The sequence below is a fragment of the Lathamus discolor genome, chromosome 4 (assembly GCF_037157495.1).
Source record: "Lathamus discolor isolate bLatDis1 chromosome 4, bLatDis1.hap1, whole genome shotgun sequence".
Lineage (NCBI taxonomy): Eukaryota > Metazoa > Chordata > Aves > Psittaciformes > Psittacidae > Lathamus > Lathamus discolor.
In genome coordinates, this window is record NC_088887.1 from 120,166,785 (window position 1) to 120,374,042 (window position 207,258).

General features: G+C 46.0%; 3 protein-coding genes across 7 annotated transcripts; 1 reads left to right on the plus strand and 2 right to left on the minus strand.

Annotated features, from left to right (window-relative positions):
- Window positions 1-19,564: 19,564 nt before the first annotated feature.
- Window positions 19,565-27,668, minus strand: PRSS23 (serine protease 23). 3 transcript variants are annotated; one of them, XM_065678796.1, is made up of 2 exons: window positions 27,491-27,668; window positions 19,565-22,724 (listed from the first exon to the last, which is right to left on the minus strand). In XM_065678796.1, exon 2 carries the CDS (start codon window positions 22,709-22,711, stop codon window positions 21,593-21,595), a length of 1,119 nt encoding a protein of 372 aa, XP_065534868.1. In that variant the 5' UTR covers window positions 22,712-22,724; window positions 27,491-27,668; the 3' UTR covers window positions 19,565-21,592. The 3 variants fall into 3 exon arrangements, with proteins under 3 accessions (XP_065534868.1, XP_065534871.1, XP_065534869.1); XM_065678799.1 differs by lacking the exon at window positions 27,491-27,668 and adding an exon at window positions 26,772-26,792; XM_065678797.1 differs by lacking the exon at window positions 27,491-27,668 and adding an exon at window positions 25,797-25,922.
- A 43,619-nt stretch (window positions 27,669-71,287) lies between these two features.
- ME3 (malic enzyme 3) lies at window positions 71,288-186,258 on the plus strand. 3 transcript variants are annotated; one of them, XM_065678802.1, is made up of 15 exons: window positions 71,419-71,500; window positions 76,221-76,273; window positions 133,447-133,580; window positions 135,086-135,235; window positions 149,956-150,031; window positions 155,263-155,424; window positions 158,644-158,747; window positions 169,147-169,256; window positions 181,239-181,336; window positions 181,783-181,896; window positions 182,548-182,653; window positions 183,214-183,356; window positions 184,491-184,664; window positions 185,060-185,158; window positions 185,973-186,258. In XM_065678802.1, the coding sequence occupies exons 3-15, from the start codon at window positions 133,450-133,452 to the stop codon at window positions 186,132-186,134; spliced, it is 1,629 nt and encodes a 542-aa protein (XP_065534874.1). In that variant the 5' UTR covers window positions 71,419-71,500; window positions 76,221-76,273; window positions 133,447-133,449; the 3' UTR covers window positions 186,135-186,258. The 3 variants fall into 3 exon arrangements, with proteins under 3 accessions (XP_065534872.1, XP_065534873.1, XP_065534874.1); XM_065678800.1 differs by lacking the exon at window positions 76,221-76,273 and having other exon boundaries at window positions 71,288-71,500; XM_065678801.1 differs by lacking the exons at window positions 76,221-76,273; window positions 155,263-155,424 and having other exon boundaries at window positions 71,289-71,500.
- Window positions 186,259-195,902: 9,644 nt separating this feature from the next.
- On the minus strand, window positions 195,903-197,646 carry FAM181B (family with sequence similarity 181 member B). The gene has a single exon (XM_065675886.1). It carries the CDS (start codon window positions 197,600-197,602, stop codon window positions 196,547-196,549), a length of 1,056 nt encoding a protein of 351 aa, XP_065531958.1. The 5' UTR covers window positions 197,603-197,646; the 3' UTR covers window positions 195,903-196,546.
- Between the last annotated feature and the right edge of the window lie 9,612 nt (window positions 197,647-207,258).

The following is a 207,258-nucleotide window of genomic DNA, read 5'->3' on the forward strand; positions in this document are numbered from 1 at the left end:
AGCATCCAAATATTTTTAAGAACTCTTCAGGTTTTGTTTCTTTTTCTTTATTTCTTTTCTTTTTTATTATTTATCCATTTTCACAACTTTTTTTCCATAGGAAATTGTAACACAAGCGTGATCACTGGCTCTTGTTACATGGACCATTAAATCTCTGCAGGGCGACAGTGGAAATCAAGGGTTTCTGCTGTTCATAAAGCTCCCTGTAATACCTAACCTATATAAGAAAGGACAGGAAGAGAGGGAAAATCAGCCCCAAGTCCTCAGAGTTAAATGTCCAAAAGGGCAAGGAATGCTGATGAGGGGGAGGCACGTGCCTGCAGCCAGCAAGAGGCTGCAACTGTGCTGAAGCAATAATGTCCTGATCATCACCAGCACCCAGAACACTCGGTGTTGCTGTCACTGTAAGGACATTAGAGAGTATATAAAATGACCATTCAACAGAGCATGGCCACATCACTGCTGAGCAATGAAAGGAAATGAAGGGATTGGGGGGAACTGTCAATCTGGGCTCAGTGTTTTGCTCTGCCACTCCTGGGATTCAGCTTCCTTAAGAGCCAGAGCTCAACAGTAGAGCGCTGGGTGATATCATAGAATCACAGAATGATTTGGATTGGAAGGGACCTTAAAGACCACCAAATTCCAACCCCCTGTCATGGCAAGGGACACCCTTGCTTAGCGCAGTCACACCGCGTGATCCTATAGGGATGATCTGCAAAGGCACAGGTTAAAGCCTGGAGATGATTCCTGGGAAGGGGTGGCCTCACTGAATGTATGGGACTTGTTTATAACCCTGCCCCTCGGACTAAGAATGAGAAAACAGCCCCCACACCAATCACAAAGGGTCGCATTGCCAAGTAAGGCAGTTGAAACTAATGATATAAATACACTTTGAACAAGACATCTTTATCAAGAGAGGAAGTATTAAGAGCTACAGTGACCAGGCAACACAGGAGAAAGCAGGATAAAGAGGGACTGAGATAAGGGCAATGAAGAATGACAAACAGAGCCAAGTGGCTTTTTCCTGTTAAAGAAAAAGGAGTCCCTTCTGCTTATCGAGCTCAAGGACAGAGAGGGGACTTTCCTCAGCCAAGGAGCTGCACAAAGTGAGCCCCAGCAGCAAGAGGGAGTTGCTGCTGCAGAAACCCAAGCTCTCTCCCTTACAAACACAGGGTGAAGCTCCAGTCCAGCCACAGGTCAGCCTGCTTCCCTTGGGAAGCCCATACTGGATAACATGGGTTATTCCCATGGGCATGACGTTTCCCTCGGGGCACAGAGCCCAGGGTGTGATGGCTCAGGGCATGGCTGCTATCGCTCTCCCTTTAAGCCAGGGAAAACAAAACACAATCAGATGCAGTTTTGGCCCTGTAAAACCGTATTTGATCATCTAGATTTGTCCTTTGTTATCCCAGAAAAGCTCCAAGAAAAGGAGCTTGAAAGGATTAATTAAAGAGCAAGAATTAATCGAAAGCAGAGCAGCCTCCCTGGCTAACACACCCTATTGCACTTGCAGTGAGAATTGTTTCCGTCTCTCTATGGTGTGGTTTTAATTTCTAATGATTGAGCTCCCTACAGCCATTTGCAAGCAAACTGCCCTGGCTGTCACCCGACCTGAACCTCTCTGCTGACGACTGCCTTTCTCATGGGCGGAAAATGCAGCAGTGCTGGGGCACCAGGAAGAGCCTGTCCCAGTAACCGGCTGGCTCAATCAAAACTGGAGCCAGTGGAAAGAATCCAAAGTACTTTCAAGGATGCTGGCTCAGGGCTTTTGAGATTTCAGGCCAAGATGACAGGGCTGGAAGTCGTAGAAGCAGAGGTGTGAAGGACAGGGAGTGATCTACATGGTAGCCCCTGTTGCCTGTTGCACAGCTGTCCTGAGGACCAGGGATACCTACTGTGACAGTGCCTTGTTAATGAGTGAGCTTCTGCTAAGCAGTGTCAGGACCCAATTATAGGCATTAATTGATGGACCTGACCAACCTTCCCCCCCTGCACCCATGCTGTAAGTAGCTTGTCTTCAGTCCTGCCTCTGGCACATAGAATCATAGAATAGTCAGGGTTGGAAAGGACCTCAAGATCATCCAGTTCCAACCCCCCTGCCATGGGCAGGGACACCTCACACTAAACCATCCCACACAAGACTTCATCCAACCTGGATTTGAACACCACCAGGGATGGAGCACTCACAACACCCCTGGGCAACCGGTTCCAGTGCCTCACCACCCTAACAGGAAAGAATTTCCTCCTTATATCCAATTTAAACTTCCCCTGTTTAAGTTTTAACCCATTACCTCTTGTCCTGTCACTACAGTCCCTGACGAAGAGTCCCTCCCCAGCATCCCTATAGGCCCCCTTCAGGTACTGGAAGGCTGCTATTAGGTCTCCATGCAGCCTTCTCTTCTCCAGGCTGAACAGCCCCAACTTCCTCAGCCTGTCTTCATACGGGAGGTGCTCCAGTCCCTTGATCATCCTCGTGGCCTCCTCTGGACTTGTTCCAGCAGTTCCATGTCCTTTCTATGTTGAGGACACCAGAACTCCTGCTCATGACCAGGCTGCCTGGATGGGCCCTATTCAGGGTCTTACCTTGTTCGATGGACACTGGATGGTCACTGCTCTTGGCCCACCTGTGACTGCACAGCTCATGCTGGAATCACCCTCAGATTCCAGCTTGTCCTCCCTCATAGAGAAGCCCCTGAGCAGACACATGAATATCATACGCTTAGCCCGCACATGAGGACTCCATGAATAGCTAAAGTCAGCGCTTGCAGGCATCCCAAAGTTCTTTCCATACTCTGCTTCACCAACCTTCCCAGCCTTGGGAAGCGTGCAGTCTTCCTACGAGCGAGACAGCCAGGCACAGGTCTCCTCACTGCAAGTCAAATCAAGACAACTGACCTTCAAGAACATATTTGTTCTCCAGACAACCTCCAGACGGATGCGGTTTCCAGGCCAGCCAACTCAATACTCGATCCAATTTGAAGTTCTGAAGTTAAGTGAAAGATTGGGTTTGTATATAGAAATAACCAGGATAAACATTGAGTGTTATGGCATGGTAAATTGTATGTTATATACCGACTAAAGCAAACAAAAAAACAGCTTCATATTCACATATCCATACACTTCCATGGTGTCTTCTAGCTCAGCTCAGACAAAAGGACCTGGGCGCTTTTATCACTCAGTCTCGAGTTCAGATTTGGGAACTTTGGATATGCCATTTATAGCCTAAATCATCCATCAATAACATAAGGTTGCAATGACCCTCAGTCTTAGCACATTACTGCTTACAAAATACTTGTGCAACAGAGACTGACACTCACTTGGGATGGATGATACGCGGGTAGGACATCACCTGAAAAGTGTTTCTGAATACCAAAGCATTATTCATGACAAATTGAGTTTTGATAAGGCTGTAATTTCCTGGGGAAGGGCCAGTGGCCGTACAAATACGGGTGGGAAACTCTTAGAAGCTGTTCTCTTCAACAGGAAGATTTATGACCTCCCACAGGAGCTGTGGAGGCAATGCCGAGCTCTTACCTCCAGACCAGGAAACAGTGTGCTGAAAAGAGGTAGTTGCTAAGAATATCCGAAATGAGATATTCCACGTGGCATCCTTTGTGTTTCCACACACAGCCTCTTTTGACCTCTAAAAGCGACTCCTTCTCATCACTTTTATCCCATACAGATAAACGCTCATTGCTTCTTCTCTTCATTAGCACATACATCAAGATGCAGCTTCAAAGCAGCCCATTCTTTACACACTGAGATGTGCGGCACAGGCAGGTCTGTGCCTCATCGCACAGCTACCATATCACTCAGGGTACCTGGTGATAATTTGTTCCAATAACACTTTGGGAAGTCTTTTCAACAATAATCTAATTCTGTGTTTTAATAAGAAAAGGCAGATGTGGGCTTCAGTTCCCTGCGTGAAATAACCTGAACTCCAGACAGACGTGTTTTAATAGACTCCCCTGTCAAATGTACAGACGTTATCCAGTTACCATCACTTTGCTGGCAGCTGCTTCGCAGACCTATTCTACAGTAAAAATAGGCTATCAAAACCATGACAGCACAAGAAAAATATGGCCAAAATGATGGCATTTGGTGAAAGTACCATCTGCTTATTTCAAAACAACAAGCATTTAATACCCTGTTAATACTCTTGGTTTTCAAGCTTTTTATGGTTCTTTATGTTCCATTGCAGGACAAAGGTCTCAGAAATCCCAAGCAAGGGGAGAGATCCACTGCTGCAAAAGCAAACCCAGAATTAAACAGCTCAGGATCAGCAAGGAAATGTCATTTACTCCACTGTGTCACACGCAGTCTGTGTTCGTTGCTACCCCCTTGCTCATCAAAACCCCCATCCCTCCTTAGAAAGAAGGGGAAATAGCTTAAAATCCCTGCAAAAAGTCTCAAAAACACCAACTTGTCTCACTTCATGCTGTGCAAAGATTTCACTGTAAAGACAGCAAAGGGATGCAGTAGATCTCAACATGTGGAAGCGCTTCTTTGTCGACCCAAAGGTTTTAGGGAGGCTAAACCAGGCTTATTATTGAATTTCTTTTTGTGTGCTGTAAATTACTGAAGAGAGGTCCCAGATTTCAAGATCTGGCCTGGATTTCAACCTCCCAAAGAGCTGGGCTGATTGATTCTGTGGTTATAGTTCAACTGCTGTCACGGAGCCAGTTGCAAAACTGGCATGTGGTTCCAGCCTCGGATTTTGATTAGTTTCGGACTAAGAGCCAAGAGCGTCTGGAGCTGGGGTTTCACATTATGTCTCTATTAAGTAACACTCTGCAAATGCTCAGCCCAGGAGAGAGTGCATTCCAAGGGGCACAGACTGTTTTGAAACACAACTGTTTTGCAAGTCTCAGGTTCCCATCTTCTGCATCGTCAGGACCTGAGCAGAACAGGCCCACGGTTTGAGCATCACCCTCAATGGTGCAGTCCCAAGCCCCATCTGCCACCCTGTAAAACTGGAGCCATCACCAGCAGGTTCAGCACAGGTATGACGAGGATCAAGACAGGCATCCCAATGGCCACATCATATCCCTAATGACCAAAAGGACCATGGGATTGTGGACCTCTCTGTGTAATCCCACCATGGGATCAAGTAATGCTTCCAACCCTGGTACAAATGCCAAGCCCTGCTATTCATCTCCATGCCAGCCATAGTCCAAAACCTGAGCCTCAACATGGGACTTTCGCAGATTAAAGCCTTCTGAACAAAGCCAACCCCATAGTAACCAGCTCTGGGTGCAAGGGAGGGAAAGTGGGAAAAGTGAATGGAAAGAAAGTGATGGAAAGAAGGAAACGCTCAGCGCTTTTTTGGCTGAACAGTGTGTGATGATGGGATGAGGGGAATAACAGACCTGTGGGTTTTAATTAAGTAATGAGAAAACCTGTTCCTTGATCAAAGCAACAGGAAAGCCTCCACTTGGCATTTATTTATCTCTAGGTTAATCTGATTTAAGGGTCTGAAAAGCACTTTGCATCTGCAGTCATTTTTACTGTTTCTGGCCATTGAGCTTTGTCTCTACACACGTCTGGAGCTCTTGGAAACACATTCAATCAGCATGAACTAATCCTCACGCTATCCCAGTGTGTGTAGGTGAATATCCCATAAAGTCGCTCATACCCCAAGGGCAGGGTGGGTTCCTGTATTGTGCATTTACTACATATACAACAAAACAAGGGTTTGGGGGATACCTGTGCCCCTGTGGCTCCCTCCTATCACCTGCACCATTTATATGGTGAAAGACACACATCAGTACATGGTATTTCTCCGGAGAAGGGCCATAATGAAGAACAAGTGATTTTTCTCAGGGTAGCTTAAGAGAAGCAATGTGCCTCGTACCCCACAGAGCTGGGTTAATCACCTGTCCCTGCTCCCCTAATGAAGTCAGTGTGTCTAATGAAACTTGATCTGAATGAATTATGATTCATAACCTACCTGAAGTGACTATCAGAGTTAAGCAGCCTTTCGAAAAACGGAGCTCCTTGAAATACTGATACAACAAAGATCACTCTTCTAAAACCATTACCCTTATTAATTACAACGTGATTTCTTTCTCTTCCCCTCCTGCTTGCTCTAAAGTGCTAACAGAGCTGTGAGAGAGTGAAGTGCTTTTTAACTTTGCAAACCATCAACACAGCTGCAGATTCATTCCCAGTTGCAGATGCTTTCTGGCAAATGAAGTTAGAGCCAGAAGAAACGCAGTTTGGCTTTGATGTTTTAAACAGTTTATGGGTCTGAAAAAATAACCTTTTATTTGTACTTTCGGCAAATTAATGTTTGAAATGGCTGAAAGGCAGACAACGGGCCTTGCACTATCATGCTTGCAGAGCTGCTTTTGAGATTGGGGCTAGGCACAAAAACTTCTTGGACAGGAGCCTGAAGCACTCCCCAGCGAATAATTGTGCAACAGCAGAGGGATGAAGTGGATGATAAAATAAATCTCTTTTGCTGTCTCTGGTTCAGAAGTTATTAGAGTGCTACTAAGGACATGACAGCAGCAGAGACTTTTAAGGCTCTTGTATGACTTAGGAGAAGAAAACACTATCAAAACCCCAGCAGCTCTAAGCGCCAAAGGCATTGCCAGGCCTGCTGGCACAGTTCAACAATACAGTAATTCCATGAGTTTTTGGAATTCCCCAAAAGCACTGGGAAAGGGACAGAACCACCAAGCTGCAGTCTGCAAAGAGGGAAGAGTCTCAGGAGTTGCCATCGGAGGGCATGGGGAGGTAGGAACCAGGAGCAACTGAGGTGGTGGAAAACTGATCTCCTGCCTAAAGGACTAAATCACCCAATGTGCTTGCGAAGGACAGGACAGGAGGCCCTTGGTCTTCTTACTGTGGTGCATCTTTGGTTTATCCAGTGAGCTGAGCAGGTAGATGGAAAATTATCCATTGCCTGAAGGCAGCTGAGTGTCTCTATATGGCAAGGGGAGGAGAGAGGGGGCAAGGAGAGTGTCCCATCGCAGAGACAGATAGGGTCTTGCAGCTCCACAGGGAAACTGAGGGTGATGAGAGGTGCTGCGAGGGCTGGAGCAGTTCTGCTTGGAGCCAAGTTGAGTGAGCTGGGCTGGGTTAGCCTGGACAAGAGAAGGCTCCTGAAGGGGAGACCTTAGAGCAGCTCCAGTGCCTAAAGGGGCTACAGGAAAGCTGGAGAGGGGCTTTGGACAAGGGCCTGTAGGGACAGGACAAGGGGGAATGGCTTTAACCTGCCAGAGTGAGAATGAACAAAGTTATGGCAAAGGAAGATGTGGAAACATAGGGGGAAAATGGTGGAAGAGAGGGAGTGGAGCTGGCTCTGAGTTCAGGAGGTGCAAACCTATAGAAAGCAATGAAAAACAGATAAGTGACTTTTGAAAATATTAGATGGGAAGTTAATAGAATCCTACTGCCTGAATTCCTGCAGTAAGAGTCACCATATATTGTAGGTTTTCTGCACATGAGGAACCTCAAGCATCTTGAAGGCTGCAAAAAACACAGCTCTGTGTTTCCTCTAAATGGCTTTGCAATACTGTGAAGGACAACCATGAGCAACCTTTCATATGATTTGGGTTTTTTGAAGGTGGTGATGGGGAAATTTCTCCACCCACACAAACACGGCATCAAATCTTGTTCAGTACTGCAGCACTATCCTGTACCCCATCTTTAGTGAGGGGGCTTTGCAGCGTATTAAAAGAGCACATGGCATCAGCTCTGAAGGAACACATGCAGTTCATATGAAGAAGAAGGTAAGCAACAAAGGGAGAATTTAGTGCTGTGAGCTGTCAAGCCAAAGCAGAGCACATCGTGGCTTTGAGATTTGTGCTCTAACACCTTGCACAGCTTTGTAAAGGTCACAAGCAAAGGCAGAAAATGGTTAGCAGCTAAATGCTGCCTCTAAGAAAACATCTAAGAGGAACCTGGTAGACAGGAAGGGATGGAGGCCTTTCTCATAACGGGATTTGGGACAGAGGCACTACAAATGGTGCCACAAAACCAGGAAAACCTTTCTGAAGGTCAAAGCAATTTTCCTGTTCCTAAAGAACGGGATTTGGTGGATGTATACATGCCTTTCGGTGAATGTGGTGGTTTCTGCTTGCATTTGATGTGATCAGAGGGTCAGAACGACATGAGATATGAAGTACAGTTTCCTGATTTCAAGGTGGTTTCCAGAGGATGTGATATGATATGGGGCTATGTGTCCAGAGTGATGTAGCCAGTATAGCACAATCACTCCTTGCAAAAAGAGGAAGGGAAGAAGGTACTGAAAGTGGGAATGAAAAGGGAATGGATAAAATACAATAAATAAACTTCAATTTATTTCTTTATTTATGTATTTATTTAGTACTGCATTGAGTTATAGTTTCCTTATTTGTCCTATAGCACAGTAATTCAAGTGGCAAAAGGAAAAGATTGACTGTGCTGAGGTCCATCCCAGGTCTGCCTGGCGATTAGGGCTTGCATTCCCCTTTGAGGACTTCCAATCCTCCTTCACATCAATGGACCCAGAAAATTAGAACAAATCTCAAGGAAGGGCAGAAGCCTAAAGATGTGCTCTGGAGCTCACTTGTGACTCAAATCCCTTTGAATTTGAAGAGGAAACAAAGTGTGTTCCAGGCTGACCTTTCAAATCTATCTATAGTACTTTGATGTTCCTAGACTAGCATCTGAGGACCTTCCAAATTTAACAGTTTTAGCTGTCAGCTACCTTTCCAAAACAGGAAAGTTCCGTGCTCCTGTAACTGAGCTAAGAGCCTTCAGCTCCTTTTAGAGACAATAGAGAGCAGCAATTATTCTGTGATTCATCTGACTTATTTTAAACATCAACTTCAGGGAAGCTTTAATCATAACCCACAAAATGTCTTTCCTCTCCATTGACTGTGGAGAAGTGTTTGTCACATCATAGACATCTGCATTTACTCAGCCCAAATTGCATCCAGGGAAACTAAAGCCCAGACTGATTTTCTTCATTTCGTTGGAGTTTGACATTTAAATGTCTTCCAAATCTGTGCGTGGTTACACAGACAGGGGAAGTAAATCCAGGTCTGAATTCCAGGCATTATCTTCCTTCTGGGTCTAGTATAAAATGAGGAATGGTCTGGGTTTAGCTTCTCTTTTGGTTACAACTAAATTCTCTAAACAGGCCAATATGGTTTGAGTTCTTCTGTTCAACAGAGCATCAATACCCCCAGAAGATCAAATCTCAGTGTTGGAATTCTCGCTCAGATCTGTTTGATCATTTAAAACTTAATCCTAACTCTAATTTGTCTCAAATTTACATCACACCAATCTACCGAAAATCCCATCTGCCCAGGCTGTTTCGCTTCAGATATTTACATTTGAGTCTTATCAGAAAGTTTGAGCTGTCAGCATCTACTGTAGGTTAGATGAAGTTGTACAATAGGGTGAAAACGGTTTGCAGGATTTCTTCATAGTGGTACCATTCAGTTACTATATTTTGCAGTGAATTTATTTTCTAACTCAAGTAAAACATCGTATTTCCCAGGGGGAATAAAAATCATCTTGCTTTTCTCTTCCCTTCATGCCTCTTCCTCCATGCCAATTTTCTCCCTCCTTCCAGTAAAACAAGTCTTCTCCCTCACTGAGGGGCTAGTAAGGTGGTTTCCATCCAGTTCTACCTTGTAACTGAACCACAATTCCAATAAAGAAGAAGAAGGAGATGTCCAGTTCATCTTTCACATCTATTTTGCTGTCTTAACACGCCTTCTTCTCCAGTCATTCAACTACATGGGCGGCTCTTCCTGGCATTGCCTTCTAAACACTCTGAGCTCTTTACCTCTCTTGTCTCAGATCCTCTGCCCCCAAATCCTGTCAGCCCCCAACTACCAGACTTGGACCTCACTGGCTCTGCCTGTTCTTGAGGTTCCCTGCTACCTCTTTCATCAGATCCTGAGTAAACACCCTAATATCTTGGCAAACTTGGTAATGATGTTCCTGATGTTCAGCTTTGTGCCGAGATGTTCTTGGAAACTCCACTCATTCCTGGGTTGGAACAAGGAGATGGAATAGATTGTGGCACAGAAAAATAAAAGAAAAAGGAACATTTTGGGTAAAAAAAGGCTGTTCTAGAGCTGCTGGATTTGGAAGAGGAGCTTCTATTTTACTGCCCAGGTGTTTGCAGCAGTTGCATTTTTCACTGGTTTCCAAAAGTCTGCTCAAACCAATCTCAAAACTCTCAGACATAGAAAAAGCAAACAAACAAACAAAAAACCAACCTATATTTGCTCTACAGAAGCTTCTTCTGTGCAAATAGCTACTGTCTATGAAGAACCTCGCCTTACTGCACATGGTACCGTAGAATCAACCAGGTTGGAAAAGACCTTTAAGGACATCAAGTCCCTGCTCAAACCTTTCATTTTTCCCCATGTTCTCAAACCACTGTAGTGCTAACCAGGGCCTGACTACAAATGTATTGAATCCACCAGACCTTCACCACTGCTCCAGTTGAAGAAAGTGGGGACAAACTTAATCTTTCCCAGCAATGAAAAGCTAGTTCTGGCACTTGGAACTTGGCTGGGACTTGGAATCTGCTCTGGGTGACCCAGACTCCCAAGAGCACAAAGAAAGAAGCATTTTAATTCAACATGGAAATGTTTAAGTAACTGGGAAAGGATAAGCAGGTAGCTGGAAATCTGGGACAATCTGACAGAGAAGCTAAGAAAGATCTATATTTTCATGTAAGACTGTGGCTTGGGGGCTCCTGTTGAGGGCAGGTAGTCAAAGATGTAGATTTAGAGGCAATGCAGAGATGACATAGAGGGGAAAAAGGGAATGCATGACCAGGGTATCCTCCTCTCCTATCTCTGTGGTGAGATGAGGAGCCAGCTCAGACCACTGGTGATAGGAACCAGCCCAGGTAAAGGTGTGAGCTTAAAAAGAGGAAGAAAAGCCAGTAAAAAGGTAACTGCCAGTGGAAGAAGGCAGGGACTGGACTGAGAACCTGGTAAGTGAGCCTAGGAGAAGGAAGATCTTGCATTCACTGTCTTCTCCAAGGAACTTGCATCTTCATTTAACATTTCACATAGGCAGAGAAGTATTTCCCACTGAAATAGCGCAGGGATGGAGAGGGGTTCTGGTTTGGCACATTCACACAAACCTGTGTACCCTGACCTCATGATTTTAACCTCTAATTCCAGCATTTTTCTGTCTGGATGAGCCTTTTACTGATTTATGGGGCAGCTCCTCCCTATGGTAGACAGGCTGTCTCCAGGCAGAGACCCACTCTTACCAGCCTGCTGGTCTAGCACTTTCATAGACACCTCTTAACTTTGACCTTACCAGAAACAGCTCTTGGTGTTTGGACAGTCATCAGTCAAGAGGAATGGCTGAACATCACCTACCACCTTGTGATAGACATGGTCTAGTAGCTGGATCCCGCAGGACATAAATCCCACACAGTTTAAGAGATCAGAGTCTTGCTTTCAACTTGCTGGTACCCAACCACACAGCACCTGCCCAGTATTTCCATTTCTGACATAAAAACAGCTCTTGGCTTGACACTATTGACAAAAAACTATGATTTTGTTTGTGAGAAGGTTGCTCCCTCACCACTTGGGTATTCTTGAGAATGGGTTGTATCCAACCATGTTATCTTCCTTCCATCCTAGGCTGGGCTTGCTCATGCCCATTGGCATTTGAAGAGTTGTCCAACACTCTGAAGCAAATGGAGCCAGCTTTGTTGCCAGGCTTCTATTACTCACCTTCTTTATCTCTTAGCTAAAAGCTTTAATGGATCTGTTTTGCTGGAGTGTTTGAAGTTGCAGGCTATGATGAGCTTCAAAGGTATTTAATAGCAGTTTTGTCACTGATTTTGTAGAAAGACCACATAGTTTGATTAAAAGTAAACTCCACTTGCGATACTCATGGAACTCTGCTGATCTATTTTTACTGCATCACAAATACAGCTGAGGAGAGGGGGAAATCCCACTGACTAAACAGGACAGGACGTGTGGGAAGGATGGAGCACGTCTCCATCCTGTATTATCCCGGTACTCATTAACTCTGTGATAACCAGTTTAGACAACACAAAGTGGAACGTCTCCAGCACCAGATGGTAGTGATGAGAAAGAAAAAGGAGTGCATCAGACAAGATAAAACTTGGCATGAAAATATAAAGAGGAATTTCTGCTGATTAGGGCAGAGATTGGAATCGGAGAGCCCTAAGTTTAACCATTCCTCTGTTGCCAGGAAGTGTCTGAGAAGTATAGGGACAAAGATAACTCCCATCCCTGGCTACATAGCTGGTCCATCCTCAAGAAAACCCCAACCATCTAGTGAGGCAGTTTCTGATTTAGCCCAAGTGATGCAGTGTCCGTGGGGTAAATCCATGCTTCATGTGTGGTGCGGACCACAGTGGGTACCAGATGTAGCGCAGTTGAAGTTTTCAATCTGCAGAATGTCCCAAAGTTCAGAAATGTGAGCATCCTTTTGGCCCACGCAGCTTTCATTCAAGATTGATGTACAGTGATTAAACTTCTTAATTAAACACTACCACGTGCTTTCTCCAGGGTGTCCCAGAGCATTACAACATCACCTCAACCTTTGCCACAGGGAACATTCTCTTAATGAACAAAAGGCAAACTTTGGCAGTAGTAGTGTGAAAGGTTTATTCCTTTGAAGCAATCAGTTACCTTCAATATCTTTCTGGATGCTTGAAGGGAAGGCATCAAAATGAAGAAAGCGTTTCTCAAACTAATGGAAAGTCTCTCTGAGTGAAGCAGAAGGATTTTATTGACAAGGATCCTACATAGGCTTTCATACACTCACTGTGTAGATAGACAGATATTTTTGGAATGCATCTCCTGATGAGATATCAGGGCTGTTATTAATTCTGTCTGTCATTTTTACTGAAAGCCAAACAAATTGCATAGAGTGGATGAAGAGCAAATGGAAATCTTCAGTGGCAAGTAGCGCAAGAGCCCCCAAGATCAAAGTAAGCCATGCTTTCTCTTTTACATGCCTTTAATATACCATGTTCTGCCTTGGTAAGAACATTTCACAGGCACATATCATGCACTAAGCAGCAAAAATACGTGCAGAACTCAAAAGGTGCAGACTTTGAGTTCCATGTATATTAAAGAATACAGTAGCGATGTGAACACTTCTCCTGTGAAGTGCCGTGAGCTCTGAAGCCACCATATGTATTAAATTCAGAGGGATCATGTGAAATAGTTCATTAAATCCTGCAGCCTGTTCCTATTTTACCTTCAGCCTACAGATCTTTCACAAAAGAAAGCATGCATTGCAAGGCATACGGTTTCCTATGGCAGGAGATGGTGTGACCTCGTGCTGATGATATTTGTGACTTTGATTCCTGATGTAACTCTTCCACTCAAACACTCGAACTAGTTCATATCCCAAACAGAGGATTTCTACTAAAGCCGACTTCACAGACTGGTTTTGTAATCCTTCCAGACTGCAAGAGTCAAAACTGGGAGGAAAAAGAGGGAGGCATTATTTTTATTGGGCAAAAGAAAAGACTCTTCCATTTCCAGATGTCTCATAGCCCTTTCAAGTGTAGAGGGAGGTATTATGACAGCAGATTTTATGGCTTTTGGCTTCAGAATCACATCAAAATCGTGTTTTATCTGACATCAAAAGAATGAGCTGTTTTATCATCGTGATGATGCTAATAAAGATCTTGCGTCTGCTCAGATTAGTAACAATGCAAATAAGGAAGCTATAGAGAATAAAGAAATCACAGCTGTGTCCTTAGGTGTTATCTGTGGTTTATCAGCTTCTAAACAATCAGCCATATGAGGAAAGAGAACCAATGCAGTGTTTATGTCTGGATTAGAACTTAATAAAAATGAATATACACAACATTTCCTGAGCTTGAAATCTAGATAAATTCAAGATTTTGATGCATAAGACTCCCAATTATTCTGATAATATTACACTAACAAAAGCAATGCCCAAAACTGTAATCTTAACTGATGTAATTCTTGCTGGCAAGCATTAAAATAAAGATTAAAATGAGCATGATGAAATAGGCCATCTATTTCGCCCATAATTTATTGCAGATTCTTCACATTGCTCAAGCAGCAGTTTAATTTATAATAATTGGTTTTGGTGGACTTCATCTAACTGGATTTCAGCAAAGCAATTGAAACGGTGCCGCATAGGGAATTATTAGCCAAAGGGTCTGGCTGAAGCAGAGACAAAAGGTGCTGAAAGGGGAACCATCAGGGAAGAGGGAAGTTACGAGCGCAGTTTCCCAAGCATCACTCGCAGCCAGTCTCGACTAAATATATTCACCGATAACATTCACACAAGGAGAAGGAGCACATTAATGAAATGTGCTGGTGACACAAAGCTGGGAAGAGCAGCAGAATGTCTCACAGGAAGAACTCAGGGAGCCTATTACTGGGAAATACCCTAAAGATATTTCATTATACAAAGCTTAAGATCATGTACTTAAAAGGGGATTGTGTTTCCTGAATGAGGTCTAGTGAAAACAAGGAGACAGAAAGTCTGTTTTTATCGTAATGCCTGGGAAATGGGAATTTCTATGTCTCTAAAGTACCTACAAGCTTGAGTCCAGCCCAGGTAGTTAAGGTTCCTAGCACTGGTAACAACAGCAGTAGCCACAGGTACTTGTTAAAATAGAGGTATTTGTGGGTACCTGTTTGTAAACAGCTACTTCATTACTACTGCGAACTGAACACATCTCACGGCTTCTTTCAGGTTATTCTCTTGTTTAAGGGTTGTTAAACCATTACTTCCCACAGGAGGCAGGGACTGAGTGGTTCATCCCTAAAGGTGAGAGTGTGGCTATCCCCCTCCTGCCTGGCTGGAGCCAGAGACATCTCTGGAAGAGATGGGGGAGGAATCTGCTGGGCAAAGCTGCTCTCCACCTACCTGCAGAGCTTGCTCAGCCTAACTCTCTACTCCAGGGACAAGACGTTTCAGAGTTACCCTCACATCTGATGTGCTCCCAGCATGAAGGGCTGCTTTCCCCCACCCACACGCTCTGCAAAAGTCTTTCCTGCCCTTTCATTGCCCACAATGATCCCTCAGAAGGGCTGGCTGGAGAGAAGTGCTCCCACACGCCTGGTGACATTTAAGCCGTGTGGCAGATCCCGTTGCGCACGGATCCCGCTCCCACCCAACACAATAGCAGACTTTGGTGGGTGCGGGATGAAGCCCAGGGTGACCTTTATTTCCACCCCACGCTTCGTTGCTGAGTGAAGCTTTTGTGAGGAAGCAGAGGCCAGAAAACCGCTGTCCTTTCACCTGTTTCTCAAGTCCCTGGTCCCACGGTCAGTTGACCCCGCGCTGCAGTGGTGCGTACATCCTAATATACTCCCTTCCCCATCAACAATGAAACAGGCCCTTGTGTGCTCCATTGAGAATGAACAAAACTGTGATAAATTCAGGTAAAACATGACTTTTGGACAAATGTGTTGAATGCTGTTTATAACCCATAATCATGGCATCACAGAATGATTTGGGTTGGAAGGGACCTTTAAGACCATCTAGTTCCAACGCTCTGCCATGGGAACGTGCGCCATCCTGCTTCCCATGGGGACCAGAACACCCCCACAGGAAAAGTTAACTGAAGCAGGTCTGACTGGAAATTCATTAGAGAAACAGCTTGCTATAGCAATTCACAGAAACCAAGGCTTTGTCGAAACATCCTGATTCAGAACAAGTTTTTATCAGAAAGGTTTCTTTAACTCAGGTGGAAATTTCTGGTCAAAATCAAAGCAAGTGTCACCTGCCTGTCCCAGAATGATCAGAACAGCCAAACCATTGGGTAGGCACCGTCTTTGCAGCAAGAAAGAGCAAACATGCTGGTTGAATAGGTTTTCTGAAGCACACCTTATCCCCATTTCCTTAAGGATCTCCATTCTTTTTCATCACGGGAAGTTTTCTTCTCTAAGAATGGGCAGGAACAGAAAAAGAAGGATGGAGGCAGTGGGAAAAGCCCCCAAAGGAACTGTTTGTTCAGGTTTAAACTCATCTAAACCACCCCATTTAAACCTACTGTTTTCTGCATGATGGCAAACACAGTTGAAGGGCAGCTCACAAGTGGGACTTTATGTTAGACAAGGCTTTGATGAACTTTTGAAATGTGAACATTTTTGTCCTCTCTGACCTTTCCATGGCAGTAAATACACCTGGCTTCATGGGTAAAGAATGAACCCCCCAAAAAAAACCATCTAAAGCATCATTAAATTAACTTCTTTCTGTGTGCAACCTGGGGGAAAGCACCAAATCTATGATCATAGAATCATAGAATAGTTAGGGTTGGAAAGGACCTTAAGATCATGTAGTTCCAACAATGATAATGTGGCATAAAATAGTTGTAGGAAATTGCTTAGGGTAAGCTGGAAAAAAATATTGTAATTTATTACTGCTGTCAGTCCAATAAGAGTGAACAAACCTTCACATCACATGTCAGTAATTCATGAACGTGTTTTTTACATTGGAGTTGGCCAGGCTTGCCAGGAAAATACTCTCACCTCACCAAATCAGCATGAACAGTGTTTTCCAGACCTGAAATGAGCAAATTTCAGTTAACAGGTATCAGATATTTTTAATGTATATGCTATTGAAAAGAGGTATTTTATATCATGAGCTCTTGCTTGGTGAAGCAGTAGAAGTCATTACCTCCTTGTAGATCTCTGCTGACGCATACTTGTCTTTCAAATGGAATTTATTGTACAAAACTAAACACTGCCCATAAAAATCTGCAGATGAACATTCCTTGTCTCCCCTTGAGCCACAACCATTTAACTACTGCTAGAGATCTTTAGATAAAAAACACTATAAGCCTGCTTCATGACTCAACCTATTCAAAATCAATCCACAGCCATAACATCACCGCTAATTTTATCCTGGGTATAATCAGTGTTTGGGGCATGCTAAGTTGTTTCTCTTCTCTTGTTTAATCATTTACCCATAAAAGCCCACACTGCCTTTAACAGCAACCTAACCGTCACTGTGTGAGACAGGAGAAAACACCTCCTGGGAGAAGAGCAAGTTCCTAATTCTGATGTTACTGACACTGAAGCTTTTCTTCTGTACCTACAGGGAAGCCGCAGTCTAAACTTCTCATATGTGCTGCACACCAGCTTCAGATTTGGTATTTATACACTCATTTGAAGAGGCTTAACTTACTTCAGCTCGTCACTTTTTATTCTATACCTAGTAGAACAGGGAATGGAAAGCAACAGTATTATTCATAAACCCTCCCCATACATATGCATATATACAGAGCAATCAGCTCACTGGGAATCTTGCTCCTGGGACACGAATCATGTTGCCCTTTCGCTCTTTGCTGCTCTTCTCTGTCTGCGCTTCCTTTTCGCTCCAGGGAAGCAAAGAGGTTTTTACCCTCCCATCATACTTTATCCACTCTTTGAAAGGTTCTCTTCCCAAGGCCTGTGCATATTGCCTTGGCACGCTACCAAAATCCGCTAACAAATGGCAGATTAAGTGGAAACACGGACAAGAATTTCAAGCATGTATTATACTTGCTTGGAGTTCAGCATGCAACGCTAAGATGAGGGCTGCCCTCTAACCAGGCAGGCCTGGGAATTCAGCTGCAAAACAATTACAGATGCAAGGAAAATACCTTTCCTCTGAGAAAGAAGCTTGATGATAACTCTGCAGCCTGCAGTAGGCTAAGTTCACTGTGTGCTCTGGAAGAACTCAGCGTGGTCTGTGCCTTCTTGAGACTTCAGTTTCCACCTCTGGCACTGTTCTCCGAGGAAGTTATGTCACATCAACCAGAATTCTACATATGTCAGCCTCTTAAAGATGCACAAGGAGATTTTAATCCTTTCCATTCACAACCAGAACAGCCCCTCTATACTCTTGTGCTGCCCTGCCTTAGGATACAAGAATACTGAGGCACTCAGTTCAGTTCTGCAGATTAGTGGCAGTCACCATCAGCTGGACAATGAAATTTCTAGTGTCGTGCCTCTGTATAGTTGAGTTACTTGTGGTTCCTTGATGAGCTATTCTGACTACACAGCTGTCTTTCTCACAGGTTAAAGTTCTGGTTTTAAAGGAGCCCTATTTACAGCACCAAAGCAAGGATCCTTAGAATGCAGTTTCCAAACCTGCCAAGCAATGGCCCAACCCCACGCTGAATGAATATGTTGGCAAAATGACACCAACTCAGGTGGGCACAGTGAAACAATGCTGAGCTTTTAGCACAATTCTGCCCATGTGATCTGAGATTTCCTTTTCTTTCCAAAACCAGTCTGGAATGTTTGCATAAGGGTGTACAGTAGAAAGAGACCCTCCCTCCCCTGATTACACTCAACTTGCTCCACACATTTGATTTTTAAAACAACTTGCTAACATTATTCTAGCTCATATGCCTTCTGCACAGCTCCACTCTTCCAGTCACCAGGAGAGATGTACTCTGCCCCTGTACTGGGCACTGGAGAGGCTGCACCTTGAATCCTGTGTTCGGTTCTGGGCCCCTCATTACAAGAGAGACATTGAGGTGCTGGAGCGGGGCCAGAGAAGGGCAGTGGAGCTGGTGCACAAGTCTGGTGCACAACGGTCTGGAGCACAAGTGTGATGAGGAACAGCTGAGGAACCTGGGGGGTTTAGTTTGGAGAAGAGAAGACTCGGGGAGGGCCTTATCACTCTCTACGACTGCCTGAAAGGAGGATGGAACGAGGATGGTCAGTTTCTTCTCCCAAGTAACAAGCAACAGGACAAGAGGAAACAGCCTCAAGTTGCGCCCAGAGAAGATCAGATTGTATATTTGGAAATATTTCTTCCCCGAAGAGGTTGTCAGGTGTTGGAACAGGCTGCCCAGGGAAGTGGTTGAGTCACCACCCCTGGAGGAATTTAAAAGTCATGGTGCTTGAGGACATGGTTTCTTTAGTGGTGGACTCGGCACTGTGAGAATAACAGTTGACCCTGATCTTATAGGACTTTTCCAATCTAAATGATTCTATGATTCCATGAAAAAAAATCTTAACCTCCAATCCAATGAAGCAGTTAAGAACACAGGGCCAGTGGATGGGAAATACGCCCAGTAAACCAGGACTGATGCTGCCAAGCGCACATGACGTAGTGTGCACATCCAGAGATAAGGAAAGTCGTAGAAGCAGCGTAGAACATTTCTGCACTCCTCTAAGAACTGTGGGTCTCACTGCTGGTGTCAGAGGAACTTTTTTCCTCCTGCATCAACTAAAAGAAGATGGACATGATTTATGACCTTATGACTGGTTCAAATTCCTCCATAGTTTATTGACCTTAAAGTTAATAAAAAGAATGTGACTTTTTGGTCTAAGAGGTTATTTTCAGCTCTAAGTAATCTGAGCTCATGACTGGCTTTGGAACTGCAATGATTGTATAAAAGCTAAGATTGATTATTACCATCCAAATACAGAAGAATTAAACCTACTGAAAAAAAATGGCCTAAAAACAACTAACAGGTGAGGACAAAAGAAAATTGAAGGAAAATAAATAGCGTTAAGGATACTAATAAATTAGTTCTGTATCTGTCTTTACAAATAAGTAACTGAAACGAGATTGAAAGTGCAACCCAAGTATAGCACAAATACAAGACTGTCTGCACTGGAATTCCATAACTTTTCTTTATTCGCTGTGATACATTCAAACAAAAGTGCTCCAGAGAACAACCATAGAGTAAAGGAAATTAAAATAAAAAGGCAGAAAAAGACCATCAGGTACATATGGTGATTATTCATATTTCAAAGCATTAGCAACTGCCTCTATCTGAATGCACCAAAAGCCCACATGAGGGTCCAACTGTTTTGCATGCTGGATCTACAATAACAATAATCACAGACAGCTCTAGCAAAACTGTTTTTCAGAACTAGAGCCAAAGCCATCATGAAGATAAAGCACCATCAGGCATATGTTTACAAATGCCATAGTAATTAGTAGAGTGTAAGAAAGGCTTAGCTGATTTAACATTTTCCTTGTATTCGTATAGCATGGGGAAGCTCTCCTTAGATTCATTCCTTCCCAGCTCTGCCATTTCACACCATGACCTTGCATTTGCCCCACAGCACCAAGAGCCATGGGCAACTTGGTAAGGAGAGAGTGAGAGATGGATGGAAGAGAAACTGGAACCGGTACCAGTATCTTCCTCCTGTTGAAAAAAGTAATATTGGCATGGCAGCATGTACTGAACCATGTTACTGTAATATAGTGGCACAACCCACCTGAGAAACACTGTTTGTACAGACCACATTGACTTCCCAATGCTGTTTGCTGAGCTACAGGTATTTGGCTGCACTGATTTTGCCTGTAAAATATAGCTCTTCTTTTAAACTCCACTTCTGCTACAGTAAAAACATAAGTCACTGTTATCTATAAGAGAGAGCAGAGCATCGCTTCATAGCAGACTCAGACTGCGCCCTATAACGTGGCTCCATTCCAGCTGCACTATTACTGAACTGTGCACTTCCCAAGAATTATTTGTAACTCAACAGTTTGATGGGGAGGAGGATTTCTACCCCAAACAACATGAGAAATGTAGGTCAAGATGCCACACAAACTACACTGTCAAAGGGCTACAATAGAGAGACACTTATAAATCCAGGGTCCCTCTACCTGGTATTCGTAGAACAGCATCTATCTTCAACAAAAAGTGGGAAAACTCAGCAGAACCCTTTAGTCCTGCTCTCCTCTTTACCTGCTTTTTTGGCAGCAATCCAGATGGCCATCAAGACCACAGACAGGCTTTCCTTTGAAAATCTGAGTTGCTGACACAAGTTTTTCCTTAAAGGATCTAAGTAGGTCATAAACAGAAAACAAGACTCTGTCCCTGTGTGCCCTCTGTAACAGTATATCCATAGGGACCCTGCTAGGTGTAAGACTATGCCCCATCTCCGTAATGATTTAATGCTATGTACAATTTGTGCTTCCCAAGGCAGGATGCAATGGCACTACTCATATGACCAAAATCATCTTCACAGTCAAGCCCTTGCAACACCAAGGTCTGTTTGCTCAAAAAGCATTTTTCTTAACTCTGTTACTAACAAAGTCTCAAATCACTCAGGCCAAAAGAAGGTTAGAAATGTTACACAGTTATTTACCCTTCACGCTATTTGTGTGGCGTTCATCTCCCACAGCGCATGCCTTGCCCTTTTCACACTCCCTTTCTCATGCAGGAACACAAAGCTGTGATGTTTGGGTTGCAAACACCATTAAATGCCCCTCTTCAGCCCCCAACAGCATAGAAATATTTTCTTTTAAAGTTCAGATCAAAGCATTTCTACTAATCCTAGGATTTATTAAAACAAACATTGCAGACATGAGATAGTCGACAGCGTCCCTTTTATAAGATTCTTTGGAGACGGTTCTGATTTCATGCTGTTTACTGATCCGCCCCTAATTAATCTTGAGTTTCTGAGCTGCAAATTCAACAAGTCCACCTGCTCCCTCCCCACCCAACATCCCTTTCTCCCCAGTGTTGAGCTGTAATGGCAGCACCCCACAGCCCCTCTCCTAAGAACAAGGTTCGCATCCCCACGTTACAAGACCATCTCACAGACATTTGCAGCAAAAGTCTAGACTTTCCTCAGATGAGTAATTAAAACCAGTCATTAAGTGCTTTCAAGGAGTTTCATTGTCTTTATCCTTCCCTGCAGTCAAGGTAGTTGCCTTTGATCCAGTAACAGATCTGTGCATATTTGAGGGGGGTGATGCGAACAGCTACATTGAAATCCTGTGGGGTGCCATTCATGTCCACCCACTGATGGCCTGAAAATATGCCAATAATTTTACGCTCCCATTTGTGGTCCTGCCTCTTCCACATCCTCACGTACACCCCAGACCCACTGGCACCCGGCTGGGCATCGCACTGCTGGTATAACAGGTCATATGTTTCATCTTTGACATCACAGAAGCGGTAAACCAGGTTTCCTGGGCGATCATTGTCATAGCCAGAGAAGTGAATCCTCCCTCCAGGCAAGTGTCTTGCTGGTGGGCTCACACCTATCTTCATAAACTTTCTTTTATGAGGCTTCTTCAGCTCCAGCAAGGCATAGTCATAATCCATACCAATGTCATTGGCATTGCCTTTGATCCAGCCTTTGGGGACATGTGTCCGTTTCACTCGGATCCACTGGAATTTCATTTTCTCAGGCATTGCTGAGTTGGTGATATTGCCTCCTTTGCTGCCATCTTTCAGTTTGGGCTTTAGGAACCCCACCCGCAGTTTCTGAGCGCCTTTGACATAACTCTTCCCATCATGGATGCAATGAGCTGCAGTAAGAACATGCTTTTCAGCCACAAGTGTGCCCGTGCAACCTGTAGATAGCTTCACCGATGTGGAGAATGGGTAGTTCAACAAGAAGTCTTTCCCAAAAATGCTAAACCTGCTGTCATAGCCATAGATCTGCCTCTTAGTTCGAGATTTGCCTTGAGACCCATCACCACTGTTGCTCAGAATATATATGCCCACCTCTGTTTCAGTGAGACTACCATTAGCATATAAGGTTTCATAGGACAGGTAGTTCTTTACTTCTTCATAAGTTGGCAGAGGAGAACTTTTGTGGCATGCTGGGCCACACGGAGATACCACTTCCAGTCTGGCTTCAGCATCAAACTGTGGTTTGTCCAAGTTAAGGGTATACTGTGGCAGGATAACTGGAACTCTGTAAGATGGCCAAGTTGGCTTCCAGTGAGAACTAGAGGGCATCACATCTTTAGCAGCACACAAAAGGAGGATTAAAGCGGACAAGCCTGCCATTCTGAATGCCGGTCTGTGGAAAGCAAAAGAAAGTCCAGTTACTTACATAAACGTTGCAAGATTAATCTACCTTGCCAAGTAATGGCTTGCTAACCAGGTATAAAATAGTAAGTGATTTAACTGGAGCCAATTATCACTAAGTACTTTTTTCAGTTAAGGCATTAGTTTAACCTGTATCCTGAAACAAGTGCCTCAGGTTAACACTGAAACAGGGCATTTAAGCCTTAGGTGTGCTGAGCCACCAACTTCCAGCTGACACCAGCGAGGAGTTCTAGCGCTTGTCTTCACACAGAGTAAAGCAAATTCAGACCTGTGAATTCCTGAATTCAGGAACTATAGCTCCTGCTAGAGACATCAAGCTGATGGCAGGAACATGAAGGTGAACAAAAGATAACCTGGACAGGAGCTGGGCTGCAGAACATGACCACACAGGAGACTTGCTTCCCCCTGCAACTCATAGCAGACAAAGCTTTCTGCTCCATGTAGCATTTGCTCTCCCCTAGGCTTGCATGAGAAAGGGTGGTATGAGTACACGAGGCCAGCTAATGAAGTGAATTTACAATTCTCAATGGAATCTTCGGTTAACATACTGCCTTATTCCTTTAGAAACTCGATTAATTACTAATGCACCCCACCCCCCTCTGAGCACAGGGAGGCAAATGGGACTGTAAATATGTTTATGAACCACAGGCAGAGCGCCTCAGACTGCAGAGAACAGCGTGCACTAGGCCTGCGTCAAGAAAATGTGTAACTTTAGTTCATTTGAAAATTAGCCATACAGCTGAATCGCTGCAGGAGGCATTGCCCTGGGCAAGAAGGCAGGCAGGATCTCCCTCACACAAAGAGTATTCAAACAATACTTCACTATTATGTTGAGCTTACACATGTTTAAAATCCTGCTGAGGTTACACTGATCACAAGTGCAGGATCATTCCTGAAATACCTCAAACCAAGAAACCAAAGCAAATCACGCAGGAGATAACCACAGCTATCTAAGAATAAAACAGAAAAATCCTTCTTTCCAATGCTTTTTGTAGGAATACTCCATCCCTAAGGTGCACTGAAAAAGACTTCACAAGCTACAGACTGCTAAAGTCCAAAGGTGTCCAACTCAAGCATTGCTACCTGTTGCTGGTAGCATCCTCTTTGGGAATGTGGGCTACAGATAAAGCACACAGTATTCAGAATATCAATTGACTCATGCAGGATATCAAAACATTCCCATTCCAAAAACCAGATGTAAGTAAACAGAGCTGATGCTACTGATGCCCACAAAGGCAGGTACTGACTCTTTTCCCAAGTAACAAATGATAAGACGAGACCCTCAAGCTGCACCAGGGGAGGTTTAGACTGGACATTAGGAAAAATTTCTTCCCCAGAAGGGTGCTCAGGCATTGGAAGAGGCTGCCCAGGGCAGTGCTGGAGCCACCGTCCCTGGAAGTATTCAAAACCCATGTAGATGAGGCCCTCAGTGACACAGTTTAGTGGTGGTCTTGGCAGTGCTGGGGTAAGGGTTGGACCTGATGATCTTAAAGGTCTTGACTCTATGATTCTTCCAGAAGTGACCAGACAGTCTCTTGGTATTTTTTTCTTTAACAAACAGAACATCTTTAAAGGGATGCATTTTGTTCTAGAAAGGTTAAACTCTATTGAATGTGCTGCTTTACACCTGATGGGCAAGTCATGCTGGAAAATACAGGCCATTTTAAACATGAATCAGAATTGCATCATTTTGGATCTCCCAAAAGTGGAAAATACTTGTTTATGTATTCTAGGAAAATCATCAGCTCCTCTGGCTCCTTCTAAGGCAGAGATTCATATTGGATGTGGCTGGATTTTGCAAGCTATGAAATGAGATAGTCTCACGTTGGTGTAAGGATGGCCCTGCTGTATTATCAAAGATACTCATGAATAACAGTGATCAGGAAAACACAGACAAAGAAGGTAACAGGAACAAATGATACTACTCCATCCCCACAAAAACAATACACACCAGCACAAGTCAACTGTTAAATGTCCTACCTGTGACAATGAGGGCTGTATGCAGAAACGTTTAATGGTCTCCTAGTTAGAAGCTGACAGCAGACTAAATCCCAGTTATGCTGTGCCTTAGGTAGCAGATCCCATCATTAAGAGAATGTATTTATTAAGCAGTCTGCTCTCATCTGCCTCATACCAAAGTTATTGCCACAAATTATATTTGAAGCATTCCTGATAAAGGAATATGCATCTAAACTGCACCACTCACTCATGCTGCTTCTTGGATCTAAAAGTCACTCATGCTTACAGAGCCAATGCTGGCCTTTGGCTGGTTTATTTAGCTAGCAGGGGGAAATCAGAAGTGTCTTGTCAGTTGCTATTTGCACAAGCAGCAAGATTCCCTCATGCCTGTCAGCACAGCGACCTGATGAAGGGGCTGTGCGACCAAAAACTTCGCTGCTTCCTCCGAGAGCATCATCTGGGCTGAGAAGAGAAATTACTTCTCCCTGCAATATCACTGCCATCAGCCCTGCAGCAACGCCAGCACAAAATAGGCAGTTTCAATCAGCAGAGGGCAGTCGCCCTATGAAAAGATCGAGACAGCAGCTGGGACTTAAACTGATCCCAAAAAAAGGCTTCGGGAGATGGTATCTGTGCTGTGCTCTAAAGTGGTCCTTACTCCACTTTATGCCTCTGAACAAGCCTTCCCACACCCCTCCCCTGCTGCTTCTGTGCTATGATCATGCTGATGATAAATGTGATGATAAAATAGTCTTTCATCAGCTACAGAACTTTGCTGTTATGTCAAATGCTATTAAAACCTAATAAAATACAGTTTTGAGTGTATACCGGACCATAGAAGCTAAACAGTGCTCACAAATTAAGGCATTTATTCAAGTCTTCATAGTTACATCACATCTGGAGACAGAAATGGTAATAAATCAGCTCTGGGATGTAGTAAAGAGAATAAATATGCCTTATTTATAACAAGATGCCAAAACAGAGCATAGTACCTCTTTCTGGGGAGATGCCTCCTCTTTGAAAAATAGTTAAGCAGAAAAATTAAGGAATATAAAGAGTAACCTAAATTTAAAGAGAGACCTACCAGTTACGATCTTCTTTTCTTTTCCTTTCTCTTTTCCTTTCTGATTCCAACAAAACCCAAAAAGCAGCAAAAAAAACCCAGGGTTAACACCCTCTGTGCTCAGCTACATACTCGTGTGTGACCCTGAGAGATGTTCTCAAATAGAACAAACCAGTAAGAAGCGAGGACTTCCCCCAGCAGCTATCACAAACCGATACTGAATGAATTATGACGTGCAGCTCTACTGTAGCACTGCTCTTCTGTTCCTATTTAAACTGTGTCATAAACTCAATCCACCCTTTGACTCAATACAAAGCCCCGCTCTGATATCCAGCCTTGGAACCCCCTAGAAAGCGGTTTGTACATAATCACACTTGCTAATGGCATTAAAATGGTTTAGAGAATGGAAACAGTGACAGCTACCCCGGGGCTCCCCACACTGCTGGAACACTTCACAGGCACATTTTCCTGCCTGCTATGGGCATTCACACCCTGAGAGAAATGGTGGCGAAAGAGAACTGCCTTGTTCGGGACGGGCATGAATCATTTTCTAACAAGCAAGTAATTTTTCTGGAGGAGTTCACCACTTCAAGGGTGGTTCTCATAAGAAGATGGTAAATAACAATAAATCCTGGAACATCCAGTAGGAAAGGCTGTGAACCGAACAGGCTCCATTACATTTTTGAACTGAAGGAAGTTTCTTCCAGGAGCTGGAAGCCAGAACGATTAACATGGCAAAAGAAAACAAACGGAGAAAGAAAAACCACGGCAGCGGGAGAGAAAAACCTGCCCCGAACCAAATTACAAAGGTGAACTAAAGCACTGTCACTGCCGTGCCAAAATACCTCCGCTGCTCCTCTTAGTCACTGAGAACTTGTCAAAACACAGCAACAATAACTGAGTTCTGCTTTTAAGTACAGACGCCTTGCAGCCATCAAAATCCAACATCTCTATTAGCCCGCGATGCTGGGGGTGGTGCGAGTTACCCTGTCTTACCCGTTGTAAGAAGAGATGGTCAGAAAACCTGAAACCAGCTTCGGTCCTGACAGGCCAAGGGTGTCTGTTAACACACACAACGGGTACCCTGCCACGTGTGTCAGTGACACATACACACACAGAGGAAAGGGATTGTGCTATGCGTTTACCACTTAGTCTGATTCCTACGGAGTGATCTTACTGCCTCCTTTCTTGCCTCGTTCGTAAAGCAGCTTCGGTTTCAGGGTACAAGAGAAAACGGTGCCGCTCAGCTGGAATACAAGCTGTGAACAAGGACACGCATCCCCAGCGCTACCAACCACCCGAGCGAAGGGGCAGGAGCCGAACAGCCCCGGCAGGCTCCAGCGGCCGCTTCGCTGAACACAACATCATGTATTTCCTCAGTAAACCCCCCAAATACCGATGTTTTCGGTCACGGGGATGTACCGAAGTACAGGACCGCAGCGGCTCCTTCTGATGCCTCCCGAGTGCGAAACGCAGCAAAGGCGAATCTTTTACCGGCTGTTTTAGCAACCTCTTGGAAGTTGGTCACGGCCAGCAGAGAGCGGCGGGGCTAGCGACCCCGGCCAGCACCCGAAGCGGGGCATCCGCCCTGTCCGCCCATTGCGCTCCCGGGGACGGGAGCGGGTTAAAAGCGCAGCTCCGGTCCCGCACGGCGGCTCCCGCAGCCGGGCTGCGCCGCGCCGGGTGACCCGCACCCTGTGCAAGCCGCTACCTACCAGCTCCCCGCGGCGGCGGCGCGTCCCGGAGCCGCTCAGGCAGGTGGCGGGGCCGGTCCCATGCCTCCCGCCGGGCGCCTTCCCTCCGAGGCGCGCTCCGAGCGGGGCGGAGCGGGGCGGAGCGGTGCCTACCGCAGGTGGCTCCGGCCGCCGCCGCTGCCGAGCCCCGTTCCCCTCCGCTCCCCTTCCCTCCCCTCCGCTCCCTCCCCGCCCCACAGCCCGCCCTTGGGGGCCGCGCAGGGGCTGAGGCCGGGGCCGGCCCTCAGCGCAGGGCGGCACCCCCTTGTTTTCCTCTTTTCGTGCCGTTTTCATTGATTTCCTGAGGAAAACCATACTTTTTTTCCCTCATCCTCGCGGGGTCCCGGCACTGTGGGCAGCTCAGGGACCGCCAGCCCCTCACCGCAGCGGTGTGGCCCGGCCACCTCAGAGAGTGAGCCCCCGGGGTCCCTCCCGCCATTACAGGGCATAAGGATCTTTGTGGTCTGTCACCGCTGTTGCCTCATAGTTGAACTTCATTGTCAGACACATTCTTTGCACGGGTTTTAATTACTCGTCCCTCTTGCATCCTTATAATGATAGCTGGCAAGGAAAGAGGTGAGGGGAGCCAAGAAGGCAAAACCTCCTGCAATCTGTTTTAACTCCGCAAGAAAAGCCCGCAGGTCTTGCCAGAATTCCCAGCTGATCACCATCACCCCAGAAAGGAAAAAGGAATTGCACAGGAATCGGCTTATTCCCTGCATTTTACTGACCCCAATTCTACCTTTAGGAAGGACCAGGAGAGCTTAAAGCATAACCAAGCTCTGCCTCACGGACCCTACGTGAGTAGCTTGAGGTAGCTGCAGGTTCTTGCATCTTTAGATGTGGTTTAGATTTGGGCTTAGAAATACTCCATTTGGGTCTGTGGAAAGGTAATTTTTAATAAATGGTAGGGAAAAGCAAGCGCTATAAAAATCGTAAGTGCCCAGACAGGTCTGTCTCAATATGAATGATTGTAGGAGAATTGCGATTGGAGGGGGAGGTCCCAGGGGTAGAGGGCAAACAGCAGAAACACAGCTGGAGAATACAACTGGTATCGCATACAATTGGTACTGTATACAACTGGTATTGTATACAATTGGTATTGAGTACAACTGGTATTGTATACAACTGGTATTGAATGCAACTACCTCTGTGCCTGGTAAAATCTTGGAGCACATTCTCCTGGATGGCATGCTAAGGCACATGAAAAACAACAAGGTGCTTGGTGACAGCCAGCATGGCTTCACTAAGGGGAAATCCTGCCTGACCAATTTGGTGGCCTTCTATGATGGGGCTACAGGATTGATGGATAAGGGTAAAGCAGTTGACGTCATCTACCTGGACTTGAGCAAAGCGTTTGACACTGTTCCACACGACATCCTTCTCTCTAAATTGGAGAGATATCAATTTGATGGATGGACCACTCAGTGGATAAAGAACTGTCTGGACGGCCACACACAAAGAGTTGTGGTCAATGGCTCGATGTCAGGCTGGAGACCAGTAACGAGTGGTGTCCCTCAGGGATCGGTGTTGGGACCGGTCTTGTTTAACATCTTCATCACTGACATGGACAGTGGGATTGAGTGCGCCTTCAGCAAGTTTGCCGATGACACCAAGCTGTGTGGTCCAGTTGATATGCTGGAGGGAAGGGATGCCATCCAGAGGGACCTTGACATGCTTGTGAGGTGGGCTGATGCCAACCTTATGAAGTTCAACCACGACAAGTGCAGGGTCCTACACCTGGGTCGGAGCAATCCCAGGCACGGCTACAGACTGGGCAAAGAAGAGATTCAGAGCGGCCCTGCAGAGAAGGACTTGGGGGTGCTGGGCGATGAGAAAATGAACATGAGCCGGCTTCAGTGTGCGCTCGCAGCCCAGAAAGCCAACCGTATCCTGGGCTGCATCAAAAGGAGTGTGACCAGCAGGTTGAAAGAGGTGATCCTGCCCCTCTACTCTGCTCTTGTGAGACCTCACCTGGAGCATTGTGTGCAGTTCTGGTGTCCTCAACATAAAAAGGACATGGAACTGCTGGAACAAGTCCAGGGGAGGCCACGAGGATGATCAGGGGACTGGAGCACCTCCCGTGTGAAGACAGAATGAGGAAGTTGGGGCTGTTCAGCCTGGAGAAGAGAAGGCTGCGTGGAGACCTCATAGCAGCCTTCCAGTACCTGAAGGGGGTCTATAGGGATGCTGGGGAGGGACTCTTCATCAGGGACTGTAGTGACAGGACAAGGGGTAACGGGTTAAAACTGAAACAGGGGAAGTTTAGATTGGATATAAGGAGGAAATTCTTTCTGTTAGGGTGGTGAGGCACTGGAATCGGTTGCCCAGGGGGGTTGTGAGTGCTCCATCCCTGGCGGTGTTCAAGGCCAGGTTGGGTGAAGCCTTGTGTTGGATGGTTTAGTGAGAGGTGTCCCTGTCCATGGCAGGGGGTTGGAACTAGATGATCTTGAGGTCCCTTCCAACCCTAACTATTCTATGATTCTATGATTCTATGGTATTGTATACAACTGGTATTGCATTCAATTGGTATTGAATACAACTGTTATTGAATACAACTGGTATTGTATACAACTGGTATTGCATACAACTGGTATTGCATACAACTGGTATTGAATGCAACTGGTATTGCATACAACTGGTATTGCATACAACTGGTATTGAATACAACTGGTATTGTATACAACTGGTATTGAATACAACTGGTATTGAATACAGCTGGGGCTAGTGACATCAATTCAGCTCTTGGCCACCAAGAAATGATCATGCAACAGTGAGGATGATACTGGAGACTCAGCAATACCATACTAATAGACCCCTTCCTTATCTCATTCTTGCATTCTTGTCTCCCACTGCCAAGGAAGCTTTTACTTGTCCACCTCCCCTGTGTTTCATGGATGGAGGAGCTGTTCATGGCTTAGTAAGGGGTGAAAGTGTTGTGAGGTTTGGTGCTGAGGCACTGGCACAAGGTGCCCAGAGAAGCTGTGGCTGCCCCATCCCTGGCAGTGTTCAAGGCCAGGTTGGACACAGGGGCTTGGAGCAACCTGCTCTAGTGGAAGGGGTCCCTGCCTGTGGCTGGGGGTTGGAAATGGATGAGTTTTAAGGTCCCTTCCAACCCAACCATTCTGTGATTCTATGATGCATCACAGGAGTCAGGGCTGAGGCCGTGGTTCAAGTGGGCTCTTGCTTTCCATGGGCATACAACCTCTCCTCTCACAAGGGCCATATGAGGCCCAGGGCATCCCAAGCTTTCCTTTTGCAGGTCATCACACCAAACAAGGCCTCAAGCACTTTTATGAAAAAGTACATATTGCCCAGCAGTCACTTCTAGATGACTGGAACCCTTCACTGAACAATTCTTTCCATGTCCCTCTTCTGCTGTATCTCAAATGTTTCAGCCTTCCTGTACCACACTGCTGTTTTCAAGAGTCTCAGTGGGAGATAAAAATACCAGCATAATTGTTTCCTTGTCTGTTTTCCCCAGTTTTTTCTTTGCAGTGACTGTGAATAAATTCTGACTAAAGAAGGACTGTTTGATCTCCAGACACAAATGCAAATAGACACAATCCTAGACACCCATAGAAATGTTTACAGCAGACAGGGGGGCAGAGGTACAAGACACTGCTTAGATACATATGGTGGGATTCATCTCAACTGTGGCAGTTTGGATGCCATGGGCTATCCATGATGGACCACAGGCCTTTCCCATCTGGAAGTAAGTGCTGGAAAGCATGAAGGCCCCCCCCATCCAAAAGAAGTGGCTGCAAATGTCCATAATGACATTCCACCACACTTCTTATGGATTCCTGTTGTATCTCTGTCTCCCTGTGACTGACTGCTGCCTCTCTACTTCTGATTATGGGAACAGATAATCATGGGATCGTGGAATGGTTTGGGTTGGAAAGGACCTTAAAGTTCATCTAGTTCCACCCCCCTGCCATGGGCAGATTATAAAACATTATGTGCCCCTATATACAACACATAGATGAATAGGAGCCACTAGGCTTGGTGTCTACCGAACTCCTTCCTAGAATGAAACCTTAGAGATTGTTAGGCAAAACCTTTTTCACGTCAAAAGGAGCACAGAGGAATGTTTAGTTTGAAATTTAGTTACAAGAAATTCGGTTGCTGTAAAAACTTGTAGATTTGTATTACTTTTGAGCCATCTACATTGAGCCATAACCTCAGAAAAGACAGTTTGCCTGGCCTAAGAAAAACAATGAACCCCCGTCCAGTTCTCTCCAGCAGCTAAAGGCAAAATCTAATGTTTTAGCTTTCTAATTCAAAATAGGGGGAAAAGAAACAATTACAGATATATTTTCCTATGTGTATAACTCTTAAGAATCAAGAGCTTTGGTGATACTGGGCTGCAGAAGCTTCTTTAAACAGAGAGTGAAGTCCAAGACCTGAGTGTTACTGTGAGCCACTGTTGAGGCAAAGAGCAATAAGTGACAACCTACATAGTAAGAGTGAAGAGGTATTAGCTGTACTATATTGTCAAGTGATAACACACATGCTGACTTTTCAGCACCTTGTGAGTAAGCTGAAAATGAAACAGTCTACAGGTGGGAACCCTAATGAATGGTACTGTCAGGAGATGATTCCTCATGGTTGAAGAAATCTTTTATTCCACAGGGAAGTGAAGTAACCTGGCATTATGGGCCTATGCCAGATTCCAGTGCAAACAATGGAGTGATTTCAGAGGCCACTGAGTCTGCAAGGAAGACTGACAACCCACAGCTGGCTCAAATGAGTCCTCCTGTTGCTCGCTGCTGGTGCAGTGCAGCAGAAAAGGCTTTGGAATTCTCTCTGCTGTGGCAGCTCTCTAGCAGGCTCCTCTGCCTTCCCTTGGATGAGAGCCCTGCTCACAGATGCTCTGTTTCCCAAAGCACTTTCTAACTGAAGAAGGAAGAAATTAAAGGTGAAAAGAATCATAGAATCATAACATGGTTTGGGTTTGAAAGGACCTTAAGATCATCCAGTTCCAACCCCCTGCCATTGGCAGGGACACCTCACACTAGACCGTGACACCCAAGGCTCTGTCCAACCGGGCCTTGAACACTGCCAGGTATGGAGCACCCATTGAAAACAGTCTATTTTGAAGGTAAGGATGATGCAGACTGGGGCTTTGGAGAAGCAAGTGTTATCCCCATCTCTCTTTTTACTTCACTGCAGCAAGACTTGAGGAAGGCTCTACAGCCCCAGTTCCCAACCTGTGCAATGAGTGTGAGAGCATGCTCTGTCTCAGTGCAGTGTTATGATGATAAACACAGTGGTATTGTATACTCACTGTGATGGTGCGAAGGAGAAGGCCAGACATTTGCCTCAGATATGTTGCACCGTAAGATGATACCACCCAGAGAGAACGAGCTCTTTTGCTCTGGTTTTCCAAGACTGGACACAAGGGTGGTGGGGGAGGCACGTAATTCCCTGAAACAAGATGCCTTTACTGTCAGCTCTTAAAGGAAGCATGTGAGGACTGAGATTCTGAATTGTTTGGTTTATGAAAGATTGCTGAGTGGGAAAACTGACAGATGAATGTATACAGTGTCCTTCCTGTGCTGGTAAAAGTCTTGTCACCAGTGAGCGTGACCTGGTGGAGCAGGGTGGGGGGCTCCAGCCTTGGAGAGGATTCTTCTGCCCAAATAAAGACAACTAGAAGCTAGGCATGACCACTCTAGATTCCTTTTGCCTTAGCCTTGAAGGGCTACCTCAGAGGGCGACTTACATCCTAAAACAGGATATAAGATAGGCTGGACAATCATTCCTTAGAAGCACTCATTTCCTTCCATTGTCTGTTAGGAGAGGTTAAATCTGACTTTTTGATGGCTGGAGTCACATGAAGGTAATCCCACTCAGTGTGCCCATCTTCCTGCTGGGTGAACAAGGATATTTGAGCTTCTAGTTGCACGTCATCCTAACAGGGGAAGGGTTTCCACTGCAATTTTCCACCTGCAGACACAACTGTGTGAATAAAGCTTTGCCTGAGACAGCTCCAGCCTTGCAGAAAGATTGTGGAATTATTGTAAAACTAATGTACTACTAAATGGGAAATAGAAGAAGTAACATTGGACTGAAAATACAGTACTTCTAGGAATAATTTTGTAGTTCCTCCCCCCAGAGTCTCAATCGAAAGGCTTATTGGGATTATCTATATCTGTCAGGCACACCATGGGATTCTCTAAATACCCACTGGAAACAGAGCATATTATGTAGAAAGTTTTGCTCAAACTATGAGATGCATAGAAAAGAAGAAAACGAGGAAGAATATTTTTAATTCAGCTTGGTTCAAAATTCACAGCTATGTATGTTATATATGCTCTTAACTATACAGATCTTGAGAATTACTGCTGTTCATATTACTGAAAACATTTCTGACAAGTGGTATTTAAGCTAACAGTGCCCTTTTCATTTCGTGATAGTGAAAACTTGTTGAAATAAAACAGGCATCTGGATTTGCTCCAACAAGACTGAGATTCTTGTAAGATGTTGCATCTTCACCATTTGGGTAAACAGCATATCAATACAGTGAAGTAATCCCAAAATAACACCTTAAAAACAAAGCACCCACTGCAACTGCACTGCTTGAGAACTTCAGGAATTTCCCGAAGAAGGGAATCTTCAGTGTTATGCAAAACTGGATCACATTCATCACTACTGTTTTTGTTTTTGTTCTAGTAGGTTTCAGTGCTCCATCTGGTGGGTTTGAATCCATTATGTAGTCATCTAAGAATAGTGCGCTATAGTATTTTATAGGTGTTGTATATGACCAGGAAGTTGTTGTATATATAGTTAGAAAATCAAGGAGAGTATTGAGTGCTTTTCAGCTCCTGCTGGAGATCATACTCACCTCATGTTCAGTTTCTTTAAAGAGAAGCCCATCTCCAATGCACAAAGCATAGGAGAAGGATCTTGGTGCAATGGGACCCTTCACCTGCAGAACAGATGAGCTGGGTATGATGTTCGGTCAAAGCTTTCACCATCTGCCTGCCAGCCTTTGCAATGATGTGCCTCCGCTTCTGCTGGGAAAGGCCTTTCCTAGTCCTGTTGTACAGTGACTGGTAGAATTTCTAATAAGATCCTTGAGCTCATACTTGGTTATGTGTGGTTATGGTGCAGCTGGGATGAAGGCACCCTGATGTTAATGGTGTGAATCATGAGGGACCACATCATATTTCAGACTATGTGCTGGCAGCACAGACAGAGCCATGCAATTAAAACTTCCATCAGGGAAAGGAAGGGTTGAAGGTGATGTTTTTGGCAAAATCATCCTGCAATGGATGCAGGCTCAGTGGAAACACCTAAACTAAGTGTATCTGCCCAGCTTAGGGAGATAAAGAAAAAGGAAAATCAGGTGGGAATTGGGACAGTTTCCATGAGTGGATCTGCCTTAAATTCTTGTTCAAATAAGACAGCTTTCAGTAGACTTTCTGAGTCCATGTAACACTTGTGAATCAGTGCTCCTAATGGAATGAACACAGAGGTCCAGGGTGCACAGGAGGACTGTTCAGCTATCACAGGCAGCACAGGGGGCTGTCTGGTAGGGACCTCTGGTCTGAAACATGAAGGGAAGTCATGGTAGAACCAGGGGAGGTCAGTTATGATTAGCTTGGGAACAAGTAAACAGGATTAACCTTGGCTAATTTTAACCACCTAAAAATTATGCCTGTAGCCTAAGGAAGGCTGCCTATAAGTCAGAGGAGAGGAAGCATCTCCAGGGGGCAATCCATCCCAGCCATGTTAGATGATGCAGTTACTACAGATGAACTGCAGTCTGGAATTATTTTCTCTTGGGTCTCATAGAGGCAGCTCATGTGGAGAGGACATTTGGCTTTTACAGTTAGATGGCAATTCAGAGTTAAGTACTCTTCATCAGAGAATTGCCCTTGAGTGGCTGTGGTTGACATCTTGTCAAGATGAGCTTGGCTTGTTTTCCATATCTAGCGTATCCAGCTATGAAAACAGCGATGAGTTTTCTCCCAAATAGTCAACCTGTTTCACTAACCTATGATCCCTTCCATTCCCTGGTGGCAGATGACATCTTTCATTTGCAAGCTAATAATTGGGATTTTATGCTTCTCAGCTGTGATTGCAGCTGCAGCACTGTATTTAGTTCTGGCTACCTAGTTCCATGTGAGACAAACACAAACTAGAGGTGATTAAGAAAAAAAAAAGGCAAGAATAATTAAAGGTAAATAAAGAAAATAGGTGTAGTTTATCACAAATGAATCCAACGGTCTACACTTGCAGTATAGAATATATAGGGCCCTAAGGAGGAATTATTTCACATGGCACTAAAGAGTATCATGACAAGAGCTATAATGCAATGAGATAAGAAAAGACATATTTGGGCTAAATGTTGCCAGAAAAATTTCTGACTGTGTGAACTGGTTGTGAAACAGTATCCCAGGGGATTTCCCCACCCCCAAGGATATATAAACTGTGTAAGGCAAAATATTAGGAAAGGGAACAATCCTGAATATTGTGTAGCATTTAAGTAATCCAATATGTCTCTCTCAGCACTAATTACTGCAATCTACAGTTCAAAGCCTAGAAGATAAGAAAACCATTTGATGATATGTCTTGCAGAGACACATCCCATGAGGAGTATTAATAGCAAGTCTGGATTTCTTATAACTTATTTCCGACACAGTGTGCCTTTGAGTGCATTTCAAAACTCAAAGATGAATGTCTAAAAACAGCCCTGTGTGCTCCACACTACATACTAGGTACTCACTGGTGGTCTGTAAATATCTCCTCTCCCACAAGTACTTAGCAAAAAAGCCTATTTCCGAATGTCAAATCTATGTACTTAGTCTGCACTCTTTCACTTAAGCTGGGTTCCCTTCTGTAGAAAGCAGGCAGATTTGAGTGGGAGAATTTCATTTTTAATGACACATGCACAGGCGCACACAGGCCAAATCAGATAGGGATAGAGACACTACAGATGTGAGTCTAGGACCAGGTCCACACCAGGAGCTGAGTGATGCATCAAACTTGTAAATACTTAGAATTTCACTTTCTCACCCTCATTGAAAATATGAACCAAGACAAGCAGGGTATAGGTAGCTGCCTGCATTTAGCAACAGCCTAAGGCAGTTAATCTGAGAGGCATCCCATGTAACTCCACAGCATCATTCCATGGTCACTGTGGCAGAAGACTTCCTGGGACAGGAGTGAGCAGTGTACCAGAAGTACCAGCTTTTGCTGTACCTTAGGTGCTGCAAAACATTTTGATCTGTCTTCACTTGATAGTCAAGTTACCCACAGGAAGGGTTTCATAGCTGGAAGGAAGCACAGTGATCTAGCCTGAGATCCTGCACTACCCAGTGGACTTCTCTGCCCCTGATCACTAGTCTTGTTTGAGCTAGAAGGACATTTTAAGGATCAGTCAGCCTTGAGCTAAAAATGATCACAGTGTAGGTATACATTACAGCCTTTGGTTCATCATTGTCTAGTTATTTCTATTTATACTTCAGCTGTTTCTCAAGATATGTTATGGTCAAAGGCCTTAAAAGTCTGAGTATACTGTATCAAAATAACTGCTGTTATCCTAAAACTTGTGATTTCATCAAAGGCAGTATTATTCTTTGACAAAATCTGCTTCCATAAATCTTAATTACTTTAATCCTTTGTGAAGTATATCATCAATCTGCTTATGTCGCCTGAGACTGGAATCAGGTAGAAAACCCCAAAGTTACCTGGGTAATTCCATCTATCCCATTCCAATATTCATGTAACATTTGTTTTTTTCCAGAGCAATTTGTCATATGTTGTTTACCAGGTTTTATTTATCTATTTACTATGTTATAGCTGGGTTGGCAGGATGATTTCCTAAGAACTTACTCATGTTCCTTACTCTAACAGAAGATATGGGTTGGATCAAGTGAAATAGGGTGAGACATAGGAGTCTGTGTTATACAGGACTTAGATAATCCTGTGCATCTTTTACTGTATCAATCTGAAACTATGAAAGGCATGAATCATGATAAATATGATGTCCTGACACAAAAGGTACAACATCTGTGTGTGACTCAAAGTATACTAACTTATTTACTAATACACACCATTAATGTATTTTAAAATAAATACTTAAGAAGCACTTGTTAAATATTTCCTGCATTGCCAGCATGAAGGAATAACGACACAATTCTCCATTGTACTGCAACAGGCATGGTTATAAATGGAAAGGCAGCTTTAAAATAACAATTTCTCTATTATGTCTCATTAAAAGCCAGCTGTTTGCTACCGGCAATGAACACAGAAGGGTCTGTGACAGCAATGCTCCAAGTTATACTTTGTCTAAGTGTACATTGCTTATAGTATTATGTTGGTAGCTGCTGACCTGTTCCATTATATGACTTTGGAACAAACTCTCTTTCACCCTTGCTGTAAAGCTAAGCACATTTCTTTCAGAGTTCTTAGTAAATAATGGCCATATCTCCATTTACAAGAATAGAATGGAGCAGAAATTCCTCACTGAGCCTGTGGGGCTGGGCAAACCACCACAAATGTTTAAATATTTGATTGGAGAGAAGCCAGCTTTTGAATGTCATGGAGAGTGGCCAGTGCCAAGCATCCAATTCTACTGCAGGACCCGAACGCTTGAGCTGGAGCTAATTGTTTACCCAGTCTGTCTGCCTGGGCAAACAAGATCCTTGAAGCTCACTGCTGAGAGTCTGCCCGGATACCCATTCCTCAGCTTTATGTACTTATTAGGTGTATGATAAAGGAGGGCATGAAGCAAGCACAGACTTTAACAAAGGCAGGGGAATGCCAGGCCTGGACAGAATGAAATCAGTGTGTGGTGAATGCTCTTGTTCTGGATGTGAATATGGAGTTTCTGTTGTGAGGGTAGGTGAATAGCAAAAGGAGGGTGAGGTGAAGTTGAGTTCCCCATACCAAACTCTGCAAGGAAAGCCAAGAGCTGACTGAGCCCTAATTAGGACTTGACAGCCTGATCCTGCAGGGAATATTCTCACTGATATAAATGGGAGCTCTGTCTGATGAACAACAGGCATGTATTATATTGCTACATATATTAATTGTATTTCTTCAGATCCCATAAGTCCTGCAAGCAACTACACTGTGCTATACATCACAATAAAGAAAAAATATACTTTCTCACCCTACTTTGCAATCAAGATAGAAAAGGTGGTCTATCTGCCTTATGTTTGCACACTATTACTGGTGGAACATGGAATAAAGCCAACGTCCTCTGAACCCCTGTCCAGTAGGCAATGTTCATTTAATTAGGTTTCTCAGATACATCCCTAACCTTAGTACTTAACTCACCTTTGAATTACTCTATCATACTCCATATTCCTAATGGCAGTTTCAGGAGGCTGACAGAGATCCTGTAATACAACCCCATTTGACACTCGGTGAAGGACAGAATGTTTAATTTGTCCCTAATGTGCTTGAGGAGATAAAAATAGATTTGTGGAGCTGATTTTCTTCTTTTTTTTAACTGGGAAATATTTGAAGGAGAGGAAGCAAAAGAAATGCAGAGCTGGAAAAGAGCAGCTTTTGAGGTTAAACTGCTTCTCTTTTAGGAAGTTATCTCAGGAGCTGTTTGTTACCTAATGTCATAGTTTGAAAGAGATCATCCAGTGTGGGAATTGAAAAGAGACTCAGTTTAGGTAACAATCTCTGTGATTTCTGTAGCATCAGAAGGACCTCTTCTGCACCAGCAACCCCGCTCCTTTAGCACAGGACTGTCCCCATGCTGGGCAAGAGGACCCTCTGCTCTCCCTCCCTCAGCCTCTGGCCTTTTTGCTGAGACAGCTTATAAATATGTCAAAAAGTGGTGCTGTTGGAGGACTGAATTTAGATTACAAGCCCACGTCTCCAAACTGCCAGCTGGCAATAACTCCGGTTGCTGCTGCCTTGGGCCTGATTTAATGCCCGACAAAAGGGGAAAGCTCCGTGTGTCACTGGCCCTGTCAAAACACCCCTCTGGCTGTATTTTCTAACCCACTGACGGAGGCTTTAAAGTACGTTCAGTTGTGGATGGAGATGAAATCGCAGAGGAGACAGGGCAATGGGGGAGGCCCTTACACTCCCCAGAGGCAGAGGACATCCTGGAGGATTCCTGCATACTGATACACACCGCCTTGAGAAGAAATAGGAGAAACTGGAGGTCTGTGCAGCTGCAGCGCTACACCATGACCGCAACGACAGAGGTGTGGTGGGATGTTTGCATGGCTGGTGTATGTAGATGCACACAGGTGGAGCTGTAATACATGAATACTCACTCCTTAGAATCTATGCAATACAGAGAAGACAGGAAGGAGCCTGTGCCCACTGCCAAGGAGACCTCTGACGTGCAGGATGTTTAGGTATTTCCAGAGGTCCTTTATAACAGAATCATAGAATTGCAGAATCCCAGACTGGTTTGTGTTGGAAGGGACCTTAAAACTCATCCATTTCCAACCCCCAGCCACAGGCAGGGACACCTTCCACCAAAGGAGGTTGCTTCAAGCCCCCATCCAACCTGGCCTTGAACACTGCCATGGATGGGGCAGCCACAGCTTCTCTGGGCACCCTGTGCAAGCTTCTCAGCACCCTCACAGGGAAGAACTTCTCCCTAATGTCTAATCTAAATCTCCCCTCTGGCAGTTTAAAGCCACTTTTACTTTACAAAGCAAATTTCTCTATGATACATTTTCCTTGCAGGATTCTTCTTCAGCCTCACAGGTCTCTCATCAGGAGGCCAGCCTAGGCTGTTCATTTGTTCATTTTCCCTTGTCAGAGTTTATTCCCCCTGCATTCTTCTAGAAAACTTTTTTCCCTCCTGGTCACGTGTTGAAAGTGATTAAACTGGAATTACAAAGAGACTGCCAAGAAGGCAAGTTCCTGACATCCTTTGCTAAAAAATCACTGGTGCCTGGGAATATCAGTCAGTACTCAGGTCTCATTTTGGTACACTCAGTCAGCTGCTTCTTGCAAGCATTGGATTTATAGAGGGAAAGAGGGCAACCTAAGGAACAGGCTTTCTGCACTAGAGGTAGGCTGAATGGAAAGCTGGGGCTGTTCAGCCTGGAGAAGAGAAGGCTGCGTGGAGACCTCATAGCAGCCTTCCAGTACCTGAAGGGGGCCTATAGGGATGCTGGGGAGGGACTCTTCATCAGGGACTGTAGTGACAGGACAAGGGGTAACGGGTTCAAACTTAAACAGGGGAAGTTTAGATTGGATATAAGGAGGAAATTCTTTTTTGTTAGGGTGGTGAGGTACTGGAATGGGTTGCCCAGGGAGGTTGTGAGTGCTCCATCCCTGGCAGTGTTCAAGGCCAGGTTGGATGAAGCCTCGTGTGGGATGGTTTAGTGTGAGGTGTCCCTGCCCATGGCAGGGGGGTTGGAACTGGATGATCTTGAGGTCCTTTCCAACCCGAACTATTCTATGATTCTAATAAGCAAATTATGACATGAGATATGTATAGGCAACTGCGCTGTATACTTTATTTCTGCCATCTCTGGTCTTCCCACAGTAGGATCCAGATCATCATATGGAAAAAAAGGCCACACAAACTCGGAACCATGCACAATGCAGCCATAAGGGAATAAGACCAAGTTACCTGCATCTGAGAGATGCAATTTGACAGTCTGTACGGGTGCAGTGCAAGGAGCAGCCAGCACTCTGGGAGGCAAAAAGGAGCCGCTGGGATACAGCAATCAGATCCAAATCACAGGTGAACTTGAATGTCTCAAGGACAAGGAGCCAGTGGCCAGGCAGGGGTTTGTGCCAACAGTTCTAAAATGTCATCTTGCTCTGTAGTTGGGGATACTTTATCTTTTCTGGGTCAGGCAGCCCAAAAATATCCCCCTTGTGAGAACAGGTGATTCCAAACCTGGCAGCTCAGCTGGTTCCATGCCCTGTGTATAGACACTGCAGACCCGCTGCATCGCAAGGCAAGGACGGAGGTATCTGCAGGGCTTATAGCAATGAGGAAACAGATACAGAGCTCGTCTCATCCAGAGGTCAGGACAGGCTGTGAGCAGTGCTGAGGAGGGAGCAGGTGCCTCTACAGTCACCCCTAGGTAAACCCTCACTGCCAAAAGACAGCTTATTCCTCTGTCATAGATATTAATGATCTGACATCTTCTCCTCAACACTGGAGACTTTCTTATTGGAAACGTTATCTGTATGGAAAGCTTTCATCCACCTATTTCCTGGATTGTACCAAGCACACACATGCATATATGTGTGTGTATATATGTGTATAGGTTAGCTGCATCTCTCACTAGACTGTGTTGACACTGTATAAAAGCAAACCAAAAGACATTTTGACTTGGTATCTGTATTGTCTCAGAAAAAGAACCACACATTTATCTTTGTCTACCTATATCAAGTTACAACTATAACTAAAGCATCTACAAGTGCCTCTAAATATCCTGACAGCATATTTTTCCTGTTTCATCTACATTTAAACATCCTAACAGTGCCAATTTTGATTATGTTTTGGGTTGACTTCTTTGATTAATTATTCATTTCACAACAACTTGTTGTCTCCAAACATATTTTCTTTTATACTACATTATATTAATACTCCAAAAAGCTAAAGTCAGAATAGCATTCCTTGTTCTTACCGTAATAGAACTGGCATTAAAACGTTGTTGGCATTTCTTGTGGAATGGAAACTTGAGGTTTCAGCTAGATCTGGTACCATCTGTTTCACAGAAAGGCAGAAATGTTTCCCTTATATCTATTCCCTTTATTATTTTAATATTGACTAAAACTTTAAGCACCTGTTTGGTAGAATCCAGCTGTATTCCCATAAAAGCAAGGAGACATGGCTATGTCATAAACCTCCATGAAAAATATGCTTGGAAATCAGACAAATTCACTTCCAGCCAAAACCAGTCAATAGATATTTTGTCTCTGTTTGCTGCTCCCATTAATTTAAACTTCACGTGTCATGGGGAGGAAAACGGAATACATTATCACTGGCAAGCAAGGCTGGCAAGCTCTCTCGGTATGCTGGATAGAGCCAGGAATGATGTGCACCGCTCCACTTACCACCCCTTTGCTTCACTGAGTGAACTTCCTCCTCATTTTCTGTGTGTTGGAGGAATGATTCTGCCCAGTCTTGTTATTTATAGCCACGACAAAGCCAAAGTATTTGGAGGTTTTGTATCTAATGAAATACAACTCACAGTGAGGAACCCAGAACTAAAGCACCTTCTAGCAGATAACCATTTGCACAGTCTTGGCCAGTTGTGAGCTGGAGAGAATAAACAGTTTTCCCATGCCAAGTGAAGGTGAGAGAGGGCAGTAGTTTGCTTGTGTCACATATCTTTTCCACAGTCCCAAGCCAAACCACTGCTATAGATTTCCCCCCATCCCTCCCACTCGCTGGACTTTCTAACGTGAGAAATATCTTCCCATGAAAAGCAGTGGTTGCACAGCCACATGGGATCCTGCCTTACTCATACTGCTGGCTTCTGGCTCCGTTTTATGGAGCCGGGCAGAGATGCCAGAGTTACCCTCTGGCTGAGATCCTTTCTGGAAGCAGCAGCAGCAGAAGTCAGGAGGGAGCAGACAGGCTCCAAAAGACCCTCCCAGTCATCACAGAAAGTGACTTTCATTTGACTAAATAGCAGGCAAACATCCCATTGCATATTAGGGCACATGTACTGCCAGATATAAATCCAAAGACCAACTGCCCATGCTCTCTGAAGACATGAAATCTTTTCATAAGACAAAGCTGTTCAGTTCTGAGCCTTAGACAAATTCCCATCCAAGTACAATGCGCTTATCTGCACTGCTTTGACAGTAGCAGTTGGATACTTGTCCCTCACTCTCTGACCTTTACAGCTCTACCAGTGCTGTTTGAGTAATTGCTCTGCTGAGCACCAACCTAGATGAGAGCATTTCAGTGCTAAGCAGAGTGTGCTTGAAGTAGTAGAGTTATAAAATGCCGTGAGAATGTCACACTACAAATTGCAAGCTTATTGAAAACCATGAGCATATACATCCAGAACCTGAGTGGTGAGGAAAGGGGCTTGGTGAACCCAGACAGCACCATCACACCATGAGCAGCATGTTCACTGCTCAGGAGGGTGCTAAGAGGGGAAGCACAGCTTCCATCACAAGATAGTTTTTAACCCCACCATATATTAATCTTCTGCAGAGGGTGGTACAGACAAAGGGAGAATATGAGGTAAGCAGTATCAGAAAAGGGAAGTGGCAGGCCCATGCTATGCAGGGCATTAAGCCTTTAGAAGCCTTTGAGATCCTGAAGGCAAGTGAGGGCAGTGGAACAGCAGCAATTCTATTATAGCGTTCCCTGGAACATCAGTAAAACGTAGTACCAACATAGAAAATTAAGTTACTCTTCATGGGGAGAACTGTCCTGATATACCTAATACCTGACTTTGTCTCCCATTTCTATTTCTATTGGCATCTAATGCCCAGGTCATGACTGGTGAGTTAGTAAGAGGTATATAACAACAGCCAGCGTCATTCTCCTTCCTTATAGAGCCTCTAGATCCACCAAATAAATTAGTTTCAGGCTTCTGTCCCTGCACCTTGGACTGCTCTGACTCACAGGAGCCCACAGTACTGCCTACAATACCACAGTGGGGTTTGTCTGTTGTTTTCCACTGCATTAAAGCAGCAGTAATAACAATGTGTCATGAGACCAGCACCGAACAGAAGAAACCCTGCCAAGTGAAGCTGTACTCATGTACAGCTCAAAAGCAGCAAGGACAGGAACTGTCCAGAGACTAAAACATTTCCATGTTAGACTTATGATTTAATACTTGTTTAAGTTGAACATTAATATGGATAAAACAACTTTCAGAACACAGCCAAGGCAGAGTTGATCCAAAAGTCAACAGGACAAAAGAATCTGGAGCACAATTCTGAGCCAAACCACTGAAGCTGATAATGTCTGGCAAGAAAACTCACCTCAGAGAAGTGCTTGAGGACAACAAAACTCCATTAAATAACACAAATCAGGCCTTGCCCTTTGCTGACTGTCTCTCTGCCTTTATTCTGACCAGATGTAAAAGACTTTTGGTCTTGGAGGCCTGGGATATCTTTTTTAAGAAGGAGCAGGATTGCTTCTGCATTGAGGATTCGAATCAGCCCGAGCTGCAGCTGACCCTTGCAACTGGAGGCACAAGGACTAGAAACCTGTAAGTGACTCCGGCCCAAACTGTATTTACTGACAGAGAGCTGGTCAGGAGCTTGCCAGCTATTAATTGTACTTTGACAAATTAGAAAGGCTTCCTGTTGTCCATCAGGGTACCCACTTCCCATTATTCCGGGCTAACAGTCTGTGAAATGAAAAGGCAAACAGAACTTCATTAAAACAAAGTGAGACACTTTCTCGGCTGGCAGGTTTGGATGACTAAGAACCGAGCCCCAGGGGTTGCACTTCCAGCTTCATCTCTGACTAGCTATATGGGGGAAAGAAAGACAAAAGGTCCTTTCATCTCTCTCTACCTCGGTTTACATGTTCATCAAGCAGGGACACTACTGCCCAGAGCCCTCTTGAGAACACTGTGGGAGTGAATTACAATTCGTAACCATCCTGTGACCCCTTGGGGATGCAAAGCATTAAATTCTCACTCCAAACCCATCCAGATTAATTTTGAAAGCACTATATTATTGCTACAGCGGTTGGAGAACGAAGATTGGAGTATTAAAACCAATACCAAGCATTTAATTCATCATCCAGCAGACTATAAGAGAGAATACATTCCTCCAGTCCAATCTAATCCCATACACCTTGGCTACCCTTAACTCACCCAGATTCCTGTGCCCTGATTGTACACCTAAGTCTCCCAATGCACAGACAGACAGACAGACATCTCAGGACTGATTCAGATATACTCAAATGGGCCCTGGATGGGCTGACTTACACTTTGCAAGTGTTTTTATCATTCCAGATCTTAGATTTGGTCTGTATTAGCAAGTTAAATCCAAGCTCTAGCCTGAGGCCACATGGCACCACGCAGCCACCAACCAGATGATTAAGTTTTCCTTTCTCTCCTAATTTAGGTGTCTGTGCAGGGACCATGAGCTGGGAGCAGCATCATCCTGGTGGTCCCCCAGGTCCCGCTGAACAGGGTTAGTAGCCTCTGCTACACCAATGTCAGGGCCTTTCTGACAGTAGAGCAGCAGTTCAAGTTCCCTGCCCTGCAACATTCCTTGGCTTGTTTAATTTATTGGCAGGGGCGTAGCCTTAGATGTAGGAGATAAGTGTCTAAGTTTGCTGAGATGTGCCAGGACAGCATGGCTATGTGAGGGATGGGTTAACTCCTTCTATCCTGTAGCCATGTGATGATCCTACTCATCACAAAGGTGGGACAGCCCAACATCTAAGTTGATGAGGTAAGTCTGTATAAGCTGAATACGTCAAAGGAACTCAGGAGAACCTCACTGTGGTGCTCAGTGCTCTTGGAAAGCAGCTGTTTATTTCTGGATTTAAGGTCAGTGATTAAACCCGTGTTCTGCTCACATCCCTGTACTTGGGACCTTCTAGACCAAGGACACATGCCAACATCTCAGCACTTCTAGTGCTTCTTACTGAAGCATCCCCCAGCCCCTGCACACAGCCAGATATAGAAATACTGGATATGGATTATGCTGAATATAGAGGTAAAAGCAATTGGGGTACCCAGGACTTGTCCTTCGTGTGACCGTGAGTCAGAGTGACAAACCCAGGGACGTAGGTTGGGATGTCTGAGTCGCAGCCCCCTGCATGAACCAGGATACCACAGTGCCTCACAGTTATTGTCTGAGCTCTTATGATCCCACTGCTGCAACCACCCTCTAATGAGTACCAGATACATCCACCTCCACAAGGAGACAGGGAAAACGAGGGAGGATTGTCCCCAAAATGCCACAGGGAGAAGATTAGTTCCTGGAATAGTTTCCAAGCCACTGAACCAAAACCTTGGGTTTATATTCCAGCAGAATATAAATTTTTCAGATCCTCTTTTTACTTGATAGCTATTTTGCAGCCCAAATCCTTGAGTCTTTCACTCTGGAAAAGCAACATGGCCAGAATTTGATGTCCTAGCATCCATAACAACATCTGCTAGTGGCAGCAGAATAGAAACAGTGGGAAACCTGTGCATGCAGTCCAAAGCAAAGGTATGTTTAACAGGGCAAGTGGGCATCTATTTACATATATTAATATTGCTGTCATATACCTAATACAGTTACTGCAGCTTCTAAGGGTTAGGTGCTGTCTTCAAAGGCTGGCAGCTACAATTAGCCACAGCTCAGGTAGATCTTATGAAGTAAGAGGTGAGGGAGTATTTGCCTGATTGAGGCTACTGTGCTTAATCCTCAGCATTTAAAATACTGCTTTTAATTTGCCTTAAAATGTTAACAAAAGGAACTACAACTTCACTTGCCAATTAAGAAACCTGCTCTAGATTTTGCTCTTGAAGTGCTTTGGTTTGATTTTAATGTAGCTATTTGGATTGCATGGAGTAAAAAGCACATGCCTCAGAGTGGCAGCTTTCATTCCTCTAGGGCAACTGGCATCCCCTCAGTGCAAAGGATTAAATCAGAAATAAATTAAGAGACATACTACAGAGAAGGCTGGCTGTGTACTGTTCACTATGGACAAAGCAACCCTTCTCCCCACTGGTAAGAAGTCATGCTAGTGCAGAGACCCAGCACAAAGCCCAGACACCACTTAAACATCCTGCTGAGGGGTTTAAGTGCTGGCAAGGCTTTGTGTTGAGCCTCAGTAATGGGTTGCGTATCACCCACAAGAAAAAACAGGGACAAACTGCACTGAGATTTTGCCTGGGTCTGATTCTGTATTTTCACAGCCCTCTTTTTTTGGTGGGAATTTGAAGTCAGCACAAGATACAGGATGTGGCTTCACATTACACTACATACCTAAACCCTTTGTAATGAAAGGGGCACACAGGTACATTATCCATGATAATATTTCTTGATGGAAACGGTCACTGCACATAAAATGCATGCAGACCAGTTACATCGATAAAAGGCAGTGCCACTCATCTGAAGGAAATGGTGTGATGTGAATCATGTTGTCTCTGGGTCTCCCTTAGGGATTACACAGCCCATGCCTTCATTCCCACAATACAATGCACTATGCCTGTACCTTGGCACAAACTGGGGCCCAACCATGTTGTCCCCTGGCATCCTGCTGCAGGCACCACTGGGTTTCAAAGACTGGTTCTTCACTAAGGCACCCCTGTATTTATTCATACAATGGTGTCCCAGACTCTGCCCTCAGGAAAGAGGGTGCAGATATTGTTTGTGGTCTCCTGAACTTCCCCTAATCTATTGATATTTCCAGCCAGGGCAATCATGTGGTTTGGCTGCTGGTGGAATCAGAGCCTCTGCTGGCTGGGTCTGCCTATGGGGCTGTTTCTCCTTCTTCTTTGCTGCTGCTTTTCATGGACTTCCACAAAAGGAAGCTCAAGTGGAAGCTGTTAAAACTCCCCAACTTATCACACCACAGGCATGTTTGGAACAAGATCTGGAGTGGGATCCTGTAAGTAAAAGAAGGGACAAAGGAGGCAAGCCATGGTGTGTGTACATGGGAGAGACCAAACATCTTTGCTTATTTAGATTTATATAAGAAAATACAAGAAAAGGCTTAAGCTCATGGTCAGTTGAAGAATTCAGTTCAAAAATCACGACAGGCACAACTCAGCAGTGTACTTCCCACAGGTATAGTGGTACCAGGCAAGAAAGCTGCCTTATAGACCAAGGACAGCATCATTCAGCAGCTGTGCATCCAGTGAGCTCAACCCTGCTGATCTGGATCCCCCATTAGGCAAAAGCCAGTTGCCAGCTTCCAGACCCAAGCTTTTCCCTGTTCAAGTCAGGGAGCAAGACAAGGAAATGAGAGGTCCAAAAGCATATCATTGCATGACAGTTAGCACCAGGACTGCCATAGCAGTGTGGGCAGGGCATCCTCTTCCCAAGAACTTGCTTCACTGGAGGTTGCTGGGGAGGCTACCAGAAACCTGGTAAGAAGCATTTCTGTATAATCTCTTCCTAGAAGAACTTACTACTTTATCACTTCCAAAGGGGACAAGGGGTAATGGGTTAAACTTAAACAGGGGAAGCTCATGTTAGATATAAGGAAGAAGTCCTTTACTGTGAGGGTGGTGAGGCACTGGAATGGGTTGCCCAAGGATGTCATGAATCCTTCATCCCTGGCAGTGTTCAAGGCCAGGCTGGACAGAGCCTTGGGTGATATGATTTAGTGTGAGGTGTCCCCTGCCCATGGCAGGGGGTTGGAACTGGATGATCTTAAGGTCCTTTCCAACCTTAACTATGCTACAATTCTATTCTATGGTTCTATAAACCACCAGATCTGGTTTTGTGTTTTGCTTCTGAAACATTATTCCTGTTCCTCTGGATATTCTCATTAGCCATATAAATGGATCGGCCCTTTCAAGAATGCTGCTAAACTCCTGATATTAATAGCTATGTCTAGACCAGTAAATTAAACAGGACCATGACACTAGCTCTAACACTGGTGCATGCTTGTCTGTACTGTTTCATGGTCCCTTGACGTGGATTAGCATCGGCTAACAGGCAATACCAGAGCACATGGTTGGGAACAGCACATTCCTGGGACGATTCCCAATAGGCAGGCTGGGTGTGGCCAGAAAGAAGTTTAGTCGTGTGGATATGAACCATAACATGCCCTTTGGCTTCACGCCACACAACAGTCACTGGCCTGTTGCATTTAGTAGGACAGCTGTAGCCAGAGGGACCTTTTAATAGCAAGCTCCACGGGCCAGTTAAGCAGAATGTGAAAAGCATCTCTGGGTACCTATTGAAGAAAGCCCGTAATATGTAGATAGTAGCCTCATCCCCTTCAGGGAAAGAACACAACATTTCCACTAAGGGCTTGGAGCTGTGTCAAAGCACCGACTGTGTCAGGAGGTTTTTGCCACACTTCCCAAACTTTATCAGCAACCTAAGGTTAAACACGCACACAGAAGGCCTCGCGCTGTCCCTCCCAAATACCTTTCCATGCCTGCGGGCACGTTCAAGGCTTGTTCAAGACAGCTTGGCTTGAATCTGATCAGTTATCTTCAAGGTAAACACTAATATGTCCTAACCTGAAGGGCTTTTACATGAGTAACCAGATGGGAGGGTTTGGATCGCCTGGGCCAGCCACCACCCTGAGCAGGTCTTCAGTCTGACAGCACACAGAGGCAAAGATACCTCTTTGCTCTTGTGTAAAGAATTTGGATGCTGGAAAGCAGTGGTTTAAGGACTCTGGTTCATGCCAGAACTCTTTATTCTCTCCATCAGCTCTTAAAGGCCACTGAACCTAGAAATCTGTGGGTACAGACTGAGCAGGGTGATCCCTACAGGGTCAGTACATTGACTGGTCAGTCAGTAAAAGGCAAACTAGCACCACTATGGCTTGTAAAATCAAACACTGAGATAAAAACATGTGTGGCTGAGCTTGGTAGAAACTTTATAATACACAGGAGGCAGTTCCTAAGTGTCTTAGAGACAATTCTGTAACATTCCTGTGTTCCAGCATTGTACGTTTGCCATATAAATGTCAGCTCTAGACAAGGGACAAGCAGAAATGTTACACATTGCACTTCAGAGGGTGTTACCTTCTACAATGAGCAGTTCTGGTAATGGTAAATCCTGTGGGGAGGAGAAGGCTATGGCAGAAAACACTGAGCCATCAGTTCCTATGGACCTCCACCCCGCAGAGACCTGAATGTCCAGCTACAACTGAACCGAGAGGGAGGGATCTTCGATTGTCTGCATCCTAACCACTCTTGCACATTCTTCTCTAAGAACAGGAGGAAATTGTCCACAAGGTCTCACTGGCCTTTGTAACACAAATAAGAACATATTTGCAGTCAAGTAGTAGGAAATGTGTCCAAACCAGTATTGAGTAACCCTGCTTGAGGAGAGGAGTGTCTGTAATCAGTGGGAATTGATACTGATGTCTCAAAGGACTTGGGAATACCAAGGACAAGGCGAATCCAAAAAAGGCATAAGTAAATATTTAATGGAAGACTGCAAGAACTTTCCCTTTTAGGTAAATCACTCTTCATATCTGAGTTCATCCCAAGGTGAAAAGGACAAAAGGCAACTAAGTGGGAATTATCGGAGTAATTCCAGAAGCAAACAGTGCTGCTTATGCGAAAGCGCTTAACAAAGAGAGGAAGATAAGCAGTTTGGAAAAGAACTGGATAACTGATGACACTCTTATCTAAAGATGAGCAGTGGATGACCCATTAACCACATCTGACTTGAAAGTTTGGTCCCTCTGGCAGATCCCTCTGTAAGCACCTTCCACAAAGAGGTGGAGATAGTTATGTTTGGAAGAAAGAGCCCTAAAAGGTGCATCCGAATCCTACTCCTGTGGAGATTACAGTGAATTTTGCCTCCTGAAATCAGTGCAATTCCAGTTTCTTCTGAAGCAGATGCAGATATATTTCCATCTATACCTGCAGTTCCATTTGGTTCCTCTGTTGCATCCATATCCAATCCCTGGCAAAGTAGCTGGATGCTCTGAGGAGATGAAATATGAAGCCAGAAAGGGAGATCCAGGTCTTGCCTTTATCTAGCAACAGTCACAGGCAGGTGAGCAACGTGTGGTGTGACCCTCTGGGAAAATCAGTGTTCAGTTTCATTAATGTATTAGAATAACTTAGGAAAAACATGTCTGACTGTTTTATTAACTTACCCTTGCAGGAGAGTTTGGTTAGCCTATGGTGGTAGGGACAGAGTTCTCCCCAAAAGAGTAGAATGGTAATAATTCAAGACTCCAGAAAGTCAAAAAGTGAAAAAGCTAAAAGCTTTATCTCTGTGTAAAACCTAAACACCGCTGAAGTCAATTGGAAGGTCATTGCTGCATTTGGTAGGAGCTGAAGTTCACCTTTTAGAGACCTTATTCCTTTCCAAGCATTTCAGATGGCAAAAAAGCTTAATTTATCACTGCTGGTTTTAAAGCTTCACAAATGACACTTTTACAAGGACTTATTTCACTGTAAGGAAAAACTCTTCTATTTCACTTGAACATTCAGCATTGTGCAAATTCATTCTGGCTGAAAGGGTGGTCATTTTGAGTTGGATAGTTCTTATGACAAACAACTGAAATATGCATCTGGAGCTCTTGGGCTTATGGGATTTAAATCATTAAAACAATTTTTATGGGAAAAGATATGAGTACACATAAAAACCCTACAGTTTTGCTCTGAGGGAAAGTTCATTTAAGTGTACAGTGTTCACAAACACACTATTTAAGCACACATGTCTTGGATGCACTATTTATACATACATTTGATGCACATCTGTGTGTGTTTTCGTATGTATCATTTACACGACATCTATTGTATTTGGCCACATTTACTTTTGTCCCCAACAGCCCAGTTTGAACTGGGACCCACTGGTTTTTGAATAGGTAAAGATTAAACTTCTTAAAAGGAAGAAACAGAACAATAGAGCCCTTTTCACATGAGATTGATGCTGTGTAAACACAAGGCTCAATTCAGCCATGAGAAGGGTTAGTGTTGGGCAAATGGGTATCCTGCACCTTTGCTGCTTCCCTAAATTCAGGGACAATGCAATGATTGTTTAAAATTACCTCCTCATCATAATCTGAATGATCATGTTCCAAAATGGCCTAGTGACATGTAGCTGCCTTCCTGGCTCAGTAAAGTCCCACACACTTTTACTAGTCCCTACTATCCAGCAATGCTGATGACCGCCTGCTTGGTGATGTTGGGATGGAGGGTACCACACATGGATGATGGAATGAACTCACATACCTGCCTGGAGCACAAAAAGAGGGGAGGTTTCTAAACTACACAGAGTACAGACCATAACAGGAAAGGTTAACTGTCCCTAACTCGTCCTCCACTTAAGGGGCTTATGATTTATGTACATGGCATGTTTTATAATACACAAGGGATACCTTGTGATCTGGGCTTGGATCAAGCAAAGAGAGTGTAGCTATCAGTATGAAACTCATCCTCTCCCTTGTTCCCAGGGCAGTTTTATAATATCATATTTCTGAATCCAAAGAAGGAAGTGAATGACTTTGAGAAGTTGCTCAGTGTGTGTGTTATAGGAAAGCCCATGGAATATACAGGGAAATAACTGCTGTAGATTATCAGTGCCAAAACCAAACCTGTGGTGATTTATAGAACTATCTGAATAAAAGCAATATGACTACTGTGACTTTGCCATCCACTAAGATGCTCCTCAGGTTCATTTGAAGCATGTCTGAGCAGCTAACCAACATGCCTTTGCTGAAACTCCCCTCACAGTGCCTTGGAAGAGATCCACCATCATGTTAAAGTCAGCTGGCATGTTTTGTGTTGCAGGTTTGACAGTCTCAGTTCTGTTCTGCAACACAAAACCATGTACTCTGGCCTCTGTGCAAGGATGCTAATATGACACAGCCCTCAGCATTATTGTCATCTATCCTTCCTTTCCCTTCTCTTTCCCTAGCATTAGGATGAACCTGCTTGATAGATCTCAATTCATTGGCCTTTGTGCGCTTGCTTACACTGGTTCTCTGTATCACTACTTTCTATGTCCTGCTCCTCCTCCAGGTGTCTCTATTGGATTCATGAGGGCAAAGCATAGAAACTTACTTTCTGTATCCTTACCTTTCTCCTTTCCCTCTCCATATGCCTTCTTCTACCATCTGTCACCATCCTCTTGTTTCTGTACCTTTTCTCAACTGGCATCACAAGCATTTCTCCAGGAAATAGGTTCAGACTTGGTGTGCTGCTTGTTTTGTGCTGTATTCATGCAGTCATGTCAGAGCCAGGAAACAGTAGGAAGGAGCAAGGCATGGAGGAAAGTAAAGGCAAGGAAAATAACCAATGGCTTTCAATGGTTCCACCATGCTGCACCAAGCTGCTTCTGTGTAAATCACATCTTAGGATTTAAAGCATGCAATGGACCTTACTCCTTATGAGTACTAACCCAGGAAACCATCTGTATAACAAAGCAATCTCAGTACCTGCTGGTTCTTCTACCTTGAAGCCTCTTAGAAGTTCAGCTCTTAGAACAGATGTTGTCTTCAAACTACAGCTACTTAAAATTTCACCACATGGATGCACCCATGGCTCAGAGCTCTGACCCACAGAAAGCAGGCACTGAAATAAAGGCAGGTAGCTGGTAGCTGTTGGTATCACGGGACTGTGTGACTCAGAGTTCAGGTTCCATCTGGTAGAAGTTGGTGGCCCAGGTGAATGTATCTACCTATACACCAAGAGATCATGGAATCATAGGCCTGTTTGACAAAAACTTCCAGTGTCGGCAAGCAGTGGGGAAATCACTATTAAAGATTTTTTTCTTCACTGAGATAAGAAAGATCTTTTCTTAACACTTATCTACCATGAGGAAAATCTTCAAGGGAATAAATAAGGCAGTCTGATTCTGACATGTTATCTTACCAAGTCAAAACCATCCCATTTGTATGTGAATTGAATGTATTATAACAGAATTTCCTATAGTTTGATATTTATCTAAAGACAGGAAAGTGATGCAGATAATGGTTTATCAGTCTCCTAGGCACATTCGTGATGGGTGTATGTTAGTGCTCTGTGCAGTCTAGCTGAAACTCCGACAAGGGCTGGAGTTTCCTCTGGTTCCTATAGACAACAGCTTTTCAGCCTAGTAGTGGTTCTTGTATGAGAGCTGTTTGTTCTGGTTTGTATTTGTTCATGTTATTACTACTTATGTTGCAATAGTCACCATTAATCTATTCACTCATCCACCTCCATACTCCTGCTCTCCCAGACGACACAACTCATCTAACACACTCAGGAGCAAAGCAAGATGCAAGGATGCAAGGCCAGGTCACCTGCACCAACGCCACTATCTCCAGGTAGGTGAGATAAGAACCTATCCCAGGGACAAAGTAACCCAGACAAAAGGGTGGAGAGGACAGGACAGTATGAACCAACAGCTCTGTGGAGTAAACAGCAGTACCTTCTTCCACCTTGACTGTTTCTCACATTGGCCTCTTTACATCTATAAAAAGAGGCGTGATCTGTCTTGCTGTATCTCTGCCAGGACCGTAGGAAGCACACAGGCCGCCATCCAGTGCTGTTTTTCCGGATGCAGCCTGTCAAAATGGAAGGAATGAGTCAGTGTTGTGCAGTACAACAGGATTAACACCTATTTCATGTGTGTTCCTGCCTCCTTATCTCACAGATGAGGGGTTTGAATCCTAGGTGTCCCACAGACTTGCCCTTTGGGGTAGTTAGGACAATTCTCCTTGTTGGCACCTCTTCAAAGGCTGCTACCCAGCTCTGGAATACTGCTAAAGATGTGATAGAGCCCTCAACACCCTCCTGCTGCGGTCACAGGTTTGTGTTCCGAAGCTGAACGTTTGTATCCTGCCAAGTTGAGTACTGGGAACACAGATGGGATCGTGCCTAAGGGGATGCTTATGCACTACAAGCTGTTTCCTATAGGTGGAGTGATGTGTTTAATGCTTTGTGGTGGCTCTTCACTCTTGCAGGTTAATTTGGTAGGTGCAGCATTGCTCAGGGCAACCTGGCAAACCCATTTCTAAGCAAGGTTTTAACATATAATAATAATAAACTTGTCTTCAGCACTCAGGCAGCAAAAGGAAAACTTCCTATTAAAGGAAGTTGTGAAGGCAGTGGGATTGCTACAGGATTAATTAGTGGAGATTTAAAGCAATATTTCATCTGTTTCTAATCACTTGTCTCCCTCCAGTATCCCAGAGACTCAGGATGGGCAGCCCCTGTGGTCACAGCTTTGTTATTTAGAAGGAAAAGAAACCCTTTGCATTTCAAGTGTTCTGCAGTCCAAGAACTCTCCCTTTTCTTCTTTCAAAGCTCATCTCCAAACCCACTCACTGGCAAAGCTGTTGCTCCATTACTCCGTAAACATCCAGAATCTTTTGCATGACAAGAGCATTCCCTACCTGGTGCTACTGAGTCCCTGTTACTGTATGTCATGGGCTTAGGCCATGAGGGGTTAGCTGGGACTTGGGTTCGCAGAGCATCGGTCACATCCTGGTTACTGCTGCAGCACGTTCCCATTTCTCCATGGGAAATGTGGCCTGGGTGCAGGGAGTTCTTCACCAGTGACTGGGGATGAAGCATGCAAAGGGCTGTTACCACAAAACAGCTGAAGTGTTTTAAGTTTGTTGCTTGTGAACCTCCCAGTCAATTGTTGTTGTGACCATATCCTGTTATTGTGCTCCCCAGCGTAAATCTCACATATTCAAGTAGGACTTTTATCAGACAAACAAAGTAACCTCGAATAATGGGTAAAAGAAGCCAAAGGCACCCAATCTTCCGGCATTAGCCTGAAAAAGGAATTGTTCATTATAAACAAGGCTGTACTTTTGACACAGAGAAGTGACTCCGATGTAATTGTTGTGGGAGTGGATGTTAGACACCAGATCTGGCTTTGGTCCTTCCAACCCAGTGAGTGTCTGCACACACACTTCCCATACAGGGTCTCTTCTCATGTGTGACTCATGTGGAGCTAAAAAAAGGCTCATGGGCAGGTAATGGCCCATATTTATTGGCTGAAAGGACTAGTAAGCTAGACCATAATAAACTATTCCTGCTGGTCAATGATTAAAGGTTTCATTAGTCTCGCCTGCAGTTTTCCGTATGTAGGTTTTGCAGAGGATCTTCATGATGAGCCAAAACATGCATTGGGAATTATCCTGACCTTGCCCAGAACAGCTTTATATGTTTGCCTGCCTATAAAAATGCTTTCTCATACCCCATCTCTGACCATTGCCAGCTGCATTTGCCACATTGGAAAATACAGAACATCATTCACCTCTGGGGATTAAAGGCCGTGAGTGCTCTGTAATGACAGGGACTGAATGTGCTGCTCTTGATCACAGTTGGCCATGCACTAAGCCATCTGTTAAAAGGATTTTATACCACCAGCGATGGCCCTATATTAATACATGGGGAAAAAAGAAGATGCAACGCCACAAGCTTCCACACAAACCAAAGTATAGTCTCTGCACACAGCCAGGACGTGCCTTCTTGCTGCAATCCCAACATCAGTCCCTTTGCTGCCGTCGCTTTCTGTGCTATACATCAGTTCAGTCACCTCCTGTTACTGTGTGCAGCTTCCCTGAGTTCTTGTGCAGTGCCATAAGGGTTATTTCTATCTACTGCAACTGCTATTACACACAGGAACCTATTGAAAATCCCAGTGTGGAACGATGCCCTTTGTCTTAAGGCTGGACAAGCGAAACTCCTCTGTTTAGAGGTAGCATTCCCATGGGATCCTAAAAAGAAGTCACTGGTTAGTTATGATGCATGTTCCCTACTGAAAAATGAGAATCACAGGAGACTGGAGCAGGAATTACCAGGCTGCAGATGGGAGTTGTTTTGACACCATACTTACAGAGGGCTTCTCAGGAGAAACACACAGTCAATGCAAACAGGACCATTTCATGCCTTGAGCTGTTCAATTACAAATCCTGGACAGAGACGCAGGGAGAAAGGGCCAAGTTCAATGCATATTTAATATTCCACCGCTGGGTTTTTTGGCAGCTGCTTTGATAATCAATATACTGTAGGGCAGGACTGTCATTCCCCCTCAAAGTCATCAGAGTAATGCATGAGCCTGCAGTCTTTGCAGCATAGCGTGTGCTGTGTGGCTTATTAGCAATCAATCACAGGCATTCCCTTCTCTTGCCTCTCCAGAGTTAAAGCTGAAATACATTTTCTCCTGGTAAAGGTCAGGGAACTGGTTTATATGTGAATTGCAACACTGTGGTCCTTGGGGGATTTGAACAGAATGTAATATGAAGTATAAATGTATTTGTTTGGAGGTAAAGTTACTGAGATCAATGCTTTTTGTTCTTAGCTATGTCATTAAGGTGAAACAGTGGTAATTAATCTCTGCACTGGAAAGCAGACCATGGAGAAGAAGATGTGGTGGTCCTTGAGTACTGAAATTTGATGAAGACAACTAACAAGGACTTACACCCTCCCTCTATGATACTCTACAGTACCCCAAATGGAGCCTGCTGTGGTCTTCTTCCCAAGGCTCCTGTTTTGCAACCAAGGTATTGGATCATCTTGTTCGAAAATGGAGTAATGGTTGCAAAGTGAAAGTCACAAACCAAGTAGGATATCAGAGCACTGCTGTCCATATTGGCTCAAATTATGGATTCTGGGATTCAGGAGATGATTAGGACCTTAAAACTGTGAACCTTCAGCCCCTCCAGTGTGTCTGTTTGCTTTTCCCACCCCTCCCACTGCATTCTGTGCCATGCTGTTCCACAATGCTTACACGGAAATGCCAACTGCGTGCAGCTGGGCAGATGGGCAGGAGGGGCATCTCATCTCCCTTTCATTGATTTTATGCTTACTTCATATAATTAACTCTTCTGCCATTACTTGACTTCAAACTGCTTGAGTGTGCATTCTGTAGAGCTGTGTAATCTTGTGGTTTCCTATAACACCATAGAATCACAGAATGGTTTGGGCTGGAAGGGACCTTAAAGCTCGTCCAGTTCCAAACCCTGCCACCAGCAAGGACACTTTCCACTAGAGCAAGGGGCTATCTTCTTTGTAGCCACCCTTTAACTACTGGAACATGGTGATAAAGTCTCCCCTGATCCTTCTCTCCAGACTGAACAGTCCCAGCTCTCTCAGCCTTTCTTCACATGGCTTCCCAGTCCTTGGATCATCTCTGTGGCCCTTCTCTGGACCCTCTACAGCCCATCCACATCTTTTCTCTATAGTGGGGAGCAAAACTGAACACAGTTTTCCAGGTGTTCCAGTGGGACAATGACATCTTTATCTGCTGGTGATGGCCTTGCTGATGTACCCCAGCTGCCCAGCCAACCCTGCTGGCTTTCTTTACTGCAACAGCACACTGGTCACTCCTGTTGAGCTGATTATGAGACCAAGGGCCAATTCCACCCCAGGTAAGTAGAATTCACAGTTCCTCCTCCCACTTGCATTATCTGTTTTAATCTCTGCTGCAGTGCAGATGTAGCGTGCTGTTAGTATTAGGTGCTCAACACCCATAAGGTGGCTGCAGATCTGCAGTGAGTGACTCCCAATGTTTCATTAATGAGATCTGTTGCATTAATTCAGGATGATTATACACACCACCAGATCTTTATTATTATCTACTTTTTGTTATTATCTCACATCATAAAGCTGCATTTAGCTACAGAAAAGGTTTTTAGTGAAGTAATTGCTTCTATGATCCAAATTTCTCACAGTATGAAAACCACAAAAGCCAGCTTGAAGTAGGACAGGGAAACAGTGATGGGTTCAAGTGATTATCTGAATTAATGAACAGAAATTGGGGGGTTTAACACATATCAAAATGTCACCAGGGTGTTTGCGGCCAAATGCCTCAGTTTCTCTTTGAAAATAAGCCCATCTCATTGTGCTGTGAATCCCAATTGACCAATACTTTCAAAGCACTTTGTGCTGCTCAGATGAAAGACTTCTCTAAATCAAAGTATTATTACATGCGAAGTTCATGTCTGGAGCAAGCTTTTAAAAGAAACCATCTGAAAAGCAGGATGAAGAGTGGAAACGCTGATGCAGCCATTAGTTGCTTCACATCAGAGTGTGGGCAGAGGGTCTCCTTTTATGTTGTTTATTTCAAACAAACAACTCTGGGAATCTCCCGTGGAAATGAAACGCACAAACCAAAGCCTCTTCATGGGTATTTCTGGTTTATCTCCCCATGAATCTCAAATTCATCATGGGGAGGGAATGTAGAACGCATTTTTCTCCCCCCGTAGATGCTCGCTTTCCCACAAAGGATAAAACCCGTTTTCTTGCTCAGTTTGTCAGCTTGTTCACCCAAGGGTAACAAAACAACCCCAAAGCAGGAACACCCTGTCCCTGAACCCTGTCGAAAACTAGCTAAATAAATGCAAGACAACGAGGGATGACTCGGAGGGTTCCCAGGCAGACCTGCTGTATTTAACATCATGGATACACTGACCACCGACACATGAGCCCCAGAGCTCCTAATTCCTGAGGTATTGCTCAGCAGTGAGTAATGAACCCAAGCTCAGTGACTCACACAGGCTCCCAAATGCAGCTGAGCGTGTGTCAATGAGCATCCAGGTTCTAGGAAATGTGAGTGGGATGGGAAGGTCTCTTGGATCTGCCTGTATTGGAATGGGGGAGAAGCCTGGCACGCTGTCAGGGTACTAAGCACTTTAGTTACAGCTGTTGGTACACTGAACATCACACCAGAGGTTCCCAGCACATTCAGTACTCCAAAGGAATTTTGCTGCTGTGTTTTGTCTTCCAGCCTGCTTCCAGCTCTCACGTAGACCTCCCTCTTAATTCAGATTAATCCTTCAGCTACCAGGATTTCACTGATAGAGACACAACCTCTCAGCAGGAGTCAGCTGAAACCTTTCTCTCGCTGCAGGAAAAGCTTTGCTCCATGAACTGAAGTATATTACCCAGTGAATACTGATGTGGATGCGCAGTGCAGGAGGCAGCCAGCTTCAGTGAGAGGAACATAATCACTGCTGTAAATCGGTTTCTAAATTGTACTAAATCTGGCACACAAACCAGGCTGGTCACAACTGGTCTCTGAGGATTAATACTAATAAGTTTTCATAGAATCATAGAATAGTTAGGGTTGGAAAGGACCTCAAGATCATCCAGTTCCAACCCCCTGCCATGGGCAGGGACACCTCACACTAAACCATCCCACACAAGGCTTCATCCAACCTGGATTTGAACACTGACAGGGATGGAGCACTCACAACCCCCCTGGGCAACCGATTCCAGTGTCTCACCACCCTAAGAGGAAAGAATTTCCTCCTTATGTCCAATTTAAACTTCCCCTGTTTAAGCTCTAACCCATTGCCACTTGTCCTGTCATTACAGTCCCTGACGAAGAGTCCCTCCCCAGTATCCCTATAGGCCCCCTTCAGATACTGGAAGGCTGCTATGAGGTCTCCACGCAGCCTTCTCTTCTCCAGGCTGAACAGCCCCAACTTCCTCAGCCTGTCTTCATACGGGAGGTGCTCCAGTCCCCTGATCATCCTCGTGGCCTCCTCTGGACTTGTTCCAGCAGTTCCATGTCCTTTTTATGTTGAGGACACCAGAACTGCACACAATGCTCCAGGTGAGGTCTCACAAGAGCAGAGTAGAGGGGCAGGATCACCTCCTTCGACCTGCTGGTCACGCTCCTTTTGATGCAGCCCAGGATACGGTTGGCTTTCTGGGCTGCGAGCGCACACTGCCGGCTCATGTTCATTTTCTCATCGACCAGCACCCCCAAGTCCTTCTCTGCAGGGCCGCTCTGAATCTCTTCTTTGCCCAGTCTGTAGCCGTGCCTGGGATTGCTCCGACCCAGGTGTAGGACCTTGCACTTGTTGTGGTTGAACTTCATAAGGTTGGCATCAGCCCACCTCACAAGCGTGTCAGGGTCCCTCTGGATGGCATCCCTTCCCTCCAGCGTATCAACCGGACCACACAGCTTGGTGTCATCGGCAAACTTGCTGAGGGCGCACTCAATCCCACTGTCCATGTCAGCGATTTGCCTGTTTAAGTATTAGACAGCAGCTCAAAGATATGCCTCATGCTTCAGGATGCTTTTTGTGCGAAATGGTCTAGTGTGAGGTGTCCCTGCCCATGGCAGGGGGTTGGAACTGGATGATCTTAAGGTCCTTTCCAGCCCAAACCATTCTGTGATTCTATGATTCTGTGAGAGGAGTCAGGCACTTCCCAGCTGGTGATTTACACCCCCCTTAAACTCTTGGTTTAGGATAGGAGAAAGTGCCTTCTGGAGACATCTTTGGCTTGCTCAAGTTTAGACTCTGTTCATCTATCTCAGACCAGCCATCCTGTTCTCAGTGGTTTAACACTGTCTTTGGACCATTTTCTATGGTTTGGGGCTTCCTTTGTTTATTTCCTTCTGATACACAAGGTTTTATTACACCCCACTGACAATGTGACACTTGAGCAAGTGCTAATCTGTCTTGTGATAAAGAGACACTATCACACCCCTCTGTTTTGTTCTGGTGGTTCAGGGTTGAGGATTTATTCCACTGCCATTTGGTTGCTGACTGTGCTGAACCCTTAGCTATTCTGCTAATCGTATGTCAAAGGAGAGGAGGGTACATAAGAGTTGTCCATGACCATGCTGACATCCACAGCTCCATTTCAGTGACATATTCAGTACTGCATAATAGGAACAAATACTCCATCCACATACTGCTGTGAGATGCGCAATCCATCTTGTGGAAATGTTCTAATCATAGAAGGTCTTCAGATGATGTATAATGTGTAGGTATGCTTTGAACTTGGCATGTCCCTACTTTTCTCCCCTCCTATTCTTTCCATTGCTGGCTGGAGGGGTGTTGGGATGCAGACACAGAGTTTTACGTCAATTTTGATATGAGTTTCAGACATTAAGTGATTTCAATACCAAGCTGCTTTCTGTGATTCCTCATTTGGGAATGGCTCACTGCAATCTTTGTTGCTGGCATATTTCTGTGTACCAGTGATGAATTGCTTCCACTCAGCCCTGGAGAATGAGCTTAGTCATGAGTACTGCACATGCCAATAGCAGGTAATGGAGTTGGTCTGGGCTCCCTAGGGATGGACCTTTGGCTTGCTGTACCTTTCCCTCCTATACTAGAAGTAACACAAATTAGTTCATTGTTTAAGATTCATAATGGCATAAATCAGGCATTCTGTATAGTTCACCATTACAATGACCTATGTTTTCCTCATGTCCTAGATGGCAATTCATAAAGCATTAACTCACATGTGGCATTTTTCATGGATTAAGAAGGCTTTTGGAAGCTTCTTGGACATCTGCATGGATCCAAAAACCTATACAGATGTGCTAGCAGCCTTTACACATCACAGCCACAAGTAGGGACAGTCCTTATTTTGTATACTAATCCATTCATCCCCTTTGCAGTGCCAGAATTCCCCACTGTGACCTGACGAATGTCGAGTTGCAAAGGAAACCACCAACCCAAACCGATTCCTGCGTGGTTCAGTGTCAGGATTGCTGTTTTCTCTCCTTGAAACCCCTCTCTCTGACACATGGATCTGGCAGCCTGTGCTGCAGCCGTTCACAGCACCAGCAGAGCCAGCTGCTTTGCCAGCAGAGAGTTTCTCAGAGCAGAGTCAGCAGAAGCAATGCTCTGCCCTGTCCCCAGCAGCCTCAGTGCAATGTCTGGCTTCAGATGGAGCTCGTCAGGCCAGGATGTTTAATGATGGGCACAATCCTGATTACAAAATGGGCACACTGATCAAAATCCCTTTCTCCAGTGGGCTCGTGCAGGCAGAATCCATGAGCTAAAGGATATTCCCAAAACTGTTACATCTTCTTGGCAAAGTGGATGAGAGAGATTTCTCAGCACACTCTTTAGATGAATGGACTTTTGGAAGCGCAAGCTTTCCTGCACTGCTATCAAATGGCCTTTTAAAAGTGTTAATTTCCTCTTTTCTGGTTTTCTTGTCTCTGTAACAACTATGGATAATAGTTATTATATGTAATAATGAGTAATAATTATGTCTCATAATAATATGATTTATAACTACAAGCACTCAGTAAAAATGCTGGTGTTGGGAGTGATCAGGCCAGCGATACAGGTCTGCTCAAATTCTGCTAACGTAAATGAGAGGAATACTGATGGCAGAGAAAGCTATGATGATTTATATCAGTCAAAAATCGAGGCCCGTTGACTTTCAAAATCATAGAATCACAGAATGGCTTGGGTTGGAAGGGACCTTAAAGATCATCCAGTTCCAAACCCACTGCCATGCGCAGGGACACAAGTGTTTGCCCTGATTTCTCTTCAGAGGCATAAGAGACCCTAAGGCTCCTAAAATCAGATCCAAAGGCTTTTTGGAAGATTATCCTGGAGGTTATAGAATTGATTGAAGACTTGATGAACAGATCTTTGCAGACCTTTGCATTGCCAAGAAAAGAGCACTTAATGAGAAAACCAGCAAACGTTCCTGCTTCACTTGGGTAAACAGCAGGCTCTTATGCTACATAATTTAAGAAGCCTGTCACTCTGTTTTGTCTTCTGTCTTTGCAAAGGGCTCTGCAGAACAGTTACTCTGGCTTTACACACAGGGTTTTAAATGGCAGCTCTGCTCCAAGGATGAGTGTGTGCCAGCGGCCGAGTACCTCTGCACCTTTCAAGCTGCTTCTCACTTCCAGTTGTTTGCTCTCCTGTATCTCACCAGTACACCTCCGAAGAGCTCTGCCATGAGGAGCTGGATGCACAGCAAAGGTCAGTGCTCTGTGAACAGGTAATCACTTGGAAACTCTGTGCCAGTGCTTTCCCTTTGTCAAAGGGCTTAAAGGAAGCATGTGTTGGGATACAGCACTTACAGATTAATTTACTGGGTGTCTGTGGTTGCAATTTCACTTGATAGCTACTGATTGTTAATTGCAGACCTCATAGCAGCCTTCCAGTATCTGAAGGGGGGCTATAGGGATGATGGGATGGACTATTCATTAGGGACTGCAGTGATAGGACAGGGGGTAACGGGTTAAAACTTAAACAGGGGAAGTTTAGATTGGATATAAGGAGGAAGTTCCTTACTGGGAGGGTGGTGAGGCACTGGAATGGGTTGCCCAGGGAAGTTGTGAATGCTCCATCCTTGGCGATGCTCAAGGGTTGGAAAGGACCTTAAGATCATCCAGTTCCAACCCCCTGCCATGGGCAGGGACACCTCACACTAAACCACACCTCTCAAGGCTCTGTCCAGCCTGGCCTTGAACACCACCAGGGATGGAGCATTCACAACTTCCCTGGGTAACCCATTCCAGTGCCTCACCACCCTCACAGTGAATAACTTCAAGACTTAGGAATGTCAGAATATGAATTAAAAGAGTTAGAATCATAGAATTGTAGAGTGGTTTGGGTTGGAAGGGACCTTCAAAAGCCATCTAGTACAATCCTCTTGCCATGGGCAGGGACATCTTCAACTAGATCAGGTTGCCCTGAGCCCCGTCCAGCCGGACCTTGAATGTTTCCAGGGATGGAGCATCTACCACCTCGCCAGACAACCCATGCAAGTGGCGTACTACCCTCATAGTAAAGAACTTCTTCCTTATATCTAGTCTAAAACTATTGAACTGATAAAGCCAACTGCTGATTGCAAGTTTGCACAAAGGAAAAAGATTGGTCAGAAAATGTTACACTCACTTTTGTGGCAGTAAGTCATTATTTAAATCTCCTTTGACCAAATTCTGGCACGATAAATATTTTATTGCTTAAAAGCTAGAGATGACTGTTAAAGCTTTGGTTACCATTTAGTGTTAAACTTCCATATCAGCTGTACATTTACACGTTCATGGTCTAGTGGAAGGTGTCCCTGCCCATGGCAGGCGGTTGGAACTGGATGAGCTTTAAGGTTCCTTCCAACTCAAACCACTCTGATTCTGTGATTCTGATTTCCATGCCATGACAAATGAGCTATTCAGAAACAGGATAACCCAGCCACCTATATGCTTACCCTTGTCAGGCTGAAAGTAATGCAGTGTGCTAGTGAAGCCAAGTGTAAAACTATGCCACCTCCTACATAAGGAAGCTCAAAGCCTTTGTCTATGCAAAAAACCCCAGTTTTACAATAAATCAACACTATATGCTTGTGTTTCACTGTAAATTGATTGTGTTTAATAGCAATTAAGATGTTAAATAGTGCATTAGCTTTGTTGTTCTGCCCATTGCTCTTTAAGAATGTGGACACAGAGGATCACGCATGTGAACTACAGGGCTAATGTACTGCTAGCACATCTGTAGTAAGATGGGAGGAAAACAGAAAAAGACCCAACATTTCTATTAGAGAGGACAGGAGAATTTATTGACTGAAGTGTGTTTATCTCCCTGCTCATTTTTCATTTGAAGAGGTGTAAGTATAAACCATCATCATTATCATTTCAAACTAGCCAACGCCAGGGAAGAGGTCCAGAGGTCTAATGAAGGTCTTGACAGCACAACTACAGATGGCTTTTGTCTGGATGACAGCAAAGTCTCTCGCTGCTGAAGAGTAACATCATGAGAACATATGTCAAGGAGTAAACTGTGACGAAGGGAGCCTAGTGATGGATGACAAAGTAAGCAGGGACTGACAGCCACAACGTATGGATCCTGTTCCCAGCTCCATCACTGTCTGAGTATGTGACCATGAACAAGAACCTTCTGCATGTCCCTCCATCTGTAAAGTGTATGAGAAAATACAGAGTTAGCACAGTGGCATTAATTATGCCTATATTAAAAAACACAAAAGACTTTGAACTTTGCTACATGGGACAGGCTGCAGTAATAAAGGTTTTTAAGACCAGAGAGGATTGTTATCCCCTTGCAGGAATCTGCTCTTTTATGGTAGCGTGCAATTATCTGTGGTGCTTTGTCTGTAACCTCAGGGCTTGTATTTGTAAGAGGTGAACAGAAGGGTTCTGGGGCTGCTGCATCTGGAGCAGGCTTTCATGAATCCTTGTGGATTAAACATGAAGTACGTAATTGCTTGCAGTTGGGAAAGGCTGGCACAATGATCCCTGTGCTGCCTTTAAATCCCATGGTCCGACCTAGCCTGATACCCTGCATATTCCATATAAATTGAGCTCACAACTTCTAGCTGAGCTAATGCATACATTTATCTATAATGTCTGTATTTGCTGTATATACATTACTCTACAGATACTTCAAGGCCAGGTTGGACGAGCCTTGGGTGAGATGGTTTAGTGTGAGGTGTCCCTGCCCATGGCAGGGGGGTTGGAACTGGATGATCTTAAGGTCCTTTCCAACCCAAACCATTCTATGATTCTATGATTCTACTCTCTCTCCACATATGTATGCATAAATATACATTCTAGCAATATGACCAAGAAGAGCAGTCCAAATGCTGCAATAGATGAAAATGTTGTATCGCATTCTGCACGGGGAGCTTACCACAGGTACTCTTCTATAGCACTTAGATTTTCTTGCCACTGTTGTACGGAGGGGTCCCCATCACAACTCACAGACCCTGTCTTGTTAAGGCTTCTTCTGTTGTGATGAACTCCAATTGGCAGCCTGCAAGGACGGATGGTTTATAGTCTGCTAAATCTAATAAACCAGGAGACACATGCTGCACAATGCCAAGAATTCTCAAGGTATGTGGTTTGAAACCCACTCCAATGTGAGTTTGTAACTGCAGCAAGATTAATTTCCTGAGCGGAAAGATAATGCCAAAGAACAGACGCTATAGAGTCCCCCTTTATATGTCAGAGATTCATTCTCTAGTAAATTTAACGAGTATTTTGTTGGCATTCCATCAGATGCCAAACTGTTAAATGCAAGGCCACAGAACAAAGAGGTTTCTTAAATTACTGGAGGAATAAATTAGCTCTTATAACATCATTTGAAACTTCAATTGCATTCTGCAGCAAGCCACAAATCCCCATGTGTATATACAATCCTGCTCCACAAACCATTGTTTCCTTCCTGCTGCTGAAAAATAGCTTAAATAAAACCCTAAGAGCTGAATGCTGAATATAAGAGCGCATTTCATCGCTTTCATAGCTTTTCTGTAACAGTCCTTCTAGTTTTTTAATCAAGAATTCAGCCATTGCTTCCATCAAATTTGCATTCGAGAGGCTTGCGTGTTAGACAAAGTGCATTCATGTGTGTCTGACAGCAAGCCTTCTGCATCTTGGAGATAAAGAGCCTGAATCAGATTCAGGCTTTATTCTGCAGTGCCAGGTACATGTTAGAGCCACAGCATTTGTAATCCGTTTCTCACAAAGTAGCACAAGATCAGTTTGATGGCTGCTGTCAGCCAACAGGAGGTAGAAGAGGTGAAGCCCTCTGGCAAGGCACTATCCGGTGTCTGCACAACAGTAGTGAGACAATTCATGGCTGCAGAGAAAACCTGATTTGTACTTGTATAAATACACAGTACATACCTGCTCCCAGCAGCATATGGGCTAGAGTTTTAAAATGAAGGAAATAAAGTTATAAAACAGTGCATATGGTAACAATAAGGTCAAAAACATATATCTATATTTTTATATACATATATATTCCTGTGGTAGCGTGTGCATGAGCCAAAAATGCTCAGAATTCTGTAGGCTTGTTAAAAATAATCCTTTTTATGATCCAGTCCGGTATCCTCAGCAGTCAATAGTGGGAGATCTTATACACAGCCATTTCTGCAGGCCATTTAGGAATGAGATACTACAGATACATTCCTTTTCTTGCACTTTTTCCCAGTCGCTTGTAGAAGGGGTGGGCAGGAATTCCCACCTCTGCTATTTGACTTGTTGTCCAGCCCCAGGCAAGTGATGTCCCCATTTCCCTGCCTGTTCATGTCCCTCTTGCACATACAGACCCTAAACTTCTGAGGGGGTACCGTGCCACGTCCCTGACATACTTCCAAGCATTCCTGAAATCAAGATAAGGAAAGGAAAACAGACTTCCAACAGTTCACACACAGCTTTATGGTTCTGTCATGACCCTCAATCCAGCACTGATGGGGAGAATATAGATGACCACAGTCAAGATCTATATGGCAGCTCTCTCCAGGGATACAGTGGAAGCTGTGCGCAGGCAGAGGCTGAACCAATGATTTGGGGAGTTTTCTCGATTTCAGATCACTGCTTTGGGAGCACGTTGTCTGACAAGCTCCAAAGCCCCTTTCAGTTTTCTCAAAGGTAAATTAGATAAGATATTAGGCAGAAGCTCTTCCCTGTGAGGGTGCTGAAGCGCTGGCACAGGGTGCCCAGAGAAGCTGTGGCTGCCCCATCCCTGGCAGTGCTCAAGGCCAGGCTGGACACAGGGGCTTGGAGCAAGCTGCTCTAGTGGAAGGTGTCCCTGCCCATGGCAGGGGTTGGAACTGGGTAAGCTTTAAGGTCCCTTCCAACACAAACCAGTCTGGGATTCTATGATATTATTCTGTGAAATAATATTGAAGCTGAGTTCTGTCCTTCTCTTAGAGCATTTTCAATATGAAATGACAGGCTGCTTTTTCCGAGGAGATGCGCACAGTATTTTACAACACAGGCAAAGTGAACTGATCTATCCTGAGTTCTGTTGTGGATTTTTCTACTACAAGGCACTGGATGGTGGAATTAGGTCCCATGGGTAGGATGAGCTTGTCTAGATTTGCTCTGAGCCTCAAGGTGGACACCTATTGCAGCGAGAGCCAGTGCTACTGCCCGAGACGCTTCTCAGCTGTGCAAAGCAACCTCACTGAGCAGGCTCTCAGCTTGGCACTTCTCCCTCTGTCTCATAAATCTCCTCAAACAACTTAATGGTGCATCTTCACAAAGCAGTCAGGGAAGTTTCTCCTCTTTTTTATCTGCTCCCTAGGAGTGGCTCAAGAACCTGGAGATTTAGTGTTATGGACTCTCCTAGAGCCAGTGTTAGACGTCCTGTTTGCTACACACATGGCCACAACCACCACAGATCCTCACAGGATCCAAGTCTCGAGATTTTTCCAACTTACAGCTATGTAAAAAAGCAGTAATAGCGGCAAATACCTTCTTGTGTCCTGCATGCAGTAAGAATCTCCTTGATTATAATGTGGTGCCAGTGATCTCCTCTGTCTGGGTCACTCCCATAGTGTGCCTATATTTTTGGCCAATTTCTGGTTTTTGAAAGGAAAGAGGGTAAAAAAACAAAGACCAAACAAACAACATCACTCTCAGAATGTATCTGACTAGGCCACAGGGGTGTTTTTTTCCCTATGGTCCTAGTAGATATTACGTAGCCTTCATATATGAGGTTTGAATACAATCATTGTCTGACACCAGAGGTGTAAATACTCTGGGCCCACTGAGGGCAATGCATGAAGCCATACACTGGTTAGGGAGAAATCATAAGGTCATAGAATTGAACTGAAAACTTGTATTCCATTCTATTTATTGTATGCTATCTATTCTAGTCTATCCTGTGAGACCTCACCTGCAGTATTGTGTGCAGTTCTGGTGTCCTCAACATAAAAAGGACATGGAAGTGCTGGAACAAGTCCAGAGGAGGCCACGAGGATGATCAGGGGACTGGGGCACCTCCCGTATGAAGACAGGCTGAGGAAGTTGGGGCTGTTCAGCCTGGAGAAGAGAAGGCTGTGTGGGGACCTCAGAGCAGCCTTCCAGTACCTGAAGGGGGCCTATAGGGGTGCTGGGGAGGGACTCTGAATCAGGGACTGTAGTGACAGGACAAGGGGTAATGGGTTAAAACTTACACAGGGGAAGTTTAGATTGGATCTAAGGAGGAAATTCTTTCCTGTTAGGGTGGTGAGACACTGGAATGGGTTGCCCAGGGAGGTTGTGAGTGCTCCATCCCTGGCGGTGTTCAAGGCCAGGTTGGATGAAGCCTTGTGTGGGATGGTTTAGTGTGAGGTGTCCCTGCCCATGGCAGGGGGTTGGAACTAGATGATCTTGAGGTCCTTTCCAACCCTAACTATTCTATGATTCTATGATTCTATCTATTCTATTATTTCTACTCCACTCTACTCTACTTTACTGTATGGGGTGTCCATAAAATGCCTGGCAAGAAAGGACAATCATATCCATCTTTCACTCTGCAGTCGGCTCTTTTCTGTGTGGGCCATATAATTTATCCCCCAAAATATTAAAGCATATTAAAAAATACATCTGTGGACAGCAACACAAATGGCAGGGGAAGCTGGATAGCATCCTTCACCCAAAGCAGACCTGAGCTTCACAGTGGGTCTCAAGTGTGGGAGCACAGTGTTGATCTGCAGACGGAACTGAACCATTCTTTTGCAGGGTAAAAGCCACTGGGTTTAATAAGAGAATGGTAGCAGTGATCTTAAGGTCCTTTCCAACACTAACTATTCTATGATTGTATTCAAGGCCACGTTGGACAGAGCCTTGGGTGCCATGGATTAGTGTGAGGTGCCCCTGCCCATGGCAGGGAGGTTGGAATTGGATGAGTTTAAGGCCCTTTCCAACCCAAACCATTCTGTGATTCTATGATGGTGTCACCATTTTAAAGAATGAAAGAGGTAATTTCTTTGAAAAAATGGATACAGGGACCTGCCTTCTTCAGTGAATATATTATAGAATATATTCTATAGAATATAATTATATTAAAAAAATGTAACATACATGATACATACTATATATAGTATATAGATAATATACACAGTGCGCAGCATCTTCCACCAGGTTCCTTTGGCCAGGCTCCAAGGAGACTTTAAAGCAGCCTTCTGGGACCTAAAGGGGCCAACAAGCAACCTGGAGAGGGCCTTTGGACAAGGGCCTGTAGGGACAGGCCAAGGGGAATGGCTTGAACCTGCCAGAGGGGAGACTGAGATGAGCTCTTAGGCAGAAGCTCTTCCCTGTGAGGGTGCTGAGGCGCTGGCACAGGGTGCCCAGAGAAGCTGTGGCTGCCCCATCCCTGGCAGTGCTCTAGGCCAGGTTGGACATGGGGCTTGGAGCACCCTGCTCCAGTGGAAGGGGTCCCTGCCCGTGGCAGGGGTTGGAACTGGATGAGCTTTAAAGTCCCTTCCAACCCAACCACCCTGTGACTGCACGGGGTACACGGGTTTCACGGCCCGGGCAGCCCCCGCCCCGCCCCGCCGCTGCCCGTGTCCCCCACGGGCGCACTGCCCCGGTGGCGGCGGGGCCGGCCGGGCCCCCCTCCCCTCAGCCGCCGCCTGGGCCCTAACAGGTAACGGCGGAGGCGCGGCGGGGTCGAGCCGGGAGCTGCTGCCGAGGCTCCCCTCCGCTCCGGCGGGAGGGGCCGGGCCGGGCCGGGCACACCTGGGCCGGGCTCGGCCGGGCCCGCCCCGCGCCGCCGGGCTCCGCTCCCGCCGTCTCCGCCCTCAGGCGCAGCAGCCCCGCAGGACGATGGTGCCGGTGTGCGGCGGGGCCCGCGGCCGCCTGCTGCGGATGGCGGGGCTCGGCCGGAGCCCGCCGCTCCTCAGCGTGGCCCGGGGCTGGAGCGGCCGCGCCGGGGAGGACGCGTCCGCCCGCGGCAAGGCCGTGTCCGTGAGGAAGCGAGGGTACGAGATCACCCGGAACCCGCACCTCAACAAGGTGGGTGCCGCGGGGGCTGCTCGGAAAGGGGCTTGTTGGGGCGGGGGAAGGTGCGTGGTGCGGTGGGCTGCGGGTACCCTGCGTTGGCAGCGTTGTGGCAGCGCTGTGGCAGCGTTGTGGCAGCGTTGTGGCAGCGTTGTGGCAGCGTTGTGGCAGCGCTGTGGCAGCGTTGTGGCAGCGTTGGCTGTGCGCATCCCCGGTGAGCAGCCCGCCGACGGGTGAATGCGTTGCGCAGCGGTGGTGGGCTGGTCTGGGCACAGCGTGCGGTGAGGGTTAGAGGTGCAGCAGCAGTGGCCTCCTTTGGAGCTGGTTGCTTGGCATCCCTCTGTCTGCGGCTGCTGCGGTGCTGGCACTGCGGGAGCCCGTGTAGGACCTGCAGCCATTTGCCTGGAATCGTGAAGAACTGGGGAGGAGAAAGCGTGGATTCTCCTACACCCCCAAAGCTGGGGTATTTTGATGTATGCTGTATTGCACATTGCAGCCTAGGAGCTGGCTGTTTAGACCTTGGTGTGGTTGCCCTTGGTTTAACTCCTGCTGTCATGGCAGAACCAAAGCAGCGTGTCTTGCCAGGCTGAAGATGTGTTTGTTGTCAGTGCTGCAGAAATGTCAATGTCATTTAGAAACAAACAACAAAGCGGGCTTTGGAAGGGTTTTCAACCATTTACAATGAGACCCTGAAGTTCTGGGCGAGGGACGACTGGAGCTCTCCACTTCCCAGCAGGAGAAAGGTCAATTGCCATTTATCAAATAGGTCACTTTTTACATCAGTAGATATCACACGTATGTTTGTGAGCAACCCATGGTTGATTTTAAGATCTTAATTTATATGATAAATTGTATGAATTGATAATTGTAACTAAACTGATCCTTTCTGTCTATCTGTCTAAAGAGACCTGGACCCCTCTCCCCGGGCCACTGCTGCAGTTGACCAACAAAAGCAAGAGGGCTTTGCTAGCATGTAGGGACAATGATGAACTTGGAATCATGTTGTGCTACCTATTCTATTCAAACAGCTACCATCCTTCATGTAGCTGGATGCATGCCTTTCTTAGCCCAGAAAAGGAACACACATAATTTTATGTATGTTTGATAAATAGCCCCACACTACTCTTCCATCCCTTTCCATAATTTGAAAGGGAGAAATAACCTGGGTGCAAATTTTGGGATCAGATATGTCAGATTCAAGATTATTGGGTTCCAGTTTCATGTACTCATGTTGCTGAAAATCACTAAAAATACCCTAATTACTTTAAAAATAAGTGTTAAACATGATATTCATAGCTGATGGGGCTGCTCCATCCCTGGCAGTGTTCAAGGCCAGGTTGGATGTGGCTTGGAGCAACCTGGTCTATGGAAGGTGTCCCTGCCCATGGCAGGGGGTTGGAACTGGATGATCTTAAGATCCCTTCCAACCCAAACCATTCTGTGATTCTGTTCAGCATCTGCTTGGTATGTACTTACGTGGCTCCTTCTGGACTGGAGACTCTTTGGATGACAGCTTTCACTTTGTGTAGCAAGCTGCACGCGGGGCTGCATCTCCTGATACCATTTCAGCATCCGTAGTGGTGAACCCCTACAGACCACGCAATGGCACAGGGTGTTCCTGAGCGTGTAACAACTCTGTAGGCAGTTTGTGTTGAATCGTTATACAGTGCATGTCTGTAAGACTGAAGAGAAGAGGCTTTGCCAGCAATCTCATAATCAACAATAGTTCATCAGCTTTAAGTGGTTTCGATGGCTTTTTCTTCTCTTGGGTATTCAATCATAGTTACAAAGAGAGACACAGCTGATGTTTCTAGTAGTCTTACATGTATCAATTTAAACTGTAAAAAATTAATACTTGGGTCTTTGCTCAGTGTAATTCAATAATAACGCAAACCCAGTTGAATCTCTCATGTGTTTTAAATTAATCTGGCCACCACAGAAGTAGATTTTGAATGTCCCATTTGATGATTTTCAGAACTGAGGCTTTTCTAAATTTTTTTCCCCTTCCAGTGACATAAACTGTTTTTCTTTAAGTCTAAATGGATTTCTATCCATGTGGAGGGAAGGGAAGAAATCTCTTTCTGTTAGAGGTAAAATGTATTCTAGCATGCCATGTTTAACTGGCCATGAGCAATCTCCCAGCTAGTCTTGCCTGGGTGTTTACTGTGTATGTTGTTATGTTCTTCTGTCAGTATGGATCTTACAGTCAGTGATAAAGGCATCTACAGCACATCCAAGTGAGGACAGAAACAGCTATCGTCATTGGTAAGAGATAAGGACTGGCTATTTATGCACCTAGGGGACTTGTAAATGCTCAGGCCCTCTTTCCAAACTCTTGTAAGCAGACTTCTATTTCTCTGTTGCTTTTAGCAGTTCCTTGTAGTACCTAAAGACTTAACTGTGTTCAACTGAAATGGGATGTTTCAGACAGTTCATATGATTGATGGTCCTTTGGTCTTCTGTGCTGCAGTGGTTTAAGTCACAATTGGGGATCTCAGTAGGTTTTCAGCTGTTGTACTCTCATCGCAATTACTGTTTACTCCCTTGGTAGCTAAATGTGGTCCTGGGGTCATTGCTGTTTTTCTGCAGTGGATCCTACTATAAGTTTTCATCTTATAGAAGGCAGGGGATATTTCTTACTTTGGGCTGCAAATGTTTTGCTGCTTTATTCAATGCTCTGGCTGTTTAATTAACTTGTGGGTGAAGTTTAAAGTGTCAGTCTAAAGCTATGAAGTGTGTGGTATTTATTCAATGAAGATGACTCTGTCCTTCCAGCAGAACCACAGGCAGATTCACTGTCTGAGGTTACTGATCCAAGGCTTTGCTTGCTTACTAGGTTGAAGATGCTTTGAAGAAGCAGGTTCTGAAATCAGTGCTGCTAGGTCCTCTATAATATCCTAAATATGGATAAAAGCAGGCTGTCCTCTGAGAAGCTCTTCTATTTTCCAAATCTGCCTGAGCAGAAAGACAGAAATGAAGAACTGGTGATGGATGTATGAGATTTGCAGTTATTTCTGTCCTCTGGTCATTGTTTATGATGTGAAGTTGGCTGGGTTTTCTGATTTTAATTCCTAAATGTTGATCAAGGGTGTCAACACTGCATAAACCATGGATTATAAATGAGATTTTGCTAATCAGAATGATTTGGGTTGGAAAGGACTTCAAGATCATCTAGTTCCAATCACCCTACCATGGGCATGGACGTCTCCCACTAGACCATGTGCCAACTGTATCCTGGGCTGCATCAAAAGGAGCGTGACCAGCAGGTCGAAGGAGGTGATCCTGCCCCTCTACTCTGCTCTCATGAGACCTCACCTGGAGCATTGTGTGCAGTTCTGGTGTCCTCAACATAAAAAGGACATGGAACTGCTGGAACAAGTCCAGAGGAGGCCACGAGGATGATCAGGGGACTGGAGCACCTCCCGTATGAAGACAGGCTGAGGAAGTTGGGGCTGTTCAGCCTGGAGAAGAGAAGGCTGTGTGGAGACCTCCTAGCAGCCTTCTGGTATCTGAAGGGGGCCTATAGGGATGCCAGAGAGGTGACATGGTCTAGAGTGAGGTGTCCCTGCCTATGACAGGGGGTTGGAACTATATGATCTTAAGGTTTTTTCCAACCTGAGCTATTCTGTGATTCTTTGGTGCCTGAGGCTTTGTGCAGCCTAGCCTTGAGCACTGCCAGTGATGGAGCATTCACAGCTTCCCTGGGCAACCCATTCCAGTGCCTCACCACCCTCACAGAAAAGAATTTCTTCCGTATATCTAACCTAAATCTCCCTTGCTTAAGTTTAAACCCATCACCCTTTGTCCTATTGATGCAGTCCCTGATGAAGAGTCCCTCTCCAGCATCTAGTCCTTAAATTATTTGTCCAGTCTATGCATTGTGTCCTCTCTGTGTTTTAGCAATCACACACTGAGCTGGATAATTCCTAGTTTGGTCACACACCTGTAGGGACCCAAAACTCTTTTGTCTAAAATTGACTGTGATTTAGCTCATGACACTTGATTGCAGTGTTCAGTGGGGAGGTTCATGGTGCTTCAAGCTTTTTGTTGGAAGTCCTATTTTTGGGATAAATCATGCCTCCTTGGAGATGTGCCTTCACAAACAGATGCAGAGCTGGAGGTTGCAATTTGTTGTCATAGAATCATAGAGTAGTTATGTAGCAGGATATTGTTGTATTTGAAAGGTTGAGATAACATGCTGAATTGTTCTGCAAGGTGCAGTGCAGGGATCAGAATTTGGGGTCTTCAGTGTACATCTGGATAATACTCTCTACTCTTGATGTCTGTGCCTGCTCTCCATTGCTTTCTATGGGATATGTCATAATGAATTGCAAAGAAACCCGCCACAGAAAACCCCAACAAACCCAAAAGTACCAGTCTGGAACTGTAAAGAGCCTTTAAAGAATTGTTACAGGGTTTGGAATGTGCTGCTGTATGAATGATTAAAATGCAGAAAGTTTGTTTGTCCTTTAGCTTTGCAGGGATCAGAATTGCGCTGAGATTTCTTTGCACTGTGTCAGTAATTTACCACTGCAGTTGAGAATACCATTGCACACAGCTCTCCTCAGTAACTGTGCTGAAATAGAACTAAAATTAGCTGCCTTTATGAAACTATTGCATTTAAAATCAGTAAAGAGCACCAGAACAGTGTGTCTGAATGACAGCTGGCAAGATCAAATCAAGGCAGTATTCTGTTTTCAGGTTAGTAAATCTCTCTAAATCCATGTTCTTACAGATGGACTTTGGGGTTGGCCAGCCTTAGGTCTGGATAGACAGAAGAATACTGAGGTAAGCAGAGGGCTTGAAGTGGCTATGTGACTCCCAACATTTCACTTACAATCTCTTTATGTTTTGCAAAGTAGGAGTATGAGGTGGGCTGAGTTTGGAGGTTCCCCTCTTATTTTCCAGGAGCCCATTTCAGCAAGTTTTAGTGTACAAGTCCACTTAAAAAGGTAATAAATAAACTCCCCTCAGGGTTTTTGTATACACTAAAGCCACACGTGGGTAAAAAAGTCCCCAAACTGTAAATGCTGAAGGGACGGGAGTGTGCAGGGGAAGAGTATCCTATTTACCCACCTTATTTATTCATCCTAAGGTTTATGGCTGCTGCTGGAGACAGGATGCTCGTGTAGATGAACTGACCTGACAGGACTCTGGAGTTTCTAGGGATATCAAACGACACTTCTATGGGCAAACCCTGCAGCACATGGGCCACTGCAGGCCCAAGCCAAACCACAGCTTGAGACAGAAGGCAAGCTCAAACCGTGCTCTAACTCTACAAGAGTTGAAATGTGGGCTTGGAGCCCTGTGCAGTGTGATGTGCCTTCAGGGATGTCCAGAGCAGGGAGGTGGTTTTCCTGTGTTCACTTGTTCTTTATTTCATCAGTCAAGCCTATGTGTATCACCATGGATGAGCTTTGGCTGAGTATTTTGGGGGATAGTATTCTGGACATACAGTTGCTCAGTTAGATTTGGTTTTGCCTTCATCCTGGCATGTGGAGTTTCGTTTCTGTTTGGTCAAGCATATCTTTTTCTGAGTCCAAGGTATCTTTTGGCAATGGCATTTCCAAATATTTTGGTACCAAGCAACTTGTTATGATGTTGTCCCTTTTCTTCCCCAGTTTGGATTCCAGTTCCTCTCCCTTGTAGCCAAAACAGGAGGCTGTCTGCCTTCCTGTTTGTCTGCATCATCTCTTGCCAACACTGTCACAATCTGCCCTTCAGGATACCACTGATTATTTGCGTGTAAAGCTCTTGTGGAAAAGCTTGGAAGTGCAGAAGAATCATAGAGTGGTTGGGTTGGAAGGGACCTTAAAGCTTACCCAGTTCCAACCCCTGCCACAGGCAGGGACCCCTTCCACTGGAGCAGCTTGCTCCAAGCCCCTGTGTCCAACCTGGCCTTGAGCACTGCCAGGGATGGGGCAGCCACAGCTTCTCTGGGCACCCTGTGCCAGCGCCTCAGCACCCTCACAGGGAAGAGCTTCTGCCTAAGAGCTCATCTCAGTCTCCCCTCTGGCAGGTCAAAGCCATTCCCCTTGGCCTGTCCCTACAGGCCCTTGCCCAAAGCCCCTCTCCAGGTTTCCTGTAGCCCCTTTAGGCACTGGAGCTGCTCTGAGGTCTCTCCTGAAGGAGCCTTTTCCAGGCTGCCCCAGCCCAGCTCTCTCAGCCTGGCTCCCGAGCAGAGCTGCTCCAGCCCTTGCAGGATGTCCATGGCCTCCTCTGGATTGGAAGGGAGTCTGTTGCTGTCAAAGGGAGAGGGTGCTGATGCAGACCCTGTCTCTGTGCTGTAATAACCCCATAGTACATTGGTCCTTGGTAGATGCACTGAGAGGTCTTGGAAGTATCTGTTGAGCAGCTTTTAGAAGTGCTGAGTTTATGCTTGCAGTCACTGTGAGATACTAATAAAAATAGTGTTTGGACCCAAATGCTTGTTTCTGTTGCCTGAGCGGTTTATGTTGTAACACTACCTTCAAAATTGCCTATAAGCTGTGGAAATTCTTCAGTTTGGCAGCTGCCTCTGTTGCTTTCTTTTTATCGTGCCCTTTCTTTTAGAGGAGTCTTAATCCTTACAGCAGGCATGTTTTGGTAGGGCAGAGCTAAGATTGAATGTAGCTTTTGTTTCATAGTGTAGACTAAGTTGTTTTTGGCATTTGAATTGCACTTAAGTAACATAAATTGTTTGATAAACAGCATGAAGTGTGATATTGCTGTGGTTAAAATGGAGCTAGGGCTGAATGTGACAGCTCGTTCAGCATTCTTATTCATTGCATTTAGCGTGGCAAACAGCTAGTTGATTGCTTTGGAAGCACTGCAGATGACAGTGGGAACACTGACCATGTTACATGTGGGACTGCTCCCAGTCTTCACTGACCTCAGCAGGCTTCAAGCCTTGCCCCTCATAAGTATTGTGATGTATGTCATTGATTTTAGAGACTGTAGTGCTGTAGTTGAGATGAGTCTGGTGCTCCTCAGAATTAGTGATGGTTTAACTGAAGCTGCCAAAAGGCAGTGCTAATTCACAAAATAAAGAGCAACAATTTGTTGCTCAGTTTTGTTATCATGTGGATTTGCTGTATTGTAAGGTACCTACTAGGGATGGGTCTGGCAGCTCTGTAATGTTATGTGGCTGAGTTCAACCCCTGCATTTGTGGTTTTGGTGTGTCGGATATTGCACTTACTGAACAAAACTGGTCTTAGAGCAAATTCTGTTTGAGCTGACTTTGGATAAAGCGAATGTAAATTGAGTTCCTCTTTAGCTTTTATAGCAGCCAGCTCCAGGAGAAGACTTGAGCTACTCTTACTGGCATTCCTTAAGAGCTGAGAAAGGAAAGGTAGGGACTGATGAATAACTACACTCTATTGCTGCCCCTTGCTGAAGGGGAGAGTTATGATTGGTTATGATATTTAGGCTCCTCCAAGGTTTTGGGATCATTTTCTTTCTCTGTCTTGCTGTAAGTGATGCAGATTTACCCTCCTGCCCCACAACTTGCCTGGCTGATGGGAGGTACTGTGTAGACATCTGCTTTTGCCAACTCTCTTGTGGTATCCATGTTCTAATTATTCCTCTTTGGAATTCCTCTTTGGGCACACACTGCTGGTGTGTGCCCCTGTGCAGACAGCACCCCGGCTCTTCTAGCACTGAGCCGTGCAGTTAGGCCCTGGAGTCTGATTTTGGAGCTGCCAATGCACATGCCTGCAGCAGCTGAACACTTGGTGCTGTCCTACATGGGAGAAGCCCTGCCTGTATCCATCTCTGAGTAAATGCCATGCAGGAGATTGTCCTGCTTTGTTGTTGGTTGGGTTTTAGCAATGAATCAGGAAGCTAAGAAGCAAATGGTTATTTTAATTATCCTTGGGCTTCTGGATCCAGAAATATGTTGGCAAAGCCTAGGAGACAAGTCAGACTGAAAACACAGAGGTTTTCCTTTGTATCTTCCTTTTCCTGTCACTGTCACTTATTTTTTCTCTCTTTTCCTCCCTGCTACCAAACCTTGAACAGCCTATTATAGCTTTTACCCAAATAAATTCTTGTGGGACAGACTGAGCTTCAATGCTGTTGTGAGCAGGTCAGACAGGCCTCAATGCTTGGGGGAGAATAAACACTGTGCTGTAATTCCCTCTTTCAATCGAAGGCTTAGCACAACAGCAAACTTGACTGCTTTCAGCTTCTAATGAGCTCTGGTAGAGATGCTGAGCGTGGTTTTGATTTTTAAGCTCCTCTTTGAAGCCCAGGGGTGACACTTGCTATCTGGCTCCCCAAACAACGTGACATTTTGATAAACGACTTCTGCGTTGTCAGCCTAATACAATATCTTCCTTTTAAAAATGTTTTAAATGGCAGAGCTTTTTATAGCTCTGCAGCTGCCAAACACAAAACTCGGACATAAACTGAACAGACTGACAAAGAAAATAACACCGGCGCAGACGTTTGCTGCGTATCAACATTATCTGCTTAACTTCACTCTGCAGCTCTGTTGCACATAGATCCTTCTTCAACACATGGAACGATGGAACTGAAACAGATTTTCAGTGTATTTCTGTACTGTATATAAAAAAGATCAGCTCCACATTTTAGGGGTTGGTTTTTTTCTGTGTCTAACTTCTAAAGTGATGTGTGTTTTGTAGTACGTCCATATGGATTAGCTCTGTTCAGCCTCATAAAACATGTAGTTAAGGCTTGACTGTGTTTCTCAACGTAGGAAGGAATTAGTTATTTCAAACCCAGCAGTGCTGTGTTCTCCTGCACAAGACGTCTTGAACTTTAACTCTTTGGCTTGGCTCGTGGATTTGTCACTTTGCCTAGTGGTTAAATTTATGATGGAAACCATTAAACTCTGTTTAATCTTCATTTGAAGGGCTTGATGTTGAAGCTGCAGGTAATTTTAGCTGTGATTAGCTGCAAATGAGAGAGTGGATTATACATGCCAAATCCTGTCATTTTTGGAAATGTTCAGGTTATTAAGAGTTTGTCAAGATGGTCTAAGCATGTAGAGCAGAGCAGGGGCTGGAGGGAGAGAGATGTGTTTTATTAGGCCAGGGGAAATAGAAGTAAACCCAGGGATTTTAATGTTTGCAGCTCTTCTTCTTGCAGCTCGATGTTTTTATGTCCCCAACTAGATGAGTTGGTCCAAGCAACAAAAAACCCACCCAAAGCCCAAACCTTTCCCTGTTAGACATTGCCCACCTCACAGGCAATTAGGTGCCTTCATGTTGCCATTTGTGTTTGTAGCTAATTGCTGGGAAAAAAACAACTGTGCCTGTAAATCAGATCTTTGGATTAAAATTATTGGAGAGTAAAGGCCCTTTTCTCCCCTAATACTGTATCAAGGATTCTAGATCTAGCAGTCATAGAATCGTAGAATAGTTAGGGTTGGAAAGGACCTTAAGATCATCCAGTTCCAACCCCCCTGCCATGGGCAGGGACACCTCACACTAAACCATGTCACCCAAATGACAATAAAATGAGGCAAGTAATAAATAATACTTGCTGCAGTGCTGAGTCTGTGGAATAATGGGAACAAAGGTCCTTTCCACCCCTGACCGTTCGATGATTCTGCAATTAGTGCATTAGTGCTAAACTTGATAATTTAGCAGCTCAGATGGTTTCTGGGTGAGACACACAGTTTGCACAAGAGGATTAGGCTGGGAAAGTTGGGGCCGTTCAGCCTGGAGAAGAGAAGGCTGCGTGGAGACCTCATAGCAGCCTTCCAGTATCTGAAGGGGGCCTATAGGGATGCTGGGGAGGGACTCTTCATTAGCAACTGTAGTGATAGGACAAGGGGTGATGGGTACAAACCTAAACAGGGGAAGTTCAGGTTAGATATAAGGAAGTTCTTTACTGTAAGGGTGGTGAGGCACTGGAATGGGTTGCCTGGGGAGGTTGTGAATGCTCCATCCCTGGCAGTGTTCAAGGCCAGGCTGGACACAGCCTTGGGTGAGATGGTTTAGTGTGAGGTGTCCTTGCCTATGGCAGGGGGTTGGAACTGAATGGTCTTAAGGTCTTTTCCAACCCAAACCATTCTATATTTCTATGATCTCAAAGTGTTTGAAGTGATGAGGATGCTGGGAAGAAGAACTGAGAACATGTCTTCCCCCAGTGCCTAGCAGATGGCTTGGCTTGATGGTGAAAGTGATGGAAAGCAAGGATAAATGTGACCATGTGCTCCAGGAAGGTGGGTCTACAGAAAGCTTTCCAAACATATGTTAATGCTGATGGTAACACAGAGTGGCTTGTGGTTGGTGTCTGCTGCTTTAAACCCCCCAGTGAATTTGCTTACGCTGGTGTCTTACAAACTTTGGGGATGGGGCTTTGAGCAGTGTGGTCTAGTGGAAAGTGTCTCTGCCCGTGGCAGGGGGTTGGTACTGGATGAGCTTTTGTTTCTGGACTGAATGGACTGAAGATCCATTCCAGTCCAAACCATTCTGTGGTTCTGTGAAACACAAACTTGGTTGATCAGAGGTAAAAATTTGGGGTTTTTCGCCAGTTTGGATTTCTGTGCACATGCCCCTGGGACTTGTTTCTCATTGCCCACATGCAGCAGATTCCTCTCAGCTTTGGTAAACTGCCCAGGTTGTGATGTGCAGCAGTGTTTATTAGAAGGAGACGCATGTGAGATGCCTTTTCCTCCATGTGCTGATGCCAGCAGCTTTCACTGGCTTATGTCTATGGGAAAAAATAATGCCTGCGACAGCACAGAGGTTTCCCTGCACATTGCTGTTGGGTTTCTGAGGGCCAGCAGAGGCTTAAGCACTGGGAGGCTCTCTGCTGATTTCAGTCAACTTTGCATCAAGCCTTTTGAGGATTCAGGAATAAGCAGTTCCATCGTTCGAGATCGTTTGATCACAAAAGGATGAGATTAAAGGTAGCAAGATGGCGGAATTTCACATTGTACTCTGTTCATGGGGAGTAATTAAAATGAAAGCATATGTGAAAAATTGCTTAAGCCAGCAATTTCAAAGCAAAAATGGATTATGCCAATATCATCCATTTCAACTGATAGAGAATCCCATGAAGGCTCCAGCTGCTTCCATAGTTATGTGTTCCAGAAATCAAAAGTGCTTTTTAGTCCTGTCTGGTTTAGCATCATCTGTCCAAGCTCATTCATCTTCCGTATGAACTTGGAGAGACTGCTCAGGGATGCCTTTCTCATGCCAGAAGCTGTCCTCTGGCACGCAGAAGAGCTGGACTTGTGCGCAAGAGCTGTTGAAGGCAAAGTGGGGGCACTGAGTGGGATACCTTGGAGAGCTTAAAGCTGCTCTGGAGAGTTCTTGTAGCTTCATAGAAGTTCCAAAAGTGCCTTTGAATTGTGACCTTCCAGATGTTCCCTGGTCAAGGGTGACTGGGATTATGAAACAAGAATGAATGCATGACTGATGCTTGCTGAAACTGGGCCACCCTCCCTAAAGGCAAGTAATTGTTTGGGGTTTACTGTAACTGTAATGTTAGCTGTATTTGAAGTTATAAGATAGCGAAGTAATTTCTCACATAAATAGAAGTGATGCAAATGTGCTGGAAAGCCGCAGCAAAAGTCTGGCTGCTGCTAAAGAATAGGTTTGGTTTTGGCCATTTACAACAAGTTAATTGCATTTTAAAGATAAGCTTTAATGGATTTGGCAGTGAGAATGAAACCGTAACCAGATCGTGTTGTTTTGTACCAGTGCCTTTCAGGTTTCCCTGCAAGGTCAAATGTCCTGTTGATGGGCAGCTGGGCTGCTTTGCTCTTAGGAATGCAAGTGGTGGAGTTGCAGAATGAGTTTCTCACTGAAGCCAAGTATCAAAGTGTCAGAGTCCAGCAGTTTCACTTCCTGTGAAGCTGGAAACCCCTGTAGCCTTCATTAGGGTTTCCTGCAGGGAAGGAGGGATATGAATCTTGTTTGACTCACAGAACCATAATATTTGCACTGCAGTTTGTAACAGCGAGCAAGAAGTTTTCAATTAGTATATCCCGAGGAACAGCAGATTCAGTGAAGAGGAGGCTTTTAATGTTTAATTTTTGACAGAGAATAAATAAAGCAGCTCCCAGGACCTTCAGTGTTCCACAGGGTTGGAAAAGGGAGGAAGAGCGGTGAACGTGGTTACATATCTATGAGGAAGCAAGGAGCAGCTGAAACCATTCTCAAGTCTTAATGTCTTTGCTTGGCATCATCATAATGTAACCTCTGAACTGTGGTACTGTAGCACTGTATTAAGCGTGCTTGTAGGAGGCATGAATTTCAGTCTTGTTCATAAGTCCCTTGGTCAGTTCACCACTGGTTTGAATTTCCTAGTGGTGCAAATGTTTTCTCAAACTCTAAGCTGGTTGCAATGAACCCTGATTTGGGGCCCAAACCAAATTTGCTTGAAGTCCTGTGAGCCTCTTCCCTTTCATAGAATCAAAGAATCATAGAATGGTTTGGGTTGGGAAGGACCTTAAGATCATCCACTTCCTACCCCCCTGCCACAGGCAGGGACGCCTCAGTTTCATAGTAATTTCAGGTTCATAGTAATTTCATACTATGGGAAATGCTTTCTATCTCTTAAAAAGAGGCTTCAACCTTAACTTTGAGGCACCATTGCTTTTTCCTATCCAGGCAGAAGAGTGCTATGAGGAGAGGGAAGGCTCTCAGGCTGAGGAGCCTCTGGGATATGAGAGTTTCCAGATCTGTGGTGTGCACAGTGGTGGGATCATCAGTATCACTGTGCATTGCAGGTATTCCTCATCTGTGTTCTGGGTGAGGTGGACCATATATCTGGGCATCCAGCAGCTGCTTTGCGTGTAGTCTGTACGTATGCAGAGTCTGATTGTCTTTTGGATGCATTGGATTTACTGTCCACCTGCACATCAGCACTGCACATAAAACTGTAGCTTTGAGCTAACTTCTGGACTTTCAGAAATCCTGGGGCAATGACCAAAGTCTTTGCCTTTTTCCCCAAGGAAAAGGATCAAGGTGGAAACAAGAGGGCATGCCTTGAGATACCAGTATGTGAGACAGCAGATCTCATTCTTCAGAGAAGACATCTCTATATTGGGTAATTCACCCGACAAATATGAGGTGAAGAAAAAGGGTACTAGAAGTTGTAAAGATGCTTATTTATTGCTCTACAAATAAGAAACATCTCTATTATCTAGAGTACACCACTTAGGTTTAAAATCTCCAGCTTGAGCCTGAAGTGGAGACTAAGTTTACTTTCTCAGTCCAGTGAGTTAGACAATGTTTAGACACATCATCCCTGGCTGTGGTTGCCAGAGTGTGGCAAAATATAGGAACTGTTGAGTTTGAACATCAAGACTTGGGGAAAAAAAGAAACCAGTGTGACTGGGAGAAATACTTGTGGTTTGTTATTTCATATTCTTGATTCTTGGAGGCCTTCACCACATAATGCAATTTTCAAGGCATGTGTCATTCAGCTTCTGGTCCTCTTTAATGAGATTCATTCAGGCATTCAAGCTGTCCTACACACTTGCTGCATTACAGCTAACAGTTTGGAGCTCCATTGTGTTTCTTACCAAGAGGTTGTGGAAGGCAGTTTCTGAATCACTGATAGACGTTCATGTAAGGATTGGGCAGTCATGGGCATCACGTTGGCATTTTACAACTCACATTTAGCTTTGGAGTGCTCTTTTGAGGCAGGGAAATGGTTATTCTCACTTCAGTGGGGAGCTGGATTTAACTTGCCCAAGGTAATATGGGACATCTGTGGCTGACCAAGTGATGGAACACTGGTCTCTCCAAATTAATCCCCTAACCGTTCACCCAGCATACCCATTTGCTCTCCTGTCTTATCGTAGCATCCTTTATCTGTCCCGACAATGATCTCAACCACAGCCTGTTAGAAATGCGGTATATCAACTGCTATATCCCACAAATTGTGGTGTCTAATGCATGCCATCAAATAGGTATTGTTTTATAAAATGAAAAGCATTTTGTGAAATGTTTCCAAAAGCTATGCACAAGAAAGTTTTTTTTTTTAATGCTTTTCCATTAATATGCTTAATCACTTACATTTCCTGGTGTTATTGTGTACCAGTTCAAACCTTTCCGTCACCCTGTGTATACGTTACAGATGCCAGTACCTGTAATCTTGAGGTAATTGCCTTGTCTACATTATGAAAGCAATAATTCAAAGAGAACCACAACAGGGTAAATATTTAGGCTTAAAGCTTGTGGGCCACAGGTCCAGGTGTGATGTGTGGTCCCCCTGTGGCTGCTGCCTCAGCATCTGATTAGACAGATGCTTCAATCAGTGATTTCTTAGAAACCAAGATCACTGGCCTGACTTTCCTCTCATTTTACTTCATGACACCTTCCAGCAAATGTCTAGGACTAGATCCAAAGCAGATTGAATTTGATGGGAAGCAAATGAGTAATTACAGCCTTTTGCAGCAAAGTATTCAAACTTGCAGCCTTATTAGTTTCATATTGTTTAAGTGCTTTGCTGAACTAGGGCATAGGGTTTTAATTTAGTATCCCACTGCTGTAAGACTGAATGCCTTCTGGCCAAAGCCTGTATCCGAGGAGTGGCTTTGAGGGAGTGCTGTTGGGCTGTAAGCAAATTGTGATAGACTTCTGCTCTGTATTCACAAGAAAGAGAAGCAAAAATAAAAGCCAATAATGTATGTGCGTTATTGAGTACCACATAGAAGAAAACCAACTGCAAAAATTAAATGAACGTGCAGGAGGAGGTTCAGACAGCTTGTTGTATCTCCAGTTGGGATTTCCTTTATTAAGCGCAGCCACTTCAGGTGTTAAAACTTCTGAATGAATAAATTTGCTCTCGGCTTTACCCTGCTGAGGTCACAAGGGCTTCTTTTTCATTCAGTCCCTTTCCTCCTTCAGGTTAAAAAAAGGAGGAGCAGAAGAGTAGTGGATGAAAGAAAAGGAAAATCTTGAAGCAGTGTGACAGACCCTTCTATTGGTGATGGATTTAGATTCTACGTTCTTTAATGCTGGTGTAGGAGTTTGACCTGTCCTTCCCATGTACTATGCAGTCACTGAGCAGTTTGATTACAGTATGATTGAATATACACAGTAAGGGTGCTTGAAGACAGGGTCTGCCTCCAAGCTGTGGGCAGCAAACCTCTTCTCCTCCCTAAATAGCTGGATGTTAGATCTTGGTTCACTTTGTGCAAAAGTACATATTCCAATACATTCGCTATTCTGGTTCACAATTCCTTTGTCCCAGCTCCCTCGTTCCTAGGTTGGGGAAGTTAAGGGATAAAAAGCAAAGTGTAGCAGTAACAAAGAGCATAGTGAGGATTACCCGTAAGGTAGAGAAAAAGGGATGAAACCCCGCAGCCATGCCAGACTTGGGCTCTCTTCTCCATACCAGGCACCTCTGAAAGCAAAAATTCTATGTATTTCTTGAAAAGAAAACTGAGATCAGCACCACTGTGTAAGTGTTTGGGGTTTGATCCCACTGGTCTTTAGATGTAGTGGTCATAGTCAAGTGGAATCATAGGATCATGTAAGGTTTGGGTTGGAAGGGACTTTAAAGCTTATCCAGTTCCAACCCCCTGCCATGGGCAGGGACACCTTCTGCTAGAGCAGGTTGCTCCAAGCCTCGTCCAATCTGGCTTTGAACACTGCCAGGGATGGGGCAGCCACAGCTTTTGTGTTGCCTCACCCTCGCAGGGAAGAATTTCTTCCTGTCTTCTCGATCCATACAGAAAGACATGTGACAGCAGGGTCAGGATGATGTGCAAATTCTGAGATCTGGTGGGAATTCAGTGGTAGAAAGGTTGGTGACTGACATGAATGTGGGTGACCAGACCTGTGTGGACCATACTGTGTGAGCATGGATTTTCAGTGAGGACAAAAATAAACCCGGAATGTTTGCTTCATGCTGAGTCTCAGCAATGCTGCTCCAACAAGAACATAGTTCAGAAGTTGTTGGCTTTTGGAAACAACTGATTTTCTTTTCTTTTTAATGTCTCTAAGTTATTCAGGTAACCTCAAGCTTTGCAGAACTCCTTGGTTTTGTCTGGGGAGAAAAAGGCTTGGGGAAGCATCAGGGCGACTCCTAGGCAGAAATTTGGACCAAGACCAGCATAATGGAATAGTGAGGGATCTGCTTCTACAAACTTACATGTAATAGGAAGCTTATTAAAATGTGCAACTGCAGGGGCACCCCTCTGTACTTATCACAGTGCCTTAGTCTGAAGTGAGATTTCTGTAGATACAAACACATATCCCCAACAATGTAGGATTGGAGCAACTTTAGTATAATTTGGATACTCATCAAAGTAGAACCTTGCTTGAAATTTGTCTGAAACTGCCTCCCCCCCCCCCATAAGCAGTCATATGCATGTGGCTAGGCCTAGATTTTTGGCAGAATCTCACTCCTTTATTGCGAGTCCTAATTCACCCCTGCTGTTCTCTGAAATGAAAACCTTCTGATTCTCCTGCAGGACGAGGCATTGCTACTGCCATCTGCAAAACATCGACATCCACATCAGGCTAAAATCACTCTGACCTCTCAGCGTATGATGACTTCTAAAGAATGTCCAAAAGCATCTCTATATCTTTATATTGAACAGTGAAGTTAAGAGACTGAATATGTACTGACGTGTAACCAGTTTGTTAGGTGGGCACCAGTTAATTTATGGTGCTTCTCAGCAGCCACTAATTCATACTTCAGCTTCTGCATTCTAGTGGTGGACAAATGGCATTTATCTACTTTGTACTAACCAACTATTTTGTGCACTTCTGTATTTTTACAATTAAAAACATTTCTGTGAAGTAATAACAGCTTTCGGGTGCTGAGTTTGAATAGTACACTCTGGATGTGTTTGCATAAGCCACCTTTTTTAGAGCTCTCCTTTATTGAATGTTGGATGTAGATTGTGACAAGAAATGCTTAGGAAATGCATTCACAGCTTCAAGCTGCTTTCTGTGGATAATCTGTAACACTTGAGAATAGTGTGAACGATTCGATGCTGTTAGTATAACCTTATTTTGAATGACATACATGTCAGAAAGGGTTTTTAATGTAACTGAGAGGTTTTTTATCATCAGGAGTTGCAGATAAGGAGATGAGAAGCAAAATCTCTGTTCCGTAATAAAATGAAGAGTGATAGCAAGAGTAATTTTATGTGTTGCTTGTGTTTATATTGTACTTGGGCTGGCTTGGAGGAGCCCAGGTCCTGGTTCTGTCTGTCCATTTATCTTTGTAAGCAGCCCAGTGTACGTCTGTGAATGTAAAAGACCCTTCTGCAGACCCTTTCAGGAAGAATCCCAGCCTGGTTTGTGTTGGAAGGGACCTTAAAGCTCATCCAGTTCCAACCCCCTGCCATGGGCAGGGACACCTTCCACTAGAGCAGCTTGCTCCAAGCCCCTGTGTCCAACCTGGCCTTGAACACTGCCAGGGATGGGGCAGCCATAGCTTCTCTGGGCACCCTGTGCCAGCGCCTCAGCACCCTCACAGGGAAGAGCTTCTGCCTAAGAGCTCATCTCAGTCTCCTCTCTGTAAGGTTAAAGCCATTCCCCTTGGCCTGTCCTTACAGGCCCTCCAAAGCCCCTCTCCAGATTTCTTGTAGCTTCTTTAGGCACTGGGAGCTGCTTTAAAGTCTTCTCTTAAGGAGCCTCCTCTTGTCCAGGCTGACCCAGCCCAGCTCTCTCAGCCTGGCTCCATCCGATACAATTAGGAAGACTTCAGGAAAACATGTGATTCGAATTTGGATGGAGGATTTTCCATTAGAAATATCTGTTTGTCTTCACTGTTTTTTCTTCACTCTGTTTGCTTCAGCAGACATCAGGGGTTGGTGGTATGATGGTGTTAAAAGAGATGTTTGTAGCCTCCATATAAAGCTCTTGGGGAAATGGTGGCATAAGCTTTTTGAAGGTGGTTGGAGCTTTCTGTGTGTGTGATATCCAGCAAGACTGTAGCTTGACCTCTACAATCAAAATCAAATCTGATGTATTAACAGTCTCAGCATCCAGGTAGTTTGCCAGATCTCAACTGCTTTGTGATCCCCAGCAGCCTTCCTTGGACTCCTAATTGACATCTGCATCCTGCTGACACTCATTTAAAGCACAGCTGATGGGCTGCTTTGCCACGTGAGCTAGTCTCAATGACATTATTAAATGTTGGCATTCCTAATGTGGTTATGGTCTCCTAATATGGGCTTTGCGGCTCGAGGCTGTTGCTGTCTCATGGAACACTTGAGTCAACACTTTCTGTGAATGGGGCTACTTTAAACGTTGTGTTGTTCTGGATTCCTGCTGATGTAAAAACTCCAGAAACCCCAAATGGCTTACATCAGACGTAGGCAGTACCTGTACTAACAAATGAAACATACCCATAACCATTTTTTGCAACTAAAGCCAGTTTCCACTTAGAGACTGGTGTATGAGTCCCCATACGAACCACTTCTGGATAGAATCATGGAATGGTTTGGGTTGAAGGGGCCTTCAACCAGTTCCAACCCCCTGCCATGGGCAAGGACACTTTCCACTAGAGCAGGTTGCTTCAAGCCCTGTCCAAGCTGGTCTTGAACACTTCCATGGGTAGAAGTAGAGTTTCTTTTGGAGCACGATCTATAATTCTATTTTTAAAATACAATATATGCAAAGGCACTTCATATTGCCTTGCTGTTCCTAATGATGTACCTCAGGTGTGCTATTATGTCTCTTTCTGTTGCTTTGGATGTGCAAATTATCAATTACTCCATGTTTTTATCTTTTTTTGTGTGGCAGTGTCTTGCTTTGGTAAGACTTACAAAGTGGTGGCCAAAAGCTTAGAATATACACAAGTGAAGTGACCCCTTTGAGCATCAGCACAGCTCCGCTTCCCCAGACCTCTGTGCCTGTAAATCCAGTGTGGTCTCTATGCCAGCTGCTTGCTGGTATTTACAGTGGTCCGCAGCAGAGTTAGAGCTGAAGACCTCTTGTGCAACACACAGGGATTTCCCACCCACGTTTTTAAGGAATTATTTATTTGAAAACTGTGTTTCTTGTGGGTTACCTCAACGTTGGTGAATCATGCAGCACTGACCCCACAATTACAGCTTGGTGAGGTGGTCTAGAGCAAACAGAAACTTCCAGTACCTGGAGAAGGATTTGTGACCCTAAAAGTATGTCTACTCTTTCCCCGCTCCCTCCCAACTGCATTGATTGGCATAGGCAGTCTCAACGGGAATGATTGACATATGCCAGGAGCTTGTGGTTCTGATGCTGAGAATGGCCACACACGTGGTTAATCCAGCGTGTTAATGCATTTGCTGAGCACTTCCAAATAATGTTTCTGTATAAAAGGGGAAAGATGTTTCGGGTATGTTTTTGCTGACAGATCTCACATTCATTACACACCAAGAAGAGCCTGCTGTCTCTGTGCTTAGCAAGACTTGTTTCAGAAGCGCTGTCAGGTGTTAGCATGGGGTTTCAGACAGATCTGGCATGGGATGGGGATCTAACTGAATGACACACACTTTTTCTGTGCCATGCTTCGGCACTTCAGAAAGGCATTCACTTCAATGCATTAAGCATCTTTCAAGAAGCACTGCATCTTCATTTCCACCTTCACAGACTTACAAGACATCGGTTTTGTCCTGGCTGTTTATCTGAGGGAAACCCACAAAACTCCTGTACATGCTGTTAGCGGGCTACATGTAAACGTGGTAGTAGCAGAGTATGGTGGGTGTTGTGCTGTTGTTCCAAAAGGTGTTTGTGCCTCCCTGGTCTGTTCAGTGACAGTGCACATAGCCTCTTTTCTATAAAGACCTGTCATGGCCAAAGAGATCCCCCACATGCAGAAGTTTCAGGAGACACCCTGATACATTTGGGAAATCTCTGTGTAAGTACGTATAGGAAAAAACAACTCTCTGGATGATGTAGCTGCTTTTTAATCTTGTTTTCTATAGACTACAGTGCCCTTTTGGATAGCCTTGCATTAACAGTGTGTTACATCCAAACACTTTCAAATTGCAAAAGCACTCCTTCATCTATTACTTTCCAGCCTGTTGACTAAAGCCACTTGTGCCGGTTTCACTGTGTCAGGGGTGCTGTTTTCCTAGCACTGCTTACACCATGTTTGAGCTTATTTCAGCATTTTTTGCCTAGCTGGAACTACACATATCTCAATTACAGAACATGCTCAAGTCAATGTAGGGCTTTTTGGCCAATAACTGATGCTAGATGTTATTTGGCTCTGTCTGCAGGGTTTGGCTGGTCAAGCTGACTCTATTCTGTCCTCCCTCCACCCACCCTCTGATTTGTTTTCCCCTGTCCCACAGCTTGGAAAGGAAAAATCTGGAAGTGAAGAAGTCTCACAGATTCCACTGCTTCATTCCCAGTCCTGTGCCATTAGGAAATCCAGTTCCCCCATGAATAATAACCACCTCAGTGCGAAGCTTACCTTAGAGAAAGTGTAATCCTGTGTTGGTTTAAAGAATCAATTCCATGATGTGCAGCTACTCGAGTCATTCCTGATGCCATTTCAGTGCTTTTTAAACTATTAGAACATACTTTTGCCTGTTTAGGGGATCTTGTTACAAGCCACTGCTTGGTAGTTGCAGACTATTGGTTTCTGCATAAACTGTGTGGTAAGATCCCCTGGCACATGCCTCCAATCTGCAGTGAATTGGCCTTGGAGCACTGATGCTAAAGATGCCTGTGGAGAGCCCCACAGCAAGAAACAGTATGAAAAAACATGAGAAACTTGGAACTAATCTGGAGTTTGTGTTCTGCCAACCAAATGGCTCTTTGTACACTACCTTTTCTTACACCTCAAGTATCTTGATAGTTTTATTGCTTGGATATGTCTATGAGCCTTTAATTAGAGCAGGCCGTGTATTCTAGTATCCTGTTCTCACAGTGACGAGCAACAGATGCTTAAGGAAAAATGGGAATAGGCAAGCAAACAACAGCAGTGCCTCCTTCCTGCTGCCAGCAGTTTGCAGCTCAGGGACCTACTAACTTAAATCATTGCATTTCATAGCCTTCAATATATAGAATCATAGAATCATAGAATAGTCAGGGTTGGAAAGGACCTCAAGATCATCCAGTTCCAACCCCCCTGCCATGGACAGGGACACCTCACACTAAACCATCCCACACAAGGCTTCATCCAACCTGGCCTTGAACACTGCCAGGGATGGAGCACTCACAACCTCCCTGGGCAACCCATTCCAGTGCCTCACCACCCTAACAGGAAAGAACTTCCTCCTTATATCCAATCTAAACTTCCCCTGTTTAAGTTTTAACCCGTTACCCCTTGTCCTGTCACTACAGTCCCTGACGAAGAGTCCCTCCCCAGCATCCCTATAGGCCCCCTTCAGGTACTGGAAGGCTGCTATTAGGTCCCCACGCAGCCTTCTCTTCTCCAGGCTGAACAGCCCCAACTTCCTCAGCCTGGCTTCATACAGGAGGTGCTCCAGTCCCCTGATCATCCTCGTGGCCTCCCCTGGACTTGTTCCAGCAGTTCCATGTCCTTTTTATGTTGAGGACACCAGAACTGCACACAATGCTCCAGGTGAGGTCTCACAAGAGCAGAGTAGAGGGGCAGGATCACCTCCTTCGCCCTGCTGGTCACGCTCCTTTTGATGCAGCCCAGGATACGGTTGGCTTTCTGGGCTGCGAGCACACACTGAAGCCGGCTCATGTTCATTTTCTCATCGACCAGCACCCCCAAGTCCTTCTCTGCAGGGCTGCTCTGAATCTCTTCTCTGCCCAACCTGTAGCTGTGCCTGGGATTGCTCTGACTCAGGTGTAGGACCTTGCACTTGTCGTGGTTGAACTTCATAATGTTGGCATCAGCCCACCTCACAAGCGTGTCAAGGTCCCTCTGGATGGCATCCCTTCCCTCCAGCATATCAACCGGACCACACAGCTTGGTGTCATCGGCAAACTTGAGGGTGCACTCAATCCCGCATAGAATCCCATATAGAATTACAGAACAGTTTGGGTTAGAAAGGACCTTAAGATCATCCAGTTCCACCCCCCTGCCATGGGCAGGGACACCTCGCACTAAACCATGTCACCCAAGGCTCTGTCCAGCCTGGCCTTGAGCACTGCCAGGGATGAAGCATTTACCACTTCCCTGGACAGTCTGTGCTAGTGCCTCCGCACCCTCACAGTAAATGCCCCTTTCTCCTCCCCATTAAATGCTTTTAAACTCCATATTCAAAGAAGTAACATACAAGGCAAGGAGCTCTTTAAAATGACCAAGTGTTGCATAAAGAATTACCTCATTTCATTTTGCAGTTGTAGTTTGTTGGTGCTGCCTTTCGCTCTTCTCACAGAAGAGACTCTGAATAACCACAGATTCCTTCATGGGACATACGATTTGCAGCAACTTCTTAAGAGACTTCTAGAGAATCTTAGTGCCTGAGGTGGCAATGAAGGCTCTGCAGGAGGACAACAGAGACTAATTCAGTTTTTCGGATGCAGAGACCAATCACTAATGCTAACTAGACAGGGATGATATCTCTGCTTTATTATCAGTTTTCCTGCTTTATGTAATACATTGGTAACACTCAGATGCTCATGACCTGCATCTCAACAATGTTTTTCCCATGTGTATGGGGAAGAGAATTAACACTGAGCAGATTCCCTTTCAAACAGGTAAGTTTTGAGTCACACCGAGCTTAAAAATCAACAAACACCCACCCCAAAACCCCACGAGATCATAACCAAAAGCACAGCTAACAGCAATGAATTTATAAGAGTAATTACTTCTCAGCCAGTTGCTTAAATTCTTACGGGAAATGAGTGGAAAAATTGGAATGAAAACTTGATAGTGGGAAGCCCTGATGTGATGGAGTACAGCTAGAAAATGAATTTGAAAGGTGCAGTTATAGGAAGGCAATTTTCTCATTCCATTAGAAAATAAGGATTCTAAAGCAATGTGGAGAATATAGCCCTGCAATGGAAATTGCTTCCATAAACTGAGCTGTAACCTCAAGTGTATTCACATAAGCACATATTCCACAGCCTCAAAACATATTTAATGAATTGATATGATAGAATTTCCCTACAAAGAGCGTTGTGAAAGAGTAAACAACACTGGGTTGTGGTGCCTAAAGCTATAGAGATAAGCCTTAAGGGTCTTTACAGCAGGTTTTATGTGTTGGATTTAAAGAAAGCAAACCCAAACGCTGTGCAGTCCTATTATATGTAATAATTTACTCAGAGCTTTAATTTAAAATAAATAAACAGTTGTGATGCCACAGGCAGGGCTTGAAGTTTCCATTTATTTGAAGGCATCTGCTTCACAGCAGGCTTTGAGGAGTCATTATTAGCTGGTAAGGGAATGAATGCAAAAGCAGGAGGTTCGTCCTTGCAGCTTCAGTGGAAACTCCCCAGGATGTCCTGTGAGCTGCAGGAGCAGACCTAAAAGCTCATTTATGCTCCCAATCCACCTACTTTATCTAACTGGGCACTCATCTGCTCCACTGAGGAGTATCCATGAGCTGGGATGAGTATCCCACACTGGGCTTTGGGCCTACAGAGGATGTGAAAGAAAATAAAACTGCAATCTAGAACCAAGGGAAAATGTTGCTGACTGGGGAAATACAGAGATGGAAAGCCCTGTCCCTTCATCCAAAACAGTGGGGGGGGATTCTGCCACTACAGTGCTGGAGATCACACATGAGGATGATGTGAGGGCATCAGGCCAACTGTAGACTTAACCTTCAGTATTGGCCTCAGAATGATGGTGTGCCTGTAAAGATGCCTGTGAGGAGCAGTATGACCTGTAGTGCTCATCTCCTGCCTGGAGAGGTGCAGCTCTGGCAAGTCATTCTTCAGCTTGGGCTCTGAAGTGCATTCCTTTCCTGACTGCATCATCTGTAACTTCAGTCTGTCAACTGGTGCCTAAGCAGCCCTCCTTGCATGTGCATCCAGGCTTCTTCTGCAGGTAAGCCCTATGGGGTTGTGCAGTTTCATCTGTCCCGGCTGTTTGTCATCACTGTGGTTGAGTGTTCTGTTTGTCTTTCAAACTGCAGTTGCTGCCTGTGTTATGGTTGTCATAACTCACCCCACTTGCATCCAGGTAATTTGAGCTGGAATTCTTTATGGGTCTCTGTCAATTTGCGATGGAGTGCAAGAAGTGAAGTGTTTTGTCCTGAAGCCTATTTAGAAATTGGAAATCAGCTGAAAATTAGTAGTCAACCCTTCCAGGGCTGGTAGTGCTGGACAAGAGGTCAACCCAATGTCTGTGTGGATAGGAACAGCTAGAAACAGCCCTTCAGTTCATAGAGGCATGGAATGGTTTGGGTCAGCTAGTCCAACCTCCCTGTGGTGATCCACTGGATCAGCTTGCTCCAAGCCGCATCCAACCTGGCCTTGAACACTGCCAGGGATGGGGCAGCCACAGCTTTTCTGGGCACCCTGTGCCAGCGCCTCCCTTGTCCTGTCACTGTAAACAGGCTGTCCCCAAGGTTCTAAGGTGAGACTTTGCTTTGGGGATTCATTTATTTGCTGTTTAAAACCTTTTCCTTTACAAAAGTGTCTTTCAAAAATCTTCAGTGGAAAACTTTTGTTCAAAGTTCTCCCATTTTTTGGTTAAGAAGAAATAGGAAAATGCTCAGTTTTTTCATTTACTCTTTTTAAGGGAGTTTAACTTTTCGTCACTAAGTACAATAAAAGGCCACCTGCTGGTTTTTGCTCTTCTTTCCATTAGCTCATTGCAGGGTCTTTTATTTTACAAGGTCAGACTTAAGAAGCCAGACTAATGAAAAGGGAGTTTAAAATGTGGAAGGCGAAGGGAACTGATATATATATATATATTTCCCTTTAGAAAGATAGAATAGGAAAGGAGAAAGTAAGGTTTAAATAACAAAATCCAACCTCCTCTAAGGGTCCTAGCAGGCAGAGATGAACTCACTGAACACAACTAACTGAGTTTAATAACCCAGTTGTTGAAAAGTGAGGCAAGAGGGGAATATACAAATGGAAAAATTCATAAATCAATGTATTCCTGTGATGATACTGTTTTGAGCTGTACAGAATATGTGACCTGGGCTCTCGTTGTGCTTATTATGGTTGATTCAGATAATGAGACACCCATTCTGCTGTCTTCTGCCACCCAAGAGAAGCAGGGAATGGGAGAGGGTGTGATTGAAGATCAAGAGCACTTGGCTTTGGTTCCTTAAGGCAGTCAAAGAAAGATGCGCACACTCGGTCAGTGAGTGTCAGTGTAGAGCTTGAGCAAGATGGGAACTGGCGTGCCTGGTTCAGGTGAGCCTGCAGAGCATTGTCTCTGTTCCTGGTCATTGACTTACCAAAAAGCCCATAACAAAGCTGATTTTAATCTGGGTATATAAAAATGTTAATTTTTATACTTTTTTTCATGCCTTTTATTCTGAGAAGGGACCATTTAGAGACCAGGGTTGTGCTCGAGTCACATTATTCTCTTTGCTTTGTCAACACCATCTGGATTTTGCAAACCACTGAGGAGGTGTGACCATAGAATCATAGACTCATGGGCAGGGACCCCTTCCACTGGAGCAGGGTGCTCCAAGCCCTTGTGTCCAACCTGGCCTTGAGCACTGCCAGGGATGGGGCAGCCACAGCTCCTCTGGGCACCCTGTGCCAGTGCCTCAGCACCCTCACAGGGAAGAGCTTCTGCCTAAGAGCTCAGCTCAGTCTCCCCTCGGGCAGGTTAAAGCCATTCCCCTTGGCCTGTCCCTACAGGCCCTTGTCCAAAGCCCCTCTCCAGGTTTCCTGGAGCCCCTTTAGGCACTGGAGCTGCTCTAAGGTCTCCCCTGAAGGTCTCCCCTGGGTCTCCAGGCTGCCCCAGCCCAGCTCTCTCAGCCTGGCTCCAGAGCAGAGCTGCTCCAGCCCTCGCAGCATCTCTGTGGCCTCCTCTGGACTTGCTCAAGAATGTCCATGTCCCTCTTGTGCTGTTGCCCCAGAGCTGGATCAGGACTGCAGAGGGGGTCTCATGAGAGCAGAGTAGAGGGGGAGAACCCTGAGCAAGCTGCACTGCTCTGAGCAGGGGCGGCACCAGGTCATCGCTGGAGCTTCTAAATTAACTTGTGACTGTGGGATGTGCCCATGTAACTGAGGGGGATTGTGCTTCAGTGAGCTGGATTACAGTGCTTGGGGTTTTGCTGCCCTGGACAGCTACAAGAGCAGCTCTGTCTTTGGGGCTGAAGCCAGGAGCTTGAGGGGTTGAAGGTACTCATTTCTAGCTATTCATTTCTAGATAATAGCAAATAATTCGATTTGTTTCTTTAGCTCGACATTAATACTTTGTTGCTGCCTAACAGATATAAAATGTAGGATTTTAATGTTCTGTGATGTTTATTTTTAAAGTGATGCCCAAATTAAACTACAGCTTCTGGCAGAATGTGTATTTGGTTTTAATCTGTGCCAAGGGGAACTCTTGTTTCATTTCTCCTTCCCTATTCTTTAGCACAGAGCTCTCAAACCCCCTGTACATCCACATAGCATCTCTGAAGCAGTGAGGAGCAAGGACATTGCTCTTGCTAGCTTGGTCTTCACAGGTAAGTTGGGCATCAGGAAGTACTTTGGCAACTTGTTTTCATGCACCAAAGTCTCTGGTTCATTTCAAACCCGAAGCCAAGGCTTGACCTGTTTCCCACTAGGAATATTTGGGTCACACTCAAGATGAGAATCCATGTGCTCTGTGTAGTGCTGCAAGGGTGTGAAGAGTAACTCTGAGAATAGCATCTCCTCCCTGTGCTTTGTGTGAAAGCCGGGCAGACACATAGCTGCTGCTATCTCATCTCTCACAGGCACTGAGTTAAACTCCTTCCAAAGAGCAGTTCTGTACAAAACATAAATCCATATTTTGCAACAGGTTTTTTTCAGACTTTTAAAGAATTATTATTTTAGAACTATTTCTATATAGATGATTTCATTGTTTCTTTAAAAGCCATCAGGAAGACCTGTCACTGGCTTGTTTTTGGGATGAGAGAGAGCAGAACTGTACTTCCAACATTTAGCTATTGCCTGCCATCTGGAAAGGCTTAATTCACAAGAAGGTGCAAGTCTGGACATGGATTTGTACTTGAGCTCACCCCCCCACCCCCCCACCCCCCCAATAGTTTAAAGCTTAGGTTAGGCAGCAGGAGTTGTCAGGGGTTCTGGTTCATGTCAACCTGGATTGAAATGCTGTGTCTATATAGGAAGAATATAGTCTTGGATCCTTACTACTGGCTCTTCTACCAGGACCGTGACTCTAACTGCATATACAGAGGTCACAGGGGTAGAGAAGACTCTTGTCTGTAGAAAATCCAGTTACCACCATATCTGTTGCTTCACTTCTTGTCTAATTTTGCCCTGAAGTGAAATGGGGAGATGCTGTCAGTGATTCTGTCCTGCAGGAGCTGATGAAGATGTGCCACAAAGGTAAATACACCCCTCGATTTGGCATCAAGTGCCAGATCTGGCTGAAAGTGTTGCAGTTTAAGCGCTGCTTAGACTGGTGACTATAAGGTATTTTAGATTCAGTGTCCCTACAGAGATAAAAGGCCAATCATCCACCACTGTTGTGCTTATCTTCTATAAGATTAAGTATGTGTGTATGAGGAACATTGATAAAAGGATGTTTGAAAGGCCTTTTAAGAGAATTACACATTTACAGGAGGTATGGAGATGCTGATAAATACCACACCAGAATCACTAGTGTGTATCACCTTGTAATAAGGACTTAGAAAATGGTCAAAGGGAGCAGGCATGGGCTAAACAGCGAAGTGAATTAGGTTATGGAATGACGGGAAGGCAGTCTTCAAAGAGCTGAAAGCATACCCAAAGGAGGTAAATGGAAAGGATCCTAACCTCTGACAAGAGGAGAGAGAGAAGTAGAAAGCAAAAAGAAGAAACAATGAGCTAAAGGACTCAAAGCTAGTACAAGTTCTTCATATCAAGAGCAACAAGGTGAGCAGAGGGTCTGTAGTATCACTGTATGAGCAACCTGCTCCAGTGGAAGGTGTCCCTGCCCATGGCAAGGGCTTGGAACTGGACAATCTTAAGGTCCCTTCCAACCCAGACCATTCTGTGATTCTATTTTCATTTTGTCTCTGAAGTTCTGGCCATCTCCAGAGCTTCATGAAGTCAAGTCTTCTCCTGGTATCTAACAGTCAGACACAAAGTGCTTCAACACAAGAACTCAGAATTAATGACAATTTACAAACTCCTGAATATTGCTCGGGGGTGTTTTTAGTAAGACACGTGTTGTATCTAAGCAAATGGGTCTAAAAAGACTTGAGTTTACTTGCTTCTGCTAGAAAACTGGCCAGAAATAGCATAGCTCTACTCAGAAGCCACAGCCATATTAGTGACTGACCAAGTGCTCTGCTGCTTTGTTTGCAGAGTGGAGCAGCTTTGAGTCCATTGAGATTGGAATGTGGGAACAGTAATTTGTGCTCTTTCATGCAGGTGTACTATATAGCTCCCAGATTGCTCGTAGTCTCCTGAAGGATGCTGCAGACCTGCCACAATAGAAGGAAGAGAGGAAGGGCATTTTCAAGTGTATCTGTGTTGAGGGGGGAATACTGTTTCAAGCCATTTGCATTCCCTGGGTGCATAAAGGATGACGAGATTAGGAACAGCCGAAAATATTTCAGTGGGCGCTCTTTCAAGTTGCGTTGGTACCTCTCCTGCATTGTACAGACTTGTTTTTCATGAATACCCACGAGAGTTACATCAGCCAGGCCCAGCTTGGATCCAATATAGATAGATGCCAGACTTTCATTGCCTGCAGTCCTGAGTCCTTGTTTTCACTTAGCCTGATTTTACCCTGATGTTGTGTTATTAACATCAATGGGGTTGCTCCAGGTATTGCTGATAAGTGATATCAAAATTAGGTTTTTAATGAGAACTAGGCTTGCTGTTCAAGGGAAGCGGTGCCCTTAACTGTTGCCAGAGGAAGAGCAGTGCTCATTTCCAAACCAGCCCAGCTGCTGCAGACACTTATTTGCTATGAGGGTTGTTGCACAAGTATTGGGGTTTATGCTGATCAGTGAAGGGACTCCTGATAGGCATATGGGCTGAAGTATTAAAGCTGTTCACTTCTCTGTGAATCACTTAAAGGATTTAGTTCATTAAAGGGGAGCGGACGTTAAATCACTGCCATGAACGTAAGCTCCTGTTGTGTTCACGTGCGATACAGTTAAAACTTTCAGGCATTCCAATAGGGATCAGCCCACGCTGATCCGAATCACTGAGCAGGAAATGCTGCTAGGCAAGATCCTGAGCTTAACTAATTAATTTTAATTTATGGATTAAAGTGTTGATGTAGATAATGCAACAATTACAAATGCTTGTGCTTGAAGACCGTGAAAATTGCTAGAACAAGAAATTCTGCAATCATCAGAATGTTCAGGTTGGTCGTATTTGGCAAAGAAATGTTTGTCTTGTCCTAGGGCAATGTCTTTGTAATTAAGATGCAAGTAAAGACTCTTGAGTAGACTTAGGTCTCTGAGGCACATACCAACTTCTGCACTCAGTAATGCACTACTTCTGCTGCACATGCAGTCACAGAAGTGGATGTTTCTGCAAGATACCCATGAAATAACTTAAAAAACCTACCCAAATACTGAATGCCCAAACTATCCTTTACATTGTGTCCTTCAGGGGACTTATTTCTTCCCAGGACATTTAGTTTAACCATATTAGTTTATGAATGATGGAATGAGACAGTGTTTTCGGGGTCAGCAGCTGATTTCACACTCCTGCTCTTTGCCTTCAGGCAATGGTTTCTCACCCACTGAAGAGACCTGAAGGAGGGTGTCTGTTGTCCCACCAGTGCCTAAATCAGCTGCTTTCCCAGCTCTCCCAGCCTGAGAGAGGAAGCAAACATCCTCCCTTTTCAGTGGTGGTGCCCTGGTTCACTGCAGCTGACTTCCAACCACCTCACACAGGTTTGACAAAGAGCTGACTCTGCTCTTCGTGGTACCCTGTGGTCACTCGGGGTGAGACTTGGCCTGCTGTAGATAGGATGATGTGTCCTCCTTTTGCTGTCCTCTTAGGCTTCTTATTTCAGGCTTTTCAGTAGGAATTCTGCATTAGGACTTGCATTAAATGTGTATTGAAAATGTCTGTCCTTTCCTCCCTTTGTATCTGGGCTCTGGGAGGACACTGGTCCCCCACGATGCCCTAGACTGGACTTCTCTCTGCTTTCCTGACCTTGTATAACTTACACTATCCTGTGTTCTTCAGTCACCATCTTTTCTGGCTTTAAGCTGATTTTTCCTGTTTGCAGCCTTCAGAAAACCCAGAGTGTTTAAATGCACACCAGTCTCACTGGGTTTGCCGTGTGGAGCTTGTTGCAATCATTTCAGACTTCACACACAGTACAGTAATGTATATGCTGGATTCGGCACCGAGTCGTGTCCTAAATTACTCCCCCCAACAGCCCACTCTCACTTTGGGTTACTTGGAGGTTTTTGCTTTGACAGCATCCTTGGATTGCTTTGTTGCAGCTGAGTGTGCTCTCCTTAAGGCATAAGATTCTGTTCTGCCAGTTCCACAGTGTTTGCTTTTAAAGATGAAAATACAGATGCTCAGTGTTCACTGTATTACACTGATATTAGAGTTGTATTCAAAGTCTCCAGAAAGGCAGTTCCTGCAGGGACCTTAACATCTAGAAGATTCACAGTGTCACTATACTGACTGTACTGTATCTTGCCTGTGATTTGTTGTCACTTTTCATCCACTCTGGCCACATTTGATATGAAAATAGAGGGGTTTTCTAAATGCGTAGGAGACATAAAGTTTAACTCCGTTAGCAATGAAAGATCATCTAATTCTGGTTTTCATTTGAAACCTGGGTATGTATCTTGCTAAAACGCCTTTTGCCATTGAGAGAAAAATGACTCTTAGGCAACCATTTTATCTAACTAAGAATTTCACAGTTAATGCATCTCCAGCCTATATATAATTATGGATTAAAACCTACCAGTGCTAGTTAGACCCAAAGTGAGATGTAAAGTGTGGCCTCATGTTGGCATGCATTCAGTTCCGATGAAGTTAATGGGAAGTTAATGTGTGCTTCTGCGCAAGGGTTTCCTGACTTTGGGGCCATCCTACACATAAATATCTGTTATGTCTTCCGTGATCCAGGGGAACTCAGCACAGAGCTGTGGAAGAAGTAATAGGGAGAGAGCAAAAGAGGAATTGCTGCAGCATGTCATAAACACGAACAGCACTGCCCATAGATTTAAACTGAGGATTTGTTGTCTCCTTTCATCAACTTTTCCTTGAGACTGTTTACTTAAGAGCTCCTCAGCTATTGCCTGGAATGCAGGCATCCTATTTTAGGCTCTATGTACTCAATAAAGCTCTAAGCCGTTCCCACAGTGCGCGAGAGAAGCTTTGAGCTGGTGGTGTGATGCTGCAGTGCTGTGGTCCACCAAGCTCTGCAGGTGTCTAAAGTGAAGCTCTTTGTTCTGCAGTGCTCACCCTTTCTGAAGTAATGAGCAAACATTAAACGCAGCTTTGTTGTTTGCCCGTTTTTCTCTCACTTGTATAAACCAAACCTCTTAAAAGTACAAGCAGTCGATGCCCCCAGATGATCCAACAGAATCAGATGCAGAGAGAGAAGAAGAGGGTTTAAAGCAGAGGGAGTAGGAGATAAGAGAGGCCGTAGGGCAGGTGGAAGGGAGGGACTGATAGCAATTTATCCTCATTTTCTGTGTATTACATAGCACCAGTGCTTCTGTTGAATCATTGGGGTTTTCCCAGTTGCTCACTCTGTGTGTGTGTGTGTGAGAGACAGGAGATACAGTGAAAATACAGGGAAGAAGGATTTTATATAACCTGCTGTGGAAAAGTACTTACTTATTCAGCCTGCTAAGCTATGGGGATCATAACGCCTTCACTGCTGTATCTCCCAATGCTTTTTGTATACTCTGTGGCCTCTACAAATCTAAACAAACCAACTCGAACAGCCTTGTAAGTAAACTTGGTTCAACCTCTCGGCCAAAAAGGGAGGCTTCTCTCATTAGCAGTATCCCAGGGAGCAGCTGTTGTTTGTCAGGTCGGTGCTCCTTGCACCCGGTCTTTATTGTTTTATGAATAAAGTAAAAGGTGGAAAAACAGCAGTTTGAGGGTGTGTTGGGGGAGAACCGAAACAGCCATCTTTGAACGGCTTGGATGAGGTTCAGCCTGGCAGCAGAAGTCCAGTCCCAAGCAGGGCTGAATCAGGCACCCTCGGATACTGCTTCACTGCTGGTGGGTTGGATTTGTCCTCGCTGGAATTTGAGAAACAGGCTGTTTCTTGTGCTTTCTTCACTCTGCTGCTTACTGAGAATTTGACCTTTGAGAGGTCAGTGTCTTGGTGCACCCCAGAGTCTTGTAGGTGAGTGGGCATTCGAGCTAAATCTTCCCATGCAGGTCAGCCCTGGAGCTATCTTGGGGAGCAGCATCTTCTCTTCTGCTTATGGCTGACTTGCTGCCAGTCCCCTGTGGCTTTCTGTGCTGCAGCATCACTTGTTTCTGTGAAGGCTTTTTGTCGGGACCCAAAAGCTCGTGTCTGGTTCCAGGTGCCAGTTCTGCATTCAGCTCATGTTGCTTTGCCTCACTTTGTTCAAGTGTTCACCTAACAGTTACCTACTGTTCATCTGTTTAAAGCTACGAGCTTTTCAGGCAGTAGTTTAACACAAATGGATTTCTTTCCTAGACAGCAGCTCACGACCTGGTGTCAACATGAAGGATTTAGGAAAGCCTGTTTTGGCTGGCATAGCTGGATGTCCCTCTGTGCACATGCCTAAACCGATCTCCTGCTGGGGGTCAGGAAGGGAATTCCTCTATCAGGAGCAGCACACAAAGAGGCAGGAGCATTTCTGAAGGAGCGGAAAGCTCGCATTCCTCCAAGGCATCAGCTCCCTGCTGCTTTGAGAGGGACAAGGATGTGGGACCTGCCAGCCCTTTTCTCAGGGTTCTGGCGTGTGGGTACCCATCTCTGTGACTCTCGCGTTTGGTGCACATTCTCCAGGAGGAATCCCAGCCATCCCGCTCCTACCTGCTCTATTAAAGCCCCTTAACTCTATCTGCGTGGGTGAGTCGAGGGCACTGTGGTCTGTAGCTCCCCACAGTGGGAGATCTCTGTAATGCTTTAGGCTTGAGTGAGTTCGCAGGGATGGAGGGGGGTGGCCGCGTCTGGGTTTTTAACTATCTCTACACTTGGCCTCTTTCACCCTTTGCAGGAGGTAAAATATGTCCCCAGTAATGAGATTTTTGTGTCAGTTTGTCTGCAAGGTTCAAAGGAGCAGAAATGCTGGGGAGCTCTTGTCTCCCCTTTGGGAAAGCACAGCTTCCTCTTGTGCTGCTGGTGACTGAAATCTGGCCTAAACTGCCACAGTGTATAGCTAAGGGCAGGCAGGGGCGCATCTCTCATCTAGGCAGAATACAAGCACTCAGGCATCTGCCAGCCAAAGAATATCCTCAGTCATAAACGAGGAGCTGAGGGATTGAAAAGCAGATCCTGGTTTTATTTGGGCCAGTACCTTTGGATTCAAATGAGGTGGTTAACACTTCTCCTAGGTTTCGGTCTGCTGCTCGGAAGAGCAGTGTGTGCTCTTTAGATGAGGGTGACTGGAGAGATGCCCCAGTCTGTACTCCCTCCTAGGAAACAATCTCTTGGGATTTCCCTTGTAGTGTCCCAGCTGGCTCCTCAAATGGGATTTGTTGATGACTGCGAGAGAATGAGGGGAAGAAGATGGGAAGGAGAGTTGTGCCTTTATAAGGTTGAGGTGTTACACTGAGACTGGTCTGAGTGCACTCTGTGTGGGGAGGGAATGCCCGTCATGAGACAGCCTTTACCTGCAACAGACCTTCTCCAGGACAAGTTGTCCTCTGAGGTTAAACCTCAGAAAGGTCCCTGTGGCTTGTTCCACCATGTACCGGTTATGAGAAGGACACTGGTGAGCAGTGGACCATGGATGGATGCCTTGGGTCTGTCCCACAGGTCTGAGTCTCACTGAGGGGAATGAGCCACTTCCCGTTATTGACCAAGTGCATTGAGCTGGAGATTCAGTTACTTCAATAAGCAGCCACTGAAAACTAGCATTTTCCAGGCTGAAGCAGCACAGAGGAAGATTTCTCGTGGTCCGTGCACTGGCCATCTTACAACATAAGCACAACACAGCCTATTGTTGATCACATAAACTTTATTAAACCCAGCTATAAAAATTGCTGGTTTATATGATATGGTAACTTCCAAAAACAGATAATGAAGAGCTCTAGAGGGCTTGAAAAATGTATTTATAGGAACGCTTTCCAACTTGTTTCATTCTAATCATACCTGAGTAGCATCAACAGGAGTAGCTGATGAGCTCCAGTGGGGACTGTGCTTCACACACTTGGGGTTTTCTACCTTTATTATTGCACTGGGTGATTTCAAGAAGCGATATTTACTTATAACCATCAGAAAGCATGTAAAGTTTTATATTGTAAATCCACCATCACTGCATCTGTGTGCTGCATCTGGATCCCTGTGCACTGCAGATGTGAATGGTCCCCAAGCACTGCAAGCCCGGTCATGTCCAAGCAGGTTGTGACACAGATCTGTCTCACTGCTCTAATTCTTGCCACAGTTTTCCAGTGTTGTAGACGTCAAAAGCCAGTGCCCTGGAAACTACCTTTTGCAGGGGATGCAGCTTAGTAAGGGCTTTTCCAGGGAAGGGGGTTTGCACAACACTTTGTGTCCAACCGCTCCTGTCTCATGAACTCAGTGCTGTAGTGGAGGGCTGCAATAACATCTTTGCTGCAAGCAGATTTACACAGATACACCCAGAACAAACATTTCCTGTCATTTTTTATCTCCTTTGTTCGATCCAAACACAAATGTCTCCAAGGACAATCGAATGGGAACACTTTGAAATGAACCCAAGCAGTGAGCAAGTGCATTAACATGCAGGATCCCATTTGAGTTTTCTAATTCAACTCAATTGTGTTCTCTGACCTACATTTTAAATACTGAATATTTAGTGAGATTCATACTTTTTTCCCCCTAGCCTGGCTCCTTTCAGGCTTTGTTCAGCTTGTGAATAGCTCCATTAGGGAAATGCGAAAGCACTGGACTATGCATTGAGTTGCTGTTTTGACATTCCAGAGGGAGATGCTACTAAGCTGTAAATTACAGAATTGGACATCACTGGTTTGAATTCAGATCAGTTTGGCCTGAAAAGCTGGGTTGAGTTATTTGACCTGCCCTGACCCATTTCTGTCCCCTGCTTAGTAAGAGACCTGAGTAGTTTGCTAATTTCTTCCTACTCTACTGTGTACTGAAGCATTCAGATGCATCTCTTGCTTTAGTGACAGAAAAATAACATTGTGCTTCATCATAATATCAGATTTCTAAACATTTTTGTTGCTGCCATTTCTCTTTTTTATTCCAGCATGACAGTTTCAGTGGTGCAGATACTAAAATAAAATAAAAGTATAATATAATAAAATATAACATAACATATATAACATATAGCACATAACATATAGCATATAGCATATAAAACAAAACAAAACATTGCTTATGAGCCCCATAAAACCCTGGGCACTGTTGAAGGTAATATTTAATACAGTGGTTACAACCAGTATTTTCAGTTACCTGAGGTTGTAAAGGTGTTGGGTTACAAGCCTTGACTGCGGGAAGAAGTACAATGCAGCACTTGAGTCATAGCCTAGTGCATAGCTTTGCTCACATATTGTAGGGATGGAGCTGGGGCAGTTGGACCAGTGCTGATGGGCCTGTGCTGTGCTCCAGAATGATGCTGAAGAGTCAGCAGCAGCCCTGAGATAGAAGGAAAGGTGGAAAGAAGCTGTGGAGTGAGGAACATCACCTGTTTTCAAGTGACATTTGCTTACAGAAAGGTTGGGATTTGAGAGACCTGGGGTAGTTCCCAGGATTGTCCTGTTATTTATGAATGAACTTGGAGGTTTGGAGCATTGCTGAATCACAGTAAAAACACAGATCTTTATTTTCTACTTCCAAAGGCTCTTAAGCCGAGCCCCTCAGCTGGTACATAGGTGTGGATGGACTGTTCAGGCATAAAGTCCAGGCCTCCAAGACGAAACCCACTGGATGCAAAGCGAATTCCCGTTTGTCATCCTTGCAATTTGTTCCCCACTATCTCAAGCAGCTGGTACTGACTGTTGTCTGAGCCAGGAAGCAGGTTGCTTGGTTCCTGAACACCATTGCTGTTCCCCTGCTCTGTGTCTTACCTGCACATCATAACTTGCCAATTCAAGAGTGCTCATTAGTACAGTGTAGTAACAGCTATGCCTCAGCATAAAGGAATGGGAGGGAGAGTAGAAGCATCATGAAGCCAGAGGAGATGTACAGGACAGAATGATGTACATAGACTGCATGTCCTTAACCCATTTTTGCTTTGTTTAATGCTTGCAGAGACATTTTTCCACCTATTTTTTCTACCTGTCCTCTGGCAATAGAATCATGGAATCACAGAATCACAGAATAGTTTGGGTTGGAAAGGACCTTAAGATCACCCAGTTCCAACCCCCTGCCATGGGCAGGGACGCTCATTCTGATGGGAGCCTCCTGCTCTGTGAGACATCCAGTCTAAGGTGTTTTCTCCTGCAGTGCGAGGTGTAGACATTATTTCTGGTAGTGGCAGCTGCAGAACCTCTTGCTCACCTGAACATCTTGTGCTCTGTGTTTTTTGGATGCAGTACGTAGGTATGACAGTTTAAAATGACTCCATTGGTGCGTTATCTCGCCATTCACCTTACTCACTGCTTGCTCTAAGTCCTTGTGGACTGGGGAGGATTAAGCAATCTGTGTTTCTCAGATGCTGATGGTTGCTGCTGCTTGTGAATGCTGTTGGCACTGAGAGCAATGGTTTCCCCTTGCTGAGTTTGCTGAAACCAGAAGAACCTCCCACCACGCTCCCACGTGCTTTGCCGTGGCAAGAGACAGAAACTGAGAAATCACTCTGGCTGTTAGAAATATAAATATGAAAGTTCTCCTTTTTCTCAGCTTTTTACTGCTTTCTGAATATTGCAGGCCCTGCGTTAACAGTGATTTTGAAGGAAATTTAAGCAACACAATGCAATTACTGTATTAGGTTGTATTTGCTGATGACAGTGAGCTTTGGAGTGCATCTGAGGGTAGAACTAGAGTTCAAAATCATTTGCCCAAGCTGCAAAAATGAGGTGAGAGTGGTGAGGCACTGGAATGGGTTGCCCAGGGAGGTTGTGAGTGCTCCATCCCTGGCAGTGTTCAAGACCAGGTTGGACAGAGCCTTGGGTGAGATGGTTTAGTGTGAGGTGTCCCTGCCCATGGCAGGGGGGTTGGAACTAGGTGAGCTTAAAGTCCTTTCCAGCCCTATTCTATGATTCTATGTGAAGAAGCATACATGCGAGGTTGATTTGCAGTAATCACCAGTGCAAACACAAGACAAGGGGAGAAACCCAGCCAGAGATCAGTCCTGCAGGAAAGGGTTTGGGGGGAATATGATGGATCTCAAACCAAGCACAAGGCAGCAGTGTCTTACTGATGTGAAAAAGAATAGTCTTTGTACCATGATGTATAGATTGGAGTGACCTTTGCAGGATGTGTTTAGTAAACCTTCTCCTCTCTTCACCCTGTGTAGTTGAGTTGGGTGTTGTGCCACATCTGGAGCACCGTGCTTCCAAAGAGATGTAGCCCAGTTGGCCAGAAAGTGGCCACTCAATAAAGTAGTGGAGGTAACACTGCAGCAGTCTTCAAATGCCTGAAGCACATCAGTAACAGAGAGGGGTAAATTGACTTTTGTAGCTGAGAGATAGGATGTGTAGCAGTGAACTTCATTGCAGTGAGGTTGGACAACAAGAAGGTCTCTCTGGAGTGAACTGAATGAGTGATGTGGAACTTGTCATGGGTGAGATTGTTAGGACCAAAGGAAAGGTCTGTCAAGGGAGACAGAGATGCAGCTCATCTTGCCTTACAGAAGAATGACCAGATGGCCCTTTCATGCCTCTTCCAACCCCCTTTTTCCTCTGATTCTGAGATTGAAGGACCAGTAACTTTACAACTGAGCAGACCTTGGACCCAAAGGGTATATTGTCTGTAGGATATTTCCATGGAGGCTTGACTCAGTGGAAAGGAAATGAACCCTCTCCCAAGGTCACTTGATGGGGAATGTAATCTCTTCAGGTCAATAATCATATTGATATGATATGAGGAGAATAGGGGCAAGCAACAATAGGCAAAAAAGAAATTGGCTTATGGCTACAAAAGTGCTCATAGATCCCCTTCCAGATGTTTTCCTGCCCTGTGCCAATGTGCAGCGACACTGTGTGGGCTATGCTAGCAAAGAGAGAGGAGCTGGATTTGCCCCTTGAAGCATTCAACTGGGGTAACTGTGCAAAGGGGATTCGCTTGGATTAAAGCAGTGAATCCAGCTGGAAGCACAAGATTTGCAGAGGCTGCTGCTACCTGTGGATTTATGCTGGCACTTACAGCACAGCCGGAGATCTGAATGATGGGAATGCAGCATCCAGAGCTGCAAATCCCTGTTCTTGTTAAGTCTGTACCGCATAAGCAGCTCTGGGCACTTTCTTTCTTCCTCCCTCAATCATGCACCAACCAACCACCTTCTTAACCGTGGAGAAAATTGGAATGGGGTCAGAATTTCCTTTAGCGAGAAGATTACTCATTAAGTAGAATATGAAGCAATTTGGGCTCTGCGCAGTAGGGAATAAGATGTAATTACAGTTCGTCATTTTCCCCTTGCACATCTCCAACAAAGAAAAAGATGATCTGGGGTTTTGGGAGCAGGTTTGGCACCTGTGATTGCTTCCTGGAATTGAAGGGGGAAAAGCAAGTTGGAAAGTTCAGTCTCAGACAAAAAAGAAATGCCTGGAAAAAAACACAACTGCAATGCTAATAATTCCAAGAAGATGCCATTAGAGTGTGTATAGGCTTAAGCACAGTCCAAGGAGCTTTAAACTCCTGAATACTAAATCAAACATGTTTGTAGAAAGTGGATAGTGTGTCTTAACCATCAATAAAAGGGATGAGGAAAGAGTTCTGGGGGTACTTTGAGGCCAAACTTGTTTTTAATGGAGCCCCACAAAGTTTTCCCACAAGCTCCAGTAAGATCAGATTGGAACTAGAACTAGGCTGAGCTTTTATATAGGTGGATGGGGTTTGTATTCCAGTGTCTGTGTATTTTCCAGGCTAGCTTTGGGAGTTAAGTCATGCAAATAAGAAATAAATGGGGAAAAGCGTGCCTGTGTGTGCCTGCATGTGGCTTTAGAGGAACATGTTGAATGTATTAACACTGAATGAGAGCAGGGGGAATTCATAAGACGTTTTACATTCTACTAATTCCTGAGCTATGCACCAGATGTAAGAGTAAACCAAGTGGCACTGGTTCTAAAAGCTTGTTGCAGAGTTCAGTGGACATCTGGCTACGGTTAAGGGGTGCTTTTTCCAATACAGGATGAATACCCTGTTCAAATATGCGGTCCTATAGGTTCAGAATTGGGCAGGGCCTACATTAGTCAAGGGGACTGTAAGCAAAGACACATGCTATATTGGGGGAAGCGTTCAATAACTTGCACGTTATGAGCGTTCAAATCAGTTTGCCTCTGGATCTAAGCACTGCACTGATGAGCTGCTCAGGATTCAGAAGGCATCAAGAGAGAAATAAAGAGAGGGACCCCGAACTGTGGGGAATCTCCTCCCTTGACATCTGTCTTCTGTAGTGACATTGGCTGCAGGCTCATCATCAGCCCTTGCTATGGATGCTGCTGGGGTAGCCCAGTGCTGCTCCTGGTAGTGGTATTGCCTCACCCATAGGCTCCATGTAGAGGCTGAAGCAGAGACGTGGAGCTCTTGGTCAGGGCAGATTCCTCAGCAAGGTTTTTGAAGGCTAGGAGTTTATTTTTAAGCCGTGCAAGACTTCACACCTTATGGCTGGTTTAAGGCTGATGCAAGCTTTTCACATCAAAATGTTCAACCTGTTTCCATGGGACAAGCGTTGTGCACTCCCAGATTATTATCATTCCATTGGCTCTACTTCTCCCTTCCTGAGTTTTGCTGGGTTTTTCATCCAGGTTTCTCCCTTCCTCCTATTTACAGCTGAGCTGTGCCCTGAGGAAGTCTTAAATCTTTTGCATCACACTCCTTTTGGAATTTGGAATTGGAAGCTAGTTTGGATCCGGGTGTTATGGGAGTTTCTCCTTGTTTAATAAGAGTTCAAATACAGCATTTCTCTGTGCTGTAAATAACTGTGATGCGTGGTGCATATTCCTGCTGTGAGAAACATTTTCAGTGACCTTGTCTTAGGAAAAACTCAGTACTTTACACCCTGCCTTCTATGCTGCTGTCTGCCACCTTCAACAAAGCCTTCTTGGAGTGCTGACATCCTTTGCTCTCTGTGGCTATTTGCCTCTACTTATACATGTCTCATCATGGTTTCATTTTCTTCTCACTGGTGGAGTTCTTGGGGGAATGACTTCTGCTATTTGTCCCCTTCTCATCCCTTGGTCTTTGGGAGACCTTAACCAGAACTACAAATGCAACTACTATCACTTCAGGTCTATCTTATGATTGTTATTTCTTCACACTCAAATCTCTTTCCAAACTACAGTCCCTTCTCTCTGAGCTGATTTTAACCTAATTCAGGTACAATCTTACTTGACTTTTCTTAAGGAGTATCTAGGTATTAGCTCACCTCGGTGTATCTAGGTTGGAGAACTTGGTATTTTCATTCTTTTGGATCACTCTAAGCAGCAGCAACCTCCATCCTGAAGCTTAACCAGTACTCTTTATCTCTCTAAAGGTTGCACTCATTGTACTCAGTATGTCTGCATGTTACCAACTGCCTTTTGCATAACATCTCTAAATGTATGGTCTTTATGCTAAAATGTCACAGAGCTCTGATTTCATCCAGGCTTTTACAGTTCTGTGTCTGAATTAACCTGAAGCATTTTTGCTTTGATCTCAGCTTCTCTGCGTGCTGCTGTTCTTGCTGCACTTTTCTGTAGTGAATCATACCCATCTTTGCCATAAGAGCGGTTCGCTGCATGGGTTCTCCTATTTATTGTCAAGATGTTGCCTCTCAGTTCAAAGCAGCCTGCACCACGAGCATCCATCATTCTCTTGTTCTAGTTTCTGTCATTAGGAAGAACTTCCTTGGAGTACCACCAAAGCTGGTGCACTTCCCAGCTTTTCAAAAAGACCTATCTTAAGTTAAGCTATTGGTGCATCAAAATCATTGCTTATCTTGCAGGTACATACTTGTGCTCTGCTGCATGCCCCTACCATCTGCACCTTCCTGTGCTTAGTACCACCAGGACAACTGCTCTGGGTCTCACTAGCTGGGATCCCCCAGTAAGGTACCACGGTAATTCAAGAAGAGAAGGAAGTCTGCAGCATATTTGTTAGGTTCCATCTGCTTACTCTGACCGCTGGCCTTTGAGTCTTTCTTTAACCTTTAGTCCGGTATGGAAACAATTCATTAATCCCTTTCTGGTTCTAGGGAAAGTGCTGTAAACCTTTAGCCTGTTTGCTCCCTGCAGGGCCGTGCTGGCAGCAGCGCGCTTTGCGTGCGCTTCTCAGCCCTTCCTGCAAGGCACAAACTAAACATCCACGTTTGGCTGCAGTTCTTCTGCAGGCTGGAAACACTTCCCTTTGGTGCAGTAAAACTGAAAACTCATTTTGTGCTTTTCAGCTGCAAACCACAGGATTCGACTTGTGAACTTTGCATGGCAGCGGGGCCAGAAAGCTGCAGTGTCTTTGTGTTCACAGCAGAAGTGAGCTGTTGGGGGAATTGGCATCATATTTAACATGCTGTTTACTACATGATTCGTAGGATCAATGATGTGTTCACTAAATGTGTGAAAGAATGGAATAGGACTGATGTACAGCATCTCTGGTGATGGATTATTACTAGGAGACACCTATGCCCTTCGATGCAGTGCCAGCCCTAAACTTCTCCTTACAGCCTCCTTATCCGTGTTCTCCTTGGCCTGCTTTGACATCTACACCAGAGGTAGTTCCCTGATCTTCTCTTTCAGTGGGAAAAATAAGCATCTACAGGGAGCTGAGCTGCGAAACCTGCCCGCAGACAAGGTACAGCAGTGCTGCCTTCGTTAGGCCTTTTTTACAGCTGTGTGAAATGGAGGTAATTTACCCAAATCTCAGCTTTGCTTAGATACCTGTGCCCCACTAGGAGCAGTCTGGTGAGATGGGAGACCGTGAGCATTAACATTCCTGATGTGAGCTGTGGGGAGCATTAATCCAGGCTGAGCATGTGACACTGTAAGACTTTCCCTTATGGAAAGCGTCTTTTTATATGTATAAAACTTTACAGACTACGCAGGACAGGAGGAGTTTGGGTTTCTTGGAGATCTTCTGAGCAGGGTGACAGTATAACAACCCATGTGCTGCTGATTTTTGGTCTTTTTTGAATGGTTGGACGGGGCTTGGAGCAACCTGCTCTAGTGGAAGGTGTCCCTGCCCATGGCAGGGGGTTGGAACTGGATCAAGGTGGAGAAAAGAAGGCTTGAGGGAGACCTTGTAACAGTTTTCCAGGGCGTAAAGGGGCCCGTGGCAGGGGGTTGGAACTAGGTGGTGTTTAAGGTCCCTTCCAACCCAGAATGTTGTACAAAAACTTGTCTTTAGGGACTCAAATACTGGATTTCTGAGCATTGCAATGTACCCTACTTGGAGCATTAATTATCCCTTAACATTTGTTTAAGATTGTTGAGGTTTAGTGTTTTGACTGTTATTTTCTAGTATAAATAGATGGATAATCCATAACATATATAGTGCTATAGCTAGCAAAGTCCAGTCAGTAAAAACATACATGGCAATGTTCAGTGGAAATATGCCTGTTCCAGGCAAATAACATGAAGTTGTTTTTAGGCTCATGATAGTGTCTCCACCGAAGAAACACAAACTCTTTGAGCCCCACAGCTTCCCCATTAGATCTTCCTCAGTTTACACCAATTGTGTAATTCTACTTTTGAGGCTCTTAGGGTGGAGAGTCATTGGCATCAGACCATTATGGGCATCACACCGTTATAGGCATCGCACTGTTATGGGCATCACACCGTTATAGGCATCACACCATTATGGGTATCACACCGTTATGGTCATCACACTGTTATGGGAATCACACTGTTATGGGCATCACACTGTTATAGGCATCACACCATTATGGGCATCACACCGTTATAGGCATCACACCATTATGGGCATCACACCGTTATGGGCATCACACTGTTATGGGCATCACACCGTTATGGGCATCATTCCATTGTGCTTTCCTAGCCCGATTCATTTTGAATGTTCCTAGGAAAATGTTGGGTTAAAATCTTGGGAGAAGCACTTAGGGCCAGTCTGCTGCTGCTACTGAGTGCCATTAGCAGGAAAAGTCTCATGTGGTGTCGTTGTCTACTTTTATTCTGCCCTTCCTGGCTCACCCAATTCATTCTGAGGGCAGCTGTTGCATATTAGGTAGGTAATGATCAAGTAATGTATGCTGCATATGTACCTCCTGTTGGCTGGTCCTGCATCCCAATTACGTGAAGCAAGGCAGAGGTTTGGAGCATCTCCTTGCTTTCACAAAGAACAACATGCTCCCTTTTCCGCTCTGCCGTACAGATCTATAGTATCTGTTCAGTAGTCCCTCTGAGGAAGCGTTCCTTGGCTGTCTGTTCTGCTATAGCATGATTCTCCTGTGTAGCCACGTCTTTCCCCAGCAGGCCCAGTTACTGCCAGAGCCGTGAGCTCCTGATTTGCACGGCATGCTTGGCGGGGTGTCATGCAGCACGTTGGGAGCAGCCTACTTTTCCACGCGGATGTTTCAATGGAGCCATGGGCAATAAATGGGCGCCCTATGGCGAGGGGTTTTTTCTCCATGTCTCTCACAATAGGAGTGCAGCCAGAGATCCTCTGTGCTTTACTTCTGAGGCGGATGTCATCCTGCAGCAGAGCCATTTGCACAGGAGGATTACTGCAGCATAACAAATAGTTTGGAGCTGACTTACCGACTTGGCTGCGGCGTGCTGAGAGCGCGGCGAGGCTTGCGCTGGGGACAAAGCTCCTCATGCTGATCAGTGGTGTTCCTCTCCTGTCTTCAGCCTCTCTTTACCCATTCTCTCTTTGAGATAGAGCCTGTCTTTTCTATATGGCTTTGTTTTGATCTCCTTTTCTTACAGTGTACTTTGAACCCTAAGGCTGTGATGCATGACAAGACCTATTCTAATATGAATATTTTTGAGGGTTTGGACATGGTTCAGAATGAAACTTTCGCATTTCTTAAAAAGAAATACGTTCCCATTCTTTCAGTTGGTCTGCAGCTCACAGCCTTCTCCTGCCTGGGGCACAATGAGCTTGTTTGTGCTGCTGTTAAGCGATGTTCTTAAGTGTAGTTGTCAATACTAAGTGCTGCCAGACTGCTTCTATAAAGGGCTATGTCTCACCACTGATGTTTTTCATAAGGAGGATTTATGTTGATTAATTACCTAAAACAGTTAAATGTTTAAAATGCTGTAAATGATAAGTGTTTCCTCCTGACTTTGAAAGGAGTTTTACTGAGAAATGAGAAGTATAGTGCAACCTAGGTGTAGGTAATAACAAAGGAGATAAGCTGAAAGGTAAGAAAGTAAGCCTAGGACTCCAGTGCTCTAAAGAACTACATAAACACTTGACATTGTATAGCAAATGATGAAAACAATGCATGTCCAAAAGCCTTTGCAAAATCAGGATGCTTTCATTCTGGGTGTTTGGAAAAGAATTAGCATGCTCCTGCAGCTCAGAAACCAACGGTTTCCTGGCCTGCATCAAAAGGAGTGTGAGCAGCAGGTCAAGGGAGGAGATTCTCCCCCTCTACTCTGTTCTTGTGAGACCCTCTCCCTGCAGTCCTGTGTCTGGGGACAGCAACACAAGAGGGACTTGTTGCTGTTGGAGTGCGTCCAGAGGAAGCCATGAGGATGCTCCAGGATGGATCCAGGCTGCTCTGAGCCAGTGAGAGGTGGGGAAACAAGTCCAGCACTTGCATATCCCAGTGTGATGACATAGCTATGGTGTTTCTTTCCACTGGATGGGATCTCCCAGCTCCAATTTTGGTTGGAATTTGGGGGCTTTCCCCCAAACTAAATTGCACAGGTCATGCTACGGAGGCAACACGTTGTGCTTTGTGCACAGATGGGCTGTGATTGACTGCCTGTAGTGAAAAATCTGCTAAAGCCTGCTGAGCCCCCGGCCACAAGGAGTTGCATCTTGTGCATCCCAGAGCTTGCTCAGAGATGGCACCTTGGTATTTCCACCATCTGCAAAGGTCTCTTTCCCTTTCCACCTGCAGGGTTTCTCCTCCCGGAGCTAGTTCTAGTCAAAAGAAGGAGCAAAGGCCGAGCAGTGAGGTGCTGAAAGGGGATATTCTCATTGCCTCTGGTGTAGGCATGCCTGGATGAACTCCTGCCTTGACCTGAAGACTTCCCTTTCTTTTTTTTCCTCTTTTTCTTTTTTTAACCAGCATTAGGGAATTCCTCACCAGCTTGTTCTTGCAGTAGCCAGGCCAACAATGACAAGAATGTGGAAATCAACTAAGCAATTATATTCACAGTGGTGGTTAACAGCATCCCTTCATCTGAAACAAATCAGTTACAGTCCAGTGAAACCTGCTGTACCTAGTGTGTGTACATAATAGAGCCCTTGTGCATTTGCAAAGCATGCCAGATCACTTGAACAGGGTCGATGAGAGGCGGCAGGAGAGAAATGTTATGTGTTATTAACCAGAGACACAGAAAACTGGGTATTCTCTTATTTAACCTCCTTCCACACAGAGAAATCTGCCATTGTATTTATAAGGTACTTCTCCAGGTGCTGCAAAATGTTGTAGGAATGAAGTCCAGGCTGTAACTTGGAATTAGCTGTGAACAAGAGGGATAAGCAATTACCAAGGTAGGAAGAAATCATGTCTGTGAAGGGTGGTTGGGAACACAAGTGCGTGTTTGCTAAATAGTAAACCATAGAATCATATTATGGTTTGGGTTGGAAGGGGCCTTAAAGCTCATCCAGTTCCAACCCCCTGCCATGGGCAGGGACACCTTCCACTAGAGTAGGGTGCTCCAAGCCCTGTCCAACCTGGCCTTGACCACTGCCAGGGCTAGAAGTAGAAATTCTTTGGAGCAGTATCTATGTCCTGGGCTCGGCAGTGTCTACCCAGCAGCCACACAGTTAATGCAGCTGGTGCCTGCTATTGCTGCGTTTGTTGTTGGAATTAGTCTCTAGTCTGTGCAATTATCTTGAAAGTGAAAACAAGCTGTTTTGGAGTGATCTGAACAACAGGGTCCTAAATGGGAGTGCAGTGTGAACTACAGTAGCACATTTTCATGGATTAATGGCCAAATTGTTGTCTCATTAAAGTCCAATGGCAAAATTCCCATAGGCTACAACAGGGACAGGATTCTCCCTTAAGAAAAGATTCCATGTGGAGCATTTGAGTGTCTCCCAAAAGCCAATTATTAAATCAGAGGCGCTGTAATAACTGAGCTCAAATTTATTTCAGGACCAGGAAACGCAGTTGGGAGGTCAGTGAATGCTCACCATGTCATTTCTATGGTGACTTCACTGCAGAGCTCAGCACTGGCCTCTGCACGGTGCTGACAATAAGGCCAAGATGAGAATGAGCCTGAAAGGATCACATTGTGACCGATGAAAAGCTGTTTCCATCAGGCGCCTCGTCAAGCAAGTTGGCAAAGGGGAAGCAGAAAGGTCTCTTCTGGTGCCTGACCTCCACCGCGTTTCTCTTCTTGCAGTGCCATCACTAGGCACAACCTGGCTCTGCTCCAGGCAATGAAGAAAGCTCTAAGTAATCAAACCGTGGCTGACAAAACCGCGCTGACAGAGCGGGTCTGTCTCCATGGCACAGTTTAACACCTGCTCATCAGTATTTCCTCCTCCTATGAGCCGAAAAAAAAATCAACAGAAGAAATACATTGACGTGGCCCCGTGTGAAAAATGTGTGTTTGCTTTTGTTTAATTGCTCTTTTTGTTGTTGTTGTTGTGCATGGTCAAATAGAGGAACTCAACTAGTAGAGGCTTTCCTGAAATGGCCTTTTATCTTAGCTAGGGATGCTAACCTCCTGATTAGTGATTCTGGACTCTCATTCACAAAAGAGTAAATGCCAAGCACATGTACATCCTTTCAATACACTGGGATGCAAAGAGCCTTGGAAATTGCAGAGGAGAGCTTAAAATTAGAAGGTGAGGAACTTGGTTGTCCAGCAAAACAACATCTAGAAAACTCATGTAGCTCTCTGAATGAAGTGAAACCCTGTAGTGGGAGCAACGCACTGCTTACAACACTGTGGTGCAGAAACAGCATCAGTAAATGATAGGAAGGGAAGTGCTGGCTCCCTGAGGTGAGACGGGCTGACCGGGAACAAGCAGGAAACCTGATTTTGTATTTTCTCTTTGTTCTCCTCCGTGTTCTTCCTCCTTTTCTGGCAGTGCCTATGCTCGTGTTTGTCTGTAAGCAAGTTCCTGTTATCAGGAGGCAGCCCCAACACTTTGTTTCTACTGAAGCAGTCAGGTAGATCTGGATCCATTCATACGTGGAGTTCTTTTTTCCTTTTCCAGATGCTTTTACTCTGATCTTATGTTAGGGCTATTTGGCTAGAAATTAGAGCTCTCTTTGAAAGCAATTGTCGATGGGATTTTGTGTGTGCAGCCAGACCCTCTTAGGATAATTCTGTTTTACTGAGAAAAGCCAATGTATAAAATAGATAAAATGCTAACAAATCTGTAGTTTCTTGTTACCTTTCCACTCAGAGTTGTGGAGGTATTTTAGCAGTGCAAAATTAAACCTCTGGGATCTGAACACAATCCAAATTAGAGACCTATCCTATTAATCTGTCTTTGATAATCCCAGTAGGTGTCTTTCTGCATCTGCGAGTACCTAAAATATGGCTCTGATTTCATTAAGTAAATTAAGATTTCATTTTCATTTTTATTAAATAGATCTGATTCTGTTTTGGTAAAGTAATGAAGAAGGAAAATGAGTTCTCCTTTATCAAATAGAAGTTGATTTTCCAACTTTGTGGGTAGCCCAAATGAATAAAAGCTACTGTCCCTGCTACTGAAACTCAAATCCAAAGACTGAGACCTTTCAGAGTTGCAGAAACAAAAGGATTTATGTTAGGAAGAATGTACTACACACCTAACAAATGCCAGTGTGCATCATTTGTTACATGTAGTACCTGATACTGGACTTTGATTCTATGTGAATTAAAAAGTATGTTTTCCCTCCAAGAAATTCAGCTTAAGAATGTAACATTTGTTTTATTACAGAAGTAACATTTACTTTAAAAACCTTAAGTCTGTGATATCATAGAATCACAGAATATCTCAAGTTGGAAGGGACCTGTAAGGGTCATTGAGTCTAACTCCCTGCTTCTCAGAGGACCTTGCAGGATTAACATGATTAAACCTTGGTACGCCTTGCCATCACTTCAGCAAGGGGGGTTTATTTTTCTGATAGCAATTAAATAATTGCCATTATTTGCATTCATGTTTTTGTCTAGCAAGCAAGTCCCAAAGACTTCTCTTACATGATCTGCTCTGGATTCAGCACCAGTTTTGCTGTGAAGCAACGGTTTTACCACTGGAATCCAGTTTGTCTTAAGCTGGAAGGAAGGGCTAGGCTGAGTGCTAAGCCAAACCCTCCAGCTAAAGAACAAAGAAAGCTTAGTCCATTTTGCTTTCTGTTTCAGTACATGCAGGGTATGATTTTGCACAGCCTAAATGCCAGCTTCACAATTTCCACCCCAGCCTGCTGCTGAACAAAGGCCTGCATTAATCTCAAGAACAAAACTGCAAGCCTCGGGCGGAAGAGGTGGCTCTCAGACAGACTTCTGAAGCTGGCCTTAAAGTCTTCATTTCTGAGCGAAGGATTAACTCAGTGCTTTGGTCTTTAGATCCTCCTAGCTGCTCATCCTTAGACTTAACACCACTGACTGTCATCTTGGGACTCAGCTATGGAGATGCTGCCTATCCTTTGGGGAGTCCGGGTGCGGTCTGTGGTTAGACTCTCCTTCCTTGCGCTTTGTGTTTTTGAAGCGTTGAGTTGACAGGGCTTTAAACACAACAGGTTGTTTTGAATTGAGGGGTATAGCTGCTGAAGGGAAAGGCTCTTGGTTGTTTCCAGGTCATACCCTGGGTCTGCTCGACTTTCCCTGGAAGCTTCTTCCACAGCTAAATACGATTGACAAGTTGTATGTGAGCTTGGCCTGGCACATGGTACCTTCCCTGTCTCAGAACACTAGAGATTGCCATGGTTCAGAGACCAAGCTCTATATCAGGACTCAGTCTGTGTAACCAAGGGCTCAGTCCTTTGATTTCTTTAGAAGAAGCAAGACCCAAGGTTGAACATTGCTGTCTGGAAACCAGTGTATCACCTGAACCTCAGGCTGATGGGTGCACAACAGCCACTGTCCCAAAGGGAGCAGACAGCCACTCTGTGCTATCTGAGTTATTTGTGATCTACAGATCGGTGTGCACCAAGTTGCCTAACGCAGCCCAGAGCAGCAAACATGTGGGGCCTCTCTGAAGGACCCTCTGTGTGTACCATTGACATGATTCGTGCGTACACAGAATGTTTTCATGGAAGTAGCTAAGTTACTAATAATTGTCCAAATAATGGAAGCTTAGTGCAGGTTTTCTAGGGTGAGGCGTCTCTGCCCATGTCAGGGGGTGGGAACTGGATGATCTTAAGGTCCTTTCCAACCAAACCATTCAATGATGCAGCAGTAAGGTTCATCCTGGTGATGTGGCACTAACAGTATCTGTTTCCTTGGTTTCTGACACGCGCGCATTTACTACCAGCTAGAAAAAAACAAAAGTCTTGCTTCAGGAAGTCATCAAAGGAAATACAATGTCAGTGTGTGACTGCAGCCACCCAGACACAATGTTCACTAACCTTTTTGGAAGCTCTGGATGATGCATCCTGGAAATAGCAACCTCCACAAGATCATCTGGAGTAAGTTTTCAGGTTTGTCAATTTCATAGAATCATAGAACCATGGAATCCCAGACTGGTTTGGGTTGGAAGGGACATTAAAGCTCATCCAGTTCAGCCCCTGCCACGGGCAGGGACACCTTCCACTAGAGCAGGTTTCTCCAAGCCCCTGTGTCCAGCCTGGCCTTGAGCACTGCCAGGGATGGGGCAGCCACAGCTTCTCTGGGCACCCTGTGCAAGTGCCTCACCACCTTCGTCTTAAAAAATGTCTTCTTATTTCCCATCTAAACCTACCCGATAAGGTATACCCTATAGGATATATATATATATACACCCTACTTTAAAACCTTTGCCTTATGTCCTATTGCAACTCCCCTGCTAAAAAGTCCCCATCATTGTTATAAGCATCCTTTATATTTTGAAAGGTCACAGTAAGGTCTCCCTCTGCCTTTTCAGCTCTGAATACCCAGGGCTTCAGTTACTTCAAAGACTGAGCAAGTTCAAAATCGTTTTACATTTGCTTTACTTTGATGTTGCTGCACGACTGTGGTTCCAGGCAGAGAATAAAAGCCTGGGCTGAAACATGGGTTTAAGGGGTCTGTTCCCAAAGATGTGCCCAGTGTCATCAGCTGGTTTTGAAGAAAGAAGTGGTGAATGCTCCATCCTTGGCAGTGTTCAAGGCCAGGTTGGACAGAGCCTTGGGTGGGATGGTTTAGTGTGAGGTGTCCCTGCCCATGGCAGGGGGTTGGAACTGGATGATCTTAAGGTCCTTTCCAACCCTAACTATTCTATGATCCTATGATTCCAAAACAAAATCAGTGGCTATCCTAGTGTGCTGCATGAAGGTCCTTCACAGCAGGTTGTAAGTGTAGATCACTTCAACCTTCCCAGACTCCATCTGGCTCTGCCTTCAGTGCTACCCACACTACACCATGCTCCTTCAGCAAGGTACTATTAAGTTTAACCCCAGCTTTGAATGGCAGGTTTGAAGGTTTGATGCATCAGCTGGTGTCTCCTAACAAACTGAGGTGCGTGAGTGAAATCAATGCTTTAGCCATTGCCTTCTGATCGTCCATATAGCAAGTTATTTTGGGATAACACTTGTGTATTCATGGAGGCTGGACTGTTTGTTACCCTTATTGCAGTCACGCTTCATCTTTGCATCATTCAGCCAAATTGTTTCAGTTACAGAAGAATAGATGTTCTGTTGGAGGAAGGAAGCTTCTGCCTTGGCCTCGGATGATACTCATCTAAGCTAGGAGAGGCTGGAGTAATCGTGCCGAGGTGGACAGGCAGCATCCATGCCAAGAACAACATTATTTGCATTTTAAGTTATAGCATCTAATGGAATCAGGAACAGAACCAGGTTTTGTTCTAACCTCATTTGAAGGTTTGCCAACGGGGCGATTTACAGCTTCCCAGGAACAATGAACAGCTCAGCTGTCTTGACCAACATGTAGTCACGCATGTTGCGAACAGACATCAATGGTTTATAACATCTTGCTGCAGTTCCTGTTCCACAGATATGTTTGTCAAACAGCTCAGGAAATCAAAAGGGTTTAATCTTTAAGTTCCATCTCGGAGTAATTGTACTTTCGTTCCCCCCCTGCTCCCTATTCTGAACTTGGATAACTTCTTTCATACTGCCCTTGATTGAAAACAGTTGGAAGGGGATGGGAGTTTCATTTTTTAATGATTTTTGGAAGAATCTCAGTGACTTTATTACTTACTTGATTTATAGTTGAGTGTAAATCTGTTTCTAGGACAGTGGGTGCTTTGAAACTGGAAGTGGTTAAACTTAATCTCGAGAAAGTGATAAAAATTAAAGCACTTGTATGAAATTAGTGATGTTTTATCACCTGGAAAATTTGGATATAGTTCTGTTCACACCATATGGAAAAAATAGGGCTGAGATTTGGAGGAGCAAAGAAAGTGAAAAATAAAAGGACTATATCATTGGAAGAATATTTAAAGGTCCTGGGGGGGAGGTTTGATAGAAAGGATGTATCATTTTGTATTTGTGTTATAGTACAAATTGCAGTCCAGATGCTGCAGTATCGGGGCCAGGCACACTGAGTGCTGTACATTCAACTGCCTGTGATTTAGAGACAGCTCAGATCAAGTTGACAGTAGACCAAGATCACAGGGAGAGTGCAGACACGAAAGGTCAGATCGCACGTATGTGAGCACTTCATGCATCTTCCTTTTAACCCTCTGCATTAAGAAGGAAGATAAAGGTTGAAGTAAAATACTCAGCTGAGGAAGAGGACGAGGGGCCAGGGCAGAGGGTAGTCACAGTAGGCTAGCTGCTGTCCTGGTCGTGCCAGAAGTAGTTTGGACAGTCAGATGGCTGATCTCAGCGTTTAAGCAAAACATATGCTTGGCGAAACAACAGCCCTTGAGGTCGCACTGATTTCATCTAAGGGCTGGACTGGAAGGGATACGTGTTTGTGCTGCATATGCATGTATATGTGTGCATACATACATCCTTTAATGCCATGAGAGACAAAATAATTTAAGACTATGGAAGGGCTGAGTCTGTGGAAGGCTGATAAGGGGGGAAAATATCACCATGGTGAAAGCACAGCCAAACTCTAAGGTGAGCTGCCAAGTGAGGACAGCATGAAGATCTCCTCTTGCCTTCCAAAGGGAATCTGGACAGTCGGGATTGCTGCACATCTCTCAGCTGGTGTTGTAGTGCTGACGGGCAGGGCAGTGAGTGACTGCGTCTTGGCCCTGTGCACATCACGATAGGTTTCTCTGCTGAGCCCCAGCAAAAGCTGCCTGGGTTGATGCATCAATGACCTTGCAGGATGTATGGACTGCAGAAGCAGTGAGGGAAAAGCAAAAGCAGTGCAAATTACTCAAGTGGGAAATGGAGGCTGACACAGATTTCCTGCAGGATGCTCTGTGTTTACCTGCGTGTTTAGTTGTCTTCAAGTGGGGGTTGAATCACTGGGGGAGAGCTTAGTGGTGTTCTCTCAAGTGAGTTTGTTTTACTGAGGGAACAGGTTTCTTATTTAGAGCCTTCTTTATTTCTCATGCTCTTATTTTTTAAAGGAAAGCATTTCCTTTCTCTAGAATCTTTTATCTGAGGGGGTATCTGAATGTTTGTAAGCATCTTGAATGGCCCACAGTGCATGTCTCATTAAACAGCTATCAAGATTGTGGTTCAGAAACCAAGCCTGCCTATTCTGTATTAGATGGGAATGAGCAGACAGCATCTGGTACTACTTAGGAAGCTTCTGCTGCTGGTTCCTTTCTACAGAGCTTTGGGAAAAGCATACAAGGACTTATGAATGGTGCAGTGGAGAAGTCACCTCTGGTAATGTCAGTAACAATCCTCTTGGTTCCTTTCACACTAAGCTTCCTTCCAAGTGATCTTGTGAAGCAGCGAGTTGTATGGCTTAGGCACTGTGTTTCAATGGTGTTCAACCCAATATAACCAACAGCAATCGTCCATGAGCTGGAAACCAGCACCAACTTGCATTTGGAGCAACCTCCTTTGCTGGAGTGGCAATAGCGGATGAGATACAAACTGCAGAGAGACTCCCGTCCCCCAGCCCCACAGCGTGATGCAGTTTGCGTGCAAGCACCGAGTGCTCAAGACTCATTTATGTAATTGCTGGAACCTCAAAAGGAACTTAATGCTCTCTTTAGCACCAAACCCGAATTATATGCAACCACAGTTCACGTGACCAGCTGCCTGTGCAGTGGGAGAAGCTTCCAGACGTTGTAAAACTGGGTTTTAAAACTGCATTCTCTTAATGCTTTGGATCACATTAAAACCTTAAAATTGCCTTGATCTTTCTTCTCAGACATGCTTGTTTGAATTGAGGATGAGGGCTGGTTTTCATGGACTAGGAATGTAAGTGTTGTAATTTATGCTAAATTCTTCCTGTCTAGGAGCAGCATCCTGTTTGGGAGAAATGTGTGTCTGCAGCATCACAAACTGCCGCACTTGGGCAGAGATGTTGGGCTTTGTGCTTGGCAAACCTCCTGCAGAAACTGATTTCTTCCTGATGTCTAATCTCAGTCTCCCCTCTGGCAGGTCAAAGCCATTCCCCTTCTCCTGTCCCTACAGGCCCTTGTCCAAAGCCCCTCTCCAGGTTTCCTGCAGCCCCTTTAGGCACTGGAGCTGCTCTCAGGTCTCCCCTTCAGGAGCCTTCTCTTCTCCAGGCTGACCCAGCCCAGCTCTCTCAGACTGGCTCCACAGCAGAGCTGCTCCAGCCCTTAGAGCATCTTTGTGGCCTCCTCTCAGTTAGCCCTAGGACTCACTCTCCTCCTCTGGACTAGTGTTTCACTCACTAATCAGCATGAAAATGTGTGACAGTGGTAGGTGTAAAAGAGATGTGTAATTAAGCAAGGAGACTGAGAATCATGTAGAGGAGACACTGGGGTGTCTCCATTTACTTGGGAGTCAGGAGGGCAAATCCACTGGGATCCGTGTGCCATGATCACATGGGATATTTTTTATATGAGGCTGGGAATTTGGGGTTTGCCTCAGGAATCTGACAATGCACTCGCCTGTCTCCCAAAACCTGATGTCCTCATTACTGCTTGCTCCATCAGGCTCCCTTCTCTACCAAGTACATTAAGAGGAAACCAGGGAGCGCTTCATCTTTTAGGCACATCCAGACAGGAGCAGTCTTTTACTCTGTTGCTTGCGTGTATGCATGCATGCGTCCCACATGGAATTCTGTGCTGCTCTATTGCTCCTATTCTCTGTTTCGTGCCCGTCACAGACAAGTTTTTCTGTACCATAGCAGCCGTATTCCCCATGCAGTGATTTCACTCTTCTCCTGTACTGTAAGACACTGAAGCCTATATTTAGACACTTCATGCATGTAAAGAAGTTTGTGAATCTAGTCAAAATCAAGAGAAATGTCAGCCTAACCTATTTCTCACTAAAGCCAAACAAGTATTCCCATTAGCTTGGCTAGAACCATCTGAGGATCTTAATATTTCTTTTGTGGGTAGAAACAAGGCCCAAATTTGCCCCCATATTTGAGTTTCTTCAAGAAAAAAGCGGCTCTGTCTTGACATCTCTTACTTGGCATTGTCACTCTTCACTTTTCCTATCAATAGAGTAATGATGTTGGTTTTAACCACTATCGTAAGTCCTTAGATCCTTCACAAAACCAGCTGTTCTTTGGGCAGCTTGTCTAGTTCAGCTGTAGAAGTATGTTTTATGCATACAGTGCAACAGAACTTTGCTTGCAGATAAAACAAATACAGTTTGTAGCATATGGATTTCTTTTTCTGTGAAGGAAATGTTGCTGCCCTGGAGGCTGGCAATCTGTGGGAAATGGCAGTGAGTTCTCTGCTACTTTCAGTATAGAGCTGTACCCCTCAGTCTGAAATCAGAGCGCAGGGCTTGAGGAGCTTAGCACTGAAGTTCTTCCTATGGATTAATGGATAAAACCCTGAAGATACTTGTCTTACGAGGCTTTTTTATTGAGGTAAACCTCCTGTCTCATGTGGGAACGGCATGGTGCTTCTTGCCTGTGACCCTGTCACATCTTGCCTGTGGCATGCCCATCAGGATGTCATGGAGTCATAGAGTCACAGAATGGTTTGGATTGGAAAGGACCTCAAGATCATCCAGTTCCAACCCCCTGCCATGGGCAGGGACACCTCACACTAAACCATCCCACACAAGGCTCTGTCCAGCCTGGCCTTGACCACTGCCAGGGATGGAGCATTCACAGCTTCCCTGGGCAACCTGATGATGTCCTCATCAGGGAGGCGTTTGCTTCTCCGAGCTAAACAGGATCAGGTCCCTGCTCAGTGACTATTCTGGCACAGGGGCGTCATCGTGTTCCAGTTCTGCTCACTGCGAGGTTTGTGTAAATCAAAAGTTGCTGTCGTAAGACAGGGTAAAAATGAGAATCATAATGGAAATACGTCCCACTAACCCAGGGGAAGGGAGTTATTTGCACAAAACAAAGAAGTTGCTGGTAAAACCTCATTAATAATAGGGACAACTTACATTGTAACTGAATTAGTGAACCACATTAAAGATGGTTCCCCAGACACTGAAACAAACATGGAGTTGAGTTGCTTCATTATCTTTGTCTTGGAGTGGGGTTTGTTAGCGTTCCCAGGCTCTGGAAGCGGCAGAAACAGGGATATGAAAGGATTAGAAACCCACGATTAGGTCACTTCGTAACAAAGGGGATGGCCAAGAGTGTGGGATTGTTCAGCTGGTGACTTTGAACCCAGAGAGAGGCACAGACACTGTGAGAAGGGCTTGTAAACCAGTGAGCAAGAGGTTTGCCAAGCAATAGCTGCGGAGAAGGCGCAGTGGGGAATCTGCTTGCCAGGTTTCAGAGAAGAGACACCGGACGATGTCTTCCCTTATCCCAAAGCATCACGGGTTTGGGTTTTTCCCAGCTTAAGGACACAAAGCCATGCAAATTAAAGGTAGTAAGAAGCTACAAGACATTTAAAAGGAGAAAATAAAGGATTACCCCTCTGATGTGCCTCCTTCCCTCTTTTTATGCAAATGTCATTCTCATACAGCTTTCCCAGGGTGGGATGTGCAAGACAGAGCCCATGCCGCTCCATCCACACCAGCAGTAGCTGAGAAGCAGCAGTATGAAGATGGTTATCAAGCCACATGGAGCAGAGGAGACCACAGCAGGATCTGACCTTGTCAGAAAGACCTTTCACAGTGTAGAAATGGATGTGTGCTGCTGCTGCTCTCTGCTCCCCAGCCCCTGCATGCAGTCTCTGTGAGGGTTAGTTTAGCTTTAGTGCTGAATTTCTGCTTGCAGTCAGTCAAATTCCATCCTGGCTGTACTGGGCAGGTCCATATATCTATGGAAAACACATTACAGGGAAAATCTGTATGGAATAAGCTTAATAAGGTCCTTGACTATTAGCACTTCCTTAGCATGGCTGTTAAATATGAATTGTAAAGGAGAAGCAGATTAGCTGTGCTTGCTCTTGCAGCGTGCAGTGGTGATCCCTGTGTGTCTGTATTTCCCCTGCATCCCCTTCCATCACTCTGCTCTTATCAGACTAGAAAGTTCCTTCTTCCGGGGGCTGTTTCCAAAGGGTTGGGAGATGTTCACTGACCCTCATTGACTCAGCTCAGACACAGCCAGGCCAAGTTGCTTGGATTAGGGATCGTGGTCCTAAAGGCTGGCTGAGAACTGCAGCTTGAGACCCAGCATCACAGAGGGCAACAGCCTGGGGCTGTACAAACTGCCTAAACCCCTCAGTCTGGCCATCCAAGCTGCCCCACAGCCCTCCTTCCTTGTGCTGTGGCTGCAGGTCGCACTGTGGAGCACAGGGATATGGAAAGATGCAGTAAGCCAAGACGTTGGTCCGAAAGGATGCTGAGTGGCTGGATGTGGTCCGAACCACAGTGGACTCTGCATGTTCTGCATTATGTAAGGCCTAATTCAGCCCTTGATTAAGCCCCTATTGCCTTAATAACAGTCTTCTGATGCCCTTTGTTTCTCTGCTCCCACCTGCAGAAGTATGATCTATAAGGAGTAAATGCTAAGGCTAAGCCATGCTAGCATCCCTCCTGCTTGTATTCATCCCAGAGTGAAACACCCTCTCCTCACTGCTGGAGAGGGCAGGATGTGATAAAATTAACGCTTACCTGTGAATTGGCTTCACCCTTCAGTTTCTGAAATAAGTGGCTTTTATGGGCTACAAAGAGGGAGCTGCCACAGAGCAGACTTGGTGCTGTCAGCGACAACAAAACAGAAGCATTTGAGGTTCTTTGCAGAACAACCCCCCCTTGCTTCGCCCCTGTGTAGTGTGAAGCCTTGTGGGCAGCTGATGGTTTTGCCTTTGTTTTTGGGTAGTGACATAGCATCTGCCCTCTCCATGCCAACTCATTTCCCGTTGAAGAATGAATTGGAGCACCTGGCTTTAGCTCCGCAGGGCTGTGGCTCACCATCTAATCATTAGACCTTTCAAGACCAGAAAAAGAGTGGTACAATATGGCTTTCAGGCAGCCTTAAAAACCCCTAAAAGCTTTAATCTTAAACATAGCCATACCTCAGTGAATTCCAGCTTTTGATCTGGGGCAGAATGTGTTTCCAAATTCATTTCACGCTGTGCTGTTTCAGTGAATATAACCACTTCACCCAGGGGTCCTGCTCCGAGACCTTCCACGGAACTTCAGAAAGCAGCCTTCAAAGTTAGAGCAGGCAATTTCTGCTCTGCTCCCTGCCCTGCCACAAAGCCACTGTAGGACGGACCAGCTCTGTAGAATAGAATCATAGAATAGAATAGTTAGGGTTGGAAAGGACCTCAAGATCATCCAGTTCCAACCCCCCTGCCATGGACAGGGACACCTCACACTAGACCATGTCACCCAAGGCTTCATCCAACCTGGCCTTGAACACTGCCAGGGATGGAGCACTCACAACCTCCCTGGGCAACCCATTCCAGTGCCTCACCACCCTAACAGGAAAGAATTTCCTCCTTATATCCAATCTAAACTTCCCCTGTTTAAGTTTGAACCCGAACTTAAAAGCATCCTGGAGGTTTAACTGGTTGTGAAGGCAGCGACCTCCTCATCACGCGTGGTTGCAATTCAGATGCAATAAATGCAGAAGTGCAGTGAGCTGGAGATGTTGTCTGTTAGTATGACCATGCTTCCCCTTGGATTGTTGCTAACAGCACAGCTGTGGTTGTGTTTAAACGGTTTAATCTGCCCTCACGCTCCAAAAACATCCATTCACGTGTGTAGATCTCCAAATTGAATCACAGCGTACCAGGTTCGGCAGAACCATCCATGTCCTGAGTACAACATTCAACAGCGATCACAGAGGTTTTGATGCTCTTTCTGGGTTTGACAGCAAAATCTTGACCTCCTGCCTCCTGGGTGACTGCTGACTCCTTGTTGGCTGGCCGGGAGAGGAGTGATTTCTGTCTTACATCAAAGATTTCAAAAGTACTTGGTTCTGTCCTGGTACAGACCAGGAAAAACCTGGAAAATGCTTGTGGGATAAAGATCTGTTCCTCTGGAGGCTGAATATCTTTTCTGAAGTAGATGCAGAGGTGTTGCTTTAATTTGCTCTAGTGCGCAGTTTACTGTTAAGGGAAGGGTCACACTATGTACAAAGCATGGATCTAGCAAACAGGAGAATCAGTTTCAGTCCTTCCCTATATCCCTTCACAGGTTTCTCAGCATCACTGATAGTTCGACAAACCTTTATCACCAGCATCTGCACCACTTACAAGTGAGCAGCTCTTCCAGTGGTCCATCCCCGTGGCTGTATGTCCCCAGCTGCCTGTGCCAGTGTCTGTAGGACCATCTATGGTGTATCGTCAGCCAGGGGAGCTGCTCTGAGCTCAAATGACCTGGTTATTTTTAATCCAGGTACTTCCTCTCGCTGATGAGCCGTGTGACTGCACACATGCTTGTGCTGGCACAACCATTGGGATGGCACGGGGACAGGAACAGGCACCAGGAGGGGAGGGAAGGCTGCCAGAACCAAGTTCATCGAGATGTGCCCTCACTGTTTCTTGTGCAATAATAACAGTTGTTTGTCACAGAGAAACACTAAATCCATGGAAGAAAATAGCAGCTTAACAGCTCTATAGGCATAAAGCTGCTTATCGTGATTTCTTACGTGTTGGTCTGTGTGCTTGAGTAGATGTAGTCCAGTAATTCCTGATTTTGAATCTTTTACTGCCAGCTGTTCATCAAGATAAGCCTCAGTTGGTCAGTTATGGGTGAAGTTTTCATTAGGATTTAAGCTCCTTAGACGCTTCTGAAAATGTTTCCTCCTATCCTGCTGTCTAATCTGCTGTCAGCATAGCAGAAACCCCATTAATTAAAGACTAAGACCTTTTCTAATCTTCTCCCCAGACTGCAGAAGGCATTTACCATTACTTTTCGTGGGGCTGAGTCCAGCACAGGGTACTGCTGGTCATCTGGAGCATCAGCTCCTGCATGCACGGGAGTGGGACACGCTCATGCTTCTGCCTGGGAAGGGTGAAATTGTCCCATAAGAGCAGGGTTATCCCATGTAATCTAGCATTCACGCTTCAGCTGTGGGCCAGGGTCAGCTGCTTAGTAAGACTTGTGGTGCTCTGTGTGCTCCCGGAATAAAAAGAAAGGGTTAGCACTGAGAAAGCACCCTACGTGTCATGTCTGTGTGCTAATATGCCATTGATGCACAGTGTCTGGTGGAAAACTGGAAGGTAACTGAAGCTGAGGAGCAGGTATACAGTGATGAGTTGGGAATACAGTGATGAGTTGGGTATCATATTGTTCAGCCTGGAGAAGAGAAGGCTGCATGGAGACCTCATACAGCTTCCAGTATCTGAAGGTGGCCTACAAGGATGCTGGGGAGGGACTCTTCATTAGGGACTGTAGCGACAGGGCAAGGGATGATGGGTTCAAGCTTAAACAGGGGAAGTTTAGATTGGATATAAGGAGGAAATTCTTTACTGTAAGGGTGGTGAGGCACTGGAATGGGTTGCCCAGGGAGGTTGTGAGTGCTCCATCCCTGGTGGTGTTCAAGGCCAGGTTGGACAGAGCCTTGGAAGGGATGGTTTAGTGTGAGGTGTCCCTGCCCGTGGCAGGGGGGTTGGAACTGGATGATCTTGAGGTCCTTTCCAACCCTGACTGTTCTATGATTCTATGATACAGTGATGAGTTGGGTATACTACTCAGTATCCAGATCTAAGTCTTTATTAACTGGAGGTTAGCAAATGTGATGCCCATCTACAAGAAGGGCCTTGAGGAGGACCTGGGGAGCACACAAGCCTGTCAGCCTGATCTTGGTGCCAGGAAAGGTTATACAGCAGGTATCTTGAGTGCTGCTATTACACAGCACGTACAGGACAAGCAGGTGATCAGGCCCAGTCAGCATGTGTTTATGAAAGGCAAGTCCTGCTTCACTAACCTGATCTCCTTCTACGACAAGATGACCGGGTTAGTGGGTGAGGAAAGCACACTTCCTTGGGTGAAAAGCTGGCTGGATGGCCAGGCCCAAACAGTGACGTTTAACAGCGTTAAATCCAGTTGGTGACTGGTCACAAGTGGTATCCACAAGGGCACAGTACTAAGGGCAATTCTGTTTAATGTCTTTATCAATGACCTGGATGAGGGGATCGAGGGCACTCTCAGTAAGTTTGTGGATGACACCAAGCTGGGTGGGAGTGCTGATCTGCTGCAGGGTAGGAAGGCTCTGCAGAGGGATCTGGACAGGCTGGATCAATGGGCTGTGGCCAATGGTATCAGGTTCAACAAGGCAAAATGCTGGGTCCTGCATCTGGGCCACAACAACCCCATAGAACACTACAGGCTTGGGGAAGAGTGGCTGGAAACTGCTCATGGAAAAGGACCAGGAGGTGCTGATTGATGGAGCTGAGCATGAGCAGCTTGTGCCCAGGCATCCAAGAAGCCAACAACATCCTGGTCTGTGGCAGCAGGGCCAGGGCAGTGATTGTCCCCCTGTACTGGGCACTGGTGAGGCTGCACCTCGAGTCCTGTGTTCAGTTCTGGCCCCTCACTACAAGAGAGACATTGAGGGGCTGCAGCAGGTCCAGAGAAGGGCAGTGGAGCTGGTGAAGGGTCTGGAGGTGTGTAAGGCGTGTAGATGTGGTGCCTGTGGATATGGTTTAGTGGTGGACTTGGCAGTGTTAGGTTTATGGTTGGACTGTATCTTAAGGATCATAGGATCTTAAGGATCTTTTCAAACCTAAATGATTCTGTGATTCTAAACATGTTATGTGATTTGTAAAGGATTGTGGGAGCTGGGCTTTCAGGAAGGCCATTCAAAGTAGTAGAAGTGAGCTAATAAATAAGCTAATTAATTAATGTAAGATTGCCATGAAATGAAGGAAACCCTAAGAATGAATACACTATAAAGCTGAATACACTGTAGAGACCAACGAAATTGAAATACCAAAAGAGAGTGAACCATCAAAGCCCTGCTGGCACTGGGACTGCTAATCCAGAAGCTGTACAGTCAGGATGGTCCTAGCCCCATTGTCTCTGCAGGGAAGGACTGCTTTCAAGCCCTCAAGGACTGCATGCAGTTGCTTGCTTTCCTCTTGGATATGCTATCTAGTAGTGCACATCATGCCATTTAAACATGCCTTCCTCTTTTCTTCCCAGGGAATGGCTTTTACGCTTCAAGAGCGGCTGCAGCTGGGAATTCATGGCCTCCTTCCTCCTTGCTTCTTAAGCCAAAACGTTCAAGTCCTCCGTGTGTTGAGAAACTACGAGAAGCAATCTAACGATCTAGACAAGTATGTCAAAAACATCTTTTTGCCTCCCTCCTCCCCCTGTCATTTTCAGTGCTTTAAAGACCCGGGGAAGACTTGAGGATCCTGCTTCAAGACATACGGCTTTCCCTCAGTGTCACCTTTTTCATACTCTCCAGCAACAGGAGTGTTTATTCTGGCCTGCCTGCCTTCACTTCACTTACATGCCATCCCAGTTCCATAGTAGCACTGGTACTGCTTTTTTCTACCACCCCATTGCTGGAGAGCTCTGGTATTAGCCCAGCAATTCGCTATACCTTGGGCAGAAGTGCACAACAAAAAGGTAGTGCCTGCCCCAGAGCACTGGAGGTGGAGTGAACACACGTAGTGCATGTACCTGTTTGCTCATCAATACATTCACTAAAATACTGGATGGAAGAGCAGAAAGAACCTGCCAAGTGGTAGGAAAAGAAGAAATAACCAGAAGTAATGATGGGTATTGACTAATCTCTCTATTCCTAAACCTCTGTTGCCTCCAGTATTGTTCATCAGGGTTACTGATGAAAGATGGTGTTTGACTCCTGTTGTGATAGACAGTAGGGTTTGCATCCATCCATCTCAGCTGCCGTAGATCTGGGGCTGATGCAGCAGGGCTCTTCCCCAGCAGATTAATTCAACTGGCCTTTCTGTATCACAAAGGACTGTGTCTATCTTTCAAATCATACATTTTTGGCAGTGAAGGATGCCTTTTTGAAGCCACACTGCGAGATCAAGTGCTGAACACAAAAGGGCGTTTGTCATTTTGTTCATACACGTTTCTCAGACAGAAAAACATCTGCAATCTCTTTATTTTTCTGAGTTTTTCATTTTTCTGCCTTCAATTTGACAAATTCAATCTAAGCCAGTGAAGTGTTTTCAAGAAAGAGGAATCTTCAGAGTAATGTAACTTATTCTGTGTCACCAAGTGGTCATATAAACCTGGTGATGCATGTGTAAGTCTGGACTGCACCAAGGATACAAGGTTGATTTAACATTTTCCTTTTCTAAATTAATGGGTTTCGGGTTTTTTGATTTTCAGAGATGGAATTTAGCTGCTCCTCGATTAATTATTTAGTCCTTTAGTGATGAAATAATTGAGAGTGCAGGGTAATGGAGAGAGAGGTTTTGTGGAAATAGCTGAGGAAAGGCAGTGCTTTGAAATGTGCGTGTTAACATTGGCATATGTGCATATTTCATCTTCTATGCAGAATAGATCTTTATTAGAAAGATGATGACCTAGTCTGACCCAGGTAGCCCTGAAGTCTGCTTTTGATCTTCTCCATTGTGCTTGTTTTTAATGCAAGTTCAGAAGTTCTGTTGGTCTGACTTCCAGCCCCATAGAGCTGTCAGTGAGGATAGTGGAAGTGATCAGGCCCTCTGGGGAGTTTTGCTCCAAGTATCTGTTCATGACATAGCAGTGTGGAGTGTCAGGGCTTGGGAGAGCTGTGTATATAGTGAGTGAGCCAAAAGCCATAAATACTAACACATATCTGTTTTATTTTACTTTTAAGGTATATTATTCTTATGACATTACAAGACAGGAATGAGAAGCTCTTTTACCGAGTGCTGACCTCTGACATCGAGAGATTCATGCCCATCATTTACACCCCAACAGTTGGCCTGGCTTGTCAGCAGTATGGTTTGGCTTTCAGGAGACCACGGTGAGTGAAGGCACTGTTCATACCCCTTTGTTTTAATTCCATGTGAATGTTTCTTTTCTATCAACAGTCCATCTTCATATGGGTGGCCTGAAACATCAAAAAACTCAGTCCCTCATTAAAAGATGGACCAGCAAGCAGCTCCATGTGTGTACATTGAATGAGGAGCTGGGGAGTCGAGAATAGCTCTGCCTTCTTCCTATAAACAGCAAACAGAGTGGTTTTGTTCTCAAACAGTACTGTACAGTCTGTGCAGCTCAGCTCCAAACAGCTCTCTGAACTTATGGCTGCACTCTCCCCATCTGCTGTCTCAGGAGCACTGAGTGCCTTCTGCATTGCTGGTTTTAGAGTAATTGTTGGGGTTTGGATACGTTGTTTGGGCTGATTTTGGGCTCTTGTGTGCACTTCCACAAACCACCCCACAAGAGGCATTTCCATAGGGGGTGATGCTCCGCACCAGTGCCTTCCTCGCTGTGTACTGTGTACATTCATGCAACATTAAACACTCTGTACTGTGTTTGAAGGCCCTCTTCTGCATAATTCTTTTTAATGATTAATATTTAAATAAAGCCCTCATTAGCATTGTGAAATAACATTTTAGTCCTAGCCAGGAAAGTCAATAGTAAGGTTCCCTTTTCTTTACAAGCTTTTCATTATTGTGTCCTTGAAATGTACCAGTAGGCAGATAGACAATTTAGCTTTTGGTAAAGATGCAAAGTAAAGTAATTGAATAATACCATTTTAAAAGCATGTCACACCATGATGTTTAACTGCATTGTCAGCTGAGAGTAGCATGCTAGTAGGGGAAACTGAGGCAAGTCCTACTAATTGACTCAAAGCACCCTGAGGCAGACCTCAAAGAGGTGTAATCAGATAAGAAATAACATTATGGATACCGTTATCTTGGCAAACACGCTTGCATCTTGCTTGTCATCACAATTTCTAGTGAAATCGCTGCATTCCCTCATATGAGGTGCTCCTCAGGGCTGCTTTTTGGCTTTTCTCTCCCAGGTAATTGTATTCTGTTCCCTGATACCCAACTTCTGGATCATCTAGTCAAGCCTTGATCATATCCTCTCCTCCTCCTCAGTGTGTATGAGGAAACCAGAGAAGGAATTGCTCTTTGTACAGAGGGAGGACGCTTATTTCTGGGCAGGAGCAGAAGGTAGCAGAGATGAGGGAGCCTGGACTCTGTTGAGCTGTGAACATGGTCAGGCAGGGAAGAGCTCAGTGTTGGTTTCCAGCTAGCCAACACTCACAGCAGCAATTCCTGCTGCACAGCCACTGTGTGTTTGCCTTCAGTCTGCCTTCACCTTGCAAGAAGTTAAAACAATATTTGGGAGCTTTGATTCCTTTGTTTTCCATCCCTGATGTTATCGTCAGCAAGGCAGGGTTCTTTATACTGGACTCTCTCTGCAGTTGTTAGAGAATTCTCCTTCCTGTAACTCATGTCTATCTCATGTTTTAAGCCCATTTAACAATGTGGTAAGAACATCTGCTCTCATGGTCTGACAGTTTTGCTGCTGAACTTGGGCTTGGAGCTGTTCTGGAATCCAGCCTCTGGCTTCTATAGCAAAGGGCAAACTGTCATGCTCTCAGTACACAGAACTTCCTATGGCAGGGAGTTTGTTTCCCTAAAGGTGCAGAATGAATTTCAGCCTACCCTCAGATTTGGTTTGCTGCAGCAATTACCTTCTTATCTAAGCTGTCACATTTAATGCTGTGGATCAGGCAGGAGAGATGAGATGCCTCACTTTTAAAACACCACGTGGTGCTCCAACATGGATGGATGTGCACGTACAACATAGTTTATGGTGAGGAGGGGAGTCTGAAGAATAATACATAGCCTTTCTGTAGCCACAGCAGCAGCAATTAGTGACCTGTGGACACAATACATTTTTCCCTGCATTGAGATCTTTCTCAGCCCCATTAGTGCCTGGCTTTATGTTTGAAGGTTGAGCCTGGAAAGACTAAAGCACAAGTAACTTGCTTACACAGCAACTCTTGTACGAGAGCATCTGAAAATAGTCGTACGAGGTCCAGCAGGGCTTCTCTCATCAGGATATGTCTGTCAGTGTTCACATGGCTGCAGATTTTGTTTGCCATACACTGCTGTTATAACTGCAGAGCTCAATGCCTCTGTTACCTTTCCTGGTCTCTATATACAAACTCTTGCCTGCACTTCATGAGCATCATGGGGGTCCTTATGCAGCACAGGACGGCACGTGGGCGATGCTGTTTAAAAGGTATTTTTCAAGCTGGGGAATATCTTAATTGTGACAATATCTTTGGAAAGAGACTTTTTCACAAAGAAAAAGCAGGGAGGGACCTTATCTCAGGGCATGGAATCAGGGTTTCATTTCTTCTGTGATAGCGAGGGATAGTTTATTACAGTGGCATAAAAGCGCAGTCTCTCGAGACACTGGGTTATTCATAAGCACACTGGTATTTGAAGGTATAAAGTTGTCAGCTGCTCCTCAAAAGCTTTTGGCATGCCCAGGGAGCAGGACAGGTGTATCGATGTTGGAGGAAAGCTATGGGGTCATAAAACACTTGCTCAAGTTCACTCTTCTTTTCCTAGAGGCATAAATATCCTTGAGGACGATTGCGAAACAACGTGGAACGTGTTGGGGTGAAGCTGAACCTGGAGGATGAAAGCTAACAGGATGCAGATGGTGCGAAAATGGCCTGACAGGATAAAGACCTGTGTCTCTGATGACAAATGAGCAATGAAACAGCAGTCAGTCTGCAGAATTGTCTTGTCAACAGACCTGGCTCCGCTGAGGCACTTTTATTAATGGTGTTGCGCAGTCTGAGCCATAGGAGAGACAGTTTCCTGTCATTTCTAGACACTTTAAACCCAAACCAAATGGGAATTAGAGCAGAGGTGTAAATCCCATAGACTCGTCCTTACCCACAGAGTTATCTGCACTCCCTCTTCTATAAAACAGTGGAGACCAAAAGCGAGTGGGAAGATTGGGCTTTGGATCATTGTCCTGAAAACCCTGCTTTGAAACCGCTTTAAGCAATCTCTACTTCCTGTAAAAACACCAGTTGTCTTAAAATCTCTTGTTGCCACCAGCCTGGTTCAGCTTCCTTCCAGAAGCAGCTGAAAGCAGTGTAAGAGAAGATGAATGTGTTTAATGATCTGTGTTTAGATAACGTCACCTCAAGGAGATCAGGCTTGTAACAGACTGAAGGAGGGATCTGTGGAAAGGATCATGGAGACAGTGCATAGTCAGGAAGCCCTGAAGGGGTTGGCAGGAGATGTAAGTGGGAGACAGTCTTTGGTATGGAATGAGGAGGAGAAGACCAATGTTGGAGTAGGTGAAGAGGAAGGAGTTAGTGCAGGAGGAGCCCAGGGCTGCTGAGAACAGCTCAGCTTACCTGAAAACCTCTGCTGAGGGGTAGCAAAGTAGTTCAAGGGTTCCCACTGTTCCCTCTGTGCTGACCCCACCTTTTCCAGGCAAGTCTTTTCAGCATGCTGTACCCCCAAACTTGTCCCTTCTCTGTTCCCACTTCAGTTAAGTGCTTCTCAAAATGGGGAGAGGGGCACAGATTGGCTTCTGGGCACCCAGAGAGATCTGGTGTATCAGCCAGGATCTGAGGTACCATGGAGGCTGGGAATAGGATAGACACTGTTGGTGGTGTGAGGTTGTTCCACAGTCATTACATTGTGATGGGAGTGAAAAAGGAGTTAGATCCACTTTCATTAGAAAAACAATCAGTGCTACTCCTTCTGTATCTCCAGTCTGCTTTCTCTCCCTCCCTTACTCATCCTTAGTAAAATGTATATGGAGCGGCTCTAACAACCAAAAGGAACTTTCACGGCCATGCGGTAAAAACTCAGGCCCACTGAAGTTAACAGCAAAGTCTCGTGTTAATTGATGAAGGTCAGGCTTTCCTCTGCTGTCAGAGGTGATTTAGCTTTAAGTCTGTTGAAATTCCCTGATTTACCAGGAGAAATTTCAAAGGAAGAAGCTCAAAGGAAGAGGTGGAGTTGGCCAAAAGAAAGAGGTTGACCTGGTCAAGGAAATTCAAGAGAATGTGTTTGCCTTTAATCTGGCATAAATCTGTGCTGCTGCCACAAGGAACAACCCCACCTTAAACAAAAAATGCCAAAGACAGGGAGGAGGGAGGAGAATTATTTAGAATAATGAATACCAGGATGTAAATTGGAGGCACCAATATCCATTGAGCTGTGGGACAGCCTCTCATGGGCTGTGCACTGTGACCTGGGGACACTTTTAATGGGGAGCAATCCTCTTTTTTAACTGTTTGGTTTATGGAATGTTTATATTAATCATAAAATCCCAGACTGGTTTGTGTTGGAAGGGACCTTAAAGCTCATCCAGCTCCAGCCCCTGACATGGGCAGGGACACCTTCCACTAGAGCAGCTTGCTCCAAGCCCCTGTGTCCAGCCTGGCCTTGAACACTGCCAGGGATGGGGCAGCCACAGCTTCTCTGGGCACCCTGTGCCAGTGCCTCAGCACCTTCATTGTAAAACAGTTCTTCCTTATATCTAGTCTGAGTCACCCCTGTGTCAGTTTAAAACCATTACCCCTTGTCCTGTCATTAATGAATGATGAAAAGTCCCTCTCCAGCATCCTTGTAGGCCCCCTTCAGACACTGGAAGCTTCTATGAGGTCTCCACGCAGCCTTCTCTTCTCCAGGCTGAACAGCCCCAACTTTCTCAGCCTGTCTTGATATGGGATGTGCTCCATCCCCTCATCATCCTCGTGGTCCTCATTAATAAATGATATTTTTAACTTATATAATTTATACTGAATTTCTGTGCCGCTGCAAGCTGAGTGTGAGATGCAGTCTCCTGTTGCTGTGTCAGAGCTTGCAAGCTGGCTCCCTTACCCTCCCTTACCCTTACAGGGCATCCAGAAGAGGAGTCAAGAGGTAGGCAGCATAAAGAGATGTTTTGCATTTGCCAAAGACTTCCCCAACAGGTCTGGACAGAGTGAAGCCTTCTGTTCTTTGGTATTGCAATTCTCACCTTCCTTGGGTTTTGCTGCGTTTTGGGTTTTGTTTCTAGAGAGCTCTGTGTGCAGATGAAACACCATTCAAAGATATGACAAAGCAAGCCGCATGTATCTTCAGTACATGATTATGGACTGTAAAAGCTGCTGATGCTTTCTCTATTTGCTGCAATTGATGGCAAAAGTTAAAATTCATGAGGTGGATTCACTAAGACAGGATAATGCCAGGTTAGACTGAATTCATCTGAAAGCTGATTGCTCTGGTATTGTCAAGATAATGTTTCTTTTCCTTGTCCGACTTTGTCCCAGGTCTCTGTTCATTCTCAGGGCTCCCTGCAGTGCACTTTAAAAGTAAAGGTGTGGGTCTTGGAAGGATTTGCTCAGCGCAGGAAGGAAATAAAATCAGGGTAGGACTTAATTTAACTTCCCAGGGATTTTTGATCCCAGCTTAACCTCTGTGTTATCAAGGAAAACAGAATACGTGATGTGCTTAGCAGTGGAAGCAGATAAGGGCTCCTTGATCAGCATCACTGAGCAACGGCACTGATTGCCCATCTCAACACAGATGTTTCTCTTTGCAACCCTGTAATCTTCCAGTTGCTGAGATACAGCTAGGATCAAACATACAGGCAGGTTTAGGATGAGCCTCCAAAAAGGCAGAGAAGAATCAGTGCTGAGTTGGGTTTTCCTCCACTTAAAGTTGGTTTTGAATGGTTCCTTCAGTGTGATGAGTTTAAGCGCGGCAAAGGATACTGGATTTGGGAGGTGACCCCACTTCCTGGTTGGTGGAATCCCGGGGTGGTGGGATATTATATCCTGAGAATCCAGCAGGGACAAGCATCTCAAGACAAGCCAAGAGCAATGTGGGTCTGTTTGCCTCCTCCCTTAATCCTAACCTGTGTGCAGCAGAGGTTCACTGGGGACCTGATACCAACCCTCTGCATTTTCACGTTGCTGCATGATGAGCAATAACAGCAGTTACTGAGCTGCTGTTTCTCCATTTATTGTCCCCTGGAGAGGAAGGACAGACTATTCTTTGGGCTGTTTCCTGACTACCAGAGCAAATAAATCCAGGATTCCTCCTGTTTTCTGCCCACTGTCCCCTAACACTTCACATTTGTGATGTCTTTCACATCCGTTTCATCCCTTGTCCGTATCCACCTGAGCTCCACCACAGCCACTCACACTGCTCCTCTCATCTCTTCTATAGGGAGCAACAGGCACAGGTTTGGGCTGTGCCGTACCCGATGGTTTCCTGATCCTGTCCCATAACCATTCCCTTTTTTCACTTGGTTTCCTCTACACTCAGCTTTCCCCTCCTTTTCTCTGCCTTCTGCTTATTCCTGTAGCCCAGAAGGGCTTTAAGGCTTTGCTAGGGCTCAGTAGGAACTCAGTGTGAGGCAGCACATGTTGTGTCTGGCTGCAAGCTATCTTTCTGGCCAACTGTCAGGATAATTGTGAGAGGAAGGTCTGTGTTTCCCTCCCCAGAGTGGTGGCGACCTGAACCCCATTATCTTTTCCCTTTATCTCAACAGTGATTTCGACAATAGGGTGTAGGAACAAACATCTCTGAGACCTTTGCCTTTCTGATAGAATTGCTTGAAATGAGCTAGCAGGTAAGGGAGGACACAGAGTGGTTGGAAAGCTCCCTTTTCCTGGAAAAAAAACCCAGCTAAAAATAGTGCTGGGTGTTAATAACTTGGCAGACTTGAAGCTGGATCCAAAAGCTTTGCTTTGGGCTCTGATCTGGACCTTCCTGCTGTGGCAGGGGGTGGACTATGGCTAAGAACTGGGAAGGCTGAGCTTACATGGAAGCCTGTGTGCACTGCTCTCTGCATCTGGGAGTAATCCCTCATCTGTGCTCATTCAGGTCTCTCCATTCCTGATATTTGGCAGTTTCCTACAGCTTGGCTGCTTGACATAGAATCATAGAATAGAATCATAGAATTACAGAATGGTTTGGGTTGGAAAGGACCTTAAGATCATCCAGTTCCAACCCCTCTGCAGGGACATCTCACACTAAACCATGTCACCCAAGGCTCTGTCCAGCCTGGCCTTGAACACCACCAGGGATGGAGCATTCACAGCTTCCCTGGGCAACCCATTCCAGTGCCTCACCACCCTCACAATAAAGAACTTCTTCCTTATCTTACCTGAACTTCCCCTGTTTAAGTTTAAACCCACCCCTTAGGATCATGGAGATTTCCCTGCATGGGTTTGGTGGGTTAGTGTGGATGGTGAATCTTTCATTACTGTACCTGGGAGCCTGCATCTTCTGGCTCCCACAGTGAATTGTGGGTTTCCTGCCTAAAATGGGTGATGACAACTTTAAGAACATTTATAAGATTAATGCAATCATTCACTTTGCAGATCATATGAAATTAAACCCTTCTTAAATTGTAGGGTATCGCCTCATAAATCTCTGTACAGCTTTATTTATTAATTAATAGTTGATTGTGCTTGGTTTCGATTGTTTTTTCATCAGTACCTCAGGGCATCCTACAATGTACCATGAAAATTATCCAAAGCAACACAAAGTTCTTGGGTTTTATTGTAAACGTATCTTCAGGAATAGCTGAAGAATCACCCCAGAGATTTTATCCAGTTTAATGATTACTTGTACTGTCTTCAGACGCATCAGCGCATGTTAGCACATACTTTCTCTCCAAAGCCTGTAGCCCACAGGCATTTATAATCTGGAGCTCTCTTAAAGAGCCAAGCAATTGCAAAGTTTATTTTGTTATCCTGAAGCCTCTTGTCCTGTTCTGGCAGAGCCCTGAACACAAAACGTCAACAGTAGGGGTGCAGCTGGTGGGGGTGTCTCCAGAGGCTCGTGTTGCTCAACTGTCAACTTTGTGTGTGAGTCCTGAAAGTGTAAATAAATAAAGCCAAATGTAGGGCTTTATTCTAACCACATTTTACTGCATCTCCAGCACAGACTGGCCTTTAATCCGGAGTGGCTCCTCCAGCCTGTTCTTCTGGCACAGCAGTGACAGTTTGCTGTGGTTAGCGTGCAGTGAAAGCCAGCCCGTCAGCTCCTCACTGCTTCATGCATGTCCCCCTTGCAGCCTTGGACAGCCAAAAAACACCAACCAGTCAGCTGGGGTTGGAGCATGATTCAGCCGAACTCCAGAGCACAGAGAAGCGTGCAACAGCATCCTTCTGCAGTGACCAGCCGGCTTGTCTTGTTCTTTCCTGAGCATGAAGGTGAACTTCAACATTGCTCTGAGACAGTCTTGCTCAAAGCTTTCCAAAAGCAGCAAGCCTTTAAGTAAGGCAATGGCTGTGATCGCAGCAGAAGGTCAGTTTGTGCCGTGCCTGTCAGAGCCCTTTCCTTGTATCTCAGTGAAGGTTTCTCACCGCTGTCTCACAACATTTTGGCTGTTCAATGTCAGGTTTGGATGTTGGCAAAGATCTGTCTTATCTCTTTTGTTTGTTGCTTTTTAAAGCACCGGCTTCCCATGGACTTCCTACCCTTTCCGAGGGAAATCCAGGCCCTATTCAGTCAAAACACTCAAGGACTTTCATGTGGGCAGGATTTCATCACCTTCTGGTTGTGAGTGGAGACGTTTAGCCTTAGTCCTGAATGCTTTTGTTCTGAGAATGAGCCTTTCCTACCCGGATGAAAACATTGAACCATGATGCCTGCCTATCTGATGTCAATATTGCATATTCATTGCCCTAATGCTAACCCACCCAGTAGTCTTTATCCTCTCCTCGCTTGTGGAGCAAGTTTCCCTCCTAGCACCCACACTAGAAGTTTCTTTCCACTAGGACTGGAAAGAAAATGAGACCAAAGCCTTACTTTTGTGGGCATATTCATGATTTGGTCTTGTAATTCATCACATGTTGGTACAGCAGCACGCACACGAGCAGCCGCACTTCTTGCGGGCACCCTTTCTTGTGTTGAATGACAAGCAGTGAGTAAATATCTGGAGGAACAGGGTCCTTAGCTACTATTTAAATCTGCATCCCTTCATCAGTCTTTCTTTTCAGGAACAAGTAATTATATAGGGCAAAGAGTGGTAGCACATTAAAGAAGGTACCACTGGTGTTTCTTTTCTGAGATCCAAGAAACTGATCATTGTGCAGTTCAGCAACATGCAACTTGCAGTTCTGTTTCTTGTGTTCTTCATGCTCAATACCAAACCCTGAGCAAGCCTGACTGTTGCAGTGCCTGTAAATATTGGATAATGCTGTGCAAATACATTCCTCCCTTATGGAGCAAGTATATTTGTCTTCAGAGAGTAGTCCTTTGGGAGGAGTGAAGAGGGAGGAGAAGGATAAAGCTGCAGTAGTTGAGTGGAGTTTTTCTGTGGTTTCCAGCTGGGGTCAGATTAGTTTTTGAGATCCTTCTAATGGTGTCTCTTTGCCTCCATAGGGATGTAGATATACCATATGGTCCTATCTCAGCTAGTAAGGGAAATTCATGTGAAGCAAAGAGTGGTGTCCTTTTGCTTCATGCTTGTGTACGTAGCAGTGATCCAGCACCATCATCTGTTCTGCTCTTCTGTGGCTTTTGACCAGTGTTGTAAAGCTGGTGGGTATAATTGCTTACTGTTAGTCCTATATGGTAAATGTAAAGAGGCCATTCATTGTATAGATGTAACTGGAGTCCAAAACAACAGGCCAAGGCTGTAAGAGGAACACAGCACTGGCCAAAGAGGGTTTACAAGGAGCTTGATAAAGCAAAGCGATTGATTGAATTTAACTGTTTGATTGCATGTCAGAGGCAGCAGTAGGCTAGAAAAGTGGAGCAAGAGCACACCAGGAGGGCTGCAAACACAGCCACAAAAGCACTGGTCATTCCCAAGGAAAAGCTATTGGGGGAGACTTTAGGGATAGAAGGGAAGCGAGGAGAGATTTGGAGCTGTGAGGAAAGAACTTGCAGGGTATTTTTCACTCCCCTCTGTGTTTTGGGAGATGCATTTGTACATTCTCTGTAAATAAACATCAGTGCTTTAGAGATAGCGCTGCTGGCTCCATCGTACACTGTTCCTTCTAATGGGAAGCAGCTCACAAGGCAGCACTGCTAACCAGGAAGATCAGAAAGGGGAACGCTCCTTTGCCTTTTGGAAGAAGTATCAGCTCACTGAATGAAAGCATTAAGGAATATTTTTGTTTCCTAATACCTGAGACATGTTAAAATTCATTCCTTCCCCAGTGTCTAAAATGAATGTTATTCTAAAGGCCATCACCAGTATCTGGCACAGCTTCCTCCAGGCATCACATGTGCCCTGTCTCCCTTGTCCCTGAACTCTTCCTAAAATGAGCCTTGTAGTTCTGTTACTGTCTTCATTGTGGGTCTTTCAAGTGCCATAAGGATGGCCGAGATCTATCCAGTACCAAGCAGCACCACAGCAGGATTATTCCCGTGTCTCACATGATACACTATGTAGCTTTCCTGGAGTACTTCTATGAACTCAGCTGGGACAAAAGCAGAAAGGAAAAGATAAGAGCAGAGGGAGAAGAATAATACAGTCATGAGAATCCCTACCCTCAACCTGCTGGTCACGCTTCTTTTGATGCAGCCCAGGACACGGTTGGTTTCTGGCCTCAAGTGCACACTGATGGCTCATGTTGGGCTTCTTATCAACCAATACGCCCAAGTCCTTCTCCTCAAGGCTGCTCTGAATCCAGTGTCTGCTCAGCCTGTGTTTGTGCTTGAGATTGCCCCAACCCAGGTGTAGGACCTTGCACTTGGCCTTGTTGAACCTCATGAGGCTGATACTGGTGACCTCTGAAGCGTGTCAAGGTCCCTCTGGATCCCATTGCTTCCCTCCAGCATGTCAACAGCACCACAGCTTGTTGTCATCAGCAAACTTGCTGAGGGTGCATCAGTCCCACTGTCCATGTTGCTGACAAAGATGTTAAACAGCACCAGTCCCAATACCAGTCCTTGAGGAACATTATTCATCACTGGATGTCAGCAGAGTGGAGACAGAAATACTGCCTCAGTGACAGATTAAGAAGCTGTAACCTTCCTATAAATTCCCTGCAACCTTATAGCATGCCCAGTGGCACGATAAAATCAAGGCTGGCTTTCACCTTAACTAAAAGCAGCTGTAGGGAAACCTGTGATGTTAATGGACTGAATAATAGGAGGCTGCAGCCCTGAAACCCTAATGAACGCAGGCTGGAGCACTCCCTGCTCTGTGAAGGTTACTATTTAGCCAGAAGTAGTGGTACAGCGCATATGTTCTGGCTTGACATTGCTGGGGCAGTTAATTTTCACCCTGCTCTATTGCTGGTGTTTTTGCCCCATGCACGTGCGTTTGGTTTCCAGATAACCGGATCTGTAGCTGCTTCTCTGAGAGGGGATAAAGCTACACAGTGACTAAACCCATGTAGAATGGCAGGTCCCTGGGCACAGGTGAGTTTTCTGTTGTGGAAAACCAGGTTGTGTGCTTGCCCCGCACAGTGCCCATGCTACGTGACTTGATCAAAATGACTTATCTTCTTAGTGGTGTATTTTAATTGAATCATTTTTGTCGAGTCTCGGGGGGATTAAAGGAGAACTGCCTCCTTGTCTTTTTGCTTCTCTGAAGCAATTTATCAGTTGTGATCCCAACAGAGACGGAGAAGGCTTGATGATAAAGGCAGAATCTATTGCATAGGTTGCATTCATTCTTCAGAATGCTTAGGCTGCATCTTTTCCTCAGGGAAAAGCATGACGTTAATTCATTTTATTACCACTTGGATGTTTCTCATTTACTACTGGTCCACATACCTGTCCCTCTCAGTATTCAGAGTTCTACCTTTTTGTTCTCAAAGGCACAAATAAGCTTTTCCTCTCATTACCTCTCCTATAATCTGGGCTCCTTTGAGAGAAACCTGGCTGCATTTTCTTCCCTGTTCAGTCATCAGCAAACCTTTGCCGAGTTCAGTTTGTGGGGCTTTCCCCAGGTGGATCACTATTTCTGCTCCTGAAGGCTTCCCTTCCAAAGCTGGTGGTACCATTAGAATCATAGAATAGTTAGGGTTGGAAAGGACCTTAAGCTCATCCAATTCCAACCCCCTGCCATGGGCAGGGACACCTCACACTAAACCATGTCACCCAAGGCTCTGTCCAACCTGGCCTTGAACACTGCCAGGGATGGAGCATTCACAACCCCCCTGGGCAACCCATTTCTGTGCCTCACCACCCTTATAGTAAAGAACTTCTCCATTGTGTCCAATCTAAACTTCCCCTGTTTAAGTTTGAACCCGTTACCCCTTGTCCTGTCACTACAGTCCCTGATGAAGAGTCCCTCCCCAGCATCCCTATAGGCCCCCTTCAGGTACTGGAAGGCTGCTATGAGGTCTCCACGCAGCCTTCTCTTCTCCAGGCTGAACAGCCCCAACTTCCTCAGCCTGTCTTCGTATGGGAGGTGCTCCAGTCCCCTGATCATCCTCGTGGCCCTCCTCTGGACTTGTTCCAGCAGTTCCATGTCCTTTTTATGTTGAGCACACCAGAACTTAGTGTGTCTGTTAGTCTAAATTAATCCATCTGATTTGGCCTGGAGTAAAGAGCAACTGTTCACCTGAATTGCTCCATGAATGTGATGCCTGACAGTGGATATATGCAGCTAGGACCAGGGATCTGCTCAGTGGCATAGCCTCAAGGAAGGGTGAAGGTCTCTTGCTCTTCATCAAGCCCCAGGACCACTGGTGGACAGAGCAGTTTCAGCTTCTGCTGTGAGCACTGGATGTCTTTCAAAGGTTAAATAGCTGTTGGACACCCTTCAGCACTGGAGAGATGGGAGAGCATGACACACACACAGCTACACACTTTAATAGGTGTCTTTATCATGATGGAAACTTCATAACGTGAAGTATCTGCAGTAACGTTACCAATTTATACTTTTAATTCCCAGTTAGTAACTCCTTTCTAAATGTAGATGGCAGCAGCACAGTACCCCTTTCTTATGCAGATTGACCTCTGTGAATACTGCCTTTGAGATAGGCCATGTGTATATGATTAGTTTGTTGATTACTGGGCACAGTTATAAAGAATTATGCTGAATAAATGGACCATTGCTTTCTTTTCTTTGCATTTCTGATCTTCCTGTGTGATTGTGATTTGATCACTGTTGAAGTCAGCACTTTCTTTTGTCTTCCTTTCAAAGTAAAGGGTTTTTTCAGTAGGGATCCTACAGTTGACTGTGGGAAGATGCCTGCCCCTGGAAGAGTCATGTGAGAGAAGTCCTTGCCAGAGAGAGTAACCCAGTTTTGTTTGGTTATTCGTCACTCGTATGGCCTTACAATGGAGATTGTCTTCAAGCGTTTTCTACCTAATATTTCACACTAGAACCCCAAACCATGACCAGATCTGAACTTCCTAGGGCTAAGCAATAGTAGAGGGATGTAAGCAACAAAGATGCATTTCTCTGTTGTTCCAGCTGATAAGAACAAACAGCACAGATCCTGCTTTGGTGAGCAGATAAGAAGGCAAGGAAAATGGGTGCTTCCTCTTGCCAAGAGGAGCCCGTGAGTTAGAGCCCTTGATTTGTGCTGGTAAGAGAGAGCTGTGAGCAATACAAGTGATTTCCTCTGGGACAGATGTGGAGGAGGTTGTTCCTTTGGGGTTAGTGCTGCATGAAAGGAGCTTCAGAAAAATGCTGAAAGAGCAAGAGATGAATCAATGTGAATAACATTGTTCCGGGTATTGGAAGAGTCCCTGCTAAAGGTATTGGTTTTGGTAATAGAAGCAAAGAAGATTAAAACAAGCCACGAGTCTAAAACATGTTTCAAGTATGCTGGCTTCCTCATTTTATGCAAAAGAAGGCATTTTTGTTTAAACCTTGAAGACCTTTGTGTTGTGCAGTCAGGCAAGCTATTGTTTGTGTAAATGCTTTGCACTGAGGTTTCATCCAAGCATTTAATTTTCTCTTTCATTTTGCATAAGTTTTGGTGGTTTTCCTGTGGTGAATGCAAGTGTTGAAAACTGAGGTTAGGCATTCAAGAGAAAAACAGTGTTGCAAGGGCAGGTTTGGCTTGGGTCAAAGCAAATGCCATAGCAAATACTAATCCAGTCAGAGCTCTGTTGGCTAGAGAGGAGACTCAAAATGTCTAGCTCTGTGGTAGCCATCACCAACATTGATAACTGGATGAGAAGGATCATGCCTTCACTATTTGAATGGCCAACAATAGACTTCCCAGGAAAGAACATTTAACAAGGCTTCTGTAAAACCATCAGCCTCCCCTGCATTTAGCAGGATAATCTTAACTAGAAGGTTCTTCTGCACTAAGGCAGAGTTTGCCTCTCAAAGCAAAGATCACAGAACCACAGAATGGTTTGGGTTAGAAGGGACCTTAAAGCTCATCCAGTTCCAACCCCTGCCACCGTCAGGGACACCTTCCACTAGAGCAGGTTGCTCCAAGCCCCATCCATCGCAACCTTGAACAGTTCCAGCCTTCTCTTCTCTGGGCTGAACAAGGCCAGCTCTCTCAGCCTGTCTCCATAGTAGACATGCTCCAACCCCTGCAGCATCAAGATGTTTCACAAGGCTGAAATGTGCCACACCGGTGGCTGTTGGATGAAGATGCTATTAAGGACCTTGAGCCTTTGGGTTTTGAAATAAGAATTGTCATTAGCAGTCCACTGGGGCCTCGTTTTCATGTCAGTGAATTGCTGGTTTTGTGCTCAGCAGCATATTTGCCTTCATTTTCAGGTTTCACTTGTTTTATTTGGTCTTGGAGTTATTAACTTTATTACAAGGCTCATTTTTCTTTTCTTTTCCTTCCTTTCTTAGGGGGTTGTTTATCACCATCCATGACAAAGGCCACATTGCAACAATGCTAGACTCTTGGCCTGAAGAAAACATTAAGGTATGTGGCACATCTTCTGTGGACTAGGAAATTACAGGGAGTTGGGCGCAAAATGGGATATTGATTGAAACTGCTTGGCATTATTTACAGAATTGCCTATTTAAAAGGACAAGTGACGAGTTACTTCTTTCCTCAGAGAGTTTCCAAGCTGGACTCAGTTCAGGTTCAGTTTCCATTCCAGGTTGGACCTCAGAGACTCTGTCATGTGTGTATATGGTGAAGATCAACTTTATCAGAATTAACAGGACTTTGGCCATTAAAGACTGTGCGTGATAATGAACTTGTGCAGAATAGGGGTCATAGTGAAGAAATAAGATATGTCTGTTGAAGACCGCATGTAGCAAAGATACATCTTTAAGGTATCTCTGTAACTGGCTTGTTATGGCTCCTTCCCAATCCAGTGAGTCATGCAGCATCCAGAACACTGGCAACTCTGCAAATAGTATTTGATATCCAGCAGCTGAACACCCCACCCAACAAGTGATCTGTTTTTCACTAGAGCCCAGGGCTGGGCAAGTCCCTGGCATGAAATACCATGGGATGTCAATACTTAAGACAGGTCTTGCCAGTCACCTCCTTCCATCAGTCTGAAAGTACACGTGGCTGGGAATTTCCCTGGCTATTGACAGGTTTGGTCCCCTATCAGCTGTTTCTTCCAAGAACAAAGGGTTGGCAGCTGAGAAACCCTTGCAAGCATTTTCCATTTCTCAGGGACAAAAAAAAGAGGAATTTGACATGTTTCCAGAAAAAGTAATCGTATTCCTATAACCTTGTCTTTGGAACTGTGGAGAACAGATGCAAACTAGATATTTTGTCCTTGCTCTATCCAAAGATCTCAGTATTTCCATTTCTTTCTGACAGGGGACTGTGAGCAGAACTCATTATGGCTAATAGATATGTTTTTGCAGATGGGGAAACTGGCACAGAAAGATGAGAGACTGTTGTTGAAACAGCCCACTCTGGCACCCAAAACAGACCATAGGAAGGGCAGTGGTCCATGGAAGAGATCCAGACTATCTGTGTTCCAGATTTGCCAGACTACAAAGGCAGCTAATTTCATCAGCATCGCTGGTTTGGACTGCAGGGTTCCTTGTGTCTGTGTACACAGGCTTCTCCCTGCCTGAACTGGAACACTTGAGATGTTGAGATAAGTAGGGAGGCACCTGCACTGCACATCAGTCCCTGGAGGGACCCAGGTTTTTAAGAAGATTGAACATAAACACCAATAAGTCCCATTGAAGACAGTGAAGAAATACCTGGAGTTGTTGCTCACATTCTGCTTTGTGGCTCATTAGAGCTTCAGGGCAACTGTGGGAATGGGAAATCTGGGTCATAGGCTTGGATCCTTTGTCTGGAAGGCTGTTCTGCTTAGCTTAGCAAAGCCTCAGCCAACATCTCGTGTGCCACACCTCTACCCCTCCTGATGAAACTGGGCTGCTCTGAAAGAACCATAGTGCCAGAAGCGGAACAAGCAAGAAGCCATTTCTGAACATACACATATGGGAGCGTGGGGTTTTCATGTCTCCTCTAGGGTGGCTCATGAATTCTGACACGAAGAACCATTGGATAGAATGCTGACAGGCATCATCAGTGATGACTGACTCAGCAGTGCCTCCCCTTCCTAATTTTCCCTCTGGTTCCCTAATCTGGTACTCTTTTTCTGCATGGTGCCAAAGCAAGAGAATCCTACAGTATGGCATTGTGGCAGGGTTTCATCATGGCAGCTATGAGCATCTCAAACTAGGATAATCTAGAAACTATATATTCTATTCCAACACAAGTGTGCTGTCATGCTAGGTACTGCGCTGGCCTTCTGCCCTTCTTTCCCTCCTTTCCTTCCTCACTGCTTACCTCTCTTTCTCTTTCCATAGGATGCTTACGTAGAAATTCACTCAGCATCTTCAATCCCCATCAAGATAACACTGTACAGGGCTGTTCAAACTCATCCTTCCATGTAGCGTTTTCTGTTGGTGCACTCAAGGCAGAGTATGAGTTCATCCTGTGAACGCTGACCTCATGCAGTCAGTACAGAGAACTGGGAATGCCAACAGTGGCACTTGCCTCAGCAGCATGGAGATCAATGTAGTGCTCTGGATGACTGCCAGACCACACACCTCCTACCTAGGCATTACGAAACCAGGTTACTGGATCCACAGCCATCTCAGTTACCATAGAACCACAGAATAGTTTGGGTGGGAAGGGACTTACAAAGGTCACCTAGTCCAACCCCCTGCAATAAACATTGACATATTCAACTAGATCAGGTTGCCCAGAACCACATCCAGCCTGGTCTTGAATGCCTCCAGGAATGGTGCATTCATCACCTCTCCAGGCAACCCATGCCAGTGTTTTACCACCCTCATTGTAGATGATTTCTTCTTCATATCCAGCCTGAATCTCCCCTTTTAGTTTAAAACCATCACCTCTCATCCTATTGTAACAGGCCTTGCTAAAATGTCCCTCCACATCTTTCTTATAGGCCTCATTTAAGTGCTAAAAGGCCACAATAAGGTCTCCGCAGTGTCTTCTCCAGGCTGAACAACCCCAATTCTTCCAGCTTTTCCTCACAGGAGAAGACTCGGTAATCTCGACTTGAGAGAACTTCGGCAGTGATCAGTGAGGAGAGAGATGAGCATCTTCAAAGAGAAATATCCCTTTCATGCCTTCCCAAAACAGCTGCTGGAGAGAGGAGATGGACTCTGGAGGCTTCTGTCTCTCCCCATCAATTAAATGACCGGCTTAAACTGCACACCCAACCTTTACCTTTAGCCAAAGACTTGCCTGGAGTCATCAGGAAAATTTGTATCACAGCTGGAAGTAGAAAACAGGTTCTGATTGTTCAACCAGCCCTACAGTTTGAAGGGTCTGTGCTGCTCAGCTAGAGATTAAAGTCCTATTTGTTGAGCTCTGATCACATGAACAATTGAAACCATTCCTCTATCTGATAGGGACAGTAATGAATGTCTCCCATGCTATATCTTCTGTTCAATGTTATTTTGAGGAGCTTTGGTACCTATAGAGTGCAGCACATCGAAGGCTGAAGAAATTTCCCTCTCTGATGGACATCTAAGTGCTATCGAGCAGTTTTTAGGCTCACATGTGATCACTTACTTGTTTGGATGCAAGGGGATCTGTGCTCAAGAGAAATATTTTGATTCATTATAACTTAATTATATATATATATTATCTGCATAATTAGGATTTCAAGTCCTTTTCATACAGTTTGCATGAGTTTTCAGGATAGACCTGGAGCAGTTCATGTCCTTGCTGCTTTCCCTATTCCCATCTCTGCTTTCCAGTCCCAGTTGCATCCCCTGGGTGTGGTAAAGAATTGAGCACACACAAACAGATGGAGCCCACCCAAAAAGAGGCTTTCCCATCACTAAGACTTCACATTGACTCAGAAGGAAAAGCAAGAAGGAAGGAGAAGCAGGAAACAGTTCCAAAATGGAGATGGATAAGTGTATTACTGCCATGACTGAATGCTGGGGATTGTCCAACCTCTAGTCTAAGGACAGTGTATAGTTCTTTTGGTTTGAATAGATTTTTCATTGAAGGATCACTTCTTAGTGACAAGAAAGTGGCAACAGCCGCTTTATAGTCTACATATAGGAGGATCATGTCAAAATAACCCTGTTGCATACTGGTTGTCACTATTATTTATGAGCTTTGCAACCCTGAAATGTATCATGCCTCAAACTGTAACAGAGGGTTTTTTTTTTTGCTACAGAGCAAAATAGATGTAAAATGTAGAATAGATGCATGTGTCCCCTGGATCTCTAGTTTCTCCTCAAGCTTATTTCTGAAACAGTGGTTTAGGTTGAGGGAGAAAATAGTTTTGGGATGTGTATATAGTTTGAATAAGAAAGGACACTGAAACAGATGAGTATAATTCTTCCTGAAATAGGAAAGAGGTTTATCCCATTCCTAAACAATAAAATGCTTCTCCATTGCAGCAATGAACCAATGCATCTTTATGCCACCAAGGAAGTACATCTGTAGCTTCTAATCTCCCATTCTCTTATTTCTCACAAAAGCACACACAGGTATGTCCTAAGTTTAGCCTTCACTTTGCCAGATCAGCAAATAAAGAGCTTTTCTGCAGTCTTCTGCTTTGAAATCCAAGCTAGGCTGTGCACGAGTCCCCTGCAGGCTGGTGAACCATTTGATGTGAGTGCTCTGTTCTCTCAAGTGCTGAGAGCTGAGGTTCATTATTGTATTTACAGCTCGTCTCCCACAGTGGGACTGGGCTCCAGTATATTCCTGTTCTTACTGGAGTTCAGAATTTCCCTAAAGAGTGCCTGGTCCTGGGGACAAAACCAGCAAACGGAGCACTTAACCTGAAACTGGGGAACTTTAGTCAGATCTGCTTGATCACTTGCCTCCTAAGGTCTCAGTGATGTGCAGTATGGGTTGAATCTCCCAACTTTAGGCTTCTAATCTGGGCAACATTAAGCAGGCTTTTATTTCCCTTCTTGTCACGAAGAAATGGTACAATAATAAGATCTAAAATGATGGATCAGAGATTTTGCTGAAGTGGCACATTACGGTGTTGTTGAAATGCAAAAGGCCAATTGCACAAATGGCAATTGTTTAACTCCCAGCTGGGTGGGAAAAAAGGTCTAATATTAAATACATCACGTGGGAGCCTCTCTGCAGTCCATGCTGCTGCCCATGCTGATGGCTTCTGACTACCTGACTTTGCAGTCAGGGGAAGCAGAGCCAGAGGGACCCGCTTATAGTGAGTTTTGTTTTGATTGTCCCATCTTGGCTACTCCACAGCTACTCTACAACAGTGTGAAAACAGTAGCTTGTTACTTCCACAGTAACAGATGCAGTTCATAAGCACAAACACTTGTGTACAGAGCTCTTTTCCAGAAGAAAAAGAGGAAAAATGAAAAGCAGATCTCTTTTGTGATGTTTCTTGTTATACAGCTGAGGATGCTCAAAAAGCCATGCTACAAGTCTTTCCTACAAGTGATTGAAGTGCTGGTAAGCAGAACTGCTGCTCTCCCATAGTGCAAGCAGCTCTCCATCAACCACATCATCCCTACCCCCAAAAATGAACAGCCCTCTGTCACCAACAGCTAGTTAACGTGGTGTCATGTAGAAAGAGCAAATACCCATTGCACGATGCCATTGCAAAATGGCATCAGTGTGAAGACAGTGGAGCTGGGTTTGTTTCTGGAGCCTTGGCAATGCCATACAGCAGTCTCTTTTGATCCTCCTAGGCTATTGTGGTGACAGATGGAGAGAGGATTCTCGGTTTAGGAGATCTAGGAAGTTACGGCATGGGTATCCCAGTTGGGAAGCTTGCTTTGTACACAGCTTGTGGTGGAGTTCACCCACAACAGTGTCTCCCTGTCCTGCTGGATGTTGGCACAGACAACGAGGTAAGACCATTCTTCATTAATCTGACAGGGAGAGGGGGGAAAAAGAATTGAGGTTTATGCTTCACTGAGGCCAGTCCCTAAATGTGGAGGCACAGCCAGAGCCATCCAGGATGAGATGATGGCTAGACCAGCACTGCAGGGAAGTGGGCAGGCTTCGTTCCTGTTTGATGCTAAAGAAACTTTTGCTCTTATGGGGAACTGAAATAAACACTAAACAGCTTCATGGTCCCCTGGTGAGAAGACTTAGAGTGTTGCCAGTTGGAGTGGCAACATGGCAAGGTGAGTTGAAAGATGTTGTCCAGGAAGTCCCAGATTTATTCTTCCTCTGGTAACTGTGAAAAAGCAGGCAGATACTGGTGTCTGCATGGAGGTGACTGTGTTCCAGAAAGTGGAGAAGCCCCATGGGTGGTTTGGGGATGATTAATTTCAGTGTTCTGTCAGACTGCACACTTCACTGCACATGATAACCAGACAAGAGGACTCCATCTGTTTGCGGATTCTTGCCTTATGACTCTGGCTCAGAAAGGCCGAAGCGCAACATCTCAGCTATGCCAGAATGGACATCTGTGAGGGATGTCTTTTTCAAACTCAAATTAATATCCTATAGTCAGTTGTGATGGGCTGGGTTTGTCCATTGCTGTACAATGTCCTTGTGCCTCACTTGACCTCAAGTAAACCAGACACATGTTTCTGGAAAGAAATAACAAATCTGGGGTATAAGAGTTTGTGTACGAAGAGGAAATGGGTGCCGACGTTTTCAGATGTGATCTTCTGCACCTCTTTCACTGCAGCCCCAAGTGTCTCACATTGGACACTTGAAAGAAAGCAAAATCAATGGTCATGGATGGCATCTGGGATGAGAATCCCAATTACCTCTTTGGTCTCTGCTCCCAGGATTATCTTATCCCTTTAGCATATTGTCCTGTCATGGACTTGTGGAATACAGGGTGTGCTCATCTCAGCCTCATCCATGGTCTTTCCTGAAAAGTGGGAACTCTGCATTTGGACCCTCTGAGGCTAAAGCAGGAATTAAGGCTCAGTCTCTCACTTCTTAGAGTTTCCAGTCAGCAGGGCATTGTACTTGACTTTGGTTCCTTCATCTCTTCCTTCTCCTCCATGCTGGTGTGGACACCACCAAGTGCTGGATGCTCTGAGCCTCCCAGCTGGAGTTTCGTTCCAGAGGGACCTGGGTGAAAATGCTTCCCATGAGAAGCTTCTGACCGTCTGCTTTTATCTCAGTATCCAGGGGATGCTAAAATGGCACCAATGACTTTTAGGCATCTCCAAGGGTCAGATGGTGACTCTCAGAATCAGGCTTGGGCACTTTTGTTCTGCCCAACATCAAGCGTAATTTACGTGTTCAGGAACTTCTTTGTGGAGGCAATTTCCACATCTGGGATTAAGGTCTAGAACTTGCTGTTTTCCAGCAATATGAACAACATATTCGCTCACAATATAAGTAATATCTTTATTTAATGGCTTGCTCATGTGCATAAACCCAGCTTAACCAAACCCTGAGCATGTCCTACGACCGTCCTGCCCAGGAGTAAACTCACTTATCAGTGCAGAAATAAGACACCTGTTCTATGCATCCAATCTGTCTCTGTGTTACTAACACAGGAACCTCAGGAAGAATGGATTAAATATAGTAGTCATATTTCTAGCATCAGTTCCGGCTTGTCTTTCTGGCAGTCCATAATACCTTGTACATTATTGCAGCAAATTCGTCTTTTTTCCAGAGCTTGGCATTTCTCAACTTGCGTATGGGAGAAGTTTATTCTCCATTAACTGGTCCCAGAGATGTGACACTATAGGAGCAATCAGTGAGGTGATGCAAATGGGTCTGCTTAGTGTTTCATAGAATCCCAGATTGGTTTGGGTTGGAAGGGACATTAAAGCTCATCCAGTTCCAACTCCTTCCATGGCCAGGGACCCCTTCCACTGGAGCAGGGTGCTCCAAGCCCCTGTGTCCAACCTGGCCTTGAGCACTGCCAGGGATGGGGCAGCCACAGCTTCTCTGGGCACCCTGTGCCAGTGCCTCAGCACCCTCACAGGGAAGAGCTTCTGCCTAAGAGCTCAGCTCAGTCTCCCCTCGGGCAGGTTCAAGCCATTCCCCTTGGCCTGTCCCTACAGGCCCTTGTCCAAAGCCCCTCTCCAGGTTTCTTGTAGCCCCTTTAGGCACTGGAGCTGCTCTAAGGTCTCCCCTTAAGGAGCCTTTTCTTGTCTAGGCTGAACCAGCCCAGCTCTCTCAGCCTGGCTCCATAGGAGAGATGCTACAGCATGTTCAATGGCCCTGAAGAGTTAATATGTCAAACTTAGGGGAAAACTCTTTCAACTTCCCTTCTGAGGGAAAACAGCTGTGACTGTGAAACAGATCTGATTTTAGCACACCTGCCAATATTGTGGGCCATATGGCTGCAGGACAATAGGTTTGAGATGGCTCATCCCCTTCTCCTGTGGATGATTCAGTTCCTGAAACTGGGAATTGCACTTTTGTGACTAAGAGATGTGTTGGCCCACCTGTCCTTGAACTTTGCCCAAAATATGTCTGATTTCCATGCTGACCCAGTCCTTTTTAGGTGGATTAGTGGTCCTGACAGAACACCTGCTGGATGGTTGGAGAAACAACTTGGGTTTATATTCCTAGCTGGAGCCAAAAACTGAACTAATCTGTTGTATCAAAATACCTTGCCTTGACACCTGCAGATAACTGAGGTGAGTGCTAGGTAGGTGCAGAGCTCGGGAACATTTTGGCATACAGTCACTGGTTCTGGGCTGTCACCTAATAGCTAAATGACACATGGAATTTCAAGTTACTTCAGGTGATCTTCGTTGCTCAAAGCACTGTTTGTGGTCAACAGCTTTTCTGGTAACCTCAGCGCAAAACTGAGAACAAAATGAGCAGTAAACACTCCTCACACAAGGTCAGTTTTATTCACTCTGAGTGAAGCGCCTTGGCAGGGAGCCTTTGGTAGAGCAGATGGGGATGCAGAGCAAGCTGCATTTCCTATGGCAGTCAAGAAGCATTACATCCCTCTGACTTTATTTACACAAAGATTGCCCATAGCTTCTTATGGAAGAGCTGTATGAGGTGGCCTTCACTGCATAGTAAGTAAAATTCATATGACCACAACAGAGAAACTTTCTGGGTAGGCTGGGACATAAATCTCAGTCCACCCGTGGAAGAGAAGATGTCAACGGAATTGCTTTGTGTCCTAGGCTCTCCTGAGTGATCCACTCTATATTGGACTGAAACACAAGAGGGTTCGTGGGAAACAGTACGACGAACTGATTGATGAGTTTATGCAGGCAGTGACCAACAAGTAAGTGGGATTATATACACCGCTCCTCTGGGCTGCTTCCATTTAAGAACAAATGTTGCATCTCGTGAAACAAACATTAGTATAACTGATCGTCCGAGCAAAGAAAGGTCATTTCAGTGCAAGTCTCCTGGGTGGTCTACAAATGACTCTTTGTGCTCGAGCACTCTGTGTCAAAAATATTTGTCTTCAGAGAACTGAAATGGGGCAGACTATTTATAACCATTTCCTGTCCCTATAGGCCAGAGGTGTCAAACATATGCCCTGTGGGCTGTATCTGGCCTCCATCATGCATTTATGAGCCTCATTCAGCATAGGCAGAATCTAAACTTTGGTTTGTTTACACTTTGTAAAGGAAGTTTCTAGCTTTCACCGATGTGAAGGATGTCATCTAAATGGAAGTGGCATGTTACTGCCCACGGTGGTGTCTGTGTGAGTCTGCAGACTGCCTCTCTATGGCTTTGCTAAAAATAGGAGCTTCCCTGCTGGTATTTAAGTCTGTGGAGCAAGAAGGCAGGGATCATAAGCACTGTCTTTTTAATGGTGGGACAGACCAATTGCATATTTCCATACTTGCTAGCTGGGATAGAGAGTCTCTGATACACCAGGGAGTTTGATATGGCAAGAGCAGAACCACTACCTCTGCTCTGTATGTGCACTGCATTGAGTTCCTCTTTCTGAAAGAAATCACAATATATTAAAATCTCCATGCTTGTACCACAAGGAGGAAAGTGAGAACAACTGTTAAGGAAAAAAAGAAGAATATTTGGAAAGCCCCAAGCTCCTAAAGAGCTTTTTCTGCTTTTTCTAAAGCAGCAGATGCTATTGATAAGTGGCAGAGTGCTGCAGTCTGTGCCTGATTAATAGGCTGCTGCCTGTCTGTGTGTTGTAGGGTCTTTCCCTCACAGCTGAAGGAGCTATATTTGATCTTCCCTCTTTCTGTGCCTCCAGCTGGCTATATGTGTGTGTGTGTGTGTGTGTTCCTGCATAAATGGGAGTGGGTGGTACGTGTGTCATCAGCTCACAGTTCATCCTCTCTCCCCTGGTAGGAGGCATCATTACCAGTGTCTAATGACAACACCTACCCATCCCCTGAGAAGCATATCTTTACACACAGTCTGGCTGCCCAGCTGGCTGTGGGTGGAGGGATGTAGGAATTAGGGGCTGAAATGCTAAGGACCGTTCCATCACAGCTGACAAACCAAGGTCTGAGAGGGAAGAGAGTGTCATGGAGGAATTTCAGTGTCTGATGATGTTGGTGGCTGCTCTGCGCAGTGTTCTGCTGCACTCTATGCACATGCAGTGCTGCTGTTAAGGCAAGAGTCTCTCCCTTACTATTCAGCAGCAAGATGTAGACATATCCCATAGGATAGGCAGCCAGTACATCAACCCACCCAGTTGCATTTGCCCACTTACTATGTAAAGATACTTGTTGTCAGCCAGTGCTGTAGCCCCTATACCTGTGAGTATGAACACAATAACTCTGTTGGATTAAAAATGCTATTTTGAAATAAATAATACACCCAATTAAAATAAAGGGTGACTGCAGTGAAGAGAATGTTGTGTTTGGGCTTCTTTCTATTTGATCAGAAAGCTTGGCTGAAATGCCAGTTGATTACAGTGTAGTATTACATTAGATACTGGCGGTTTATCTAGGAGGATGAAATTCTTGGTGGCTAGAAAACTGGTAAAACACACGTAGGAAATCACAAGAGGCTTGACAAGGAGAAAAGATTTAAGAGCTGTCAGGGTTGATCTGTGGGGGTTTTGTTTGTTTTGGTTATAGTCCCTAATTAATCCTTCAAGGAAACTATCCTGCTTCCTTCTGGCCGGGAGACCACAGGGGTATTGCAGTGGTGGTGTTGATGATAGAATGGGAACAATAGAATGGGAACCCAAATGACGGTCTCAGCTGTCATGAATGTGGCTCTGAGATGCTTGTGGTGTTAAACTGCACCCGCTACTCCTGTGATGTCAATGAGAGCAACACAATTTGCCTTTTCTGTGCTGTGGAGGAAGGATTTTGGCTGTTGTTTTCCTATGTTTAGTTTACATGAGCTAATCTCCACATCGAAGAGAGAAGACGCTCAGCCATGAAACAATGAACTCTTATCTTGTGAGGAGGTGATGTCATGTCTGATGCTTTCATCCAAGTACTGGGAATCAAGTTCCTGGGGCCCCTCTCCCAGCTTTTCTATTTCTCTTATAGCCAGGATGAATACAGTAAGCCCCCAAAATGTTCTCTGCAAAGTGGAGCTGGGAAATTCCACTTCACACATCTCCGTTTCCATCTGTAAAGTATTTGGAGATCCTTAAGTGGAAGGAGACATTGCTATACATTATCACCCTGACCACCAGCATACTTTAAAGAGTTGATGGAGTGTGATCCTCTGTGAGCTCTGGACTAGTGAATAATTCTACTATCAGCTTGGGTTTGGCAAACTTACATGAAACAGCTTCATTTGGTCTCGAATTTCCACTGGAATGACTGGATGCAACCCAGTAGCTCTAGCTTCTGTAAGGAAAAGAAGCAGAAATTGTTCAGAAGGTCAAGAACATGCAGCTCTTGTAGCCTGCTTCCACGTATGAGGAAACTTATGTGTATGAACTGCTGTGGTCTTCAATCTGCTGTGATTTCTTATGAGAGTCTATAATGTCACACTTAAATTCAGTAATATGGGGAGGAACACAGATCTGTCGGAATTTGGAGGTTTCCTTTTCAGCTCGATGTTCATGCAGGAGTTCTGCCTGCTTCCTGAGGGTACTTCAGCTCCTTGTGGAAAGCATTTGTCAGTTCCTCTGCAGGAGTACCTCCCACCCTGTCAAGTCACTGCTGGCTCAAGGGACATTTGTCACTGAAGTGGAATGTGTCAGAGCCCACAAGAAAGCCAAGGGACTGAAGATTTACTCTTCCAATGGAATAATAATGTCGAACAGATGTCAGATTTCTATAGCTGGAGACCCCTACAGTCAGCAGAACGGCCTCCTGGTCTCATAATAGCCAGCTAGTAATGAAATGAGGAGCGTGTCAGAGGCTCCAGAGTTAGCACTTGGAGTGTTTTGAAAGAAAGTGTGACTTCTGGGCAGTTTTAGAAAGAAAAGCCCTCTCTGGAGCAGCTGGGTGAGTTTCTGTGTTTTCCTGCTGCCTAAACCTCCATTCATGACTCTTTCACCTAAAACACATGAAATGCCTGAGCTCTTTAACGAGAGCTCCAAGGTGTGCACTTTGCTACTCTTGGGAAGCAGCTGTGTGCAGAATTTGGACCGTTAAGCCTAGCCCGTGACTGAATGAAACAAATTGACAAACTGCTGTTTTATACAGTGAGTAATATACTTTGTATGGTAGAATACACCGCTGCAGTTTTCCCTGTCCTCAGTTGCATGGCAAAGGGCAAATCAGTGTTACTCTTGAATTGGTACATTTCAGTAGGCTGGAATAAATATTCACCTGAAGTGTTCAAGGATCACAATCAGAGTGACCCACAGAGGTTCTGGGGGTTGCCTATATGAGCAAATCAAGGTTGAAATCAAAATGCTATGGGACATGTGCAGGGAATGTGCTTTGCACTCTGAAGAGCTTCAGCCCATCATCATCTACAGTAACATTATGAGTTAATCCTCACACTCTCTTTCAAAGCAAAGCTCTGGAAATTCCTTCTTCTCTCTCTGAACTGGTGTAGAAACTAGAGACCATCCTAGAATCCCAGATTGGTTTGGGTTGGAAGAACATCCCGTTCCAAACCCCTGCCATGGGCAGGGACACCTTCCACTAGAGCAGGTTGCTCCAAGCCCCTGTGTCCAGCCTGGCCTTGATCACTGCCAGGGATGGGGCAGCCACAGCTTCTCTGGGCACCCTGTGCCAGCGCCTCAGCACCCTCACAGGGAAGAGCTTCTGCCTAAGAGCTCATCTCAGTCTCCCCTCTGGCAGGTTAAGGCCATTCCCCTTGGCCTGTCCCTACAGGCCCTTGTCCAAAGCCCCTCTCCAGGTTTCCTGCAGCCCCTTTAGGCACTGGAGCTGCTCTAAGGTCTCCCCTTAAGGAGCCTTCTCTTGTCCAGGCTGCCCCAGCCCAGCTCTCTCAGCCTGGCTCCAGAGCAGAGCTGCTCCAGCCCTCACAGCATCTCTGTGCCTTCCTCTCAACTCACTCCAAAAGTTCTCTGTCCCTCTTGTGTTGGGGTCTCATGAGAGCTGGACACAGGACTGCAAGGGAGGATCTCACAAGAGCAGAGGGGGAGAATCCCCTCCCTACACCTGCTGCTCATGGTTGGTTTCTAGGCTACAAGCACACATTATCACATCCCAGTCAGTTTTCCATCTACGGATACCCCCAAGTCCCTCTCCCCAGGGTTGCTCTCAGCTGGGTTTTGAGGAGATGCCTGACCAAACTGACCTCTACACAGTAGCCAGGAATCCTATGGCTGGTCTGACCAGAAGCCTGCAAAGGGACGTGCTGACAATTTAACAATAAGAATGGCCTCAGGGCACTGTGCCAGCAGTGACGCAGGTGCTGGTGGTGTTTAATGTGCTAGAGTGGACTTGGTTTTACGAAACCTAGATGCTGATCTCTTGCCAAGCATGATTTTTTCTCTGATGATGGGCTCTTTTGTGGAAAATGTGTCTTTTCTTGAAAATCAGGCCTTGGGTTGCTGGTGTATGAAGCACCAAGACTGGAAGATCTCAAAGACAAGGGCAAGGACAATTTGATTCTTTTCTGCCTGGTTTTCTCTAAGACTGTGAGTAGGACTTGCAGTGCATCAAAGCAGAATCCTTACACTGTGAATGACTCAAAGCAGTGCTGTAAAATGCTAACTTAAGACAAGGATTGGAACCCCCTTTGTGTGATTATTTCCATAACGGATCTGGCCCTTCTTGCCAATATAATTTTCTTCATGCATGTAGAATGCTTTATACTCCCTGCTCATGGGGAAACAAAATCCCCTTTTGATACTGGTCAGCAAAGGCGCTGCCCAGGTCCTCAGGCCACCCTTGAAGTTCTGACTTGTGCAGTTTTGGTCAGATGCTCTCTAATGGTAACTGCTGTCTCATGAATTTTTGCCTCTCTGACCTTGTGGCTTATAATGAGGGTGGATCAGCTCGAAGAGGTGCATACAAATAAGGATGAAAGAGCAAAGTTGCATAATGAGATTGCTCAGGCAGTTGAGAAGTCTCTTGAATAAAGCTAAAACCACTGTCATCAAGAAAACATCCGCCTCTCTCTTCTGGGATTTGCGCTCTTTTGTTCCATACTTAGCACTCATCCAAGAGAGATGTGTATCATCCTCTACAGGGGATACAGGCTTTATTAACAGCATCTTTCCTGTTAGCACAGCCTAGAGATTCCATGTCTCTCTAGCTTGACAGTAGCAGTACTGGAACAGAGAAGAGTGATAAATAAAGCACGAATCCTTTGCTTGTTTGTTTTTCAGGAAATTGAGGCATTTCTTAATGAAGGTTTTCAGGTGGTAATTTTCACATCAGACTCGTAATGTCGTGTGTGTTTAGCTCCTGGAGTCATCCTTCATTAGGGTGTCAGTCTTGGACTATTATATTTATCAGTAGTATATTATTTCATTAAAGATACTGCTTTTGCAAAGTTTGCTAGGCAAGGTCTGGAGATCAGACTAAAATGAGTGCATGGGACTGTTCTCTAAAGCGTTTCCCAGTGTATTTATACAGGGAGGTTTTTGCAAGGTATGGCAAAGAAAGACAGAATTCGGGTCGTAATTATGGCACAAACCCCAAAATGTGCAAACTAATGAGACAGCAATATAATCTTTAGCATGAATCTGCCCCATCCCTGGCAGTGTTCAAGGCCAGGTTGGACACAAGGGCTTGGAGCAACCTGCTCTTGCAGAAGGTGTCCCTGCCTGTGGCAGGGAGTTGGAACTGGATGAGCTTTAGGGTCCCTTCCAACCCAAACCAGTCTGGGGTTCTATGAAATACTAGTGATTTGTTTTGATGAGAAAGAACTGGAAAAGTACATCTTTTTGTTTCCAATTCTATAAAGTGGCTAAATTAATTCCAGAGAAGGTGGAGAACAGGGTCCCTAGATGGTGGTCTGGCAGCCAACAGTAAACCAAGAGGCATGGTGATGCTATTAAATAATGATTCTTGTAATGTCACCAGATACAGGCTTCAGTATTAATGCTGTTGTAGCTGTGATGACATGAGGACAGTGGTGAGGAACTGGTTTTAGAGAGAAATTAGAGACTAATTTATCCCACACACAGCCTTAATCATAGAATCATAGAATAGTTAGGGTTGGAAAGGACCTCAAGATCATCCAGTTCCAACCCCCCTGCCATGGGCAGGGACACCTCACACTAAACCATCCCACCCAAGACTCTGTCCAGCCTGGCCGTGAACACTACCAGGGATGGAGCACTCACAACCCCCCTGGGCAACTCATTCCAGTGCCTCACCACACTAACAGGAAAGAATTTCCTCCTTAGATCCAATCTAAACTTCCCCTGTTTAAGTTTTAACCCGTTACCCCTTGTCCTGTCACTACAGTCCCTGATGAAGAGTCCCTCCCCAGCATCCCTATAGGCCCCCTTCAGGTACTGGAAGGCTGCTATGAGGTCCCCACGCAGCCTTCTCTTCTCCAGGCTGAACAGCCCCAACTTCCTCAGCCTGTCTTCACACGGGAGGTGCTCCAGTCCCCTGATCATCCTCGTGGCCCTCCTCTGCACTTGTTCCAGCAGTTCCATGTCCTTTCTATGTTAAGGACACCAGAACTGCACACAATGCTCCACGTGAGGTCTCACAAGAGCAGAGCAGAGGGGCAGGATCACCTCCTTCGCCCTGCTGGTCACACTCCTTTTGATGCAGCCCAGGATACGGTTGGCTTCCTGGGCTGCGAGCGCACACTGCAGCCGGCTCATGTTCATTTTCTCATCGACCAGCACCCCCAAGTCCTTCTCTGCAGGGCCGCTCTGAATCTCTTCTTCAAAGGATATCAGACTTTGCACCTGACATTTACTTGCCACGCAACAAACCAGCAGAGTTTTGCTTATAACTCCAAAGGTCTCATTTTTGCTGAGAAGTGTGAATGTGTTGTAGTGGTTGAGGGGTGGGTGTTAGGACATTAACCTGGATAATATTTAGTGACCATAAAAGACTTTGCTGTTATAGTCTCTCCCTGTTTCTGTCCAGTGTGTCTGAATTCTTTCAAAACCACTTGCCAGAGAAGTACAGAAATGAAGTCCAAGCATCCTTTTCCACAGCCTGCAAGTGTAAGAATTACTCATTCTAAGGGGAAAGCTCCAGTTCCACAAGGAGACATAGGAATGCAGAGATCCCAAGAAAGGCGCACTTCAGTGTGCCCAAGAGGAATGGGAGCTGCTAACTACAGGTTACACCAAGTCTTTGAGGGACAGACTGCCTATGCACTTTAAGCCTCCCCTCTGCAGGGGAGTTCTAGCAGTTACTTCTGATATGCTGATCAACACTCTGAAAGGCAACGGATGAAGAGCTCCAAGTCTCCTTCTGTCCGTAAGGTCTTGGAAGTCAAAATGAAGACTGTGGATAGCCAAGGAATGAGTGCCAATAAACAGTACAAAAAGTACCTGTGAAAAACAGTTTCCTAATGGACGATCCTCCTATCCATCATTTGGACATGTAAGGAACACATGGCTAACAGGGAGATGACACACCATCCAGAACATCTGCTGGTATCTCACATCAAACAGTTAGCAAATCTTTAAGCAACTTCAGTTGCTATAGCAACTATTTCTCTAAGACTACTATTATTATTTATATGTATCACTGAGTAAGCAACATTGCTGACTTGCTTAATAAAACCAGTGACCTCAGCCAGCATTAACATATGTGGGACCAGCTCTCTAAAGAGCACATGGGTGGGTGGGTTTCCCTGACTACAGACTCGGATTTGCTAGAGTATTAACCTGAACAGTACTTTTTCTCTCTTTGGAGCACAAAATTCTTTCCTCTCTTTGTGGTCTGCAGCATGAGCCAGTGCAGTTACTTGGTCTATTTTTGTCTTTGATCATTTTCTGTTAAGCAGAGCAGAAGTGTGGTGGCCCAAAGCCACTTTGTTTCTCTTCCTGCCCCTCAGTATGACAGGACAGTGCTGGATGCAAACCCCTTTCACTGAGCTGTTTTTGTGAAGATCATTGTCTTTCTCTCGGCAATACGTTCACTGAGCTTTTTAAACCACGTTGTTGAGCCTATGTGAGTCTTTGCAGAATGTGGGAACTTAATCAAGGTCACACATTGGTCATGCCAAGGCGTTAGGACCAAATGCTTTAAATGAAAGAACCCAAAATGTCGGACTCACAGTTCAAGGCAGGAATGTTGGGATGATGCTCCTAGTCCTCAGGGAATACCCACCTGCTCCCCTCTGGTGACAGGAGCAGTGACACTTTTCTTTGGGGATATGACACTGCATTGAAGACCCCACATAAAAGTTTCCACAGCTTCTGTGGCCCTGATTGAACAAAGATTCCAAGCACCTACTTTTTCAGTTGATTTTTTTTGTGGATATTTTTATTTATTATTTATTAGTATTATTTTGCAAATATTAAGCTTAGTAGGAGATTAAGAAACTTAAATGGAGCAAGGCATTGAGTTGAATCTGAGCTTTTTGAATCTAAGAGTCATAAACAGCTCTAAGATCATTCACAGAATCACAGCCTGGTTTGTGTTGGAAGGGACCTTAAAGCTCATCCAGTTCCAACCCCTGCCATGGCCAGGGGTTCCTTCCACTAGAGCAGGGTGCTCCAAGCCCCTGTGTCCAACCTGGCCTTGAGCACTGCCAGGGATGGGGCAGCCACAGCTTCTCTGGGCACCCTGTGCCAGCGCCTCAGCACCCTCATTGTGAAACAATTCTTCCTTATATCTAGTCTGAATCTCCCCTGTTTGAAACCATTACCCCTTCTCCTATCACTACAGGCCCTACTAAACAGTCTGTCCCATTGTGGTCCTTTTCCAAAAGCAAGCATGGACAATATGAAGCAAGCACAAGAGCCAACTATTTTCCTTGTTTGAGACCAGAGCATTTACGAAGTGAGTTTCTCATGATGGACAAATAAAGGAGCACAATGCATGTGCTTATAGTTGTCTCCTTGCTGACAGACATAGTTAAGATGGAAAATCGTATAATAAGCAGTTCAGTGCCTTTCCAGGGGATGCTGACTGTGAAAAGAGCTTTTCATAACAGGAGCCAGGGTTCTTAAATGTAAAGCAGAGGTGTCCCCCACCCTCAGATTCCAGTGGCAAAGGAGGGAAGGCTGAATGGCAGGTACATAGGGTGATGCTGCCTCTGCACTGCTTGCAGTCCCAGAGAGGCTCAGGTCTCTGAAACAGAGCAGCTGTTTACAGCCCTTTCACCTGCCTGCAGCCCAGAGGTTGCATTACTCGTTCCCTGAGTGTCTCCACTGCCCTCTCACATCTATGTGAGAGAAAAGAGTACCTATGGCCCTTTTAGATTTTATTTGCAAAGCCTTAATGCAGTCTAGAGTCATACAGAGTGCTGACAGTATATAGCTATGGAGCAGTCTGAATATTACCCAGGGTTTAGAAGCTGTACACGTGCCCTGAAATTAACTCACAGTTACGGAAAGTCTGCAATTATTTCCTGCCTCTTGACTCCACGGGTCACTGGCTGTCATTGTGTGCTGGTTCCCTGCAAAGCAGCTCAGTAGAGACTTTCCAAAGCACACAAATGTGGCTGTGAAATCACACCGTGAAGCACTCAGTCCATGGGATCCTACAAGCAGTTTTTCTCATCTCTCGGTCACCTACAGTTGAAGTGGGCATTTGGGGGTGTCCCTTTAACTGGTCATAGAATCACAGAACGGTTTGGGTTGGAAAGGACCTTAAGATCATCCAGTTCCAACCCCCTGCCACGGGCAGGGACACCTCACACTAAACCACACCTCTCAAGGCTCTGTCCAACCTGGCCTTGAACACTGCCAGGGATGGAGCATTTACTACTTCTTTGGGCAACCCATTCCAGTGCCTCACCACCTTCACAGTAAAGAACTTCTTCCTTGTATGTAACCTGAACTTCCCCTGTTTCAGTTTGAACCCATCAGCCCTTCTTCTATCACTGTAGTCACTGATGAAGAGTCCCTCGCCAGCATCCTTGGAGGCCCCTTTCAGATAGTCCGAAGATGCATATAAATATATACGTGTGTATAGGTATACATATCAAGAAGACCCTTGAATTGTGAATGCAATTTATTCTTGGTGATTCCCCATTTCTGAGTTTATGGACCTTGATGCTGTGATGCTGTTTGCTGTTACTGGGATGCATTTCTCTTATGGTACTTTTCTCTCTGCAATGGAGCTTCTAGCTACAATATCCTGGTAAAAGATGTACATATCATCCTGTGCTGTGGGAAAACTTGTACCCGTTTTTAATTACCCTTTAACTTGCAGGTATGGCATGAACTGTCTGATACAGTTTGAAGACTTTGCCAACGCTAACGCTTTTCGTCTCCTCAATAAATACCGCAACAGATACTGTGTGTTCAATGATGATATCCAGGGTAAGTACTGTTAGGAGAATACACATTTAACCTTTACCTTGTGATTAAGATCACAAGACTGTTTATTGTCCAGTAGTCAGATGTGTGATAAAAGGTAGAGTTTACACATAAGCATTTAAAAACAAGCGAAAACACAGCACTCCAAGTTGAAAAGTGACCCTGCATTGTTCATAGGAGTGTTCATTGCAGAAGTGTTGTTCAAGGGAGAAAATGGGTTGTGTGCTTTAGATTATTAAGGTAATTTAGAGAGTTCCATTAATTTTCTGTAATTTAGCTAAAACAATGGTGAGGGTTTAACAGTTATTCAATGCATTCAGTTTCCATGAGCCAGGTGGCCATTAGCTGACCCTGGCATTGTCCCTCTATTGTTATCCTCCTTTTTACATGCACAGTTAAAAAGTTAAACCAGCTTTTTTCCTCTTTATAGAGGCTAACTCCACAGTAATCTGAGAACAGGTTTGTTCTCCCCTAGAGTGGTTAACATAACCCATCTAGCGCCAAAGAGAAATGATAGCAGCCAAGGTGGAGCTATAGCCAGCCTGCCTCCTAGGCCCTGGGAGGCTCAGCAGGCACAGAAGGATGGATGCATCCTGCCTATTGGTGGCATCCTGCTCTGGTGCTGACTTTGTTTTAAACCACTGGTAGGGCTGTTTGCCCATCCAACAGGGATCTTCCCAAGTGATTCTAAGTAACCAGTTCTCCTCTGAGGCCCTTCATCTTCCCTTAGTCCTGTTTACAACATGCAGAATGTCCAAGGTTTGTTGATTTTATTATTTGCAGTCAGTTGGGCTCGTCCTCCCTTGTACTTGAAAGAGACTGAAAGAAATGCCAGTGTTGTTTCACACAATGCTGGTTCTATTCTGAGCAGACTTTGCAGCACTATTTCTGCATCTGCTGCCCATCTAGCAGTATTTGGCAGTGCATGTAACAGCTTATTCATATCTATCATGACACAAGAAAGTAAGACCCTGGTGTGTGGGAATGTGGTTGTTGTAATGGGATGCATGGTCCTACTCAAAGATACTTCCACGAAGAGGCTTTAGAAACAGCAGAGCTTAAGGCATTTCAGAGAAGGTGAGATAGATACTCCTGTACAAGAAGACTTACTGGGGGTTTTTGCCACCCACAAAAGCTTTCGGTGGGGAGACAAGCACAGAAGAGAATGCAGGAGATACATTTTTGAATTGAAGTCTTGAATGGAAGAACCAAGAGCTCAAACTGTTCTGGAGATGGACATAAGAAGCCCACAGTAAGAAGCTGATGATGTAAAGATTTATGTTGGATTAGTTGCTCTCTCTGCAACTGGAAGGGGACCGAGCAGTTGGAAAGAGGCCAGGCGCTGTAGCAGATCTGTGGGCCTGGGTGTAGGTTCTCTTGGGGGAATTAGAGTGAACTGGAAGGGTTTCTTAGTGAATTGGAATGGTTTCTTCAAGAAAAAGAGGATATTAAAGCAAAACTGAAGATTCTGGTTGGGAAGCAAGAGACTGATATTTTTTATAGTTTCTTTTTGGCCATAGGTCATAGCTGAATGCCTCAAACAGTTCCTGGAAATGAACTGCATCCAGAAGGATGCTGTAAACCAGCATCACCATAAAGCAGACCTTGCCTCCTCCCAATAGATGTGTGTCATAGTGCATGGGAGATGTCAAGTCCCCTGGAAATGCTCTGCAGTCCACCTGTTAAAACAGTAGGATTTTACCTCTTGCTAGTGAAATTCCCTTATATTCTCAATAAGGCATCTGTCTGGCCCTGGTTTCATGGTAGTAGGAATAAGGAAAGAAATCCTGCTGATCTTTTGCACAGACAAGTGATGAGTCAAGGGAAGCAAGCCACTGTTTCAGGGGGTTTTTATGTAGCTGTCAGAAAGGAAAGGGATTCTAAGCTAGGGTTCTAATCAGGAATGTGTTTTGAGGACCTTTGGGAAGCTGAACTACTTGAATCTCCTCAGTTAACTCTGTCTTGGAGTCATGTCGGAGATAATGGAGTTGAAGCTGGGATGAGTAGTCTGATCCCCAGATGATACAAGAAAGGTAGAAGTGCCATTTTCTCACTTACACCCTCCTGTTCTGTGGTTTCCCCTCAGGCTCTCTTTTCCAACATGCTGGCATTTCATGACTTGCCTACTTAAAAAAGTGGGAGAGTTCAATGCAGATCTGTTCTAAACGATTAATGAGAATCATGCAAAGCCTTGTTTAAGCAGGCCTGATACATTCTACTCAAGTCAGGCAGGAAAAGGCCTCCTGAAGCCTGAATTATCTCGGCTTCTGAGCTGGCATTTTTTTAAGTATATTGATTTAAAAGCACATCTTAGGCACAAACGGTGCAGGTTAGCTCAGGCCTGAGCTATAGCAGTTAAACTTGTTGGTTAGTGGGGCTCTGAATGCAATGAGCCTACACACACACAGATGCAATGTGGGAAGCAAGTATAAATTGCTCCACTTAATCTCCTTTAGGCCTCCCTCTCGCTCGCTGCCCCAGGGCCTAAACAGAAGGCGGTTTACACATGCCAGCTTTCTGGGCCATGCAGACTACTGTATTGCCAAACCCACCCTAACCCCATAGAGTTCAAGTGATTCAGAGCCCTTCCAGTTCCAGCCAGGCTGCCGATGCTGAGCAGGACGCCTGCCAGGTACCACGAACAGGGACGAGGTGATTGCTCTGGTTCTGAAAGCCATTAGCCTGGGAGCTAGCAGAAGCTGGCTAGCAGTGCCCACACGTGGGAGCTTCCCATTAAGGGCTGCTTCTCCTTCCTCCATGGGGGGATGACATCAGTCCTTTCCCAGCTCCGTCTGGGTTCATGCAAGGGGCAACAGCTTCAGTTTCAGCTCTGTGGGAGAAAACTGATTGTCACTTCTTCCTTTTTCCCAGTAAAGTGCCGGGGCAGGCAGTGAAGCACATAGGAAATCAGAGGGACATGAGAATGCTTTAGATCCTGCTTTCTCTTCCTACTGTAACTTTGTTCCACTTGACTGTGCGCATTTATCACTGGAGATATCACTGTAATAGGAAGTAGACAACTGGAAAGTCTTACAAAGGTGTCAAATCTTGTGCATCCCTGAGACAGGCATCTCTGGCTTCCTGCTTCATACAAGAAAACACATAAAATCATTGAAGGAGTTCATTTGGAAGGGACCTCTGAGCATCACCCAGCTCTCACTTAAATTAAAGGTAATTTCAAACTTAGATCCAACTTGGACATTAGATCAGGTTCCTCAGAGCCTTGTTCAGCCAAGTGATTTCCAGTATCTATAAGGATGGATATTCACAATCAGGTGTGATTTACCTTGAGAGATCCAGACTGTTCTCAATCACCATCATGTTCCAGATTTGCTTTGTAATCCCCAGATTAGGGGGTTAGACCAACTGAGATAAGATTCCCTAGATCCTCCTTGTGTCCCTTCTTGAAGATGGATATGAAATTTGCCTCTCTCAAGAACTGGGAATCTCCCCAGTTACCAAAACCTTTCAAGTGATGACTTTGTAACACCATTGCCCACATACCTTAGCATCCTCAAATGCATCTCATCAGGTCTCATGGACTTTGTGTCCATAGAAACCCTGTAAACTTGCACACCTCAAGTCTGCTTTGGGACTTCCACCCTTGAGGAGGGCCCTAAGCAATCTCAGTACATTTTGAAGCTAGCCTCACTTTGAGCGGGTACTGGACTAGATGATGTCCAGGCATCAATTCCAACCTTACTTCTTCAGTGTTCATTCTGCTGGTTGGTCAGTGTGTTACCCTCCATAGTCACAATGCAAACAAGAATTCTTAAGGCATAGATTTCTTACTCCACCCTGAACAGCAGAAGTTGTTCTGCAAGTGTAGTCAGAGAAAAATGAAATCTCTAATGTACTATTTAAATAGTTGTATCTGATCAGGTCAAAAAGCCCTTCACAGACATGGGCAGGGCAGAGAGAACAGTGCACAGAAGCATAAAGCCAACTATCTCCTGGCTCTGGGCATCTTTAGCAGTCTTTTAATACTAGACCCCGTATAACATGGATAACTTGTCAAAGAACCGCCAATTGGAGTGTTACGGACATATCCATATCAAGTCTGAGATGCTATAAGCAGACAGGATATCTAAAATCCTGAACACCCACACTGCAAATGAGACTTCTTCAAGGCACTTCAGGATGGGAAGTGCCAAATCACTAGCCACATTAAAACACTGAGCCTTTTGTATCCCCGAGTCCTCCCACAACTACACTACAGGCAGTGCTTGGGGTCATCACTTCGCAGACCTCTCCAAGACTTCCCAGTGTCAGAGCAATGACTCCTCTTTGTTGCTGGATGTGTAACTGCTGATGAGCCTCAAAATATCTCTTAACCCACCAACAACCTCTCCTCATTATCCCAGAAGATAACCCTTCCATAACCTTCCCAGGACACTCCAGCAAGCACCAAACACTGCTCCCAGACTTCAGCTGAGACTGGGAACAGGCTCACTCCAGTGCTGCAGATCTGGGCCAGTTAGAAATCAATCATGTGCAAACATGGCCTGTTTTTCAGGCACGTTTCCATGGGGTGTGAGAAGCAGGCGAAGCGAGTTGCTGGCTCGGCATTAACTAATTGCAGCAGATTAAAATGGTACAGCATCTTACTTTGTTGTTTCAGCTGGCGTGGAAAACGCATCAGTAACTGTCACAGGAAACTAAGGAGGAGGGGAGCACAATAGGAAGGGAGCGCTGGACGATACGGTGCTGCAGGACAAAGCAGGCTGTGTCCTGCCAGGCAGCTCCTGAGCAGCATGCTTTCCCCAGGGGGATTTACCCGACATGAAGGTAGATGTGGAGATGTTCTCAGTTTCACCATTACCAAGCCCTCTCCAACCTACTGTGCTCTGCATTTTCCCTTGATGCTGCTGTATTAGATACAGATGCATTATCCCCAGAGACATTCAAGGCCAGGCTGGATGTGGTTCTGGGCAACCTGATCTAGTGGAAGGTCTCCCTGCTCATTGCAGGGCTTTGGAGTAGATGACCTTTGAAGGTCCCTGCCAACCCAAACCATTCTATGATATAAAGGCCAGCTCCTAGACCTTTGTCTAAATCACACATTGACTACTAAGCAAGTCAGAAGAATATAGACTCCTGGGTGTACAGGCCTCAGTTTCTTGGGCTTAGTGGTGCAAGGCTCTAAGAAGCTGGCCTGTATCTTATGTCATTTTGGGGATTGTAACATTTGCTTCCCTTTCCTCTCTGATGCCATTGCAAACTCCTCCTTTGCTATAAAGAATAGCATACATCTCCCCTGTGTTAAGCTGTTTGTGATCTCTAAGTCCAGGCTGCTGGCCACTGCCGCAATGTTTGTTTCAGGCACTGCACTGTACAGTTTTACAGTGGAAGGATTAAAACCAGACACCTAGGATGACCCACATTAGGCATCTGCTTTAAGATGAGCTCTGCATCTCCACTGTCGGTCAGCTCGTCACTACGTCTTCTGGGTTACCAGTGTCCCTAAAGCTGTTAGTGTAGAAAGTTAATTCCATCCCTGAACACTTTGCCTTTTACTGCTGCTCTCCTTCACATGCTCCGCAGCATTTCTAGGTTTATTTCCTTCATGTTTTACAGAGGCCCTTTGGGGAAGGGCTAACACTATCCCACAGTCATGGAGGTGAAGACCTTGAGCTGCAAACACTTCAGCAGCTTTTTGTTTCAGCTCTGTTGTGTTTGACTTTTGATTATGTATTTGGAATGGATCTGGACAAGCTTCACTCTGCTTTCCAGTAACAGGCAGAACTGCTGCGGGGAGTTAATGTGAACCAGAATTTGGAAAAGCCCTATGCTTCCTCTGCATCCATAACTTTAGATGTATTTTCTTGGCTGCCCTTCGCTGGAGCTGTTAAACTGTTGTTTGCTGTTCCCTGGGCCCTTGTCTTGGCATGGTTTTGATGAGGCAAAGTGTAAGCAGACAGGACGAGGGTGAAAAATACAAGATCAAGCTGAATTTAGCCACCTCTTCCACCAGCGTGGGGAAGGGGAGCCACCCGCATGGGTGCTGTGCGAAGGAACAGGCAACGGTGTGGGCTGCACGCTCCCATCACTGCTGCTGTCAGAAGGATACAGCATGGTGGTGATGCTCTGCTCTGCTCAGCCAGGTGACAGGGCAATGCCAGCCCTCAGCACAGGGGGACTCCCTGCTTCCCCCATGTCCCCTGCTTAGCCATGGAGTGCTGTCACACATGGTACACCCTTTACATCACCGCTGGGCAGCACTGCTGTTGCACTCATGCCAGTAACTCCCTGTGTGAAGCTGCTTGCCCCTCTGTCCGCTCTCCCCACTCTGAAGAAGGATGAGGTCCCTGAGCATGGGTTCCTTTGGGCTGCAGCCTTTCCCATCCATTCAGCCTCTTGGAGCTACAGAGCAGATCCTTTCCCCCTGTTCTGCTCCAGTGTAGCTCCACTGACATCTGCTGGGGATAGTTCTGACACTGGTGCAAGTGCAACATCAACCTCGGAGGGGTTTTCCTTAATGTTTTACAGTATTGACTGTGCCTGAGTGTCAGAGATCAATTCATGGCCATTTTCCTGAGTACACCTTGGGTTTAAATGCCTCTGCTTTGCTGGTCCTGTTGCTCTGGACTCCTCAGAGAGGCTCCTGAGGTCTGCTTGCCATTCCATGATGCTATGTTGAGTCTTGGAGAGATGAGATATTGCGAGCGCTTTCCTTTCTTCTCTTTGCACCCCTTCATATCTCATCTTGGATGCAGACCAGCCATGCTGGCTCTTGCTAATTACTTAGGGAAGTAGTTATCTGCAATAGCAGCATTCAATCTCCTTGGAAAACAGATAGACCAACGTGTTGAAGGGTAGTGGGTTTTTTTCTTGCCACAACTCATGGTTCCCCACCTCAGGCTCATTTTGTGGTTGAAGAACAATGATTAAGCAGTTCCTTACACAAACCAGCTGTGAACTCTCCTCCAAGGAGATGCTCTGCTGTTCCAGCCTCAGTATTTGTAATTATCAAAGACAGATACTTAGCTGAGGCCAAGGTACAGTAACTTTGATGCTTGAGTAATGGGGGTGAGGTGCAGTTTGGGAGATGTGGAGGGATTAGAAACACATTGGAGAGAGAGGGGGAGGCTCAGGAATGGCAGAGCGGGTCAGAGTCCTGCTGTTAGTCAGAGCTGCAGTGCAAGTGCCGGGGATGAGTAATGGCACACCCAGTCCCACTGGTCCCCACTCTACACATGCACGCTGCTCTGCAGATGAATCCGTGCATCCTTCCTTTCCATACACCCCCCTTCTCCAATTCCTCCTAATAACATCTTTAAGGAGACCTCGAGTCCCTCTGCTTAATATCCCATGAGCATTTCCCATTGAAATGGGTTTGCATTTGTCCTGTCAGATTCCTTGATACTCATAGGGTATAAAGTAATCTTGCCTGGGTCAGGACCAAGAGAAACAAGATACTTCTCCAGTTACATTTCTCTCTTTTAAATACTTTCCAGACATCTATTACTGCTAATGCTGTGACCCTACACTTGCACTGTCACTCTGTAATTATTCCACTTGGGAATTTTCTTCCTCTGATCCATTCCCCGTTACCACCCATATGGGCATTTGGGGATTTCTATGCAAAGTAAGCCTGGGAGATAGCATGGGAGCACACAAGTGTATGTGGAGGTGTTCATATTCTACTGCATGTCACAAGCTTAGCACTGCTGATAACAGAGAGACCCCACTTCTTTGCAGTTCATACTGCCAGGGTGGGATCCCTTCCTCCTCAGTTTACATGTCTGCAGTAGAACAGTCTACATGTATTCCAATTATCCTGTCTCTCTTAAAGAAATGGTGGCAGTGACACCTTTAGGGTGCGTTTCATGTGATCCACTTCAGGCATCTGCTTTAGCATGAGCAGGATCATAGAATCATAGAATAGTTAGGGTTGGAAAGGACCTCAAGATCATCCAGTTCCAACCCCCCTGCCATGGGCAGGGACACCTCACACTAAACCATCCCACCCAAGGCTTCATCCAACCTGGCCTTGAACACTGCCAGGGATGGAGCACTCACAACTTCCCTGGGCAACCCATTCCAGTGCCTCACCACCCTAACAGGAAAGAATTTCCTCCTTAGATCCAATCTAAACTTCCCCTGTTTAAGTTTTAACCCGTAACCCCTTGTCCTGTCACTACAATCATACACGTTTGTTTAGAGGAATCCCATCCTTAGCATCTGGCATGGCAGCAAGCCTGCAGTGCTGCTGACTGTAGACTGAAATACAGAGAATGAGCTTGGGCTAGGTATGTGACACCCGTGGAAAGCAAAATCTAAACCCGAGGCAATTATCTGGTGTTTCTTTAAATTCCTTGGATATTCATTATCTTCCCCTGTAATTTTCCCAGTCTGACAGCATGGTGCTTTGCCAGCTAAGTACAGTCCTCTCAATACAGCTTATAAAAGGCAGAGATTTAGTGCAGGAGAAGCAAGAGGAAATCCCTCACGTACATCCTTCAGTTGTCTGAGTTGGCGTGTTAATAGTGAAGCAGAGCAGCACGCCGTGGCTGGTTCCCTCCACATCAACTCCCTTTTAAACTGACTCAGCTCAGGTCATCTGGGTCTGGAAATAACATGAGACAAAGTGTTCTGTGGGCTGGTGAGGGGAGTTCATTAACTTCATTTTCAGTTCACTCCAAGGCCAGGTTGGACACAGGGGCTTGGAGCACCCTGCTCTAGTGGAAGGTGTCCCTGCCTGTGGCAGGGGGTTGGAACTGGATGAGCTTTAAGGTCCCTTCCAACCCAAATCAGTCTGGGATTCTGTGATTCATCCTCAGTGCTGAAGCAAGTGTCCCAAGTGATTTGCTGCAGGCAAGAAGCTTACAAAGCCTCCAACATTAGCCTAGCCCAGTTTGTGTTTGACACGGATGTTTGTGATGTCCTCATGAATGAACCACGGTGCTGCTGCCATTCTGTGCCAATGTGTCTGTGCATGGACACCAGAATCACTCTTTAGTGGCACTATTCATTTTTGGAGAAATAATCTCATCTGAGTTATAAACGCAACATATTGGTGAGTTCATGGAACTGATAAACACTTCTGGTCTGGCCTGTAAGGGCCACAGAGATGATCCAAGGACTGGGAAGCCATGTGAGGAAAGGCTGAGAGAGCTGGGACTGTTCAGTCTGAAGAAAAGAAGGCTCAGGGGAGACCTTATCCCCATGTTCCAGTAGTTAAAGGGTGGGTGCAGAGAAGATGGAGACTCCCTTTTTACAAGAAGTCACATGGAAGAGATGAGGGATGGTGGGGACTCCTGGGGAGATTCCAGCTGGACACAAGAGGAAAATGTTTCCCAGTGAGACCAGTCAGCCATTGGAATAATCTCCCAGGGAAGTGGTGGATTCCCCAGCATCGGACACTGTTAAGATACAGCTGGACAGGGTGCTAGGACATCTAGTTTGGGTCATGCTTTGCCTAGAAGGGTTGGACCCCATGATCCTTGATGTCCCTTCCAACCTGGGTTTCTGTGATTCTATGGTGCAGTAAAGTTTTTCTCTGTCAGAGTAGCTTATATTGGTTCCCTAAGCAAAATAAGTGGTGTCAGTAGAAGTTACTTCTCTGCCAGTATAACTGTGCTCCTGCAGGATTTTCTTCTTGCACGGAAATAACGAGAGAGTAAATCAGTCCCTGATGCTATGATTTATCAGCCGGTTTCTGCTTTAGCTCTGGCTTTTGCACTGCGGAAAAGGAGCAAATAGCGCTGGATGTCTTTCCTCAGTCCTTGACAGACGGGGCAGCACCATCTGCTGGTTTCACTGCTCATGGTCAAGCTTTGCTCATGAGCTGCTCTTTGCTGTTAGAATCACAGGGTCACAGAATGGTTTGGCTTGGAAAGGACCTTAAGACCATCCAGTTCCAACCCCCTGCCATGGGCAGGGATGCCTCACACCAGACCATGTCGCCCAAGGCTCTGTCCAACCTGGCCTTGAACACTGCCAGGGATGGAGCATTCACAGCTTCTCTGGGCACCCTGTGCCAGTTTCTCACCACCCTCACAGTAAAGAACTTCTTCTGTATATCTAACCTGAACTTCCCCTGTTTTGAGTTTGAACCCATCACCCCTTGTTCTACCTCTGCAGTCCCTAATGAAGAGTCCCTCTCCAGCATCCTTGGAGGCCCTCTTCGCTGATGCCTGGCAGCAGCCCAAGCCCTAATGACGCTGCAGAGGGTCTCACTGAAGCACTGGCTGGTTGAAACCCAGATGCACTGGCTGATTAAATGGGCAGGAAACTAGGAAATGCTGGAAATCTGGTGAAATCACATTCATTGGCCTAAAAGGGTTCATTGTCCTTCCCATCCATGGCCACCCACAAGACTTGTTACTTGCGGACTGCCTTGTGAAGGTGAGAATGGACAGACCAGCATCAGGGCTCGGGCACATCCAAACTGATATCCTTTAAAATGCTGAGGAATGAAACTAGTGGCCTTGATGGAATTTATGGGTCCCTTCCAACTTGAGATATTCTGTGATAAAACTGCCTCCGTCATTCCTAGCTCACCTTTAACCCTTGTATCCAGCTTGCCCAGGTGATCTAAGATACCATCAGTGCCTGAATCCCAGTTAGTCTGTGCCTTACTTGGTTCTTCCCACCATGTTCCTTCACCTGGGATAAGAGATCAGATGAATATTGCATGGGATTGATGCGGGGTGAGGGCAGGTTTATTCAGCCCATAGACATCTGCCTCCCTTAATGAATGGAAAGCTGCACGTATCACAGTGGCTGTAAGATCGGGAATCTGCTCTCCATATGCGGGATGCTTTCTCACTAATCTGGGAACAACTCATGATCGCAGTGACTCCTTAATGCTTGGCAGTGAGGCATGATGGCTGTGAGTCAGGGAAGTGAAAAAAGAGAAGGTGCTGCAGGGCTGTGAAGGTGGATGAGAAGGGGATGGTAATTCCGTGATCACGGAGGGTTTTGAGACAAGGGTGCCCAAGTTCACACCACCACCTGCTGCAGATGACTTATGGGACTTTTTACAAGGGCCTGTAGGGACATTACAAGGGGGAATGGCTTTAACCTGCCAGAGGAGAGACTGAGATGAGATTAAAAAGTAGTAAAACACACACAAATTCCAGCAGTAGCTGTTAGTGCAGTGACAGTGTGCTGGGCTGCATCCCCAGAGCGTGAGCAGCAGCCTGAGGGAGGGAATTCTCTCCTCTGCTGCACTCTCATGAGACCCCACTGCAGTCCTGTGTCCAGCTCTGGAGCAACAACATAAGGAGGACATGGAGCTGTTGGAGCAAGTCCAGAGGAGGCCACAGAGATGCTGCAAGGGCTGGAGCAGCTCTGCTCTGGAGCCAGGCTGACAGAGCTCAGCTGGTTCAGCCTTGAGAAGAGATGGCTCCAGGGACACCTTAGAGTAGCTTCCAGTGCCTAAAGGGGCTACAAGAAACCTGGAGAGGGGCTTTGGGCAAGGGCCTGTAGGGACAGGCCAAGGGGAATGGCTTTAACCTGACAGAGGGGAGACTGAGATGAGCTCTTAGGCAGAAGCTCTTCCCTGTGAGGGTGCTGAGGCGCTGGCACAAGGTGCCCAGAGAAGCTGTGGCTGCCCCATCCCTGGCAGTGCTCAAGGCCAGGTTGGACACATGGGCTTGGAGCAAGCTGCTGTAGTGGAAGGGGTCCCTGCCCGTGGCAGGGGTTGGAACTGGATGAGCTTTAAGGTCCCTTCAAAGCCAACCCATTCTATGATCCTTAGGCGTCACATGTACCTTAAACCCTGAGGAGTTAAGTAGTAACTTCTTTTGGCATTCTAGAATTCATTGTCCCTTTGAATCTACATGGAGGGTTGTTTGTGTTCTCCTGCCTTGCAGGGGTCTTCTGAGGTTTAATATTTCAGAGTAGGGACAGCACCCTGATCATTTAGTGACAAGATCTAAGAGAATGGATGCTACCACAAGGTTTCTAACAGCACACCAGTAGGGCAGACAACCCATGTGCCAGGACGTCCATCTCACGGGGTTTCTCTCTTTTCAGGCACTGCGTCTGTTGCTGTCGCTGGCATCTTTGCAGCCTTAAGGATCACAAAGAACAAGCTCTCTGACCATAAGTTCGTTTTCCAGGGAGCTGGAGAGGTAGGAGAATGTTCTTAAGTTTGTTCTTAGATATGATATAAATCCAGAGAGAGGAGTCAACCACGAAGCTTCCTGCAAGGCTTCATGGAAACAAAGCACAGAAGCAGGTTGTCACTGGGCAGGAGTGAGCCCCACGTGTGGACCATGCTGCTGCTGCATAGAAGTTGCCTTTTAGTGGGTCAAGTACCTTGAGGGAAGTCCCTCATGAGGCAGCGTGCTGCAGGGACATTGAGGAGGCTGGTTTGAGTCCTCAGGGTTGGTATTCAGGGTAAACCAGAGCCTCTTGAGCAATAGAGTCAAAAGGACTGTAAGCTCAAAGAGCTATAAGAACATAACCTCACTTTTTGGAGTCAGTCATATTGCCCCCATGGCAGAATTGTCTGCATGACTCCTTGCTCAAAGAGAGATGGTGATACCCCAGTGAAGTGTTATATACTGTGTTCCAGGCTGCAATGGGCATAGCTTATCTCCTGCTCATGGCCATGGAAAAGGAAGGAATTTCACGAGAGGATGCCATCAGAAAAATCTGGATGGTGGACTCCAAGGGACTGATTGTCAAGGTAAATGTGTCCCCAGCGCTGAGCTTCACTCCCCTGCCACCTCCTGCAAGCTAAAAGAGGCCAGAGCAGGCAGATACCTCGGATCAGACCAGGAGTAAGGACTGCAGATGTGTTGGTGTCAGCAGAGCTGTCACTGCTTTCAAGAAGACCGGGTTCCATGGTGACAGTTGTGTACCAGCAGCACTGGCTGCTCTATAGGCAGTGCTTCAGGCTGTACCTCTGCAGTGGTAGGATGCACTGCTGGCCATGGTCTCAAGCAGTGTTGCAAGTCTTGCATGTCATATGGGGTGTTACAACAGCAACACTGTGCCCTGCTTTGGTGATCTCACCTGCTCTGCACTCCATGGTCCTCAGGGCCTTGTACTTCCTCAGATGTGAGGAGACTGGTGCTATATATACACCTCCTCTGCCCTCGCAGCCAGATCCTTCCAACACAACATCAGTATAGTTTGGAGGGTGAGAGGAGCAGAGACCAGCCCCGTGTGACATTACACCAGCAGCTCAGTGCCTGACTGGCTGATGCTGAGGTCCTGCTCTGTGGGATCTGGTTCAGGTAGAGAGCCAAGAGATGAAATGAACTGGTGAGTTACTGCGTTATGTCTCCACCTTTTGCCAACAGACCAAAGTTTGACTCCTCCTTTCTCCTCACAGGGCAGGAGCCACCTGAACCATGAGAAAGAAATATTTGCTCAGGACCACCCCAGTGTGAACACACTGGAAGAGGTTGTGCAGAAAGTGAAGCCTACAGCAATTATAGGTGGAGTTCCCTTAGCGTTACCTTTCCACATCAATTCAGTTCTTAGGAGAGTTTCTGCCTTTCTTCCAGGGCCTCCTGTTGTTCTCCCAGTCAAGATAAAAAGAGCTTTTTTTGCCCCTGTTTTACCAGTTGAGTTCTCCACATCCTTTTCCTTCAGCCATGGGGCACAAGGTTCCTCCCTTTTGGAGCTGTAGGAGCCCTCTCAGGGTGTAGGGGGATGTAGAGGGAGGTGTTGAGGGTGGCAGGACCTGGGGCTTTCAGCAGCACACGTGGCCTTGGCAGACCGGGCAGGACAGTGATGACAGCAGGCAGCTCGGGCAGGTCTTTGGGGGCAAAGTGCTGCAGCCAGACTGGCTTAAACACTGATGGCAACACTGCCCAGAGGAGCAGGGGGCTTTGAGACAGGCTTTTAATCTGAGAAAGAAACATTCACACCTTCATCTCCAGGGATGGATCCTGTTCCCTCCCACAGTTCATTTACCAACAGAGGCATTCAGAAGGGATCAGCCCAGTATGAGATGGTCAGAAAGCACCATCTCACTCTGCTCTTGTTGTTCTAGGTGCTGCAGCCGTTGCAGGAGCCTTCACTGAGAAGCTGCTGAAGGACATGGCAGCCTTCAATGAGAGGCCCATTGTGTTTGCCCTGAGCAACCCCACCAGCAAAGCAGAGTGCACAGCGGAGCAGTGCTACCGCCTCACCGAGGTACTGGAGCTCAGCGTGCTGCGGGTGGCCAGGGCAGCAGTGCCTGGTGGGCAGACAGTGACAGGGGGCATAAGGTGGAATAAGAGAGATTCAAGCTGGTCATAAAGAACAACTTTCACACTGTGGGGGCAGTCAGGAGGTGGAACAGGGCCCACATTGCTCATGTGGACTCTTTCTTCACAAGTTTCTAAGACCAGGCTAGATAAAGCCCTGAGCAACGTGGTCTGATTTCACAGCTGACCTTGCTGTGAGCAGGAGTTTGAGTCCCTACAGGGCTGCATTACTTTGTGATCCTCTAAAGAAAGTGCTTGCCTCCTTCACCCGTGGCTGGGTGTCCCATCCTCCTAGGTTACTGTCCCCTGTGTTTTGCCAACCTATGCAACTACATGGAAGTTGGGTTTCATCCCCCAACTTGGAACCATTGTCACTGAAGAATTATTGTCATGTGGACTGTGGTGGCAGGACAAGGGGTAAGGGGTTCAAACTTAAACAGGGAAAGTTTAGATTGGATATAAGGAGGAAGTTCTTTACTGTGAGGGTGGTGAGACACTGGAATCGGAAGCCCAGGGAGGTTGTGAATGCTCCATCCCTGGCGGTGTTCAAGGCCAGGTTGCACAGAGCCTTGGGAGACATGGTTTAGTGTGAGATGTCCCTGCCCATGGCAGGGGGTTGGAACTGGATGATCCTGAGGTCCTTTCTAACCCAAACTATTCTATGATTCTATGACTGAGTTGAGGTGAGAGAGGATGCCTTCTCTTACTGTCCCCTTTGCCTTCCCTACCACTTGCTCCTGGCTTGAGCAATCACACAGCCCCCAGACCTTCATCCCACATGAGTCTCACTTCATAGATGAAGAAGAGCGACTCCTCCTCAGCCATTTCAAAGCTGTTGTAGTTGGGCAGTGTGAACACACACTCAGTGCTCAGTAGCCCTGACCATGGCCCTGGTTGTGGCTCTGGGGACCAGGCTGTCTAGCAGTGTCAGCTGGAGATGGCTGTGGTGGAGATGGAGACTGACTGGCTGGAGACTTGTCCACTGGATCACCAGAGTCCCCTGAGCACAGACCACGGTGAGCAGCAGACATGTAACACTTCCCTTCTGAATTTGGATGCCTCTTCTTCTCTCTTTGATCAGGGACGGGGGATATTTGCAAGTGGAAGTCCGTTCTCCAAGGTGACCCTGCCCAATGGACAGACCTTCTTCCCTGGCCAAGGAAACAACGCCTATGTCTTCCCAGGAGTGGCACTGGGAGTCACTGCCTGCGGCATCCGGCACATCTCTGATGAGATCTTCCTCATCACAGCAGAGGTTTCCAACTGGCATTAACTCATGGTTTCTAAGAGATGATAAGAGGCACAGGCACCTCCTTCAGGTGTTCTCAAGAGCCTGGCCTGGGGCAGTGTGTTGGATAGAAGTGGCTCAGCCAAAACCTCACACTTCCATAGCACGTACAGAGGTGCAGGAGCCAAGAGGTTCTCCTCATTCTCCGTAAGTGCTGCCCTAGCAAGCATTTCCACTATCCTGGCCCTGATTTTAGGTCTGATGAAGCTAATACATGTGTATTTTGAGTAGCTCAGCAGTTCCCACACAGAACCAGTCCCATGTCTGCCACTGCTGAGGTTTCACCCTCATATCATGTAAGACTAGTGAATGTGGTATGTGCTTGAGACCATCTCTGTAAGCTGCCTTTCTCTTCTTTGCAGTCTATTGCTGCCCAGGTGACAGAGCAGAATCTTGCAGAAGGAAGACTCTATCCCCCCTTGGACACCATCAGAGAGGTGTCTCTCAAAATCGCTGTGAAAGTGAGTATTTCCACTTTTATATCCAGTTCCCATGGTAGGGAGGGCAGGAATTGCCTTGGCATCATTTTTGCTTTGTGGGGTTTTAGTTCAACTTACTCTACAGCCCAAAGCAATGGAGCTCAGGATCCTTCCAGCCAGAACTGCTGCTTTGATTTCTCCCATCATTAAAGGCCAAATGTGAAAAATGCCTTGTGTCTCTGGGTGCCTCACAGCACACAGGGCTCTGCTTTATTGCTTGGAGACATGGGTGCTCAGCACCACAAAAAAATCAGGTTTAGGGTCAAAGTCAAACATGACTCAAGTTGCCGAAAGACTTTAGGTTCCAAATTGCTCTTTTGGAACCTCTCTTACTGTACCTGATGGGGCCCAAGTACCTCAGTTCTATTCCACACCAGGCTTGTTGTTCTAATTACAGGATTGGTGCCCTGTATACATCAAATGTGTAATTCCCAGTCAGGGAACACCGACTGAGAATCATATTGGCCTGCTGGGAGTTACTGGTGGATGCACAGTGTAGGTGAGGAGCTTAAGGGTGTGAGTGGAGGTGATTAAAGGGCTGCTCTCCTTTAGCTGCCCAGTCCAACCACTTTGCCAGGGCAGGGATGCGCATTTCAATGCAGGCAGCTTTCGTTTCCTCACCCAAAGGATGATGTGGAGCTGACCCAGGGAATTGCACAAAGGAAAAGGCAACAAACAGACACAATTTTGAGGGGCAGAAAGAGGGGAAACACAGGCAGGGCCAAACTGCAGTCAGCTTCCACTCCATAACATGCCAGCACTGTTCTATCAGCTTGGTTTGCTTCTCTCTCTGCAGATTGTGGACTGGGCCTACAAGCATGGTCTTGCTTCTTGGTACCCGGAGCCAGCAGACAAGGAAGCCTTTGTGAAACAGCTGATGTACAGCCCTGAATACGATTCCTTTGTGGGGGATGATTACAGGTGGCCCCCCACAGCCATGCAGACACAAGACATCTAAGCTTTTGTGATAACTCTTCTCTCGTTTTTGCCATCAGTTCTCATGGTTCCTGTCATTGTTGATACAAATGCACCTCCAGGCTTGCAGAATGATAAAAGTAAATGAATCCAATAGGGTTTTTTTACTTGCTGCTGCTTTTTCTCTTTGGGAGCATATCAGTAGGGAATGAACTAGAGTCCAAGTCAGTGGTCCAAGGAGAGAGATGGACCATGGCTGCAGCCCATCGCAGTCAGTCAGCACTGCATATTCCTGCTTGCTTAACATAGTGCCTGGCTCCCAGCTCAGCTGCCTCTGGAGAAGCTGCCTGGGCCAAAGAGTCCAAAGAAGCAAAGAGTCCCATTCCTAGTGAGAGAGCCCATGGGAAGCTCAGAGCCCCGCTACCATGGTGGGGAGCTGTATGCATGATCATCCCTCACACACACAGCCACGCTTCCCCTTTGGCTGTCTGGATGTGATGGGAAGTGTGTGCATTGCCCTGGGAGAGCTGCACACTTGGGCAGTGCTACCCTTTCCTGCTTTGAAAGTCCCCAGTGTCTGGGGATTGATGTGCATGGGCCATGCAGTCTGGTGCTTTCCTGTGCTTCAGGCCCTTGGAAACAAACCCCAAGCCTCCATCCCCATGGGGACAACAGATTCCTTCCCCTCTGCAGTGCAGGCTGCTCTCCGAGGGAACAGGAGCCAAGGGATGTGTTAGAGAAGCCAAGCAGGAGACCAGGGCAACTACAAATCCATCCACAGCTGCCCCACTTCATCACTGCGTCTCCTGCTGGGCACTGCTAAGGATGCACTGCCACCAGCCACAGGGGAGCCTCTCTGTGTCATAGGTTCCCAGGGAGGCCCCCCATAGCCCACCAGATATCACCCCAGTGTGATGATGGTGTTCCTGGCCATAACTGGGAAAGATCAGAGGGGCTTGCAGGCAGCTCTTCCCTTCCTGGTTCACACTGCTCACACACAGCAAGGCCGAGGCTGGGTACCAAAGTCCTCATTGAGCATCTTTAAGTGGGTTTTAACATGAGGAAATGCACCTCATCCCTTTGGGGATGAGCCACAATCTCCCCAGTGTCCATGTACTTGTAATGCGTGTGCTTTGGCTTGCTCCGTAGCTGAAGATGCAGGTGAACATCCTAGAGCTGCTGGAAGACAGTGATTCCTCCCTGCAGCTCATGGAGCTGGGAAGGACGGGGAAGGCTGGAAGGGGAAGGCTGGCGAGAGCAAAGCAAGTTCCCTGTGTGCCTTTTCTGGGAAGGGAAGCTATTGGGAAGGAAAGCTGTACCCACCATGGGAGCTTTGTTGCCAAGGCTGGAGCCTTGTGTTCCCAACGTGTAGGATCCCAAGTGAACCACTTGAGGGCTGCAGAGCACTTCTAGCCGCGGCCTTGCCGAGCTGAGAAGGTCCTGCCAGTCGCACATCGCCGTTTTAACACGGATTTAAGCAGTAGTAATGAGTGCTTTTGCCTTGTCCAGTCTTGCGGGAGGAAAATCTCCTGCAGAGGAAGTCCTTATTGAAACCAGAAACTGCTGTGTGGCTGCTCTACGGGGCACATTAACGAGTGAAAGAGATTCAATCAGTGGAGGAAAACCGCAAGTTAAATACTGGGAGACTTTCAGCTCATGTCTGTGGTTTGTTTTCTAACTCCAAGCAAGGCTAGTTATAGCAGATCAGTTAGGATGCCTTTTTGCCCCCACTTTTTCTCTCAGCAGCACAATTCTTCTATTCCCAAGTTGTTCTTTTTCTCTTCCTTTGGAAAAAAAATAATCAGTTTATTTGAAAATAATGATAAAAATAGCATAAATACAAGAAAAATATATCAGTACATGTAATAATATGGCAGTATTAATAACTGTTTCAAGCCCAGGCAGGATCGCTATGGCACCCTAACATGATGCTAAACCTAGCAGTTGACTGATACCTGAATTACTTCTGCCAAGAAAACTTCTCTTTGCCTACTCACTCATGTATTACTTGACAAAACTGCATCTTATTTATAATCCCAGAGGGTCTGCATTAGGCAGGTGGCATTTGTCTCATAGTAAAACAGCATCCAGGAGCCAGCGTGTGGCTTTGACAGCCAGAGGGTCTCTGAGCAATGCAGTAAAACGAAATGATATTGAAGTCACGGCCGTGCTCCTCATAGAATCACAGAAAGGTTTGGGTTAGAAAGGACCTTAAGATCATCCAGTTCCAACCCCCTGCCATGGGCAGGGACACCTCACACTAAACCATGCCACCCAAGGCTCTGTCCAACCTGGCCTTGAACACCGCCAGGGATGGAGCACTCACAACCTCCCTGGGCAACCCATTCCAGTGCCTCACCACCCTTGTAGTAAAGAACTTCCTCCTTATATCCCATCTAAACTTCCCCTGTTTAAGTTTAAACCCATCACCCCTTGTCCTATCGCTCATGCCTCCCTTCAGCCCTCGTGCCTGGTGTTTCTGTCAGCAGCCTCAAGGGTCCCCTAATCCATAATAATACCAACCACAGATTTCAGGATTAAAACCCACCCTGTCTGCCCATCACGTCTGTGCTCAGCACACCATGCATGTGCTTACAACAGCCACCCTGAATTAAACCTCTACCCTTTAAGTCCTCTTCTGAGGCTTCTTCCTCACAAGCCGTGACTTGATGTGCAAACGGGGACTTGTGTTGCCAGCACCTCGAGGGTTGCTGACCTTTCAGTCCTGAAAGGGGCATCTTGATAAAATCACTAATTAATGACTCAGTTTGACTCATCTGTCCCAGATATGTGGATAAACAAAGCCGCTAAAGGTCTGGCTATTAAACAAGAGAGAAAGGGGTTTCTCTTCACAGAGCAAGCTTGGCTGTTCAAACACCTCCAATGGTGGTAATTGATTTATATTCAATTATTGGAGCGCAGGGAAGCAATTACAGCTGTTCTTTAAAGCCCTGCTCTACTGCCCAGCGTTACTATGCAAAAAATGGTTCTTTATTCATTACCCACTGATGACAAATGGTGATAGAAGGATGGAATTTCCCCTTTAGTTAGAATTCACACCCAGTTTTACCTATCTGACCTTTGCTTTCTCTATAATGAAGACAACAGGGCTGTTTACTCCAGACCTAATGAATCAAGCTGACAAACCACCAACAGGGAGCAGACTGCTGGAACTGGGATGGGATTTGATCACTGGCTGGTATCACTCAAACAAGAGACCGGTCACCCAGCCTGTATTCATATGGTCAGCAGGCAGAACAATGAATGGTATTTTCATCTATAACTCCTGCAGATTGGTTTGGAAAATGGTTGAGATTTCCAGAGGTCTCCCAAATTCACTAGGAACCTCATCTCTAACTGTTGGAAGGAAAGAGCACCTTTGGGTCCTCATCTTCTATATCCAGAGAAGCACTGCAACTAGGTTAGGAGCTCAACTCATCAGACATGGGACAAGAAGAAAGTGTTCTGTATGTCATACTAATAGAGGGTCCAGGATAGCTCTTGAGGCCACCCTGCAGTACTTTTTCAGCCTGAACCCATAGTAGAGACCGAAGTACACTCAGCATAGGCTCAAGCCATGATGTTTGGATGACTGCCTGCAGAAAGGTAAAGGATCATAGAATCCCAGAATGGTTTGGGTTGGAAGGGACCTTAAACCTCATCCAGCTCCAACCCCTGCCATGGGCAGAGGCACCTTCCACTGGAGCAGCTTGCTCCAAGCCCCTGTGTCCAGCCTGGCCTTGAGCACTGCCAGGGATGGGGCAGCCACAGCTTCTCTGGGCACCCTGTGCCAGCGCCTCAGCACCCTCACAGGGAAGAGCTTCTGCCTAAGGGCTCATCTCAATACAACCTCAGTTGCTTTAAACTTGTTCTTTACCTTTACCTAGTGTAGAAGAGCTCGTGTAGCCGTCTGCAATTAAGGAAATGGTAAGAGACCAAATCTGGGCCACTGCCTCTCCTATGCCACCACCCCCTGTCTCAGGCAAGATTCCTTATACCTGAGGGGTGCCTTGGCAACATCCCATTACAAACCTTTCACTGAGCTTTCAGCACTGAGGAGGCATGCACAGGTTTAAGCAGAGGGCCTGAGTGTTTTATAAAGCTGAACACAAGAAACAATCAGTCGCAGTTATGCCCGGCTTCCACTCAAACAGAAAGCAGTCCGTATTCCCCAGATACAGCTACTAAAGTAGCATCCTTTTCTCCCGGTATCTCGGGTTTAATTCACATCAGTCTGCAAGCAGGTTTGCTCAGCTGAGCTATGGCTGAGTGGAACCCCAGCCATTCCTGAGCTAATCAATCAGTATGACTCCAAACCATCCCTGAAGATGGACTTGGGCGCTGATCCCAGCCTGGAGTAACAGCAGCACAGGTAGAGTTCACTTCAGCGCACACAGCTGAGGGATGGCACTTACGGCAGAGGCAGGGTAGCAAATGGGGACGGTCCCCTCCTCGAGTGGCACAGCAGCACCAGCCAGAATTCATTCAGCAAAGCCTGCAGGCTGAATAGCAATTAGCTCTAAGGCTGAGGCAGTCTGAAATGCCACCAGGAGACATCCTAACATAGAACAGGCACTAACGGGAGCACTGGAACCTGTTACTGCAGAGCTCGAATCCTGTCCTTCTCCCATCATTACGGACAGGGCCAACACTGTCAGGGAATACCTGGAAGAAGCACAGGGCAAAGCGGTCAGCTTTCGATGCTTCTGGAAGGGAACCAGAGATCTCCTAAATGAGACACGATTCCCCCATCTCAGAGGAGAGATGAGAAATCATTTGAGAAATGCTGCGTATTCATCCAATCCTACGCCTGCCAATTCAAGCAGTTAAATATTTTCCATAGGCAGCAATGCAGTGATGTTGAGTCTGTGATCCCTGGGCACCTGGTCGATGAGAAAATGAACATGAGCCGGCTTCAGTGTGCGCTCGCAGCCCAGAAAGCCAACCGTATCCTGGGCTGCATCAAAAGGAGCGTGACCAGCAGGGCGAAGGAGGTGATCCTGCCCCTCTGCTCTGCTCTTGTGAGACCTCACCTGGAGCATTGTGTGCAGTTCTGGTGTCCTCAACATAGAAAGGACATGGAACTGCTGGAACAAGTCCAGAGGAGGGCCACGAGGATGGTCAGGGACTGGAGCACCTCCCGTATGAAGACAGGCTGAGGAAGTTGGGGCTGTTCAGCCTGGAGAAGAGAAGGCTGCGTGGGGACCTCATAGCAGCCTTCCAGTGCCTGAAGGGGGCCTATAGGGATGCTGGGGAGGGACTCTTCAGTAGGGACTGTAGTGACAGGACAAGGGGTAACGGGTTCAAACTTAAACAGGGGAAGTTTAGATTGGATCTAAGGAGGAAATTCTTTCCTGTTAGGGTGGTGAGGCACTGGAATCGGTTGCCCAGGGAGGCTGTGAGTGCTCCATCCCTGGCAGTGTTCAAGGCCAGGTTGGATGAAGCCTTGTGTGGGATGGTTTAGTGTGAGGTGTCCCTGCCCATGGCAGGGGGGTTGGAACTGGATGATCTTGAGGTCCTTTCCAACCCTAACTATTCTATGATTCTAACTGTGGGCTTGTGGACTACAACTAAAATAACCTTGCAAAATGATGCTTTGTCAGTATATTTACATTTGATAAGGAGATAAGATACATTTGATAAGGGTCCAGAAAGCACAAAAGGCTGGTCTAGTGATGTAGTTCCCTACCAGTGGGGAAGGGGAGTCACCAGGGATGATCAAGGTTACAGCAAGGTATTGAAAAATGCTATAACACAGAAAACAGAAGCTCTCCTCTCACCTTTCATAGCACCTTGCAGCAATCCTCTGCCAAGCTGTACCCACACAGATGTGGAGAGAGGGGGGAACTGTAATTACAGAATCCCAGATTGGGTTGAGTTGGGTTGGAAGGGGCCTTAAAGCTCATCCAGTTCTAACCTTCCACTGGAGCAGCTTGCTCCAAGCCCCTGTGTCCAACCTGGCCTTGAGCACTGCCAGGGATGGGGCAGCCACAGCTTCTCTGGGCACCCTGTGCCAGCGCCTCAGCACCCTCACAGGGAAGAGCTTCGGCCCAAGAGCTCATCCCAGTCTCCCGCCTGGCAGGTTCAAGCCATTCTCCTTATCCTGTCCTCACTTGACCTTGTAAAAAGTCCATCTCCAGTATTCTTGCAGGCCCCATGTAATGCACTCTATCATTAATATCATTCTCTATTAATTGCACACTCTGTCTTTACTCTTTTATGTAGATGTGCAACAAAACCCATTGGATTTTAAACAAGAGTTTACCGATCTTAAAAAAGATGTGTTCATTGAATAGAAAGCATCTGCAGTCTCTTCTGTTGACATAAAGCTAGCCTAAAACCATTCCCAGCTCTCATTTCATACAGTTAGATTTATGCACTCTCACATTTCCAACTTAACTGCCTGCACATCACTACAGAACTGCCCCACCACCTTCTCCCTCCTGTTGCCAGGAACTGCAGGATGACCTTCAGGTTTTGCACTGGTGCCAGGAGCAGTTTATTCAAAAGGACCAAACAAAAGGAGGTTACAAGAAACTTCTGCGTCTTTTTTACTGACAAGTTTGAACAATTACACAAGCCCATCAAAGATGACCCATCGTCGATGGTCAGGCTGTGTGAGAGCAATCTGAAGCTCAGGTCAGTCATAGAATCATAGAATAGTTAGGGTTGGAAAGGACCTCAAGATCATCCAGTTCCAACCCCCTGCCATGGGCAGGGACACCTCACGCTAAACCATCCCACACAAGGCTTCATCCAACCTGGCCTTGAACACCGCCAGGGATGGAGCACTCACAACCTCCCTGGGCAACCCATTCCAGTGCCTCACCACCCTAACAGGAAAGAATTTCCTCCTTATATCCAACCAAAACTTCCCCTGTTTCAGTTTTAACCCGTTACCCCTTGTCCTGTCACTACAGTCCCTGATGAAGAGTCCCTCCCCAGCATCCCTATAGGCCCCCTTCAGATACTGGAAGGCTGCTATGAGGTCTCCATGCAGCCTTCTCTTCTCCAGGCTGAACAGCCCCAACAGTCAGTAGCTGGTGAGCCCCTCTCAAAAGCCCATCCGTTAAAATGAAGGAATCTCTCTGCTTTTTTGAAGCAGCTTTGGACAAGACCCAGACCATTTAAGTCACAGAATACCGAGACAGGAACAACTGTTCACGGTGAACCCTTTGTTGTTCATCAGTAAATCACCATGGAGGAAAGGTGAGACTCCATCACTTAAAAAGGGAATGAAGGGTTCTTGTCATTCCTCTTTATCACATTTTTATGTGAAAAACTACGAAGATTGTATGCTTTTCCACCAAAATCTGTTAAATCAGACAACATGTGTAAAACCCAACAGCAACAAAGCAGAATTCAGCCTATCTGAGGAAACTCAGTGCATGCTTTGAAAACGAAGTCATTTGATAGCCTGACCTTGATCCAACCAAACAGAACCCATTCCTATTCAAAGGGACACGCTTCTAAGACAGAATAGCTAAAACGGATCAAGCCTTTGTTCCTCGGGACAGAGCCCTTGTAAAAGCACACAGCAGATGAACCAAAATATCTCGATTACAGCAGGTTTTATTCCTACAGATGATGCTCCGCGGTGTTGAGAACAGTTCCCCAAGGGTGCCACTCTCCTGTGACATTTGCAGTGCCTGGGGGAAACAACCACAACAGAACGAGCCCACACATGCACAAAACACACAACAGATGCAGCTGGCTGGATGGCAACCCTGGTCTGGTAGGGATGCCCTGGCCCCCCTGCAGCACAGGCAGCAGCTCCAAGCACTCCCCCGGAGCTCACACAAGTCCTTTGTGTGGGCTGTGTGGTGGGGCAAGCAGCACAGATCAACCCGGGTGGTGGTAGCTCCTTCCCAGCCATATCCAGCATCCCATCGCAGGTGCTCCTCATGTGCATCCTGTGGCACGAACGCAGCCGTACTCCCAGGAACACTGATGCTGGTTTACTTTTCCTTCATTTTCCTCAGTGTAAGCTCCTATAAACTGAAAATCCCCTTTTTAGGAGCTACTGCGGAGCTGAAGCAACATCTGCAGCTGCTGCTCAGCCAACAGAGCAGCTCCTGGAGCCTGCCCCAAGCTTCTTGCAAGCCCAAGGAGAACCCTCCCGACCTGGCAGCATCTGGAGCTGGCTGCCACAGCAGTTCTGCACCAGCCCAGCTCTGCTGATGCCCTCAGAGCTGCTTCTCACACTGGTTTAAGGCAAGGTCTAATCCCAGCAGGGTGATGATGCTCAACTCCTGAGCACCACAGGTAAGGAAGAGCCCAGGTAAGGAAGAGCACCACAGTACAAGGAAGCAGAGCGCCAAATGGGTGAAAACCACCAGCAGGTCAGATTTGTGGCACTTCACAACTACTTGGAATAAAAAAGGTAAGGCCTGTGGGCCAGGAGAGAATCTGTTTTATCTGTTTTATCATAGAATCATAGAATGGTTTGGGTTGGAAGGGACCTTAAAGCTCATCCAGTTCCAACCCCTGCCATGGGCAGTGACACCTTCCACTAGAGCAGGGTGCTCCAAGCCCCTGTGTCCAACCTGGCGTTGAGTATTTCCAGGTATTTTAGACTTTCTTTTGAGCAAGATCCCCCTGTCCCAGCAGGACAGCTGACAGGACAGGCTGGAAGGTCTTCAGGATTAGATCCCTCATTAACTGACGTTGGCATATTGAGCTTGTGAAGGAAATAACTTGCTCAGTGAAACCCTAAGTGAAAGAAGGGTTGATTACATCATTAGTGCAGCATCATCGAGCTGAAGTACTCCAAGCACCCACCAGTGTGTGCTACACATGCACATGCTTGAAGCAGTTCCTTAACTCAAAAGGACCACCTCTGCACATGAAATAACCCCCAGTTTGGTCTTGTCTATTGATTCTCAATGCAGTTACACATGAGTTCTGCTTGGACCCAGCAGAGCACTGCTCATGACTGTGAGCACACGCGCTCTTCATGGGTAGGTTTGCCAACGTGATGGACAACAGGACATTGTCCCAGCACCAAAACCAGCAGCAGGGCAGGATCAACCTCATTTTAGGCTACACTGGCTGGACCTGCCACCCACTGATCCTCACACAGGCTCTCCTGAAGCTTAGAGAAGTGCGGTTCTTTAACAGTGTTAACTGATAGACACTGGGATGCTGCGGACGTTCATCCACACTGGATCCTTCCCAAGCAGCTTGTGGAGACCTTGGGCAGCTTTAGGGGAGGAAAGAAGCAGCAGAAATCGCAGCTCTTGCTGTTTACAAGTGAACTGAAGCCAGTCCCTGATACAAATCATTTCATGGTTTATTGCCAATAACCTCACTTCCCCTCTCCACACACCCCATCATCCTCACCCCGAGTCTCTGAGGGGTTAAATCTGGGTTGATGAGTGAAGAAAACCGTTTTACCGTTCACAACGCGTTTTAAGAGACAGGAGGCACAAGGGTTTGTCACCGCCGGGGGTAAAGCCTCGGCCTGATCCCTGTGTGGATCCCGTTTCAAAAACAAACAATCCATTTGGGACTGGCGGGGAGCCAGGCCGTGGGGTTGCGGCTCAATGGGAAACCTCGAGTATTTTGCCCTGTTTCCATAACTGTAACAGTTTTCATCCCTTGGCTTCGGAGCTGAGCCGCGTTCCTTTCTTTCTACCACGTTCAAGAAAGAGCCGGTACAAACAAGCCCAAGGCACCGCGGATGAACCGCGGCATTCCAAACGATTCAGGGCAGACAAAACCCACCACCCGTCTAAACTCCTGCCAAGAAACCATTACAGAGCCCCTCGAATGCTGCTTGTCAGCGGCAGGAACAACCACAGACCCCGGATCTATTGTGTAGCTTTATTTTTATAGGACCTATCGTAGACTCTTTTACATAACTTAAATGATTATCAAATAATCTCCTGTACACGGTGAGACCGAGCCGCGGCGCCTTCCGAGCTCTGACACATTCCTGGAAGGAATCCAGTGGTCTGTAGGAATCACATCCCCGCAGCACGGTGCAGTTCTGTCCCCAACGTACACCATCGCTTCAGCATCGCTGTCAGTGGCTGTCTGCAAGATCCTGCAAGACACTGTCCGACCTCAGGACTCTTTCAGTTTTGGTAGCAGCATTGCCTCACTGGAACATCTCTTTTCCTCGCCCTTCGTGTCCTCCACCCGCACTGGTGAGCCTGGGAAAAACGCTAAAGGCACCGCAAGAGGTGGCCGAGTTGGGAGACGGGAATCACGGACAAGAGGTCACCGCTTGCCCCCGTCGCAACGCCGCAAACACCGAGCCGCGTCTGCCTGCAGCCGGACAAACCCCGACGCCGATGGAAGGCGCTCAGCGGCCGCTGTGAAAGGAACCCATCATCTCGCTTTCATTCGCAGCGGCCCTAAGCCGCAGGGGGAGGCGGCTCGCAGCATGCAGCCTGCGGGAGCCGCGGAGCCGGCTCGGGACCCGCGTCCCCCCCGTCCCCCATCGCGGCCCTACAGCCCGGGGAAGGCGGCGCGGTGGAAGCCGGCGCTGTACTCGTAGGGCACCTGCGGCGGCAGCGGGCACTCGGGGAAGAAGGAAGCGAACCCCGCCGGAAGGTGCCCGCCGGGCTCCTCGCTGCCGCCGCCGCCGGGGGCCGGTTCCCCGCCGCCGGGGTACAGCGGGCGCAGCGCTTCGGACGGCGCCTTCTTGCCGGGGCTGCACGGCCCGGTTGGGCTCCAGGGCTCGGGGTAGAGCAGCCCGCCCAGCAGCGGGTGATGGGCGCTGGGCAGCGGCAGCGCCGCGTCGTAGAGGCCGTGCTCCAGGCCCAGCTCGGCGGGCAGGCGGGCGGGGAAGGCGTCCTGCGGGGCGGCGTGCTCGGGCAGCAGCGCGCTGTACTCGGGGCCGAGCAGCTCCAAGAACTCAGCCGCATCCCCGCCGCCCTTCTCCGGCTCCTTAGCGCCCGGCACTGGCCCGCGGGCGGCGGCGGGCAGCGCCGGCTCCGTGAAGAAGGACGGGGGCAGGTTGCGGTCCCGCAGCGGCACCTTCCGCGGGCCGCCGCCCGCAGCCCCGCCGCCCGCAGCCCCGCCGCCGCCGCCCGCCGCCTCCCCGCCGCCCGCCGGCCCGGGGCCGTGCTGCAGCGACCCGAAGAGCGCGGCCAGGCTCTTGCTCTGGAGGCTGCTGGCTCCCTGCGAGCCCTCCCGGCGCGGCGGGGGCTTAGCGGGGCATGAAGCGGGCGGGGAGGAAGCGGAGGGCGCCGGAGGAGCGGGGGGCGGCGGCGGGGCGGCGGCGATGATGCCGGTGCAGCGCTTGATCTGCTTCTGCAGGTACTTGCGGTGGTTCACCTTCCGCTTGGACTTCACCGGCTTGTCCAGCGCCAGCTTGATGTTGCTGGAGGCAGAGTCGATGAAGCTCAGCAGGTCCCTGGTGGCTTCTTTAAAGTCCCCGGCGGCGTCGCCGCCGCCCTCGTAGCCCTTCTCCAGGTCGGCATAGCCCAGCAGGCCGCCGGCGGCGGGGAAGCAGAAGGAGAGGAGGTGATGGGGGCTGAGCAGCGCGGCGGGCACGGCCATGGCCGGGGCGCCGGCGCCCCGAGCTCCGCTGCGCTGCGCCGGGCGGGCGGCGGCGGCGGGGAAAAGGCGGCGGAGGAGGAGCGCTCGGAGCGGGGCCGGGCACGGCCCTCCCCGCCTCCCCCCCCCCCCCCCCCCCGGCGGCGCAGGGGACGGGCCCGCACCGCTGCGCACAGCCCCCGGCCGGGGCGGCGGAGGGGAGGGGGGAGCAGAGCACCCGGGATGGGTACAGAGCCCATGGGGTGGGGACGGAGCCCCCGGGACGGGTACGTGCATCCCTCTGGGACAGGTACAGAGCCCCCGGGACGGGTACATACATCCCTTTGGGACAGGTACAGACACCCCAGGACAGGTACAGAGCCCTCGGGATGGGTATGTGCATCCCTCTGGGACAGGTACAGAGCCCCTGGGACGGGTACAGAGCCCCCGGGGCGGGTATGTGCATCCCTCTGGGACAGGTACAGACACCCCAGGACAGGTACAGAGCCTCCGGGACAGGTACACACACACCCCTGTGACAGGTATATACACCCCTTGGGACAGATACACACACACCAGGACAGGCAAACACACCCTGGGACGCATACACACACACCCTGTACACAGGCACCCCCAATCAGCCGTATGAAGCCACCCTGGACCAGACCCCAGCACACCCCCATCACCATCGTGCACCCATCCCAGCCCTGTCCCTGCTGCTGGCACTAAATGTGTTCTTCTGCCTCAGGCCGGGGGGCTGGATCCCCTGCACTGCTCTAGGCGCATGGGCAGGGGCATGGAGAGGTGCTTGTTCCGGCACCCCTCAGGATGCACAGGCCTACATTAGTTTGCAGTGGTTGGCTGGGAAAAGCCCAAGCTCGGTGCTATGCCCATTACCCATTGTTGTGTGGCCCTGGGCAGGCCAAGCCCTGAGAAAATCCAGTGCTGTGATCCCCGAGTTACTGGGTTCCATTCCGTTAAAACTGGAGAGTTTTACTTGCGTGGGTTCAGTGAAGCAGTGATATAAACCTTCCATATGGAAGGCAGAAAAATTAGTGGCTACTGCAAGTACCAATAACAGCTCCTGAAGGGACCGATCTGTCTTTTCTGGGGGAAAAGGGTATTTGGTTTGATTTGCCTTTAGAAAACTCTCACATTGATGCAGCACAACCTCGACCCTTTGAGCTCCGGTTCATTTTCAGTTATTTCAGTGATGGTTTTAAGCTGAAAGAGGGGAGATTTAGATGAGACATTAGTGAGAAGCTCTTCCTTGTGAGGGTGCTGAGGCCCTGGCACAGGGTGCCCAGAGAAGCTGTGGCTGCCCCATCCCTGGCAGTGTTCAAGGCCAGGCTGGACACAGGGGCTTGGAGCAATCTGCTCTAGTGGAAGGAGTCCCTGCCTGTGGCAGGGGGTTGGAACTGGATGAGCTTTGAGGTCCCTTCCAAGCCAAACCAGTCTGTGATGATTCTATGATTTGATATGTCCAGGCATCAATACAGATGCGTATCTGATTTTGACTGAAGTCAAGAGAGTTTTCTTGGTCTGCACTGATTCATTAGAAATGCAGCAGGTTTGTGTTAGCAGGAAAAATCAGAAAGCAAATCTCTGCAGAAGAAAAGGAAACAGGCTCCTAAGGCTGTGTTTGATGGTAAAATGGAAAGATCCGCCAAACCCACGTCACTGTGGTTTCAAACATTCGTTGAATGCAAAGCAAGTGTTGCAAAGAGGAGGGAAGAGGAAGCATGTGTTCCATGGGGTGAAAAACACACCGGCTTCAATCCTCTACAAAACAAAATGCTGGTTTTCTTGGTCCCTCACTTGCATCTGGGCAGGTCGCAGCAGGGCCCCGGCGCAGGCAGAGCCTCACGGTCCCAGCACAGCCCTGGCTCTGGTACCGGCACATCTGGGCTGGGTCTCATGCAAAACCTGCTCAGCTGGAGCCTCGCAGAATCTCTTACCTGAGGAGATGCTCGGAGTGCAACTGTGTCGTTGAAACAGAAACCCTGGTAGACCGAGGGCTATGGGAAGTCCAGACACCTCTCCATGAAAGCATGAGTGGAAGTGGATCTGCACTAACTAGCTAGAGTGTAAGTCTTGGAATCATAGAATGCCAGGTTGGAAGGGACTCCAAGGATCATCTGTTTCAACCTTGCTTGGCAAAGCATGACCCAGACTGGATGTCCCAGCACCCTGTCCAGCTGAGCCTTAAAAGTGCCCCTCAGTGGAGAATCCCTGGGCGGTTATTCCAATGGCTGGTTGTTCTCCTTGGGAAACATTTTCCTCTTGTGTCCTGCTGGAATCTCCCCAGGAGTCCCCACCATCCCTCATCTCTTCCATGTGACTCCTTGCAAAAAGGGGGTCTCCATCTTCTCTGCAGCCACCCTTTGACTACTGGAACATGGGGATAAGGTCTCCCCTGAGCCTTCTTTTCTCCAGGCTGAACAGGCCCAGCTCCCTCAGCCTTTCCTCATGCACTGCCCAGTCCCTGGATCATCTCTGTGGCCCTTCTCTGGACCCTTCCAGCCCATTGACGTCTGTTTTTGTATAACAGGTACCAAAACTCAACACAGTTTTCCAGGTGTGGCCTGACGAGCACTGAGCAGAGTGGGGCAGTGACACCCTCACCTGTGCTGATGATGCCCTTGTTGATGTTCCCCAGCATCCTGTCGGCTTTCTTTGCTGCAGCACCACACTGTTCGCTCCTATTGAGCTTAGGTCCATCAGGATCCCCAGGTCCCTTTCCCCAGAGCTGCTCCCCAGCCCGTGCTGCAGGCTTGGATCAACTGACACAGATCAGCTACCCAAGCTTTTACCCTCAGGTCCTGTCGTGCCCCATCAAGCTCTGCAGCCTGCTCCAAGCCTGCTCACTGATGGGGAAACATAAAGAACAACATATACATCCCCAAGTGCTCCACTGCGTGGTTTTGCATCCACTTTGAGGCCACTTTAAACTGCACATGGGTCTAGAAAATGGGGATCACTGAGTGTGCAGCCAGTTTGGGACCATTTCTTAACATGAAATAACTCTAATACAGCAACTAAGTTGTCCTGACGTTGGTATCTGCCGCAATGGTACAGCAGCAATATTTCATAGCCAGTCTAAAGGGGGGGTGCGAGTCTGGGTGGTGTTATACATAGAGTGGCTAAATATCCGGTGGCTTAGAGAAATCAAAAGCTGAAAGCCCCTGGCTTCTCTGCTGAATTCATTCAATTAAAGAGCTTTGAGAGCTCAGCTACGCTTTAGTGAGAGACTTTATTGCCTCCTAAAACTTGCAGAGTATTAAAACAATTGCCGGGCATGCAGAGGGGAGTTTGCATTCAGCCGGGCTCAGCAGCCACATTTACATATTCTCCACCAGATCTGGAGGTGCAGAAAGCCTTCATAATTGCATTAAACGTGCCTATTCTCCGTGTGCTCTCAAGCAGAGCTGATTACCCCGAGTTGGGCGATGCCCAGAGGGAAATTTGCTAAGCCACATGATGTCAACAACTTGCAAAGACGCTTCATTTTTTTCCAAGGAAATAGCGGTTTGGTGATCCCTGCAAAACTTCTCTTTCCCAGAGGATGGATGAGCCACATCTTCTCCCTGGGCTCTTTCAGGATGAAGATGCTCCGGATGCACAGGGTGCCTCTCGCACCCATCAATGACCCTCCTCAGCTCGCTCATAAGGTCTATTGTCCAGTAAGTGATGGGATTAGACCCACAGAACAACCCCAACGCAGGCAGATGTTTGGGACAGATGTCCTGGTCCCTCCACTCTCCCCCCATCAGAACAAGGGGAGTGAAGTGGCTGCGGAAGTGCTTTCCCCATCCCAGCCCTCCACCCTGCAGGACCATGTTCAGTGCTCACTAAGGGGATCCAGGGCTGTTTTCTTGCCCACTTTGGTGTAGGAAATTCACCTGATTTTGTTTGGTTTCTTGCTCACTATCGGCAGCATCTCAACCAGCTCCAGGGATTAAACCAGGGCTTCCCAGGACGATGCCCTTGGCACCAAGCTCGGTGTCTTTAGAGGGAGCACTGTGAATCAAAGGGAGCAGGGACACACCGTGCTCACTGGTGCTTCGCACAGGACACAAACTGAGCTCGCAGCCGCACGATCAAGCCCTTCACAAGTGGAACAATTTGTTATCCCTACAGACCGAGCGGGCCAGAAAGCAGAGAGCAGATTATGCAAACAAGAGAGCCTTGCGTGGCTTTAGGACCGCGTTATGGTGCCAGCAATTTTGTGCGGCTGCTCCTCACTGGAGCCGGTTGCAGAAGGGGAATCTGCCCTCCTGATTCTTGCCAAGCCTCCCATCTTAGTGTCCAACACTGGGGTAAACCCTCTGCAACGCAGGGACAGGATCCCACTAGGATCCTGAAGGAAACATCTTGTGCTGTGCCTCCTCACTAAAAGAGGGCAGATTCAGGCTGATATAAGGAAGAGCTCTTCCCTGTGAGGGTGCTGAGGCGCTGGCACAGGGTGCCCAGAGAAGCTGTGGCTGCCCCATCCCTGGCAGTGCTCAAGGCCACATTGGACACAGGGGCTTGGAGCGTCCTGCTCTAGTGGAAGGTGTCCCTATTTATCGCAAGGGATCTGGATTAGATGAGCTTTGAAGGTCCCTTCCAACCCAAAGCACTCCATGGGTCTATGATCACTGGCAAGCCCAGCGCTGAGCCCAGCCCTCACAATCCCAACACCCGTTTTCCTTCCACCACAGCATCGGGAGGGTGGAAAATCTCTACCACAGGGACAGAAAGACCTTTCCTTCCCCTGCCCTGCTCTATGGCCCATATGGTTATGGAGCGATGGGAAAATCTGGCTGCCCAAACAGGTGTCACTGCTCGCATCCTACAGACTCATTTCCTGATCGCGTCTTAATCGGCAAGTCGGTTGTGCGAGTTGATTTCTTGCACATTCTTATATCAGTGGGAATTTCTGCCCTTCCCTGACAAGTATTATAGGCAGCCTTTGACATACAGCCCTACAGGACCTAAATAGGCTGCTATTCTTTCCCTACGCTGAAAGGGAGCTTTGTGCCAGGGATTCATTAAACTGCACTGCACAGCCCTTCATAAATGGGCTCAATAATGAACAGTCGATTTAACTGGAAAAGCTGCTGGAGCTGTTAAATTAAAGGGAAATAAAGTGCACTTCAGGCTCAGTCTGCCAGAAGAAAATGTTGACCTAAAAGGAAAAAATCTTCGTTTTACTCAATCTCTTGCAAACAGGCTAAAATCTTGAGGAAGTTTGGACTCGCAACAGTGGGAGAAATCTTAAAGCACACTGCTTTGCTTCCCCACTAATAAAGAAAGAGCATCTGACAAGGAACTAGTCAATGAAATCAGGAGGGATGAAAGGCGTATTCTGCTTAAGCCAAATTTAAGCCACTTAACCTAAATTTAGTATATGTGTGTAGATGCAAGATTGTGTGGCTTGTGTAGCTTCAGTCCTCGCCTGCCTTAAATCACTGTAGACCCCTTCAAATGATGCACGTTCATAGAATCTATGATTCTATGATCATAGAATAGTTAGGGTTGGAACGGACCTCAAGATCATCCAGTTCCAACCCCCTGCCATGGGCAGGGACACCTCACACTAAACCATCCCACACAAGGCTTCATCCAACCTGGCCTTGAACACCACCAGGGATGGAGCACTCACAACCTCCCTGGGCAACCGATTCCAGTGTCTCATCACCCTAGCAGGAAAGAATTTCCTCCTTATATCCAATCTAAACTTCCCCTGTTTAAGTTTGAACCCGTTACCCCTTGTCCTGTCACTACAGTCCCTGACGAAGAGTCCCTCCCCAGCATCACTATAGGCCCTGGCTTCTTAGGGATGCTATTTGGTGGAAACTATTGGCAAACACAGGACAGCATCCTTGGGATCCTATTTCCTCTTGCAGCTTCTGGAAGCTGTTGTCTGTTTCCCTTTCAGTCTCAGCGTGTGTTTCACGTTCGGGGATGCATTCCTTCCATAAGGAAGGGCACAGCAGGTTTTGGTTGTTCTGCTGGCAGTGGTGAGTGGATGATGTGCATTTTCAAGCAGAGTCACATTGGAAAGAGCGGCACAAGGATAAAGCACAAAGCTGTGTTGTCTGGATCATCGCTCCATTGGGAAACCCTGCAAAGGCTCTCCTGGTCCTTTCCCAGGCTGGGCTGAGCTCTGAGATGCCACTGGAGTTTTCTGGGTTTCAGCTTAGTATCACTGAGCTAAACACAAGCGTCTGAGGGGCACTTTAAACGTTTAACCTGAGGTTTTTCTGTATGCTTATTTTAAACAAGCAAGGAAAAACACCACGTAGGGTTTCGAATTGGAAAAGAAACAGTGTGTCACTTTAAGCTTTTGTGCAATCACTTTCCTGTATCCAAAATGAGTTCTGAAATTCATCAGGGAGAGATTTATTCCCCATTTGCCAGCATTTTCTGTCATCTTGGGCATTTACGTGGCCCAGTCCTTCAGCATCCTGCTCAGGTATCGTGTTGCTCATAAGGCAATGGTTGCTTCACCTATGCAAGGAAATCAGGACTCAAGTGGCACATGGACCACACATGGAGGGGGGAATATATTGAGGCATCTGGACAAATAAGAAAGTCCTCAGCTGAGCCTGCTCCACTTCTGGTTTAGATGAGTGGAATTCCTTATTTCGGTGAGGTTACTCCAGTGTCAACCAGGTTGCTGAGCAGTGAATCAGCTCTTCCATCTCATTCTCCTTCCTCTGAACAGTCATAAAGACCATCCCACATCTGTGGGATGCACTTTAGGTAGGATATATTGTGAAGGAAATCTGTCTGTGGGCAGCCAGACTGGAAGCCTAAGGACAACAAGATCAGCAGCATGCAATGGGGAAGGCACCATGTCCAGATCTAATTCCAGCCAGACTGGAAGCCTAAGGACAACAAGATCAGCAGCATGCAATGGGGAAGAGACCATGTCCAGATCTAACTCCTGAGGCAGCTCACCTGAAAACGAACCTCAGCACCACCTTAAAGAACTTTGTGTTGCTTTCTCTGTTGCAGATTGTAGCTGGTTTTCATTATAGAAGCTTCCTAGTTGGAGAAACACCATCTCCTTCATACTATTGTGGCCTGTGTGCAGATCTCCTATGACGGAAGCAGGGTTTCCGCTCTTCACTGAAGCTGCCTTCAGTGGGCTGAGTTATCATCCTATGGAAACACGGAGCATTCAGGAGGAGTGTTGGCTGTATTTTTGCCCAGGGGGGTTGTGGAGTCTCCTACACTGGAGATATTCAAGGCCCGCCTGGACAAGTTCCTGTGTGATGTACTGTAGGTTACCCTGCTCTTGCAGGGGGGTTGGACTAGATGATCTTTTGAGGTCCCTTCCAACCCTTGGGATTCTGTGATTCTGTGATTCTTCAGGAAAGAGTTTTGGGGGTTAAAATTGCAATTTAACTTCTTTAAGTCCTGCTCATAGTCCAGCACTTGGCTACTGGTGGAAATAGGCATTGAGGAAACATTTACAAACACTTGAGGGGGCCAAGAAAGGAAATCACTTTCCATATCATTCAGAAATATTCCTTCATATTACAGCTTTTCCTCCATCCTTGTGTGTTCCTTGGCATTTGCAGGGTTTTATCTTCGCTCTGAGACACTCCTGCAGGTAAATGCAGAAGGTTTTGAGGTCAAACTCGTTCCTTTATTTTCACTACTCATGCAGGGCGCTGCTTGGAAGAGCTTTGCTGGATGAAAACAGAGTGTGAAATGCAAACAAATAGCAACTAATGCCTTGTTTGCTGCTCACCCATCTCTGTTTGCTCGGCAAGAAGCAGTTTATTTGATCTCATGGCTCCTGACCCAGAGTTGCTGCATGGCTTTGAGAGGACAGGAGCTCCTCAGACCCTACTGATCAGGCATTGAGCTCCAGCCATGCACCATCCACAACACAGGGGGGATCAAAGAGGGCTGGGTGCTCTTTGGTGTGTGGTCACGCACAGCTTGGCACCAGTGTTACAAGGAAGCCTTCTCACTCATTATTTATGCTTTGACGAAAGGAGCTGGTCCAGCTCCCAGCAAAGTTCCCATTTCCACTGACTTTCACCCAGGGATGAATAACCCCAGTTAATGGACCTGATTTTCAGGATTGCTGAGCATCAGGGACTCCCATGGCTCGGGGGAGTCAGTCCTTGTCTCTTTGTCCTCCATTTAGGAATAGCCAGTTCTCTGAGCCAGGAAACCCCATGCCAAGATCTTCATATGACATGTGGCATCCTAACTCCATGTAGCTATGAGCTCTGCTCATCCTTCCAGCTCTCCCACGGTGTGGGCTCAGTCCTCTTTCCCACTCCAGGTAGCTCTTCAGTGATGCTTCCACCATAGAATCATAGAATCACAGAATGGTTTGGGTTGGAAAGGACCTCAAGATCATCCAGTTCCAACCCCCCTGCCATGGGCAGGGACACCTCACACTAGACCATGTTACCCAAGGCTCTGTCCAGCCTGGCCTTGAACACCGCCAGGGATGGAGCATTCACCACTTCTCTGGGCAACCCATTCCAGTGCCTCAGCACCCTCACAGTAAAGAACTTCCTCCTTATATCTAACCTGAACTTCCCCTGTTCCTCTCTGACTTGGGGGTGACTTCAGGTGCCTGTGACCACGGCAATGCTATCATCACTCTTATTCCTTTACATCACAAAATCCAAGACTGGTTTGCTTTGGAAGAGACTTAAAGCTCATCCAGTTCCAGCCCCCTGCCACGGGCACGGACACCTTCCACTAGAGCAGGTTGCTCCAAGCCCCATCCAACCTGTCCTTGAGCACTGCCAGGGATGGGGCAGTTGCAGCTCAGCTGATGGATCCGTGACGTGATGAGACAATGGCCTCTGCCTATGGAAGCATCATTTCATCTGTGTCCATGCCAGGGAGACAACCACAGCTGAGGCACTGAAATGGTGGGAGCTGTGTGAGCCCATGGCAGACAACATCAGAGCCCAATCCTTGCAGCCATTTATCTAAAGGAGATGATTTTTCTGGTGTGTTACAGTTGTCAGGAAATAGTTGCAGCACGGGGTCATCTTTTGATGTTGCTCAGCACCGAGTCGCAGTGTTGATATGGTTAAACTCTCTTTCTTTAGAAGAATTTATTTTTCCATGAAAAAGGACAATTGTGGAACTTTAAATTGCTTTATTTTTAATTAAAAATGTCATCAAAACATTGACCAGGTTTGCCTATTGGATATTGACCTTTAGGAAGGTTCAAGCAGTTTTTAATAAGCTTAACTAAGCAGGCAAATACGATTTTCTATTCCCATCCATTGCAGCACTGGGCTGCTCTGTGGAGGCCTCCAAGACCTGGAGCTGCACTGGGGATAGGTTTTTGCCATAGTGACATGAAGATCTGACAGATCCATGTCAAAACCCATCAGGGTTTGGACAGCAGGTTCCCCTTGCTGAGCTGCTGTGGGGAAAGCCAAATCTCAAATAAATTCCATTATCTCCTCATAGCAGCACCGATTTTCCTAACTTCGTTTATTTTACCATTTCTTCTCTCCCCTGCAGGGAATTTAATCCCGTCAGGAGCAGGAATAGGTCCCAGTACCCCTTTATTATAGCAAAAAATAGCCTTTTTGGTTCTGCAGGCTGAGATGGCCACTGCTCTGCAGGACTTGGGGATGGCAGGAGGCCCCGCTCCTGCACAAAGCACTTCTTTGGCCTATCCTTGGCCATGATACATT

Coding starts and splice junctions, on each gene's coding strand:
- PRSS23 (XM_065678796.1), bottom strand. CDS start 22,711: ATGGCAGGCTTGTCCGCTTTAATCCTCCTTTTGTGTGCTGCTAAAGAT.
- ME3 (XM_065678800.1), top strand. CDS start 71,312: ATGGTGCCGGTGTGCGGCGGGGCCCGCGGCCGCCTGCTGCGGATGGCG. Junction 150,032..155,262: donor GGCCTGAAGAAAACATTAAG/GTATGTGGCACA, acceptor TGATCCTCCTAG/GCTATTGTGGTGACAGATGG. Junction 182,654..183,213: donor GAAGCCTACAGCAATTATAG/GTGGAGTTCCCT, acceptor TTGTTGTTCTAG/GTGCTGCAGCCGTTGCAGGA.
- FAM181B (XM_065675886.1), bottom strand. CDS start 197,602: ATGGCCGTGCCCGCCGCGCTGCTCAGCCCCCATCACCTCCTCTCCTTC.